Source organism: Fistularia commersonii, chromosome 9, assembly GCF_037954325.1.
Source record: "Fistularia commersonii isolate RoL2024-O1a breed Wild chromosome 9, RoL_Fcom_v1.0, whole genome shotgun sequence".
In the NCBI taxonomy this organism is placed as follows: Eukaryota; Metazoa; Chordata; class Actinopteri; order Syngnathiformes; family Fistulariidae; genus Fistularia; species Fistularia commersonii.
The window spans coordinates 12,104,837-12,393,194 of NC_141292.1; the positions used below are offsets into that span (position 1 = coordinate 12,104,837).

At 39.8% G+C, this 288,358-nt stretch overlaps 5 protein-coding genes, 1 long non-coding RNA gene and 2 other non-coding genes across 9 annotated transcripts; 6 read left to right on the forward strand and 2 right to left on the reverse strand.

The window, feature by feature from the left end:
* Positions 1–7,840: 7,840 nt before the first annotated feature.
* On the forward strand, positions 7,841–37,338 carry ulk1b (unc-51 like autophagy activating kinase 1). Of its 2 annotated transcripts, none has more exons than XM_086152507.1 (27): positions 7,841–8,517; positions 9,534–9,626; positions 10,238–10,279; positions 14,241–14,273; positions 15,360–15,396; positions 16,803–16,976; positions 22,450–22,523; positions 23,828–23,929; positions 24,668–24,726; positions 24,957–25,039; positions 25,311–25,361; positions 25,709–25,800; positions 26,044–26,209; positions 26,437–26,491; positions 26,702–26,788; positions 27,287–27,430; positions 27,527–27,672; positions 28,152–28,414; positions 29,340–29,536; positions 30,130–30,251; positions 30,714–30,839; positions 32,687–32,871; positions 33,195–33,379; positions 33,783–33,901; positions 34,048–34,205; positions 34,429–34,564; positions 34,648–37,338. In XM_086152507.1, exons 1-27 carry the CDS (start codon positions 8,428–8,430, stop codon positions 34,701–34,703), a joined length of 3,075 nt encoding a protein of 1,024 aa, XP_086008633.1. In that variant the 5' UTR covers positions 7,841–8,427; the 3' UTR covers positions 34,704–37,338. The 2 variants fall into 2 exon arrangements, with proteins under 2 accessions (XP_086008633.1, XP_086008634.1); XM_086152508.1 differs by having other exon boundaries at positions 28,317–28,414.
* A 1,862-nt stretch (positions 37,339–39,200) lies between these two features.
* On the forward strand, positions 39,201–43,281 carry LOC147231229 (coiled-coil domain-containing protein 74B-like). Its single transcript, XM_086152509.1, has 7 exons — positions 39,201–39,739; positions 40,830–40,877; positions 41,296–41,383; positions 41,996–42,155; positions 42,258–42,358; positions 42,434–42,493; positions 42,628–43,281. The coding sequence occupies exons 1-7, from the start codon at positions 39,445–39,447 to the stop codon at positions 42,752–42,754; spliced, it is 879 nt and encodes a 292-aa protein (XP_086008635.1). The 5' UTR covers positions 39,201–39,444; the 3' UTR covers positions 42,755–43,281.
* A 3,839-nt stretch (positions 43,282–47,120) lies between these two features.
* crkl (CRK like proto-oncogene, adaptor protein) lies at positions 47,121–57,306 on the forward strand. Its single transcript, XM_086152511.1, has 3 exons — positions 47,121–48,338; positions 48,969–49,443; positions 54,990–57,306. The coding sequence occupies exons 1-3, from the start codon at positions 48,028–48,030 to the stop codon at positions 55,122–55,124; spliced, it is 921 nt and encodes a 306-aa protein (XP_086008637.1). The 5' UTR covers positions 47,121–48,027; the 3' UTR covers positions 55,125–57,306.
* A 4,587-nt stretch (positions 57,307–61,893) lies between these two features.
* Positions 61,894–64,943, reverse strand: LOC147231231 (T-box-containing protein TBX6L-like). Its single transcript, XM_086153001.1, has 9 exons — positions 64,928–64,943; positions 64,525–64,672; positions 64,308–64,410; positions 63,230–63,394; positions 62,987–63,133; positions 62,803–62,872; positions 62,578–62,736; positions 62,262–62,469; positions 61,894–62,053 (listed from the first exon to the last, which is right to left on the reverse strand). The coding sequence occupies exons 1-9, from the start codon at positions 64,941–64,943 to the stop codon at positions 61,894–61,896; spliced, it is 1,176 nt and encodes a 391-aa protein (XP_086009127.1).
* A 12,255-nt stretch (positions 64,944–77,198) lies between these two features.
* Positions 77,199–158,397, reverse strand: LOC147231232 (matrix metalloproteinase-17-like). The gene is made up of 10 exons (XM_086152512.1): positions 158,037–158,397; positions 130,703–130,835; positions 130,475–130,610; positions 112,422–112,708; positions 93,983–94,159; positions 91,017–91,119; positions 88,314–88,396; positions 86,117–86,269; positions 85,100–85,357; positions 77,199–80,302 (listed from the first exon to the last, which is right to left on the reverse strand). Exons 1-10 carry the CDS (start codon positions 158,133–158,135, stop codon positions 79,977–79,979), a joined length of 1,755 nt encoding a protein of 584 aa, XP_086008638.1. The 5' UTR covers positions 158,136–158,397; the 3' UTR covers positions 77,199–79,976.
* On the forward strand, positions 96,033–96,104 carry trnam-cau (transfer RNA methionine (anticodon CAU)). Its single transcript has one exon. It is a non-coding gene; the product is annotated as a tRNA-Met (tRNA).
* trnam-cau (transfer RNA methionine (anticodon CAU)) lies at positions 97,173–97,244 on the forward strand. The gene has a single exon. It is a non-coding gene; the product is annotated as a tRNA-Met (tRNA).
* On the forward strand, positions 157,840–167,274 carry LOC147231235 (uncharacterized). The gene is made up of 3 exons (XR_015106606.1): positions 157,840–158,152; positions 162,002–162,090; positions 167,204–167,274. It is a non-coding gene; the product is annotated as an uncharacterized LOC147231235 (long non-coding RNA).
* The last annotated feature ends 121,084 nt before the right edge of the window (positions 167,275–288,358 follow it).

Here is a 288,358-nt window from a genome sequence, read left to right on the forward strand (position 1 = left end):
TAAGTTCACCCCAAATTTGGCCAGATGTGGGAATGATGGAGTGAATGTCTCCAAAAATAGCCCTGTGATCAACTGGTGAGCGCTCGTGAACCCCCGCCTCTCGCTCAGTGACAGCTGGGATAGAAATGGACACTCCTGCAGTCCTTCAATGCCCTCCACTGGTCAAACAGTGCTCTTTTTTTTTAATTCACTGCCTCAAAGCGTTTCGAGAAAGGGGGGTTTATATTCAGATTTCAGTTGATCTCTACACACAGATGGTGTTATATAACAGGCTGTCAAAACGCTGTGAACATTTAATATTGCAACCGACTGCTAAAAGATGTTCCTTTGGAGAACAGAGATCTATTTAATTGATTACACATTTACACATTTGAATTAGTTTAAAAAAAAAAAAAAAAAAGACAGCTGAGCTTTCTGTTACCCCAAGGCTGCCAGTAGTCAGTGTCAAATGTCCAGGTGAGATATTTTATTCCTTGATTTAAAAGTTAGATTTTTATATGCTTCAAGTACTTCTCGAATATCAACAGATTTTATTCAATTTCAAACTTATATTGTGTTACAGGCATTTGCATTTATACCTCTTTACTTTTGTTGAACAACTGAAAACCTCAAAGAAATGATTTGTCACAAATGAAAATAGAGGAGACTGAATATCAATCAGGGTTTGTCCCTGCTAGTTAATGATTAGTATCCAGACAAAACATGTAATGCAATAATGGTCTTTTTGCGCCACTTTCCTAAAGTCCTCTTTTGTTCCTGTCTTTTAATCTCCACGGGGAAGAGATTTAACACATTGTGAATTGTTATGATATTTACTTACCGCATTCAATGTGGGCTTCATGCAAATCAATGCCGTCTTCCTTGAGACCAAGCCATAATTTTAACGATGGATATTTCACACACACATATACATGCACACACATCGACAGAACGTGTGTGCATGTACATATGTAGTGTGTGTGTATGTAAATATATATACAGTAGAACTGGAACTGTATGAGGAAGTCTGGAGTGGCAGAAAGGTATGTTAGAGTGGTGCAAGACATGTATGACAATAGTGGTGAGGTGTCCTGACAGAGGAGATCAAGGTGGAGGTGGGAGTGCATCAGACTCTCCGTGTACTAGGATATTGCAGATGACTTCGTAATGAATTAAATGTGAATGAAAAGAAACTAAAAAATCAAATTTTTAATTACCACATAGTCATCAATACTTGGATCAAGTTCATGTCGACACATCTCATGACATTGCTTTCATATTTCTGACATTACTCAGCGTTGGGTGAGGTATCCTCCGACTCTGGCCTGCTGGAACAATATCTGATGCCGGTTACACATGTACAAGTTTAAGTTGGCTCAAAATTTGTAATATGTTTCATCCACTATGTAAGTTTGAGCTGCATTGGGTCGTGTAAGGTCTTCTAATTTTGCAACCATCACACTTTGGTAATTAATGTGTACTTGCAGCAGCTCCATAGCTGTCCATGCCATTGTTAATTTAGTTGAAATTTCAGACATTTTATATTTCCCAATCCCTCGTGTCAACATTCTTGCATTTTCCTCCATTTTAATTAGCAAACGTCCTGCTTGTATAGTTCTCATTTATTTTATCCAGTTTCTGTCTGTATTAAGTCAAATTATTTCTGTTTTTTTTTTTTGTTTGTTTTTATCAATGCAAATTGTTTTCATTATTATCTGCAATTAGCAGAAATGAAAAAAAAATGATTGTAATCTTATCATTTTAAATCTTATCCATGTCCATTCTCAGGACAAACATTCAAGCTTCCTCCCGGAACAATAACATGTGAGTTTACATAAAAGTTGTGAAATCTGTGTAAGAAATTACCATTTTAGCTCTGAACTGGTGGCACTAGCTCATGCACCGTAGCTACACTAACAGAACTGTTCATTTTCTCTTTTGGATTATTCTCTTTCTTTATCAAAGATTTGATTTGGACTCTATCCATGCTTTGTTTTCTTCAAATCAGTCTGCTTAAAAAAAAACACTGGTGTGTCATCTCCACTTTTTTGTGTTCTTCTGGGTTTTGAACTCTGCTGAGAGTTCCTGTCTTGTGTTACATGCCATTTCATTCTGCTGATCAAACTTCCCTTGTGTGCAATTTAGTGACACTTCCTGCTTGTTCCTTTCGTTCAGTTTTCAGTTAGTTGAAAAACCAGCGCCTCCTGTTTCTAGTGTGTTTGCCCCCTACCTGGTTTCACCTCTAAACCTGTCTCATCCTGTATACACCTGACTTGTGTGATGACTTGAGTTTAACTTGAGTATTTTCTACATCCCAAGTTCAAAATAGCATGTCCTGTAAACACTATAATACTTTCATCAGATGTTTTCTATTTCCCACCCATCACAAAATACTTACATTAAGGGAGGTTTCCAGTGTTGAACAGTTCACAATTGAGAAAACTGACTAAATCCTCAAACCATTCTTTTCTTTGTGTTTCTCTGAGTCCCATTACTTCTCATAATTGATACTCTCCTCTGGACTGAATACAAATTCATCCAGTCGCTATAGTAGCCTCTTATTGGACTTCCCCCCCTCTGGATAATCCTTCATTGAATTTAAATAACCCTTTTTTGACAGCTTCTTTTGCCACTTTATCTGCTCGCTGTTCCATTTTAGTGATGCACAAGGAATGTGCTAGAGTCTGCGTGAAAATGACCCTTTCTCCTTTTATACTACTTTTGACTTAGTGGACAAAAACATAGAGACCAGAAATGATACTTAATGCATTCAAGAGCTGACACAGTCACTAAATATTGATATAGTTGTGCATTGCTCCTACTTTAACGCCATAAACGACAAAACAAATGAACATCACACACCGAGCCAGCTGGGTGATCTTTTGCTAAATCCTACCTGATAATCAGGGACAACAAACCAAGCCTCTTTCGTTTAAAGCTGTGTTCCGACGTGTCCCAAACACTGCAATGGCCAGCATAAGTGGCGCTGAACGGCAAAAAAAAGAAAAGGTTCGGATGGGAAATATGCCAGAAACAATAAACAAGATGTTCTATTCAACCCTGTGACCTTCCTTTGAATGGAAGGCTGGGATAAACTTATGACTAATGTAAATAAATAAAATCAGCACAACAAATATCAAAACAAAACATAGCTCCTTGTTTCCATAGCTGATGCGCAGGGTTTTTCTACATTCAGCGAATTCGCTACAAAAAAAAAGAATACCTAGCTTTAAAACATTTTCACAATTAACTTTAAAACACTCTTTCTTTTTCCCACCATCAATCTACTTTTTGGAAAGTGAAAAAAATGGTTGATGTCACAATGTAAAACATGATAGAACAAAGTAAAGGATGCCTGTGTTACAGCTGTGTCTCTTTAAAAGCGGTTCTAAAAATCACACAGCGGGCGTTTCTTTCTTCGTTGGGTGATTTTTCTTTTCTGAAACAGTTCTCTTTCCTCTTCTAGAGAGTAAGACTGCAATGTCACACGGTGCATCCTGATGTCATTCTGTGAAAAGATGACGCTGTCCTCAAATCCACCCCCTCGCCTTTACAAAGCACTTCTGATATCACATGAGGATTACTTCTTTCATAAGCAAATAGGCCCTGATGTAAAACGGGGCAATGTTCTATCACTGTCATCTTCAAGCTCCATTCTCCCTCAGACCTCACTTCAAATTCGTCTTTCATCGATGTGCATCCAATTTGCTCAGTGGCATCTCGATACCTTCAAGTGATTTTGACTGTTCCCGCTCGTCTGTGTCATCGTGGTCTGGCATTTACATACGGATTCCCTGCATGCTTAAACAACATGCCCCATAGTTTTAGTCTCAGAACAATAGTCAGTTAGATAAATCCCTGTAAGGACAGTATACCATTGAGATGGTTTGGTCCAGTCTCCAACGTCCTCACTGAGGTGTTACGTCCCTCTGCGTCTCATACTCTGTTCAGGACTGAATACAAATGACTCCCTTTCACTAAATGACCCCATGTCTGCTGCCTATTGTTTTGCTTTTTTTTTTTTCCCCCCCCCCCACTATACTTTCCCTCAGATTTCAACCATTTTGAATGGATTTCAATTGCCTTCCTTTTGACTTTTCCTCTGCTGTTCTTTTTTATCTATATGTTTATTTATTTAGATGATGCTGGGAAAGTGCTAAAGCCAATTGAAAAGTAACACATCGGCTCGCCGATCGATCCACCGAGTTGATAACCAGCCACATGAAGCAACCTTCTGACAATCCCTGTGCGATATGGTCATAAAACTTTGATAGTGCTCGGACAGAATCACAAGTTGCAAGAGGTGGAAACACATAGCGGGCACTGCTGACAACAAACGATGCACAAACTCTTGGTGCAGGAAAGGGAAGGGATAATATCAAAATAAGGACTCAATCTTATAGCACCTGCCTGAATTCAGTGTATGCATGATGGAGCAGTTGTTATAGTTCCTAACATAACTTTTAAAATCCCAAGCTGCCCAGTGTTGGTCACTTCATCTTAATCTGTAGTCCTCCAACTACACAAATCTCCCAAGCTGAATTTTTTTTTTTTCCATATCGCCAATCCATCGGCTCTGCCTCCCATTTATTCCATTCCCCAACTGCTTTGCGAAAACCCAGCCAATCACAAAGAGTTCCCTCGCACCAGGCAGCGGTATTAAGCAGGCCGAAGGTCACAGAGGAATCCCAGTAGCTGAGACTGCAGAGGTCCATCTGTAAACTCACAAATGGCTCGTATGGATCTTAAATGAAGAACAAAAGTGAAGAACTAAAACCTTTCAGTTCAGAGGAATAGTATATTTGGACTACCGATGCCTTGTGGTAAGGTGGACGTGGTCTGTTGTATTTTTCTAACTTACACTTATAGGCACAGATTAGTTACAGGTCTTGCTGGTAGCTTTAAGCAATGTGCTATCTGGTCATTGTTGACACCTAATAGAAACCTGAATAGAGGCCAGAACAATTTGTCCTGGTAGTTTTATCTAATTAAGGCCACATAAATAGACTTTAAAGAGCAAATGATAAAGTCTCACTTCAGCTCTGCTAGATTTCTGATGGCATTTAAAGAGCAAATAACTTCTGATTTCAGCTGTGCCAGATGTCTAATGACATTTAACATAATTTGCACAATAAAGATACTCTTTAAAAGTTCATTTAGTATCAAAATATATTTCAATATCTCAGTTGTTTCCAAATAGTTTGATTATCTTATCTAGTCTTACTTCATATTATGGATTTTTTAAATGATTCCAAGAAAAATGCCAAGGTACATTTTTAAAAAAGCGCATGCACCATTTCCTATCCCTGTTCCACAAAGCACCATCATACAACCAAACCCCATATCTCACAAATATTCAATATTACATCAGTTATCGAAACATATCATAAAGATAATGTCAGAACTTCAACATTCTTGTTGGGAGTTTCACTTCATCTTTCTGTCTCAAGAAAACTTATCCTGTATTTCCCCAAATAGCTCTGGTGAGGATAGTGCCATCATTCAGTAAATACATGAATCAATACAAAGATAAACAAATAAACTTGAGCCTACTGGCAACGTTTTTCTATTCCCATCAAATGTACTTTGATCACAAACCCTTCTTTCTAAAACATGTTAAAAGTCATATTAACATGAAAGAATAGTGCAACCACTTCCTCTTTGTGAGTTGTTTTGATTACATTCTTCAGACACATCATTAGATCCAAAGTGCTGTTCCCCTTCCTGAATCTTTTAATATGAGACCACCAATGCTTTGTTTTTCCAGTTGAAAGATTATTTTTTCCTCCACCATTTGTTTAATGAATTTCTATGTTTGACATAGATGCGGTCTGCATACAGATTCAAAGCCTGCTTCTTTTTAAAACACCTTCGGAAATATTCCTTCCATTGACACTTTCTAGCTTCCTGACATTTCCGCCATCTTCCATCACTTTATTGTAAAGCAGTAAAAGCTTTCCAGACTTCCCGCTTGATCATTTTATATCATGCACCCCCTTTTTTTTTTAGATGCAGACTCTATTTCCCTTGTGTCTTTCCCAGCTGTCTCACTCTAAAAAGAATATCTGACTCACGGTTGCTCATGTAATTTCTCCTCTGCGCCTTCCTGTTTTCAGACCTTATTTTGTCTCTTCCTTGACTTCCTTCCTTATTCATGAGCTTCAGATATTGGAAGTGTGTATATTGACAACATTGCCTGACATGAACAAAGTCTATTCCTTGGTGTTTACAATTTTGTCCTCTCCATCAGAAAATCACTGGAATCTTCCATCCCTGAAACCCCACCTACTTGAACATGCTCCCAATCCAAATGCAATATTTTCTCCACTACCTCCTGTTTCCTTCCTATTGCCTTGCCAAACTACCGTCTGGGTTTGCAACTTTATTGTGCAGTAGAATTGTCTTGTTTCTATTTTCACAGCTAAAGTACCCGTATCATTTCCACCATAGCGTCCCTTTCTCTTCTGCGTTCCTCTTTTTGGGATGTATCCTTTACTCAACCAGGAACACCTTGCTATATTTTACAGTTCTGTGAGTCCGCATTAATCATAAATTCATACCGATGTGAATTCTCAAAAACACATTTTCCACCTGCCTACTTTGAATGTCCTATCTTACACTTAACTGGATAATGATGTTTACACACGCAAACAATGAAGTATGAGTTACAATTTCCTTCGGGATATACGATTTCATCCAGGATCAATAAAGCTTTTCTAATTTTGATTCAGAAGAGTAGGAGTCACTGCTAAACATTTCCCTGTTGTTACATCTATTCTTGTGCCAGTGCAATCACGGAAACATCATCTTCTAAAAATAATTGGCTATGTCCTTGTTTGACAAAAACATTTTTTTTTTTCCAAAATTAACTCCTTATTCATCATATAACTCAGTTTGTTGTGTTTTCTGAAAATGTGAAAAAAATGACTGAGATTTTTTTTTTTAAATCAATTTCAGATTTTCATCTGCTACGTCATTCCTTAATCAAGCATTAGATCAAATAAAAATATAGATGCCTCTAGCCTTGCGGTTTCAAAGGGCTTCATACTGGATTAAATTCAACCATTCCCACATACAGTCACACACCAATGACTGCAGATCTGCCAAGGAAGGCGCTAACTAGACCACTGGGATCAGCTGGGAGCTCAGTATCTTGCCCAAGGACACTTCAGCATATAGACAGGACGAGCCGGGAATCAGACCACCGATATTGTGATTGGAGGGCCGTCTGTTCTATTGAGCTGCAGCCGCTGCAAAGGAAGAAGAAAAAGAGTCAAAGTATTTGTTAAGTTGTGTAGAGAACAATTTTTATTTCAAATTTAACTTTCAAATCCAGTTATACTTAAATAATATGCAGTATATTATTTAATCTCTTTTGGCACCACCTGGACAACCTGGGATATTTTTGTAAGTTAACATGGTTTTTGTTCCAGGGAAAATACTGCCATCATTGAAGAATAGGGCAAAGACGAACTGGCAAAAAAAGAAAAAGTAGACAAAATCTGTATTTGAAATCATCATATGAGAATGAAGGTCAGAGACAAGAGCAATAATGTGGATAGAAGTAAATCTCAAGTGGCAGCAGTACAGAAATGATGCAGTAAAAGGAATGCAGCTTAATTTAGTCAAGTAAAGGACACAAAAGAATCTAAGAAAATATCATTTTCACTGAATTACTCGCATATGTATGTTGTCAAAAGTTTGTGAGTATGCATGTTATAAATAATACAATGACCGTCCTTGTTAAGCCATCGTTAGAGGGTTTGTTGTTCATCATTGGAAAATAAACCGTTGCAGGTTCCGGTTCTCTGATGTCACACTGACTATGATCGCTCTGCGGCTGCGCGTTGACTGTCGTCACAGACTACGCCGTATGCTTTGTTGGGATCGCTTCGTCGCTGCAGCTGTGACTTAGCTGCGAGTCTGCTGGGATAAATGGCTAGATTTTAACGTCCGCGGTCAAATCTACGCTCTTTGCCGACTGTTGAACGATGTAAACGTGTCTAAAGCCCGTCTCCAGCGCGCTGTCTCGCCGTGTGGACCTTCTAAACCACAGAAGCGAGGAGCCCTTGTATATAAACAAAACCTGACGGGCAGTTTTTTTTCTTTTTAAGGTGGCCCGTCGTCAGAGACAGCTGTGATAGCACGACGCGTCCGAGGTAGTCTGTTTGGCTAGCTCGCCGTGTCCGCCGTATAGGATGGGAACCTCGGGGGAGCTTTGTCGGGAGTGACATTTTCGGAAATTGCGCTTGCGAACATGAGAGAAAAGGACAGTCTGTCGTCAGGAAGGCAACTCATGGCCAGCGAAAGAGGGGACGAACATCCCTGCCGCTGCCGCCCGTGTTTGACTGAGGACAAAAGCACATTCGCAAACGAGAACTGCGACCTGGGACAACCGGGTCCCCTGTCTCGGGCTTAGGAGGACGAAACCCAGGACTCCGCGTCAAAATGGAGACGGTGGGGAAATTCGAGTTCAGTCGGAAGGACCTGATAGGACATGGCGCATTTGCTGTCGTCTTTAAAGGCACCCACCGGGAGGTAACCGATGCCCTTTTTTCATATAATATCGAATTTTAATAGTGATGCGTACATTTGATATCGGTGTCGCAGCCGTGGTTTAAACGGAAAGGGGTCGTTGGTGAAACCACCGTCCGGTGTGTTTGTTTTCCCTGCGCCACCTTAAGAGGCCTGGGAGCCCAGTCGGGCTGTTTCTTAAGATAACGGGGCTATTAACTGATAAAATGGGCCTGTTTTTAAAACGAACACGACCCCAGTGTATATTGTTTACGTCATCACTCCAAAGCAGGTATGGATAACCCATTAAGCGGATCGACAATCGATCGTGTGAATCCCAAGCATGTATTGTTTGCACGCCTCGCCACTGCTGAGGCCATTAGTCAAACATGTTAGAACATGCACTTTGGTTAGACTGCAATACTCCAAAAAAATCACTCCCCTGTAATTTCACTAGAAACCCCCTAACATCAATCTTCCGAGTCCAAATTGTGTACAGATTTCTTTCATTTGACTACAAAGTTAATATTTCCTGAACAGCTGACGAATGTGTCTTACCTGCTTCTATGCCACAGTGAATCGATGGAGATGACATTAGGGGTTCCCATACTTTTTGGCAAACTTGTCAGAGAATTGGGCAACCAGTTTTATTTAACTGGATGTGGACTAGCTCAAGTACCTCATCCGTATTCAATCACATACCCTGTCAAATTGCAATTTAGCACATTCAAAGCTGCAATGTGGCTTGAAATAATGTTTTTCAATCTATCGTGGAATGTTTTTAAGGTTTTAACCCCCACCCATTGTAAAATCAACTGTAGATCATGGTAAATGGAAAGTTCTATCTGGTAACCTATATGGTAATGAGTACTTGAACATCAAGTTTCTTTCTTTTTTTTTTTTTTTTTTCTCGAAACAAAGTGTTGCAAGTATGCCAACCTTATATAGTCACTAAATGTGGTGGAATTATTGAATGAGTTCCCAGAAACAATCTGAAATATAGACAGTAGTTTTTCAATTCTGTGTGTTTGTATTTTTAGAAACGTGATTGGGAGGTGGCAGTAAAATGCATCAATAAGAAGAACCTGGCAAAATCTCAGACGCTGTTGGGGAAGGAGATCAAAATCCTAAAGGTAAGTCCGAACTTGTTTTCTTTGGAATATAATTTTTTTTCACACAGATCCTGCAGCAGTGTTGTAAAAACGCAACAGTTGTTGGGATTTCATTACAAAGACTATCCAAAAGCCAAGAAAATTCCTTCTCCATCATGCGAATCAACACTATTCTAGTCTTCCACAATAGAGCTGCAATGTGTAAACACATCAGCCTCTTTTGTTTACATCGTGGGATGAAACAAACACAATGCAAAAATAAAACAACTGCTTCATCAATTTGCTGATTGCAAATCAACTGTTAAAGTAACTGCCAGCAATATCAATAACTGAATGATCAGTTATCAGTTAATGATCAATCAAACGCACATACTCTGAAAGCCCAGTAATGAAGTATGTGTAATCCTGCTTTATTTACCGTTCCATGAGGTACATTTGATGTGTTTGGTTTCAAGGGGTTTAAATTCATTTTTTGGCCTGTCAGACACCCAAATCATCTTCTTTTCCAAATATTGAGATGCCCCATGATGATTCTTTTCCTTCTCCTCCATTTGCAAAGATCTTGTCCAGATAGATCGTAAAGCTTGTAAAAAAGGATGCAAATAAATGACAAATATTTCTTGTTTTTACAGGAACTGAAGCATGAAAATATTGTTGCATTATTGGACTTCCAGGTGAGCATGGTTTCCTTTGCAAGTCACAAGAGGAACAGATTGGCTTTATGTGTGGTAGCTGAAAATAATGGAAATAATCAGACCGAGCTTTGCCTATATTCTAAGTGCAATTCTACTACCAACAGTTAGTAAAACACATTTTACCTTATTTCTTTTTCATGAATCATAATTTCTGTGTTAAATGAAAGCTTGAAATGTTTCAGTGAGCATTTAGTGCCTTTGTTGCCTCTGTCACTGGTTTGACTTGTGGGGAGTGCTTGTCATGAGTAGTTCTCCTTTTGCTAACACATTTGTGGTGAGGATGCAGAGGAGATGCCCTCCCTCCACATGACCCATGAATGTATTTTAATCATATAGTGGCATCTATACTCGTGCTTCCAAGTGTTTCATCACAAAGAAGTTTGTGCTCATGTTCAGCTTGGAACCTGAAGCAGTCAAAAGTTTAGTCTCCAGTCTGCTCTCACAAACCTGCACTCATGTCTAGCTTTTGTGTGTTGTCTCTTTTCTGGTTAAAATCCTTGCCATCAGGGAGGAACAAAGCCACCCAAGGTGCAGCTCTGAATGTGTATTTTGAAGACGGTCCACTGTGAAGACACACAGTGTTGAAAATATCTAACAATGTAAATATTACAGTAAATTATTATGTAAATATTACATTTTAAATGGTGCTGAGTGACTTAATCGTTTGAATTTTATCAACTATGATCATACATGTCTTAGTCTAAAGCTGGTTTGTAGATTGACTCATTTGAAAGTTCATCCAAAAAAGGGCACTGGCAGGTTTTATCTTCAGTAGCTAACACTGGTTTCTAAACAAGTGAGATATAGGTACCTGGTAAGATTCTGACGAGGGCCTTTCTTTGCATGTTGTCTTTTCTGCATGGGTTTTATTCAGTTTCCTCCCACAATCAGACAACATGCAATAGGATAACTGAAGACGCTAAATTGCCCAGGTGTGGCCCTGTGATCCAGGGCTCATGACAGCTTGAATAGGCTCCAGCCCTGACGCTAAGATAAACACCACTGCAACCCTGTGTGTAGGATAAGTGGTACTTTACTTCTACTTTGCATTGCTAAAGCATCACAGTGTCTACATTACTACATCAGCAGTAAAACAAGATCTGTTTATTTGCTGGAAACCCTCTTACTAGTATTTTGAAAAAAAACAAAACAAAAAAAAAAAAAAAACACATTCAAAACTTAAGAATACTGTTTACCTTTATGCACAGTCACGGTCCTCTCTGCATAGAGACAGATTCCCGCCTGAGCTGAACTCCTTAAGATTTGTGGTTTCTTGTTGTTACCCCTTGCAAGGTCTCACTTGCTTGCTATTTAGCAACAACCTAAGGTGTGGAACCCTAAGAAGATACTAGACATCCATAGCTACTTAGTTATTCAGTTCCCTACCTTGTCTTTTACACTTGTACCTAGTTGTGTTGAACCTTTTTTTAGTACTGTAAATTTACTTTAGTTTGAGTCTTTTTTTTTCAAGTTTTTCAGTGTTTTTCCACTACTACTACTATTGTAATTTAGTAAAGCAACAGATGTATGTGTTCAACAGAAAATGTTTCAACTGTAATTCCCACGTCCAATAGCTGACCTGATTGGGTCAGGTTTGATGGGATTTGAATGACCATTGTCATCACTTTTAAGAAAGTGTGATTGAAGTATGCAGAGAAGCAATCAAGGTAAACAATTTCGAGTTGCTTGTTACAGGACTGTTGGTCTGTGTTTCATGAATACAAGCCCACAGAACTAAGGCTGGTTCTTTTCTTTACACACTTTTAACACCACTGGCCACCATGTTCCAGTGTTCAATAAAGCCTAAAATGCTCATCCCAGAAACTCCGGTTCAGACATTTAAAATGGCCCAGGATGTGGCCTTCTGATCCAAGAACATGTCAGTGTGAGGTCACAGCTAAAGACCACAGTCATCTGCTCCCATGTGATAAGAGGCCTTTTAACAAACAGGCAGACACTGTGTGTTCATCAAATACAGGATGTCTAAGAGAGGATAAAGCAAATTACACAAATCAGGAGATTTTTAGTAGTTTTGACTCTTCAAAAATGTGATATTACACTGATTCAAGTTTTTAGTCAGTTCTAATACATTTTTTTATTGCTTACATCATTCTCACCAATACCACACATTTGTGATTTTTCACTTATAAGTTTACAAAAATGAAAAAGCTTTATATATGTTTTTTTAAGAAAATTGTGTATTTATTCCAATCAGGCAAACTGCATTTTTTTAATGTTTTATGTTACATGTTTTTTCTATCAACATGTATTCAGGCTCAATCTGAGAGTTTCTGTGTCTCAAAGACTTTACACCACAGTAGTAAATTTGGTTCTAAAACTGCTATTGGTATATAGTTAAAATAAAGCAAAACAAAAATTGCCTACTTAACCTTTTCATGTCTCATAAAAAAGAATTATGTATATTCTCACGTTGGTTATTATCTGCTGTTCTTCCGAGTTTAAGCCAAGCTTTATTGTAGTTTTCATGGTTCTCAAAGGTGGGTCACTTTTCAGCTACCCATATCTACAGGATTATTTATACTGGAGGCCTACCTGGCCTCTGAAAAGCTTTAGGACTGGAAAGTAGATCAGAGTATTTATAAATACCACCTAGAGACTGATCCATGCAGTCCATGTAGTGGCCCCTGATATAACAGAATTGTTATTAGAGTTACATTGACTCTTGTCTTAGGCATGCAACTGGCACTTTTCATAGTTGTTCTTTTTAGTCTGTGTCATGAGCATATGTATATTTCCCCCCAGTATCACAGACCTTGCTAAAGTTCCCACTTGGTCAAACAGGGCCAACACAAAACTTTTAAGTGAGCCCGCCTTGAACTAGATGAGGGAAAACTTGGACTCTCCCAAGATTGATAGTCTGATTTATTTTTAAGTCAGCTCAATTATAGATAACCTGGATATGTAGAGATTGTTCCACAAAGAATGCCCTTTGTAATTTGGCTTTTTTTTCTTCCACGTCTTCTCCAGTTCAAGTCACCAATTTAATCTACCGTATTTTGCAGACCATAAGGTGCACGGCATTGTAAGGGGCAATATCAATAAACCAGTCTGTTTTCATACATAAGGCGCACCGCGTTATAAGGTGCATAATAAACAAACTGTATATAAAGGAAAACAAAGACGTTTAGTTATTCAGCTCACTATTCAGTATTGTCCTCTAACTGTGGCCATTTTGCTTTGTTTTCATGGAAACTGTTTGGTCTTCTTTACTTGGCGCATTTTGTCTGCCTGCTTCCTCCACTTCCGTGCTGTTGATTCATTAATGTTGAATTCTTTTGCAGCTGCTCTATTCCCATGATTGCGTGATTGATAGGTTTGAGTTTGAATTCGGATTCGTAAGCATATCTTTTAACAGGTGCCATTTTTGGGGGTCCTCATATACACAAATGTACAGTAATATTATGTTGAAACACAATAAGAGCCGGTGTTACAAAAAGTGGCAGAGGTAAGCGTATTACGTACTTGTTCTCTGATTGGTTTACCGATGCCAGCAATAGCTGACACCTGAAGTCAGTTTGAGGTTGAAACAACATTGTAATTCAGCACTACATAATTAGTTATCTAACATTGTCTGACGTTCAAACTCATATTCAACCGAAGACCGACTTCCCTGTGTCAGGTGGGAATGGTCTGACAATCAATCAATCAAGCGGGGCAGCTGTGTCGCTCACCAAAGTCGCATTAAAACGTTTTGACAGATTTTTGAGCGCAGTGTACCACATATAATTGGTTCGAGGTCAGTAAGCACAATAATTCATACATAAGGCACACATAGGGCGCACAGCCAATTTTTGAGAACATTTAAGGATTTTAAGTGCGCCTTACAGTGCAAAACAATACGGTGCCACCTGTTGTCTTGTCTGTCACTGACATGTTTTGTTTTTTTTCTTCTATTCCCACTACTCTATCAATTCTTTAGGAAACTGCCAGCTCGGTGTACCTGGTAATGGAGGTAAGCTTGCTGCAATGGTTTTGCTCACTGCTGTATTTTTTAAACAAAGGTTTGAAAAAAAAATCCATACACTGTGTGCTCCAAAATTAAAGACAGTTTATTTTACATACATGAAAGAAAATTTATTATAGCATGACATTTCGAGCAAATATCCGCCTCGAAACATCGTGCTTTCAAAGCTTTGTTTAGTCAATACTTTTTATCCAGCACCCCTCCCTAACTGGGCAATGGATGTGCGTGTTTTTGTTTTTTCTCATTCTCACTGCTGTATTGTCCCAGAATTTGCAGGCAGTCCTGACCCGACCTATGCTTAGATTATCATTGTCCTCAGGCGTCAAGGGTGAATGACCACTGGTCAGCATCTGACTTCAAAAAGAAGTCAGAGTACAAATACTGTTTGAGTCTCCCTCTACTTTAAAAATCAAATTTTATATCTTTTAATGTTCCAGGAAACTCTGATTTGTATTTATTTATTTAGTTGTTTTTTTTTGTCAATGAATGGACTTTTTTTTCCTCCCTCATTTTGGTCATCTAGTTAGTCACTGCTCATTGAAAAAATGCATCTTCATAAATTCAGAAATAAATAAACTTGAAGGGGAGAATAAATATTTCTCACCATTAGGCCCATATAATCATTAGTGTAACAACTGTTATTCTAATGTCTTATTTGGATGCCAGCCTTTCACTAGCCACAACTGACAATGTGTTCACTTCCAAATTTCATGTTGATTACCCTCCAATTATGATTTTTTCCCCCCCCGGGAGCAAATTTGACCTGTCTATAGACTGCTTTTGTATTATTAAACTGTCCTGTGTTCCACTTATCAAGTCAGTGTCATTCCCACACATAACACAAATGTTATACGTTGTAGAATTTATCAATGGCAAATCTTATGCATGTGAAATTATACCATTCTATCAATTCTGAACAAAACCTGTAATAATGGCTGTTGAAATTGACCAGCAAATCAGTACTTGAATGCCTCTTGCTTTCTCATTGTTTCAATAACCTGATGATTACAGACACAATTCATCTCCATGTTATCCGTGTTGCCTCTTTTTCTCCCCTATCCCTTTTTATTACAGTACTGCAATGGTGGAGATCTTGCTGACTATTTACACTGTAAGTTAAGTCTTGATCTGTGAACTGCCAGAGCAATACTACAGGGTATCTCAAATCAGCACACCATCAAAAAGATGCTGAAACAGTTAAAAACAGAAATGTAGGATAATGTCGGTAGTGTAATCCCTTATTTCACATTTCAGTATGACAGTAATTCCATTGTGGTGGTTTTTCATATCGAGACTCGTTGACTTTTAAAGGTCAGAATGTTCCACTGTTTACAATGACTTTAAAAATAATAATTGGTCCTTTTTTTTTAATTAACGACAATGTATAACTTCAATAAAGTTTTAGATTTACAATGAAAGGAGCAGTCTGTTAAATGTATCTCGTCATTGAATGCCTCACTAAGATGTTTCCAATTCTATTTGGTGGCTTTAGTTTTTTTGAGTCAATACTTGAGAAGCTATTTAATCAGTGCCTTAAAATGAATACTACAACTCTATCTGGGTTTGAAATACCTGATAAATTATAAGCCTCCTCATATCCACTGCACTAAATTTGTCTTGGTTGAGAGTTCGTCCCTCATGCTGAGTCGGCAGGGAAATCAGGCATCAGCCAAAAATGTATTACTGTAGCTGCTCACTTTGTCTGCCAGGTACCAGTGTATAAAACAAGCATAAAAAAAAACTACATGCAACTTTGACAATTTCTTGACATACTACCCATGTGCTGATATTCCAAGTCATAGTCAACTTTATTGTCAATTCTGACATATGTTTCACACATACAGAGGACTGAAGTAGCGTTTTTAAATATATATAATAGTAGCATGTAAAGTAATTGTCTTGACTTAGCCCAAATGTGGTGTTAAAATCTTTAACTAAAGTGAAACTCAAGACAAGGGAGCGTCAAAATATACCATTTTGAAATGAAGGTGAAATTGTGAAGTAATTTTGATAAAAGCCCTTTTCATTGAAACATATGCTTGATTTGGGCAGCTGCTGTGTGAAATACAGTAGAATGATACCCGGTGTCTTCAAAGACCCTATTTCACCAATCCTAAATCCTAAAATATGCTTCTTGAAGGAAGAGGCAAAAAGGGTGGTAAAGGTTGATATGAGAGAATCAAGGAATAGGAATGTATATGTTTATGTTCTCAGTCATCCAGGTCATTGTAGATCTAAGTTTTTCTCCCTGAAGACATTTGGTCACTCAGAAATTAAACACACCGAAAAAAGTTTTTTTTTTTGTTTTGTTTTGTTTTTAATGGTAATATCACATTTATCTACCTGTTGATAGGAAAGACTGTTAAGCTTAGCATTGTTTTTCAGAGGAAGCTTAGTTCGAGAGAATTCGCCAGCATCATCAACAAAAAAATCAATTACCTTGGGTCCACTACATGACCATGACCAGTAGTTATTACCTGTTTTAATGTTCTTGTTTTGTTGTTGTTGTTGCTACAGCAAAAGGGACCCTGAGTGAGGATACAATTCGCGTCTTCCTGCAGCAGATTGCAGGGGCCATGAGGGTCCTACAGGCTAAAGGAATAATCCACAGGGACCTCAAACCACAGAATATCCTGCTGTCCTATCCACCTGGACGCAAGTCTCACTCAACCAATACCTGCATCAAAATTGGTAGGTATAACCGTATGATCCTTAGCATGCAGAATATAATAGCAAATTGGACTGAGACTTACAATACAGATGTTTTTTTTGTTGTTGTTGTTGCTCCCCTTAAATCAACAAGAGCCTTCTTTGAGAGACCTTAAAAATTGCACTTTCATTAATTAGAGCATTTTGGGTGTAATCATGTAATGGATTTCTAAGCATCTAGCTGTCTTTGTTATAAACTGGCATGTATGAGAATTGGTTCTTAAGTATTAGTAAAAGTAAGTGGTCAAATGTAATCCATATTTATTTCACGTAATATCACGAGTGAATTTTCTCTAGCGTACATGGCACTCAACACTTCAAAAATAGCATTTAGAGAAACCTGTGAAATTTGCAGTAATAAGAGGTCTGGGTAAAAATTTGATCCCGGGGTACGAGGCAACTTCAAGTACACCATGTAACCTGGGAAAAATGAGGAACTCCATTATAATTTAGGTCAAAAGGGAGCCACATTATTCACAGACATAAGAGGATAAGGTACAAGAGATGCATGAATACAAATGTCAGAGTGGGACTTAGAACAATCTCCTTCTCACTTGAGACAAAATCAGAGTATTCACCGGATTACTAATTCATTGCTTGAACCAAATATATTGGGAATTCCTGCATCACCCGGTCCCACCACCTCCTTATATGTGCACCCTCAAAGTGGAGTCCAGATAATGCATTCACTTGCAATTAGTAACACATCTGAATAAGAGAGTTCCACTGGTATTTTATGGGGGTTGACAAATTTTCACTGGGCTTTCTGGTCTCAATGCATCGTTAGCCTTCTGAGTATTGGGTCAATGAGATCGTAACAGATCAAACATTATGCAATTAGCTGCTTCTCTCCCAGAAAACATTTTAATGCAGGGTGTTAATTGCCTAAATCAAGTCATCCAGGGGACGATTATAGTGAGAGAAGGGGTCATGGAAACCAGCAGCTCTGTATTATTTTAAATCAGATATACATAGGGGCGAAAATGCTGTTGGACTAAAGGCTGCATCAGCCATGGAAAGAAAAGACAGAATTTTAACTATGCTGTGAAAATGAAAAAGCAGCATTGGTGGTTTCTTTGAAGTGCAAGTCCAAAAAGAATGTATGATCAAATATAAGACAATTCTTTGTGGTCAAAGAAAGATGTGGCACAATTGAAGACTCCTACTTTGAAATTGTCCACACCCCAGTTTTACTAGAATGAAGATGCCTTGAACATATTTTTGTAGCTCATTAATATCAGTTTGATCATCACCTTTGCAAGGCCTTCTAAAGGTTGTATAATTTGGTCTGTATGTTAATTTTGAATAGCTATTTATATGCAGATGATAAAGAAGAAAAAGCAGTAGGCCCAAAAAACAGAAACCACACAGAACTACATGTTTTCAGTACATTGCATATACAAAATTTGTTTCCTTATGGACATCACAGCAGGTGGATACATTACTTGCAGAGCATATCAAAATAACAGACAAATACACCATGTAATAGATATTGCTACATTTCTTGAAGCATGGCACTGCTTGGATTGAGTGTATCATTTTCACATTTTACTGTAATGAACCAATTTTGTGTCATTGTAACACAGCCAGAGTTGGATTAAACCACATATGTCAAAGTCAAGGCCTGCGGGCCAGATCGAATTATCTCTGTCCCCTGGTATGAAATTGATTATTATTAGAACTGGCCCTCAGGCTGCAGTTGCCCGCTGGTGTTTTGAATGCACCAATACTACATTCCCCACAATGCAACAGTAGCCCGCGAAATCACTGCAGCACAGCAAGCGGGCTTTGGCTTCATTCTTCATCAGCAGTCAGAGCAGATGTCACCTCCTCCCCAAAAATGGCTAAACAAAAGGTGGGCGCTGAGAACAGGGGGTTTCAATGCAGGTTGGAGGCAGAGTACATGTTCACGAAGGTAAAAGGCGAACCCGGGTGTCTTTTACGTGGAGAATGTTTGGCTGCAGATGCGGATAGAAAACTTGAGCCAGTTTCCCAGCCGCCAGACCATGAAAGAGAAGCTCTCTGCCGCTGTGTTCCCAAGTGCACATTTTGCCGATAAACTCAACATACTCGCCGCCAACTTCCAACGCCGATTTGCTGACTTTGAAGGCAAAAAACGCAGGTTTGCACTGCTCGCCAATCCTTCTATAGTTGACATGGAAAGCGCACCACCAAACCTACAAATGGAGTTGATTGAGCTCCAGTGCAATGACACACTGAAGGAAAAATAGTGGGTGCTGCTGAGTTTGCACATTTCGTCCCCGACACAATGCCCCAGCTGCGCATCCAAGCTCCTCAGATGCTCTCTGTTTGGCAGCACATACCTGTGTGAACAACTGTTCTCTTTGATGAAGCTAAACAAAACATCACACAGGAGCCGTCTTAGTGATAAACACCTTCACTCAATCCTGAGGATTTCCTCAGCTCAGAGCCTGACCCCAAACATTGATGAACTTGTACAAAAGCTAAGACAACCGCAAGTATCAGGCTCAGCCTCAGACAAGTGAGAATTACAGAGCATTAATGTATCTTTAGTTTTTAATTTAGTTAAATTTTTACATTTGTTTAGACTAGACCAGTAATTTTTCATTAAAGAAAGTATTGTTTTGTCTGTTTGCCATAGATTTTTGTTTTTTATTTTATTGTATTTTATTCATATTTATTTTTGAGTTAATGGACTCAAGGAAAATTGCAGATAGGAGCCATGAGAAAGAATACAACTCATTTTATTTATTTATTTTTATTTTCTCATTTTGCTATTTAAAAGCAGTAATTGATATGATCATAGAGCAGCACGATATTACATTTTCAGTTTATAATTCATGCAATTTAATTTATGCATTTATGTCTTGGTTCAATAGACTGTGTTCAGTCAGTTCAATATGTTTTAACAAACACTGAACTAGTCTGGCCCTCGGCTTGAAACAAGTTTATTTGGCCCTCTGTGTATTTGACTTTGACATCCCTGGATAAGACTATGTGATAGAGAAGTTAGGATTTTTTCCCTTGGCACAAAAATTCCTGGGTTTGAAGGGAAACCAGACCGACTTTTCTAGGGGATCTCAGACAAGTTACTATGTTCAGCACTTTTGTGTGTGGTTGCTTCTTAGTTAGATACAGTTCTTGATTACAGAAAAACTACCCTCGATGGCCAAGGAGTGAGAGAACCTAAGACTACACCTTTATATCATTTGACATGTAGCCATACCAGTAAATGTCAAATTCTTTATACTATAAATATTACAGCATCCTGGTTTTATATGTATTGATAGTATCATAACTAATCAGCATAACGTAATGTGTTTTGACTGACTGCATTCTGAAGCAGTCTGGAGAAAACACTAATCCTCAAACCTTTTATTTATTTTTTCCTCTGAGGAGAATTGATTGCCCTGTGGGAGTAAAGTCTCAGGCGTCTGTATGTCCCAGTCATGACAGAATGTAATCCTCATGACTGGGAAAACTGCTATAGCCACACACATCCAGGCTGTTCATTTGCTGCAATCAGCTGCAGGTACCACTACATGTACACTGCATGGCCAAAAGTATTTGCTTACCTTCTTTGACTCGCATATGAACTTAAGTGACATCCCATTCCTAATCCATAGAATTCAATATGATGTCGGTCCATCCTTTGCAGCCGAAACGGCTTCAACTCTTCTGTCCATAAGGTTCAGGAGTGTGTTTATGGTAATATTTGACCATTCTTCCAGAAGCACATTTGTGAGGTCACACACTGATGTTGGCCAAGAACGCCTGGCTCTCAGTGTATGCTCTAATTCCTCCCAAATGTGTTCTATCAGGACTCTGTGCAGGCCAGTCAAGTTCATCCACATCAGACTCTGTCATCCATCTCTTTATGGACCTTACTTTGTGGACTGGTGCACAGTCATGTTTGAAAAGGAAGGGGCCAGCTCCAAACTGTTCCTACAAAGTTGGGAACATGGAACTGTCCAAAATGTCTTGGTATGCTGAAGCTTTTTCAGAGTTCCTTCCTGGAACTAAGGGGCCAAGCCCAGCTCCTGAAAAACAACTCCACGCCATAATTCCCCCCTCCACTAAACTTCACACTTGGCACAATGCAGTCAGACAAGTAGCGTTCTCCTGGCAACCGCCAAACCCAGACTCATCCATCAGGTTGCCAGATGGAGAAACGCGATTCATCGCGCCAGTGTCTAGTGACAGCATGCTTTACACCACTGCATCCGACACTTTGCATTGCCCTTGGTTGCAGCTGCTCGGCCATGGAAAACCATTCAAGGAAGCTCTCTGCGCACTGTTCTTGGGCTAATCTGAAGGCCACATGAAGTTTGGAGGTCTGTAGCGATTGACTCAGCAGAAAGTTGAACACCTCTTCACACTGTGCGCCTCAGCATCCCCTGACCCCGCTCCATAGGTCTACATGGCCTGACACTTCGTGGCTCAGTTGCAGTCGCTCCCAAACTCTTCCATGTTCTTATAGTACAGCTGCAAGATGACAATGGAATATTTAAGAGTGATGAAATTTCACAAGTGGATTTGTTGTACAGGTGTCATCCTATCACAGTCCCATACTGGAAAAAACTGCAGGTTGTATGCAGACAGTTTCAATCAATGGTTAAGTTACATGAACAATTTAGTGTAATACTAACTGTGCTAGATCTAATCTGCAGAATTGTCTTGAGATAGAAAATGGTTATTGGCTCCTGTCTGTTGTTTGGGAGTCTAATGGCAGTTGGGTAGAATGAGTTCTGTAGTTGTGTTCTACATTTCACACTCCTGTACCTCTGGCCGCAGGGTAGGAGTGTGAACAGTCCCTGTTGGTGGTGTGTGTGGTCGTTGCCGATGGAGGCAGCACTTGTGGACTCTTTGGTGGGAGATGCTCTGCAGAGAAGGCAGAGGGGTTCTGGTGATCTTCTCTGAAGTCTTTACCACTCGCTGCAGGCGTTTGTGGTCCAGAGCAGTTGTGCTGCTGTACCATACAGCTAAGATGCTCTCAACAATGCAGGTGTAGAAGTTGCTGAGGGTCTTGGGCGACATGCCAACCTTCTCAGCTTACTCAGAAAGTACAGCTGCTATTGAGCTTGCTTAATTGTCTGTTTGGTGTCGAGGGACCAGATGAGGTCCTCACTGATGCAAAAACAGAGGTATTTAAAACTCACATTAAGATGTAACTAGGGTTACTCAGTATGACACAGCATTACAGAACCACCTGCACAATATTGCTACATAATCACATGCGCCCTGACAGTGCCCTACCGAAGGAGTATATGTGTTAGTATATGTTTCAGCAAGCTTTGTTTTCATCATAAGAGTCAGGTCTTATAGATATAACTATTTTGGTCTTTTACAGTCTTGTTAATGCATTCATTTATCCCCTCTTCAATCTTTTTGCACCAAAATATACACAAATATATTTTCTTCCTTCATCGAAGTTTTTCTGAAAAATGTCCTCCCGTAATTTCCCTTTCTACAGCGGACTTTGGCTTTGCACGATATCTTCAGAACAACATGATGGCAGCAACACTTTGTGGATCTCCTATGTACATGGTAAGATTTGTGCATAGGTTTCTCAGTATTAAATTGAATGGATGTGTTTACGGGAATTAACCGATTTCAGCGTTCTTTATTTTCATTTTTAACTTTTGATTTTCTGTGCTCTTGGGGAAAAAAGTAACCAGTTTTACAACCTTATGGTTTTATCCCAGAAGAGGTAACGCTGTGGTAAAAGTCACCTGAGGACACTGAGGTGCACTATTGATAATGTCCCATAATCTACAAACAATACATTGTTGCCTATACAGCAAGTCTGCTGCTCAAAGTTATATGACCTTATGCAAGCACAAGGGATGAGAGCATATCCTATGTTTTGAACAATTTTATCTTGTCTATACATTAATTGACAAGTCATGAAGTAAAGAAACTAGAAGACGTCTGATGATGGGGTAGAAAGCTCAATGCAGGGATTTGACTCCACATGAGCACATGGACTTGATACCCCTGTCAAATCAAAATAGTCAAATTCAGTGCAGTAATTTGGAAATGCGGTGGATTCTAGAGTGATAAGAGACACCAATTTGAGCAGTGACTTAGGGATCTCGCATTGATATTTGCTCTTAAGTAAAGCCAGTCAGTACGATAATAGCCTCCCTTCATTAATTCACACACCCATGGGGCGAGATCACCTGCAGTGAGAGGCCTCCCCAGTGAAAGATTAAAAAGATTAAAAAATGTTAGCCACTACTATGGAGAAGGAAACAACCCAATTCCTACGTTGCAACTATCATACACTGCATCATAGCATTGACTGCAGGCATTACTATGAGAATGTGTTGTCACTCCAGGTGCGTTCTTGGCTAAGTGGTGGCACTCTTCATTACTGCATGGCAGAGAAGTCACTGTACAGTTATTAATTATCAGCTATGCTTGTTAAAGGACGTATTTGACAAGTGAGGACCAAACAATGTAATGACAGACCCCAAGTTTTGTACATGTTGTGATTGGCTGGTTCCAAAATCATTATCATAAAAAGCAGGAATAGTAAAGTTGTCAGTAAGTCCCAAATATTTTTTGCCAGCACACTAATAATCATATAATCCTATAATGACAATTTTACAGCAAGTCCCATCAGACCAAGATTGCAGAGGAGGTATGAAGTAGATGGCGACTGTAAATTACTTTCAAAATTCAGGTTCACTGTGGGTCATGCTGCTTGTTTCAAGGCTTGAATTGGTTTTAATCATAGAAGTCTGGCCATAACAATCCCTTATGGAGTTTAGCAGGGATAATGATTCCTTTGTGTCCTGATAGTGTTGACAAAAGATGATTGTGTTCTTATCTTGCCTCCTTACTAGGCACCTGAAGTAATCATGTCACAAAACTATGACGCCAAGGCTGACTTGTGGAGTATAGGAACCATAGTGTACCAGTGTCTGACTGGAAAGGCTCCTTTTCAGGTATGCAGATGTGTTCCAAGAAACTCACATTGAGCAGTTTGACTTTTTTTCTTATGTACTTCTATCACTAAAATTATTTCAGTTGTTTCTGATGCAGTAAAGCATTACTTTTACTTAGGTATCATTGTAAGCTTTCTGAAAAGATAATATATAAGAAAATTAAAGTAAGAGCTAAGGCATAGCTTATCATCCTTAATCGACAAAGATTAAAAAACAAACCTCACCTCTCAGTGGCTTTGCAAAGCTTTGTTATTGTAGCCTTTATTTCACAAGGTGGCCCAGCTTTATGTGGTTTTAGTTCACCCAGTCTTGCCTCTGGCCGCACACGCCGCTATTAAAACTAACAAACAAAAAAAAAACTTCAAAAACCGTGTTTACATGTCAACAGTATATGGAGTAATGGATGAGTCATTAGCTTGTAAACACGGTTATGTGTGTTAACATAAAACATTTACTTATTTTTTTCTTGATTAATCAGACAGCATCACATCCTTCTCCTAACATGAGACATTTTTTCGCTAGCCTATTTTTTTTTTGTTAATAAACCAGTCCAAGATCAATGATGATGAATTGCATATTTTCATTGATGTTATAAGCTGATCTAAATGCCTGTCCAAATTGAATTAATTAGGTTCACCCTTTGATTGTCCTGCTGAAGCCCTTGTGATAAAAAGTATCGAAGAGTATTTTGAAAAATGCATGACACAGGCTGCATGTTTGACCTTTCTCTATCTTTAGGCTAGCAGTCCCCAGGACCTTCGGCTATTCTATGAAAAAAACAAGAATCTCAGTCCCAAGTAAGAAGTTATAGTGACTTGGTTGCATGAATGGCTGTTTTTGTAAATGTTAATTTTTGCTTCGTAGACTGCAATTTCATGTATGTTTGAATTTACAACTATTTGGGAGGTATGGCCAAGTGACCATGTGTAGAATAAAAGCCCTCTGCAAGTGGCTTCTGCATCATTTTCCTTTTGTAATGTTTGAATTCTTCAAAAACATTTATTTTTGTGTTATTTCAACAATGCAGCATCCCAAGAGAGACATCAAGCCATTTGAGGCACCTTCTACTGGGGCTACTACAGCGCAACCATAAGGACCGCATGGACTTTGGTGAGTGAACACCAAACACTGTAAAGTGAGATATTCCTGCAAATATTGACTCATCACTTTGATATCTATTGGATGCTACTTCATGTGATTATTGTCCTCACTGAACAGCCAAGTAACAGATAAATCAATGACTCCTGCAGTAGTTGTATGTATTTTTTATTGAATAGAACAAAATGTTAAACATTAGTAAAACAAATATGTATGTTGTACATCTTAAATGCAAAAGAGTTGTTTTCTTCACATCACTAATCCCATTTCTTTTGTCATTTAGACGAGTTTTTTAGTCATCCGTTTTTGGAGGCGAGCTCATCAATGAAAAAGTGTAAGTGGGAATGTTCAATGCATTTTAAAATAAAAACCAATTTTGTTAACAGTGCATCAATTGAAGGCGCACATTCTGTTTCAGCAGGTTCAAGTGCACAGTTTCACATCTGACTAATACAACCTGCAAAATTGTGCCGTGTAGTCCAGAACTAATGTTGATGAGTTATTATGAATGTATCAGGTTTGCATACAACTCTAGATCTCATTGAATTGTTGCTGCAACAGAACAAATAAGGCCATAATATGATTCGCTTTGGTCGTAAAAGGTGAATGTATCATCATATCTCACTGTTCCTGGACCCTCACAACAATCTTTAACAGGGCCTTTGATGTTTCTTTTTAAAGCAACACCTATTGTGACCATGACCTGTTTCCCAAGTTCTGCATCAGCCAGCTCTTGCAGCAGCTCTTCTACGTCTCACCTTGCATCTCCACCGGTTTGTTGGTTTTTATTTATTTATATATATTTTTTTTAATGATTTTTATTTTTTTTTGCATTTCTGCTTTTCTTGCTCTACTTCTTTCTCATTCCAGTAATGTGTAATAGAGACACAATATTTTTTGTCCGCTAGTCAGAGCTGCTAAAAGCTATTTGGCCCTCCCTTGACACTCGTATATCCTTTTGTGTTGCGTTTTCCTGCGTTTGCTCATTTGCGACTTCTGCTTTCCTATCTCTACAGCAGTCTCTTGCCGAGGTCCAACATGCACGAGCTAAAGCCCTGGTCTCCCCTACCCAGGAGGCAACTTGTTTTCTTCTCAAGGACTCATCTGGTGGAGGCGGCAGCAGCAAAAATTCCTCCTCCTGTGACACAGATGACTTTGTTATAGTGCCTGCTCACTTCAATAGTAAAGAGATCTTTTTTTTTTAATGATGTCTCGCTTAAATGTCAAATGCAATCATTACACACTGGTAGTTATTGCTTCAGCTATAGGACATCCAATTTTATTTGGCCTTGTTAAAAGAATGTCATTTGTCATCATTAAAATTGTGTGCATTTTATCTTTATTTCTAACAAAATGTTATCTTGGAAGAGGCTGTTGAATTTATTGCAAATTTGTCCTGTTTATTCAAGCAGGGGAACTGACATGTGAGAGTAAAGTACTGCAGGATTGTCTAATGAACAGTGGGTAAGAGGCAAAGGATTATCATTTTGTGTATTGTTTATTAAATTAGGATCATCGTTACCCTATAATTGAATTTGCAAAATAAGTGATCACATTTTTTAGTATTATAGTGATTTTTTTTTTTTGTGTGTTCTTGATTTTTCTTTTAATATTTTATGTATTTACTTACTTACTTGTTGGTTTTGTTTTGTTTCACTCCCCCACTTTCGTCAGCTCACTTCTGGCTTCTACTGGCTTGTGTGTCCAAGCTAAAACACCACCACACTCACCATCCTATGGTGGATCCCCCCGTCCTGACAGGTAAAAGCACAATTCATAATATTGGGGAATTAACATGTGATCTTGACTCATGAACAGAACGCTTTAAGAACGATAGGTTTGTTGACACAAAAGAAAATTGACTGGAGTTGATTTAAATTAACTTTCCACTAAAATGTCATTTTCTCCAACAAAGTAACAGAAGCTATCAAAGTTGTGCCAAAAAATAACTGCAGAATAAATGGTAAAAATCAGTCATGTAGTAGGGGCATCAGTGTATGTATGAATAATATTTATAATTCAATGTCTTTGTTCATAAAAACAAATGCTCCAAGAATATTACAATCATGGAGTCAATAGTTAGATCAGGATAAAGAAATGTGAGGTAACTGTTGATTTGTTCCTCAATATTTAAACTGAAAAACTATTGAACTATTGTCACTATAATTTCAGTAATCTGTGATAAATTGTCCTCAGAATATTTCCTCTGTGCTTTTATTTTATTTACCGGGTAATTGTTTTTCTCAATGTTGTCGACAGGCGCGGTGAGATCTCTGGAAGTAATTATTATGGCAACTATGGAAACCAGTGCCAGTCTTTGCCAATCCCAGTTCCCACCCAGGTCCAAAATTACCAACGCATGGAGCAGAACCTCAATTTTACCAAGCAGGATGGATCACCCCGGTCTGTAACCACACATACTTTCATGTGTAACATGCAGACTAACTTGAAAGTTGCAAGCAACTTTGAAACTGATTGCAATAACCTCACTCTGATTAGGCTGTCTACACCAGTCCATCGTTGCTGCAGTGGAAGCTCTGTGCCATTCATTCGCCCTGGGCCATCGCCTCCTTTTGGACAAACAGTGACAACAACCCGCAGACTTTCCCTCGGGGGTGCAAGACCATTCCAGCTCTCTTCCCAAGGTAGTTGAGAGGCTAGGGTTTAGCCCTTAACTTATGAAATCAACTGACACAGGAAAACACTTGTTTGAAGAGGAATCCTCATTTGCCACTGAGACAAATCTGGACATGATTTCAGTTTAATTCCAGTCTTTTTAGCTATGGATACCTCCTCCCCCCAAGTAAGACAACACTTGGTTACTCTGAAACGTGGTTTGTGACATCATTTTAGAGTTTCATACCGCTTAATCAAACTGTTAACTGTTTTCCTGCCACAGCTAGTTTTCTAAGACATTATCTTGGGATTTAGTACCTTTCAATATTTCAAACTAAACTGATGAATGATTAATTAAAAAACTGTAATAAGGTATAAATGTAGAACACTGAAAATGAAAAACTGAATGCAAAGAAAGGACATAAGCCTCCGATTGCACTAAATAACGCTACCTGCTGTCTAAAACAGGAGATACGCTAACCTTGCTGAGTCCCAATTTCATTTGCAGCTCCTCAGCATACTGAGCCCAGGATAAATTCTCAGCCACAAGCACAGATGACTGGACTTGGTACACGACTACACAGCGCTCCCTGTCTGCTGGAGTGTGCCACTGGCTGTGGGAAGCAAAAGATCAAAAAGCAGCACTCTGACCCAGTGGTTGCCCCCCCTCCAGGAGGCCTAATGGCTCTTCGTCCCCCGCACTCTTCACCACGGCTAAGTGAGCTGATGCAACGTAACCCTCTCCCAACTATCCTGGGCTCACCCTCTAGGGTGAGTTGCATATTTGCTTTTGTGATCTAGTGACATTGTCTATGCGCAGCACTTCTCTTTTTACTTTTGCAATTTTCAATTTTTTGGCTTTGTCTGTGGCTCATACTGATGAGGTACATTTCGGGGGCTAAAACACAGAGAAAGATGATAGCCCTACTTGGGTGAAAATTGGCTATTTTTGGATTCTTCAATATGGATTTCCATTTTGTTTTTCCATTTTCTGGGACAAATATCTCATCTACAGAACGATCAGATCATATCCCATAATTTCATTTACATTTGTAAAGTATTCTTTATGTATGTATGTATGAATTTATGTATGTAGGCTCTATACAAGATAAATAAATACACCTCTACAAGTGCTGATTCACCTTTATTAAAACGAAACAAAAAAATAAACACTTAAAAGTTTAGAAAAGCAATTTGCTTGTTCTTTGGACTGAGATACGTCAGTGTAATAAATGGTAAAACCAATACTTTTCTAAGGTTAAAGTATGAAACTTTTTTTTGTTTTGTTTTCCATTTTGTTAAACCTGTATTGCCAAAAACTTGCTGATCAGTTCCAACATTCAGTGACTCCTGGCCTGAGTGTTTCTGACTCAGAAGTCAAATAATTGCTGTACATAGCTATTGGCTCCCATCCTCAACTTGGAATGGTCAAGGAGAGAACTTGAACATTCACCAATGATCACTGCAAAAACTGGGTCTTAAAGTAAATCAAAAGAAAACTTAATCATTCTGTTGCTTGGTCTGACCTTACCCGGATTGGGTTGTTTGATAAGACAATAACAGGACTCAATCAAAAGGCCCAGAGGCAGGCAGGCCGGCAGTGAGAGAGGGAAATTTCAGTTCTCTTCAGATACCCAAAAAATTGAGGTTTGTAAAAGCAATGGGTTATATCACCTCCCTCTGCTCCTCCTTGCAGACAATCCCTCCTTTTGAATTCCCGAAGCCGCCCAGCTCTCCAAACCTTGTGAACTTCCTGACACAGAAGGGTTTGGTCATCGGTTCCCCCTGCAGCAGGACCGTCCTGGCCGAGCACAGGGATCCTGGACAACAGGCACCCACATATCCACCACACTGCGTTCACCGACGGAACGATGATGCTAAGGGATTTGGAAGGTAACCAATGAGTGACATTTGAAATACATAATGCATATGATGTTTTTTTTTAAAGATTTTGGCTTCTTAACCCCCAATTGCCAAGTGTCATGGCACTCCTTTCCTTCTAAGTAGATATTGAGCTCAAAGGCCAAAATCGATTTCTGGTGTTACTTCTGTTTTGTTTTCCTTGAACTTCAAAAAGCTGGAAAGACTACTATTACATGAAATGAATGAGTGAAAAAGGCCATGACATAAGTTATGTCTTATTGATTTCTTTTTTTTTCTCAATATATTTTCTCAATAATAACATGCTGTTGACATCAGTAACAATAACTATATTAACAGTATTTACACATAAAATGGAAATAAAAGTATAGATTGTAAGACATTAAAAGAATTACAAAATAATATACCCCTTGAAATTTACATTTTAAGGCCAAAATAGATTGCCTTCACAGGTTACTTGCACTGAAAATCCTGTTTGGTCAGAATAGTATTATTAAGAAAGATGTGTGAATAGAGAACCACTATAAATATCATTCAATAATGACAAGTTTTATTAGCACTGTCCCTCCATATCTATATCTCTTGCATCCATCTCTTCGGTTCAGGTCTCAGAGTGCTGGTCTTCTGTCTGACATGCTGCTGATGGCAGCGTTTGGAACCGGTGGGCCAGTGGGTGATCGAGGAAGCCGCGAGAACCTCACTTCTGAAAAAGCCATAGACATTATCGGTAGGGCTGTTTAAGGTATTAAATTATTTGAATATGATATTATACATTGACTCTTGACTTGAGAGTACATCAACCTATGACTTTTCCAAATTTTCAAGCTGTCCCTCAATCAATTTATTTATTTTTTGAATAATTGTTTTTATTTTTATTATAATTGTTTTTCAGACATTATTTGTTAATTAAAACACATTGTAGGACCAGGATCCTGGAAGGGATGAATAGTGTTTCTGTTCAATTCAATTGGGAAATTTAATTTGATATACAGTCAAATTGAGTTACGAGCTTGGTCACAAAAGGAACTCAACTCACAAATCAAGGTATTACTGTACAAGGAAAGGAGAGTGAAGGTATGTTTTCAGATAAATTAAGGGCTTTAACAATATAGCAAGTCAAATATTCAGTAGCAGCATTTAGCAATGTCCATTTCTTTACCCTCAGTCATTGTTACTGTCTGTTTTTAAGTGTCCCCAGGTGGCGGGGAATGCTTTGCACCTGGTTCCTGCAGCCCTGCACAGGTGGTCTTCACCATCGGCTCTCCTCCCACTGGCAGCACCCCACCTCATACCTCCAGACAGAGGAAATACTCAGGTATGCACAGTAAAATATACATAATTTATCTCCTCAGTCCATCCATCCATCTTCTACTGCTTATCTGGAGTCGAGTAACAGGGCAGCAGCAGAAGCAGAGAGGCCCAGACTTCTCTCCCCTCGGGCCACTCGATCTAGCTCTTCCAAGGGGATCCTAAGGTATTCCCAGGCCAGCTGAGACACACAGTCCCTCCAGTGTATCCTGAGTTTTCCTTGGGTCCTTCTCTCAGTTGGACATTCCTGGAAGCACCAGGAAGGTGTCCAGGAGGCATTCTAACAAGATGCCCGAGCCACCTCATCTTACTCCTCTATCTCTGAGAGGGTTCGGACATCCTGTGGCGAAGACTCACTTGGCTGCTTGGATCCTTGATCTTGTTTTTTTTTGGTCACTAGCCACAGTTCATGACCATAGTTGAGGGTGAGAATGATATTGACTGGTAAATAGACCCTTTGCCTTTTGGCTCCGCTCCTTCACCACGACAAAGTGTGCATAACTGCTGATGCCTCACCGACCTGCCTGTTGCTTTCTTGCATCATTGACCCTCACTCATGAACAAGACTCCAGAGTTCTTTAAACACATCCACTTGGGGCAGGACCTCGTACCCGAGCCGGAGGGGGCACTCCACCTGTTTCCGGCTGAAAACCATGGTCTCGGATCAGCAGAGACCCAATCTTGCGGCTGCCAAACTGGATCCCCTCAGCACCCTGGCTGTTCCTTGAAATTCTGTCCAGTAAGGTTATGAACAGAATAAGTGACAAACGGCAGTCCTGGCAAGTCCGACACTGGAAACAAATCCGACTTACTGCCACCAAAGTGGACTATGCTCTGACACCTGTCGTACAGGGACCGAACTCTGTACGGGTACCCCATACTCCCAGAGCACCCCCCCCCCCCCATAGGACCCCTCATAGTACACGGTCAAATGCCTTCTCCAGCTTAAACACATGTAGACTCCAGTGTGTCCTTGATGTCCCTATTGGAGGTGGTATGGAGCTGGTCCACTGTTCCATGACAGTACAGTATGGTCGAAAACCATCCTGTTCCCCCTGAATCAGAGATTCAGTGACCTGAGTGACCCTTCTCTCCAGTACAGCCAAGAGGGCCTTACCAGGGAGGCTGAGGAGTGTGATCTCCTGGTAGGTGGAGCACACACTCCGATCCCCATTTTTAAAATTGGGGGATACCCACTCCGGCTTTCCAATCCAGCGGCACTGCCCCTGCCGTCCGGGGAGTGTTGTAGAGGTTTGTCAGCCAGGACATCTCCACAAACATCAAGAGCCTTAAGGAACCCAGGGCGAACCTCATCCACCCCCTGGGGTTCCGCTTACTAGCTCAACAACTTCAACCCCAGAAATTGTCCCCCGACTCTGATTCCTCATTTGAAAGCATGTCGTCAGAACTGAGGTGGTCTTGGAAGTATTCCTTCCATCTCTGCAGTCGTAAAGTCCAATTTTCTATTTCTCGAAGAAAGAGAAAGATTTACGTTTCTGCATTTGCATTTGGTTCTGTGATCTATACATCACAGCGCCCCGAGCACTTTCTTCCACTTCCCACGGAGGAAATCATTGGAAATTTGATTAAATGTCATGGACTTATGTGCTTCAAGAAATTTATGAAAATGAGATAAATGTGCTCGGTGAAGGATTTTGTTCATTAACTTGTAAACATCTCAAAAAATTCAATACATAATTAAGTATAACTCAAAATACCAACAGTAAGAAATGTTGAAATGCGAGCCACACACCGCACTAACAGTGTTATTTGAATGAGTCCTTTCCATTTCTTCAGGGCACATCTCATCTCATTGTATGTCGTTTTTACCACGGCTTTTCCTGGTTCCTGCAGGCTCTTTCACTTCAGTCAGCCCTGCAGGCTCCTTCACAAGTCGCTACCACCAGACACCCACCTATTTGGACACTACTGAGGTTTCATCTAGCCCACGTTACAGTTTTTTTGATCCCATCACAGCCAACATGGCTGGTGCTGTAACCTTTGAGGTTCCTGAGCTGCCTGAAGAAACCCTAATGGAGGTGAGAATTGGGTTTTCTGCACTTCTGGTAAAGGCAATTTTAACTTGGATTCGGTGCATTTTACAATCCAAAATCAATTGGATTAGTCAGATTTGTCAGGATTCCATCCTCACAAAATATTAGAATGAGAAATTCTTACATACGTCCAGTAGATGGAGATGGTGCAGATTTCAATGTTTTTTTCTTTGGTGTATTTCAAAACACTTTGAAATTCAGATTCAGTCAGTGTGAATGTGTAATTACGCTCTGATGAATTCACTGTAAATATCTTACCACCCTTTTCACCTCCCTTTTGTATTTTGCCCATGTTGAATGGAGTGCAGCAGGAGCATACAGACACTGTGCAAAGCCTACGTTTCACGTTGGATTTTGCTCACTGTCTGATGGAGGTCGCTAGAGCCCGTGGGTCTGCATTGATTGGGGAAAGGGATGGTGTTTCTCACCCCTCCCTCCTACAGCAGCAGAGCCTGGTAGCGGATCAGATAAGCTCACTTAGCCGAGAGTGGAGGTAAGATCTTAATAACTAGAGCTGTGACTGTAGTCAGAGGCAATGGAAGTATGTATCTAATTTGGATAGAAGATTATTTTAAAGTTGATATCTGGGTCTATGCAAAATTTAGCATATGAGTCAAAACATGGCACATCCTAAAATTTGTTTGATCTAGACATATGTGCCTGCTTCATGTCATCTCTGTTTCCTACGTCCTGACACATTATATCATAAAGAAGCTTGCTTGGTGCAAAGACAAACCACATTCTGAATTAATAGTCAGTGCAGGTGTAAGCCAGCCTGACTGGTCAGATCAGATGCAGCTCTGCTTGTGTCTTGTCTCCTGTATTTTTTTTCTGCCTCTATATATTTCCAATGCAGTTATGTCATAAGATATGTACATGTGATATTGTCTCCTCAGTTATGCAGAGCAGCTGGTTCTTTATCTTAAAACTGCAGAGCTATTGTCCACTGCCATACACACAGCCATGGACCAGGTCAAACAGGGCAAGCTCTACCCATCTGCTACAGTCAAACATGGTACAAGCCTTTTTATCTCCTGCAGTCTTGTAAAGATGTTAACTTTGCATTTTTAATGGCATAAGAGACACTTTCAGTAGACACCAAATGTCCATAAGTAGCCTTGGACTCAAATGTAGTTTTTTGAATCCTCTGTTCATATACAGTTGTAAAGAGGCTGAATGATTTGTACAAGTCCAGTGTGGCATCCTGTCGTTCACTCAGCAACCGTCTGGAGTGCTTCTTTTCCAAGAAGCACCGCTTAATGGACCAAATTACATCTATCACAGCTGAGCGGCTGCTGTTCAGCCACACTGTGCAAATGGTAAGCCAAGGAAAAATATGCCTTCCAACAGAAAAAAAGGAACATATCGACCTCCATGTCCATTAAGATACTCAGTGGGATCACTAGCCCTATAATTTGTTATGAAGTATTTTGTTGTCTGTTGGTCCTGTGAGTGCTCCATGTCACTGATTTATCATTTTTGAGGCGATGCTTATCCTAGATCCCAGGAGCATTGTGTTAATATGGATGTCTTCTTTGAAAGGTCCAGGCCACTGCATTGGATGAGATGTTCCACCAGGGGGAAGCATCTATCCAGCGCTACCATAAAGCTCTCCTGCTAATGGAAGGACTGTCTTTGTTGCTCACTGATCAGGAAGACATTCTCAGTGTTAGCAAATGTAAGTGTCTTTGTCAGCTTTTAGTGACTATCTGCCAGTGACACAATTATTAATCTTTGTTTTTGTTTCTCCTCTATTGACAGGTAAGGAGTACATTGAACGTCGCCTTACTGCCTTGCAATCAGGGCTCTGCGTTTGAGAGATCTGCAGTCTATCTGGAGCGCGAATAATAAGTCCATCATTTGCACATGGCTAAAAAAGAAAACAAGTCTCTACTTGCACCTCATGGTTTTCACTTGGAAAAAGCTACCGATTTCTGAAGAAAACCACAAGGCTTTGATTTCCACTGAAGCCCTAGGATTTGTGCTCACTAAATGGCTTATGCTCCTCTGGACTTTTGAGGAGTGGACATTACTTCCTCAACTATAAAACTGCACCAGTGTTGGACATGTATCACTTATGCTGGTAAAAGAATGTCTGCATTCTTGCCTGTGTGAGAGAACTTTGCTTTTGGCCCTGAATACTTTTCGCCAGGGGAAGAGTCCCCTCGTGAGGTGCAACTCATCCAGGAGCAGTTATTGCCAAGTAGTCACATAATACCCACATATAGAAGTTGTGTATAATAGATAACATTTTTAAGATAGACAAGTGCACATGCTCTGGAAATACTATAGGCCACCCCATTGAAATTGTTTTTCACCATGATCATAAGCTGGAGAGAAAGTGCTGTATCTGCTGTGCACCTACATTAACTATTTACTGAGAATGTCTGGAGATAGTTTCATTCTCATTATGTGTGTTTGCATGCCTCGTTTTTTTTGTTTGTTTGTTGTTTTTTTTTTTTTTTTTTTTTTTTTTTTTTTTTTGCTTTTCTCAGCTTGTTTTTTCAACTTTTGCAACATAGAAAGGATTTGCTATAAGCAGAAAAAAAAAACAATACATTGCAAGATGATCATTGGATTCCCAGTAAAAGTAACAACAAACAGCAACATATATATGGCAATTGAATTTAAGATTGATTGTGAGAAACCCATCTAGTTTGCTTTGACAATTTACTGATAATATACTTTAATATCAAGGACCCTTTGTTAAACATTATGTCCAGCAGCTTCTCTTCATTTTTTTTCAGGTAGTGGCGGGTACTGAAGCATCAGGTGGGATGTGTGTCCATGAAACTTTCCTGTCTACCCCAGTCTATTAAGAGAGAAAGAAACTGGTCTGTTTTTGATTTAAACTAAAGAATGCTGCAGCATCTCAGTTACTCAAGTTGTCGTTCCATGAGTAGGACACTTGGATACCAAAGCTGTTGGTATTTTCCCCAAGTGATTCAAACATTTTATACTTTACCTATCAATCATATTGAAGATAACTCAAGTAAAATCAAATTTGAATGTAGCGGGCAGAAAAGGATCAGCATAAAACTTTTTGAAAACTTCAATTTTGGCTGATCTATAAGCTGATTCCTGGAAGTTTTTGCACTGTTTAAGTACTGTAAAGAATAACCTGTAGTGGAACATACAAATATCTATTTATATTTGCTTTTCTTTTTCCTCATAAACATCTACCACCATATGATTAGTGGAGTTTTAGTTGTATCATAGTTACTGTTAAAGGATAATGTATGTTGACAAAGAGATGCTGTGAAACCTTTGAAAGAGTTATTTAAAAGCAAAAAGAAAAAGCTTTACGTGGAAAAAAAATGCTTTGTTTTTATTTCAGAATAGTCTATTGGTGACAATTATGTCTGCTTTGGAAACGTGAGATATTGTTTTTGAGTGTGAGAGGATATTTTTCATCTGTGTGTGTGTGTGTTTTGTTGATCATTACCCTTACCAAACAAAATCCCCAATTCCTTAACCAGTGGGTCAACTTCTTCATATGTGTGGCTTTCAAAGGGGGGAGTTTGTCGCATGTAACGGTATATGAAGGCCCTAACAGCACTAGACTAACATGACTAATGACATTTGTCTGTAACAAGATATGTTTTTATTACATCATATATACATACCTAGCTTAGATTTAAAGCTAAAACATCCACTGAAAATCAAGGGTTTCTTCTAGTCATCACCTGCCAAGAACAATGCTGCCCTACTTATCACCAGGAGTATTATCTCTGCATTTGTAGTTTATTTTGGAGGTAAATGAAGTTTGTTTTTAGGCGAAAGTGCAGTCTGGGATGAAGATAAAAAAGAAAATAAGATATTAAAGTCAGAGCACTGTTTGTCAGAGTGGAAAGGTTTCCCTAAACATACGTTTTTAATTTTCTTTGCGGCCCTGTTTGTCACAAATCCTAAATGAAAATGTTCTTTGATGCTTCCATACCTTGCATATTTATTTGTTTAATGGTTGCTTGTGTTAGACATTCCAGGTGGCAGAAACTAATGACACCTTGCTTTATTAAACAAATGCATGTGTCACTTTTGATGATTCCCACAATCATCACTATTGGCCATCCTAATGATTGCCTTTGAGTCAAAATCACCATTGTATTGACAATTTGTGCAGAAAGGGGCAACAAGAATGGATGGAGTGCATGGCAACAAGCCTGTGTTACTTGTGTTGAAGTGTCCTTGAGCAAGATACTGACCCCCATCTGCTAATGCACAAAGGTATTGAATAAAGATAGAATGAAGTGTAGCCATCTTGAAGGTCCAATCTGCACCACGTGCACTCCCGCAATAGGTTGGTCATTGATAGAGATTCTTGTTTGTTTGCTGTTATCATTTTAACATTTTTGTATTCTGTAACACCTGTAAATATTGTAAATTAAGTTATTGTTGGCATTGTATTAAAGAATATGATGGCTTGGAGAGCGCAGTAACATACCACTTAAACATTTCCAAAGAATAATTCTTCTTATTTTCCATGTTGTCTCTTAACAGTTTCAAAGGCATTTTTATGTTATCATCTCTGACAGATCCGCTGTCTCAATGTCTCTGTGTAATGTAACCGTTGCTGTTGGAGAGTAGCAAAATGAATAAAATGGAAGGAAAGCCAATTTCTCTCAAGAAGTTGTTAGGTAACCTGGTTGCTACGTGGCGGCAGTTCTAAATGTTACGTTTCACTGTTGAAAGGAGCGTGGTCACTGATCTGAAGCTACGCACCCACAGACCCCACTCTATCTTAGCACCTGCCACATGCGCGAGTGATCTCAGTTGAACAAATATTAAAACTGAGCTGTCTCAAGTAAACCTCGTCATTTTAGTCTTGTAATTAAGAACAGGGTTTGAGGAAAATGGACAGATCAAGTATCCTGCTGCCATTGTAAATCATTTCAACCCAAACAAGGTGCAGGTAGCATCGTAGTAAGTTTACTTTAGTGAATATGGATACCACGAGATCTTTTTTTCCAACAATGTGTTCCTGCTGCCATTTCTCCTGTGGCCCCCTTTAACAGGGAAAATGACAAAAAGAAATTGCTGTGCGATTAAAGATACAAGGAAATTTTTTGTTGACTTGCAATTACAAAGGCCATTCATTGTCTTTACTGTTTATCTTGCACTCAAGGTTGTGGTGGAGCCGGGGTCAGTCCCAGCTGACACTGGGTGATACAACCTGGACGGGTCACCCTCAGACGAAGGGCCATATACAGGACTGTCTCCGAAAATTAGAATATTGTGATAAAGTTCTTTATCTTCGGTAATGCAGTTAATGAAAACAAAACATTACTTTTTCAAGATATTCTAATAATTTGAGATAGGATTTTTGAGTTTTCTTAAGATGCAAGCAATAATCAGCAATATTAAAATAATAAAAGGCTTGCGATATTTGAGTTGATTTGTAATGAATCCAGAGTGTATGACATTTTTGTTTTCATAATTGCATTACAGAAGATAAAGAACTTTATATCACAATATGCAAATTTTCGGAGACAGTCCGGTATAGAGACCTACAACAATTGAAACTAATGATGAGCAATTTAGTCTTTATTTGACCCATTTCATGTTTCTTGACTGGGATTAAAGTATTCAAAGCACTAAAATATGTCAAGAAATTTGAAAGCACACAGTGATGTCACAATAAATTTATCAAAATGGAATTTTTTTCCTTTAATAGTCAAGGCACACTTAGTGTCATGATAGACTATAGCACAGTTCATGATGTAATAACACATTACTACACTGGGTCGTTAAACAACATACTAATATATGGTGATTCTCTGTGAGCACTTCAAAACATTAAAACAAATCCATAGACACAGAGATCATCCACATGAACTATTATAAATTCGATTCCATATCCAGATGCCTTTTTGAGTGTTCCTGCCTAATACTGTCCAAATACTTTTGAGTGATCATCCACATGGTGAATCACTCAATGGCATAAACAACAAAGTAATCTTGCTGAATTCTCTTGATTTTAAAAGACAACACCAGTTGAACTGAAAATCCAGTCATGCAGCATCCAAGGTCAGAGGTCATTTAAGTTCCACTCGCTGGCAGTAGTGTATGCAGCCCCATTATCGTCATTAATGGCAAGTAATTCATAAACTTTAATCTGTTTCTGATTCGTAGCTGCCCTCTGGCTTCACAACTACAGCCTATCAAGAAGCCCGTTCAAAACATGAGTCCCGCCCTGTAAATAGGAACCAATCAGGTGGTTTTATTTATATGCTTGGCTGCTATTGATTGGGGGCTTGACCTGTCAATCGTCATGCCCTTTAAATACTTAAGACACAGAGGGTTCTGGCCAGGGTAAAACTTTGTGGGACGGTTGGCAAGGTAATGTAACGTGTTGCGGTGATATATGTACGTTTGTAAACTCTGCCCCGAACACGTTTAACATCTGTGCTTAAATTATAGGGCTACCTCGAACGCAGTTGTATTGGCAAACTGGAATATACTACCAGGGGAGGGTACATCTAGTTCGGGTACAATCAAAAAGTCGCTGTCTTGCTAGCTAGAATGGCTAATGTTTTCTTGGACAAATAAAGCTAATCAATGTCGAGTAATCACCTGCCACCGGTGCGCCATCTGCCGCAATGGAGCCGAGTTGGCTGTCTTGGTCGGTCGTGCTCCCCGCGACGTTTCCTGGGGAACCAGCAGCAGGTGCTGCCCGCCTCCCCGCCAGCAGACAAAAGAGCGGCGAGGGTAGCGGCGGCGGCAGCCTGTCACGGCGACACAAACCCACGCATCGCGTCGCTGCAGAGAAACATCCAGTTCTTGCAACAGCAGCACAAGGGAACTCTGGACAAACTCCATGCCGAAGTCGAGTATCTTAGACGCGAAAATAAAGGTAAGGTTAAGTCCAAGGTCCACAATATTATGTGTGTCATTATTATCTCGAACAGAACTTTATTCTGAACAAATGAAATGCCACCTGCCTCTCACATCATGTTTCACAACGGTTTGAAGGGGCGCCACTAACTGCTGTGACGTCATTAGCTTTGGCAGCTGCATCATGCCCTTCAAAATAAAAACACAACACAAGTACTCAAACACACTAAAGTTGTGCATTTACATGGTTTCGAAAATTGTATAACAATGCACATAGGTCATCATTTCTGCACAGTGAAACCCAACATGTTTTTAGAAAGAGGTAGAGAAGTGTTTTTCTGAAACTACTTTTTTGATTAACATTAAAAAGATTCAGGATTCAAGGATTATAATGCTTTTCCACGATGGGAGAGTGAAACGAAATTTGTTTCAAGAGGCCCAGTAAATAGCCAGCAGCAGCTATACAGATACAGTGCCAAGGATTAAAGAACTAATTAACATAATCTTAATTAAATGTTTGTACAAACAGCGCATAACAACTGTGTTATAAAGCTAAAAGGCCATATTTGAAGATATTAAGGAGTTCATCCATGAAACCTCTATATAGACATTTGAAATGTAAAAATTCCAGTGGACCTTTTGCTTAATTGTCAGTATTTTTATTTTATTTTACCATCCAATGGTCTTAATATACACATGAGACTTGGCTAAGATCAACTACCTGAATTTTAACAATCTTTTCTGGTCATAAGAGGTCAACTTACTCAGCTCATTTCAATTTTACTCTGCATTTAATGCATTCTAGTTAATTGCAAAGTCTGTTTGATTGCTGCTGAGCTGCTAGAAAAGAGATATGTAGGTACTGCTGTTGCATAGCAACTCAGGTGCTTTCAAAAGTGGGGGGCGACATCAGTCTCAGTTTACCTATCTGGCTACATCCTGCTTAGTTCTAACACATCTGAGCACCCATCAAACCAAAAATCTGCAATGTCACCCATCTTGTCATTGTCACCACAGTGTGACTGCTGGCAGTAATCGAGACTGTTCAATTTCTCCCTTTTTACAGAGAATTTTAAATAGCATTTCTATTTCAATATGTTTGTTTACAGAATTGCACTACAAACTTGTTATGGGGTCTGCAATGTCACGTGGAAAAGGTAAGAATGCTTTCTGTTTACCTTCTAATGCATGCAATTGTTAACCTTGTTACTATCCAACAAGAAGTGGATAGTAATAGTTGGACATTTGTTATTACATTTGTTATTGTTATATCACTTAGAAAATGGACTTCACAAAGAATTTGCAGATTGCATACACATTTCTAACGCTATACTTTTAGAGAATTTAAATTTACAACAAAAAGTGTTGTATGGTTTCTAATTGACAGATTAGGTTCAGTGCACTACATCAGCAACATCATGAAAAATGCCAAACTCCTCAAAAGATCTGCTTGAAAGTTGCAAGAACTAAATACATTTTCTGTGTGTATATTATGCTCCTGTACACATACAATCCCAGTTAGATATTATTATTCCAGTATCAATTAAGATTCTTTGTCCTTGCCATTTTATCTAGGATCAGCAAATAGTAAATTGGACATTCCAGCTCAGGGAAGTGAACTCCTGGAGGAACCATCACAGGACACACAAGACCAGGCTCTGAGGTTGAACATCTCCACTTGCATTTTAAATCCCTTTATGTCCATAGCACCAGCTTTCCTGCCCTAATTATTTGGCAGTGGCATAACAATGTGAACTTAAAAAAAAAAGAAGGCTCTTTTCTCACACTTTCATATACCCGATTTTTTGATTTAAAAAAAAAAAAAAGAAAATTTAAAAATGATATTGGTATTTTAACTCTGGGAGGAGCCCACAGATTTCTGCTAATTTCGACTATGAAATTATTGGAACTGAACATTCCTGGTTTGATTCCCAGCTCCTCCTAGTGTTAGTGTTGTTGAGCAAGACACTGAACCCCTAATTACCGGTACTCCCCCTGGTGTTGATGGACGGAAGCCTACTGGTCATGGTTCATCCATGATGGGCTAGTTGGAGAGAACAAATTTCCCCACGAGGAATTAATGAAGGATAAATTATTATGATAATTAATTTCTTGCATGAAATTATATTTCTACATATGAAACAAAAACAACTGTGGCCATAGTTCATGGTAGCCCAGAGTTACAGCCAGCTTAAAGAAGGGAGACGATGGAGTAAATGGCAAATGTAAAATTGATGACTGGCCTAAGTGTGAGAAAGTTCCTTGAATTTTCTAGGCCAAACCGTGGGACAGAGCTGAAAGGAGGCCTCATCACCTCACTACAGCCTCTACGAATTCACAGTTGTCCTTCTCATCCACCACGTGCCCCGACACTGAAAGAGTGTGAGATAATCGTCCGACAGCTCTACAATGCCAACAGCTTACAATCTCAGGAAGTATGTACCCGTTATCCTATGAAATTGGTCGGATCTCTATTGTGTGTAAATTTCTTGGGACATTGGAAATGCAGTGATTTTTGTAACAACTCTGTCACCTAGATAGTGCGTATGAAAACACTGCTGAGAGATATTGTGCTGAGCAAGAAAGTCACTCAAGAGCACTACATCCTCATCAAGGCCTACCTTGTGGACGGTACCAGGTAAAATGATAGAAAACTACATTTTCTCACAAGACTTGTATGCGACTAATGGGTGTTTTTTTTCCCGAATTTCAGCAAATCCGCCGAAGGCAATAAATTACCAAAACTTAGTCTGCAAACAGTTCCAGAAAAAACGTATGTAAACTGATTATATGTGTGCAACAGACAGACAAAAACTACTACCCTTTTAAACCATAAAATAAACACCATATAATCCCGCTGAGTACGAATAACCATTAAAGCAAGATCATTGTATTTTCCATTCTAAGGGTTGGAGCCGGTCAGCCTGGTGTGATCCTCCCAGCTCTCAAAAAAAGTCTCTCCTCCAACATAGTGGAGAGACAGAGGAGGGATCGTGCAGTGCAGAGAGACCGTTTCAAAACTACGGTGCGGTGAGACACCATTTCAGCAGACATGCTGTGAATTACCAAGGGAACAGTTATGACATTTCATTTTTATTGTGAAATACCCTGTGGATGACTGATATTTAAAAAAGAAAAGAAAGTTATGTAAATTCACAGAAACAAATATCCAGGTAAAGTATATTTGATCTTTAATGGTCAATTTTGGATGAGAAAAAAAAAAAACTAGGATAGGTATATTATGTTTTTTTTTTCCTCTTCATTTAATGACCTAATAAAGGAAATGAATTTTCATATTTGTAAGTGTTTCAATTTGAAAATTACACTCCGAAGAGAGGAAACTTGCAGCTTTCTCATTATGGCACATTTTCTCTAGTGGTGTATAAATTATTTTTCAATTGATATAAGATTACGTACATTTTATAGCTAATTTACACTTTTGTAAATGTTTGTAAAACAATTTACAGATATACTATAGACTGAGTAAAAATGTTCAAAATATTTAATTGGTAAAACATGTATGTTTCCTGAGCACAAAAGACAGAATAAACTTGGATTAAATGAAAATATTGGGAGTTTTTTGTGTTTGTGCATTAGTTGTACATTTATAGTAAGCTGCAACAATTAAACTTTTAAAATTTAAAAAGTCCATGAAACTGTTTTAACATCTTCAAGTCTGCCTAAACCCTCAGTTCTCTGCGTTCATACCCTTTAAGTCAAAAGGTTCTTTATACTCCATATATTAATTCATTTTCTATACCGCATATCCTGCACTTGGTCCTGGGGGTGCTTAAGCCTATCACAGCTCTCATTGGGTGAGATGCGGGAACACCCTGACCTAGTCGCAGGAGCTCACAGGACACACACAAGACAATTCATGTCTGGGCAATTTAGGTTCTCCAATTAACCCAGTGCACATTTTATGGACTGAGAGGAAACCCGAGAACCTGGAAGAAACCCACGCAGACACCAGGAGAACATGCAAATTCCACATAAAAAAGACCCTCTGTAGAACTCAAACCAGAGACCTCCCCATGAGGGGAGTGCTAACCACTGCCACTGGGCTGCCCCTAATGTATATATTTAGGGTTGTTTGTATTGTCCAGTTTGTTTCAGTGTGCCTTTGTGGGAATTGGCAGGCATCAGCCAGTAATACCCACTGGGTGCAAATCTATCAGCATTCAGATAGTGTCGCTGTCGTGAGAGCTCCTCCGACAGCTGCAGCCTCAAGGGGGATGGTGACTGAACCTGCAATAACCAGAGGAATGGAGGCTTTTTTTTTTCTTCCACATATATTAGAAGCAGTCCCACCAAAGGGGATAGCTTGTCTTGCTCTGCAACAGCTACCTCATGCAAGCTTGGTCCTTCTAAACATTCTCTGCTGAGGCTTCTTTGGGGGAAACTGCCACTTCATTTACATTCACTCTGTTATTCACAGCATGGTGTGATTTAGGCTTGGTAAGTTTGGAAGCTCCAAATGTGCATGTGATGGTTTGTGCCATATAATGCTTCTCATGGGACTGAATGAGGAGGGACAATTTTGGGGAGTTTGCTGGAATTCAACTGGGGGAACAGTGTAAAACTCTTTCACTAGTTCAATGAAATAGCTGACTAGAAAATATGGGGTTAATCCTGGGTAGGTTTGACATCTCAAAGAGACAAGAGGTAACAGAATAACAGGTTACCAAAAAATCCCATCTTTAGATTTTGATGTGCTGATTAAGCATTGCAACATGCACTGCTTTGACAGGGCTGTCTGCATTGCCAGGTCATCATCTGATAATAGAGTTATCAGTTATGACTGATGACTGACTTGCATTAGATAAGACTAGACTTACTGCAGTTTTGAGCCATGTGTTATCTTTGTTGAGATGCTTATAGATCTGGAATTTACCTTGGATTTTTTTTAGCATGATGCACACACTAATCTTTATTTCTGATCACTAACATGTTGTGAGTATTTTCCACTGGAGGCTCTTAAATGTTTAAATACAAGCCATTTGGGGAAATGCTAGATATTTAAAACACTTTAAAGGAGGTTGTTTTTATATTTGTATAAATCCCACATTTGTTAAGTATCCTTTAAGTTGCCTAATTGTACTAACAGATTGATGACCAAGTCTCACATGCTGTAGTTGATGATGAATCTGACATAAAACTGCTTATTTCACTGAAGAAATTTAAATTTTGTTTAGGGCTTACTACGAATCCAATTCAGGGGTGGGCATATTTTGTAATCTCATAAATTTCTTAAAAAACATTTGTGAATGAACTTTAAGCAAGCAGAAAGGATGTGTGTGTCTCTGCACAGACATAGGGAAAATAATGCAATTTGTATTTTACCAGTTTATGGGATGTTGAGAATTTTGATAAAATAGCACAGAGTAAGAAATGCAACTTTTTACTCGACAAAAACCTTTTCCAGCATGGTAAAAAAATGCTCTGCTGTTTGAGTGACTGCAGGGATCTGTATGTTTATTTCCTCTATTCAGCACTGTTGTATTTAGATTACTGTGGCTAAACTCCAGCCTGATTTTTAGAAGTTCTTCATTGCGTTGTGTTCCTCTTCATTCCAGTAAGCCTCTTCTCTGTTTCCACTTGTGAATGTATAGGCTTTGTTTCCGATGCATCATCCTATTCCCCTTGCAAGTCATGATATGACTTTATTCGCAGAGGACTTTTTAAATTTTGATTTCAGCTCACTTCTTTTTGACTTTCATTTTGAGTTTTTATTTGTTCTTTTACATTTCAATAATGCAAAGATGTCCCTGGAATCTGGAGAAAAATAAACCCCAAAGAAAATCTTTATGATTGTCACCAATAGTTCATAAAGTAGCTTGCAATGTCCCCTGGATATTTCTTGAGTACACAGAAAAACTTAAGATCAGTCTGATTCACACTGTTTGCCGCTGTACTCCATAGGGAACCAACTCAAATGGGCTCAAATGGATGGGTCAAATGTTCTTTTTCACCTATTGCAAAACAAACACATAAGAGAGAGAGACAAAAATGAAAACCCGTGTGACCTGTGAAAATCTGTCGATGCTTCGGTAACAACAAATACATTGTATGTCTGTGAAGATCTTCAGTCATCCAGGTCATGGCCTTAACGTCGTCAGAGCTCATAGCTGTACCTAGACTTGCTTACTCTGCTTGAAGATGTTTCACCTCTCAGCTGGGTTTCCTAGAGTGCTGAACTGAAGACCTAAAGAAGCCTCGGGTGCCTCGGCAGTTATACGTTACAGAAGTGTAGCGATGCACTGACCAAGCCATGTATTTCATCCTTTGTTTTTTAATACGTAAATACAAGATTATGCATTCATTTTTTCTTTTAACCCAAAGAAGAGTCAGCTGCTCCACCACAACTGCACCAAACTCTTTGTGCTATACTCCATCATCACCAGTCAAACCAATACTTGACTTTTAATTCTCCCAGAATGACTGCAAGCACCTTGTCCTCACTTGAACTCATCTAGCGATTGACCACCAGTTACTCCTGTTGCAAAATTAACTGTGTACCTTAACTTGAACCACTAAGTCTTCCTCTTTTCCTTTCGCCTGTTTCCTTTAGGGGTTGCCACAGCCAATCATGAGGGGCGTTGTGGCTCAAGAGGTCAGAGGTCAGTTTCTCGGAAACTGAGCATTCCTGGTTCACATGCTCCTTTTAGGCTGACAAAGTGTTGACACTGAACCCCCAGAAGCTGCCAAGTGCTCATGGTTCATCCATGGTGGATTGAATGCAATGGTCATTCGATTACCTCGGAGATCGATTTAAAATTAGAAAAAAAAAGCCTCCAAATTATCCTCTTCTCTCACACCAACTAACATCATTAATCACCCTTCTGGTCTTCCTCTAGACCAGGATACTTCCACTCAAATATTCACCACCCCCCCTCTGCACATGTCCAAACCATCTTAGTCTGACTTTGTCTCCAAAACATTTAACATGTGCTGCCCCTCAGCTGAACTCATTCCTTAACCCATCCATCCTCCTCCCTCCCAAAAAAGAACCTCAACATCTCCGTCTCTGCTACTTCCAGCTCTGCACGGCACAGACTGCACACTTCCAGCATCCAGCTATGCTAGCACGGCCGTGGACATCCGTGGCACAATTAAAAATCCACGCGTTTTCTCCCTTGCTCTCTCATTTCCGCTGGATTCGCGTGGACTCAGGCGTGCATTCTCTGCTTCCACTCGAGGAGTGTATTCGGGGTGGGGGGTTGACACCGGCAAGCGTGGCGACCTTCCCGCAAATTCCGTGGATCCGAGTCCGACCGGTCATGATGACGTCACCGCCCCGCGTTTGACACCTTGCACACGCGCCCGCCCGCCCGCCCCTCCCCCTCCGCAGGCGTCGGTTACGTGCGTGTATAGAACGCGGGACCTGCCCTCCCGTCGCCATTTTTTTTTCAGTCTCCTTGCACTTTTCGCGTCCCGGGTGCAAGGAAAGAGGGAGGGAGGGGGGCGGGAGAGAGAGAGAGAGAGACAGAGGCTAAAATCGGCGGCGGCGGTGGCGGTGACGAGTATCGATTATATAAGGGATCCCCGCGCGAGCCACCGGGGAGGGGGGTGGCAGCGCGCGCGCGCCACGGAATTAACGGACGAGGCCCTGTGATGCGCGCGAGCCGCCGCCGCCGAGTCTTTCCTCCGCTGAAGACGTGTTGCCGGCCGCCATTTTTCTTACCGCGCCGCCTCAGCAGCGCTCCGATTCGGGAACCGGGGACGAATTAACCACCCGGCCTTCAACCGGCAACCTCCCCCCTCTCTCGCTCTCTCTCCCTCTCTCTTTCTCCCTCTCTCTCTCTCAGGCATGAGGATTTACCGGACGTAAAAAAAAAAAGCGGACACCGACCGGCAGAGCTACACGATAAGAGGGGGGGAGCTTTTGTGTTTTCTCGGAAGGCGCCACGAAAAGGGGAAGCGTCACCGATCGTTTGTCTCTTTGGCCTCCTTCGATGTTTATCTGCCATTCTTCTTTTTTTTTTCTTCTCTCCCTCCTCCCCATTTTTGACCGACCAGTCTCTCCGTCGCGGTTCTCCGGGACCAACAACATGATCCGGAATTGGATTAAAGCCGCCGCCTGCCTCTGACCACGCCAGCTTTTGATTTATCTTTTTTTTTTTTTAATCGGAGGACTCGGAGACCGCAGTGCCGGTGCAGAGATTGCCCGACAGCTTCGGGGTGGGGGGGCGACGAATGCCTTGCCCTGCATCTTCAAAATCCGCCGATCTACAGTGACTGGCCAGATCCAACGATTCCAACTTGTTTTTCTTAAACTGGTTTGTAATAACTTATTTTTGAACAGACATGTCAAATGCTCGGTTTGATTCATCCGATCGGGCCGCTTGGTATTTCGGACCCGTGTCACGACAGGAGGCACAGAACCGGCTACAAGGACAGAGACACGGCATGTTTCTCGTTCGAGACTCTTCGACTTGCCCGGGCGACTACGTGCTGTCTGTGTCCGAAAACTCCAAAGTGTCTCACTATATCATCAACTCCTTGCCCAGCAAAAGGTTCAAGATAGGCGATCAAGAATTCGAGCACCTCCCCGCCCTCTTGGAGTTCTATAAAATCCACTACCTTGACACGACCACGCTGATAGAGCCAGCTCCCAGGTAGGACTGTCACCAGGGGGCCTCTCTGGTCAAGATGTACGTGGTGATGTGATACTGACGCTGCTGGAGCCTCTTATCCTCCAGTGCAAAGTTGTAATCTCTCTCTCTCATCGACTAAACTGGGTTGTCTTTTTTTATCACAGCTAGCCTACTTTTCGATGAGATCTCAAGTCATGATAAGAAGCATCCACTTTGCCACATTTGCACACGCCATCGCTGCATATCCAGTTTACTCAATCGTTTACTTGTTTATGTTTTTTCGGGCTGGTGTTCCAGGAACTCCGGCTTGAAATAACCATATCGCCAGGCAACATTCTGGTGAAGGCTTTTTTTAAAAAGCACCTTTATTTAGCTTACGACAGTACGACGACTAGAGAGATTGGGCCTTTTAATCAGTTTTAATGTTGATTCTCCAGTGTCTTCAAAGTGTTTTGACTTTTCGATCTTTGGCAGAACTGACGAAGTACCCTTTTAAAATGTACAACTCATAAATGGATCATTCGATATGGATTTAAGCTTACAGAACCAAATTCAAGAGATTTCAGATGTGAAACTAATCCCAGTGTGCTAAGTCATCGTTTTACCACAGTTGTTATATTTCTCTCTTTTGCCTCAAAATGATCCCTGAAGGTACCCAAGCACAGTGAGCGTCCCCATCCAGCCCATCGGCGGTCCAGAGGACAACCTGGAGTATGTGCGGACGCTATATGACTTCACTGGCAGCGATGCAGAGGACCTTCCCTTCAAGAAGGGAGAGATCCTTATCATTCTCGAGAAGCCAGAGGAGCAATGGTGGAGTGCCAAGAGCAAAGAGGGCCGCGTTGGTATGATCCCCGTGCCCTATGTGGAGAAATTGGTACGACCTTCGCCCCATCCGGGCCAACCGACCCACGGATCTCGCAACTCCAACAGTTATGGGATCCCCGAGCCCTCCCATGCCCTCGTCCACGCCTATGCTCAACCGCAGACACCTTCGCCATTGCCCCCGGGCACACCTGGGGCAGTTATGAACCCTCTACCATCCATGCAAAACGGACCTGTCATGGCAAAAGCCATCCAGAAACGCGTACCATGTGCTTACGACAAAACAGCCCTGGCTCTAGAGGTATTTTTTTTATTACCTTTCCCTTTTATTTTCTGATGTCTCTCCAGACATTTTTGCGCCAACTTCTCCCCTTTACCCTCTTCCTTTTTGCTCTTCTAGAACATTGCATTAGTTTTTGTATCAAGCGTGTGACACACTGCCATCCTTTTTGTTTGAGTTTGGCTAAATGCTGCTTCTCGTGTTTATACTTTTGATTGGAATTCCAGATATTTGACTTCAATCTAGCCTACTGGATATCCTCGAGCAATAACCACTTGTCGCCCCGGAGGGCGGCATTATACCACACACTGATTGCTGAGTGAAAATCCGTGTTACACACCCTTTATTCTTGGAATTATGAACCCAGATTGTAAAACGCTCTGTAGCAGCTGGAAATTGGAGATGGGCAGGGAGCCTGAAAGAAGTGTTGTGACCTGATTTCTAATCCCAGTCAAGTGGAGCCCCACTTCTGTCTGTTGTGTACTTTACTTCGGTGCAGGGTCAGTAACTTGGGGAGACAGTCGTCCGCTAAATAGGTGACAGGGCTTTTGCATTTCACAGCACTTGGACTTTTCCTTGGAGGGCACAGCAGATATTCATAAACCTCTTTGATTGAAAACATTATTTAAAGTATTCTATCTATTGCCTTTTTTTAAATTGAGTGTCGGCAGTTAACAAAGTTAGGAGCTCTGACCTGCCGGGTGGCCCTCACTAATGTTATAATTGCGTATTTAGTTTTTTTTTTTTTTTTCCACAGAAGTATCTGGAACGACCATTGGTGGCTCGGTAGAATTCAGTCAATGTTGCCCGCTGATTGTTTTTGCTCTTATATTTTGTGATGCGGTTCTTTGCTGTGTAGAAACAAGATAACTGCAGAGCCCTGCTTAATATGAGCTACACGTCATGCTTTATTTCCACAAAGCCTGTTTCGTCTTCTTTTTTTTATTTAACATTGCCCCCCATTTATAACCCTAGTCAATTTTGAATTTAACATGAGAGGCAGAACAAAGGGTAAATAGCCCATCCTCACTGCCATCTATTGATGCTGTTGTGTTTCAAAATTTAACCAGTTTAGCTTTAACTTGTGCTCATGTGAAGTGCATTTGAGTGCCTTACTTTGTGAAGCATGCACGGATTTCCCGGAGGGTTCTCAAAGAATCAGTTCACAAACCTGAAGCTGGTTAACTGGCGACCAAATCGCCCACAGGTGTTAATGAGAGCATGCATTTATCTATAAGTGCCCCTGTGATTGTCAGGTGAATGGTCGGGGGTGCCAGCCGATGTCAGCTGACTCCAGTAGCACTGAAACCCTGTGTGTGGGGCATGTGAAATAGAGAATGAATGAAGAAATTCATTTCAGCCTATCTCTTAGGTTCCTGGAATGTATTGTAGTGCACATTACAGCACCATCCCGGCTAGCGAGCAAGTCCACTGAGATGCAAGGAAGTTAGTAAACATGCCAGTATTTTACTCTGCAATTAGGATGGTCATAATGTGATGTAATCATTAAGTTAAGTAAACATAAATGATAAATACCTGAGACCCATTGAAGTACTGGGAGTTTTCCGGTTATGGGTTTCAGTCCCCAGTCCTGTTCTTATTTAGGCCCATGTCAACATGTGCATTTATGATGTTCTAAGAATGATTAAAAATGCATGTAATTATTGTTTTTTTGATTTGCGATCACATAATCCTGTTTTTCTGCCTGATAAAGTGCTTGACCAAGTTGTTGGCTTTACTTGGCGGCAGTTGGTCCGAAATATCCACATTTGTTCTCAAAATGTATTGTTGTTGGCTATTAGCAGCTGACTAATGTATGAAAAATGTTTACTGCTCTTTAATATTTATCTTTTTTCATAGTCATAAGATTTTAAATCCACGCTTTCTATTCAAAATTCGTTTGATCATCTTTATACAAAAGGAATAATCAGTAACACCCAGTTAACAAGGCCAAAAAACTCTAAAAATAAATTTAGTCCAATGATGCCAATAGGGTTTTGAACTCCTGAGTGTCACAGTTAGTGTGGAAATTAGAAATGTCATGACCTTTTTTTGGGGTGCAATCTCTTGCTTTATTTTCTCTGTAAGCTTGGAAATGTTCTGGCTCATTCTGCTATGTGTGCTTTCTCAGTAACTTGCTGTAGGAGCCTTGCTAATAGTCAGTATTAGTTTAATGCGACAATTTTTTGTCCCAAAAGTGAAGCCACTCTTTGTTCACTGCTTCGTGGGCTATCCCAATATTTATTGTTGGGCTATGTTTGTATTATGGAAGTTTATGGTAGAGATTGGTATCTTAATCATTATCTGGTGTAAGGTGATTATGTCAGTCGAGTTGGTATAAAAAGCGTCAGCTAAAATTGTATTCCTGGATGTAACCAGATGAATTTTGTTTCTATTTCATTTTGATGATTCAGTTGCAAGATGGTGTCCGGGATTGTAGGGACACAAAAAACAATGGCAGTAATTAGGATTCCCAGCAGAAAGCCAGGAGAAACCTGACATTACAGGCAGCAGAAAGGAAGGAAATATAAAGTATAGCATCTTTGATTAGAAGCTCCAAAATATTCTATACCTTCTCCTGTTTTTTTTTTTTTCGGCAGTGAAAACAGGCAACAATACTAACTATTGCTGAAAGAAATTGATAGTCATCTAATTTAACTGCAAGGATTTTATTTGACAGATGGCATATATTGATGTTTTTGATCATCCCATTTCCACTGACACTTGATGTCCCTGATAGATTGTTTTCATTCCAAAATTGCATCGAAGCTTTTGCTGCAAATCATCTCAAGGATTGCGACTCTTTAATTGTAAAACCGGTGTTCCCTTCTCATTCTCTTCAATCGCGCCCTTGATGATGGAAGAATTCTTTCCTCTAATCCTGATATAACATATGGCTCAACCAGATTGGGGTCGAATTGAGTTTTTCAATCTGTCACTCGTCTGAGTGACAGCTCTCCACTCCGCTTTAGTCATCTGTTTTTAGTGCAATTTCGGGGACAAAGTGGGCTGACAGATGTTTTTCTTTAACAAGCCAATAGCTCCATAGTATAGTGTTCACCTTTACTTTTCCAATTATGGCTTTTTTCTGACATGGGAATTTGTGAATATCAGAGTGACAGACTGCAGATTTAAAAGCTAGAATGGTGCATTATCATGATTGTGCTCATAGAGGTATAAGTAGGAGAGGATGCATGCCTCTCCAGACAGAATTGTGCTCTACCTGTGTCATAACTGCTTTTTGATTTGGCACCAGAGACGTTGACTCAGACCTTTTCTTGTTGGTTTGTCATGACTTAGCTTGCTTTTGATACCTGGGTACAATCTAATGACATTACATAAAACTGTTAATGAAAATTTGGGGGGCAAGCTGCTTAAGAGACCAGTTTCTCCCCCGTTAACAAACCCCCGAATCATTCATTTTAGAATTTTTTTTGGATACAAAACACTGAACCCAGTTCTTACTTATTTGTTGCTATACATAATCAGAATAACAATAAGTATCTCTATTTGCTAGTTTTTCCACATTTCCCAGATCAGTGCAGCTTGGTTTGCCTGGTTGGCATGATGTGCAGTACAATGGGTGCCTTTCAACCCAGAGGCTGCATTTGGAATCACCACCTAGCTTACTGCCAATTTCATGCTCAATAATCATTGGAAGTGTGTTCTCGGTGCTTTACTGAATGCAATAGGGATAACTCTGGAGAGATGGCTGCACAGCTGAGCTCATAGCAAATAGGGAGCAGTGCAACCTAATTAACTTAATCGGCTATAATATGGTGTTGAATTTAATGGTCTACCTTCCTCTTTGTGCATGAATATAGATGTTGCTAGGTTTTAGGAACTTGGCTTGGTCCTTTTAAAAGTTTCATTTCACACAAATTGTAGACAGATCATCAAATGTCAATCTGAATTTTTTTTTTTTAAAAAGGAACTTAATAAAAAAAAAAGTTATCCATGTCTCTCTCACTACACTTGATGATGCAACACACACTTCAAATGTCATTCAACTGAGGGACCCTGCAGTCCTTATTTCAGAAACCCGTGTTCTTACTTAACTGTAACTGAAGTAAACTCTGGTTGTGTGTTTTAGTGAGTGGTTCTTTCACTGGGTGATGCCTCTGTGTTTTTTTTTTTTTGATTTGATGTCAGAAATGATATGAATTTATACCCAACTGATGCATTCCATCTGTGATGCCTTTCACAGCCATCTTTATCTGAATTGACCTTTGCCATTTTTTTAAATACAGCGTCAAATCACAATACAGTTTTCTCTTGGCATTTTACATGTAGATCAGGTCTGTAACACGGTCTTTTCAGAAACCCAACATTCCCCGGTGAGTAAGCATTTATGTAACAATGGTGAGGGAAAAACTACTGGGCAAAATGGGTCAGAAACCTTGGACAGATCTGAGCTCAATGTGGGCGGCCTTCTGCCTCGACCGCTTGGTGGAGAAAGAGAGACCGAGAGAAAAGTACAGAGCAATAGGATGGAAGCGAAGGTGTTGTCGTGACGAGGGGTGTGAAGGTTGCGAGAGGACAGGCACAAATGATCACAATTATTATAACAGTAACACTAACAGTTACATGCTTGCGGTTAGTTTGCTACTGCTGTCACTATTTAGACGTTGGCATTTTGTGAAATGTAGCTAGTTCTGTCAGTTTCAGAACATCTATGGAGTAAAGACAACAGCTGACATTGTGTTGGTTCTAACTTTTCAAGAGCAGCCAAATGGAAAATCCGCAGAGATGCCCAGAGTGAATATAGGGATTTCTGCACACTGCGAATTCCAACTTACTTCTGATAAAGAATATTTGGTGCTTAAATGATTTTAAAATCCCCTTGCTTTTCATTCTAGTCACTTTCAGGGTAACTTTCCAAGTTATTGAAAGCTCATTTCAGCACCATGGCCGACGCCTGTACTACGCTTTGCGATTTTTTTGCCACTGCAACACTCAGCTCAGTCTTAGGGATGGTAGTTTTTGAATCCTAAGATGGCTTTAGAAACTCTAATCACGTAGAGGCAGCAGCTGCACCTGTCGTGGTAAACTTCTGAATATAAAGTGGGACATTATGTGCTCTGCTATGGTCTCAGAGGTGACCGGGACAGACAAGCAGCAGGGTCCCCCGGTGTGTATGGCTTGGACTTCATGAAACTTGGATTTCCTGTGAATGTGACAGAGAGCTTGTGTGCTTTCTGCCCTATGCTCAAGTTGTCGTTTTTGTACTTTATTTAAAATAACGTTGTCATGAAGAGGTGTTTTTTTTTTCTTTTAAGATAGATTTTTGAGGGGTCCTTGAATGAATAATTTCTGTTACTTAAACATCACTATTTGCACAGGTAAGGTTGAAATATAAAGACTAAATTATTGTGTCTGAACATTAAGATTGTAATTTGGTGTCTATGCTGAATAATAAATGGCCGATATTCCAACTTTAAGCAGTCTAAATGTGGGCTTGACTCCCCACATTATGATTTAAAGTCTTGTAGTTGCAGTTTTTATTGAAGACTTTTCAACATCGATTTCTTCCTGTAACACTGATTCCTCTCTCCTCTTTTCCTCAGGTTGGTGACATTGTGAAGGTTACGCGTATGAACATCAGCGGTCAGTGGGAGGGTGAGGTGAATGGACGAAGGGGCCACTTCCCATTCACCCATGTCAAAATCATAGATCCCCAGAATCCGGAGGAGAGTGACTGACCTTGGAGTGCGACTGAATCCCCTTGCCAGTAAGACCTGTCATCGACCTGAACACATCAGGCTGGCAATCCTCACCTTTCCTGCCACTGTCACCATGGTCATGTGCTTGGCTGCTTGGGGGCTGTACAATGACCAACCCCGATGTTGTTGCCCACCGTTGCAAGGCTTTCTGACTGTTTACAGCTTTGGGCTCCGGATCCAAACTAAAACATGGTTCCACATCTTCCACTTCCCCTTTCCATGTCTTGATTTTAGATAGAACAGTGTTTTTTGCATTGGTTTCCTTATGAGATCACCGTGCGTGCGTGCGTGCGTGTGCGAGCGAGTGCGTGTGTGCATGCATGCTTGTGTTCACTCACAATGAAAATATTACCACATTACATCACACCTTTTATTTCTTTCTCTAGATATTTGCTGTTTGAAGTCTTGGGGACATTAGAAAGTGTTTGCGTGTATGTTTCATTGATGTGCAGGTATTTGTGCGAAATTGGGAAAAGCAGTATCCTTGCAGGGAGCACTGAGGCAATGAGGAGCTACCAAGCTAGTCAGATCTTATTTCTCCAAACAATCAAGTCACTGTTGCACTGCAACATTTACGCAAGTAAACATATACACACACTTAGTGGCAGTGAGTTACTAAGGATTAGGTTGTATGTGTGTGTGTGCGCATGTGAGTCCCCACTATTCCATCCACTTTGCCCTGGAATAAGACTGGCTGATGAGACGATTAATCTTTGCTTTTGAGATGTGACGCAGCTGTACGCGATTCCATTTTTTGTTTGTTTTCTTAATTGTGCCACATCATTTTTTTTCTTTATTTGAGAGACACACACGGTCAAGAGATTTGCAGGGTTTTAAGTGCAATCAGCTCAATGCACGAGAAGCTAAATTTCACCATTTTGCACAATAGTGCCAAGTTGTGGACAGATTTTTTTTTTTTTTTTCCCAAAAGTCAAGACCTCGGTAGCCCTGGCCAGCACGTCCCACAAGCATAGGTCCGAAGAGAGAGAAAAAAAGGGATACTTGTGGGCTTAGAGATGAGAAACACTTTTAGTGGCACAGGTCAGGGAAGGAGGAATGTCTCAGTAAACCAATGAGATCCCATTAATGCCTTTTTTCAGAGAGAAAGAGAAATGCATCTTTTGGCGCATTCAGTCCCCTCTCTCACGTGATGTTCTCAGTGTGATGTTTCTTCGGTCCATTTAGGATTTCAACTAGCTTTACTTCTTCAATTTTTGGTCTGCACAATTTTTTTTTTCCTTTTTTTAATCTTCTATTTGCAGGCAGACTTACCAACTGTAGTGGAAAAGCATCCTTCCTCACACTGCACTTCAATAGATTCTGTTAGGTCAGTAGGAGTTTAGGATGAAACATTTGTGTAAACAGTGCTAAGCCCTAGATCTCTGCTGTTTAAAAAAAAAAATATATACATATATATATACATATATATGCGTGTGTGTGTGTATATATATATATATATATATATATATCTATACCCAAAAAAAATGAACTGCCGCCGTCTCTTCTTCGTGGTTTTGGTTCACATTGCACAGTAATGACGTACATCTTTTAATTGTACTCTCTCGCCCTCCCACACTTATGTTGTCAATTTGTAGTCGGCTGTTGAATCAATTTTTTTTTTTTTGTTTGTTTGTTTGTTTTATCGTTTGTTTGTGAAAATGAGTGATGTTATTAAACAAAAAGTACCTAAGGGGACATTTTACAAAAAGGGAAAATGCCTGCTGGTTGCCTCTGTGCATGACCTCTTGGCCACGGGGATGGTTCTTCCTGGCCAAATGCTGCTTAATGTCATTTATTTCCTTATGAATAAAGGTTTCTCTAATTTTGAAATGCCTTCTGGTCAGTAAAATCAAATCAGTAATATGGGGTGTCATTTGTCAGGCTAAATAAAATCTACTAACTAAGCAATACACCCTAACTAGTTTCTTTCTCGAGGTGAACTTGCTTTTCTTGTGCTTCTGAGTTGTTTTGTAATGGCATTAACAGTATTACTGTGTTCTCTTCTTAAATTCTAGGAACGCCTATCTTTTACTTAAGAATTGAAAATTGTGCCTTTTATTTTATTATACCATTTACACGTGTTAATATTTCCCATGGTTAACACTTGTGCTGGTATTGACCCTTTATGTACAGAACAAGTAAATAAAATTTACATCTACTACGTTACGTCTCCATCTGGTATCTTTGAATCCTCCGTATCGTATTGGATATTGGTGCGCAAAGCAGCTCGGCGTCACCTTGCATATGTAGAGCACAAGGGAAGTTGCTCTGATACTTGACAGCTCCAGTTCCCGAGTCTTGTCTTTGCCCAGGAGAAAGGAAGCAATTAGTGAATTTTAATGAAGTGCTATTAAAAGGGTGTCAGCTGGATTAGACACGAGGAACAGAAACATTTTTCAAGGGCAACGCTTTATGTGGATACGTGTGGCTGCAGTTTTATGAAGCTCGCCCAAGAAATACAAACAAAACAGTCTTTGGTGAAATCGACCTCAATTTGCTGATTTTATTACATGCCAGTTACTTTGCTGAAATGTTTTCCATTCGCTTTGAAGAAAGTTTGTTGTCTAGACTCGAGGCACCAATGATGGTCTTCAACTTTCCTTTGAATGTCTGTAAATAAATTGATGTAAAAAGGCCCACCTCTCAAAATCTTAGTAATTTTTAGGTCTTTTGAGAGAAGAGAAAACTTTTTATGACTCCACCGAGTTGTATATCAGTAGAGGGTTGTACGCAGGAATCTCAATAGCATACATGTATGATCATAAAGAGTAGAGAATTCGCACAACAAGCGACTCCCTGGGCGCCAGCTGTTGGCATTTGCAGTATAACCTTGCAGAAGATGAGTCGATCTTTTCAATGCTTGACATCTGTCGCTCCTCTAGACAATATAAACACTTGTGGCTCTTAACTATAGAGCTCATTTTATCTAAACAAGTTTAACCCTAGAACACTAATGTCGGGTGATTTTCACCCACACAATTCTTGTCATGTGATTTGCATTGTGTTGCCATTTTCTGAGTTTTATGGGTCCTTGGGTAGCTTCAGGCTGCTCACTGATGTTATTAATTGTATATTTGTTTCCCTCCTCTCATCGGCCCGTCTATTAATTGATGAAAACTGTATTTTATCCAGGATATTGTATTGGGTGAAATATACCCAATGTTAGTGATGGTGTTACTTATTTTGTTCTAGGGTTAAAAAGATGAACAAAAGAGTTGAATTCCAATCTGTATACAGTTCACTATGCTTCAAAAACAGCTGCATCAATAAGGGCCATCAACAATGCAATGAGACCTTTTTCAAAGATGTTGGATCAAATGTGAGTTTCAGCTGGGCCACCTTTAATTAATCAACACCGTAAAGGTAAGTGTGAAACCTTCATGTACAGTTTGTTCAGTCTTGTGATGGGGAAATAACTATAGTAATGGACTGTGTACCATTTATAGGTGCTTGTATTTGATTCGAGTATTGCCATTCCACTCAACGTACGGAGGAAATCTTTTTTTTTTGTTATTTGAATTATTTTAATTATTTTATTATTTATCTGCTGTTAAATAATCGCAATGTAACATGTACGTTGGGCTCAAGACATTAAACAAATATTTATGATGACAATAATAATGACAATAGGCAGACACCACTGGAAGTTTTTGATCATTTACACACATTTTATTGCACAACTTTAAGGCTAACAGTACCTAACCTCAAACACCTCAAAACAAAGGTATGAGACTTACTGTAACCCCTGTCAGCTGCACTGGTACTTCTAGTGAAGGATTGCAAAATAAATACTCGGCCACTTGTTGGTATTTTATTCATCTTCATTCCTCTTTGCTTTTAATGTCGAAAAACTAAAGTTTTGTAGTCACCTAAGCCGTTATAAAAATGATAATGAAGAAGTATGACACGACTCATTGGGTTAACCAAAGTACCAAAGTTGGGTTAACCAAAGTTGACGTGTGGAACATTTATTGCTCTCTCATGTTGTGGAATTCTAACGTAAATGGATGGGATCAGGTACGAGAGTCCATCAGTGGGACGGTACATGTTAGATATTTTGGAGATGAGGTCAGAAAAGTCAGACCGATGGTTCGGATGTGCGCAGAGGAGGGATGTTGAAGATCTCGGCAGAAGAGTCAGGCCAGAGAGATTTATGGATGGTGTGCAAGAGGACAGGAAGTTAGTTGGGCTGAGAGAAGTGGAAATGGAGGAGAAGGTTAGATGGAGGCAAATGAGTCGCTGTGTTATGCTCTTTACAGCTACACCGGTATTTGTGCACTATTTAGTAGTTTTGTTTAAATGCACCAGGAATGACATTTAATGCCCCGCTGCGTTTTGCCGTCAAAGCCGGGGATGCAGGTTGTTGCCATAGTGACCCTAAAGAACTGACGGTGGCCTCTGCCCCAGGCATGCTGTATCAAGTGTGCGTAAATGGAGGGTTGGCACAGTCAATGCTTGCCATCACGACAGTCCATTACTGCTAACATTTGTTTTGTTTTTTTTGTTTCTGCGCCCTAATGCATATGGAGTTTGTTTAAACTGCACTCAGGAATAGATTTTTTTTGACAGGCTGTAGTTCAGAGTTAATCATTTCATATCTTGATTTGTGAAAACACGGTTCCATGTTTCATGCAGCGGTTTTTGTAATAGGTCATGTAATAAGTGCGCGTTCGTATTATTTTACTCTTTGAATTGGCGTCAATCGCCGTCCCCCGAGATAAATAAGCCACAAGTCATTCAAGGATTGACGTGAATAACTTTTGGAGCTACCTGTGGAATCAGGGAAACCCAAACTAATGGTGAACTTTCCGTAGTAAAATGAAGAATGAATCCTCGAACCCAAAGATATGTCATTCCTTCTAAGGATGTTTCACTCACTTGAGAAAATGCTAAAATGAGGTCCCTGAGTACTGGAACCTGAGCGCACTGATTGATCCCAGCTGCTGTTTATGATTCATTTCATGATGTTTCCAGGATGAACTATGCACGTGACCCAGAAGACATCAGGAAGCGCCAGAGGTCAGAACAGCTGCCCTTTAATCCCACCGTTTCAGTTTCAAACTGACTCCTAGCTCCCGTCTCCTCAAAATACACATGAAAACACTTCCTCTATGATTAAAAAACGGCACAGAAAATGTTGGTCGATCAATACCGAGACGGCCTCGCATGTGTCCCAGATCGAGATCCTCTCCCTTTCCCCCTCTCGTAAAATATTAACAGTGCAGACGTTCACGCCTTCTGTTGGGGAAACTGTGCCAGACCATGTTGAGACCGTCTGCCGTTTTTTTTTTCTCTATCAGGTCAGACAAACTGCTGTACCGCAACCTCTTTCTGCTACACATTTTAGCAGCGGGTGAAAAATTACTTTGTGCACTTGTGAAATTTAGTAACATTCCACCAAAGTAAAAGGAGATCAAGCTCCGGTGTCGATCATGAGCAGAAACCATCTCTTTATTTAAGAATAGGCTTAAAACCTTTCTTTTTGTTAGAGCTAGGCTAGCCCGTAGCTGTGCTACCATAGGGTTTCTCTGCTGAGGGACATCCCATAATTCACTTTTCGTTCACTTCTCATATCTTCTCCCAAGTCCTGGGGCTCTCCAGTGTTGCAGGTTCCCAGGGTGCCTGGCTCGATCTACAGTCTTCTTGCCAGGTGTCCACCGTTGTTATTTCTTTGGTATTTATTAATGCTATTGCTGTAAATTTCACCTTCTACTTTGTAACTGTGGTAAGAGATTGTTTGTGCCTGTAGTTCCAAAACTTAATAGCTTCCTGTCTCTCACTCTTGCTTTTTATCTCTTTGTCGTTCTTTCTCTTTTTCAAACTTCTTGCTCATGGAGGAATATTGGGCTTCTGTAGATCATTTCAAGTGTGTTCCATCCACACCTGATATTCATTTATGTTGTCATGATACAACTACATTGTGATTTGGTTTTATATGAATAAACCTGACAAAATCTGATACTTGCTTCAAAATCTTACCTACACTGCATCAGGTTTAATGCTGATTAGTGAGTAGTAACCAAGATTATGTGCTGAAGTGAATGAAACAGCAGCATACCAATATTGTCACCAAGTTAGTGTCAGTTTTCAAAAGTTTGCTTTGCCGCAATAAGACAAGACCATTTCGAAAAAAAATATTAAGAATAAAAAAATAAAGTAAATACCAGTGTGTTGCTGGGTTAGCCATGCACAACCACAAAGACCAGTCTTAATCATGGGCTTTATATTGGGTCGCAAATGTAGTTGGCATAATGAAACTGACACATTTTTTGATGTGATTAGTTGCACTCCCAGTTGTACTTACAACATTATAAACATTGGACAATGACTCTCCTCCCTTGGGAACATTGTTTTCTTTTGCATGTGAACCAAAATACAAGCATGCCTCAAATTTTTTTGTAATGGAAAAAGAATGGAATTCTTTACAGTTGTAACGTGGTTGATAATGGATCATGTTCTCATCTTCCACACTTTCTCATTCATTTTTTTGAACGCACAACCTCCAAAATGATTACAAGACTTATACAATCAATCAGCCACCCCGGTATGACACATTTACTTGAATGCAGCATCTTTATAGGAGTCGATACTTAGTATGCCCTCGTATCATGTTTTACTTTGTGCCTTCGTGTGTCCTCGGAGGAAACACCAGCAATGTTATTCTATGTAACTTGAACGGACATTATGTACTCAGAATCGCACATTTCCTTTTCTTTTCCACCCCTGGTTGTCGACAACACTGCAGAGTTCACCAACAGGAGTAGGAGAAGAGCGGGTACTGGCTCCAGTCGGCTGTGCTGCCCGGCTGGCGGTACTGATGGTGCTGGTAGCCAGGCTGCTGGGCGTCGTTTTCCGCCAGGTGGGCGGTCAGATGCACGCCGTCAACGTCACTGGAAGGGAACGGTAACCTGGGGTAAAGACGAATGAGCGGAGATTACTTTAAGGCATCCTGGGTGGAATTATGAAATCTACTCATACGCTTCTCATCCCCTTGTTGACCATTATCTTGAAAACGATTTATTCCATTTCTCTCAAGGGCCTGTTATATAACTTATGCTCGATTTTATCGATATTTTCCACAGGATGATATCACCGGGGTTGAAACTTTAATCCGACCTGTAGGGCTGATAGGCCAAGGATGCAGGCACCATCTGCTCCTCGCAGCTGTAGTCGTACTCGTGCAGCTCCACAGGCTCAGCGTGTAGGCTTCCCGAAGGTTCCTGCTCCGGAGCCCAGGCCACAGGCTGGCCCACCTTCAGCTCCGTGGCGGACTGATTCTCTTCTGCCTCCTCTGACTGGGAGGAAGAGGGCATCCTCTGCAGGCCTGAGTAGGAAATACAAATATTTAATATGCATGTGTGAAATTTTATTGTACATTTTAATCAGTGCACGAGGGGCACATTTTCCATGTCTGACATGAAAAGTCACAAACCTGAGGGACTTTTACTAACAGCCTTTTGGTATAGCGTGGTTCCCTTTCCGGGAAGACTTCTATTGGACCGACACCTACAGAGACAAAAATACATGGAAATAATCACACCTACTTTGTCAATAACTTCAAAAACAGTGGTTGAGATCAGTTGACCAACAGCTATCACTTAAAGTTTCCTTTGCGCTAAATCTAGCCTCAAAGTTTGACCAAAAACCTACCTTTTACCGTGGGGATGTGTGGCTCCCTCCCTAAATCCTTTGGCAAATGGGTTGTGGTCAATCTTCAGTTTGGTAATCTGAAAAAAAAACAAAACAAAACGTGTTTTTTGTTTGGATTGTAAAAAGAACATAATTTGTTTTAGAGCCACTTGACAATACCACTCTTAATATTTGTTCATATGTGTCAATACCTTTGGGTTTTGGTAGGCAGTCACTGTAGTGAAAGTTGTCTCCGGGAAGGAGAAAGACTGAAACGGGCCCCAGCGGACGGTGTAAGGACTGTCTGCCAGGATGACATGAAACCTAGGATAGTAGCGATGCATGGAGTGCAGGATAATCTGGTCGTTGAAAAGATCAGGGTGATCAGAAGACATGTTGGTGTGAGGCAATGCCTGCGGTACACTCTCAGCCTTAAGTTTAAAACTGTGTCTTACATAGCCATGTTGGTCCAGTGTGTTGTTGGTGAGTTTCATCTTCAGGAAAGACAAGGATTGCTTCATCCAGTGACTTCCTGTGGCAGGGGAGTCTGGATGCATATATGTCCGACACGGAGGGTGGGGTTCCGCTTTCCCCGCAACGTCCCATCGCACCTTTTTCCACTAGAGACGATGGGGTTAGGTCAGGGGTGGGCAAACTTTTTGGCTCAGGGACAGCATTGAGTTTTAAAATTTGACAGACCGGCCAAGTCAGCACAAGATACGATAAATATATATGAAAAAAAAAACCATTTGTTAAAAGTACATATCAGACTCGTGTGACATTTGTCTGACGTTTGCTTGCATTTGTTGCACAAACCTGTTTTTCCCTCGTAGCGTCACGTCCAGCTCATTCATGTGTGTCAGTATGTCCACAGTAAAGGCTAAATCACAAAGCCAATCTGTGTCATTCAGCTCAGGAAAAGTGTTCTCAAGTAGCTCCAAAAATGAAATAATCTCCTGTTTGAGCTCCAACATTCATTAATCCAATCATTCAATCATTCATATCAAGTATGAATTCTGTATCAATCTTTGGCGGGCCGGATTAAAAGGACCAACGGGCCGGATGTGGCCCGCGGGCCGTAGTTTGCCCACCTCTGGGTTAGGTCATCAACGCTTTTGCAAAACAAAGTTCTTTTTATCATTTTTTTTTTTTTTTTGGAAGGTAACAAATTTGAAACAGTGATAGGAGTCAAACCAGGTCACATATTGTGTGCTTTTATTTTGTAAGTGTATGCTAAAAGCTATGTCTGTGACCAAATGGGCCATTGGATGTATGGATGCCTCTCATTCATTGATAGGAGTGGGATGCTAATCAATTGGCTTCCAGCTGAAGGTACACAAACAGGAAGCCGAGAAAGGCTTTGTTATGCAGCGGCGAGCGGCGCTTAAGAGGACAGGATGATGGCTTCCTGCAGACTGCGTTTTACATAAAGCAACTTGTTGACTTTGCCTCTGGATTTTTTGGTTTTCTAATGAAGCAAAAGTTGAGTTGAGATGAGAGATGATCTACGATTAGAGATTTATTTTTTTTTACCTTGTATTTGAAGCCGTCCACGGGGATCATGTCCACAATGATGACATAACTGGCATAAGGCTGTAACCCGGTTACACTGACGATGCAATGTGGAAACATTCTCCTGAAATGAAAACGCCAGCCTCCGATATGTTACAGAATGGCTCGACTCTGTTACATTGTGAAAACATGACGTTGTTGTCAGAATGGCGCCACTTGCAAAACAACTGCCCCGTACCTTCCATGCTTTGTTATTATCATTTCTGTCCCGATGCTGTGGAAAGACTTCCAGAGATCAGTGTTCTCCAGGGTCATCTTTATCCCACCCTGTTGGTATGAGTCCACAGCTAGAGGTGCTCTGGGCATGCAGAGGTTAGATTTACTGTCTACAGAGGAAAGATGACAAAAAAAAGCGTACAATCAGTTAATTAATTCAAAAAAAGTGTAAGGCTTTGAGAAGGAGTTTTGGGGTAGAGATAAATAAGAGTGAGCGTTACAAGACAGCCGGTAGCGACCCTCAAAGTTTCACATTTAATTGTGAGTAAAGCAAAAATGATATCGATGGAAGCAAAAGGGGACAGAGTGAAACACATTCTGCAAAAGCGTGCAAACGCAGATGATTTGAAAAGGGTTTAACTTACCGGTGATGTGCTGCATCCTTGTCTCACTTTCCTCAGCCAGTCTGGATCCTCCAAGACAGAGATCTGGATCTCTGCTCTTGAAAGTCAACAGCCTTGAACTTGATTGGTCATCGCTTGAAGGGTGGGATCTAAACAACCAAAAAGGTATATGGGAGTGGACTTGGGGGAGGTGAAAATGTTACCTGGTGTGTTGATGTGCCTTTGTTGAGCTGAGACGGCGGGACTGCGTCTAAGATGTTCCTTGTACTCGGATGTTCGACGTGTTCGGTTGAGTCCAAAGAGCCTCAATCGAATCTTTGCATATCTGATATGGCATGGAATCAATATAAATGTAGAACGAGAACATCTGCTAATTCTGGAGATTTTTTTTAATTAAATGAAATAATATCAGTACAGCTGTTGTCTTGTAGATACATGAAGCATAGGCCAATGACAGCAATGGAGACATACAAAAAAAATTCATAAAATAATCAATAAATGACAGCAGAGTGTGTGAAATGCACTCTGTGCTCTTAAATCCGAAGCGCAGGGCACCAAGCAGAATTTCAAAGCGCTCTGGGGGATGGAAGCGCAGACTAACAAGTCCCTTCCTGGCTTTTTGGGTTGTGTATTGGGAGCTCGGTCGGAGGTGGGCTCTGTCCGCCACAATGGTAGACAATGCTGCTACTTCGACAAGGCCATTTGGCCCTGCCCCCGACCCCCGACCCCCCGACCCCCCTCCGCATTGTACCTTAAATGTCCCGGAAGGAGAATGGGCTCCCTGATGGAGCCAGCACTTTGTAGCTCGTTCACATGAAAGAGTAACAGGAGTAAAAGGAGACCAGGAGTACGTTTTTCAGAAGGTAGCGAGAACCTGAATCCCGCATTCACTTGAGCCCAGCAACCATTCTTGAATTTCACTTTTTTTTTAAAGGGGCAGCTCACCCCAAACCATCCAAAATAAATAAAGATATAAATAAATCAATAAAACAAAACAGCTTTTGTCCAGATTGTTCAGATTGAGTCCTTTTTTTTTCTTTTCAAATACTAAGGGTTGGAACCCTTTTAAGGCCATACATTACATTATACTTTCAAGAGAAACTTAATTCGGTAAATATTGAATTGGGCTTTTTCAAATTTGATTTTCTCAGGATGTGATAACTCTCACTGGACTGATATAAAGAGATCAATGGCGACAGATGGGAGAAGAATTGTATTTTTTTTTTTATTTGGGCGTGTGAGTCCTGTAAAGTCTGCTCTGTCTCAGAAAAAAAAAACATTTACTTTCACTTTTCACTTTGAAAAAAATGAATGGAAAAAAACAGTCTTCAAATAAGTTGTTAGTCATAATGTTTGCTTTCGTAAGACCAAATCCCAAAGGATCTGTATTTACCTTTTTTTTTAAATCACCTCAAGCTCCCCCAATCACACTGTCCAAAGCAGAAAGTAGGTGTGTTTTCCCTCCTACCCAATTTGACCAATAATATTAACCCATAGGATTTGGAAACTAACAATTACTAACATAACAAAATTAAGCCAACTGTGATATTTAAGCAAATTGTCTCAAACCCACCGGCTCAATAAACAATTAGAAATGGACATTCAAACAAAATTTGGGAAAACACTTTTTATTCCTCTGGTGGTGAAAAAAAACAAGCAGCCAATTAACCAACCAAGAAACCAAACAACACAACTTCAGCCTTTTTGCCCTTCACAAACGTGATCTATTTTAATTCACATTTGTTTCAGTTCCGTATACTGGCCAACACCCCCTCCAAATTTTAGCCTGGACTGTAAAGGGGGCTCAAATCTAGAGCACTCCAGCTACATTTCAAAACGAAACAGATGCTGAATCTGGTTTAAAAAAAAAAAAAAAAAAACCCTTAGAATGCCAGGTGTTTAAATCTAATGCTGCGTAAGGTGGGAGGGGTTTTAGCATGTTTTTTTTTTTTCCCTCTATTCAGAATGATTCACCTTTCAATTTCACCAGGCTGAAAGGGAGGACGGCCTTCTGCCTTCTCGTCCCGCGGCAGGCATGTTGAAACAGTTCTGCACAGCTTAAATCAACTTCAGGCTTGAAAATGGAATTTGCTGTGCGCCTGCCTGAGGCATGTCTCACCTCTGCAGCTATGCTATACTTGCAAAGGACATCCTCATAATGTCTGCCCAGGTAAATGCAGTTTCATAGAACTGGTACAACTCTAACCTGAAATTTAATACAATTATAGCCGACCAAAATCCTGCATTCATCAAATTACAGCTTCTCAAGAAGCTGCAAGGAATTTGTTTGTTTATCGTCTTCTCTGAAAGTGTCGCTTCTGCCGGACTAAAAATATCTTCCCCTCGCAGGAAGCTGTGGTTTCGTGACTTTCGGCAAGTTAGTGGAAGCTGCAGCAGGTGATGCAGCAAACGGCTACGAGAGTAACACTCGCGAGTTAGTATGGAAATTTAAACACACTTAAAACCAATGCATGTGTATTTGGGTTTTAAATAGGTTCGGGAGACGGTAGCATGATCAAAGATGAGCTGAAACATTAAAGTTCACGTTTCCCCCCGTGTCTGTGATAAAGGTTGGGTCTGACTGGAAATAACCGAAAGTATCTTCAATAATATGTCGCAGTCGACCTACAACCAACCACGGAAACGTATTTAAAGATCACTATCAAATACGGCTGGATTACTTTTTGAGCCCCTCTGCCATCTACTGGCTAAATTGTTAACCAGTGGCAGGAAAACATTATTATGATCCCAAGTTGGTTCGACGTTATTATTAAGATTGACCTTTTTTTTTTTTTTTTTTTTTAATCCGTTCATGTCGGGCTTAATAGAAATTCACAGACTTACGAAGTGTCTGCGAACAAGAAGTACTAAGATAATGTTCACAGGAAGAAGTGGAATGCAGACACAGTAAAAAGACAGACGGGTCGGTCGAACCCGGGAGTTTCGAGAGCAAACCAGCGTCTCGCCTCGAACGCTGCATTAATCACTCGCTTGTCAAAATGATTCTGCTCTGTCACTGGCTTAGAGGCGGAAACTTCCCCAAATGTTTTTCGGTTTATTGGGTTTGGCCTCCGTTCTCTCGTCTGCTCTACCCTGGTCACCAAAAATACACAATATTAGGTTTTGTTTAATCGTCAGTAATGATATACTCTACACTGGTATATTTCTACCTATTTGTAAAACATTTACCGTACAAATCTTTACATTAACCAGATTTTTGCAGAGAATTGGAGTACCAGGGGTCAGAAACCTTTTCGACTGGGAGAGCCATAAAAGGCAAATATTTCTAAATATATTTCATTGGAAGCCATTTAGTATTTTTAACGTAAAATAGGTTAAAAATATATTACTTGTAATGGATCTGCATGGATCTGCATTTGTTCAAAGTGTTGCTTAAAAATTGACTGTTTCATCGATGCAATTTTATCGTACCGCAGATCCAAATGCAAATTCCTTTATCCATGCAGACTGGAATGCACGGTAATCTTTTTTTTTTTTTCCTTTTCGCCATCTTTCCCGTTACAAGGATAAGCCAGTTGGCTATCTGATAAAATTGATTTCTTCACCTTTACAATGAAGCCATTAGTGACCTGTGAAATTTCTGTTTACTTTAAAATAACAGCATTATGAAGAAATATCACAAGTATTTTAAAATCAGTTCCAAACTGTTTTTTTTTTTTTTTCTCAACACAAAATTGTATTTAATCTCTCAAAATGAGACTCACTGACTTTGGCTCATTTTTTGTGAAGAACACATATCAGAATACATATTTAATTGATTTTCTTTATTATGTTTTAAATAATAAGTTATAAATGTGACATAACACAGGTAAAGGGAAAATATTAACTATATATATTGTTTATACTGCTTGTAATTGGGATAAGGTAAACACCTGTTCAGTATTTTAAAATAAGATATATGTATATGTATAAGTGTTTGATTGTGAGGCGTCAAAAGCCACAAAATGCAACGGGTCCATCAGATCCACAAACGCTGGCTGAGTAACAACAATATAAACATTACACCAGGGTTAATGTGGATTATTGGATTGCTTTTTGGGGGACGATGTCATCCTGTTAGCCTACAGCAGTGGTTTGCAACCACAAGCGTGGGGTGAAAGGTCATGACCTTCATCGTCAGAGACCACAGTTCTGCCCTGGATTGCACAGTTTTGAAGGAAAGCACCTTCTTCCTTGTTCATGAGAGAGGGTTCGGATTAAATGTGAATTGTTCAGACAAGCATCTGCGGGGATGCAGACGCTGCATTGGTCTGTTGTGACTAAGAAAGGAGCTCAGACAGAAACTGCGTGCATTTATTTTTGCATCTCTCATGAACTTTGGATCAGCAATAAAAGAGCTGGGGATTCGGTAACAGACTCACCGCTCCTTCTCGTCAAAAGGTGCCGGTTCTCGTGGTTTTGGGCCCTCAAATCTCATCAGATCAAGTTTCATGACAAAGTTGTTTCATGACACTTTACATAAAAAGCAGATCTGGATCACGCTCTTTAAAAATATCGACAGAGATTAAACGTTTAGCGAACGTGGTGAGGAAAATCTGCTTTTTATTCGGCGGAAACCTCGGACCTCTATGACTTCTTCCGGCAGTGGCAATGACAGCCACATGGATGATAGCTGAAAATGATACATTAATAACTTTATCAGTCATGGATGTGTGGTGAGACTACCTTTAGAAGATTAAGCCACATCCCACGAGAGCCTGTGAAATGAAAGAGCCCGAGGACGGAAGATATAAGGTTACTATTGTGCAGCCATGACGGGACAAGAGTGCTGATCGTATAGGAAGAGTGGGGGGGGAAGCAGAGAAGCGCATCATGTTAAAATCCTTAGACAATAAGGGGCAGCGAGCCTGAGCCAACCCTTATTATAAGCGGCTCCAAAAAGGGAGGTTTTAAGCCTGTTTTCGTAAAAACTGGGGTGTATGGATTCCCAACGGACCGAGATTGGAAGGAGCTCGGTAATTGAGTGCTCCGGTTATGCTTTCAGAGACTCCAGGGACCACGAGTACACCTGGGAGTGTAGAGATCTAACTGGCTGATTTGATGCTAAGAATTCTTTAGGGCTTCTTTACAAGAAGAATTTAAACTTTTATTCCCATTTGTATAGGGAGCCTGCGTGACTGATAAGTAAGCCTCTTGGGTGAAGGTGTTATCGGCGTGCTCTCCTGGTAGAAAAATATTCCATTTTATAGGCCGTTTTTATGTATGTATTTATTTATATTTTTTATTTCCATAAATCTACAAAATATTCAAAATACTGAAGTTGTTGTTAAATAGTTGGAGTTGTTCTTCCTTTGGAGTAAAATTAACTTTTATTAACTTTATTTATTTATTTTTTCCTTGACCGCCATTGTATATGATGGATTAAAAGGTTAAACAAGGCTTTATGTCTGTGTTTACAATTATTAGATGCACAACACCGATTATACTGAATCAAGTCATTACTGTAGCAAAATGGTAAATTACGCTTGCGGTATAAACACATTTTAAATGACAGCTTTTTTCTTCATTACAGCAGAGGGCACCATAACACAACAACTGTATGACCAAAGAGGAGCGCGCATCACTTTTCCTGGACAACTTAAGTCTTGGCCATTAAAATGAATATTGGTGGATAAAATGAATCAGCTTATGCAGGAATGTATTCATCATTTAATCATCCAGGTTATCCACTAAACTGACTGTGATTAAAGTATAAGGAGAACACCGCTTTAACTCAAGGTAGGATTTTTGTGGATCAGAAAAACAAAAATGCCAGTCAATCGCAGGGCCACATTTACGGACCATTCACTCATTCATTCGAGGATAAAATAGGTTTTATGGATTTTATGAATAAAATAAAATGAAAATGTCTCATTTCAAGTTCAGTGTTTTTTATTTTCAGAAAATTTCTGATCAAATCAAACAAAATAGAAATATCTCCAACGGACTTTTAGAAGGTAGTGCATGTAGCAATGCATGTCATGGTTAAAAGTTAAAACGCTCAAAACACATCATGAGTTTTGTAAGGAAGTTGCAGGACCTCTGATGATCGGATGAAAGGTCTTCTGTCAATTCACTGTGAACAAAGGGCTCGGCCAGCTGTATCTCGACACATTTTAATACATTTACATCTCTGTGATGCACATTCAAGGAGCCGCAACTGATTCCAACCATAAGTGACTGGGTTTGATTAATAATAAAGACAGTGATGATCTGATCTGTAGCTGCTGAATCTTTCACCTGTATATATATATATATATATATACATATATATATATAGGTGTAGTGCGTGGGACATGACGCACAACTGCATCTTAACCAGATATGTGTGACAGTGACATTGTTCAACTGCACAGCCGGTTTTGGAGATTAAATGTCAAAAAAGCGCTAGGCAACTTGGCAGAAAATTGTTTTCACAGAGTCTGAAATTATTTCATGTGACTTGTCATGTTTATATCAATTTAAACAAAAGCGCAACTTCCTCTCTGAGGAAAGTGTTTGATTATTAGATGGCGCGTTGTAAATAAGATGTGTCTGGACGTCACATCTAGTGAGAAACAACTGCGTGAAACAGAATTTGTACAGAATGCTTGCTAGCAACTATATTCTTCTGTTTTATAAGACAGTGAAGGCTTCTGTGTTCTAGTGTATTCTTTATTGTATACACTTTTCCGACTGGCTCAAAAAAATAACTGCTGTTATTATGTAAATTGGAAAATTTATGCATCTGTTCTCATCAAATCACAATTTCATTTAATAAATTGTCTTGAAAGGAGTGCTGCACATACAGGAAAAACGACTCGTCCCTTTGCTTGTTGTTTATCTGAATCAGCTGTTTGACATCGTCGCCCCCATTTTTTATCCATTTACTGCAATTAAATCCCAAAAATGTTAAGTTGCTGTCTGCGACGGCTACGTTGAGCAGTTTACCTGGAAACTTATTAGAATTAAAAACAGGATGCATTTTTTATTAGTGTTGCGTGTTGATGACTCTTTGTAATTTTTCCTATTATTCAGTGGGGACATGTATTTTTATACTACATATATATATACATATACGTACACATATACATATATCTTATTTTTATACATATACATATATCTTATTTTTTATACATATAAATATACATATGCATATGCATATACATATACATATACATATACATATATGCATACATATACATATGCATGTACAAATTTTCTGGTTTTTCATTGTTATTCTACTGAAGCAGCTTTGGCTGCTGAATTGGTTTTCCCTGTCATGCATTTCCACAGTCTGAGTTGCACATTTTTGCATCTGTGCCAGCTATACATATACATATACATATACATATACATATACTGTATATAATCTTATTTTTTATACATATACATATACTGTATATATCTTATTTTTTATACATATACCTATACATATACATATACTGTATATATATCTTATTTTTTATACCTATACCTATACCTATACATATACATATACTGTATATATATCTTATTTTTTATACCTATACCTATACCTATACTTATACATATACATATACTGTATATATATCTTATTTTTTATACATATACCTATACCTATACCTATACCTATACATATACATATACATATACATATACATATACATATACATATACATATATCCTATTTTTTGGTTTTTCATTGTTATTCTACTAAAGCAGCTTTGGCTACTGAATTGCTTTTCCCTGTCATGCATTTCCGCGGTCCGAGTTGCACATTTTTGCATCTGTGTCAGCTTCAGGGGGTCCTGCCTCATTCTCTTTGATGTGTGTGAGAGGACAGGTGAAAATGCGAAACGACAACAACAACAACAACAAAAACAACAAGAGCAACGCCAGCTGTAGACAGCTGCTCATCTCCCCAGCGACCAGTGGGAGGCTATCCCGAATCCCAAGGATCTCAAGGTAGGAAATATCTGCATGTGTGGGTTTCCATCAAGACGCTGTGGTACAAAGAGCTCGAGAGTGTTTGATGAACAGAATTCATACCCTGGCAAAGCACTGAGGTGATCCCTCTCTCTCTCTCACCCTCGCAAACTTCCACATACACACACGAGCGCGCGCAAGATTCAGCGAGCGGCGATCGTGTTCACGTTGCCCTTTCCTGATGGTTGAACCTTGTCATCGCTCTTGACAACCAGCATCTGCACAAACAAGAGGACCTTTGGATCGGACGCGCCGCGTTCTGCATCTCAACCGGACGTTGATATTTCGGAGCTTGTTTTCAGTTCGCCACGTCTCGGCTCTGGTAGTCTTGTACTTTACGGGCCTCGGTTTTGACCTTTTAGTTTTCCGAACAACACGGCGAAATACACAAAGCAGGCCTTTTCTACTTACTCACCGGAGCGGCCCGGATCATGTGACCAAACAGCTGGCTTGTTTGCGTTCACGTCTTACAGTCGCAACGCGTGCGTTTCTTGCCCAACGGGACATTTCTATTATGTTTCTCTGCACTAAGCTGTTACTTTCATGAGTGCATTTATCAAAACCCAGAGGGATCATCAAATCCGTTCAGATAAGGAGCAAGTCGGAATAAACAGTCCTCCGCTTTAACTTTGAACAGAGACGGGCTGAAAATAGCACATTTCCTCTTCACAACTATTTGTTTACTTTTAAATTGCATTCTTATCTTTCCGCTGTCTCTCTAGAGATGACATGTCATTACTTTCCGCATGGACATCTGTATTTTCATTATTTTTTTGTCAGTGGTTTTGTTCTCTGTTTGCCATTTGTGCCTCTCTTCTGTTTTTCTAATCCGGCATCTGGCAATTTGATTTGCAAGTAACAATATTTATTTGTCCCGGCCGTACGCTTTCTCTTCGGGTTCCGTTTTCCGAGCAGCTCGACAACTCCCGTTTGCGCCACTGCTTTGCTACGCCTAATATTTTCATCCGACATTAAGAGAATCGTGTATTTTATTCATCCGCTGTGTTTCGTAATGTAGTCTGACAACTTCGAAAAATTGTCATTCGCCATTTATATTGCTACCTCACATTTATGCACCATTTGAAATCCATATGTATCCCTAAATTTTAAGAGATGAGAAAGTTTGTGATCCAGGTTCTGATGCGTTCTACATTTTCCCCTTTCGCTCGCCCAATAAATTTACGTCAAATACTTCGTAAAAAGTTGAGTTTCATTTGTTGACGGTGATGTGAATGCATAGCGCTGTTTCTCCAGTGAAAAGGAAAGTGTGTGTGTGTGTGTGTTTTGGGGGGCGGAAAGGGGGGGTCTTCTAACAAGGACTTGCGTTCTTTGTTGAGTTTACCCACTGGCTATGAGTGGAAGCAGGAAACAAGTGCATTGCGTCTGCTGTGAGAACCCCAGTGCTTCTAAATATACTTCACCCTTTTGGTTGCAGGTTAGTGAGGAAAGGTGCAGCTCCGAGCTCCACTAAATATACCTTTTATTGGGACCGGATCTTTATCTGGAACACAACGAACCTCCTGTCCTTGCTTTCTCTTCAAATTACACATCCAATGAAAGCCCAAATAGCCCCATATAACCATACATTGTGTCTTTAAAACTGTATTTTGAGATTTTCTCTGTTGCCAGTGTCCTGCTTTCATTTCACGTGAATATTTTCAACACCGAGTCAATAACCCTTTGGCTGTTTGATGTAGGGAGTTTGAAAAAAATTGCAAAAAGAAAGAAATTTTCAGGTTATTAGTTATCTGCAGAGCCCTTCGGTCAAGAGGACAATACTGTATACATACAGCGTAAGATCTTCTTCTTTTCTTTTTGGCCACAGCCAAATGTTTTAATCTTCTGCACCGTCTTCCTCTCACACCAACTAACTTCATGTCCTCTTTCACTCCATCCACAAATTTCCACTTTGGTCTTCCCCCAGGCTTCCTGCCAGGCAGTTCTGGCCGCAGCCTCCGAATCATCTCAGTTTGACTTTATCTCCAAAAACATCCAACATACGCCGTCCCTCCGATGGACTCGTTCCTGATCCTGTCGATCCTCCGCACTCCCAAAGAGAACATCAACATCTTCATCTGTGCTACATCCGGCTCTGCACTCTGTTTTTTTTTAATGTCACCGTCTCTAAACTTTTTTTAATGATGTTGCTGCTTTTTTTTTTCTTAAATTGGGAAGCAAAAACAAAATATATTAAAAAAAAAGATCCTGGAAATGACTCCTTATCACAAGGACACACAGATACATAGTTTATGTGTGTGTTGGTGTATGTATGAATGGACGCTAGCTCGTCTCTGGGGCAGCGGGCAGAGCTTTGGTTCTGGATGATAAGACTGTTTGAGCATATTCAATTAACCTCAACATTTAAGAAAAAAAAAGTTCGGACTTTCTCCTCTAGTTGAAGTAATGCAATTAAACCAATCGAGTCTTGGCCTGTGGGGCAAAATCCAGCGGGCGACCCATCCAGCCGCATCTGTTTGGGGTCGAGGCTAAATACAGTAACAGGCTGCTTTTATGAGCTTATATACAGTATATGTTAAACAACTTTGGGGTTCTATGCTCAAACTTTTCACTTGTAGGCCGGCGTCGTTGTTTACATCGCAGTGCCGTCTGGGTAGCGACGTCAGAAGTCAAAATGAGCTTCAAGAATCAAAAGTCAGACAAAGTCCTTGTGTCTGTTGTACGGAGCTCCACTTTTTGTTATCCACTGTTCGTTGTAAACTTGCAGACTGCTGTGTTGACTCGCCGTCAGCTTCCTTCGTGATTGTACCGATGCACGCTTTTTGTCATCAAATACTGCTTCTGCAGTAGCGGGTCATTCCAGTGTCTCCTGTCTGTGGCGTTTCTTCAAGTGGGCTTTCTTTCCTGAGGACCTTTAGTATGCTAGTGAAAGAAAACTGTAACCACAGCGTTTAACTAAAGTCTGCGGTTAAAACTAGCAGCACCTGTGAGCTTTTTTAGCAACTTAGCTCGGCTAAATGCGTCAAATGCCTCCCGGAAGAAGCGGCAAGAAGACCCCTGTCGATCCTTAGGAAGTTCTGTACGTCCACAAGCGATTTCCTGTTCCTATCTTTCCTTCTTGTCCCGTGGAAAGTTGTGTTGGCTTGCATCCATCCCTTTGCTTCCTTTGGACTGGAAATTGCACCAAAAAGCACCAAAATGTGGCATTATTACTATATATACCGTACCGACGGTAACGCAATGCAACTGGATTTAGGACCATCGACCCAGCAGGCATTGCGCTGGTGAAAAAATGGCTGCGCTCGTAGGTTAATGACCTCAGATAGAGCTTAGATATGTTGAGATCAATTTCACTTTTTACAATGACTTCACTTCTTGTAAGCCATAATGAGTGAAACACAAAGCTTTGGAAACAACACATGTAAATATTCATTAAATATCCCACAAAAACCTGTAGAAAATGTTGTCGCCCCCGTTCTGGAGCTATTCAATGACCCGAGTAGGTAAAAGAACTAATCTAGATGCACAAAAAGCTGAAGAAAAGACAAGTAATGACAAGTTGTTAGGGAAATTCACAGAAATCCACCTCCGCTGTTGTTTTTTGATGGTTGCACTTGACCAGAGCATCACGTGCATGCACGCATGGGAGGGATGGGGGGGCGGCGGCACCATTTTTTTCTCCAGACAGAAAGGGAACACCAAGACACAGATAGGAGTTAAAGGTATAAAAGGCTAACAACCACCTCTGCGGTGTGTTGAGCCTCCGAAAATTAATTTATCATAGTTATATTTTATAATTACAATCGTGGTTCCTTAATGCCCCTGAGCTGATGAATGCCCGGGGCTGACGCGCTGTCGTACCAACACCTGCATGCCACTGATCCAGTCATATCCTTGTAAATTCACCTGCGCGCGCCGGGCGGGGGGGGAAGTCAAGGGTCTTTGTGAGCCTCTACTTTTGCTGACAGACCCGACAACCTGCTAACTTTGATCTGCTTAGCAGGATGTGAGGCAAAGAGAAGCTTCAGATTGAGGCGACACCGCTTGTCTGATTTGCTTTCCTTAAGAAACCTGGGCATGCTGTATGATCCTTTGCCAGGGAATCTGTTCAAAGGCAACCCGGAGTGTGTTTGTGTTTGTGCATGATTGGTATGATGTGCTTTTCGCACACGGTGAGGTGACCGTTACGAACGAAAACATCCTTAAGTGCATCGGAAAGACTATCCGCTTCCACGTGGCGTCTGCGAGTATTCACATCACCTGTCTGTCTTCAGGTGCAGACTTCCTTTGGGTGGCATGGAAAGAAATAACAAACTCAGGGACACCAGATGGGTTAAATTCATAAAAAAATAAATAAAAAAAAGAAAAAAAAGCGATAGCTTGTAAATTTTTTTTTAATTTTTTTATTTTATTTTTATTTTCTACAAAAATATTTTACATTAAAAACCTCCTGCTTAAAATATACACAGCCCGATAGATTTGGCAAAAAATATATTTCAAGAACCCGTCAACTCAAACACAACTATCTACAGGTGAATATATATCTGTACAGAAAACCCGGAGGGGGTTCTACTGCGCCGAGTTGACACTTTTCCAACACCGATCGCACAAACTTTTCATCCTAATCAGCTCAGTGTCGACGGTGTCAAAGATGTGAAAATGTTTGTTGACAGCAGAGAAGGTAACGCTTCGGAAAAACCAGAGTTAAAAATCGTAAATCTTTTGAAAATGGGGATGAGCGCAAGGATACTGATGATCGAACCTCTCTTTGTGCGTCTCCGACGGTTTCCATCCACTCCCACTGCATTTTTTAATACGGGTCTTTTGAAAGTCAACGTGGTGCAGCATTTCTGCCTGACAGTAATAAGGTAGCCGGTTCAATTCCGACAGGGTGGCCTTTCCAGGTGGAGGTTGCACGATCTCCATGTCTCTGCTTGGGTTTCCTCCCAAAAACATGCGGTAGGTTCATTGGAAACCCAAAATTGCGCAGAGATTTGAATGAGAGATTGAACGGTTGCATGTTTTTGTCGTGATTGACTGGCGACCGGTCCGAGGTGGACGCCAATTCTCGGCCAATACAGGTAGGATAAGCTCCAGCCCCTCCCTCTATCCTGACTGCAGGATAAAGGGTATAGATAAATTCGAGAATTAAATTCTAGGTTAAAATACCGAATGTTAGAAATTAATTCAGAATATTAAGAGGAGGAAAAATTGCACTGACATGCATTTTTTTTTGTCTTAAAAATAAAGACTGAAAGGACTTAATGCCGGATTTGGTTTGGTTCCGATCTTTAGATGTTTTGCTGGGCGGAGAGACGTGCAGATGTCGATCTCCGAGCAAAGCGGGACCCGAAAAATGCGCGCCGTTCGAATCAGAGGGTAAAAACCACTTCGGTGGAAAAAGACTGATGCATAAAACTGGCACACAAAAGCGTTGCTGCAGGTGACTGATGGTGATTCTGACAGTAATCTTTTCATACAGACAAAATGAATGAGGAAGTGAACCACGGGAGACACAAGCAGCATCTAAGTGCTATTTGCACCAAAATAATGAATGGAAACGTGTCTTAAATGTTCAACCCTCTTTTTACCCTCAATTAGCAATTATTTGAGAAAATTGGTTTCTAATATATCTTGTCTCGGAATGATGATTGACAGCGAGAGCAGGTCCTGAAGAATGATGATTATTACCGGCTTGTGAGTTACTTGGTTTCCCTCTCTGTGGTTAAAGTTCCCCCGCGCGCGCGCACGCACACGCACACACACACACACACACACACACACACACACACACACACACACACACACACACACACACACACACACACACACACACACACACACACACACACACACACACACACACACACACACCACCATGCAGACACTATGGCATTATTCTATGGAGAACCAAAACCTGAGAGGACACTTGAAATGAAATAACAGAAAAACTCAAGAAGCCCTATCTCACTTTTTTCTAGAAAAAGGTACAAGATATTCCGGTTGATCTTCAAGATTTTTTCGGACTTATTTTCTATAGGGCGAAATAACATATATAATAATAAGAAAAAAAAAAAACAACAAAAAAAAAAACCAGATATCCTGGAAGTCCATTTGTGCTGGACAATGTGAAAACATTTTAACCTGTGATACCCAGCTTGAATGTTAAAGTTAATGTTAATAAAAAAAAAAAAAAAAACATTATCAGCTTATGCATTAAAGAAGACCCAGAAACACAGCACAAATACACAAAGCGTGTCTCCTGCACGGTGGGGAGGAGTTCAATTTCACACTTTGTGTTTTGCTCATGAACTATCTACAACAGACAGACATTCACTAACAAATACATGTGATGCACCATCTTTGCTCTGACTGTTTAAATGTAGAATGTTTAAGCAATTAGACACTGTTTGGTTTGTCTCACTAATTTAAAAGGTGATTTCTAACAATTTTCGGGGGGGATGTTTAAGCCATACTTTGGAAAATATAAAACCTTTTAACAGACTGTACCTGTATTGAGACAGTCAAAATATAGAACACAAATTCTCCATACCAGAAGAAGTTGTGATGACGAAACAGAACATTTTCCATATAATGTACTGCGTGTAAACGCTACTAACCTTATTGAGAGGGTGGATTACCCTGCATTCACTGTTTTTCTTTTCACTAATCACAAAAAACCTAATCTTAAACAGCTATTGATCTCTGTGACTGAACAGCAGTTTTTTTTTAATACATTGAAGTCTGCAGGAAGACACTACTAGAGGTGGATTTGTCCTAAGATTTACAGGCCAAACCTTTAATAATAATAAACCTAAACCTAAATAATAAATGTGCATGTGTATGTGTGTATGTGTGTGCGTGTTTGGTGCTGACCTGCCTTCGAACCTCGCTGCCACATTCTTGTCTGCATGTGACACATTGCTGCTGTGAAATGCTGAAATTATCAGTGTTGACGCCCATGGCAACCATTTCGCTTCCCTTTCTGTGGCAGAGGTCGCCAAAAGCTCATGAAATAAATTAAGGAAAAAAAAAAAAGGATTACAAATTTAATGAGAAGAATAATATTTTCCAGTTGATGGTTTGGCTGAATGTCCATTGGCCCTTTGATTACCTCATGCATTTTTTTTTAATTTATTTTTTTTTTTTATTCAATGTCTCGGCATCATAGCGGCCCGGAGCGGAGGACCGCTGAGAGCGTCCACAGGGGCGGCAATAGCCAGAACGTGGACGGCGAATGCTGGACGCCTAAAGGCGAGGCGGTGTCAGAGATGCAGGAGCACACCTCGTATCCGTTTTCGGCGTGGTCCGGGTGGCGATGCACGTTAACCCTGTTCTCGGTGCTTTTGGGCTCCGCACCCGGAGAGTCCGCCTGCATCTCGGTGCACAGCAACCAGTCTTTGGCGATGAGACGAGGGTATCCCTCCTCCGCCTCCATGTCGCTGCCCGGCACCCGCCAGTACTCCTTCCCCTTGAAGAAGTAGGACGAACCTTTGAGGAGGAAGAATAGAAAATAGTGGGTATATGAGAAAATTATCTGCGAGATCTCTGACCCAAAAGGGGGGGGGGGGGGGGGGGGGTGTGTGTTCATAATTTAGCAAAATGCAGCTCTTGGATTAAAAAAAAAAAAAAAAAAAAAAATGACCTTTAAATTAAAAGCACATTTTTCTGACCTAATTTCATGGTCATTTTTATGCATATAACTTAGCGTCTCTCGGCTCTCTCATCTCGTAATCGCAAAACGAGTTCAAATATTGAACGAGGCCAGCTTGTGCAAATTCACAACAGGGGCATTATGTCTTAAAATAGTGATTATTTTATAAAAAAAAAAAAACTTTTTTTTTTTTAACTCAAAAGTAACCTGCATAGAAATACTCTTCAGTCTCTAGTGTTTATTAATGGGTTTGGGTTTTCATCTTCATTTCCATGAAGGGCTATCTTAGAAAACACATAAATAAATAAATATCTTATCACACCCAACCCGAATATTTCTCTCTCATTTTTTTTTCTGGATCGTGCATGTTTAGCAGTTTCATCTTCTCATGTTCGATGACTGCATTCCAAGCATAGAAAAACGTAACAGACCCTGATGAGGGAAAAGCATCTTTACAGACGAAAAAGCTTTTTTAACCCTTGTGTTGTCTTGCGGGTCAAAAGTGACCCACTACCATGTTTAGCTGTAGAAAAACACACCTAGACCTATTTTTTTCCAACTTGAAATTTTATGACTTTTCCTAAAGAGACCCCATAATTAGAAAAAGTGATACTTCTTTTTTGTTTATGTTTCCATGTGGGCTGTACATCACAAGGGTACAAAGATTGTCTTATGGGTCATTTTTGACCCGTAGAACGAGGGGAGTAAAATCAATGTCAAGATCGCACGAGGGTTAAAGCGCGAGCGTCACAGATCTGCTTTTGCTCCCGACACGAGTAAACTTGCGAAATGTGTTTCCCCATTAATTTTCGATCTTCATATAAAAAGAGTTAAGGTGCGAAGCGGTGTTCCTTCTCGCCATCGTGTTGCCGGTATGAGCTGTTTGTGGGTGTGCTGGCAATTCAATTCCACAGATAGCGCTCTCCGTCTGTCTGTCAGCCGCTTGGTCAAGCAGAGGAGGAACCGACAGACTGTGTCTGCACCCCTGCCTCAATTGCACTGCCATTATCACGTTAAATATCACACGGTTTGAATCTGACAGTGATATATTTCTTTGCAGTCAAGGACTGAAACACCGGGACGGTTAATTTAGCAAACAATAAGGCAAAGTAAATCCAGCACGTATAATTATACCATGAATTAAAAAAAAAAAATACTGCAGTGCATTGCTTCCCTGGCTGTAAATAAATTAGTGCTATTATTCAGCATATTCTAAATTAATATTTCTATTTCAACTTGACATTTCTTATCAAGTAAGCGGAAATGCAGCGTGAAACAGACAACAATCCCATACTATTGTGTTTGTTTCCACTGCATCGGCACTTAACCAGCAGTTAAAAGTATGTTTCCTGAGTGGCGTTATCCAGAAAAAAAAAACGCTGAAATTATTTAATACGGCACTTGAGAACAATGTGTAAGCGTGCGCGGTGAAAATACAGCCTTAGGGTTCATGGATATGTTGTGCACTGGACCTCGGTTCCTCTGACGGCCAAATAACACCAAACCAATCAATAATCCAACAACACGTCATGTCACTCCCGGTAATATATGTTCTTGTAATCAAGATTTTCTTTGATTGAATATTATGGTATTGTGAGAAACAAATGGGTTAAAATTAAATCAAGTTTCTGTTGACCGCCACAGTTAATGAGATTCATATATATTCGGGGTTTCTGCAACTTGTGGCCCACAATGAAATGCGATGAATCAGATGTAGATGAACGACATCAGAAAATGAATTACCGTATTTTCACGACTATCGGGCGCACATAAAAGTCTCAGATTTTCTTCAAAATGTTCGGTGCACCCTATAGTGCAGTGCGCCCTGTTTGTGTTGTTGTTGTAAGGTGGATGTAGTAGTATAGTGTATATAAAAGAACGGGTATGTGAGGGTATTATGCAGAACATCGTTGTTTTAACAATCCTGAAAATGGCAAAGAGACCCGCTTCTCGGAGGAACATGGAAATCGAGCAGCCGCGAGAGAATTTAAGATTAATGAATCGATGGTTTGCAAGCGGAAGAAGCCGGAGAACGAGCTCCGACAAGTCGAAAAAGACGCAGCTGAATTTCCGCGGACACGAGGCGAGGTGGCCCGAGTTGGAGGAAAGACTCCAGCAGTGGATCATCGAGCAAAGAACGAGTGTGAACCGGACGTTTAGATCAAGGCTACGAGCAGACGCGGCACGGAAAGTGACTCTGACAGTGAAGAAATTAAGCCTGGCATGTTTGATAGAGATTTAGCGCAGCTGTTCAAATCAGAAACAGAGGATGATGACTTCGATGGGTTTGATTGATGGCGATTACAGGTAAAAAAAAATGTGAATGCCAAACTCAGTTTTGCTCCTGCTGTATTTTTAACCCTCATATTATGTTAAGGGTCAATTTGACCCATTTCACCCATTGACCCAATGGGTCAAATTGACCCTTAACATAATATGAGGGTTAAATACGCAAACTTGTGTGCTTGTGTGTGTGTTGTTGTTGTAAGGCGGGCGTAGTGGAGGACACCATGAGAACGTTAAAGGGGAAGTGTGGGCGTGGATTGTATATAAAACCCGCGCCCTATAATCAGGTGCGCCTTATGTGTGTGTTAACTCCAGTAATGGCACACATAACTGAGATGTACGTTGCACCTTATGGTCGTGAAAATGCGGAATTCAGATCAAAAATTCAGATCAACATCAAATGGCAAAAAAAAGTCCAGGTTACTTCTTTTCTACCAGAGCGAGTCATGGAACTCTCAGTCGTCCCCGCCGCTCTCGGCAAAATACAATTAACAAAACTGCACGAGATATACTGGTATTTTGTTGGGCGACTGTGGATCCGTCACTACCCAGGATGAAGACACGAATGATGGCAGTATAACGACCCGTCGCTTCTTCCATCCGACGGACATGTCAGATGTTTTCGGAGATCAAATCGGACCGAGACGGTCTGGACGTGCAGAGGAGGGAAGATATATCGGGAAGACGGATGCTTAGGTGGGAACTACCGGGTGAAAGATCTAGAAGAAGACCGGGGAGGAGATTTATGGATGGAGTGAAAGAGGACATGAAAGTATTTCATGTGGTGTAAGAGGATGCAGAGGGGAGGGTTAGATGGCGTCAGGTGATTCGCTGTGGTGATCCATGGCGATTCCCCGAAAGCAAAAAAATATGAACCGGTCATTCCTGTTAAAACTTGTAAATTTGCATGAGGTAATTTGCAAAAATGACAAAATAGCACCAACGTACAAGCGTGAATGGACTGGGTTTTTTTTTCATTCTCAGGACAATCGCACCGTAAAGAAATAAAACTGTATACATTTTAGTGAAGTTTCTTTTTTTTCCGCTAAAGTAGCAAAGCCCAAGTTACAGCTGGATGTATTCTTTGTACCACTTCTCCTGCAGCTGTTGTTGGGCGATAGGCGGGATTCTAAAATGGATGTCAGTCAATCGAAGGGCAACATATATAGGACTGTCTCAGAAAATTAGAATATTGTGATGAAGTTCTTTATCTTCTGTAATTGCAATTAAAAAAATAAAAATTACTACTTCATGATATTCTACTATTTTGAGATAGGATTTTAGCCATAATCAGCAATATTAAAATAATAAAAGGCTTGCAATATTTGAGTTGATTTGTAATGAATCCAGAATGTATGACATTTTTGTTTTTGTAATTGTATTACAGAAGATAAAGAACTTTATCACAATATTCTAATTTTCTGAGACAGTCCTACAGAGACAAGCAACCATTACTTGCTCACTCATTCAAACGCCTGGATCAATCCGTAACTTGGGATTTTGTTCTTTTTTTAAAAAAAACATTTGGCTTCATTATAGTTTAAGACTCTGGGAAAAGGCCAGAATTCTCAAATATGGATCAAAAATCAAAATTCCTTTTCATCTCTTTGCCTGTTTTAACACGTCTGATTCCGGACGACACGCCGACGTCTGCTCACCGATTATCACCGTTCCTGAAACCGCTCATGTCACTGCGTCCCCCCGACGCAGCACCTTTTTCTCTGTGGTTTTATGACATTTCCGTCAAATAAACGGACTCACCACCGTTCCCCATTTTCTCAGGTTCGGTGGACGTCGTTTTGACCCGTTCTTACGTATTCTGTGGTTGAGGCTCTCTTTTCATAAGAGAAGTCAACACACCGCTCCCTTTCTGTTAACCTCTCCGCTGTTTTCTCACCGTATCTTTTCATCCTCGGCCAACCAATCAAAACCCAGCATGCTTTGAAGTGCTTCCAGCTCCGAGACCCCACGGCCTGTCTGTGCGTTTGTGCATGCAGATTTCCCGCTTTACTTCCACAGCCTCGCTGGTTATCACCGCTGGAGACGTCGCACGGCCGGAGACGTAGTACGGAGGGAGGGACCGTTTTCATTTTCTTGCAAACATGCAAACAATTAAGCATCAAACCAGATTCGGTTCAGATCACAACAAACAAAAGTAGCACTGCCTTGCTGTTTTCCCCTTCTAACCGCTGACCGCACATGTACCATGCAGTAGAAGATGTGGTTTGGACCCCGAACCCTAGATTGTCTTTATAAATCGTAATCATATTACTGAATACTTTACCAAAACAATCCAAAGTTCGATGAAAGCAACACAATTCCATTCTCCATGTAACCAAAACACCTACCATCAGACCACCTCATAGCGTCATCCAGTTGCAAAGGCAGGCCCTTCCAAAGTTTGCTGTCCTTGGGGTAGCCCAGGTCCATGCATCTCAAGTGGTCGTCGTAACGCCAGTAACGGTTTCCCTTGAAGAAGTACGTTTTGTCGTTGTGAAGCCAAACAAAGGCTGCGTCCACGCCCTCCGAGGGAAGGCCGAAGTCGCTGATGGGACGGGGGTAACCTTCTTCCATGATATTGTCTTTAAAAACCCAGTACTTCAGACCTGAGTGGGGCAGGAGACGGATATATTTACATAAAACAGGGGTTTGTATAGAATGAAGACACATGTCACGGACAGATTTCTAGCCAAACTATTTATTTATTCCCTCGCTAAGGAAGAAATATGAGAATCGGACGGCTGTACGCCGAGCCTTTTGTCCTAATTATGTCCCTGGCAGCAGATCTCTGGATCAGCCATGGTGAATAAGTAATATAGTTATAATATCACAGCAATATAGCCTGCTGGAAGCATATATAAATCAATAGTTGTGGGTTGTAGACCGCTGAACTTCGTGTCGGGCTATTTTTGCATTTAAAATAGACCCTATATGCATCTGAGAATACACTTGAAAGCGCGGGATGATTTGAAATCTATAAATTGAAAATAATGTCTTGACACAAGATTAAATGTCATGATATAAATGATGAATATCATCCGAATATTACCGGGAGGTGAGGCGCCGTTTGCCATTATTGTTTAAACCCGCGGCATCAAACATCAGCAAGATCCACGAGCAAGAGTGTCGTACATTTGCATACGTGCTACGACAGAAGTAATTCATTAATTATGCATAGCGATAAATTCCCCCCAAACCATGGAGGGCCTGACAAGTTCCTTATATCACCGCAGACAAGTAAGCTGTCCCGCAGAGTCGCAGTTTGTAAGCTTCACAGAAATAATGTGCTGAACAGCAGGTTTTTAGCCTTGAGCCGCATCGCATTATTTTTGCCGAATCCAAACGTACACTTCGGGACCCGTTACCTTTAAAAAAGACGATCTTATGGTCCCCGGGCCTCTCGTACACGGCGTCCACGCTGTCCAGGTTGGGCGGTAGACCCCTCCAAAACCGATGGATCTGAGCAGGTTGCAGAGACACCAGGTGCTTCTCTCGGGTCAGCCGCCAAAAATATTTCCCTGCGAGAGCCGGGAGAAGGATCAGGGACGCTCGGATCGTTCGGCGCGCATCGCTATGTTTTACTCCTTAAAGAGGGAACTTTCAAAATAGCAAATGGATGTGACAGGGAATGAGGGACAAATGACTTGTGCTACAATTGCCTGTTCTGTGATGTCTATTTCAAGGTTGACTGGGTCTGAACTCTGATGGAAACCTCATTTCGAATTAAATGCGGGAAAAAGATCAAGCATATTATGATCTGAAAAGGGAGAACGGTTTGTTTCCTTTCATCTTTAACTCGAGTGCACCGGGTTCGTCCTCTTTCAAAGAATAAACAGAAAATAATAAAACATAAAAGAATAAAATAACAGTGATATTCATGTCGGATAATGCTCGAAACATCGCATCCTGTGTCCCGAGCAGCCAGACGGCAACATACAGCTTGATAAACTAGTCCCGTCAAACAACAGATTTCCCTAATCTTGATTAATCGCTGACTTTTATTAGTTTACAATGATGAATTACAGTCTTAATTATTTGCTTATGATTAATTTCGCATTTGCCCCTCACCCTTTGGGTGCCTCGCGGTGCAGTGTGACTTCTACCCGAGGACGCCAATAAGGCTACGTAAATTTCACTCATTCATTCGTTCGTTAATTCATTATCTAGAACGCTTATCCTGCAGCCGGGTTACTGGCGCCGATCTGGTGCGCGATCGGGGAACTGCGATTGGGCGAGAGGCCGGGTTCACCCAGGATTGGTTGCTAGTTAATAACAGGGCTGCTAACAGATACATTCAACCATTTGTTCTCTCATTCACACCGGGAAATTTGGGTTGAACTGTGGGAGGAAACCGGTGGCAGAAGGGCTAACCACTGCGCCACCGCCAATTTGTCAACAAAAAATACAATTCCAAAACAAAGAAAGGAGCAAGTTATCACTACCATACTTTTGTTTACATCCTTTTACTTAACAAGTCTACACGTTAAGGATTGGGTGAAAACGTCGGCACCGTGTACCCGGACTAAGTCGACTCATCGAATGTAAGAAAATTACACTAATGTGATTTTTCTTTCAATAAGAATAATGAAAAGCTGCGTTCAAGCTCCGAGTGCAGGAGAGTCTTGTGGACGTGAAAATGCTTAAGTCTCCATTTGTGACAAAGCAACATGGCGAGCTGGCCAGATTTAAGGACTCGCAGCACCGCCGCCAACTGGAAACATATCACAGCAGAGTAACCTCCTCGACTCTAGGGGTTTAATTTGGTCTGTGACCGAGCTCGTAACAATTTGCTCATATATCAAATTCATTTTCCACATTAAAATGAATAGAATTGCTATTAATCCCTTTCGGACCCCTTTCGTTCTGTGTTTTTAAATAAGAAAAAAAGTACTTATAAATAAAAAAAAATGTATAAAAATGTCACCACACCGTAACTTTTTTTGGACTTCTTCAATAACTTTGTTGCTTTTATTGTACTTGTTGTCTCTGATATTTCTATTTTTTTCTCCTTCTGCACCGCGGGTTTTAAGAGTAACGTCCTTTCAATCCTCTGTATGCGTGAAATATATGGCGGTATTGACAATAAAGTTGACGGGCTGAAAAAAAAAACAAAAACATGGTAAATGTGAAGAAATAAACTGGTATTTTTTTGGCATTCTCACTTCTTACATTTAACTTAACGTCACTCGGCTCACATGCACGCATTCTGTCACTCACCTTACAAATCTAATATCAGAAGACTTTTGTTCTGTAAACTTAGCCAATACATCATGCAAACTCTAGATTAGATTTTTTTCTCTGGTTAATGGATTCAGCGGGAGACTTCGGGTCATTCCTTCAAAGGGCACGCATGAACGTCTGATGCAATTTTTTAACTGCCGCCTCTCAGCAGAGCTCAAGTTACTCAGTGGGGCATCCGGAGCAAACCCCGGGTCTACTCCCTCTACCTCCCTTCGTTTTCTCGTCGTCCCCGACCATCGACTAATTTTGCATTACTTCTTTTATTTCCCCCCGCATATCTCTGTAGCTTAACGTCTGCATCCTCCCTTTGTGCTTCTATACCTTTGAAAAAGAAGGCCTCCCCTCGTATCTGGGCCACTGCATCAAAGTAACTGGTGCATCTGTCTGGGGCATCTCGTGCCAGCCTGAGAGATGTGGAGCGGAAAGGAAGAGAGAAGATGGAAAAAAATGGCAAAAGAAAAGAAAAGAAAAAAGGAAAAACCAACAAAAAAAATCTTTTTATGTAAAAAAAAATGGACATTATTAGCAGTTTAAATGAGATAATGCACGTTCTTGTTTCCCGGCATCTATTGTTTTATTTCTTAAATATATACTTCATGTTTTAAAGTGAAAAAAACCTTATTCGTATCCGTGACAACATCACACAGTCTATAAACAGTTAACAACAGTCTGGGCATAAAAGGGACTGAACAGGAAGAAACAAGATGCCCCCTAGACATAGAAACACAGAGATGAACAAATACTAAGTAATTCATCATGAAACCATAAAAGAACTGATTTTAAAATCCAAAGTTCTGGAAATCTCATTTTCAAAAATTCTAAGACTTATATTGTGACGGTTCCACACTTCAATCCAACAAGCAGATATAAATGCCCATTCACTTCTCAATACGGACTCTCACGTTTAAATAAAAATAACATTTGAATGTCAAATGAGGTCATGTGCCGTGACGTGTCGAACATGCTGCAAAAGCTGTTAAAAAAACTTGATTGACTTTTAACGACAGCATTGTCCGCGTTTTTTTTTTTTTCCAAAATCCCCCTTTTTAATTAAATATTTACATCCAACTTTGGTTCTCACCTCCCCTGTCATCAACGCCGATTGCGTTCTTGCGCATAAATGAATGAAACAAGGTTTAACTAAAGAACAAAAGAGCAGATGCCGTCGGACTGACACATTAAGGTCACCCGGTGCATTTATCAGCGAGGTTTATAAGTAATTTAAAGCGGTGACGTGGTTCGGCTGCCAATGATGAGGCGATTAGCATCGCAGCGCCGCGAGTGGGAGGCTGCCAGGCCTTATACTGCCAACAAAGGTCGCTACTCAGAGCTCTATTAGCAGACATCCCTGCAGAGCGGTCACTGTCTGTCTCTTTTGAGACTGACCGAGCCTGGTCATGCATCATGACTTGACAGCGTGTGACAGAATTAATGATACAAAACAATCTGAAACTGGAGATCAAAATATGTTGTTATATATATATATTTTTTTTTTTTACTTCTTCACTGCTGGCTGGGATACATTCAGAAAAAAAATTCACCCCTTTTTTTTTTATTGTTGCTCTTCTATGATTCAAGTAAAAAAAAAAAAAACGCAACTAAAACAAATGTGACATACTGTGATTATAGAACAGTCATTTTTTGAGAATTATTTTTTCTACGCCCAGATAAGAATAATGACATCATAACTTCAGTTTGTTTTTGTTTTTTTTCTAATAAACCGACATGTAGTGAAACAATTACATTAGAATTCTGCAAGTTACAATTGTAGGGCAGTTCATGAAGAAGATGTCAAAGACAAAGTATACTTTACCATACAATATTAGTGAAAGTGAACATTGAAAATAGGGTAATTAAATCAGATCTAAAGAATAGATATGGTTTAAAAAAAAAATACTCTCATCACAGTCAGATTTCTAAATGGCGGTAAGTTTTTTCTATTGAGTGTGTTCAGATGTTTTTTGATCAGATGTTGGATTGGTCGGTGCAGGTATTTGTGTGCATGCAAATGTTCATATATGTGTGATACATTAATAAAGAAGATTAAATTGAACTATTCTTGATAGTTGGAAAAACACAAACTAGTATCCGCACAACCAGTTTATGGGACTTGGACTATTTACTACACTTCCAATAATTACCGTATAACAAACACTTAATGTTGTGCATATCTACATTAATTAAATTGTTTTTGAGCGAAATTGAGAGATAAAACCGGTTTAATTGATAATCATTTACTATTTTTTTTAATGCTTTCTAATGGACTTACTCACAAACAGTGAGCTGTTCTGTGACAATCTGTCTTGTAGATTATCTGAGCTTGATAGCTGTGTGGAATTGTCACTTTAAATGTCAAAACGGCACATAAAAAGGTGCATGTTTGTGTTGCACAATTTTATGCAAATACGCTGTTGTGTGTGACCACTCTTCAAAGGATTACACAATGAATGACCTGTGCTTCCCTTAACAAAATTGTGAATTTGACAAAAGTCACTGCGAAATTGGCAGTGGCCTCGAGTGCCATCATTTTCATTGGAAGAGGCCATGTTACCTTGTTTTGGGCATTTACATGGACATCAACTTGAAAAATCATTTTCATTCTCTAGTGCTTTATAGACTTCATAATACACAAAATAATCGTCCACCGGCCTACACAATGATGTGTTTGCAGGTCATGCCACTAAAACAGCTCCAGCCCATATAAACATGGTGCCCGCTCATTTTGTAAGCTTAGCTTTTGGTGAATGTTTACCTGCGTTATTCTCTCGAGGAAGGCCGTTACTGCAGTTTTTGTGGTACTTGTCAGAGAAGCACCGCTATTATAATCCTTCATGATTGTGTCAGAGAATGTAAAACTCCCTTTTTACCTCCACATTTGAGAGGACAACATTCATAGGCATGGACCATATGAACATCACATTATTTAAGAAGTAAACAATAAAGATAAAGGCCCCCAACGTTCCTGTTTCTCAGAGATGCAGACAGTGACAGAAATAAATATTGTAATATTTGAAATCTACTCACAGCAGAGTGGATCTGTTTTCTGGACTGTCCAGCAGGACCGGAGGCTCGGCCGTTTGGGAGGGGTCGCTCGGTTGATTCGTGTGGGAAACCGAGTCTCGGACTCCTGAAGGGGGGAATCCAACACATACAAACAGATGCATATACAACATATACAACAGTGCGTAACATCATGCAGGCATGTCGTTTTTCTTTATCCAACAATAGAAAGTTTGGTTTTCTGTCCGCCACTTTGCCGACATTCTCTGGGTATGCGTCAGGCTAAATCAGAAACAAACAATAAAGCAGACAAATAAACACTGGACTTGTTTCGTGTTAAAAAATTTAATTCATCTCTTCCCCTGGGAAGACCTAACTTCAATCTAGTCCATCTCACACGCTCCGTGAACTCAGGAAAACATGGTGACAGGGGTCTACAGAGAGTCTGAGGGACTTTTTGTGACAACTGCGTGTTGGTTTCCTGCAGACGACACTGACAACTTAACCAACTATATTTATTTCAGTGTTCATGTTTCGGCACGGTTGCTCTTTAAACAAAAAACCCTGGATCAGCCTTGATATCAAGGCTTCCCTCAAGGGGAAAAAAGTAAGCCCTTAAGTAAGGAATTAAAAATAAGTTGAAGGCTGTGCTAAAGGAGTCGAGGAGAGAGAAAAGGAAGGGAGAAAACGGTGACAGGAGGAAGATGGAAAACCAGTCGTAGCAGAAAAATGGCAATGTAATTTCGAAACGTTTGAAACGCATAAAAAAACTCAACTCCTGGACTGCAAGGAATCGCAGGTGGACGACTGACTTTAGTTGGTTCTATGGTAGCCTCACCTGCTGCCAGCCCTCTCACCTGCTCCCCAAACAAATTGCCCTTTTCCCAACTCATTCAAGCACCTGGCACCCCGACTCCAGATTGTTCCTGACAGCAACCCAAAGTTTGAAGAGCTCAGGAGGATCAAGCCAAAGAAGGCTGTGAGTCAGACTGGAGTGAGTTCCAAGCTACTCAAGCGCAGAAGAACTGTGGCGCATGTGTTCAACCTGAGCTGTATCCTAGTACGAGTGACACAGCTGTGGAAAATCTCTTGAAGCTACAAGCCTGGGGCATTAACATCCCACATGTTGTAGGTACTGAAGAGGTACTCGTCCCTCCTCAACCTCTGGTGAAATCCGACGATGGACCATCTACAGGCCATCTCTGGGACAGATCATGCCATCATCTTCCTCCCCCACCTAGCTCTATCCAAACTGCAGAAGCTTGGTAGCACTATGGGGATAAACACTTCATATCCTGGATTTTGAAGCACCTGGCCGATCGTTCATATTATGTGAAGGCACATGGTTGCCCGCTGTAGCGCCGGAGTCCTGAAATAAATGGTTTCAGCTCGGTTCTTTTCCGCCCGCTATACCGCTAACTTCCCTCAAAACGGACCCGCCGGTCAAACGCGGAGGTTCTTAGACAACTTTGCAATTGTCAGCATCATCATGAAAGAGGGATGCGTTGAGTGTCAAGGACAGACATACGACTTCACGGAGCGGTTCTGGAGCTATCAGGCCTAGATCGACACATTTCATTGGCTCAATTAATGGATCGGCATTCTATAGGAAAGATCACAACAGGCTCCATTTGCTGAGGACATGAAGGTCTTCATGAGTACAGTGAGCACTTCTCCAGACCTTTTACAACACTATGGAAGTAGCATCCATTTTTTATTCAGTGGTCTGCTTTGGCAGCGGTATCTTGACAGCTGACAGCAAGAAAGCGGACAAGCTAATAAAGAAAACCAGGTCGGTTCTCGGATGACCCCTTGACCTGAGGAAGTGGTGTAAGAGAGGTGGATGATGGCTAAGCTGTCATCACTGATAGCAAAGGTGTCTGCTTGGCATGCGAACATCAGCAGAATGCTCTTTCGGCAAATGGCCGTTACCCCAAATTTATGAAAGAGAAATATAGTATGCCCTTCTCTTCTTGGCTGTCGAGGTACACAACCAGCACCGCTCCCCGTAGACCCCCGAGAACAGATAGGATTGATGGCGTTATATAACTTATGCTCAATCGCGGTATCCCATGTCAGTAGATTCTGTCTGTGTTCTTTTGCAATATTCTTTTCCCAACTGTTTTGAATCATAAAACATAGGACTGTCTAATGTAAATTTATATTATCAGGGTACAATGTTCTGTTGAGGCTGTCAATATTGACTTATGTCCAGTCTAATTGTCAATATAACCATATACATATTTATTATTACCTATTTCATCCTTCTATTTTTTGATACAGCTTCTTATTCATACTTGTCTTCTCAATACACTTTTTATGATTGCATTTTTATGTATTACTAGCATCGCTGTTTTCTGTATGTATCATCTGCAACAATATGATTTTCCCATTGTGGAACTGACAAAGACTTACTTTTCATCATCCCCTAGTATGTATTGTGTGTTTCTCTTTCCCTTTTTTGGTTACGTCTGTGCATTGGTTTATACAGTCAAGTTCAGTTTGTTTCCAGCAAATTCATTCGGTGAACTCTCCGTCATTTTTTTTTAACCTTCTTTTTATCCTGTCCCATTTAAAGTTCAGACGTGTGGTAATCAGGCCACATACCATGTTAATTTATTCCATTCATGTTTTCATTGAATAAATAACCTTTCAACACAGAGCTACACGGTTGCTGCTCCGTCTATGATAAGGCCCTGCGTCCTCTGACTGACACCATCAGTCTTTTTATCTCTGAGTACATATAACGTTAATGGTGAAATGGCACAGGTTCTCACTGCAAGTAGCACGCTGCTTACTGCATTGGAATTTCCTCAAGGTTACCTGTTAACTTCAAAGCAGTCCAAAATCTGGTCTAAAACATTTGGTTTTAAAAAGGGCAGGATTCAAATAATGCTCAACAATGATCTTTCATAAATGTCAACCATGTTATGTCTCCGCCCAGCAGTCACTGAACTCCACAACGTAAAAGACTACATGATGTTTCATACCATAGAGTTGCCAGACTCGGACCTTGTCTTCGTATGGCAGATCATATTTTAAAGGGTCTCCGACAGGACCCTGGTAGTAAGGTCTCATGATGGACTCCATTGCTGAGGTATGGACCAAACCAATGGCGTGACCAAACTCATGGACTGCAACTGCGAAAAGATCCATTCCATGGGAATCTACAGGAAATACAAGTAAAACACATGATTACCAAATGCACAAAAGCTCAAACGTTTAATCAAAGAACAAGGTTCCCAATATGAATACGCATTGTAAACATTGATGTCTTTTCCTTGGCAAGTGAATAACAAAATTATAAAATGTAAATGACCCTTTTCCATCGGGGGCATTCTCGATTTTTATTTTATTATAACAACACCTATTTTCTTCTCAAGAATCACTCATGTATTTTGCTACACTTAATATTACAGCATGAACTTTGTAGCAGATACTCAAGCAGCCTCCCATCAATGAGCCATAATATGTGTATTGTCTGTTAGTCATGTTACAAGATTTTCAGTAACGCTTTGAAAGATCCAATGGGGAAATCCACTGGTGTGACCTTTCAGGTATAAATGTCCTAAATTTGATATATTTAAATTCTTATTGAGGTTCTTTATCCCTTTTCCAACTTATCTGCTTACATAGTGAATAAAGGGGAATGACAGGCAAATCAAAAGCCTTTGAGACGACAAGCGTGGTGTACTGAGATAGCAATGCTAATCCTCCCTGAGTTGCCAAACAAAACTAGAGAGCAGAACGACACCTACAGTAAAGAGCCTGAGAGGCTAAACGGTACCTTTCTTCTATGGTTAGCAAAAAAAGGAATCGAAAAAGTCCCCCCAAAGTCCTATTCTGGCATTGCATGACAAAACAAAACACGTCGCATGGAGATTGAGATTTGCGGAGAGCTACCATGTCAACACAAGCTAGCTTAGCGCTCCTTCGAGGCTCGGCTAAAAGCTGCCTTTGGTTAACCTCGGCTTGGGACACACAATGCAGTACCCTCTTGGGGTATTGACAAGACAAGTGCCAATCCCGGTCTACTGCAGCACATGGTGTAGACAGGAAAAATAAACAAAAGAATAGCTAGAGACAGAATACATGCACTGTGACGTAAATGTCCGCGGTCAATTTTAGGCTGCCAGATTGAACTAAACAGCTGGAGACAAAGCCAACGTGTAGAGAATCATGTGGTGGAAGGCAGGATGAGATAAAGACAGAGAAGCTTTGAGGAGCAAGAGGGTGCATGAAATTATTTTAGATTTGGGTCTAAATCTTGGTTCACTTGGCTTTGGAGGTTGCCATTTAGTGGATTTTTACCAGCCTAAATGCTTTCATTGCAATATGGATTGAGGACGGGAAAAACTGATCCATTTACTAGACCTCCAAGGTCTTCCCGTCTTCAAATTTTCCAGTTAAAATGCTAAAGATTTTACCTTTGTCAAGAAAATAGACAGAACGCCTGCTCTATCTAGTGAACTCATAACATAAAAAAAAAAAAGGATGCCTTGAGTTTGCCTTTACGTGGACGCGTCATGATAATCACTACACCTCAACCCACATCTATTGATACATTATGAATGACTCCAGAAGAAAAGGAACATACTTCTGTATGTTGCAGCAGGATGTTACCTCATGTAGCAGCGGGGGACATTCATTGTTCTGACATTTTCACAGTATAACGGTACTAAACAAGTAATAACAAGAAATAACTGGCAAAAAGCAAACGTTGAGCCGATGCCAAAACTTCTCAGTCTCAGAAGCCTGCACCTGATGCCATTATGAATATCCCCCACCCATGCTGTCTAAGCCTTTGGACCAAAAGTATCATTTTATTCAAAAAAAAACAGCAAACTTTTCTCCACGTTACTCATTCACAACCACCCTTCTTTCCTCCTAGTTCGCAGCTGGTTAGGATACTTTAAGGACACATTACACTGCATTAATGGACATTGGATAATTAACTCCGCTCCTCGAACCGATCCCCAATTCAACTTTTTCTCAGTCGTTCTAAGGTGCATGACATGTAACATCATTAATTTTTCATCAAGCAGAGTGGCGCAGCGGAAGCGTGCTGGGCCCATAACCCAGAGGTCGATGGATCGAAACCATCCTCTGCTATATTCTACTGTTTTGGGGGTGGCCTGGTGCGGGAAATTGAGCGATTGTCTTTGGAACCAAACCAAAAATTCCTTGCTCCTCCTAAAGTGTTGTTGAGCAAGACACTGAACCCACAGGTTCACTGCTCGTGGTTCATCCATGATGGGTTCATTGCAGAAAACTAATTTCCCCATGAGGATTAATAAGGGGTGAATTACTAGTTCTCACAGTGGATTTTGATGAGTGAAGTTATACAAAAAAAAAAAAAAAAATTAGAATTATCTTTACATTATTGTGAAGAAGAATCAAAGAATTATATGAATCATACTGTTTTCTATGTCTTGCTCAGCTCTTTTAGAGATATTTCCTTCTTGTACCAAAAACACCATAAAGTACACTTGTGAGTTTCTTCTCTTTGAGACGGACCTTTTGATTCCAAGAGGTATGATTAGAAACATTCATTATCCGAACGATTTATGAGTGACTGTTTCTAGACCTGGCTTCATAGACAGTCTTCAACAACATTGTATGACTACAATATCTCGTGAGGTAGTCAGATATTCATAATCTAATATTTTGTTGGTAGTATAACAGCAAATTCTTTTTTGCATACAGCTTTATTCTTCCATTTGGAAATGTTGAGGTTTCATTGTGCCCATCTTCTACTTAAAATAAGTTTTTCGTCTTCTGTCGAACACCCAGTGTAGGTCTTTTATAAGTTGTTGTGGTTCTTTTTTTTAAGGAATATGTCCCAATTTGAAGGTGCTGTGCCTTAAATAAGACAATATTGGTAAATGGTCTGTTGCTATTGCAACACCTTGCAGCTTCAAAGTGCTTTACACAGGATTACCTTCACCCATTTAAACACACACTCACACATCGATAGCAGCAGAGTTGCAATGCAAGGCGCTAACCAGGCCATCGGGAGCAACTGGAGGTTCAATGTTTTGCAGGCAGGAGAAGCTCGGAATCAAACCACCTACCCTCTAATTAAAGGGATACCCCGCTCCACGATTCGAGCCCTAATTTAAATTTTTTTCGGATGTTCTCAGCTCCAGGAAACGTGACGTAATTTTTGTTTATTTATCAAGCAGAGTGGCGCAGCGGAAGCGTGCTGGGCCCATACCCCAGAGGTCGATGGATCGAAACCATCCTCTGCTATATTCTATTTGGGACGGTGCGATGCAGGAAGTAGAGAGATCGTATTTGGAAGTGAACATTCCTGGGTCCTCCTAGCGTGTTGAAGTGTTGTTGAGCGAGACACTGAACCTCTAACTTAGCTCACGGTTCATCCGTGATGGGTTAAATGCAGTGGATGTATTTCCCCATGGGGATTAGTAAAGGATAAATTATTATTACATGTCCCTGTTGTCATTTTCATGTATGAAACCAAAGAGTGCTAATGTGTAAAGTATTTGTGTAAAAGCTCTTTTAAATCGCCCCACAGTTTGCACACAGACAAGTTCTTGTACGGCAAATGCACAGAATCGCAGAAGCCTTCACTGAGAAAAGTCCGAGTCAAAGTCAATGTCATGAAAAATTCACCTGCTTAATGATGGTTTTGTTTCAGTCAGGCTAATTAGTTTTCAGGAGGAGTTTGTGAGCGGAGCAATAATTAATAGAGGCAATCTGCTGCTTGTCAAAGCAAAAACAGTGTTTGCAGACCTCCACTTATTTATCTCATTGATAGTTTGCCTCTCGCAACTCCTAATGGACACCAGTAAAAACATCAGTCAACCAGCAGGGGTAAACTGGCCCCATCAACAGCACACTTAATATTTCACCATTCAGCATCATGGCATCCATTAGGAGATGGCCTTAGCAGACCAAGATTCAATGTCCCGCTGAGAACAATACGCCGGGAAACAGGGGAAGGGAATTAGCAAAGGCAATTACACAGCCGGGGATTTTTCTGATAAGGTTCATTTTCCTAAAATGATTACAGAGCTTTGCAATCTGCTGTAGCGAAAACAGATTGTTTCAGACTACCTTCAGGGCTTACCTAACATGTTTGCATTTTCTTCAGGGATTACACTGCTCTTGTAAAAGTTGCAAAGAACAACAATTTATGAATCTGATACCTTTGTGGGCGAGGAGTGGGCCGGACTCACCATCTGCTGTCTTACAAGTGGAACGAAGATGTTGAAACTGTGATTAGCAATGCCTTAGAGGCCAGCTGACGAAGCTGTAGGAGGGTACTGAGAGATATCTGCAAGGTGAGTCTGGAAAAGCACGACTTAGAGAAATTAAGAGTTTTTTAATTAACGTTCTCTTCCCTACTTCAGTGATCTACTGCCGAGTGGAGTTTTGAATGCTCAATCAGTAGACGCACAAAGACTTGAAAAAAAAAAAAAAAAAAAAAAAGAAAAAGGATGTGAGGTGAGTTGCAGGAGAACACCGGAGAAGAAGAAAATATTCAACGCTGTCTGTGGTTGTGGGATATCTTCAGGGAGCTGATTAGTGAAGATAAAACACGTAACAAAAGACATTGGAGTTGTCTTATTTTCTTCAGACGAGAGAGCACTTAAATATATAAGTTTGCGTTTGATTTTCAGACCAAAGAGTCTGTTGAATTGGAATATAAAATCTACCCTTGAGGGGTGGGATTCATCACCGTGGTGGAAAGCGGTATCGCCGGGAACAGAAATGCCAAAGAAGACAACCTTATTCTTAAAGTTCTTCCTGAGCTGAATGTCAACTCAGAAAAATCACAAGTGCCTTTTTGTTTTTGTTTTGTCATGGAAGCCAAAATCATCATTTTGTACTGTCATTGATTTATAACATAATTCAGTCCCAGTGTCATTATCATTATGTAAAGGAGTTCATAATGCAATGCGTCTTATGTCACTGACTGCAGTGCTTTTGCAGTTTTTTTTTACTCCAATGCAGATATTGTTCACTTATCATTTTAAGTGGGCTGCTATTCTGCAGAAATAAATATAATAGTGATGATGTTTACATTATCATTTTGGCAGAATCTGTAGTAACAAAGGAGATGCTTTAAATCCCATGTACAGCACACTGTGAACTGAACCTTGTGTAAGAGGAAACACTTGAAAACAGAACAAACAACAGCGTATCTTCACTGATAAAAGTTGTTGAAAAGAGTTGCCAGGCCACGACTGTACATGGAGAAAGTGATAATTATAGATTTACTGAGAATCTACACATCCATCCATTATTTGCACTAAGGGTCGCGGCGGATGTTATTGGGCGAGAGAGACTATACACATAAATGTTTCATTTCTAAGTATATCTGGTCTTTTTTTTTGCAGGTTTGCTTGAGTTATGAGCTCTGAAGGAGCCGTCATGAGGGAAAATAATCCACGAAAAACAAATCGAACGATAAATTAAACAGCCATGCAGGCATCTCTGACCCCTTTGTCCACTTCATTACTCCTATTCAGCAAACCTATACTGATGCAGCTGGCCTCACGGCCCCCGACAGACACAGACACAAATGCGAATGCACAAAGGGATAATATTTGTCCATAATTCATGCAGACAGAGGGGTGAGACACGGGTTTCCTAAACAAAAAAAAATTACCGGAAAAGAAACTAGCAGATAAGTCTCTTTTTCTTAAGAGAATGCATTCAAGCTTCTGTGACGGTTCTTGTCATCAAGGTCATGTTCAGCCTTTTTCAAATCATACATTAATGCAGTTTGACAAACTCTTATTTCAGTCTGGGTTTAACCTGGTGAGACATTCATTTATTCATCATCTGTAAAACTTATCCTGCATTCAGGGTCCAAGGCGTCCTTGGTTTGGATCTTTCGCCGGTTGATCACAGAGCCACATATAGCGACACGAACCGTTTACTCACTCATTCAACAAGTCTGGTTAATTTATGGTCTCAAATGAAGCTATTGTTTGTTTTTTGATTGTGGGAGGAAACTGGGAAACCCACAAAGACATAGGAAGACAGGAAGGCCCCCAGTCCAAATCTAACCAGGGACTTTCTTTCTCGCTGTGAGGTGGAAACACTAATCACAGCGCCACAGTGCTGCCCTGATTTAACATACATAATGAAGATGCTGAACCTGGGGATTGGCTTAAGCTCCCCTGCAACCTTTACTGCGGTAGAAGCATTACAGATGATGAATGAATGAATGAATTAATACCGTTAAATAAAGTCAAAGTAATTGAGGAAAAAAACTCTAGAACCATTCATGCAAAAAATGTACAGTATGCTGGATTTTAGAGGGTAAATAGGGACAATAAGAGGATCAAAGCGAGTATTTTTGATAAACTTACTGAAAGAGAGATCATATCAGTCAGTAACGAATCTCTTTTTTTTTCCCCCTCAAACAATTCTAGATATTCATCACAGTTTTAAAAGCAAAAAAAGATAAGGAAGCGATCTTTATATTAAGCACCCTTCAAACATTCAGTGCTAACTTGAAATGATACTTGAAATAATAGATGTTTTACTGCAAGTGGCAGGATGTCTGAGCTCAAATGTCAGTTTAAGTAGGATAGAATATTAAACAGCCTTGAACGAATCAGCTCGCTCTAAGCTCAATCTGCATCTGCCAGCACTTGAACTTGATTCAGCGCTGGAGTGTGTCTCTTGACGCCTACCAGAAGATAAAAACAAAGAAAATTCCAATACTGATTTTGAGCATTTTGAAGAAAAGTAGATTTTTGTCTCTAAAGGCCTTCCAGGAATGTATGACGGGTATATTTATCTCACACGTGAGGCACAATAATCTGAACGTTGGGTTTATCTGGGGGAGATTTTAAGGCATACCGCGATATTTCTAGTCCACTGAGTTGACCGCAAATCCGATGACCTTGAGCGCTACTATTAAACGGCAGCCGGTAAGTTCCCCAATGAGGTTGAGAAGAGATGACATGGGTTGGCAGGAAAAGAAGCCCAGCCTTTCTGGCTTTAGCAGCAGCAGCATGCAAGTCTGGAGAACACACACCTTCTGGTTGGGGGCAGGCTGGGAGCGTTAGGCTGCGGCAGCAGAGTGATAGTGATGGGCAGCCATCCAGCCCTGGGAACCAAGCCATATCGACGGGGCAAGAGATGGATGATCACCCGTTTCTAGTTTAGTTCGTCTCCACAGTCCAGGGAGTGGGATTTATTGCTCAACTACTTGCCGCTCTTGGTCAAGACCCACTGCGCTGTGCGAAGCAGCTCCGAGGATGGTTCTCATGTCATCATTCAGAACCGAATGATCGGCTCTGACAGTGACAGAACCAAACCCCAGTAAAGCTACATATTGTGTTGGGATTGGGGAATAGATGGATGGTTGCCTCAGCAACAGGAACTCAATGCAGAGAGATATTTGGCAGCTGAGAGGATTAGCTCTTCGTTGTTTTAAGCAGTTTGAAATTACGGTGCAGCGTCACACCCAATAGGGATGGTGATGTTATCGGTAATTCCCGATGTCTAGCTGGCCTCACTACTGAATACAATAGTGTATTTGCTGAAGCTAGAGGAAACCAAAAAAGTATTTTGTTTTCATAATCAAAAGAAAAACACGTGGAAAGGGATTTAAGATGACTAATAATAATAATAATGATGTAGCTACAAAGTAGATAAAAAAGGCAAATGAGATGAATTTCAGCAACTGGGTGGTAATGCATGAGTTCACGAATCCTTTTATACTCACCGAAATACAGCCGTGTTACATAACTTTGTCTAATGGACCAGAAAAGATATGTGTGACTAATGGGTTATCTTTCCTTCTAATGAACAAACTCTTAGGTTAACAAAGTAATCTATCGTATTCTCCCACAGTCTTTCACATGTATTTTTTTCCATTAATGTACCTCTAGCACAGATATGTATATAAATGTAAATATAACAGCCTTAATATAAATCCCTTGTTTTCAATATGGCTACATAATAGTTGCAAATCAGAAGTGCTGAGCAGATCACTGATTCCTGACTTGAGCTACGATATAAAAGTAAATAAAATTTGATGTAGTTTGTATATTAAAAAGGAAGAGATGCATTCAAGCAGATTGGAATAGCTGGAGAAAGGTGTCAGGGGTAGTAATGTGTGATAAAAGAGTATCAGCTGGACAAGACTGTGGTAAAGCCAGTACACATGTTATCATGGTTTGGACATGTACAGAGGAGGGCTAGTGAATATATTGGTAGCTGGATGCTGAGGTTGGAACTGCTGGAGGCAGACCAAAGAAGAAGATTTATGGATGTAGTGACAGGGGACATGAAATTAGTTGGTGTGAGAGAAGAGGATAAAGAGAATAGGGTTACATGGCGGTGGTTGATTTTGTTGTGGCGACGCCTGAAGGGAAAAGAAGTGCATAACAGCCTCACTGTCACGGGCGGACTCGGGCAGGGAACCACACCACCAAGGCTGAAATCAGGTCGGAACTCTATTTAGGCAGGGCAAGACGAGGGGGACATGGTGGGCCGAGCTACAGGGTAAGGTCAAGGGTCACACACAGGCAGGGTCTCAAGCAATTCCCCGGCCCCGAGACAGGGTCTCACAAGGCAGGGTCCCAGGCAGAGTTACAGGAAGGGTCCCAGAATCTTCCAGCCCTAGGCAAGGTCTCAGGAAGGGTCCCAGGCAGAGTCACAGGAAGGGTCCCACAATCTGCCAGCCCTAGGCAGGGTCTCAAGGCAGAGTTACAGGAAGGGTCCCACAATCCTCCAGCCCTAGGCAGGGTCTCAGGCAGGGTTACAGGAAGGGTCCCAGGCAGGGTCACAGGAAGGGTCCCACAATCCTCCAGCCCTGGGACCTCCTGTTACTCCTTGCTCCTCTCGAGTCCCTCTCGAATTCCCCCGGCAGAGCGCGCCGCTGCTCTTTATGGAGCCGGGTAATTAGCGGCAGCTGGCGCTGATTCCCAATTGGACCCAGCCGTGTGAGATCCTGACACTCACTGGAGTCACATCAATCTAGATCATGCGCCAATAAAGCTAAAATGAAAAAAGGGGATTATAACTATAAGGCGATACTGTAGGTTGTTTCATGTGCTGGATGTCAAGTTTTATTTATATATCGCTTGTAAGTCTAGACCACACTCTTTAAAGTTTTTAACAGAGACCTAACATTCCCCTATGAGCAAGCGGTTGTCCGTATCCTTGGACAGATACTTGGTCAAAGTAAACACCCTTCTTTCTCAACCAGTTAGGTGAAGGGGAGTATGGGAGGTTCGGGAAGGATAATCCGAAATTACTACCAGTATCTAGTACTGTCTTGTACTACCAGAAGCAATGGCAGATATGTGGATGATGACAACTTCAATAGCTTTAACCCTCATATTATGCTAAGGGTCAATTTGACCCATTTCACCCATTGACCCAATGGGTCAAATTGACCCTTAACATAATGAGGGTTACATCCAAAGAAAACAGCAATGGCGGAGGCCTTGCGAGTACACTGCCGTATGATATGAATTTACCATTATGCCAGTTAACCCCCAATACACAGCTTGTTTTAGTAAAATCCCCCAGTTTGTTGCAAATTCTTAGTATAGCAGTATTTCAGTGGCCGACTGTCCCGTTTGAGTGTGTCTTAGTATTCGTACGTGTCTGAGCTACAACATCCTCCCATGGAGAAAATCTTTCTCCCAATATGCCGAGACTTTGTATTATGGAAAAGGCAAACAGACCCTGCTGACATAACATCGGTTTCTGAAAGCGATTGGACAGTGAAGTTCACGCTAGATGTCGAAATGCCTCAAAGTAAGAGGTTCTCTGGTTCAAATCTAGAGTCCTTCTGGTTTCTTTCCACAGACACATGAAGAGGGTTAATCAGACTCTAAATGGGGAATAGTTGTGTGACTACACACCTTTTGAATGACTGGTCCAATCTTAGAAGATTGGATTAACTCCATGACCCTTTGTGCAAGAAGTAGTATAGATAAGGGATGAATAATTACTATATCTACCATGCAATATCAATTAAAACCAGTGTCCAAATTAATAAGTGACTCCCTTTGTCTTGCTTGGCCAAACGGTCGGATATGAGTCATATTTGCGGATCACCATGGTGGCACAGGATAAACTGTGCAACCATTGATGTCAGTCATCTTAAGAGATCCTGTGACTCTGATAAAGTGGTGTAAAAAAAAAAAAAAAAAAAAAATGGCTGTGCAAGCGAACGCGAGCAGAATGTGAGCATATTTCAGTCTTCCACAAAATGATCGGATAAAGGGGAAATCACACCACCCTAAGTGACAGATTCGGGTCTCTCTCTCGCTCGCTCTCCCTCTCCTTTTCTCAGTGAATGAGGTTGGCCTAGTTATGCTGTCTCAGAATGAGAGTACATTATTTGTATTAGAAATATGTCATGTGACAGCCTACAATGTGTACCAGCAACACTCATAGATGGATTAAATAAATACTCTGATAATACTTCTTATCCGCGTAGAGCCTGACATCTGTTCAAAAAACAATTAAACGCTTCTCCTTTGTAAATTCCAAACAGAAGTCATAAGAGTTCAGCGACTTGCGTCATTCCTAACTTGAACAACTATGTGAACTTTATTGTGAATAAGTAAAGCAAGATTGTTTCTCCAAACATTTTCCAATCAATAGAACTCATAAATAAAATAAAAAAAATAGATAAATGGATAAATAAATAAATACATTAATAAAATGCAAAAAGGTTGTGAAGTAAATGTCGATGCCATTATTTGAACAAAAACGTTGCCAAAATATTGATAAATAATATATCTTGTAACTTAAGAAGCTCTTTTCTCTGTAGAAAATTCAATTTGATAAAGTTGTTTGGACACTTTGCCCACAAATGAGAATAAAATTGTGACATTAGGATGCTGCAGCCACTCGAAACAAGTGTTTCTTATAATCATATTAAGTGTCAGCAAATGTTTCACCTCTCATATGAGAGGTTTCTTCAGTTTTGAGTGGCTTATTTAGTATTTTGAAATATCCCAAATTTCATCTTTACAAAAAATTTTTTCATCTAGAGTTGTGCACGTGTGGAATTCTTTTGCATCTGCTTGCCAGTCAGCTCAAAACCCCGCAGGGGTCAACGACAATAACATAAATGTCAAGTTTTGGCTCTCTATATCTGCTTTAGAGGTTTGGGGAAAGGATGTGTGTCCAACAAATGTGTTTCAAATTGGAAAACAGATTTTTGGATCTGCATTTTCTACTGATAAAATTAATCAATTGACTGAGTATATATCGCAAGTGCAGCTGCTTCATTAAAGAAGTCCTCGCTTACAAACGTGTCTCATTTGTGCTTGCAGCATGGGATGAGTTATTCATGTCAGGTTTTGGTATTAATTAATCTTTCATCCGACAATGTCTCTGTTTGAGATGTGAGAGCATGAGGTAAAAAAAAAAAAAAACAAACAGGTGCAGGTCTAAGTTGGAAGACTGCAAGTCGTGTGATTTGGTCTCCCTGAGAGGGAAGTGGCTTCACTTGCAATCACAAGAGGAATAATGTGATTGCAACACAACACAAACCCCTGGCACCTCTTTATCTCTTGGCTTCAGTGACTCTTCAGCAGATGGTGGTCTACACAGCATAGCAGGAGTAACCACTCTGCAAAAGTACAATTTGCTTTTTTGTGGAAATAAAGGGACCAACTACAGATATGTACCTGGAAGCAGGAAATATAATCAACAAAACAAGAACAAAAACAGTCCCTTTTCACGTTTGCATGCAGCAGTAATACACAACACAATACAGCACAATACATAGGCAGGTGTTCTTAAAAAGGAAAACAAAGAGAAACACAAGAAAGGTCTCAATTTACCTCAACAGTAGTTCTTGTCAACGCCTTAGCTCCCCTTTACTATGCCTCTGTATTCATTCATTCATCATCTACACGATTTATCCTGCGATCGGGATCGCAGGGACGCTGGAGCCAAAACCAGCTGTCATTTGGCGAAAGGTGTCAGTCGCCAACAAATCACAGGGCTGCGTTTTATTTACATGTCATGACGAGGACTAAGACCACATATCTGTGCTATTAAGGGTGTCAATGTCTTTGGACCGTGTTGGAATCGAACCCGGGACCTTCTTGCTGAGAAGCAGAGGAACTCGCTGCCGCGCTGTTGAGCTGCTTGCTTGCTTATTGATTCAATCATTTTTGCGTGGGTGCTCATCATCATTTATATAAATTTTCAGTTCACTTTTCAAAGTCTTCTGTACGACAGGCCATTACCTTTTGAAACTTATCAAAACACTAACTCATGATTATATCTTAAGCCAGATGTCCACCTTCTGAGCCCTGCTGTAATGCAGGGTGATGAAAAGCAAAGAGGCAACATCGGATACATTTAATTTCAATTATCTGGGATCTATGTTTTTTCACTGCTTAAACAAGTATAAATTATATTAAAAAATATGTTTAAACTCCTACTCCTACCAATCTCATTGACAAAAAAAGCAAAAGAATGATACTGCCCTTTTGGAAGAATAGTGTTTTCATACAGGGTGCAGAAAACACTGGCTAAACACCAAGACAATGCAACATCAGTGAGGATAGCCGTGTAGACAGTTTGACAATTTACTTGTTTTTCATTAACATAGTGGTAAACTGAAAATAAAGGAATACAATTTTTAACTGTTAAAGTATCATTTCTTCATTAACCTCCAATATACGTGTCCAAAAATATTATAGAACCACTCGCGTCAGAGGACTGCGACATATTGTCCCCGGCTCATATGGCAGCAGGGGCAGGCAAAAGTTTAAACAGGAAATTAAACAACAGGACGTTACCTCACAGGAAGTGATATGAAAAGTAATATAAAGTAACATATATGCTTCAAAACTGAAGTATTCGACAGCAAACCAATATAAATGTCCAACAAGTAGAACATTAGAAAGAACATTAAAATGAAACATGAAAGAAATGGCCTTGAGCGCAAAACAAGAAGAAGGCTTAATTTCCTCAGATTTGCAAACATACTCAAAATGAAGAAGAGAACTGAGGAAAATAGCTTCTGAATTGATACCTGGCAACCCAGAAGCCATCGTGGTGCCTCTACTGTTTTTTTTTTTGTCGATTTGAAACTAGAAAATGACTCCCCTTCTTCTAAAGTAAAGTTAATCATCAATAAAAAAAAAAAAATCTACATATAAATTCCCATTAAATACATTTCATCCTATTTGTAATCTGCATGATGGGCTGGTGTTGTGCGTTTGAATTTGTTGTTGTGGTCTGAAACCAGTCACACACGCACATTAACAGCTACAAGGTAACACTGCAAACTCCACGCTTCTGATGCAATACAAGCAGGCTTTTAGTTGAGAATATTTATTACCTTAAAATTCACATTATCCCTAATAAATAGCGGTGTTTCGGGCAATCTGTCCCAACCCTGCTCTGATTACAACGGTATCATCTAATCCTCCAAACAGGGCAGACAGAGGAACGATAAAAGTCATTTTAAGTTTGGCCATCACCACGAGAGGAAGAGGCAAGACAATAAAAACAGCCGCCATATTGTTGTTGTGACCGCTCTTAAATACCGGCTGCCTGATGATGTCGCCAGGGTAACTGTGCCAGTCGATTCCCTTTTCATTTGGATGAGTGGACTAATAATCCTCTCCCATCCTCTCTTGCTCGCTACTCTACCCTTTTTTTTTTTAATTTTTCCTTCTGACAAAGGCAGAAAAAATAACACATGTTAAAATGAGGTCAGTTATCAGTGATAGGACATCAGTTTTCTGGAATGTAATAATAATTGAACCGAAATTGATGAAGTGAAGTGCTATGGATGTTGTAGTGAGTTACGAAAATGAATGACATTAACTACTCTCGCCTATTTCCGTTGGATTTTTGCAGACAGAATGACCGATATTCGTAATATCAACTGTCTGACTTTGATTTATAACCTTTTTTTGAACTCCCAAATGTCCTTCGGCAGACAATCGGGCTCTTCGAAAACAGTCTCGCGAAAGTCATTTGGCGTGATCATTCAAGACAAAACTATCAAGTGCAATCTACTGGCCCACACAGCCCGCAGGAAAACTCACTCACCGGAAGCGTGTCAGTGGAAGGGTCACTGTCTGCCCATGGTGAAACAGTTAATATAAAGATTGCAATCATTTAAAGTGATTAATTATGGGGAAAAATGGCTGTGTTTTAAATCTAGTGTTCAAAATATAGCATTCCTTGCATTGTAATCCTTCTCATTATTATTTTTAATTTTACAATTATTATAAAGGTATATATATATATATAGGTGGATAATATATTATACTGTAGCGTTTTAGACAGGGAAACACCCGTTTAATAAGCAATAGCTGTTTTTGGCCACAGCCACGCCGCACAAGCCTGCAAAACAACTAACTGATCCTGCCCAATCCCAGGAAAAAACAAAACAGAATTTGTTGCACCCCAAACCACACCCACAACATTTACAGAAACCCCCAAAATCACACAGAAAACAAGCATCGACATAAACCTCAACATTCGTGACTCGCTACAATACTATAAATGCTGTGTTTAACCTGTTGCTAGACTTGTTTTCCAGCCAAAAATAGTTGTACACCCATAATTTTTGCACAGGCACACACACAAGCAAAAACCTACGTTAATGCCAACATTACAATTTAAATCTATCAAATGCAATGCAGATGAAATTAAATAATCTCTTTACCACGTTACGCTGGAAATACAATGCACTATTCTTACAGTTGCAGACTTAAAACTGAATCTCGGAAGGAAAGTGTTACTGGAGTGTTTCTGGAGTCGCAGCGTGCTCATCTTGGTTGTCAAGTGCAAAGCGATATCTTAGTGGTCTTAGATCGCTCTTACGACAATATCAAACACATATAATGATAACAGTATATAACGTAACACTATCAGCAACCAATAGACGAGCTCCGCCAAAACCGGACAAAAGAAACCTGGTAGAAAAACGATCACCGGCGCGGTATTGGCGGCAGAGACGGAATTTGCTGTTTTGTGTGATGAACGGGAACGACGAGAGACTTTCCAATCAATACGGACTGTCCAGAAAGGGGAGCGGATCACGGAGCTGTGGGCGGAACGTCTCAAAAGCTTGTACGATGTCAACTCTCTAACATATCACGACGAAGTGGAGATGGAAAAGCTTTGGATTGTAATAGCAGAGGATCCGCAAAAAAACATTACATAGTGGGTGAAAATTGATGTCAGAATGTAGTTGTAGTCCTGTGATTAGTGACCCTGTAAGAGTCAGTCTTAAAACTCCAAAACCAGTCATTAGATAGGAGCAGGCGTGAGATGATGGTTTTCCAAAATCTTTTCAAAATGTTCAGATGTATGGGTGGCATTACTCATACTAACCTGTACATTATAAAATGAATGTTGAACAAAGAACACTGCTTTCCTTTTCATATTGTGCCTGATAATAGGAGTGGTTCTTTTTCATATGGCTAAATCTGGACATTTTGTGTGCACAAAATGCAAATATATACAAATTTAGACTTAACAAACGAGAACTTGTGCCTTGTTTTGATGTCCGATTCATCTTGCCCTGACATTTGCTTCCACACAGACCATCAGAGTAAGGACCGGAGAGTTTTCAGGCTTGCAATGTATGCTACCCTTTGTTATACCCAAAATACCATCACTCACCAGAGGAAGTGTTCTTGGACAACAACCTTTCAGTTCGTCGTATGAATCAGACTAACAGCTATTAGGGCGGCTTGGCTCAGAGGGTTACAGCGATTGTCCTTGGAACTGAACATTCCTCACTTTTCCTAACCCGTCAAAGTGTTGTTGAACAAGGTGCTGCTCGGTAGCTACCTTTTCCTCCTGGTTTATCCATGATGGGATAAATGCTCTAACCGAATGCGACGATAAAGGTCTTTCTTCTATTTACCCCAACAACCGGGTCCGGGAATTAAAAATTTCACCCCCCCATCCTGAGAGCTTAAATGCGTAAAAACTCCCCATAGTTAGAACTACAGAAGCCTCATGAATAAAACCTGAAATGTCTTGAAGACATTAAGCGGGTCCAGTTTCTGCGATAAGATCTATCAATGCGTCAGCGAGGAGCTGCAGGTTTAGCTTTAGAATTTGAGCACTTCAGATTAATATCATCATGTACATCAATCCACTGTCTCATTGAGCTGCCCTCAGATAATTGCTGTGAGGATGTGGACTTTAACTGCCTTATAGTCTATTTTTTCATCTACATTATAGTAATTCTACTATTACATCTACTTCCCCTAATGCATTACAGTCTATATTCCATATTTATAGTATTCCGTACATTAAAATTCGAAATATTCTCGATCAGACCTGGGCATTTTACGGCCCGCGGGCCATATCCGGCCCGTTTTGTTTTTTTTTACCGGCCCGCCAAACTACTTTCTTTGAATATTTTAATAAGTATTATAAGTATTTAATAAGTCTTTTCAATCAATATTGAATTTAGAAACTTTTTTTTTCCTTTTGTTTAATTTTGTATGGATGATACATAGTGTGAGTACATTTATATGATCATGAATGATTTTAAAGTTGAAATAAAATGCCCCAAAATTTTAATATTTAAATTGCAATTTTCATTTTGTTCAATTTAAATGATACCTAGTTGCCTCGCATAAAAATGAAATTAGAAATGTGGCCCGCCAGCCAAAATAATTGCTGCTCTAAATGCTGGTTTTCTCATATTTAGCAAATCCCCCCGGTGTCAGATCGTGCTTGTAGCGATAGCAAAAATGTGCAAAACAGGAGTCTACGGGACAGCTGAGGGTCACGGAGTACAATGAGTCCCTTTGCTTAAGAAACTTACAAAGCGTTTATATTCTTATAATAGCTTCTGCCAAATGACGTGCGCGAAGAGAGGCTGTGGCTGAAAAGATAAATTAAACAGAAATTTAAAACAGTTACGACCTTCCGGCATACTTTGGGTGAAGTCACCCACTCAATCTTGGCAATGCTAATAAAAGCTAAAATCAATTTGGATGTTCATCCAGTCATTGCCCCCGAATGTTTTTTTTTTTTTTTGTCCTTATACTTTATTTACATTGCAATTAACACTGTTGCGTCGTTCACCCTTAGACCCACTCTGGTTTAGTTTCTTGCTCAAGGACACTTAACCGTGGTTTGTGACCAGCGGGGATCCAAGGATTTTCTGTTGTCCTCATATTTAACCCTCGAGAATTTTTGTTTGAAAGCCATTAGTAGTGTTCAGTGAACGACTTTCCACGCATCATTAGCTCAGTGACCTCTCCCTCCTCTGAATGGCAAAGCACTTTTCTGTCACTTTTCCCAGAGTCAACAAGCTAAAAAGACACGACACCACAGCAATTTGTACACAATGGGACGATTACAGTTGATGTTAGTCACGAGAATTGCGTTGACATTTTCAATGTGATTCCAAATACAGTTGATAATTGTAAGAATTAAGTCAATAACGGAGGTGCTTATTATTTTAAAATAGGATCCGATCATTATCCATTGCTTATCCTGCACTTAGGGATGCCAGAGCCTATCCCAGCTATAGCTGGCCGAGATTCACCCTGGGTCAGTCGGCAGTCGATCGCAGGACCACAAACAAGAGACTTACAACCTTTCACTCTCTCATTCCCACACCTGGGCAATTCTCAAGCTTTTTCCAGTTAACCTGCTGCATGTTTTTGGACAGTGGGAGGAAAGTGGAGAACCCAGAGGAAACCCGTGTAGACATGGAAAGAACATGCAAACACAGAAAGGCCATCTGCGGGAATCGATCCGGACTTGCTGTGAGGTAGGAGCACTAACTGTGCTACCTATAAAAATATACAACATTTGAACTTTATTTTCTGTTTAAGAGGACCGCTATCTTTCTCTTTCTCCTCCAGCAGAAATGCTAAAAATCTTTAACGAATTACAACAAGTCTATGATGAAATCGCACTTGTACGTTAAGATAGGATATTTTAGATGGAACCTTACGACAGCATACAAATGGCGCTTCAAAATAAAAGCAGTAAAAAAAAATTCATGCTTGAGATTTCACTCCCGAGAATGAACCAAATCCTTTCATGGAACATTGCTTTGCAAGTTTTGTAAGATGCAGTGCTCCCTTTCTTGCACAAACAACCAATTCCCTCTCTCATTCACACGTCCGGGAAATATAGGGTCTACAGTGAATCTCTGGCATGCTTTTTGGACGGTGGAAAGAAACCGGGAAGAAACCTACGGCAAACAAGAGAAAAACATGCTAACTCCATACAGAATGGCAGAATCAAAATATAGACCTTTAGCGCTGAAGTGCTAACTGCTGCACCACCATGGCGCGTGATTACAATATTCCCAACCCTAATTTTACAGACTTAATTATAAAAAATGAGTGATTTCGATTGTGACACCTCAATTGCACTTTTCACGTATTTTTCCCCGTTCTTACGATGGTATCCAATTTTATCCGTTCCTGTGATTTCATCTTTTTTCCTCACCTGGTGATCGAAAGGTCCAGGCCTCATCATCGTCGAAATGCGTATCCCCGGCGGTGAATCTCTCACCAGGGAAAAAAGCATGCGCCACGGTGCCTCCGGGGCCGTCGAAGGGATAGCCGTCGTTGTGGTCGGCCTTGGTGAAGTCGATCTGAATGTCCGCATCGTTTCCCGCCACCTCGTGGAAATTGAGCGGTGCGATGTCGCTCCAGACCTTCAGGGCGTAGTACATCAAGGCTCGGACCGTGTCCCTTCCCAATATGGCCGAATCCTTAGGGAAGGTCCTCACTCTGTGAGTGGGAAAGGGTAAATAATTAACATAGAAATGGAAGAAAAGGATGGTTGGTTCTTAGTGGAAAGAATAAAAGATGAGGGAGCGGTAATGAGAGAAGTTGGATGATATTGCCATGAGAACAAACTAAAAGTGTAGGCTCGAATAGTAAAGTGGAAGGGGAAATGAGATTGTGACGGATAAGAGTCGGGCGTAAAGAGCTGAGAGAACAGCAAAAGGAGAGGCTCAGATGTCAAATCTTTAGGAATTGAGAGGATAAAAGGAACAAAGCGGTCGAAAAGGTTTATTACTGGAGACATAAACCAACGCGGACCTGGGATCTAAAAGTTAACATCATAAGAAGGTGCCGGACACAAGGGACCGAAGGCCAGTTCTAAACCACAGAAGGGTCTATCGATCTGTTATACAATGTTTGAGACATGAAGGGGACCTCTTTTAGAAAATTATGAATAAAAAAAGTCAAGTAGATGAATTTGGTTTGACTATTTTCTTATTTGATAAGATGCATTTACTGTTTGTGTAGGTCGAGGAAATAATCTGACAAAAAGATTATAACAAGAACGAAGATCCAGTTCTCCACGGTTTTCCCTGCGTATCCTAGATCTTTTTACTCATGCATTACCTTTACTGTTTATCCTGCACTCAGTTGTGGCAGGGAGCTAGAGGTAGGTTTCACTCTAGAACATACAGGACTGTCTCCGAAAATTAGAATATTGTGCTAAAGTGTCACGGGGCGCGTGGGCGGACTCAGGCAGGGAACCACACCTCAGAGCAGGAGTCTGGATCCAAAGAGCTTTGAGTTGAAACGACAGGTAGGGTGTCGCTGGTAAGCCCCTGGCCCCGAGACAGAGTTGCACAGGGCTGGGTCTCACCAGGACGGGTTGCAGGCGGGACGGGCCCCAGGCAGGACAGGGCCAGAGGTTACACCGGCCAACTGGGTCCGGTCGTGGCAGGGCCCCTCAGTGGTCTGAGAGCCACAATCCCCCGGCGCCAGGCAGTGTGTGCTGCTGCCCTTTATAGGGATCTCGATTAGCGGCATCTGCCGCAGCTGGCGCCGATTACAAATTGGGATCAGGTGTGATACCCTGACAGTACCCCCCCCCCCCCCCCCCCCCCTCCCTCAGTGAGCGCCTCCTGGTGCCCCACGGAGCCGGCCTGGGTGGGTGTGGTTCCAAGTCCATGGTGGTCGGGGGATTCTGTCACGGGGCGGATGGGCGGACTTGGGCAGGGAACCACACCTCAGGGTAGAAATCTGGATCAAAAGCGCTTTATTGCGTTGAAACGGCAGGTAGGGTGTTGCTGGTAAGCCCCCTGGCCCCGAGACAGAGTTGCACAGGGCTGGGTCTCACCAGGACGGGTGGCAGGCAGGACACCGGCCGGCTGGGTCCGGTTGTAACGAGGTAGGGGTCCGGTCGTGGCAGGGCTCCGCAGTGGTCTGAGAGCCACAATCCCCCGGCGCCAGGCAGTGTGTGCCGCTGCCCTTTATAGGGATCTTGATTAGCGGCATCTGCTGCAGCTGGCGCCGATTACAAATTGGGATCAGGTGTGATACCCTGACATAAAGTTCTTTATTTTCTGTAATGCAATTGAAAAAACAAAAATTACTTTTTCATGATATTCTAATATTTTGAGATAGGATTTCTTCTGATGTAAGCCATAATCAGCAATATTAAAGGCTTGTAATATTTCAGTTGATTTGTAATTAATCCAGAATGTATGACATTTTTGTTTTTGTAATTGCATTACAGAGGATAAAGATCTTTATCACAATATTCGGAATTTCTGAGACAGTCCTGTACAACAATGTACTCTCATTCACCTGTCTCTGAACTTACTGCTTGTTTTTGGACTGTGAGAGGAAACCGGAGAACCTGAAAAAAACCCAGGAAGAAATAGAACAGAACAGAAACCTATGTTGGAATCGAACCGCCTTCTGGCAGAAATCCTAATGTTACATTTTACATCACATTCCAGTCATTCAGCAGACGCTTTTATCCAAAGTGACTTACAAAAAGTGCAATTCAGCCACTGAAGATTCGAAGTACCAGTAGTCGGAAGTCAGAAGTGACCACTCTACCAAATAGTCATCTCAGAACCATATACATAGTACATTCATTTTAACCTTTTTTTTTTTTTTTTTTTTTTTTTAATTTTCCGGGATGGGTCGGGGGCTAAGTGCGATTATTGGGGTAGTGCTTGGTGAAGAGGTAATATCTATGCTACCGCCTTTTCTTTTCAATTACTTTTATTTCTCTGCCTCATTTTGTTCCTTCCTTCTCCGACAAGAATGTTGAAACAAAAGGAAAACATCTGTCTCGTGCTTGCTGTCAGCATAAAATTGTAGATGAAGTCACACCGTCACTATGGAATAAAAGGTGAGGAAGGGCAAGAAAAAACAGACTAATTTGGTGGGTATGAAACATTTAAATGTGAAAATAGCAGAAGAATCAAAGACTCTTCTTATTCTTTTCCTCCTTCACAACCAATCATCTGCCCGAATTTAGCCGTCTCCCCCTGGATCCTCCTCTCTCACACCGACAAACCTCTCTTGCAGTTCCAACCACGGCATCCTTCTACTAACATATTCACTGTCCCTCCTTTGTACATGTCCAACCCGTCTCAGTTTGACTTTATTTCCTAAAAAAAAAAAAATCGAACATGCCTTGTCCAGCTGATGGACTCGTTCCCCGAGCCGGTTCCAAGCCCAGATAAATGCAGCAGCATAAGTCAGGAAGGGCAGCTGACATGTTGTTGGAGCCAAAATAAATATACAAATGTCCAAGCTATGATACCAGAATGGAAAAATAGAAAATTGAATCTGTCTCTGATATTGATAGCAATTCGGACATTGATTCCGGTCGACGCTGAGACGTAGCGACACGGGTTTGCACAGATTAAGCGCCTGAGGGAAGCTAAGGAGCTCTGTGGGATCGTAATGATGAGTGAGACCGTAAAGTTAACTGTTTTAAAGAAGTTCTGTCATTCCACGCTATTCAGTTTGTGAAAAAAATCTTTTATGGATTTTGGCATCTTAAAAGCCGATTTGCTGTCACACAACTAATTAATCTGACATTTATTAGAATTCATACTCCTTCTTTATAATCAAGGATTTTTTTTTTTTTGGTGACAGTGAATCATCCCTCTGAATTATTCATCTCCTAACAGATTTTTGCTGTTTTACCAACAGATGCGTTTCTAGTTACAGTAATAATTACAGTAGCATCTCACTGATTGATGCTGATCTCCCACGGCTTTTTGTTATCTTCAGTTTGTTGATGTGCTTAAACATTTTTCCTGCAGAACTGTACAGATACTGAATAATTCTGAGGGATATCAGCAGTGTAAAAGAAAAAAAACAAACAAACATAATTTATAAGAATAAGTATAAGAACAAATTGATTTATCCCAAAGGAAATTGTTGTGCCAGAGTTACATGAAAAATATAACAATGATAAATAATAGTAGAAAATTGTAAAAACAGTAAAAAAAAAAAAAAAAAAGGGGGGGGGAGACTAAGAAATACAAATAAACAATAAAGTGTCTTATGTAACAAGTGAAAACTATAAAGTATCTTAAGGTCTAAAGTACCAAGTGAACGATAAGGAGTGCACAAGAGTATGAAAAAATATTATAAATGTAGCTGTTATGAAATATTGCACAGTTATGAACATATATACAGATAAATTATTACGTTTCACAGTATTACAGTTTTTTTTAAGGTTTAAGATTTTAAGATTCGCTGCGGCTGAGGGGAGAGGAACAAAAATAACATAATTTATGTATTCATATTATTTGCTATCTTTGATTCATTCACTATGTTTACAACTTCTCCTGCACGCAGGGTCGGGGGTGTGTAGGCGGGGTTCACCTTGGACCGGCCACAAGTCGATCGCGGTGCCACACATTGAGCCATTCACGTTCACTCTCATTTACAAGTCTGGCCAATTTAGGGTCTCCAACACACCTCCTCTATGTTATGGACTGAGAAAGAAAGAAAACCAGAGAGCCTTTAGGAAACCCAAGAAGACACAGGGAGGCATGCAACTCCCACACAGAAAAGCCCCCTTTTTGGAAAGGAACCAGGGAATTTCTTGTGAAGTGGAAGCGCTAACCACCGCGTCTTTTTTTATAGTCGCAGCAAGGGACTAACCGAACTATTGGGGCTAACCGGCGGTTCAGTGTCTTGCCAAAGGACACTTTGTCAAGCAGGAAAGGGACTGGGTCCAACAGCCAACGGAGTGGAGGGATGCCTGTGCGACCGACTCAGCCACAGACGCATCCTCCAGGGAGGAGTCCTGAGCTAGAAATTGAAGGTGTGATGTTTGGTGTTGATAGAAGTTATAGCCCACAGGTAAAATGTAATTTGGAAGAGAGGGAGAAATTCTGGAGTCAGTAAAATGAAGAGATACAGAATATCACCAAAAGTCAGAGTGATAATTGGTGCAGACTTCAATGGACATGTTGGTTCAAGCAATGGAGGTGATGAAGAAGTGACAGGTTTGGTATCCGAGATAGGAACGAAAAAGGGACGTATGGTGGTAGAGTTTGCAAAGGGGATGGACATGGCTGCACTGAATGCTTCTTTTCAGCAGAGGCAGGGGCAAAGGGTAACTTATAAAAGGATTCCATCTTGCATGGACAATGTTAGGAGATCAGATGGAAAGCTGACTGCAAAGTAGTGGTAGGTGAGAGTGTAGCCCGAGGGCATGTGATGATGGTGTGTAGGATGACTAGTGCACATCCAGCATTGTTTCAAGCCCGGATGAATAGCAGCATCGCTTATTTAAAATTAGTTTGCTTCACGCTGATGAAAGATCCAATGCTACACTTAAAAAAAAAACAAAAAACAAAACTGAGGGCATGACAGTAATGTTGATAAATGTATTTACCAGCACAGCACCTCTGTCTTTGGAGAAGATTGGTGTACTGACCTGAAAATATCATACAAAAGTTTTCAAGGCTGCCTCATTAACTGATGGAAGCGAACATCGAACTTTCGCTGATGATGTAACCGTTATTGATTTCATTTCCAAGATGCTGAAGGTGACTGGTGTGTGTGAAAAGATAAAAGAACAGCTTTGGTTTTCAGTTTGTTCATTGCCATTTTGATAAGTCCTGGATTGCGAGCACCCTGCCGCCGTTAAAAACATCCTGATAAGGTAAGCCTTTTTTGCAAAACCAATTGGCTGGATTTATTTTAAGGTCATACATCTAATGAAATGTTATGGTATAAAGCATACCCTTATTATAATACCAGAAAATCTAAAATATGCATTGATTGAAACTCTTAACTCAGAAGTGGACATTTGAAAGTTCCAAATTATAAGCATGCATGATTTCCAATAGTCAAGGATGACATAAAAAAAAAAAAAAAACATCTTCATAGCAAAGACCTTTTCTTCAGGAGGACAAAACTGGTTTATTAAAATTAGACTGGTTCCCCCCCATCTTTAACTTAATGATGAAACCCCGTAAACTGTCACTGCAGGCCATACGTTCTATTTTAAACTATTCAATTAAAAATGCTCCTGCAGAGCAAGAAGTATAAAGTTTTAGCAAGAAACAGCCTGGAGAGCATTTGCTTGCTGCACCAAAGATTAGGAAAATGGTTTAACCTACTTTGAAATGAGATGGACAGAAAGGAGACTGATTAAGCCTGACATCCTTTTTCCCGATGTCTTTAATTCCTTTTGCATAATTCCCACATTCATTTGTCAAACGAGTGGGAGGAAACTAGGATGCTGTGTAATTGAATGTGTGCTGTGTGTTCTGGACACGCCGGTTTTGCTCGAGCCGCCGTTTCACGGGTTTGACTTTTAGTTTCAACCCGAAGGCTCAAACACCTTTTCTCCTCATGGATTCAGCAGATGAGGTGAGCATGAAAGGAAAGAAATGAGGGAGATTAAAAGGTAAACAAAGAGACAGGGTAAAAGCAGTAAACGTCGAGACTCTTTGGTTGTCGTCCGAGTTCCGGCGTCTGGCACGCGCCTCCTGTGGAGTTTCTCCTCCACGGAGACGTGAGCTGACATCGAAAGGGATGCAAAGAAGGGCAGGCGCACATGCGCTTTCTGTCCTCCGCTACCCTCCCGAGACATAAGCTGATTAACCTGAGAGCTGAAAGATGGCGATTCGCTTGCTCATACTTGCAAACACGGAGCAACTCACACGGGGGAAACGCTTACCCTGTCAGACTAAGACGCATGCTGTGCTTTAACCGAATAAAAGAAATTAAACGTACCTCTCGGACCACACTCGCGAGGTACAAAACACACATCGTTTCATCCGGGCCAAAGATGAACGCTCCGAGATTCTGAAAAACCTGTGACTCTTCCCCCTTTGCGAATCATTTCTAAATCTCAGTCTTCCCCTCCTCCTTTTCCCCCTCACCGCCAGTTATTCCTGACTATTACGTTCACAAACTTTGACGCTGACGTGATATCTAGAGAGGGCATTTTGTTAAGGTTCCACCAAGCAATTTCACAGGCTGATAGCCTCACACAGGAGCAGGGAGATGAATGCTGAGGGGCTTCAATACCCACCCTGGGATAGTGAAGCATAATGTCAAGAAGCTCCACTTGTGTGGCAGAATTACTTTTTGCTGTACACAATGATGGGAAGAGCACCTTGCATACACACGTGCAAAACTCAAAGATCCACACTCTGCTGCTGAAAGTGAGGGCAATTCAAATTACCTCCGTCTTATCTGTTCCCATTGGGGATTTGAAGATTAGACCATTGTAATTCAAAGAGTATTGTCAATTAAAATCCACTGAAAAGATAAATTGGCCCTCGCGGTTCAAATCACTAAAACTAACTTTGAAACCGCAAATACTTCTTCGGCTCGAGCCAGTCCTAGACGATATTGGGTGACTGATGTAAACAAAGGGTTGGGTAGAACAACAATTTCCTTTGTGAGAAATTCATCTATCCATCTTCTGCCACTTCTACTGCACTCAGGGCCGCGGGGGATGATGGAGCCTATCCTGGCTGTCATCGGGCGAGAGGCGGGGTACATCCTAGATTGGTGCCAGTCAATCCCAAAACAACAACAACAACAACAACAACAGCAGCAGAGACAACAACAATAACTATTATTAATAATGATATAATGATTATATATGACTACAACTTCTACTAATAATAACAATATTCAATAATATTTAATAATATTTCATAATATCACATTGTATTTATTATTATTATTAGTATTATTTTTATTGCTATTGTTATTGTTATTATTATTATTATTATTATTATTATTATTAAAACAGCGGTTATAATAATGTAATGTTGTGCACATATGATAATAGATAAATGCATTTCTGCACTTACAGAGAACTTTTAAACACAGTGCTATACAAATAAGAAGGGGTAAAAGTAGGGCACTTATAAAATCAACATCACACTTTCAACTATTTCATTAAGAGTTTCCTTACATTGGGACCAATAAAGCACTATCTTATATTATAGATAGATAGATAGATAGATAGATAGATAGATAGATAGAGATAGATAGATAGATAGATAGATAGATAGATAGATAGATAGATAGATAGATAGATAGATAGATAGATAGATAGATAGATAGATAGAAATTGAATTGTCATAGCAGCCGGTACCATAAAAATACAATAACTTAAGAAAAAAATTAATAACAAAAAATACAAAAAGGAAAAATGTAAATAAACAGAAAACCGCAATAAGAAAGCTGTGGTAGAAACATATGGCTAAGCAGCGGACCAGATCGGAGGATGTGTGTTAATTAAGGTGCTCCAGTTCAGTGACCACAGGTCTGGAAGAGGCAGATGTATTTAACAGTCTGATGGCAGCAGGCATGAACCATCTCCTGTATTGCGAGGTTGTATGAGTCGGTATTGTCCATGATTGCCAGCACTTTTGCCAGCATTTCGCCCTCGGTGACCTCCTCCGGGGTGACAAGCTTATCTTTTCTTGTCTTACTGTTCATGAAACATTTAGCAAATGAACAAAAATCTGATATTTGCACATTCATAACCCCAACTGATAAACACCTTATACTAGTGTGTGTGCGTGCGTGCACATGTGTGTGTGTGTGAGAGAGAGAGCTCATCAGCGCAGCGGTGACACCCTGGTGATCTCAAAACAGAACAAAATGGTTTGAGAGCAGCTCAGATGGCAGGAAATTTGAAATTCCCATTAGCATTCCTATTACATTGAAATCAGTGCAGTGACTCCAGCATTGATTTCTTCGCTCCTAGTTTAGTACAGAGACCAGGTGATGAGGAACAGCAGTGTGGAAAAAGAACCGCAAGGGTGGGGTTTTGCAACTTTTACAAACAAAAGAGGCATTTTACTTCATTGAACGAATGAATGAATCCATGAATCTACCAAACATATGATGGTTGAGTTTGCTTTTCATCCCAATGCCATTTTCTGTTGCTTTTAAGAAGGAGAAGAAAAACATGGAAATTAACAAAATGTTTCCTGCTTTGAAAGTACTTGGGAAATGAAGCAAATTTAACATGTATATAAGCTAAATAATGGGCTACTTCAATCCTCTATGTTGTCCTCTGCATGGCACAGCGTTTGACCCGAAAGCAAGAAAATAAAGACAAATAAATAAATTGTATTGTAGAGAATATTGTATAATATATGTAAATAATACATTAATTATATATGATAAGTATAAATAATACCATAGCTATCAGGTAAAGTTGCTGAATTTCTAAAATAACATTACATGCCCATTATAAATTTACTGTCTTTTGATTTTGGTCTGACCCACAAGAGAACAGCATAAAAAAGTTAGAATACTGAGTCCAAAGTCCAAAGAGGTGAAGAAGTGTTTGATTAAAACATGTATACAAGAAAATTGCGGTATTCCACCTTTTAAATTTATCATTATCCTTCACTTTGTATTTTTTTTTTTACTTGAACTCACCATTCTCTGCCTACAGTAAAGCATCAGCCTGACTTATCATTTGAGCTGATAAAGACCCTCCACTGGGATAATGCACTAGCGGTGTGAGATCATTTCAATCTCATTCTGCTGTTATCCCCGCTTTGTGTTTTCTCTCCCTCTCGGCATCCCAACCAATCTGTTTGCGTTATCATTAGAGCTGCTAAAGACTCCACGGCCCTCCGCTGCGATAATGCACTAACATTACGAGACAATGGGCTAACAACGGGCTGATACGCAAACCGGCTGTTAGGACTGTGACGAAGTTGACTGAGTGGAGGGGGATCTTGTGAAACGCCCTGTTTGCTACCTCGTGTGTGTGTGTGTGAGAGAGCGAAGTATTGATTGGACAGATATTTTCAACTTTTATTTTTCGACAAGATTAAGTCGGTTAGTCTCTACACTGCAGCTTTCAGTCCTTACATAATGTGGCCTCCAGTTGCTTAGTATGCTACAGATCAGGGGAGCTAATAACATATTACTTGTATGTTCAACCGTAGAAGCGCTTTTGCAGGAACCTTGGGCGGTTTCATCTCGAGTTGCGAATAAGGAAAACAGATAGAAAAGAAATCAGAAGAGAAAATCCGGCCAATTCAAGGTCAGTGTTTGTCAAACTGCAGACGAGGAGAACAAGTATCAAAGCAACACCCTCGGATACGTTCACAATGCTACCTCTCACACAGTCCAATTAATTATATCTATATGGATATAAAAGAAAATAATTTTTTTTTTATACCACTACAGTCTGCTGGACTCTCCCTTGAAATTCACCAGACTTCACCCGATTCAAGGACTTCAGTTTCCCTATCCAACACATCACTGTGGTACGACAGTAAGTACAGAAAAACTCACAATACGCTATCAACATGTAAGTTGTTTGATATATAACGGTATGTTATCAAAAAAGTTGTCTACCAAGGCCTTTTTTAGTCACTATCTGAAGAAACAAACCATCGTCTTTGCAAAAAATGGCGATACGTGAACGTGGAATCCCGAGGAGAACTTGATGTAACATCGATGAACGAAGGGCCTCATCGGTTTCTATGAAATTGGCTCGGTGGCACACGAAGCAAAATAAAAAAAAAACAAACAAACCTCAACTTCTGGGTACAGTTTCCTGCATTGTGTGACTCATACAGAACCACAGCACAGACTCCTGCGGTGAGCTGACTAGCATTAGGAGTAGCCTTTGGCTGACTTGAAAAGAGAGAGGAAAAAAAAACAGAGAGAAATCCAGCTTGGATTTCTTGGCCTTAGGTTTTTTTTTTGAGCCTTGGAAAGCCGACGGCCACTTCAGGATGTAGGTTAAATACTAGGTAGGGGTTGAAATCTCAACTTTAAAGAAAAATGGGAAGCCACTTGTCATGACATCAGTGTCAAGACAGTAGATGCGTAACATATTAGTGCAGAGACTGTAGTTTTCTATAAGGTTCATACAACTTTAAAAGTATAAACAAAGAAAAACTTGAAGCAGATGTCTACACAGAAATAGTCACTTGTGGTTACTGCACAACAGCGGCACAAGAGCCAATGGAGAAATATGACTCCCATTAATGGTCAGACTCATTCTGTGTTGCTTTCATCCTGCAACTTTTAGGAGGGAAAAATTTGGTGGTTAGCTGGAGTTTGGTGTTATTATAAAGTGAATATGATCTTGATTTTCTCTCTGGTTGAGTTATTTTGCTACAATCCCATTTCAAGATGTTATAGTCCGTCTTTGTCTTCCATTGTCACAGCGATCACTTAGCCAGATCTGACAGGATGAGTCCAGCGGAAAAAGGATTGACCTTTCAACCGTTATCATTTTATTCATTCTGACTGGAACATTGATTTCAATATTTGTTAAGTAAGATAATGCCAAAAAATAACAATACAGAGGTTTACATATGAATATGATACAGAGGAATACGGAGGTTCTCAGTCATCAAGGTCATGGTTAATTTTTGTCGAAATCTTTTCGACTTCAATTTTTTCCCTTGAAGGCATTTCACCTCTTATCCCAGAGGTTTCTTTACTTTGATGGGACTGTGGGGAGTTTTCCGTACATGACTGCCAGGGTAGGGGGGGGGGGGGGGGGCTTCCCAAAGCCTCAAACCCTGTCTTCAGGGTAAGAAATACAAGTCCAGCTGCCATGAAAAGATTTTGACAAGAATCATAGATACATACATCATTCATTTATTCATTCATTATCAAGGGAAGCTTATCCTGCAGTCAGGATAAGGTTGTGAGGGGGCTGGAGCTTATCCCAGCTGTCATTGGGTAAGACGGTTCACCCTGGACCCGTTGCCAGTTGATCGCAAGGCCACATATAGAAACGTACAACCACTCAGTTGGGTTTGCTGCAAGTATTTGGACTGCGGGAGGATACCGGAGACACGGACATCCATAGAGACGCGGCGTAAACATGCAAATCCACACAGAAAGCCTTTCAGAATCAAAACCATGGACCTTCGCTCTGTAACAACTGTACCATCGTGCTGCCCTACTCTTGAACTCATTTGTCAAAAGAAGAAAAATCAAACCCCGAAACCTCATGTGAAATAAACCGAGGACGGGTCTTTTTGGATCCTCATTTCAGTCGTATAATGTGACATTTTTGGATGCTTATAATATACAAGCGCAAAGAAAAACATCCTTGCACAAAAATACAAAGCTACCTCTTGAAGGTATGGGGATAGAGACAAGTAGGATTATTCATCGGGTGACTAAAATTCACAAATAAATAAAAGTTTATTTACCGAGGCAATAAGTGACAGTGATATAAATACTTATTTATTTCTTTAATCAGACTGATTTGGAGGATTAGCATACCAGCAGCTAATATGCCTGTCAGATTGCATCTGACTCATTAGCTATTTTGCACATTGCATCCATTCTCTAGGGTCTGTTATTCACCCACATAGTCTAATGAAGCAGAAATAACACAGAGTATTAGATGTTAAAAATAATTTTCAAGCTGAGTAGTGAGGGAATTGCTATTCTAGTGGTCCAAAACCATTAGAAAAACAGAATCAGAACAGGAAAGTACCCCTCTCTTAACCCATAGCTTGAACCCAAGAGAAGAGGCCAGTATGTGCTTAGTATCAATGATTTCATTTTATTTTTTACATTTTTATTTATGATGCTGTGCGATTTAGGTATATATGTGCTTCAAAGGACCTCAGTAGTGACAGAAACCCAGTGGGTGATGGTTAGTAGCGAAACAAGACAAAGAGAGCCACCAGGACAGAGACTGAGGATACTGACATGAGCCTGAGAGATCCTGAATTTTAGCAATCTAAAACATGAAAACGCACACACACTGCCAATGTGGCGGACACACTGACCTTTTAAACCCTTCATATTTGGAATATTCATGGATATTGCGTCGATATGACAACGCACCGGTTTTAAAGGCTGCTTTTTGTAGAAAAACAAGCAAACAAAAATTTATGAATATTTAACGCCATGCAACGCAACCAGATGGTGATGTTTTTTGCCAAATGGCCAAAACACTAGCGTCACCAACGAGGTAACAGCGGAGGGTGAAATCAACAAACTGCCCCTCAGTTTACCATCTTCTGAAATGATGCGCATATATTGCCCGGTGAAGCAAGGAGTAATAAAGAATATTGAAAATAACAGCGCTTGTTTGTTGTATTTTAAACTTCTTGCAATCTGACTGGACACCTCGCTTTATGCGTGCTGCAAAATAGCCGATGTCCGTTCCTTCTGCCTTGGCTTGAAATGCTGGGAGCAGAGTTGAAAGTGTAAATAATACCATCTCATGCCAGCTCACTGTTAAATCAGCCTTGAATTCTGGTGTGAATCAGCCCGGACCAATCACATGTTTCACTGCCCTCAGCATTACAATGATGAGTATCATGTTCCTCCCATCGTCATGCATAGACACATCAGAGAATTAATGGAAATATCTCTCATTCTCCTAAACAAGATATAATTTTAATATGTGCCATGAAGGGTGGCTCTGGAAAATTTGCTGCAAATGTGACCTTAAAAGGAATGGAAGGAGAATAAATCACTATACAGTAACGTGTAGTGAGAGAGTTTATGAAGTTTCTTCAAATGTTGTGATATTTTGTGTTTTTACTTCTTGTATAACATCTAATACTCTGTGTCTAATAAATCAATTGAAGATACAGCAACCATTAATTTGGTTTTCACATAAAGAACCACACTGTGGAAGAGCTAACAAAGCTAACATCGTTCCACCCGGACTCCTCTCATTCACACACATATACTCTGTCTTGCTGCGACTAACCTTCATTCCTCTCCTTTCCAGAGCATACCTCTACCTCTCTGGATTTTCCTCTACCTATCTATCACAATGTCATCTGCAAACATCATGGTCCATGATGATTCCTATCTAACCTCATCTGTTGGCCTGTCCATCACCACTGCAAACAAGAATGGGCTCAGAGCTGATCCCTGATGGAGTCCCATCTCCACCTTGAACTTCTCTGTTACCCCTACAGCACACCGTACCACTGTCTCATAGCAACCATACATGTCCTGCACCAGTTTAACATACTTCTCTGCCACTTCAGACTGCCTCATACAATACCAGTTCCTCTCTTGGCATCCTGTCATATCCTTTTTCTAGGTCTACAAAAGCGCAATACAGTTCCCCCTGGCCTTCTCTGTGCTTCTCTATAAGCATTCTCAAAGCAAATACTGCATCTGTTGTACTCTTTCTAGGCATAAAGCCATACTGCTGCTCACAAATGCTAACTTCAGCTCTTAGTCTAGTTTCCACTACTCTTTCTCATAACTTCATTGTATGGGTCATCATCTTTATCCCTCTAGAGTTACTGCATTTCTGCACATCCCTCTTAACCTTAAAAATGGGCAACATCACACTTCTTCTCCATTCCTCAGGCATCTTCTGACACGCTAAGATCCTGTTGAATGATCTAGCCAGAAACTCTACCGCTGCCTCTCCTAGATTCATACCTCCACAGGTATATCATCAGGATGACCTGCCTCTTCTATCCTTCCCTCTCTTTCATTTTCCTTATTCATCAGCTCTTCAAAATACTCTTTGCATCTTTCCATCACTCATCTAGCATCTGTTAATACATTTTCCTCTCTATCCTTTATCACCCAGACTTGCTGTACATCCTTTCCATCTCTATCTCTCAACTCCTCCCACAAAAGAAAAACCTACAACACCCCAACTTTTACAGCTTCCATCACTTTGTCCTCTGCTCTGCCTTTGTCTTATTGATCTTCCTTGTCATCAGACTCATCCTACTAAACACCATCCTATGCTGTCTGGCGAAACTCTCGCCTCAAACTACTTTCTTTCTTCTTCAGATTACCTTGTTTATACAGGACGTAGTCTACCTGTTTGATCCTGTCGCTGCTCTTATAAACTACCCTATGTTCCTGTCTTTTCTGGAAAAAAAGGATTCCGTACAGCGAAGTTTACCACCATCTGTCCCTCTGAATTCCTATCTTGCATACCCCCAACATGTCCATTGAAGTCTGCATCAAATACCACTCTCTCATCTCTGGGGATATTCTACACCACTTCATCTAACTCATTCCAGAACTTCTCCTTCTCCTCTAACTCACATCCCAACTGTGGGGCATAGCCACTTACACCTTCAATTTCCAGTTTCGACTCATAAGTCTATCTGACATTCTTTTGACTTTCAGAACATTCCAAACAGACTCCTTCAAGATAACTCCTACTCCATTTGTCTTCCTGTCAGTACCATGATAGTACAACTTAAACCCTGCTCCCAAGCTCCTAGCCTTACTACCTTTCCACCTGGTCTCCTGGACACACAGTACATCCACCTTCCTCCTCTGCATCATGTCAACCAACTCTACCTTTTCTTGTAATAGTCCTGATATTCAAAGTCCCTACTCTCAGTCTCAGACTCTTGCCTTTCCTCTCTGCTTCTCAACACGCCTTCCGCCTCTCCTTCTTTGATCCACAGTAGCCCAATTTACACTGGTACCCTGTAGCTTATCAGCACCAATGGTAGTCATTGTTAAACTGGGCCTTGACCGATCTGGTATGAGATTCTTTGGTTTGATTTGCATATTTCGTTTCGGCACAAGTTTTACACCAGATGCCCTTCCTGACCCAACCCTCGGCATTTATTGGGGCAGGCTCAGGGAGATACTGGCCTGTGTGCCCCTGAGGCTGCATTTTACATTATTATAATATTAATGATACCAATAATAATGATTGTACATTTTATTTGAGGTTGCCTTTCTTGACACTCAGTGTCACGATTGGAGTTTTCAGTACATACTGTTGTACCACAGGGATGCGTGGGTTGGGGAAAATAAAGTCTTTACAGTGAATTTCAAGGAAGAGCCAAACAAACTTTATTGGAATTTAAAAAAAAAAAAAAACAACAACTTTTTTTCCTTTTTTTTATCTTTCTATATATAGTTAATTGGACAGTGTGAAAGGTAGCATTGTGAACAAATCTGAAAGTGGTGGTGTTAACCTTGTTCTTCTCACTGTCTGCGACGTGACAAACACTGACCTTTAACAAAACACAGAACATGTTTGCGAGCTCCTCCACGATATGCGGATTCCAGATGTCCCAATCAGAAAACTAAACCTGGCAAGGTGGGTGGATGTGACTCGCAACAAAGTTCTTGCAAGTTTCAAAGTGATAGAATAACAGGAAGAAGTGAGGGGGGCAAGACAAATGAGAAAGCTGGGGTGCTTTGAAGCACAATGTGTCACTGCAGGATACCTCAAACTGGCAGCCTGAGGGCAGAGGGCATTCACATTCAGTAAGGCAGGCTCGCGGAAGGTAAGGACAGACAAGGCTGCACAGAAGAAAGTTCCCGACCCAAGGCTCAAGCGTAGTTGCAAAGGAGGCCAAAGGCAAAGTTCCTATTGGACAACAGGGGTCATTTCTGATGACATGGCTGGTGGCAGCACTGAGGACTCTGTCTTGAAGGCTGACGCTCAGGCATGAGAGTGACTGTGAGTCGGTCTGCGGCGGCCGTGTCGAAAACCCTCTTGCAGCAAAACCTGGGGGTTTAGTCGAGAACAGATGCCGACCCGAGGCTACTTGATTAAAAGCCAGCAGGCTGAATGAGCAGACTGCCTTTTGGCTTGCCACTTCCAGGCCTGTCTTCAAAGATATTACAGCAAGGTAATAGTTCTTGGTCTCAGTCCTTTAAAGCAGTGATGCAGGCTGACGCCTTATTTAAAGTCTCTCTTGAGTCTATTGAAATTCCATTCAAGAAATTGTTAAGTTATGCCCAGGCTGGTGTGGGGGATCCACAGGTAATCTAAACCTTCTGTTACAAATTGCTCTCAGGGAAATATTAAAGAATTGCGGTGGCTATAATGGATCAGACACAAAAAGACGACTCAGGGCAAAAGTACAAAAGCCTCCAATTGAAGACCTGATCTTGCAGGTAACAAAAACAGGGGGCCGAGAGACGATGTGCTAATAACGGATGTGCAAGATGAACTCAGGGCAAGGGGGGATGTGATTGGAAAAGGGGAGTTGCACTTTGTTTTTTAAGATTATCTAAACTTTGCCCCGAATTGCGCGTCTGGGTTCTCGCCTAGTTAGTCATGACACAACCCGGGGAATCTAAGACAGAAAGTGATAGATTTATCAAAAGGAAAGGAGGTGAGAAGTCAGACTAAGTACATCAATAAACAAAGAAGAAAAAAAAAACGACCTCCACACACGATCAGCACAATTATTGCTGTAGAGCGACATCCCACATATTTCCTGGCAGGCACGATAAGTCCAATTATTTACTGACCTTAACTTTTGCTAGACACTGAACGATCACAATCTTCTTAATACTATATATATATATATATATATAGGCCAAATTATAATAATAGGAGAATAACAAGACAGATAATTTGACTTTAAAAGACAAAAAAACTTATCTTAAGGTACAAAAATTGCTTTTATACAATACAATCCCATTACTGCTATAAATGTGACTGTTTATGTATCTCCTAATATTGCATGGCACTGGAGAGATTAATTATAGTTATGAAGGAAGTATGAGTTCTACAGTGAACTCAAAGTTAAAGGGCGTTAGGTGTTAACAAGTAAACAACATGCCAGGCTGTACTTGACTAAAGCTTCCTACCATGACTGCTGTTCAACCACAAGAGCGATCTGATCCATTGTTGTGTTTAAGGAAAGCAGTGCATCAACATCTTTGCTGGGCAAGTCTTAAAAAAAATGTCATAATAAGTCCAGACTGATCTCATGTCACTGCAACTGTGAGCTCCAAATACATCTCTTCCCTGTCTTGCATATACATTTATGTGTTGGCTTAGGGACAAAAAGTAAGGGGTTTGGGTTGTCATGGGGTGGAAATTTGCAAGGAGAGAGATTATGGAGGTGATGGAGAGATAAAAACTGCAAGAAAGAAGATCGTGTCTAGTTTGCGCTGACAATTCCTAGCATCTGAAAAGCAGGTGCAGATTGAACATCAAATGTGCAAATGAGAAAACAGCAACGTTCTTGTCAGTTTTGAAACTCAGTAACATCGTATTTACCGGAAATTTGGGGGGGATTAGCGACCATCTTGGACAGTCTCGACTCACCTGTACCTGTGCGAACGGTGACTGGACGAGGGAATCAAAAACGTTTATTTTTGAGAGTGTATAGATGTTTGGTGACACATCCACCGCCTCCTAACATCAGCACATTCCCATGTTTATACTTTTCAACTTCTATATTCCATATTTAGCCCTCCTGAGCAGCAAGGCGGATGAGAAAATATAATGTTTGAAGAACCAACTAACCCATTGATTAGTAATGTCAATATGGTACTGATTGGAATTCTTATTACACTGTCTCCTACCTCCAGGACAGGTGTCTCTTTTTCCATTTTTTCGGTGGATCCAGGCTTCGTTTCTTGCGGCCCGTCGTAATTTCAGCATCAGACACATCTGGCAATGAACATCTGGGTGTTTTCATTAGGCCCAGTGTGGCTTGATCTGTAGAGCAGTGATTTTATCAGAAAGGTGCTAATTAAAGTTAGATTCACACCTTTTGACACCGTCTAACCGGCAAATAAACAAACACTTACCTAGGACTCCTGTCTCCTTCAGTCCTCCGAACCTTTGCATGGCCTTGATGGCATTGGTGAGGGCTTCCTTAGTTTGAAGTTGGCCAGTCACTGGGTCAGGGGGCGGGAGGTAGCCGAACTTGCTCAGCCAGTCCTGAAACGGAAAGAATATACCAAAAGTCCATCTCTGCAAGCCCAAAGACTTTCACTTGCCAAATTCTGCCTGCCAACATTAAACACCTGTTTGTATTTTTGTGTCCCGGGGATGTTGGGTGCACTTTAAACACATTTTGAGCAAAACGGCCAACAAAAGGGAACAACAAAGCGATGACTTTGTATTCTGAACAAAGTAAACATCTGAAAGAAAAATTTGGTATTTTTTTTATTTTGTATCATGCAATTTGTTGGAATATGAAAGGAAATCTATTACATTAATTGAACTCCTTTCTCTTTTACAAGTTTTGCAGACCCTCTATTTTTTTTTTTTTGTTAAAAAGGAACTTTATACATTTTTCCTTCACTTTTTATAACAGCCTCCATTCAAGCGATGGCTCATTAGAGTCATATGGGAAGAGTCGCTAGAATGTTGTAATGCAGAATTTGCATACTGAAGAAGAATAAGGAAACAAGGATGGAGTTTTAAAATGTTGCAAATATAAAGGACTATCAACAATATTTGAGGTGTTGCCGAGGAAAGACGTGTAACCCGTGTTTGGTTGATGCATCAGACTCAGTGGAGCTTCATCGCTCTTCTTTTCCTTGATTCCTTTCTGGTCTATTTTTTCTTTAGTTTATCTATTTGAGTTACAGTGAAGCCTTTCATCCCCACGCTGTGATTGTCAAAGATGATGGCAAACTTCAAGTTAGTTTTTGATAAGCTATCATACGGGAGGAGTGTTACTGTGATGCATGCAGTCTGGGATTTATCTATTTTATTTCTTCATTTTTGAGCTTTTGAACTAAATTAACCCACATAAGATTCAGTTCAAAGAAGTTGTGGACAAGGAGTATCCAAAGAAATCTATTTTATGAATATATACACATTATATGCTGTTGTTTTATTTTTATCATGTTGTCTTTAAAAATAGAAGGACATTTAAAATGCTATCATTTTTTCACACAAAACAAAAACATCTGCCTTTTACATATGACCCTTTTGAAGCAGAATGTTGCTTCATCTGCATCATATTCTCATTACAATCACCATGATTTCTGATCAGGATTTGTACCTGGATCGCTGTTAGCTGGTGTTTGCCTGCGACCTTCAATGACACTGACACACCACCGACGCGTTTACAAGATATGTGTGTTGACCCTTCACACAATAGCAGAGAACGGAGCTAAAACAAATACCTGGCAGAATTTCAAACTTGAAAATCCCTAGTAAACAATATTTCAGCAGTGTTTAAGACCTGTATGCTCTACATGATTTTTTTTTTTCTATCTCACATATTTGATAAAGCAGTCGGCAGATTTCAGTACTATTTATTCACAACAAATAATACCAACTCCATGCATTCAAAACTTTTAATTCCACAGATTCCATAATGCTGAGATTTATAACCATTGTGGTTTGCTCGAGGGCTGCGGATTAATTTTTTTTGTATATAAACGTTAAAAAAAAATCGGCTAGTTGGTCTTATGCTTGCTTTGTTTTCCTCTAAATGAGCAAGAGAAATCAATTGCCTTCTGGAAAACACATATGTTTGGTGTTAGGAGTCAAGCAACACCTCACAGAGAAAATTACTCCCAGTGGGAGGGACAAAGAAAACTTACAGCAAATGAAAAATGAGCAACATTTGCAAACCCAAGACAGAAGCTGGTTCATAGATAACAAATTAATGCAACTTGTTATGAGATGTAGGCTACTTTTCAGGCATGTGGTTCAAGTTTTCAAAAGTAAGTGTACAGATGAATCCTATGATCAAAATAATCGATCAATAGTCTCAGCGGTTGAAGAGCGATCTGAAGATCATCACTGGCGCTAAATGTAAAATTCTTCCTTACACTACACCTCTGGAAAATGTGTTGTGCTTCTATTTGGCATCACATGTGCATCAGCTGGAGGTTCACCACCAAAATGTGTGTGTGATCAAACACTGACTTAAGGGGACAGGAAGTGGGGGAATTTAATGCTTGTAGTATTGGAATGGTATTTTAAATGGAGGAGGCCATTTCCCCCCCAGGTGGAAGTCTGTAGGGCTGGTGGATAAAGGCTTGACATCAGGAGTATTGAGCGTATTTGCACCCATCTTTAAACTTAATTAACGAAAAGCATGGAGCGGAGCGGCTCTGTAATGTAAGAAAGTAGAGAATAAAATCCAAGTAGCCACTCACATTTTGAACACCCTGAAGTTGAGCTCCGACAGTTTTCATGACTGTAAAGCCTATTAGGTTTTAAGTAGATGTTTGTATAGTGTAATTGTGAATTATAGGATGCTTACAGAGGCATTCCTTAATTAAAGTCATATTATTTTCAGGGACTGGCAGGAGAATAAACCAATGTTACAGCTTGTAAAAGGACTCTGAAATCACTGTCAATGATCCAGGACAGACTTACTGCAATGATGAAAAAAAAATTCAGCTGGAAAATGGTTATGACTTGTAGTGTGGCATTACATTAACTGTAGATAATGTGATGCTAAATCACAGATAGATAGATAGATGATAGATTTTCCTTAAATAGGTTTACAAGACACATGTTGGTGAGAAAAGAGGATGGACATAGAGAGTCTTTTTTTGGGGCAAAAACGTTTCAACTCCTATTTTCGGAGCGTAGCTGCTTGACATTTTGCGTGACCTATTAACTAACTCTGAGTCAACATAATGAGGACTGGTTAAAAAAAAAAAAAAAAGGACTGTAATACACACCAACAGTTTTTCCCTTTAAGATTCAGATCAAAAAATTGGATATTTAATTCACAATCCCGACCACCAAAGAGAAGATTTATGGGTGCGATGAAAAAGGACATGAATTCAGCTGATGTGAAGGGGAATGCTGATGAATTTAGCTGATGTGAAGGCCCCTGAAGGGAAAAGCCCAAAGAAAAAGAAGAATTAATAATCATTATCAGAGGTTAGGAATCAATGCAGCCCATTGGGGGGAAGAGGAATCCCAAAGGCTGGATAAAGGCAGAGGAATGTGATAGGAGATCCATCCATCAAACGTAAACCTATGCTGGATTAAACGTAAACTTTCATACCGGATCAGTCGATTAACAATGACCGCCATCTGTGTTTCTAACCTACAGGTTACCGTTGGAAACCGGGCTGGAGCAGGGTCGGAGAAGAGAAAAGGGAAGAGGAAATACAAAAGTCAAGGACTGAAAGACTATAATATCTATTTCTTCTTCTTCTTCTTTCGGCTTCTTGCGGCTTTTCTTTCGGCTTCTTTCGGCTTTTCTTTCGGCTTTTCCCCCTTCAGGGATCGCCACAGCAAGTCAACTTTCTCGGTCTAACTCTATTCTCCGTATCCTCCTCTCTCACACCAACTACCTTCATATCCTCTCTCACTACGTCCATAAATCTTCTCTTTGGTCTTCCTCGAGACCTCTTGCCTGGCAGCTCCAATTCCAACTGAAAGACTATAATATATATTAAATACTATTAGTTATCTTGAGAAATGAGTTTGTTCAGAATATTCTCAAAGTGATAGAGGTGTCGGTTACGCCTCACAGGTGAGATGTGAGTTAAAAGAAAAATTCTGTTTTATCCCCCAGAGGTGTGAGAGTGGCAGCTGGTGCAAACTTCCATGGAGATGTTGGTGTAGGAAACACAGGGTTTGAGGAAGTGGTGGCCAGATTTGGTATCCAGGATAAGACGGATTGTGGTAGACTTTGCAAAAAAAGGCCTGATTTCTTTCAGAAGAGGCAGGAATATTGGAATCACCTATAAGAGCAGAGGTAGGAGCAAACAGGTGGACTATATCTTGTGTGCACGATGTAATCTGAATAAAATCGATGACCCAAAAGTAGCGCTAGGTGAGAGTGCAGCCGGAGAGCATAGGATGGTGATTTGTAGGAAGACTCTGGTGACAAGAACGACGAAGAGGACGAAGGCAAAGTGGCGGAAGCTGAAAAAAGGGAGGATATTGTGCAGTTTTCAAGGAGGAGCAGTGGCTTGTTTTGATAGTCAGGAGTGAAATAACTGTATTTGACTGATGTTAAGAGAATAAGAAAAGACTATCCTAAAAAGGTTGGACATACAGTCATGTGTCGGCTCATGATTTTTTTTTTTGGGGGGGGTATAAAACTGTGAGAGATGGTCAATAGCATGCTAATATTTTGTTGAACTCAGCAGAATGGCTCTCAAAAAAAATAAAGAAAAACAAGTCTGTCTACATATTATGTTTACATAGATGTGAATCAACACTGAAAGGAGTAGTCTGATTTTTTTTCTGACTGCAAAAAAAAAAAAAGTTTAAATTTTTCTTTTTTCTGTGTGCGTGGAGCATGTCGCCCATTTAAACCTCAACCTTGGAGCTCACAGGAGAAGCTGTAGAGACGCCATGTTTAGCCACGAGTAGGTGTACTAGTGAAAGACTTTGCAAAAGTCCTGGGTTTTCAAACGCAAAAAGTACAAAAGAAATAAAATAAATAAAAATTGTTCATAAAGAATTGACTCAGTCATCCTTAGTAAAAAGCAGCAGCATCCGCTCTCCCGGAGAGAAAGACCAAATATCAGACAAAGGGAGTCAGAAGAGAGAAGAGAATAGAAAGGTAAATAATTCACATGCATATAAAGGTTTAAAAGCCTTTCAAAAAAATGGTGCTTTTCTCCTGGGGTTGTCATCCTTGAAAGATAACAGAAATAAAATAAGATGTGTTGGTCGGCGAAGGACTTTGTTAGGACACCGAACCCTCTCGACATCTCTGATCGACCAGAGGGTGACCAATCCAAACAAATAGACACATCCACTAACTATTCTTGAATTACTGCATTTTAAATGACAAAATTCTGCATTTAATTGTTTGTCTGTACAACTATGACGTGATCTGTATCTCTTGTTCTATTGTCTGTAAATATATAGTGCTGGCTTTCCTTCCAGAACCGTGAGGTAAAAACATACGGTATATTCTGTGGAAAGGAGTCAGTGACTGCCTCAAGGGACGCAAAATGTAGAACTTGTTGAAGCTTATTTTTCTGTCCATTTAAAAAAGGATTCAGGAGTGAGAGGACACTAGAGAAAAAAGATTCAGAGAGGTTGATTTTGGTTCTGGCTGAAATTATAGTCATTGGAAATGAAACGGATAACAAGATAGCTAAAAAATGACTAGGCAGAAGACAATGTTTAACATTTCTGAGAAGCTTTGTAATTTTATTCGGTAAGTAATTACAAAAAGCAATATATGTACACAACAAATACAGGAACATTACATCGAATATAGCACATTGTTGATGCTGCTTACGGGCATCACCAACATATTTTTTTGTACAATCCCACTACCTCATTCTCTATTTACCACTCTAACCCATGCAATATTTATATTGATATTTATATTATATTTATACATTCACTGGGACACCTTACTTATTGTTTTTCATTTTTATTACCTAAATCTCTAACTATGAACCTATTATTTCTAGAACCATTCCCTGCACAGTATTTTTTTAATTGCTTTTTATATTTTTATATTGTTGTATTCTATTTTTCATATTGTGCATAGCCTTTGTTTATTTGTATCTATATCATTTTTTGCACATTCTTTCTATTATTATGATTTGTATATGTTTCTATCCTGTAACACTGCTGTAACAATTAAATTTCCCTATTCTGGTCACAGTCAAGTTTTTATCTTATCTTATCTTATCTTATCTTATCTTATCTTATCTTTTGTAATAACAAAGAAACATATTGAATGACGAGATAAGAAATAACAATGTGGATGCACAAAACATGTTCACCCGAATACATCTTATCTTATCTTATCTTATCTTATCTTATCTTATCTTATCTTATGTAATAACAAAATACCATATTAAATGACGAAATAAGAAATAACTATGTGGGTGCACAAAACATGTTCACTGGAATTCATACGTCTTACTCAGTTACAATGGATAAATGGGAAAAAAAGATAAAACTCCATCAAATGTAAGGTTACCGTTGTTGAAGAAAAACATAAAGTCGAAGTATCTGAAAACATTTCAAATAAAAAAAACAACAAAAAAAACCCTCCTTCCTACAGCAACTCCCTTGATAGCCGTTCTTCCGACAAGATTCACGGGGCACAGGCATTATTTTAATTGCTGTGCGGGTACCTCACAGCTAATTCACACATAAGAACAATGTTATGTAGTGTTATTAAAATTCTGTTTGAAGCCTTTATTAGATATATATATAATATATAAAGTGAAAGAGAGAGAAAGATCATTAAAGCTACAGTATTTGCAAACAAAAAAAGCTGCAGTGACACAAATTGACGGATAGTAATTTGGTATTGAAGTCACAATAACAACCTTTCCATCTCCTCCGATGAGAGACCAGTTGGCTCAGCCCAGAGCAAAACATAACACGGGAACTTTATATAGACGAAAAGGAATGAGAATCAGATAAGGGAGAACATGCACGGTGAGTAAAGGATACAAGAGGCAAAGGAGAGAATATAATACAAGATGTTAGTTCAAAGCCTGGCGATGGGCAAAGGTAATAATATAAGCGCATTACATTTTTTTTCTGAGGTCAACATTAATCGCAAGCAGCGCGTCTTCAGCAGGGACCCGAGACTCAAACTACACGAGGGAGCTTGTGTCATTACTTTGTCAGTCATTCGTGCTAATATGAATATTCTTTCATTTGCTTAAGGAAATGAAAGAGCAGAATTTAAGCAGAATTTCCCACGATAGTTAAGTTTACTAATGTTTTCAACGGCAGGGAGACCCAGAATCTAAATTATATCCCACTTTTGACCTACAAGAAATATGCCAATAATCTACAATGATATATTATTGGGGATACCGGGTGATATGGGTGCAAATAAAGGTACTTTATTTGACGAAAGTGTAAATAGCATTGAGTATAGACGTACGCCGGTTACAAAGTGATGGAAAGTAACGTCATCGACACAATCGAAACAAAAGAAACCAAGTCATACCCGATACATAGAATTTTAGATTTCATATAAAAGGAATGACACATGTTTGATCCGTTTAGTACTCCACCTTCAGTGATTCATCTGGCCACTGTGCCTGAAGGCCGGAGGACACTGCTTTGGAGTGTGGACCAACAATTTGACGTTTTTAGAGACCTGACAGAAATGCAGGCGGCACTTTTTTTTTTTCTTTGTCCAGAACTTTTTACAGATTGATGGGTGTCAGAGGGCAAAGACAAAACCTGCAAATATAACATAACATACATCACCTTTTCAAAAACAGCTTCAACCCTTCCTTCCCTTGAACAAATATAGAAAATAAGCAGGTGCAAAACACTGAAGGGGGCAACGATTTTCAGGTTTAATCAGCAAACATACAATACTTTACCTTACAAAGCAGATACAGCAGTTTTGAAACAAATGATGCCTCTTTTTTTTGTATAAAAGGATTAAATGAGCACAAGCATGAACGAGAAGTGACGGCATTTTCACATAAAGAGTCAGTTCCATATATAAAACAAATGAATGCATCTTCTGATTTTATTTGATTATTTATCTTGTTTCTATTCCCTTCAGTGAAGTAACCAGATATATACAGGACTGTCTCAGAAAATTAGAATATTGTGATAAAGTTCTTTATCTTGTGTAATGCAATAAAAAAAAAAAAAACTTTTTCATGATATTCTAATATTTTGAGATAGGATTTTTGAGTTTTCTTAAGATGTAAGCCATAATCAGCAATAATAAAATAATAAAAGGCTTGCAATATTTCAGTTGATTTGTAATGAATCCAGAATGTATGACATTTTTGTTTTTGTAATTGCATTTTAATGATTTAATAATTTTAATATTGCATTATACGCAACTCTGGACTAAGGAGCTCATACACAATAGGCTATAATGCAGCTCCATTGCTGTGTTCAAAGCTACCTTCAAATAGTCTTATTGTCAGTGTTTCTAGCAGCAATAAAATAAGTCAATATCCTTAGTAGGAAAAAAAATGCATGCAAATTATTCATTTGACTCTTTTCTAGCCCCATTTAATGATCACTGAGATAACACAATCAGATCATGCCAAATGCATAATGTCTGTGCCTGCCATTGTTTCTGTACTCATTGGAAGGAACAGTGCCTCAGTAAATATTGCAAAACACATTGTATTATTGTCATTTAGAAAAACACTTCACGCCACTATTGCAGTTGCCATGGTGACAGCAAAATACAATAGCCTGTATCGGAGATGTAAAGATTCCCCCGCTCATACGTATTTCAATGGTTTTCAGTATTTTTTTCAGCCTGATTAGCATTAACAGAAACATCTGTATTATTAGAATTGAGATATAGGGGGGGAATTAGGTTTAGAAAACATTTATTTTTGAATAGTTATTAAAATTATTTTTACCCTCTGGCCTGGACTTTCCTCACACATACTAGAAATGATATTACCTAAGATCAGAGGGATGCTGCTAGCTTATCCTAGCACAGAACAAGAGGCATGGAGAAGAGGCAGAATATACTGTATGTATTGCCAAAAATGAATGTAAACTGTTATTCAAAAGCAGTTTTTTATTTATCATTATTGGAGTGTATTTTTGTAGTGATGTCTAATGTGTGTTTACCTTAAACATCTGACTAACTTACATTGAATTTTTTTTTTTTTTTTAAAGAATACCTTCAAAATACCAAAATAGGTTATTTTCAATTAAAACTCTTAGTTTAATCTGAGTTATTATACACCTTTGAATAGCTACTTTCTCCTCCCCCTAGATTTGAAACCCTCTAGGGAAAGCGAACGTGCAATGGTGCTATATAAGTAATATATTTAAGTAACAGCATTAATAAACAAGACCACAGACATGAATGGATCAACGTTTGGATATCAATATGTGTCGTATTAACATTCATTCATTATTTATACCGCTTATCCTGCTATCAGGGTTTGTGGGGTTGCTGCAGCCTTCCCGAGCTATCGTTGGGCTCGAGGCGAAGTTTTCCCTGGACCGGATAGCGGTCGATCACAGGGCCACATATAGAGACACACACTCACTCTCTCAACAAGTCTGGGCAGTGCAGGGTCTCCGATGAATCTACTTTTGAACTCTTGTAGGAAACCGGAGAACCCGGAGTAAACCAATGCAGACACAGGGTGAACATGCAAACCTCCACACAGAAAAAAAAAAAAAAAAACCCTGCCGGAATTGACCCAGGGACATTTATACCGTGAGGCGGAAGAACAAACCACTGCGCCATCCGCCTGTCGTATTATAATAAATAAATATTTTATATCGCACCATACAACCTTATCCTGCTGAACGCAGTTCTCCCGCAAGTAAACACCTCCGTGCACACTGCTGCACCAACCACAGGCTTCCATGCTGACAAAAACCATAGTTACCACCACAATTCCACAAGGACTGAGATATTGCTAACATATTCAACCATCCAATTTCTTGCATGTAAACAAACCATGGAGGCTCGGAGTTGGTATCGTAGGGTTCAACTCGCCGTACACGGATAGGAGGCGCCACTTTTATCTGTGATCCTGAAACTCAGTCGCGTGACCCCTTAATCTTCAAGGGTTCAGCACAGACACAATGCTAAAAAAAATCTGTAAAATATAGTCAGAGAAAAGACTTAATTAGAAAGAGAGCTTGCCCTATAAATAGTTCAAGCTATTTAGAGTATTTAGTATTGAGAACATGTGCGCCTTCATCTCTTTACTGCTCATTAGATTTTGTGGTATGTAAAGCGTCCTGTGGTTTTGCTATATTATTGGCAAACAAAAATATTATTGCACTAACCGATCAAAAGTAAATTCAGATTTCTAATAAACAATCTTTAGATCTGGCCCTGTGCATTTAATATGTAACTGAGCTGAGCTTCATGCCAGGGGAGGAAAAGTAGATTTGAATTAGCAAACAAAGCCTCATGTGTGTGACACACTGATGAGTGTGTGTGTGTGTGTGTGTGTGTGTGTGTGTGTGTGTGTGTGTGCCGATTTGAAGCTTTGCAGATGCATCAGTTAACAGTGAGGCTTTTGAAATGCGAGGGGGAGAGACGGTGTTTGGGGTAAATGAGTTCAATGAGTAAACAACTGAATTTGTCAGCAAAGATGTTTATCAGTCTGATAGATTTCACTTTATATTTGATTGGATGATTGCTTATATATGCATGTATACAAACTGGTACACACACACACACACACACACACACACACATATGTATTGGTAATATAGAGAAAGAGGCGGGAGATAGACTATGCACTATGCTATGTAGCTGTAGTTCAGTATTTACTAAAAATGTGGACATGGCAATATACTCTTTGTTGATGAAACCAAAATGTATGTGTTTTAAATAGTTATTAGATTTTGCATTAAAAGAAAAAAAGATGCAAATGTTTAACAGAGGTGATGTCATGCCGTTCTGTGTTAATCACCACCAAAATAAGGTTTTGGCCTGAGAGTGTTCCTTTGTATACGGTTCTGTAATAAATGCCCCTTTTTGGCCTCTGAGAGAACAATGACGAAAACAAGCAGATGGAATTCCTCCTTGATGCAATGACTGCAATATGGCTTCCAATTTAACAACAGCATGTGCTTAATTAAATGATTATAAATTAATGAAATCCTTCATGAATTTGCACATGTGTCAGGTTCTTTTCATTGCCTTCCTCACCGCACATTTCTCTAATCACTATAAACACAAATGTGTCCGTCTATGGGGTGAAGAATTACGACCTGGGCCTCCAGCAGTGAGGTGTTAGTACTGGACTTCGGGAACCTGGCAATAAAATACAAGTATTGCTCTCTATCGTTGTGCACCGCGACAACCGAGCTAATTTGCAAAGGTTCCCCCCCGTTACAAAATACTGTATAATTTCTCAATATCAATAGAGATAATTGACAATGAATGACCAAAAATAAATCTGGTTCAAATATATAACCGCTGGATACATAAAATATTCATTATTACCTTTGGACACTCAACACACACACACATGGGCACACACACAAATACACAGCTATGTGACTATGGTTACACCACAGCAACGCATCTTGAGAATGGAATCTGTTTTGCCATCGTGTTGTGACCTCCTCTGTCCCACAATATCTCCCTGTTTGGCCCGAACGCACAGCTGCCCAGTGCCTTCATGCTCACCCTCACATGCAGGAAATGACTCATTAGGAGACATTTAACCTTGCAACCTCACAGTCTCTCAAAAAGTCATGAAGTGACACGGTCCGCGATAATGTTAACATTGTTCCCTGCGCCATCAAGGATGAGGTCAGATCCGCAGCTCACCTTCTGGAATTTTGAAAGGTTACGAAGCTGCACTTAAGGAAGAAAGTTAGAGGGATTTAAGGTTTTACAACGCCACCCCCAGAGTCCATTAGTCAATGAAAATTAAACAAACTCTCCTGAGCAGTGAGTTTTCTTAGCGGGCCGCGCTTGTATGAGAAGATTGGATAAGGCATTAAAACTACATTTGATACTCAGCAATAATTCCTCAATTAACATCAACATATGGTTGTTGAGGATAACCTGACAACAATGGATACAAGTTCAGCTCTTCTAATGCTAAATCACATTCATCAAAAGCTGAAAACTAGCTCATTAAATACCTATGAAGTTTCTCAGTCGTCCAGTTCATGGCTAATCCTTGCTGAAAAGATTTAAGTTTGAAAAGATTTTGACAAGAGTTCCTCATTAAATCATTTGTTTTGTCCATATTCATTTGTATTTATTATTATATTGTGTAGTATCCTGTTGTGTTTTCCTTCTCTCTTATTGTTTTTCTACACCACAGGAGTAGCATTCCCATTTTGCTGTGTTCTGCAATGACAAAAATGGCAAATATATTTTATAATATTCTATTCTATTGTGTATTGATTCAAATTCCAAAGTGGGAAAATAATTCAATGTAAGAGACACATACTGATAACAAAACCATGACAAGTAAGGGCTTTGAAGAACTTCATACGTCTATTTGGAAAAAGTATTAAAGTAAAACTCATAAAACACTATAGCTAAATGGGGTTGGAAAGGCATGGATTCATTCAGAGAATTATACTTTAAATAAGAGCAGAGGTTTAGTGAATGAATTGTAGCGGGGTAATGTTGGTAGTTCCTTCCCTGAGAGGCCCTTGAAACACTTTCTGAGCATGAACACAATTTATTAGAAAAAAATGAAGGATTCATTTGTGGTAATGGATACAATCAAAGATGGAGGACACATAGACAGACGGTCAGAAAGGGATTCGCAACTGATAATGGTCAACTGACACAGTCAATCAGATAGAAAACTTAATTATCAATATGAAAAATGTAAGCGACTCGAACACCAATCTATGCATCTGTTCTGTATCGCATTACCTTCGCTGAAAGTCAACAGTATCTCTCTCCATTTCACAATGTTTAAATGTTGTTAGCTTTGCTGTGCGCTCTAGACAAGTGAACTCTTGAAAAGTGACAAAAAGGTGTTATTATGACCGGCAAAACCGCAGGGACACCGCAGATTGAAAGTGACAGCTTTGACAAGAATACACGATTTAGACGTGCTTCCCTTAGGAAACCGTATCATACAGGCACAAGCATACAGAAAAATGAAATAAATGAGTCCGCTGTTCAGTTAAAACGACACAATTGTAAAAAAAAAAGAAGAGATCCAATCATTTTCATATTAAATTATCCTAATAGGATCATATTTCACTATTTCGCTAGACATTAACTGACTGAGTTTTCTCACTATTTTTTCCACGTCATATCTTTTCATTTTTTTTCAAGCTTCTATATGACCTGCCAAATTGTTCATTTATTACATTTTTTTATTTCTTACAAATGAAAAGGGATCCCACATGGCCTTTGACAGCTAACAGATCCACATTTGTAGCTCAAGGCATTTGGCAGAAAATAACTTACTGATTCTGCTTTTTATCATTAAGCCAGTAACTTGATTTGATTTGATCTCATTTCATTCCGCTCGTAAAAAAATATATCAAGAAAGGTAACAGAATGAGAACGAGAATGAGTTTACAAACAGAAATTCTCAGTCTTGTGTCACTTTTACTTGATCGGGCATAAGTATAAAAATCGTGCCCCCGATGGATGGATGGATGGATAAATAATATACAAATATTAAAAATTCAATTGTGATGTAGTTAATACTGTGCATACATAAAAAGGTTTGAAGTTTTTGATCAAAGTTTGAGTCTTCTTCCAAGCATGTGAATTCTGTGCATCGCTCTTCATCGAAAGTGTTAGAAAATAACAGCAGCCACTTGAATAAGCCAACGGCAGTCTGGTCAACAGACATGGCACACAATTAATCACATCCGTTCGGCTCCAGTCCACTAACTCGTGGGTTGGCTGTGGCTTAGTTGGTACAGCGGGCGGAACTCCAACTGGAAGTAAACAGTCTGATTCCTGACTCCTCCCGTCTACAGTATGTTAGTGTGTTAGTGGTGCAGGACATGTATGCTTGTGCTGTAGGTGTGACAGAGGAGTTCAAGGTAGAGGTGAGAATACATCAGGGATCTGCTGCGAGACCCTTCTTGTTTGCTAAGGTGATGGACAGGCTGACGGATGTGAGTAGACAGGAGTCTCCATGGACTGGGATGTTCGCAGATGGCAATATGGTCTGTTGAGCACAATACAGGTGGAGGAAAATCTTGTATGCCCTGGAAAGGTGAGGAATTAAGTTTAGCTGCAGCGAGACAGAATACACGTGTGTGAATGAGAGGGATCCGAGCTGAGCGGTGAGGTTGCAGGGAGTGGCGATAAAGAAGGTGGAGGATTTCTGGTACCTAGGATCAACAGTCCAGTACAACAGAAAGTGTGGAAAGCAGGTGACAAAACGTGGCCAAGCCGGTTGGAACGGTTGGAGAACTCTGCCAGGTGTGATGTGTGATAAAAGAGTCTCGGGAAGAGTGAAACGAATGGTGCACGTGACCAGCGATGTCTGTTTGAGAGACAGCGGCGTTGAGGAAAAGACAGGAAGCAAAGCTTGAAGAAGGATGTATTAAGATGTTCAGGTTCTCTTTAGGTGTTAGGAGGATGGATCAGATCAAGAACAAGCCCATCTGGACGACAGCACATGTTGGATCAAGTCATACTGAGATGGTCAGAACATGCAGAATATATTGCTGGAAGGATGCTGAGGCAGGAGCTGCCAGGCAGGGGGTCTTGAGGAAGATTTATAGATCTAACAAAAGAGGACGTGAAGTTAGTTGGTGTGAGAGAAGAGAGACTTAGATGGAGGTAGAAGATGCACCGTGGAGACCCCGAAAGGGAGCAGCCAAAAGGAAAAGAAGAAGAAATAATAGTTATATCACTGAGCCCGTGGTTGTAAGTAAATCACACGCACATCCTTACTAAAGCAAAATCCTAATGTACATGTAATGAGATGCAAGATTCCAAAATAAAACAGACTATTCTGATGGGCCATTTACATTCGGGTGGAAAGTGTGAATGTTTTTTTTCCCTTGACGCTTGGGAGGAAGATTTATCCGATTCTGTGCATGGGACAAGGATTAACATGTGATTGTAAAAGAATTATTTAATCCCTGGTTTAATAACAGCTGGTCATGTCCAGGTGGTGCTAGGGGGAGAAGATTTTTTCTTTAATTCTTTTTCTTTAATGGGGCAACGTGGCTCAGGTGGTGCTGTGGCTGTTTGGTAATTGGAAGGTTACTGGTTTGATCCCCCGGCTTCCTCCCGAGACATGAATATGTATTGTGGATGTGTACGGGTGAATGAGGCAACTGTGAAAAGGACAGTGGCTATAACGTACAAATAAAAGACGTTAACATAAAATGAGTGTGTTTTTGACCGACGTTTTACAGGAAAAGTGATCACGCTCACAAAAATAGTTCAGAATAAGAAAAAAAAGACTGGAGGATGTGAAATTTATAAATTGAAGCAGATGCAAGGATCACCTGCAAGCATTCAAGTTGCTATGCAGAGCTGTATGTTCTCAAGCTTCCTATAAAATACAGAGTTTGACCGTGCACACACTGACGAAAAAGTAGAGGAAAAAAATAATGACACAAATTGAAAAAAAAAAACCCATCCAATTTCTAAGTCATTACTCGAAAGTACTTTCCAATAATAGCAGTAATTTCTAATGCTAATTACGTTTCAAAGGGAACAGTCAAAATAAAGCAAAAAACACACACTTTAAATGACTGACTCAAATGACCGACACTGGAATACAATTAATCATGGAATGACTTTGAACACAACTTCATTTTTGAAAAGCGAACATGATGTTTCACCTCCGTGCGTGCATTTCCAGCCACTTCTTCATTTCATTTTGGAAAAACAAAGCACTGGGACAATGTTATACAGTGCATAACATCCTTGTAAGCAGCCCTGAATCCAACTAGAGGTGCAGTAAACGACAGGCAAATCTACATATCCAGAAAGGCTGACACATAGTAAAGCACAAATGTTTCTTTGTTAGAGAAACATGAGTATGATCATCCATCCATCCATCCATCCATCCATCATGTGATGTAAACACACTGTAATGGTTTCAGTATTTAAATCTTCCAGATATATACAGGACTGTCTCAGAAAATTAGAATATTGTGATAAAGTTCTTTATCTTCTGTCATGCAATTACAAAAACAAAAAATCTCATACATTCTGGATCCATTACAAATCAACTGAAATATTGCAAACCTTTTATTATTTTGATATTGCTGATTATGGCTTACATCTTAAGAAAAAAATCCTATCTCAAAATATTAGAATATCATGAAAAAATTATTTTTTGTTTTTTCAATTGCATTACAGAAGATAAAGAACTTCATCACAATATTCTAATTTTCTGAGACAGCCCTGTAGGTGAACAAAGAAAAATCTTTTAAAACTCCACGAATCAGGGGCAAACACAAAGTCATCAAGATATATTTTTAAGTTTATAGGGTAAGTGGTCAGGCAAGACAATCCCTCCGAACTTCAAAGATAAACACCCTTTGGCCCTGTGATTTCTACACCCTCTCGACAGTCCAGTGATTCATGTTACAGAATGCACACATGTTGGTGCAGACCTATAAACACCTGGTGGTATTTTTGAGTCAATAAATGAAAGAGACAAAACAGGCATATTCTGTTCAAATTAGCATGAAAAGGAATCATATATTTTCATTTGCATGATCTGAACACAGATAACAAAATACATCAAAACCGCTGAAGATCTTTTTTCATTGTAAAGTTGTATTACAGAAATCTCTCCTTCATTTCGTAATTGATTTCCATTTCAATTCCTTGTTCATGTATATCCCATTTAACAGAGTTTAAACTGTCATGTAAAGGGAATGTATGAAAAAATGAAATTGAAGACAATGTCTCTGCAACCCCGTGCAGTAGCTAACTGCAGAGGAAAATGTATACGGACCAGGGACGACATGAATGGACGTTTATTTATGAGCAGCGTTGTATGCAGTTCATAAAAGACCACACAAAGCCACAGAATAGCTTCCATGTGTAGCCACTGGGATGCTCAGAAGACGACCTCACCGGCGTTAGCTAAAGAATCCTGGCAACTGCAGTGCGCTAAGCTATGCATTTGCAGAAATACATATATGAGCCCACTCGCATGTGAGCTTGAGTCTATAAATGTCCAGGTTTATTTTTAAACTGGATACCCCGACATAGGCCCCTTTGTTAACATTAACACCGCGACTGGAGTTAAGCCTAGTCCACAAAGAACATACACTATTATAAATCATTCTTTGAAAAAAGAAGACTTTATTCCTTTTCTTTCTTTCTTTTTTTTTGTTCTTCATTACACCTATATGAATATGACTATTTTTTTTTACCGATGGGGGTCCAATACTTGGAATTTTACAGTCAATAAGTGGCTCATTACATTCACTTGATAGAAAACCGAGTGTAAACTCGAAACTAGTGAGCGGCCTAATCAACCACGACAGCTGGATGTAAACATATAGCTTCTCTCTGCTGCCGACTTAAATCTCTCTCCTTCTTACTCCTGTTTCAACCCCGTCGTTTCATCTGGACCTCAAAGAAATCAGATTATTAACAATAGTTCAGATGTTGACTTCTCAAAAGAGCAGTCACCCTCATCTATTCCATTTTCTCCTTGTTCATCATCCACTCCACTGTGACTTGATAAGAAATGACAAATACTAATGAGAGAATCTGGAGATCACTCAGATAGTGTATCAGAGTAGCAAGCGCACACACACAAATTTTTACCACGGCTAACAATTTCTGCAAGAAATGTTTAGAGCAGCTCTGCAGTTAGTTCGACGTTTTCGTGTCATTTAAGTAGTTTATTGGCAATTTAGTTGGCAGGAGCGCATATTATTTTAGGCATCAGCATGCAAGTCGGCTCTCCGCTCAAAACGACTGTAATTATAAGATCTAGTCGGTTCCTTTGAGTGGCGAACGCAACCAAAACTTTGATCTGGTCGAAGACAAGAAGGAGGGGTGGCGCTCCTTGGATTGAAATAGAACTGTCCACATGGAGTTGATTTGAGGTTTTCTATACGGGGAGCTTTGGAGTGGGCCAGCTATGGTAATGAAGTCGACATAAGCCAAGGAAAAAAGGGATCACGTGCAGTTTGCCGAGGCAAAAAGAGATCCTTGTTCGCTTATCTACATTACTAAAATCATAATTACTGTAAATCGGACGAGAACAGCAGGGAGCCACAAGCTGTGTTGGGAGTCAAACATTTTATATTGAACTTTTCTTTAGAAATGACACAGAAATCAATACCATTCCGGTCAAAGTTCCATGACAGCATTATCAAAACAGCCAAGTACCGGTGACTCAGTTAATTGTTGCATTTTAAATGTGATACACGAATACATTTCCCTTTGGCCAGCGCCAAAGTAACAGAGAATTAGTACATCACTCGATGAAAACACAACTACTTGCGCTATTTAATCGCCAAGCTTTTGCAAAACTTAAAAATCATCTGCTGCGGCCATTGACTGGAAATGGCTTGCTTACATTTACACACGCTTTAATGCCACAAAGTCATCATACAATGGTGGCACACATTTCTTGTTGAATTGCTCTCTAAAGATATTATAAACCTTGCCAAGCTCCTGAGAAGCTGGCAAGACCCTGTGATAGCAGATTGGTTTGGAGCATATTGAATGGCGAGTCCATTTCATATCTTCATCTGCCGGAGAGGCTGCGAATTTCCTACACGGTGAACTGTCAGTCACCGAACCCAATCATTGTACAATGATGAATTCTGTCTTTTGGTAATCTTCTATCCTGCTTTACCCTCTAAGAGGAAAGGGACCCCTTTTCAGCAATATCAGATCCGTGGATGAGAAAGAGGGTGAGAGGTCACGCCGCTCTGTGGAAGTGGGATATCGGTGCTAAAATGATCCTAATTATATAGTATCCTCAAGCAATAAAACCTTTTTTTTTTTTTTTCTTCCGCAGTTACAATACCGCCGTACAATAATTAAAAATAAATCACCGGACAGAATTTTTATGCACATACATTAAAAGGGGCAATCAACCCTGTTAATAAACCACCACTTTATGATGAAATTCAATTTCTTGACCGTGGCTGGTTGATTATCTCCAGTTACCTTATCCCCGTTCCTATCTTCACGCCTGTGGCGTGTGGATATAATCAGACCGACCATGACGTGTCGGTAGAAAGTCTCTTATTAGAGGGAGAAACAGTCGGAGGAAGGGCGAGATACTGAGGGGACGCGCTATTTCTCTGGTGAAATACACACTCATGAAAGGAAAAAGACAGCTAATGAGGGGCAGCGGTACTTGTGCTGGGGATAGACTTGCATGGGATCTCAATATTATGAGGTCTTGAGGGAGTAACGGTTGAAGTAGGTGGGGCATCTATGAGCCTTTTCTTTGGGTAAAAAAAAAAACCAGATGGTGCTCTTATAGAGGAAATTATAAGGCAGAATTAGAGGCCGCCTGGCAGGATACAGTTCAATCCCCATCAGGCACAAACGTCATCCTCATTTGGTTTTATTTCTTAGACGCCGCACAGATGATGAATCAATTAATTTTCCTCGTTCTTCAATTCTGCTCCACAAAATTAAAACCTACTAAGGTACTTTTGAGCGGCTCCTTATCCATCCACCTCTGGCGAAAGCCGCTACCGCATGTACATTGCAAATTTTTTGAGGGCAAATTGCCAATTTAGATTGCCTTCGTCAGGCGACGTGTAAAAGTGCAGGAGCAGCTGTGAAGGGCTAAACCTGATGTATTGATTGGGCTTGATGACATTTTAGCTTTCATGCGGTTGGTTCCTTAAACGGTATACAGCGGTTACAAATCAGTAGTCCGCAGCGGTACGTCAGACTGGCAGCAAAGCTGGAAAACAGATGCCTTCTGAACTGCACCGAAGTCCGTCGCTCAACTGGTTACAGTAACCGTGTTTAGTAGTTATAAAGAGAGACAGATAGATTAAGTGCACAAACTCCACTAAAAGCCAAGTGATGCAACACAAAAGCTCCAGAGTGTAACGGGACTGGGGAGCGGCGGAGCTTGAGGAAACAATTCTGCGCGTACACAGATGCTTTGTGGATCAAGTCCCTAACGTATAGTACTGTAGCACTGTTTTAGCACAGCTGACCCGGGATGGAAGAACCCGCTTAAAAGCTCAAACAACACAAAAAGATCCACCTGCTCTTAACAGCTGAGCACAGTTTTACCGAAGCGGGAGAGGTCTCATTTTGAAGTCGATTAGCCGTTCACAGGGGAGCGGGATTTCTACCGATGGGTCCTCATCTGTGCTTTTGTCAGTGCAGCTCCCTTGGTTATTCTATAAATCGGCAAACAAAAAGACACGTGTCTGCCTTTCATTAACCAGTTAGGTGCCCAGACATACGGACGAGTCACTGCGCGTAATTACTGTGAAATGAGTTACCGCAACTTTTTTCCTTAATTTTATTTCTGCCCGTGCTGAATGCAGAAGTAACTGTCGGCTGAAACACGTTTCTGAGATTGGGAATCTATGCTGAAAGTTAACAAAGCGACAACTCTAAGACATTCATCCTGCTCTTGTTATAAGTGCTGTCCAGAATTCTGAAGACTTTGGTCAGTGTGTAAGATTAATGGAAATACCTGCGTTCAGAGGTCAATGTCTTTTGATGGTATTCACAGAGCGCTCTTGTATTTAAGTATCTACTCATTACAAAATGGTAAGTTCGAATTTATTTGAAACCTTGTCTGCCCCCTCATGTTCTTATTGACAATTTCTTCAAGTGAATAATATTCTGCTGTCTGACTTAGCAGCGGTCTGATGTCTGTTACTGTCCTTGGACCAACAAATGATCATATTCGCCAACAACACTCAACTGAAGCTGCTCGACAAGAACCGCTAAAGTCCAGGTGATATGGGGACGCTGGTACTGCTCCATTGATTGGGCATCATTTTAGCTCTTCACAGTGCATTTTTGGGATTATTTTCTCCATCATAGCATCACCTTGGCATTACAGAAAATGTATTATATTTCCTTTTGACACCAACCCTTAAATCCAACTATTCTTTTTTTTTTTTAGTGGGTATGCTCTTTGGTTATCCCTCGTATCCAAGCCATTTAAACAAGTCGTCAATCAAACTCTCTTGTTTTGCAGTTAAAGCTAGTAGTTGTTAGACTGGACTTGCGTCGACTTATGCACTATCAAAGGTAGGCTATTGTGTATTATCGTGTATTATAGTCTGCGTCGATATTAAAATGGATAAAATGGTCTACAACATCATTCTGGCATTGATGTGGTTTAAAGAAAGATGCTCATCAATGTGAGCAGTGGTCATTCGAGCATCAGCAGGTTAATAAAACGCTCTGGCAGGTTCAGCAGGGTCGCTGGGATTATTTTCTGCAGTTTCCTGACTTGCTTCTCGGCTCTTTTGCCTCTCACTCTGAAGGACACGTTAGAGGTCCGCCTTGCTGCCGAGGTCTCCCCGGCCTTTATGGACTACTTCTTCCATGCCTTTGCCTTCCCACACAAGGTCTTAGATGCTTTTTTCATATTACACAACAGTGGAATTGCTTGTGGAGAACACCTTATCAGACCCAAACTCGACCCAGGTTTCTTAACCGGTTACTAAATGTTAATGTCAAAGACGTTTGATTTGTCCTTATGGATATAATCTTATTCTATTCTTGTCACATGAAGCCTGCGTGACCACTAGTGTTTTGTCTGTGGCTGCAACCTACACCAGAGCTTGGGAATTTGAATCAGTGCACATAAGAGAGTGTATCTCAAGATATAATAGACGTCACTGATCAGATCACACTTTTATGAACAAAAACATGTGTTTTAATAAATCCTAGCGTCTTTCTTTCTTATTACCATTTCACAATCCACATTCCAATAAATTGGCAGACAGATGGGTGGTTTATTAAATACACACGAGTCACAAAATTGAATTCTAGCTCTAGATAAAATACCTGAGCATGTAGCTAGCAGTCAAGGTTGTGGGGGTTGGGAATATCCTAGCTTTCATTGGGCAACAGGCGTGTTCACCCAAAACCCGTTGCCAGTCGATCTCAAGGCCGCATATGGAGACAAACAACCGTTCAATCTCTCATTCTCATTTCGGGACAATTTAAAGGGCACCGATGAACCTGCTGCGACAGGATGTGAGAGGAAAACTGGAGAACCCGGAGGAAACTCATTGACACTCAGGGAGATCAAGCAAACTTGGAAGAACGCGGAAAACCCACAGTTGGAATAAAACCAGGGACCTGTGCTGCCACCTTTCAAGACAATACACATATATTTTTCGACGAGAATTTTCTCATTTACTATCGCAAAAGAAAAAAAGCATCCATGCTAAACAAAGAGTTGTAAGTCTGTGCAGCGTTGGCTACACTTCTTTGATTTTAAGTGTCAGTAAGCCTCCCCTGTTGTTGCATGAAAACAACTCAAAATGTCATAGACCTGTGCGAAATATAGTTTTCACCACAGTCCATGAAATGACATGCATCATGACAGCCCAAATTTCACAGCTACTTTCCATCTTCAACTGTCTGTTATTAAGTTCTTGTCTACACTCTTCTGTTCCTATTACCATGTCAAGTCAGGTTTCAATCACACAGACCATAATCGCAGTCTGCCTCTGGATGCTTTACAATCTACACAACGTTCAAACGACACTCTCTGTCCGTGTCTCCGAACATCAGCTCTTTGCCCGGACAAATCGTGTACTTGTCTTGTTCTGTGACGACATGGGTTTGCATTTTGAAATTCCTTCTGTATCAGGATAATGACTGCCTTTTTTTTTTGACATTATTCTCCTCAATTCCTGCCTTCCACTTACAAATTTGACTTTTTGAAGAAATGTCCGTATCGTCACATACAGTTAAGGATGTCCAAGGACGGCTGCGTCCTCTGTGCCACGCCAACCCCTGAGAGACCTTCGAATGAGGTGAAATTGGTACAGTATTGGTTGTGTTCTCACTAATTGGTCGATTGGTAAAAAAAAATTAATCAAATTTGAAACATGTGGACCCAAAAAACAATCCGTCATATCAACAAGTCCAACTCAATCCAAAAATCTACTGTATATACTGTAGTGTGTAAAGCACTGTGGATTCTAAGTTAAGAGCTGTGATACCTGAGACTTGAGTATTTTATAGGGTCCAAGTAGATGTTAGAAAAGGCTCAAAAATGAAACCATATCAAAATAAATACATGTATCATTTTCTGAAAAATGAATTGAATTAAAGGGCATTGACCTTAGACTTTACAGTGGGTTACTGACAGAGATCACGGTGTTTAATCGAACTGACGCCACCGATCCTTTCCAGCAACCTTGAGTTCACGGTTTTCACTAGACTATCAAGGATTCACGGCACGCTCTGCTTTTACTACTGCAGGACCTGCGACCATCTGTAGGTAAGAGTAGCTGAAGCCGATGCCTGAAATGTGTTGACACCAGAAACATTACCATCAAGCAACACGAATGTATTTGCCATTCCGCGGCAACACTGAGAACCAAATATGTGAGTAGTAAATGGCCAGTAAGAAACAAAATGTACATGCAAGGCAGCAAATAAATACTACCAATTCAGAAAATGATATGTAAAGAGACCTGAAAGAAGCGCAGATATTGTCCATTTGTCAGTAAATGAACGGCAATAAACTGTGAAACAGATGTTATCATGAGTTAGTAGATCCAACTGATCCCACGTACTAGAATATATAAACTTTGCAACAATTCAGTTTATTTACTTAGTATACAGGACCGTCTCAGAAAATATGAATATTGTGATGAAGTTCTTTATCTTCTGTAATGCAATTACATGAATAAAAATGTCATACATTCTGGATTCATTACAAATCAACTGAAATATTGCAAGCCTTTTATTATCTTAATGTTGCTGATTATGGCTTACATCTTAAGAAAACTCAAAAATTCCATCTCAAAATATTAGAATATCATGAAAAAGTTTTTTTTGTTTTTTTAATTGCATTACAGAAGATAAAGAACTTAATCACAATATTCAAATTTTCTGAGACAGTCCTGTACATATAAACAAACACACATAAAGACATATATATACATATATGTATATATGTGTAATATATATCTACAGACGCACATTCTTCAACATATATGTGCTGTATGAAGGGAAGAAATATAAAAGTAATCTTGGAATGACAGCAGGTTTGAAAATGATTATGACGTTCTCCTTTTGCCATCTGACATTACGGAGGAACTTTTAAGTTCATAATATGTATATCCGAACAGATAAACGTGGAAAAAATGATCCACGGAAAGTGATGCTGCAGGTGTTATCTCACATTCACACTTTCTCCCCGAGATGAGCGCGGCCAGAGTCAGACTGTTCCAGTAAAAGGTCATCGCATCGCAAAAGGATGCGATGAAAATGCTTCCTAGCAGAGGTCATGAATCACAAAAGGATGCTAGTTGAATTGGCCAGCTGACCATTGTAAAAGTTATATGAAAATAAGAATTATCTGAGCAAATAATAGGCCAGAATGCTAATTGGTAAGCCGATAATCATTCCAATGACACTGAGAGGACACATAACCGCATCTTGAGTTTATTTTACTACAAATGTAAGGCCTGGCTGGTTCACAATGGCCTCTTAGTATTCTCAATTATCTTATACCCTTTTAAGAACTGCCTTTATGAGGGTCCAAAATTGTAACTTGAGAATCAAATAAATGACACTTGAAAGTTAGAACATTATCAATTGTAGAAAATAAAGAAATGGAAAAAAAAAAAAAATCCAGTACTTTGTCAAGGGCATCTATGGATAACGCTTGTGCAAAGAGGAAGAGCCTTTTTGATTGGCCATGGAATCATGCATTTCTGCACGTGTGTACAGTTTTATATAAAAACATAATAAACGGGTGGCGTGGTGATGCAGTGACACACTGCCCTCCCAGAAAGGAAGTTTCTGATTCAATTTAGACGGGGGCTTTTCTGGGTTACACATGTTGTGGTGTTCTCTACATCGCCATAGGTGAGTGACAAGAGGGAATGGACGTATGTCTATATATGGGACCCTGGGATTGGCTGGTGAAAGTTCCAGTTCCACAAAAGTTCCACAAAAACAACAACAACTGTAATAATAATGATAATTTCACATGTGCCATTGGTGTACAAATGCATGGTTATAAAGGGTCCAATCTGCCTAACGTTATCTATGACATCCTTTGGTTCCTCCCAAATGGGTTATAGATTTTAGATTTAGGAAGAGGAAGCTTGGGTATCCTCCTCAGAATGGCTGATGGTTTGGGCAGTGAGAGCAATAATCCAAAAAAAAGTCAGGATTAATGTTAAATCAAATATTTCTTGGTAATGTTGAAAGTGTGGGTGCATTGAGAGCAATGATTCAGCTTTCTGCTGCCAAAAGCTCATTGTTTTGGTTAAGAAGCAGAAGATGCTATCTATTCCTCAGACATAGGTCAGAAATAGTAACAATAATAATAATAATAATAATAATAATAATAATAATAATAATAATAATAATAAGAAGAAGAAGAAGAAGAAGAAGAAGAAGAAGAAGAAGAAGAAGAAGAACAACAACAACAACGACAACAAGAACAACAACAATAATAATGATAATAATAATAACAATAACAACAATAGTAATAATAACAATAGTAATATGTACACTATACTGTACTGTACTATACTATACTATACTATACTATACTACACTATACTATATTGTCAAATTTCTATTACAACAGATTGTCTGATCAAAAGTCAATCCAGTTCCAAACAAATAACATGTAATATTACAATTGACAAGCTGACATAAACTGAAGTTTTCAAATCAAAACTTTTATATATATATAGTACTACGAAAGACAATATTTTTGACACTGGTGCCATTTCCACGTGAAAGAGCATGTATTATTTTGTTTTGTTCTTCAAAAAGTAGGAAAGCAATTACGACCAGAATGCACTGGGCTCAAAATATCAATGCTGTACAGCTGTATTATTTCTTAATCAATCCAATTCCCTGCGTCAGAAGTTAATTTAAAGCTGGAATTTGCTACATCTGGACTAAATGCAGTGTTGAGTGGTTAGTTAGCGCTTCGGCTTCCTGGTTTGATTCCAACAAGGGGACCTTTCTGTGTGGCATCTGCAAGTTCTCCCTGTGTCTGCATGCAGTAGGTTAATTGGAAGAAAATTGGGAAAAATTGCCGAATGAATGAGTTAATGATTGTTTTTTTTTCTATGCATGTGGCCCTGAGATTCAGCGGCGATCAGTCCAGGGTGCATCCCGCCTCTCGCCAAGCATCCCTCACAACCCTGCGTGCAGCATAAGCGGCGGACGATGAACGCATGGATGTATCACTTTTTAATAAAGTGAAAACAAACGTCTAAATTGAACATAAACACAGAAATGGCTGCGTGGGGATGTTTTTTTCGTATCAGAAAAACTGCTTCGAAAAACAAATCCGATCGCGGTTCACTGACTTCACCAAATAGCATCACACAAATCCAGCAAGGAACATTATAGGAATTATAAGAAGTTTTGCATCAAATAGCACTTTATGGCTCATCAAGCACCTTCATCCATTAAAATCAAATCATGAATATATATATAATGTATTGTGTGATACGCAGTATCGTCTTAATTTCGTTTCCCATGCACAATGGCACATGGCGGCCAGTTATTTAATGATAATTACCAATGTGTTTCACCATGAGATTACTGTTATCAAATACCATTTGCCAAAATATTCACCTTTCCAACTTGATATTTGGCATGCCAGAGGCCCTCGTCATGATAAACAATTATAATTAGTTGTACATGTTTAGACCAAGAGATTATGACTACATGTTTTAAGGTAATAACGCAAACAGAAACACCACTGCTGTCATAACACTTATAACAATTAATACTCACCGCAACTTCAGTTTCCACCACTTTTACTCTTTTGGGAACTCAACAACACAATACATGCTTGGTGACAGCCTACAACCAAAAAAAAAAAAAACCTCTTCTTTCAGTGTTTCAGATCGAGAAAGCATCATAAAAAACTGCTGTATAAGTGTTAGATGTAGCTATTTCATGCAATTCTCTAAAAAAGAAAATCTTCAATATTTTATAGTTCACACTGTAAGAACAGAGGAGGTCCAAACCATATCACCGATGAGGAGCAAAAGCAGGGAGGACGTGAGACACAGATGCTGAATGATAATGTGTCACTCGTCGGTGAGAAACTGTTGCCTCCTCAGACAAACTACAACCAAATGATGTTTTATGTTTAGCTCCATCTCAACCTTTCGTGTAAATAATAAATGAGGGTGTTGTTTCACTGGCAACTAATTAGCAGATAGCTGTTTTTATCCGCCATATCATCTGCTCCTAAAATCACATTTATTATCCGTCCAACCCATGTGGATTCATGATCCAACTCGTATGTCAAAGCATAAAAAAAAGACATACAAAATGAGCTCAGAACACAATGATGTGACCTGTTCATTGAGTTTTCAGTGACAATAGGCTCTGGTGTCATATTTTCCAACAAAGAAGGGGAAACAGCCAATAAAGTACGCACACACACAATTTTAAATCAAATTAGGAAACACAAGCCTTCTCACTAGTAAGTGTATTTACTGCAAGCCAACTTTACTTGGCCATCGCCAGGAGCTGCGCACCGTCGGGATCCAGATCAAGTGCGGTGAAGATCTTTTTTTTTTTTTTTTTTTTAATCCACGACAACCAAAAGAAGAGATTTTGTTGAAGTATTTTAGTGGGAATTAAAGCTTCATCGAGAGAAGCGTCTCTCAACTCACCACCCCCGCGTCCAGCTGCTCGTCGGGCAGAGACGGAGCCGCTCCGGTCACAACTAGAAACCAGGATATCTGCACCAGCAGCCGCATCTCCGCCGACATCCTCCTTGTCCTCTCGGGTAAGAACCGTTACAATCCCTCCTCCTCCTCCTCTTCCTCTTCTTCCTCCGTGTCTCCGTGGGCGCAGACGCGACGAAACCCTCCAAAAAAAAAAAAGTCCCGTTTACCTCGCCGTCGAGCGCAAACGCGTAACGCGCCTTCACACGCCGGATGGAGGAATAAAACAAACAAACGTGTCCGCAAGTTCGCAACTCCGGTCCTGATCGATCATACTAAGAGTCGATCGAGAGAGGAAGGGGGAGAAAAAGAGGATTTCCCTGCGGTGGAGACATGCGGTCCCGCGATCCACGCAGCGCAACCCCGCGCTGTGGGGAGAGGAGAAGCAGCTGCGCCGGTTTTGTCCCGAGCAGCGGGGGCCGCTCATTGACGCACAGCCCGCCCGTGGACGGGGTTGTGGGGGTGGGGTGGGGGTGTGTGTGTGGGGGTGTGTGTTCAGCTCACTTCTCTGAGTCGGGGATCCTTAGGGGTGTATCTTTCCGGTCACCAGGACTCGATGTGGTGAGAGTTGTGTTGCTGAAGTTAAGCGCTCAGTCAAGGTTCTTCCCATTGTTTAATGTTGCGGGAGTTGAGATATTCCTTTTCTTCCTCCATCCAACCCTCTCCTCTGTCAGCCTCACATCGACTAACTCCACGTTCTCTTTTATTTCATCCACAAAGCTCCTCTTCTGTTCGCCTTGGCGCCGCCAACATCGGCATCATCATCCAACCGTCTGCCTCCGTCTAACCCTGTTCTCTGCACCTTCTCCGGTCATCCTCCAGGTCTCCTGCCCGGCCGTTCCCGACTTAGTATCCGTCTGCCGATATATTGTCTATCCCTTCATGACCGAACCATCCCAGCCTGGCGTCTCGGACCTTCTCTCCCAAACATCTGACATGTCCTGTCCCTCTGTTGGACTTATTCCTGATCCTATCCATCCTCCACAACATCTGCATCCCGCTACCTCCAGCTCTGCTTCCTTTTCCTCAATACCACCTTCTGCAAACCATACATTATTACTGTCTTGTCCACCTTTCCCTTCCTTGTGGCTAATTTTCCTTCATCTTTGTCTTTGTCTTTGTCCCCGAATCATCAAACATGTGCTGTCTCTCTTATAGACTCCGTCCTGATCCTTTCCATCCTCTCCAGGCTGTAAGTGTGAAGTTTGCATGTCTGTGTTCCTCCCGCAGTCCAGTAACATGCAGCGGGTTCATCTTGGGGACCCGAAATTGCCAGAATATGCGAATGAATTCGCGAACGGTTGGTTGTTTTCTTTCCTGCCGCCTCGTCCAGGGTGAACCCCACGCCTCGTCCAATGACAGCTTAGTCAGGCTCCAGCACCTCCACTTCCCTGACATCAGGATAAGAGGTGGAGATAATTAATGTATGCGTATATTTCTGTACGTGTGACTACTTTTTGATCAATTGTGTACATTATGTTATTCTGAGACTCTTTTCCATGGCGATGTAGAATAAGGTTTCTCAGTACGTTATCTTTGGGTTTAAGGAGAGCTGACTGACATGGACGCAGATTTTCACGTATAAACTGCAATTTCACAGTCTGCCTATTTCGTATTAAAACGTTTTTATTTTGTTATGACAATTATTATGCGGCACCGTTTATTTTTGTTCAAAAAAATAGCGTGATAGGTTTTCTTTACCCACCGTGGCAACTGGTTACACATACTACTAATGGACATACTTTCTTGAGTACTTGAACTGTTTGATTAGATCAGGGGCAGGCAATTATTTGCGGCGGCAGGGCACATTTCTTACTTAATTTTTATGCACGGCCCAACTAGGTGAACAAAATGAAAATTGCAATTTAAAAATGAAAAATGTTGGCATTTTATTTCAATTTTAAAATCATTAATGACAATAGGAATATACCGACCGACATAATATTGGGACCGACATAATATTGGAAAAAAAGTTAAAGGAAAAAACATTAAAAAGGGAAAAAATATGTTTCCAAATTCAATATTGATTGAAAATACTTATTAAATTAATCAAAGAAAATAGTGTGGCGGGCCGGATAAAAATGCAAAACGGGCCGGATGTGGCCCGCGGACCGTAAAATGCCCAGGTCTGGATTAGATAAACACATTAAACATGTGGAAACATGGAATTATTTCCTACTTTCAGTTTCAAAATGAAAGGAACCGCGACCAAGATTCATGGATATATACAACATTGACTGATAGTGTAGGCATACAGTTCAGTTATCATCAACTTATTTGGACTCATCACTCAGCAAGACAATTTCCTGTTGAAACTGAGCAGGTTTGTGTGACAGTGAATGAACGCATGAGTCGATGAATGCCTTGAAACACCTTTTTCATTATTTAGATTATTACACTAGTTTTCTGTGGCTCATATTTTCTAGCTTTATTTCTTCACATGTTTCCTCCCTTTTTTCTTGATGGTCCACCCTGCCCTGATTTGTTCCGCCGGTCTCCGGTTGTCCCTGTCTGCCTTATGTGTTTAGTTTACGTTCTCCTAGTTTCCTGTTCCACTTCCCAGCATGTTTCCCCTCGTGAGCAGTTTTCACTTTCTTGGTTGCTGCCTTTTTATTTTATTGTTTTTTTGTTGTTTTTTTTTCGGTATAATACTTGTCAGACTCTTGAGCGCTTAACATTGCTGTGTTGGAGACTTTTCTTGTCTCCCTCCTGAGCGCCCGAGTCCCATTTCGCTCAGATCCGGTGGGAGGTGAAGGAGTCTCACGCATGTGAGCTCAACTCAAGTCCATTACTAATAGCTCACTGCCCCTGCCGTGCTTTTGAGATAAAAAAAAATAATAATAAAACAAAACATTCCTTCAGCGACCCCACAAGCAGCTTCCATAAGCAATGCCTGGCAAAATAGTTTTTCACTTTTAATATTAGTTCTTGGGTTCATGCGTCTAACATTTTTGCATAGTTTGAATAAGTTACTTTGATCACTTCCTTCCCTGTCAGGTTTTAAGTATTTTAAAGGGTAAAAGATGCCAGAATTTGAAAAATACACACACAATATTAAAGAAATAATACTTGGTATTATTAAAAAAAAAATTCACAGCAATAAATAAATAATAAATAAAATAAGTCACCCAAAATATGGTGATATTACTCCTGTTTGACAGCTTGCATAGTTAATCACCCAACAAGGCTTTTTTAAAAACAACCAAAATGGTCCCCCAGACCCATGAACACTGGCTGAATAAGAAGATAAAACCTTACAACAAGAGTAAGAACATGCAAACTGTACAGGCTTGTTTACGAATCAAACCAGAAACCTTTGAGGCAGCAGTGCTAACCGCTTTGACACCAAGCCGTAGTCGGCGATTTTTAGTGGTTTAAACCAGAAGCAATATGGAGGCACATGGTTAAACCTTCTCTCACCGAGTTCACAAAATCTATTCCTGAAGATATTCCGAGCCAGACGTAAAAACACGCACCTTCGGAAACATCGTCCACGATACGTCGAGTCTATCTGCGGAACCGTCATATGAAATAGGTTTTGGTATGTGAGCTGCAGCTCCTGGAACAAACACTGGCTCCGGATCAGTGAGAGTGCTGATCTGTTTTTGCAACATCTCTTTGAAGCAGTACTGAATAAATAAATGTATATCTTATTACCAGTCATTGAAAATCCAACTTCTAAGAGTGGTGTGACAGCTCTGAAAGCACTAAAACTGCCAGGTTGCTGTGTCCCTGGACTTGTTCTCGTCCCTCTGTTGTCCTCAACTTGCAGTTTGGATAACGTACGCAACTGTTTCCAATCTCTTGTTAGTAGTCTTGGTGTTCCTAAACGTCCTGCTCCTCAGTGTTAAGCATGAAGGTATGGTCAGCACAAATGTTCCTTCTAATTTTTCATATATCTGGGCACACAGACAACCTCCCTGAGCACACTGAGGACCACTGTGAGAGACATTGGATGTGCACGCTGTGGCCACACACCAGTATCACGCCTGGGATCATAGTAAGTTTCATGGCTTATTCAAAGAATCAAATTAGCATCAGCTTCGCTGCATGTTTTGCAGAGCAGACCTTTCTCACTTGAAAACAGTAAAAAAATCTTACCCAGTTTCACCGCTTGTTCATCTATTTACACATACTCCGACAGCCATTCCAACTTAAACGAACCGCATTTCTTTTTTACTTTGGTTTGATGAGTGGACGTTATGACATTCGCCATGATAAGGGGTTAGCATGCTAGCATTAGCATCACTTAACTCCGCCACACTGTCGTTATAATTATTATATAGCATGTATTGGCAGAGCATTTTTTTTATATTACATTAAATTACAGTCAGTTGGCAGACGCTTTTATCCAAAACGACTTAACAAAAAGTGCAATTCAGTCACCGAAGATCCGAAGTACCAGTAGTCGGAAGTCAGAAGTGACCACTCAACCAGATAGCACGTGCCCAAGTACCATCGATGCCGTGATTGGCTGCGTAGCCTAATTGCATTGTATCGTGTGATTGGCTGGACACCCGTCACTCACTGAGTTACACAGCAAAACGATACAGAAAAAAATGTTGTATATCTAATTCATTTGCACCGCCTGACTGGCCCAACTGGTCGAAGACCCCAAATGTCGACATCTTTCCAGACACTGAGCCCCTCGTGCTACGTTTCAAACGTCCTTCCAGCCCCCGACTTCCTCATGCCATTTCCTTCTCCCTGAAATCCAGCTGATCTGTATCATAGGTCCTTCCAATAAACATCACAACTATAATGACTGGCTGCACACAAGTTATGTTTCTTTATTTTCCTCTCGTCATTGAAGCTTTAATTAAGTGTCTCCCCCATTTGAATCGCTTCCAGATCTAACTAAGTACCTCGATTTGCCTCCTCGCCCGTGTCCCCTTTGAAATCAAATATATCTTGCTTACTTGTACAAGAGTGGAACAGACCCCGGTTACTTTTTTATAGCAGCGCTGAACTACTTATTTGTGTTTTGTTAGTTACACCCGAGGACATTAAACTCTGAAAGTTAGGCAAGCGTGTCGTAGCCACTTGTTTCTGTGGCACTGTTTGAGGAACAACTTCAGATCACAGAGGGTCTATGCTGAAATGAGCCGATTTTGCATCGAGCTCTACTAACTAAATCGAAGTCCAGTGAGATATGACATGCTTCATCTATGGGTTTCTCAAAATACAATCAGGTTAAAGGAGTACTGACCTAACCTTTGTTAAACCCGCTCAGCACTATTACTTGCCATCGCGGCCTGAAACTAGATCCTAAGAATTTGTATGTACGTCATTCTTTTGATCCTGTGCACTCGATCATCAGACAGCGAATTGAGACCGCGCCACATCTGTCTGGATGTCTGTTCAGCCCTTGTCCCTTCGAGGGGAAATGAGAGGGACTGGCGTTGCTAGTCAGATCTTGATTCTGAGGCTTGCATATAAGTCAGCCGGTTGACAGCTTACTTGCATTTTTGTGCTGCATTTTTTTGCTGCTGCATAATATGCCCCCAATTTGAATATTCCCACATTCAGCCATTTGTAACTATAATTTTCCTTCTTCAATAAAAGCTCTGATTTAGCGCCAGGAAGCTTTCCTTTAATGGGGCCACCTGTGAAAACCTGTGTGACGTCATTGTTTCTTTGTTTGCCGCTGCATTCATTTGCAGAGTTCTCATGAGAATATTCTTTGAAAGTTAGTTCTGGTTTGTCCGAATATAAACGCCATTTAATTTTCACTCTCCCCGTACCTTTTGCTAATCTTCTTAGCATTTTAGCCAGTCCTCATATCAAAGACAGGTGCAAAGCCTGTGCTCAGTATTCACAAAAAACATCAAAAATCTGAATGAATGCAAGGGGCTCAGCCATATACCGTACGCATCCATCGCATTGCCGGGCTAAGAAATTATTTTTACATAAAAGCGTGTCCAAAGCTTCCCGGGCAGACTTTTCAAATCATTGCAGACCTCCTCTGAGATGACTTTAGAAAATGTATTTAAAAATATCACTTGCCGAAAGCTTTGATAACAAATGTTACAAAAAATGAAAAATGTTACACATCCATTATATATCACAATTTTCTCGCTTTTCTCTCACAAATTAACAGCAAGATCACAACCAATGTTCATATCATACATGTCATACCTATTGATTTATAGTATGTTTGGTTATAAAAAAATACAAGGTAGCCATCTAACATATGTTCCAAAAAAATCAAAAAGATTTCCTGATTAAAAGTCTGTAAAAATCCCACATCAGTCTCTCTGTTTGTACCCGCATTTTATAAATATAACCTCATAAAAGGGTTTCAACAGGTTTTGTTTTTTTTTGTTTGTTTTTTTTTGGCAAGCACCCAAACACGCGCCTTTTTGAACCAGGAGTTCAAATCACGTGAACAAATTTCAAGGGTAGCGTCTTTTCAAAATAGCATAACTTACATTAGAATTGTTTCAGATAATGTGTTGTTTCGTCTGTGTTTTATTGTCACTTGTTCTTTTTTGTCGTTTGTTTTTTACCTTGAGGCGGTATGGTGGTGCAGCAGTTAGCGCTACCGCCTAACGGCAAGAAAATCCCTGGTTTTATGTGTTCCCCGTGAATGACAAAAATTTATGAATGAGTTAGTAAATGGTTGTTTGTTCATATACTTAGCCCTTTAATGACAAGCGACCTTTCAATAGTGAACCCTACTTTTGCCCAATGACAGCCGGCTCCAGCCACCCTGCAATGCAGCATAAGCAATATAGATAATGAATGAATTTATTAATGTTTTTAGCTTTGTGAATTTTCTTTTTTCGTTTTTAAACAAGCGTATTATTATGATATTGTTATTAGCATTATTATTATTAAAAATGTAAAATAAATATAAATATGATAAATATAAAATCTGCACACTCATACACAAGTAACTAGTCTGCAATTTTGAAAAGTAAGAGTGAACTATTTTTCATTTGCTGACAAGACACTTCGCTCATTCATTCATGCTAAAAAAGTCATCCAAATTAGGCCGAGGTCGATTAATTATTTTGGAGACCTTTGGAGGTTTAAGGCCACGAAGCCGATCACCCAAATGGTTATCATTGCTTGCCGCAGCTTCCTGTGCTTTGCGATTTGTGGTTAATGAGGATGTTGACCGCGGTCTACCTGACACGGACACAGCCAGTGTGACAGAAAAGCAGGAGAGCAAGTAAAATGTCCCATTTTATAACCCTCGTCCTGAATGCTTTGCTGATTTATTTCATTAAGAAATCTCACAACAGCATGAAAAACTATTTGTGATTGTTAATTATGTTCATATTCAAAGTACATGTAATCTAGATCACATACGTGTTTTGTGCCCTTTTAATAATGAAGGCATATGCAGATATGCTATTTTCATCCAAAAGCAGAAGCAAGAACTTCTATTCAATGATGCTTTAGTAGTCTTTTGAATTAAGGGGGTCACACTGAGCATACACAGTTAAACAAGCAATTAAATATACTTATCAGCAGAAGTTGGGTCACTGAAGAGGAGAAGCTGCACATTTCTCTGAAATGCAAAGATGTTGCATTTTGTTCCGCTCATTAAACTTCTATTTTCACCATATTTGGGAATACATCAGAGGAAACTTCAAACAAATTTGTTTAGCTGCAAAGATAATTACCACACGAAACTTCGGTATCAGCCGACAACCCTTCTAGCACAGAGAAGCGTTTTATTTCATTTCTTTTGTGTTGCATTACAACTAAATCCACCAGGTAATGAAGAACCATAGTGTAAAAGCTAATAAGCGCTTTAGATTGCAGTTAAATAAAGTGAATCATCAGTTGATAGGCCGATGAATTAGATTTCTCGTTTTGTGTATCTCATACAAATTTATCATTTAGACCACTTACTGCAATTGTTTATAACTAATTCAAGGGAGAAAATCATTAAAATCATGGTAATTGAACAACAGTGTTACATTCTAAATTTCACTGCTGGAGGCTAGAAAACTTGAACGCTTCCGGTAGCTGACACATTTGTCTTGATCGGAACTTTATACAAAATTTAGAAATCGATTATTACAGCACAGTCACGGGCAAAAGAGGCATTTTAGTCATTTAGTTTTACAACATAAGGAGACTCAAATGACCTATTTTTAAACATGGGATTCTGCTCTAAAGGGTATTCTGAAATTCTATTTGTAATAGGTTATATAAAATAGTAGTTGCACATTCTGGACATGGATTGAAATGAGCTTTTTGGCTGGCGTTGTCATGACTACACATGGCTCAACCAATGCAATGAGGTCAAAATGCAAGGATCGTTGTTAATCAGATATCTGTCCACGGCAACCCACCGGAGAATTCAGTAGTGGCAGCTTGACAAGAATGTCTTCTTTGACTGAATAAGTTGTTGGTGTGTCATGCTGAAGTAATGACTTCTTGTCATGACAATCTTCATTAATATTTTTCCCCTTTTTTTGTCGTTAATTATAGTGACTTTGCATTTGCATATGCAGGAAAGCCTGAATTTAGCAATCCATCGCCTGGCATTTGTCCTGCACTCAGGGTTGCAGGCGACCATTCACTTACTCATTTGGGGCAATTTTTCCAAAATTTTCCAATTAACCTGCGCGTTTTCGGACTGTGGGAGGAAACTGGAGAACGCAGACACGAAGAGAACATACAAACTCTACACAGAAAGGTCCAATTGAACCTGGGTCCTTCGCGATGTGAGGAGGCCAAAGCGCTAACCCCCGCGCCGCTCTGTTCAAAAGAGATTCTAAAGAGAAAAAAAAAAACAAAAACTCCAATTATGTAACCAACGTTATTAATCTAACCATGGAATCCATAATCTCCAGGGGGTCTTTCTGAGCATCTTCGAGATATCCCTCCCTCTTACTCTCGGAAATTCAAATGAGTTTAGTTCCAAAAAGACAGACTCAAGGCTCCCCTGCAGAATGTAGGATACCGAAAGAGCTGTTAAGCCGCCCTATGAGCTTGTGCTTCACCGCAAATGTTGACATTTAAATTTTTAATCTGGAGAACTGATAAGAAAAGTAAACCATTTGTTGTAAACTGTTGTTTTTTTTGTAGCGAGCATTAGTTTGTGTTTAAAAACCTCTGTTTTTACATCTGCTTTTTCTTCCTCCTTACAGGTTTCCAGGCCAATTTTACCGACAGACTCGCTAATTTTGATGTGCAGTCCTAGTGAGTGGATGAGAGCTTGGGGCTGCTCCGCCATTAAATCAACAGTTGAAACAGTTGATAGTTTTTATGCATATTTTCTGTAAATAAAATGTGCTTAAGGACACAATTCATTATTCATATGATCACAACTTCTTGAAATGAGAATGATAGAGGAAGTCTGAATGAGGCCAGACAGAAGAAAAGAAGGGATGTTTAGGCTGAAATGTAAATACTACATGTATGTGATTTTCAACCGCTATATTGTTTGTCCTATGCCAAAGTAGTGATTATGCTCATTATGAAACATCCAAGATATTTGTTCATTACGATCAAAACAAGTATATTGATTTTATTTATAGCTGCCCTGATCTGAAAGACAATATTTTATGTCATGCTAATTTAGATGCACACTCCTCACAGGATGAATTACAATAGTTTTATGCCAACTTCAGCTTAAAATGTAGTTCAGAACACTGGATTATGGATCGGAAAAGAATCAAAAAGATGAGTTCTATTTGCCTCAGCATTATGGCTATTCCTGTCTCCCAAGAGCCACATCTCCATGCACTGATGAGAGTGATGGACAGCTGGTTTATTTTGCACAAAACCTGTTAATCAAGCACATGGAATCAATCAAGTACAATGTGATATGATCTCATCCATCTGCTTTTAGGTAGGAATTAGTACACTGGGCGCTGACAGCGTTACTTTTTCCAGTATGAATCTATACTATGCTGTTAGAGTGCATTGACATGTAGATGTGTGATCAACAGAATAATGTGAATTAACACTTGATCAAAAGGATCCTCGAGGAAAATGTAGAAATTGCAAGCTTTTAAGTTACAAACATATATACAGTCCATATATACATATTTATGTATATACATATATATATACACATAACTATATATGCATATATGTATATGAATATATCTATATATATACATATACCTATACCTACATATACCTATTTATGTATGCATATACAGGACTGTCTCAGAAAATTAGATACATTGTGATAAAGTTCTGTATCTTCTGTAATCCAACTAAAACAACAAAAATCACTTTTTCATGATATTGTAATATTTTGAGATAGGATTTTTCAGTTTTCTTAAAATTTAAGCCATAATCAGCAATATTAGAATAATAAAAAGCTTGCAATATTTCAGTTGATTTGTAATGAATCCAGAATGTATGACATTTTTCTATTTGTAATCGTATTACAGAAGATAAAGAACTTTATCACAATACTCTAATTTTGCACGTGTATGTATATATAGCTTGTAATTAAAAGCTTGTCATTTCTACACACACATATATATATATATATACACACACACATCTATGTATGTATATATATCTGTATATATATATACAGATATATATACATACACACACGTCTATGTATGTGTATATATATATATATTCTCTGAATATACTCTGATGAAATAATTCATATCCCAGGGGTAAAGGAGCGTAATTTTGGGGCTTGGTTGTCTATATGTATTTATATATTTCACACTTGGCACACTTTGAATAGCTGCAATGTCCAACATCTGCATTAATATGGCTTCATTTTCAACAATAGGTTGAACACAAGATCACAAGATTGTAATCGTTCCTTTTAAACTATCCCTATACATCCCCTTTCAGATGTTCATTCCATTCCTCTTGCGTCACACATCTGTCATATATAATAAAATATCATTCAAGGTCTTTTTTACGTCAGATTGGGTCCCAAATTTAATTCATGCAGCATGCCGACTTCTTGATTTCCCGCAGGAAATACTCTGTACAGTGTCTAAAGTTTTAAGAGTATGCACCGTGATGTGTATCGATCGCATACATCGTCAGTATGTGATTAATATTGTATTACAATTTGAACCTTGATTAAATTTGCAGTTACGAACAACATAATGGCGCCAAATGATAGTTACATCTCATACAACCAGCTGAAATGGGCTTGACACAAACAAGCAAAATTACTAATGTAAAAAATAAAACGTCAGACGCTCAAAATCTCAACTTCACCTCTTTTACTCAGTCGCACTGTTTAAAAAGTCAACAAAAATGAATATTTAGTCGAGGGGATCTCGAAGGTTGTGTAGACCATAGGAATGCACCTCTTTTACATGATGGTCAATCAAAGTGAAGTTGGATCCCAGGGGATCTCCTGCCTGGAGGCTTTGTAAGAATTATGTCCTAGGATGTGAGTGGGTCTCTCGCACTGTGCCTGCGGCTCATTTACACCTGCCCATGGCTAAGACTTAACTTCTCAGATTTCCTGCTCCACCTGTCAAATACAATGGCAGCATGCATGAAAAATTAGTCCTTGATATCACACTTTAGCTCACTCTTATCCCGGGGCATCAAATACAGAGCCTTGAATTTTCACAGCGTTAGAGTGATAGGTGCCAACATGGAACTTGTCAGGTGCAATCACAACTCAGTCAGATCTCAGTAACAATATTAGTGATTTCAGTGACTAACTGGAGGGAGTCAACAACCAACCATGCTAACAGTCAAGTCTGAAAGAAAATGAATCATTATTTTCAACAAGGTTGCAAATCAGAGCTAGCATTTGTTTTTTTATCATAAGATTTCTTATGAAGTCAAGAAAACACCTGTCACAAAAATCACAACTTCTTTTCTTTCTCTGCACGACTGTTTTGTAACGGCTCATAGCATTACTAAGATATAGGTGCAACAGCCTAACATTTGTTTTCTGTTCCTGTTGGTTGCTGAAAACACACACACACACACACACACACACACACACACACACACACACACACACACACACACACACACACACACAATTGGTCACAGTCTTGATGTCCAACATGATCTGACACATCAGCCCCTTAATTAACTAAGCAATTATTGGTGGAACAGCTTTAAATAATCCCTCTATTTTCAAGTAATCCAGAATATCATTGATAATGTTGCTGTTTGATAGGTAGTGACATTGGAGTAGGACTGGGCATAACTAATATTAAAGCAAGAAACAGTCATCAATGGACTTATGAATCAGACATGCATTATAATCATATAAATGTTGTTAGTAACATGACTAACAAGCAATTGTTTCTACAGACAAAAACTAGTGTTTTTCATTTGCCATCGATCCGTTACCATGGTTGCCTTAGAATCAGTACTCTTGAACAACACCTTGAGCAGCAACCTTTCAATAAAGTGCAAAATGTACAGTAACCTCTTTTCTAAAGACAATGGATGTCATGGGGCTGTCTTGATTGACAACAGAAACGCCTAGACGTCGGATACAGTGCCTCCTGATTGGTGGACTGGGGTTGTGTTTCCCTTTTAATTTCTATTCAGGGTTATTTTTTGGACAGATCATCGAACCCGGAATTCAGAAGGAGCATTCTGGTTTTGATCCCAGTCATGGAACAGCGGGACACCTTTACATCTTCAACAGGCTGGCCAGGGGAGTTTGTATTGTCAGGCTACATGTTTTTGGACTTAGATCGGGAATTTGACTGTTTGGAGTCCTGCAGGGGGGAGCTACGAGAAATTGGGGTCGTACGGGACGGGTCCGTGCACGATGCTAGCCACAAGGTAATGCCCCTCATATCTGCTTTTCCGTGTTACACTCCACTGTTATATGGTTATAAGGTCTCAGGGGCGTCTTGGCTCAGCCTGCACCCGGGGTCCTGTCTAGTGTTATAGATCCCAGACTTGATCGATTTCGTATTCAAGGCTTCCTCTTCTGCGGCCATGATCAATGCCAGTGTGCATTTCAGTCAAGCCTTTTCCGGCAACTGATATTCTTTCGCGATGCAAGCCATTCCTTCAAGCTTCTGATAGTTCATGCTGTGTAGGGGCTTGTCAGTCCATTAGTGGCCCTCTGGTTCCTATTTAATGGGGTTTTGTTGCTCGAGGGATTCATTCAGCAAATTGTCATCTTCTGTATGAACTCCCAGAGGCTTGCTGTTCAATAAATAAACAAACTAATTGGTTAAAAAAGAAAAAAATCCACATGCACAAAACCTTTGGGTTCAAACGTACAGCTTTGATTAGAAGAAAAATGTCTCCAAAGACCTTCTCAGGTGTGACTCTTCTTCACTTTTTGAAAAAAAGTGAACAAAAAGGAAGAAATAAAGAAAAAAAATAGACCTTCATATCAGTATGGACACACACCTCGCTTGGATATCTATTTTACTAATTTACAAGTTTTGTCAACATGAAAAATGAAAAAATAAACCTATCAAATTATGATTTTAACGGCAACAAAAAAAACATCCAAGTACACACAGGTGATAATGAATTGGGAAAAATTGATTCACTAACCTTTTTTATTTTGAATTGAACTACTTTTTCCCTGCCATTGTAAGTCTTGGCTGATCAGATATAAATTGTAATTGATCAAGTGATCACTGGTCTCTGCGCTCAAATTATTATTATTTTTTTTTAATGTTTCAAAGCGAAAGCTGTGGGCGTGTACCTTACACCCAATAATAGAACTCACGTCTTGTTTTTGTTGTTTAGAATGGCTCTTACTTAATTCTCATTTGAAGACGGACATGCGTTTGTATTGCACATTGAGTTATGTTAACATTGTTGTTAACATTGAATTGGGATATGAATGGGAATAATGGGCACTTTTGGCCAGAGAGTTATATTTCTCGAAGTATTTATCTCTGTCTATTTAATCATTTATTTTTGTTTTGAGTTGCATCAAGTTTAGTTGTACAATTGTCAATCACTCTTTGTCCCATCAACCAGTTGTTTTCGCTTGGTTTAATGACACAATCCGTCTGCGGTACAACATTTTTATGTCTCTGTTTTTACTTTATATTTGACTTTGGCGTAGCTTATCAAGGAAAGGAGTTTATTCCTTGGACCTATTCTTCTTGACTACATTTTATTACGTCTACATTATCACAGAAAGTAGATATTCACTCTAGGAAGGGTTTTTCTGATCTCATTTACAACGGTCTTGGATTCTTTTGATTTGGTAATGTTTCTAATCAGTGCTGCATTTATCATGAAGAAGTTTTATTTGTTCATAGCCAATGCAAAAATTTACCCTACTCAGTTAGCCAAAAACCTTATCGAAAACATTAAAAATCAAGTTGAATTTAATTGAGGATTTTGAATTGTTATCATAACTCAGAACTCGATTACGGCTTGGATTAGTCTGCCAAAACACATACATTACTATTATTTGATAGCAAAACGATCAGACTCATGAAAACATGAATGACAAAAAAAAGGGAAGACTTTGGGTCTACAATGTGTGCTCTTTCAGTGACATTTTGCCATCAACTGCGGGGACGAGGGAAGGACGTGTCGTAACAATGAGTAGCGAATCACGGCAGACTAGATAAAGTTCTTTATGAAGTGATTGAAAGTGCAATGATGTGCAGAGACCTTTAACTCTGAGGAACGCATGGACACGACATCAGGGGTTTGGGTCGCTACCCCGACTACCCGGGTCTGTACTGAAATCTGTGTCGACGCGCTAATCAGGACCTGTCTGACAAATCGATTTATGTCTTTTTTTTTTTTTTTTCCAGTCAGTATCTGAAATTGGGGCTGGAGTCTGAGAGCCAAGAAGAATACACTATTCTGATGCAACTCGTAATGCAACTTGAGTTTATCCTCACCTTTGCACAACATAAGTACAAAATGTTGTCCAAAATGAGATCTACCAAGCCTGAAGTTATAATATGGGTTTAACATATATTCCTAAATCATAATCTATACTATATACTATTTTATATAACTATATTATGCTATATTATGTATATGCCATCCTATAACTTAGATCCAGGAACAGTTTGATTTTTATATTTGCGTGATTTTACAGTTTTACATATTTCAATAATTTTAGCTTATGATAAATTTGGATCATTTGGAACAAACATTGTACTTTACAAGTGTCCATATTTACTATCAGTATATTGACCAAAATCTCTCAATCTTCTTGCTATCCCCTTTGACAAAGGCATTTTATTATTCTGCACTTTTTTGGGGGGGATAAACTGTGTCATCTACCAATAATATCTTTGGCTGATCAGTTCTCAAAAACTTGTGCTACTAACTAACTAGCTGTTTGTGAGCACACAACACAACATACTGGCTTTCCTATTATGGTTCATTCTCTGCTTTTGAGTTTGAAGACATGATAACACATAATACATTTCAGTTACTGACACTTACTGGCTCAATTCATTTTTTCAATTATTTTTTTTTTTTACTGTCATACTACTGGTGCATTTTTGAGTTGAGTGCCAACTAAATGTTACAACAGAAACAACTGACTATTAAGGGACTGTATATTGTAGATTACATTTGGTGCAACAATACCTATTTTTTAGTTAATGAGGCATAACAATTTCTATTTTGATGCGATTACATACTAATTAAAAAACATTCTTCAATATCATTTAACAGTTTTACCAAAGGGCAACTCCTTGGCTGTTTGATTTGCCCTTTTGCCTCACAGCTCGCGGGTCCCCTATTCAATAATAACAGGCCTTTCCATGTGGAGTTTGCATGTTCTTTCTGTATAGGTGTCGTTTTCTCCCCTTGTGGGTTTTTTCCTGGTTCTCTGTTTTCTCCCACAGTCTAAAAAATCCAGAATGTTGACTGAGAGGGCGAATGGTTGTAGGTATCTATGTGATCGGCAAGCAAGCGGTCCAGGGTGAACGCTGCCTCTCCCCCAATGACACTACAGCAGAAGCAGAATGTATAACAAATGGATGAATTGATTAACCGCTTTTTCCAAATAATTAATGCAGAATGCAACTTTGACAACCTACAATCAGCAAAACTTAAGAGTATCCTGCCTGGTGATATCTTAGGGTCAGGCCCCCTCACAAATCGATTCAGATCAACAAATGAATTAATTTTTTTGAAAGACCATGACATCATGGTTGCTAAATATGAGCAAATATGACATACTTGGCGGGTGGGATTCAGAACGTTCTGAGGAAGTTGATCAGTGTGAATTGAAAAAACAAACAAACAAAAAATTATAATAAATATAATTTCAGCCTATCCCCTAGATGAGCCTGTCGCTTGGTTATATTTTAGTCTGCAGGCCCATCTTCTGTTCTGTTTGATTTCCATTTGATTCTCATAACTCAAGTCAAACACAAGCCGTTGTGTTTGCTGAATGTTGAGCAATAATATACTACTGAGCAATAATGCATCAGTGAATGCCTACAATGTCTTTTATAAACATAAATACTGCTACCTAAGAGGACTGAGAAACCTGGATGGTGAATTCAGTTTGACGGGGAATGCTTTATGAATATAAATGCGTTTTTATGGTCGTATATTATTTATTAGGTATCATAATCAAATCATTTCAAATTTTTCACTGCACAGAAAAATGTATTTACTGAGTCTGATCTTTGTCTATTAACATTCTCTGTGCGCCGTGTTAGCACACACTCATACTGACTCACACACTTTTCGACTTGGTTATATTGTATGTTCAAAAATCGTGCCCGGTTTTACTTGCCAGAACATATGAGACCGACTGAACGCCCAAAACCAACTGAGCAAGATAGCAATTACTCACCTGGGCCATTTGATCTTGTGATCATTGCTAATATAATTGCTGTGATGTAAGAAAAAAAAACATTAATATTCCTGTGTAAGCCCCTCTTTTTCTTTCTTTCCGCTGATCATTAATTGTGACTCATACATCAGAGGATATTAGCCATCTGTCATGCTAACACGCTTGCCAAGATCACACCGCTTCCCATTTTGATCTCGACGTACTCGAAATTATTTCTTCAATGACTTTGTAGTTGTGCATTGTTCTATAAAGTTCTCATTTGTTTTGATTGCTTTTCAATCATTGGAAGCGCAGCTACTCTGCCAAGTTGTGTTCATCAGATAATCCTTTTTTTGCAATCTTGAAAAATCACTTATTGGCTACAACATGAGATTCAGCCAGAAGAACCAAAACATGTTGTCAAAGTACGAAACATGTAGGATCAGCGGATCCACTCAAATGTTTGGAGACTCCACTTTGGCTTGTGCTGTGTCAATTCGTACATAGTTGGTGGAGCAGGACAGGATATTACGCACAAAGACACAATAGCACTCGAGAACAAGACGCCGAGATACTTGATACTCTCTGGTTTGGCCGCTGCCGCCGCAACCTGACCTCGGAGAAGCAGTGGAAAATAGATGGATGGATGGATGGACCATGTAGCACCGGGCGGACTGTGTAAACAAACGGACTCGAGTGATCGCATGTTTCCCGGAAGCTGGGAATAGTGCTACTGCTCACGTGTTGCCTTTGCGGTAATGAACAAATACAGTTCTGACATATAAAATCATATAAAAACCATATAAACCATATAAAATCACAGACATTATAAAATCGCCACCCAAACATTTACTGAAACAAACAACACGGTGATTTATCAAACATTTAATTGAATATTCCGGTGACTCACGGCTCTGTTTTAAAGTACCTTTATCTGTTTTAATAACATGAATATTTATAATTTGTAATTAATTGGAATTTGCAGCTTTAAAGGTGTTTCAGGACAGGGGTGAGGAGACGCTCAGTATTTTAGGACGCAGTGTGAGTCAGACTGATGTAAATATGGCCAGAATAGACAGTTAAGAAATCCTTTGAGGCAAAACAATACGTGCACAGGAGGAAATATTTAATTCCAAACGCAATCCTCTTCTTTTCCTTTCGGCTGGTCCCTCCGAGGTTGCCACAGTGAATCAACCTCCGCCATCTAACCCTATTTTCTGTATCGTTTTCTCTCACCAATACTAACATTTCCTCCTTCACGCCATCCATAAATCTTCTCTTTGGTCTTCGTCGAGACCTCCTGCCTAGCAGTTCCAACCCCAGCATCTTTCCACCAATACATTCACTATCCCTCCTCTGTACATGACCAACCATCTAAGTGTAGATTCTTTCACCTTTTCTCCGAAATATCTAACATATGCTGTCCCTCTAATGGACTCATTCTCGATCCTATCGATCTTCATCACTCCCGAGGAGAACCTCGACATCTTCATCTCCACAGTCACTACAGCGTTAAATATGGTCATTGTAGGTCATTACATACCTACCGTGCAGTTGATAGGTATACAGTATAAATTATATAAAGAATGAAAAATATCAATGAAGTAGCACTGCATGGATACTTTGGTTGGGCACTCCCAGAGGTATTAGCAATAATATACCATTTAACCTTGTTTTTTTTTTCTCAAATGAAAAGATTGCAAATTTTGTCACTTAACGGATATTTATCTCTCCGTGCCCATGACGCTGACTTCCGTCCATGACCACGCATGACAAAGATAAACGCTACGAGCCCTTCGCTACACTGAATCTTAAGTGCTATCCATAGCTAAGCGCTATTCTACTCAGACTGATGATACAGAATTAATTGCTGTAAACAGAACGGATGTCCAAGAATCTAAACAAAATTTGACTCAACGGGTACTTATTTGTCATTTCTTATAAAGATAGTCCTCAACTTAGGATGGAGACGTGTCACTACGGCCCTCTGGTAAGTCAATGGAATGCCTAATCTTCCAAAGAGTCAAAAAGAATGTGGATAATTTGGCAAAGCACTCGTGTATTGTAACTGTACATGAATGTTATTAAATAACTTTGTGCATTTCCGGTACAATACCAACTTACTGTACTCCACATGCTGCTATGTTTACCCATTGGACAAAACTTAAAACGTTTTTACAATGTTGTCATATTGCTATCAGCATTGTAAGATATTGCAAGTGGAACCATCCTAAGACCGGGACTATCTGTGGATCCAAATTTGCAATAAATACAAACATTACAGACTACACATAAGAGACAATTATCTCAATGTAAACCCCAAGTGATGCTTTCCATTAGGAAATGACATTGTGCACCAGGAAAGATGAAACATTTATTTGAACTGAGGTGACACTTTTGCGTTTCCCCTTTAGCCGAAATCAGTGTGAGGTTGTTGAAAGCTGAATGAAGAGCCCGGGAAGCAACAGCATCACATCTATTATTCAGTAAACCATGTGTGAGCAGCTGTTTCCAGGCTCATTAGACAGTGATCTTAGCGAGACTAATGATACAATGATTGATGTGATCTCACCCTGACATGCTTTCGATGTGGATCAAGGATTTTGCTAAAAGCGACAGAAAAAAATGACACGGAATTCATTATTAAAAATAATAGTTATGAATTGTTTTGTTCTATTTTTGCAGCAGTCCGATCGAGGCAGATCGATGGGAAACAGTGTCAGTGATTCCTCTAGAGATAATATTTTTTTTGATGATGATGTTTTGCAGGATTGCGTAACTGGTCGACCGAAAGTGTTGATTTTTTGCACGTTCTCCCAGTACTTCCATAAATTCTCCCCAGAATGCCCTGCATCTTTCTCACAGCAAAATATAATACAGGTTAAGGGAATACTCGAAAAACGTCCAGAGGTATGAATGAGGAGTGAATGGTTGCATGTCACCCAGCCATCTTGGTGATCACCAATACAAGTATGCAGGAAGAGTGAAAAGATCATGGTTGAAAAAATGGCATTTTTGCAAAACCTGCATTACACTGCGTGACACTCACAATAATATCAATTGAATAATAGCAACAATTATGATTATGATCAGACTGTCACATTTAGAATGTTTTTTAAGAGTTGTGTATTTAGATGTAAATGTGTAATGAATTGTTGCATATATTTGCATGTGCAGTAAAAAGGTTTTCAGCCGAAACAGTACCACCTCTCAATTCCAAACACGCTTTCTTATGTATATTTATAATACGGTATAAGTGTATGGTTCGGTTTGATTTTATTTAGGAAAAGGGAAATTAATCTCAGTCATATTTGAGAATCGGTAGAAATAGATAATTATTTTAACTTCATCCGGTCATTAATTAATTGAGATCAACGACACAAATAATTACCTCACAATGTAATTCTCCCTACCCATCATTTATGATCAATTTTTGCAGGGCAGAGTCAGATACCCATCTCTAGTGTTTGTGAAAATTTAAAACAATTTGCTACTCACTATGAACCCTGTGCTGTACATCAGCCTGCGGTGTGCAGAGACTAATGTGGATCTTGACCTTGTTTGATACCAGGTGTTCTCCAGCCACTTCATCACAATCCGTTATCAACTGGATCTGACCGGAGGTGCAGAGCTTACGCCAAGTGCTTCAAAAAAGGCAGCCTTGATCAGACTTCCTGTCAACCTTCTCCAAAAGAAATGCCCGACTCTAGAGTGAATCTAAGGACATCTCTGCGTCAATACTCACAGGTCTGACAATCTAATTGCCCATCACTGTGGCCACGAATTAAGTCAAACTGTAGAGAGAGACTTTTGCGGTCCCTAAACCGGCCACAGCAATTTAATTCATTATGTCATCAGGCCTCCAGCACAAACAAACACACTTAAGGACACCTGAGGCCATCTGGTTTGAATATTCCCCCCACAACTATCTCCTCCTCTATGTTTGACTCGCCATTCAGTCTTTGCTAACTTACCATCCTTGTGTTAATGGGCTTCACACGTTTTTTGTCCCGGCATCTTTTCTTCTCCAACATACCTTTCCCTCATCTGCTCCAAGCAATATAACTTCTTTTTCAATCCCCCTTTTGTTGGATAAAGTCCAATTCATATTGCATCACAGACTCAAAATTATGGTTCAGAGACACACACACACACACACACACACACACACACACACGTCGCACATTTCACCCATGCGTCCCATTTCTGGTGTTAAGTCTTCTATTTCATTATCTATTCATTTATTGTTATTATTATATTATTTATTTATTTATTCATTTTCGATTTTTTTTTTTTTTTCCAATTTTTTTTTATTTTTTTATTATTATTCTATTCCATCCTGCTTTCAGTATGACAGCCAAGATTGAATTAAACCTGAGGGTATAAAACATCATGACGGCACAACTGTAAATTCTTCTTTTCACTCGTCCACCTCGCTATGTATGGTATTGTTTCTTCTCCAGGTTTAGCTCAGGGTTAATGAAAATGGATGTACTTTACGGCGGCTGAGGGTACAACCCTTGCTAAATTGTGGAGATTGTAAAGGTTGGCTTGCTTCTATTTCAGCTTGCAGCATCTCTGAATGCTACTGCACGTGACAGAGTTGCAGGTTGCAATCAATCACAACTCTGACGCTCCATAACTGTGTCCTAAAAATCATCATGATATAGGACAGTGTCTGATTTGCGTTGACATTTTTATATCCCTCATAATGCAAAGAGTTGTTGCTCTCACATTTCTGGCTGTACCAAATCCTGAGCTGATAAATGTGCATTAGTCTTGGGTTGTGCAAACACAAATGTCAAAAGGTCTGGATATTACAGCACACGGATACAGCGCAGGAAACAAATTTACACGGAGAAAAACAAGATTACGGAAAGGAGTGCTCTGATCTTAATAGAAAGTTAATTATGTTGTTAATATTAGAGAGAAAAAGAAAGAGAGGAGTTCAAAGACGGCAATTTTACAACAATAGGAATATTTATGTATTCTACCCGGCAACTATATTTATACATTCTTTACTCTCAGCCCAATCAGGACTTAGCAACCATGCAGGACCGTAAACAACCGCCGCAAAATACTCCCTTCCATTTTTTCACAGTATTGCCTCAGACCTAAAGCTGCAAAGGTTTTTTTGATGAAGGGAAGAGTTCAGTGTTTAATTATTTTTGTCCTCTTGTCTAGCAATTTGAGTTTGGGAAGCTTGGGCTCTTGGATCAAATGGTTTCGTAGGTTTTGGAGAAACGTTTTCCTTCCATCGATCCACCTGAATTTTTTGAAGGTCTGCATACTTTGTAAGTGCACACCAGAAGGTGACACGAGGAAGCGGCACTGTAACTACATGTATCTTTCCAGTTCATCATTATATTGCCCTTTTTTAACATTACATTCTCACCTTCCATGTCAAGCATTTGGCCTCTAATGAAGGGGTTGTACTTGGATACATTTCTAGGTAGATCCGACAAAGTTGCATTCTTATCAGATGTCCAAGCCATTTAAACTGACCTTTTTCTGGCGAGCCCTTGTGTCTGTGCCGATCACCTTATTTCCAAAAACTAAGCCTGGCCATCCTGCAAAGAAAACCCATTTCAGCTGCTTGTATTTTCTTTTGGTCCACGACCGGGAGTGAAAGTAGTTTTAAATTCTCACCGGTAGTATTATCAAAACCTTCATTTTTCTCTTTCTCTCACTTCATGCATTTCAATTTTTTTTCCTCTATCTAAGACTCTTTGCTGATTGGAAGGAACTTTTTTTCTTTGGGAAGTGTGGCCAATTGGGATGCACCTCAGAATGACGAGAAGTTACATTATTTATTTACCGTCGAACTAATTCCTTATGTACGGGTGTCGAAATGATTGGCGGGGTGCAAATTACTCCTAATTGTAGCTGTGTTGAAAAAGAACACTTGATTTGCTAATATGTCACAGTAACATTATAAAATTTTGTAACAATCGCACGTTACTGTTAACATCCGTCTGCTAAAAGAACTTGTCACTGACAAGTTTGGAATTCTGTGATTGAGTTTACTGCTGTTGACAACATGGATAAAAAAATATATGTATGCATGCTGATGCAGCCTCACCGTGAGCGAATGGTGAGCTGTCAATGTGTGTTTCTGTTGCCGTTGAAAGTCAGATATAAAAGTCAGATATAAAGCCTATCACCAAACAAAACCTAGATATAAACCCATTTGTGAATGTGATCAATGAAAGGAAATGAAATGCTTCATAAACATTTGGCAGAACAAGGGGGTTGAAACGTGGTTGACACATAGATGACTGCAGGATTTTAACTGCAGGAAAATGCTGTGTAGTTGAACATCATGTATGCTGTTATCGTTCGGACTATAATGAAAGAGTGCAGGCAGCGTTGATAAACTCCATACTGGCTGATTACTGAAGTTGTTCGCAGTATTTGGAGACATTACAGAGGCATTCAGCTTATTTCCCTGTCATGGGAAAAGTGTGGGAATAAACTCATCTTGGTGATGATTGGCATTTATCAACCACAAGCCCATGCTGGATGTTACATGTGAAATCTAAATATGGCCTACTTTATTTTTATAGTTTTCCTGAAACGGGATCAATCTGAAATATTCATAACAAAATATTTGAAGGTGGTCGGTCAAGCCTTACCCTTATTTTAGGACAAATGCAAACACTTCGAGCTCAGAGATATCAGCCATAAACCATTAAACCATAGGGATAACATACACAATCTCACTGACATCACTGAGACACGCATACCGTACAAACCAGCTTGTATGTATTGTACGTAATGAGGATTTGATTTTTTTTCTATTTCATTGTTTCCCTTCACAACATAAAAACACCAGATATCATACGAACAGCAGTCACAGCCTGAATTTTTCCATCACATTTACGAGAATCTAAAGTCAGTGAAACGTGGCAATACAGTTTGACATATGTCTACTATCCATAAAAACTGATGACAATAAATAATAAATTTACATGCAATACTATAAAAAGAGAACTGCAATGAAAACATATTACAAAACAGTAAATTATATAGCCTCAGTTATTGAAAGACAGCGGTAAAAAATACAACATTGTTACTATTTGATCAATTTGACCAGCAGAGCTGAACACGTGAATTATGAAAAAAATACTCAAATGTTCATAAAGAAACGAGGAGAAGAAACAGATATGCATTATAAAATAAAATAAAATAAAATAAAATAAAATAAAATAAAATAAAATAAAATAAAAGTAATGATCCTCAAGAAGGAATTAATTTGTGAAATTTTCACAAAATATTTGTTTTTTGCTTTTGTCTTATTTTTATTTTCTTCTCTCCAGCAAGTCCAGCACAACTGCCTGGATCAAAAAATATCCATCACAGTGGCAAGCCAGCAAGATACGACACTTCTGGCTCCATCGCTGGGTAACATCAATAACCAAGGGATTTTACATTTTGCCTTTACACAGTGAATACCACTAAATTGCGCTATAGACATCAGGACTGCCTTTTTTCCCGATAATGTCCCTTTACACCAGAGTAAAAAGTGTCCCTTGTTTTAGAGATTAGGTTGCACCAGAGAAAGGAGGGTCATTCTGTCATCCATCTAAAATTCAAGTTAATATTCTTATGCATGAGTGCTCAACCCTCTGTATCCGGGTGCCGTGGCTCAGACCGTCATCTGGGAACCAAATGTTCCTGGTTTGATAACCAAGCAACTTCAAGTTTTGTTAAGTCAGACACAAAAGCCCCTTACTGCTCATCCGGTGTCTGAAAAGCGGCTGCTTAAATACAGCAGAAAAATTCTGCTAATATTATACTGTTTGTATGACACACTGTGTCAATATAAATGACTCTCTTCTTCTTACAACTGTCCTTTACTCTTTGAATGAAAATCTTCTCAGAAAGTAGAGAATAACAATGCCCAATTTTTCCACTGGTACCCTGTATGTTATTTGTACCAATGGTGGGCGTTGCTAGCCTGTGCATTGACCGATCCGATATGAGAGTCCAAGGTTCGATTTGCATATTTGGTTTCGGCACAAATTTTATGCTTCTTGGGGCAACCCTATGTATCTGGGCTTGAGACTCCTCAAAAAAACATTGGCTTGTGCCCTTCTAGATCTGCATTAGAAAGAGTGCAACAGTGCTGGGCCATATTTTACCTTCATGTTGAAAGACCACAATAAGTGTTGGCTTAAGCTCCATTGATGTACCTCCATTGACCATCTATGGCTCTTGACCTTCCCGTTTCTTTTTGCAGAAAATTATTTTCAAGGTCCATCAGTGGCCTTGGAACCGAAACATGGAGAGAGATAGTATATCCGCTTTCTATCATTTGCTCACAAAAAGCAGATCATTGTTTGTCTGCCCAGTTTCTGAAAAAAATGAAATCTATGGCTAGCTTTTCAGAAAAATAATACACGATTGGAACATGAAAAAATGTAGTTTGAATGATAAAACAAATAATTCAATGAAAAATAAGAAGAAAAAAAGCAGCTGCTGTGGTACATCAAATAAGTGCAAATTAGGTACGGCAGTTGACTGAATTCGTGCAATAAAAAAACAACAAAATACGATATTTACAACACAATCCTGCTGAATCCAGACCTCAAACTCTACGAAATTGTATACAGGACTACAGGAGTACAATCTTGCTGTATTGAGACCTAAAACTTTACGAAATCACAGTGCTTTGCCAAATGTAATGAAGCATTTGGTTGTACTAATTGGAAAAAAAAAAAAAAAAAAAAAGAAACACTAATTGCATTACAAAGGAGCTTGGCAGGCTTTCCATTATTCTTTCTTGTAAAAATTTTTTTTAGACTCTGGAGAGCGTTATACTATCCACATTATGCAATGATTTCAAGGAAGCACAACATTCTAGAAATAGCCTTAATTTATGTTTGCCAATCAGCCAAATGATTTGATCACAAGTACCGATTGTTTTTCAGCCATTTAACCAGCCCTAACTCTACTCCAGTAGATCTCTAAATGTATGCCGTAGTATCTAGCTGTGAGACCGCAGCAACTGTACCCATTAACCCATGTGAACTGCAATGCAGCTTTATTGGTCCAGTACATCTCACAGATGCCACTTTGAATTCAGTGTTGTGCTCCATAAACCATACTTTAACAGGGAGGCAGGGTGTATTATGAAGCCTCTACAATTTGGGAATCCTTTTTCCATTGAGATCAGGTTTTTTACATCCATATGAATGACTTGCTTTCTCCCGAAAGTGCCTTCTGCCATGTATTTTCCAAGGCAAAGTATACGCACAATAATTCTGTCCATCCATATGATCTGAAATTAGACAGGATTTGTGAGACAAGGCCACAATCTTCCATTGACTTGTGATTCATTGTAGACGACAATTGTCCACCAAATCAAACTGTGACGCAATGTACCTGTTGACGTCTTTTAATTAGAAATCAAACAACTGGAGACCATGTCTTCAAAAAGACCGCCAACGCACCGGGTTCCTTGGACAAGTTCAAGGCGGTACTGATATCTGCTGACCTGGAACGCCCACGAATGCAGCAGTTTTATATCCCTTATTTTGGCCTTGTCACGATCACTCATATCCCATTGCTTGGCCGCTTTACCTGCTTCCAAAACAATAACTCCGAGGACAAATATTTGCTAGTTGCCAAACACATCCCTTATACTGACAGGTCCCGGTGCAACATGAAAATAATGTGTTTAATTGTAACTTACTTCACTTGTCATTTGTTATAATAATATTGCATATCAGCATGTATAGAACAATGTAATGGACTGAAACAAACCTGCGCAGAGATCAGATATTATTGTTCCTCTAGCTATTTTTTTTTTTTGTCCTGAATTTAGGCTGGCAACCAGTTGTTCTCTCTATGCTAAACAAACAACAACACCAACGCTTTTAAAAGAATAGAATTTGAACAACTTTAATGGTAGATTGTCATTTTTTGAATCTATGTTTTATCTTTTTTTTTTCTTACATATGTATGCTTGTTTTTTTTCCTACTACTATTATTACATTTATCATAATTATTATTATTCAATCAATTTTTGCAAATGTAGCAAGTAACTTTTTGAATATTAACAGATCAGCCAGAGGAATACTCAGTATTTCCTGGATTTAAGCCATTAGCCAAGACCAGTCAAGTTTTGCCTGCATTTTGCATTTTACTGTAATTTAGGAAAATGGTCCGACAGCCGCATCTATGTTTCATTGTTAGGGATATGGGAGAATGGATTTGACGATGCAAGTATTTTACTCAACAGGGAGCCCAGAGAAGCGGGACTGTTGATGAAAAAAGACCAGGATTCGATGACAGATTTCAGAGGAGAAATGAAAAGAAACGGCACCGTGATATCAATCGGTAACTAACAGAAACAAAAGACACGGTGTTCAGTGTTCCTGTATTTTGGCACAGCAACATACAACACAATATCTTTATAACGGTGTAGTGTATGAGGTGTAGTGGTGTATTGCTGTGTTTTCCTTCTTGCTTGCTCTCTTGTTTTTGTTTTCTACACCAATAAGTAGCACTTTTTGTTGTGTTCTGCAATTGCGTTAAAGGCTGTTCAGTCTATTCTAATCTATCCAAGTCCACTTTATCTATTTCAGTCTACATCTCCTTCTTTTTCTTTGTCCTCGTGTCACTTTTGCTCATTTCATAACAATTGCTTCATCCACCACAGACCATGATGGAACAATTCTGCGAAAACCCTAAAGTCATCCAATGCACATGAAGTAAGTGTCACAATGTTAAGAATAAGAACATTTTTATAATATAAGAGATGCTTCAGTGTTATATGAATATAATGGTTTGTCATAGTGCTACCGTTTTTGCACAGAGTGCACATACTGGTAAGTGGTTTTCAGATCAACAGAAGTGATGCGCGCTCTGCTGCTTTGCTTCACAAAGAGGGATAATTGAGTGTACTTGAAAGCACTAAGATATTTTTAACTGTAAAATATGACAGAAAATAACCAAAGGCAACACGTTTTATAGCGCAGCTGCATTCAGATAAGGATCTATGGTTTATAAGTTATGGATTAAAAAAACAAAAAACAAAAAAAACCCACCAGGCTCTTTATATTATCTAAGTGACTTGTGTTTAATGATTCTTTGACTTTTGAGTTAAGCACCATAACTTTACACTTTACTTAGCATCAGAAAAGGTTTTAAAATCCCCGAGGACAATGAGGGTTGAATGAAGGTTTTGCAAAGACAAAACCAAGTGACTGAGCACTGTTTATGGGCAAAATTAATATTCAAGGATTTAATGATAGCCCAATGACCAAAATAAACCAAAACTTGAAAATCCAAGAATGTCCATCCTATTTTTAAATTGACAATTCAAAATGGGACAATTCTTCTTCTTTCGGCTTTTCCCTTCAGGAGTCGCCACAGCGAATCAACCTTTTCCATCGAACCCTATTCTCTGTATCCTCCTCTATCACACCAACTACCTTCATATCCTCTCACTACGTCCATAAATCTTCTCCTTGGTCTTCCTCGAGACCTCCTGCTCCAATTCCAACATCCGTCTACCAATATATTCACTATCCCTCCTCTGTACATGATCCAACCATCTCAGTCTGGCTTCTCTGACTTCTCTCCAAAACATCTAACATGTGCTGTTCCTCTGATAGACTCGGTCACTCCCAAAGAGAACCTCAACGTCTTCATCTCTGCGACTTCCAGCTCTGCCTCCTGTCTTTCCATCATTGTAACAGTTTCTAGTCTCAACGCTGTCTTGTACACCTTTCCTTTCATTCTGGCTGATAGTCTTTTATCACATAGTACCTCTGAGACTTTTCTCCATCCATTCCAACCGGCTTGAAACCGTCTCTTCACCTCTTTTTCACACTCAGCGTTGCTCTGAACTGTTGACCCCAAGTATCTGAAATCCTCAAACTTCTCGATCTCAGTTCAAAAAAAGCAACTTGCATGATGGAATTACTGTATTTTCCGCACTGTAAGGCGCACCTAAAGGCTTTTAATCTTCTCAAAAGATTGAGCAGTGAGCCTTATAATGTGGTGGGCTATATATATATATATATATAAAAAAAAAAAACCTCACTAACCCAAGCTTACTGTTCTGTATATTTCCTGTGCATCGTGTATTTGCAAGTGTATTTGCAGTCCCTATGTCCTCTACTGTAAGTCGCTTTGGATAAAAGCGTCTGCCAAATGCAATGTAATGTAATGTAATGTAATATGAATTTCTTTTAAAAATAGGCCATTAATTGAAGGTGCGCCTTATAGTCCCGTGCGCCTTATGTTGCGGAAAATACGGTAATGGTAATCATTTGGCCGCATGGTTTCTATGACCACACGGCAACAAGGTTGAGATTATTCACTAGAGAGAATTCTGGTTTCTCTCTGGTTTCTGGAATTTTCTGGTTTAATAATTAAGTTTTGTAATGAAAAGAAACATAGTGAACATACTCAATGGGAGCAAAAAAATATATAGTACTGAGTTTCTCTCAAAAACAAGCAATATAAAGGAACAGAAATTATCAGGTTAAGAAGGAAATGGGGAAACTGCTTTTGAAATTAAGTGCACTCGATAATCTATTTTCATTTTGCTTTAATGGCTCATTTTTCCCTTTATCTCCAAATCTAGGTTACGACTTGGCAACCTGGTGAGAATATTTTAGCACCCAATTGAGAAGTGGGTTTTTTTTTTGCCACCAGGAAAACTGTGCAAAAAGCAGAATTTCAAATCCTTCCACTTTCTTAAAAGTAATAGAGGGAGTGATGCCTTTATGATTACACGGCTGAGACAAAAATGACTCTCCCACCCTTCCTGATTTCACACAGTTTTGGACTTTATATGGCGTAGTAGTAGTTGACAATAGCATACTGAGAAAGGCCAGATTCAAAGTTTTTTTCAAAGCCAGCACAGCTGCACAGGCATATGAAAGACAGTCATATTCAAATAAAACATTTTCATTCAGAAACACACAGGGCTGGCCGGGAGACGAATGGATTTTTGACCCATGTGTCATACCATATAAAGACAAGATACAGGCCCATGGGATGTAGAGCGTGCCAAATATTTTTTTTTCCCTTTTGTGATCTCATATACTTTGGAATTATCATAGAATTTCGGCCCTGAACCACCCAGACATATTTCATCAGGCTGGTTTGTGTTTTCAAAAGGATTATTATGTTACTATATACCCAATGTATGAACTAGAGCATTTTACTTGCTTATGACATCATCATCATTATTTTGACTTTTTAGACATGCTGTTTTCCTGCACTCACACGGTGATATCCAAGAAATAACAGAATGAACACCACTAGAAAAGCTGTGCAAATATCAGGCAACACAAGAAAACAGTGATGTTTTTACCTCTGTGTATTTTTCATTACATCATCTGTTGCTGTGTATTCAGATAGAATGCTGAAAAAAATACAATTTGCACGTTCAGTGGTGTTAAATCATACAAACATATTTTCTATAGCGCACTGCAGCTGGTTTGCCTGAAAACTTCCAGTATCGTGAAAAAAAAAAGATAGAATCCATCTATACAGTATTTACTGTGAATGTAGATAGGATTTCGCATATGCAGGGGTCAAACTTGAGTGTAATGAAGAGTGTGAAAAAAGAGGTGAAGAAACATATGCAAGCTCATTTGCATAGTTGGAGAACAGTGTCAGGTGTGGTGTGTGATAAGAGTGTCTACCAGCATGAATGGAGAGGGGGACAAAGATAGCGATGGGACAGATGATGCTCTGTGGTTTAGAGATAGTGGCACTGTGGAAAAAAGGAGGCAGAGCTGGAGGCAGCGAGGATGAAGTTGTATTTGAGAATGAAGAGGTTGAATAGGATCAGGAACGAGTCCATTAGAGGGGCAGCACATGTTCGGTGCTTCAGCTTTGGAGGTGACTTTCCACCTTACTGACCTTTCCACCCATACTCAGGACAAGTGTATGATGCTAGCTAGCAGCTTATGATGCTCCATGCCTTCCTTGCTAGCATCTTACACACTAATGTAATGTGCTGAATTGTTTCAGGGGTATCTTTGCACAGTCAGCACCTGGGGTCTTGCTTGGTGTCGTAGACTCCTGCCTCGATCAATCTTGTGCTCAAGATTTGCTCTTCTGTGGCAATGAGCAATGCACGTAAAAAAATTGGAAACGAAAACAAAAAAAAAAACACATGCACAAAACCTTGGGGTTCGAACATGAGACTTTTTATAAGGAGTAAAACAAACTCCTCTTCCTCCCCCTCCTCCTTAAGAAATTAAATGCAAACTGAATATCCATCCATCCATCCATCCATCCATCTTCCCAAAATTATCCGGAGCTGGATCGGGGGTAGCAGCCGGAGTAGAGAGGCCCAGACCTCCCTCTCCCCCTCCACATGGTCCAGCTCCTCTCGGGGGACCCCAAGCCATTCCCAGACCAGCCTGGAGACATATTTTCTCCAGCATGTCCTGGACCTTCCCTGTGGTCTCCTCCCACATGGACATACGCAAACTCCTTCCCCTGGGAGGCGTCCAGGAGGCATCCTGACCAGATACCCGAGCCACCCCATCTGACTCCTCTCTGTGGGGAGGAGCAGCGGCTCTACTCCGAGCTGCTCCCGGATGGATGTACTTCTCGCCCCATCTCTAAGGGAGAGTCCGGCCACCCATTTCGGAAACCCATTTCGGCTGCTTGTATCCGCTATCTCATTTTTTCGGTCACTACTTACAGCTTGTGACCATAGGTGAGGGTGGGAATGTAAATCGACAGGTAAATTGAGAGCTTCGCCTTTTGGCTCAGCTACCTCTTCACCACGACAGACCGGTACAGAGTCCGCATCGCTGCAGACGCCACATCGAGCCGCCTGTCGATCTCCTGCTCCATCATACCCTCACTCATGAACAAGATCCCCAAGCTACTTGAACTCCTCCACTTGGGGCAGGACCTCTTCCCCGACCCGGAGTGGGCACTCCACCTAGTTGAGCACCACGGTCTTGGATTTGGAGGTGCTGATCCTCATCCCGGCGTTGACTGGTTGGGCAAACTCCCATGCCTCTTTGAGGACCCTGCCGAGGATATAGAGCTGGTCTACTGTTCCACCCCTGCCCGCCACCTCTCACCGGGGCAATTCCAGGATAAAAAAAGAGTCCCGACCCTCTCAAGAGGCCTAAATTCTGACGCCATGCTGTGCGTTGAGGTGAGTCTAACTATATCTAGTCAGAATCTCTCAGCCTCGTATCAGCTCGGGCTCCTTCCCCACTAGAGAGGGCACAGTCCTTGTTCCAAGAGCCAGCTTTTGCAGCTGAGGATCGGATCACCAAGGTCACCCACTCAGGCTACCCCCCAGCTCACACTGCACCGAGCCCCCTTGCCCAGGGGAAGAGGGACCCATGTTGTTTCTTTGGGCTGTGCCTGGCCGAGCCCCATGGGTGGAGGCCCGGCCACTAGGCGGTACCAGGTGGCAGCTCACAGAGCTGAATATACATGATAATATCAAGGAAGAAAGTGTTTAGGTGAAGATCTATACCTCCATATCAATACACACACACATACTGCAGATGAACACACACCTAGATATCTGCTGTTTTTTTTCAAATATGGAAAATAAAGTAAAAAATCAAGCGAGTTATGGCTTTCAATGCCTCCAAAGACATTAAAGAGCATGCCAGCACAGAGGTGATCATGCAATGATATTGACTATAAAGAGAAAAATAGGCTACACTCATCTTTTTTATTTTTATTCAACTACTATCTTCATCCATTGTAAATCTTGATTGGTCGGCAGGGATCCTTTGTCTCTTTTGACTCAGACTGCACTATATTTGTGTTTATTTGCTTTTTAGCAATCGTTTGTGACAGTGTTACAGTGCATAAATCTAAGAACAAAGTGGTTCAAAGCTGCCGTTTGGCTTTTCTCATATTGTTGCCAATTCCTTCAGTGCCCTGCTCTTGTGCTGACCCCTGTCCCCACTCAGCCTAGCTGCTGTGATGCCTGACGCTTCAGTATTTTATTTAGGCAGGTCATAGGCTGATAGTTGGATGGTACTGAGCCCTTCTCTGGGTCCTACGAGATGAGGGCTGTACAACCTTGGGTCAGTTTCTTGGCCAGTAGTTACCATTCTGGACCCAAGTATTCCCTACCATTGAGAAGCTGGATTGTTGGAGAACAGTCTATTTATTCTTCTGGTCTCATCTGTTGTACCTATTTCGCCGGGTAACCAGAGCTGTGAGTCTCTGCTTGGCGGTCTCTAGATCTCCATCTATGGGCATACTGCTGCCTACATCATCTGCCTGGTTTCGGTGATGGTCGGGTTTCCATGGAGATAATCTTCAGTGCCCCTACTAGGCTACATATTCATGTAGCCCAGTAGGGGCTCATCTGGTACTTTGGCTTTTCGCCTTGATGGGTAAGTAGTTGTGTTCCCCAGGAATTCTGTATTATGTTCTCGTAGGTGCCCATAGCTGCCCTTGATTTTGGGGTTTCTTTGCTTTTTGGGGCTTGGCTCCCAAGTTTGCGCTGGTAAACTTCAATCCACTTTACATACACTTTTATGTCAATCCATCAAGAAGTTATTACTCTTCAAAAATGTCTTCACCACCTTACTCAGATATAACGGTTCTTCACATTCATACTTGCTTATCGAGACTACATGTCCATGAGACCACAGCGTATGGCTACTTGTATCTCCTTGCCGTTTCAGAAATCAGGAAATGCAACCTAAATTTTCCAACACCCTATCCTTTGTTTCTCCTGTATAGTAGCACTGTGAAGCAAATTTTGTTTTTCTTTTATTTTTGTGCCACTTGACTTTTCCATATTCCATGAACAGTTACCAAAATAATAGTCAAAAAGAAATGGTTTCACAACCAAACAAGATGTGAATTACTTTGTGTCTACAGGGCCTGAACTGCTATTAAATTTTGTCTGGTAATGATTTCATGTGCATCATACTAACGGGATGCACTGAGCATTTGCCAAGGACAAAGTCATTGCATTTGGGAGATGATCTTACTCATGAACACATTGCCCCACAATTTATATTAACATTAAAATTTTGAAAAATGGTTGTCAGAGTCCTCACAGTCTCACATACTGAGAGTATTTCAAAAAGATAGCTATTCAAATAAGCTCAAGATATTATTTTACTGATAACTTTGCTGTGCACCAAAAACTTATCTACCAAAATCTTGTTCTGGTTGTATTAATGTTACTGATATTACATCTTGTTTCATCATCATCATCATGTTGTTTTTGGGGCAAAAGTCCTGATCTCTTTTTGATCCAGCCTCCCCTGTGAATAAAGATAGAGCCAGTTTGTACTGACTGATTATTTAATATTAAAATCAGTTTTAGTAACTGTGTCAAAATTCACTGTTACCATTGAAAATTTGTATGCACTGATTTTGCTCATTTTTATGTAAGATTTTTGGCAGAACTAAAAATATAATTGCATTAAATTTAAACATAACAGAAAGCGGATGAAAAAGAATACTGATGATGATCCACTTTCCTGCAAGGCATTTAAAAGCCTTGGCAAATTTCATAAATTTTATTGAACTGAATATTGAACAAAGTATAACATTAATTGCCAAGCCAAGAGGTTCCTGGACAAACACTCTGGCTATTTTCTAATTTTCTTTTAATAGTCTCTCTAATTATATTTATATTAATATTCATTGACACTACAACTGTTACGCTCCCCTATAGGGATCAACACACTTTATCTTATCTTATCTTGTCTTGTCTTGTCTTGTCTTGTCTTGTCTTATCTTATCTTATCTTTTTGGATTTAATGAGCATCGTAATAAGAGATGACCCGTGAACAAGTCTTGTTTTATATACAGTGCTGGTGGAAAGCCCCTTGACGGTGAAATAATGTAATCATCCACCAGCAAATCTTATTGGGGCAACATGACTAGTTTTATTTCTTGAAGACAAATCATCCGCATCAAGGATATTTTTTTTTTCACATTTAGCAAATTGTTGAGCATTTCATATATTCAAGCCCTCAGTTAGGGTTGAACCTAAAGAAACATGTCCACTTCTTTTCTTTCCCTCTATTCAGGGTGAAGGGGGCTGTTAACTCTTAAAAGAGCAGGCTGGATCAACTCACTGAAGACTTGAATGTGCTCAGTGAGGTCGGTTGCAGGTCATTCAGCAAACAGCCATCATGTGAACTGTTAGGGTCGCACTGGTTTACAAGCAAGAATGTGTCCAACTGTCTTGAGTGTATTTTAAGAAATGAATTGTTTGTGACTGAAAGGTTGAGTTGAAGAGCCCCTTGTCTGATTGGGATTGGGATGGCATTTCCAGTTCGAGCAAGATGGCTCAAGACAACTATTTCTCAAACCATCTGTCATTCCTGGAGATTATCTTTGTCAAAGGTTTGCTCCTTGCCTTTAAGTTATAAATTGACTACAGAGTCCCGACCTGTGGTGCTTGTTCTCCTTTGACAAGTCATCTACAGGTCTGTTTATTCCATGCTGCAGTGGAATCGATACAGTACACAGTAGATAATTTGTATGGGCACATTTTTTTTTTTTCGCCTGTCTTTTAGCTATTAGGATAACAGTTTCTTTCTTCGTGTCTGTTCATTTCCCTCCCCGCCGCCACTTGTTGGAGGATTCCTTGCTTAAGGATGACAAATTCTGATGACCCAAGACTTCACTTCTAGTGGGAAGTCTCGGTCAAAGTAATGGGTAAAGGGTAGTGTGCATGTCGGACAGAAGTCCAGCAGGGGCCTCATGTCTGCAGTAAGGTTGGGCCTTTTGCCTGAGAAGAAAATGCAAGGTAAATTAATAAATTAGTAAATTAAATGAGACTGATAAACTACTGCTGCGTCTGCTGATTGGATACAGCTTTAGGGAAGTTATTGTTTTGGCAATGTGCTTGAGTGGATTGGTCGCCTTTGCTTAACCCTTGTGTGGTGTTCGGGTCTGTGGGACCCATTTTCACTTTTTATTAAAAGAAAAATGATAAAATTATTTAATTTTTCAAATTGAGACTCACTGACTTTGGCTCATTTTCTGTGAAGAACTTATATCAGAATACATATTTAAATAATATTTTACAAATATGACCTAACACAGGTATAGGGCAAATATTAACTATATATATTGTCTGTACTGCTTGTATGGTAAACACTTGTTTAGTATTTTAACATAAAAGTGTTTGACTGTGAGGCATCGAAAGCCACAAAATGCAACGGGTCCATCAGACCCACAAACGCTGGCTGGGTAACAACAATATGAACATAAACAAGGGTTAATAGTTTAAAGTTTTAATGTCAAGACGAGGAAGCTGTGAGTTGTCCACACCTGCTCCTCCTACCACATTTGGTCATGTTTGGGTCCACTTGTTTCCATTTAAGTGTTCTCCATAAATGTCCTCCACTTCCCTTCGTCCTGTGTGAATTTTTCTCATTTCTATCTCCCTGCTTTTTAAGTCTGATTTTTTTTTTTTTTTTAATCAACTTTTATTTGCAACTTCCCATGAACCTTGTCACTGCTTCTTCTTATTGTGACTAATTCCCTTTGAAATTTATATTAGGAAACTATTGAGTTGTTGTTTTCCATCAAGTTTAGTTTTGTGTGGATTTTATATTTGATGACCTTTCCCTAATTGAGAAGTTCTCCTATCCACTTCAAAATTTACTTTCTACTTTAAACTTGTTTATTTGTTACGAACATTTTTTTGAGGAACTGGAAACTGCTGGCATACATCAGCTCTACAGCAAAACATGGATGGGCAGACAAAGAGAATGGGGAAATACACATTATCTGTCATTTTATCATTTACATAATCACATTAAATCACAGGAGGATATTCAAGCCTATCCAAGCTGTCATTGGGCAAGTGGCCGGGTTCACCCTGGACCAATTCACCAATTGATCATAAGGTCACAAATAGAGACACAAGACAATTCACACTCTCACACACACAGGGGCAATTTATGATCTAAAATCAACCTGGTGTTTTATTTTGGACAGTGGGAGGAAACGAGGGAAAGCCGAAGGAAACCCATGCAGAATGTGCAAACTCCATGTAGGAAGGCTTCCAGTCAGAATCTAACCAAGGTACTTCTTGCATGTGAGGTGCAAGTGCAAATCACTTTGTCACTGTGCCATCCTGTGCAGATATATTTAGTTAAAAAAATGATTTTCTAGCAAAAACAAAAAAGGATTATTCCTAACGGTGTTTTTTTTATTTTTATTCATGCAGGTGGGCTTGAAAAAGGAGCTATTATTTTGTTGAGAAGCATTATTTCCAACATCATTTCATTCCAGATATTTTAATTTTAATTTCGATTTATTTTATTTTCAGATCTTTTTTCTTCACTCGGTTTTTTCTTCCTAATAATAACACAGGTTGAATAACCTCTTTGTGCTTTTAGTTTTAACAAGACATGATTGTGCTGTGTAACTGAACTTTTGATCCATAAAGAGGAAGCATATGCTAGTTAAATTAAAGTTATAAGGCATTTTTGAGTAAACTTCAAGTATCATTTAAGTATTTTACAGCGGAGTGGAGTGCCCTCTTTTTTGGAAATCAAAATGTGGTCACCCCGAGGACACAACCTATTTTTTTGACTGGATTAGCCTCCTATTGCGCAAAATCTACAGCCTCATGTACTATTTATGATAATACAGTATGTAATGTTATTGTCCTCGCTACTCAAAATAACTGGCATTGCAAACTGGGCCTTGCTAAGTCTCTCTGTAAAAACAAGAAGTGATTGAGGTTTGAAATCAATTCTAAAATAACTTTCCAAGACAGATTAACACCAACTTAACCCTGATCGCACGCAACCTCACCGGCTCACGATGAAATGGATCGACAAATAAAACTTTCCTTAATGACTCCCAAACATCTCCCACTTGGAAAACCCAACCAGCTTCTAAAGTGTTAAAAGATTCTTTCACCCAAAAGAGCGGGTGGGTCCAGTGCCAGCGGTCAAACAGCTCGTCAGGCTTAAATACCTTAAACCCCTCATTATTTTCTACGGAAGAGCACTCCTGGATTGAATGTCTCGGAGAAATGAAACATTTCCAGTGGCCATTATAAGAATCATTGTTAAATACCATGACCGAATGGCTGAGAATCTCTACAGACTTATTGTTAAAGTGGGGGAGTCAAGGTTTCTATACAACTTGAATGCTACAGAAATCTTAGATTTACCAAGCATTTGGAAACTCAAAGCCCCCCCCCCCCCGGTAGGCAGGCAATGAATAATAAGTAAACAATGCAAAACTTGGATGATTGAAAATCTTTTTCTCATCACCTACAGTGAGGGACATTTTTTCACATAATGTTAATGTCGCGAAATATTTTCTCATGTTACTGTATATTCTCACAGAGACCAATCATATTAGGTGGATAAAGGTGCCCCACTGAATAAAAAACAATTATTGGATAAATAAATGCAATATAATAATAATCATCAGCAGCGGCAGCAGCAACGTTGTATTAATCACAATAATAATTATGACAATAATGAATACATACAATGAAACAAGTCACAGAAAATAGCGTTTCCATTTTCATGTCTTACAACTTGCCTAAACCTATTTTTGGAGGCACTCAGTCTCTCTCATTGTTAAGAAGTAATTTACATGATTAAATACCTTAAGTAGATTAATTCATGCTTATTACATTTTCTTCATCAGAGATCTCTGTGTCGCAATACACATAATTTCCTTTTTTGAGTGAATTGCCATGAGAACTTTAAAAACTAGCAGTATGACATTGATACTATTCAACTACTTGAATAGTAGATACTTGAATTGATACTTCGACTATTTAAACTCAAAGACAATACTTCTTTTTAATCATCCATCCGTCCGTCCATCGTCTGCCGCTTTCCTGCAGTCAGGGGCCGGAGGATGTTGGAGCTTATCCTACCTGTCGCTGGACAGTCAATCGCAGGGACACTTACGTAGACAGACAACCGGAGGAAACCGGAGAACCCGTAGAAAACCCACGCAGACACGGGGAAAAACATGCAAACTCCACACAGGAAAATCCCCTCCTCGGAATCAGACCAGGGTCCTTCGTGCTGTGAGGCCCCTCTATTTTATCACCCACTGCTAATTACCTGTACTTTCTGTTTGTTTGGATTTAAAATTGGCCTGTTGGGAAAAAAAAAAAATCCCTACAATTAGCTGGCGGCCAGTCCACGGTGTAACCCGCCTCTTCCCCAATGACAGCTGGGATAGGCTTTGCATCAGCGGTGACCCTGTGTGCAGGATAAGCGACAGATGATGGATGGATGGATGGATGGATGGATGGATGGATGGATGGATGGATGGATGGAAAAAAAAGGGACATAAATGGCTCTTCATGGGAACCTGGAGAGATTTGAAAGAGAAAGACAGGAATGGGAGAAGGATATTGATGGGAAAAAAAATGCATATACAGGACTGTCTCAGAAAATTAGAATATTGTGATAAAGTTCTTTATCTTCTGTAATGCAATTAAAAAAAACAAAAAAATACTTTTTCATGATATTCTAATATTTAGGGATATGATTTTTGAGTTTTCTTAAGATGTAAGCCATAATCAGCAATATTAAAATAATAAAAAGCTTGGAATATTTCAGTCGATTTGTAATGAATCCAGAATGTATGACATTTTTGTTTTTGTAATTGCATTACAGAAGATAAATAACTTTATTCACAATATTCTAATTTTATGAGACAGTCCTGTATGTGTGTGTGTGTGTGTCTGTGAGTGTGTGTGTGTGTGTGTGTGTGTATACACAGAATGCTATAAATGTAAATATAATTCATATGGTGTGGTAAATTGCAAAGTGTCTAAGTTACAATGGTGAATGTAAAGTTACTAATGAGATGGTTAAGTTAAGTTAAGTTAAGTTAAGTTAAGTTAAGTTAAGAAGTATGTACATGCCAGTAATGTTTGATTCAATTCAATTTGACGTTCAATTATATGGAAATCCTAAAAAAAACAGTGGTTGACGTGCTTTTTTTCTGAGACAGTGCTGTATACTTTGAACAGGGGTTCAAGAAAAAAAGGACGGTAAGTACTACTCTGTAAGTACTGCTAAAAAATAATATCATGATCACTATCACGCAAGAGATAAATGATACACACAAAAAAGCTTTCGGTGTAAAATTATATATTCAGTTTGTTATTTTTTATACCTTTGTACCAAACCACATGACACAGCTGATGAGCTTTTTTGTTTCCCCTCTGGTACGACATTTTTGCTTAAAAATAGATTCTTCATTTCTCGCTTTCAGTTTTTGTAATAAGTATAATGAAGATGCACCCGTTTCAAATGACATTTTAGATTGATGGACATGGGAGGTTAATGTCTCTTCGTGTAACGTGAAGGAAGTAAACGAAAAGATGATCTACAAGTGATGGGTTTTGATTTGCCATACTTCCACTGCAGTCCTGCTTCTGGTTTATTTCTTATATTTTTCTGTGTTTTCCTTTATGTGCGTGTGAGTGCATCACTCTTTAAACAATGCAAACATAGGCCCTTGATGGAAACGGAGGTTAAAAAAACTACTTTTAAAGTAACAATGAGGCATAATGAGGTGCAATGCAGGATTTTATTCCTTTCTTTTTTCTTTTTTTTTTGCTCATGCAGATCATTTGTAAAACAAACCGAATGAATAACAGTATTGATTTGCAGTATGGCCTGCTAGGACAATGTAAAGGAAAATAATTTATCTCTGGAATGATGGCAAAATGGAACTAAGGACTGCATTTAAACAAAGAATAGTTTGCAGTGCTAATAAAACAGAATGAGGAATCTTACTTTCCTCTTTTTCTCTTTTTATTTCATTCTCTTTTACATGTTCCTGCAGAGACACGTCCAGATTCTATAGAGACCGGCGTTGAAAAAACAGACACTATTGTGGGAAAGCTATAAAAAAAAAAAAAAAAAAAAAAAAAAAAAAAAAAAAAAAAAAAACAAAGCAGGGCAAGCTATTCTAACCATGAAATTAATTCTGTCAAACGTGCTAGATGAGTGCGTTTAAGAAAGCATTAGATTCACAGAGTTGACGCAGCTCTGGCAGTGACTTGGTGTTTCGTACCCTCAACACCCCCCTTGTTTGCATGCAGGCGGAGTTCTGCCTGTCCAGATTCTCCTCATCAACCACACTTTACACAAACACCTCTCACTGCTTATTTATTCATTCTGTTGTTTTTTTTTGTGTGTATTCCATATACGTATGATTAACCTCATATTGTCATCTTAATTACAAATCAGCTACACGCGGCCATGATTTATACAATGGAAAGTAGAAGGTAATGGCACTTTATTGTTGTGATTGTTTTCATTTGCGCGTAGTGGTTCAGCTTCTTATAATCTAATACTATAGACGTCCGGTCCAGGCGATCGGTCGGGGAGCTCAGATGCTCGGAGAAAGCTTTCCGTTAAACCTCTGTTCCTGCCGAGGAGCCGACGTCATGCTTGGCCCGTTTAGGACACCTAATTGGAAAGTCTTGTTGGAACTGCCAACAATACTTACAATCAGGACATGCCTGGTAACCAGCGTTTCCTGATTGTAAGACACCGTGGGGTCAACTCAAAACATACTGAACAGATTATACGGCTCAGCTGTGTCTGGGACGACCCCAGAGGATCCCGAAACGCGGCTGAGGGAAGGGATGTCGGGGATTTCATGATTCTCACTGCTGGTCGTGCCTTGTGGGATACTTGAAATGAATTCAAAGCTAAGAAAAATGCTGATTATGAGCTATGAGTTAAGTGAGGGTAAATGTGGAGAACATGCCAGATACACACTTGGGGTTTCAAAGTATCTACAGAGAAAGATTCCACATGTGGCCATTAAGAAGGAGAAATTATTTTCATATTTCATCATTTTTCTTGTTTTTTTTTGTTTTTTTTTCCTTGGTGCCTGGGGCCTTAGGCTTGTTTGGGCTGAAATTCAAACTCTGCATTCACACTCTGCTGAGCTCTATCAGCTGAGGGACAAATGCTCAGGAGTTTTTTCCCCAACACCTGACTTCTGCATTTAGAATTACATCTTTATATAGTGAAAAGCTATGCGAGATGGAGGCTTTGTCAGATGCCTTTAAGCTTTAAGCTTTTCATGTATAGCATATATTCTCACATACACTATCCATTTTTCATTGTCTACCACTTTTCGTGCACTTTGGGTGACGGGGATATAACAATAATAAATTATCCTTTATTAGTCCCCTTCCTTATATTTACAAAATATTTTGCTGTACCTTGCCTAACAGCATGAACCTGTGTGGCACGATACAATTCTACACATTTTTGGCCTTTACATTACCTTGGTTGCACAGCCAGGGTTGCACAGTAGCTGTTGATAGCTATCCTCAAACAGACTTCCAAATGATCATCAGTCATGGTGGAACAGTATTTGGACTTGATGATCATGTGAGAAAACTCGCATGAATAAGCTGAGCCGAACAATGCAGTTGAAATTGTCCTCAGGTTTGGGTGGTTTTCGGTCCATAGCATCAAAATCTCATCCTCCACTCCACTTATGGGTCGCAGATAAATAGAGCAACTGTCTTGAGTAAACCGAAGTCTTTACAGCATCCACCCAACTCTGAAAGACAATCGTCAAGCTGCTGTAGCGCTCAGGATCAGCGTTGCACACATGGCTCCTGTTACGTCGCCAGCTGACGCGAGATTTGGAAAATTTCCCAAATCGTGGCACCACAGCTTTAAGGACAGATGTTTCATTTTTAATTTGAAACTGAGCTGATCGTTTTGGCCGCGGTTTTGTCTTTTCCTTGTAGCTTTACATTAAGCTCATTCAACATAATCGGTCAGATCAGTTAAAAATGCCAAATCTAGCAGCAATCGATCGGCATTTAGTTGGTTTTATTCTGCATGTAGAAACTTCTTTATCTCCGGACAGAACTCCTGAAATCTCTGCAGAAATTTCATTCTACTAAACTCACATCATGTGTGAAGCAACAACTTAGAGTGGTTGTTGAAGAAATCTAGCTTCAGTAGAACAGGCAGTCTTCATTGCCATGTCAATTAACTCTTTTATGTTGAGGGTTTTTGTGCATTATCCTTTTTGGTGTTTTATACAGTCGGGTTAGCATCATCCTCCCTGCAGCTAATATATCAATTCGAGGTGCCAACCATTGAGGGAGCTCCGTCTGTGGTGATTGACACCGATTTGTACACCGGAAACTGGGTTTTCTTGATAAAGTTTTTGAAAGACTAAAAATGTTGTCGTTCTAAAAATGTTCCCGGCAGAGAGCTGCGTTCCTCTAATTCAATCCTATTAGCAGTACCTTTTGCTCGCTCTAAGCGATCTCAGATCTAAGATCTCAAAACTGTTCTCAGTTCTACTACCTCAGTGGTGGAACAAACTCCCAGAAGCAACAACCTTCAAGAAACAGGTAAAAACGTTTCTCTTTCAGGACTTTTTACTGTGCTGATGCCCCAGATCAGGTTGGCAGCAAGTTAGGCTATGCAGTGTGTGTGTGTATGTTTGTGTGTCTCTGTCCCCCCCCCCAAAAAAAAACAACCCTCACTAACCCAAGCTTACTGTTCTGTATATTTCCCGTGCATCGTGTATTTGTAAGTGTATTTGCAGTCCCTATGTCCTCTATTGTAAGTCGCTTTGGATAAAAGCGTCTGCCAAATGCAATGTAATGTAATGTAAAAAATGTCTTCTACCTGCGTGTGTCCTCTTCATGGGTAGTACTGTTAACAGCTCAACTTTTGCAGTCATATCTGTAAAAACACATGCAAATAAAAATGCACAAGTGGGCTGTATCACGTCCGTAGACTCATCCAATGACAATGAGAAACACTCACAGGACGCAACGTCACTCCAAAGCTGCTGTGTCAAATCCTCAGCCATTACTTAACAGCGCCGCGTAATTGTAATTCTTGATAACTGAAAACTAAAATCTCCGGTTTGTTCTTTAAAATCCCCAACAATGAGTCATCTGCTTCAATGAATGCTTCTCCGTCTTGAAACGACTTCATGAGCTTAACGATGACACGACTGACCCTGAATGATGCTTCGGCGACCGCCTTCGCTTTTGAGATATTCTATTCTATTCTATTCCGAGATGTCAGATTGGCTGTACTGTACATCAATCAAGTGGCACACAGTGAGGATGAATAATGGGATATTTTATTAAATGCAATGCGATATATCCACATTGTGCGATAGGGCACTCTCTACACCCGATTCACCCATGACTGCGTCGCCTTCCACGAAGACAACATCACCCTGAGGCTTGCAGATGGTAAACCCCATCACGGGCACGGATAAAACTGCCTGGATGGCAGTGGCCAGTCTGGTGTCATAGTTTAAGAAAAATAACCCCACGAAGGAGATGATAGTAGACAGGAGGAAGAAGAGGAGACCAGATAAGCCTCCGCTCATCCGAGTTCTTGAGTTGGAGGGAGCGAGCAGTTTCAAATACCGAGGAGTCAAAATCCATAAAGGCCACACCTGGTCACTCTATACCATGCAGAGAGTTGAGAGAGCTCAACAGCTGTTGTACTTTCTGAGGTTAGGCATGTCACCGAAGATCCTCAGAAATTTCTACAGCCGCATTGTTGGCGGCTTCCTAACCGACTGCATCACAGCGCGGTGCGACTTGTAAAAGAAGATCACCGGAGTTCACTGCCTTCTCTGAGGAGCATCTGCCACTGCAGCGTCTACAGGAGAGCTGCCCCGTTGCCAAGGACCACAAGCACCCCAAACACAGCCTGTTCACACTTCTACCCTCCGGGCGAAGGTACAGGAGTGTGAAATGTATGACGACATGACTGAAGAACCTGTTCTACCCGTCTGCCATAAAGACTCTGGAACAGCTGACAGGAGTCAATAAACATGTAACACTCGGGACAATCCTGCAATTCTGCACTTTATATCCAGCAAAGCCTGTGTTGCACTAACTTTCAATGACAGCCCTATTCGTGTCACATAACTGTCTATTTAATCTGTCTGCATACAACCTGCATCTGCACTTTGTGAATTGCACATTCAAAGCTGCACTCAACTTTAACATGAACAATACTGTTTATATAGTCTCAAACTGTTCCCATTTTTGTATGTTAAGAGTTCCCTGCACTGTATGCATTTCTCTGTACAATTACATCAGGTTACTACTGTATGTTTATTGTTATTGATCACACTTATTTGAATGTACGTTGGACAGCAAAGTAAGAATTTCACAGTACAAGGATAATTTAAGATGAGCTTGGTTACTGTGCAGTACACATGGAACTCGGTTCAAAATAACTCGGGACGTGTTTATATAGCAGACTTGTTTCACTGAAATATAAAAAGTGCACCCTTTTGGTGATAATTGGTGTCTGAATGACTTTATATATCCGAGTTAATTCACTTTTTTTGAGTCTTTCAAACAACAATTTTACAGTCGGTCAATTTGCTGCAAAAAATAAAATAGTCATTTGTAGCTAAACATTAAAGGTGAGCTTATTTTTGATAACTCGAGGGGTGTGTCAACTGTTAAGACTTAGTAATACTCAGGACTCGCCGAGTGGAAATAAGCATACTTTACAAATAAGTAATCGGTTCATATTGACTGCCTGAGAAAATTCATTGCCTGCCTTCACTTGACAGATTTCAGTTCACACACTTTCTATTTGCACCTTGAATTGGCACGCGTCGAATTGCACAAATTGAAGTTTACGTTTCAGCTGAGTCTTTGACTCACTGCCCTTTAGCGTACTGTGATTTTTATTTTTTTTCTTATCATGTCCTTACAGAGTTAAACATTTCCCTTATATGTTATTAGCACTTTGTTACACTATCTGGCACTGCAGGACTCAAAGTAAGAATTTAATTGTACAAGAAAATCCTGAATCCTTAAATCCACAAAACATGTTCTGGCAAACCTTATAACAGTTATTGCTTCTTAAGAATTTTTAAAAAAAGGAGGATATCCTCCTGAACACCCTCGTGAAACGCTGTTTGACTCAAGTGAAAATGAATAGAATATAGATATAATTGAAGAACTTGTTAAGCATCTTTAATTCGTGGGATATTGATGACTCCATTAACCATCTAAACTGTATACATTTCTTATCTACATCTTGGGGAACACCATGAAAATTTAATTTAAGACATCTTATTACCTCCCATGTCAGCGATATGTGATTGCTGATAATAGCAGTTGGTCTTCTGTAAGATTACATTCTCTTTGTTTATGTCAAACACCTGCCACTTCTTAACGGACCTCGGGAAACTGATGTTGAAATTCTGTGCAACAGGGACATTGAGCTACAAGACAAGAGGGCGGAGGGGTACATTAGGAATCAAGCAAAACGGAGTGAAATTGAAGGCATTCAAAGGTGCATCCAAGCAACTAAAATGCAGATCTAAGTATACATAATCATTTTCAGTCCCTAAAATGCCAAACTGACTTAATGGTGGTGGGCTTTTCTGTGAGTCCTGTAACACTGACGGGATTCATTTGCCCCTGTGTGATGACACACCTCGGAAAAGAGACAGCGTCGGTATTAAATTCCGCCCAAAGAAAAACCTTGTCTCCCTCCGACAGCATTGGAAAGTGTCCAGGCGCTAGAGATGAAAATGAAAATCATCCAATGATGAAAAAAAAATTGCCCGGTTATTTCTTGTAACACTTAAATTACATAATCTTGGAAAACAGATGGATGGTAGAATTTGGGGCGACCACGGAGTAGTGAGGTTTTTCCTAAAATTTCCCCTCAAATTGGTATGCATTTCATTGTCCATTATTGTGAAAACAACCCAAAACAGGAGTTAAAACACAATAAATTATTTCAGAGGGTATTTATTTTCTTAGTGATCAGGGGAAATATATACCTTCTTTCTTCCAAAGAAAGACGAAAAAAAGGGATCTCACTGGGAAATATTGCACTATAATACCTGCAGCCAGGAATTGTTTCATGTATTTTCCATGGCCTTGCGTGCCATTTACACCCAGCACCTTGGAAGAGGAGCTCCGTTCAGGAATGGATGGGGTCGTATTGTCCTCCAGCCAGAGGGAGGTCTGTCAGAGAGCATCCCGCTGATGGGTAACACCGGAAAGGAAACGAATGACACGGCTGTGGCTCCGGATGAGGCACAAAACCAGGCAGAGGTGGAACTTTTCCATAAGACACGTTGGTTTGGGAAGGTGAGAGAGGTGGGCAAGTGAATTTTATTACTACAACACAAAAGTGTGTGGGAGGTGAAATGTTCTGTTTTCCCTGGTGATCACCTGCTAGACCCTAAATTAGACACCTTGGTCTTTGGCTGATTCAGGAAAGGAATTGACTGTTGAGCGCGAACCTTGTTGTTTTTGTTGTTTGTTGGGAGGTTTGCAGCCCAGCCTTCCAGTCAAAGCATTCATTCATTCTTTCATTATCTATAACTTATCCTATCCTGAGGGTCGCTGGGGATTTCGGAGCCCATTCCAGCTCTTGTTTGGGGAGAGGCGTGGTACACCCTTGACCGGTCACCAGTCGATAGCAGGGTCACAATAGATACAAACAACCATTCACTCTGATTCACACAATGGGGCATTTTTCCATTAACCTTCTGCGTGTTTTTGTACCAAACTGGAGAACCTGAAGGAAACCCAAGTAGACACAGGAATAACATGCAAACTCCACACAGAAAGACACCTGTGGGAATCAAACCAGGGTCCTTAATGCTGTGAGGACTGCAAGGAAATACATTGAATCTGCCATACAGAAGTGCTGATTTGCAAACAAGATGAATATAAGGTAAATGGCAAATAAGGGTTGCATAGTGATGCTGTGGTTTGGGCGTCTGCCTCACAGCAAAAGGGCCCTTGGTTCAATTCCAACATGGGGGCCTTTTTGTGTAGAGTTTTCATGTTTGTGTGTGTGGGGGGGTTTCAATCCAAAAACATTGGGTAGGTTTTTGGAGACCCTAAATGGCCGAGAAGAGAAGGAAGGAGTGTAAGGTTGTATCTCCCTATATGTGCCCCTGTGATTGATTGGAAACAGATTCCGGGTAAAAGGCCACTTCTTGCTCAATTACAGCTGGAATGGGCTCCAGCAACTCTGCGTGCAGGATAAGTGGCGTACATAATGAATGACTAAATAGCAAATACACTATAGAAAATATACTCTATTGTTGCAGTCAGGAATTTACACTCACATGTAAACCTCTGGGCTGGTGTCGGCTGCTTGGGCAAAACAGATCTGCGGGATTTGATTCCAGTTAGAAAGCGGAGGACCTGGACTGGACAGGGGTCAGGCAGTTCGGTCAATTATCTGCTTGATCCGTGTTTTTGACCGGATAGCTTCGTGTAAAGTCAGGTTTGGTACCAAAACCGGACAGGGGGCCTGGAGGATGCCAAGGGGTTCCAAGTTAATACGATTAAGTGGGTTGCCGGGGACACTGATTGAAATTAGGTCGAATCTTAGAGGAGCGAGGTTAGCTGACCTGAATGCTGACAGAAAAAACAGCAATTTGCAAAACAGGGGATAGACACGGCTGAGTGGGTTGGAGACCCAGTGAGGTCTGAAGCCGAACAGGGTAGATCTTGATTGAAAGCAACTGGAGGTCTGAACCCCGCATACCTGTCTCCTGCCCCGCAATCCAGAGAACAAACAGGGCAGGGAAATAGAAGCAGGTGCCGGAGAAGACAGGAGGAAGTGATTGAAAGCAGGATACAGTGATGTGTTTTTCCCACTAAAGAGCTGAATGATTGGTTTGCTCATTTTCCAGCGCCTTTCTTCAATGAACAATGCACTTACCGCGAGTCCTAATTCTATAAGAAGAATCTGAATCAGAATCACTTCATTTGTCTGCGAGGGGCAATTAGAGGGTGTGGAAATGTCAGGAGGTCGGCCTGATTAGATTTAATACCTCGTATCCATCCATCCATTACCCACCACTTATCCTACACTTAGGGTCACAGGGATGCTGGAACTTCCAGCCTGGTTTCCAGTTGCAAGGTCATATATAGTAACAGAGAGCCATTCATACATCTCGGCAATTTTCCAATTAACCCTCTGCATGTTTTTGGAAACCGGAGCAACCTGCAGACATGGAGAGAACATATAACCTCCACACAGAAAGCCCCCCAGCGGGGATTAAACCAGGTTCCTTCATGCTGGAAGGCAGAAGCGCTAACCACCGTGCTAACAGGCTATCCTGCTACTGCATGTGTGATGTCATTTTCTTTTTTATTTTCCCCTTTTAAATGTACGACCTATTTGGAAAGATTGGCGGAATTCTCCGCGCAAGAGCGATGTTTTGCAGGACTTAAAGTGACATGTGAACAGACTGGAGATACACAAAAGATACAAACTAATGCATGGAGTAAGGACGCCCTCTGAGAGAACGGTGTTGCAGCTGTTTGCAGCAAAGGCCTTTGGAAATTCACTTTCAAACTTGCCAGTGAAAACAACATGCCAACACACAAAACATCTGGCTTATTTACAAAAACTGGCAGATTCCGCTTGGTTCACTTTGGTGCTCAATCTGATGGGATGGATGATATTTAATGGTTTAAAACATATACAGTGCTCCTGTCCTGTTTGTGGGCTGAGGATATGTGGAAAGTATGATTTTAATGTTAGATTAAAAAACATTTGTGGAGAAAATGAACTAACAGTGATGTAGCTCGCAGTCCACATATCAAATAATGGGATAGAGTTAAGAAATGGATCTTGTCTTAAATCTTTTTGATTAATGTGTGGAATGCATTTGCTCCCTGATTCGTAAATATAATACAGATTAATGGTTGTTGTCTGCACTCATTCATTTTTCCATAACAGAAATTGATAGGAAATTATGAAATAATCATGAAATAAAGTAATCCAGAAATGATACTCTAAATTGTGAGGTTTAACTGATACTATATCACTGAAAGAAGTTGAAATATATTCAAGTGCTAAACAAAAAGTAACAATTCAATACTTAAAGGAAGGTTTTGTACCACATCCAAACATATACCAACACACACACACATACATATACATATAATTTATATATTGATTGATGAGTCATGTATGATTACCAAGAAGCTAACATAAATACTTTCCTTACATTACAAGCCACTTTCAATGTTTTGTCCTTGAGACACATAATAGAACCTCCCAGCATCCATCTGTGAGCTTAAACAGGCGATAGAGTGGGAAATTATCAATATAGTTTCCCTTGAAAACTACTTTTATTTTATTTTATTTTATCTAATTTAATTTTAATTGATTTTATTCTATTTTATTTTATTTTATCTTATTTCATTATTCCACTGTGTGACAATGCAGGAACACATTGAGAAAAAGTTGATATGCAAAAGCTGAAAAAGCTGATTTGCAAATGAAGCTTAGCTTGGGCTGAACAGACAAAACTCAGACATAGATCGGTATTTGTCCGAATACATATTGCAGCTTGTTCACACTTTTATATTACATACATCCTCCATTTCCATTAAAAGGATCATAATAACAGCCCTTATTCTTGTAAACTGCTGTACTATGAATATATGTTTGTTAATCACTACCTTGTCAAGACTGTCTGTGACATTTGTAAAGATGCAGGGAGGAAAAATAGAAAAAAGAGAAATGTATCCCAAATAAATCAATTTGAACTGATTTTGGATAACTGCTGTATCGTCATTTTACCACCAGAATCCAGCAGTAATACAAACAGGCTCCATGTAACCCTTTAAGTATAACTGTCATATGAATGAGGTGTCGCTGTTACAGTGCACATGTCCTCCCAGCATGACTTGGAAAATGCATTTAGACTTGAGCTGTAAATTTCAAAGGGGGATTAGAGGCTCGGATAACCTCATCACAGTTTTATATAACAGTTTTTCTTTGAAAATTTCAACCATATTTGTGGAAGAAAAAAAAAAATTAACTCAAACGGATGGAGTCACTGAATTTTTTTTTTTTCTTTTATACAATGTCTTAATTTCCCCAGGACATGCTGAGTAGATAATGTGCTTTTTGAAATCATCCCATAAACAACAACTTCCAAACCAAGTGATGGATAATGTAGCCCAACACTGACAGAAATAAAATTAGTACTATTGTGAGAATTCCCTCTGTGATCAGATCATGTGGTTTAAATACCTGAAATGCATATGATCCCATAGAACACACAATTCAAATATTTGATTTATGTCATTTTATCAAGATCACAAGATAAATTATTTTGTGATTTCCAAAGCTGTTTTCGTGATATGATGAGATGATTTCTCACATTTCACGTTCGAAGTGTGTGTTATTGAGATTAGATTGTTTAACAGGTCCTAATTGGATGTAACAGTGTTACGTCAATTCCTATCATAGAGGTCGGCGATATCAGAGGAACAGGTGGGTATTGATCAGAATGACAGGTTTCTTTTCAAATCAGGGCCAGACAAAGGGTGACATTGCTTTATGGATGCAGTTATAGACAATATATGCGTCAAGCAACAAAAAAAAAAAAAAAAACAACAAAAACGTCCCTTCAACAGAAGGAGCTGACTGGGAGGAAATGAAATGGAAAGGTGCTGGTCGAGCGGCAATGATAAAAGTGCAACTTGATTTGTCCGTACATCCAAAGTCACCAGCAAAAGAGGTCAATCCACAATTGCAATTCCACATCAATTTAACAGAGAGACTTGTGTGATGGCACTGAATGATGTTGCCAATTTAAAGACAATATAAAGGCTCTGTCAGGTGTCTTTGGGGAGCAATTCTTAGTATCAAATATTTTCTTAAATTCCCATTCTGTGTGACAAGGCAACAAGGATTGCCTGAAAGTACATACAAATATATACAGTATATATGTATGCACACTAAAATACCCAGTTTATTAAATAGGAGTTTAAATCACCATTCACAATGTCACACTTCCTATCACATTTCTTATTCATAAAAAGTAGTTTATTATTCAAGTGTCCTTCTGAGCACACTCCAAGCCACGGTATTAGGGCATTTGCAGAGATTTAATCATTCAATTATCAAGAAGAAGGAATAACATGTTTGATGAAAAGGTTCACACCATTACATTTATCTATATTGTTGTTTCTTAAGTAGGACAGCTTTTTCTGTTTGTGTCTCAATTGGACAGTTTCCCAACTTCTTGGATGGCTGTCAGCGTTTTCAAAAGCTCTTGATAGCTCTTCAGATTTCTGTACATCATAATGACAAAACATGAGGGCAGTCTTTGTTGGTGAGAGAATGTACTGATATATAATGCTTATTCAAGCAATGTGAAGAGGAATATAGATTTTCTTTATATTGTAGATATGACACAAGTGTCTTGGCCCTTCCAGCTGTTGCTCTCTCAGCTGTGATGAACAGAAAGAGACTATCGAACTGAGATCAGAGAGGCAAAACTAAATCAAATGTTTTAAAACAAACTTTTCAGTTGACCGGAATTCCCAAACTAAGTACTTCCAGTTGAACGTTCTGGATACGCACCCGACTTTTACGATGGATCAATTTGCAACACTTCATACTCAAAGGATACAAAGTCCATGAATCGCACTATTTTAATTTCCTGCAGTCAAGACATAAATCTACCGAAATCACAGCGCTGATGAGTTAAGCTGCATACGTGGTGGAAGGTTTGGTGCTTCTGAAGTTTGCATACGTCCAGATTATACGCCGTGAGAAAGCATCAACACCATCATTACGTGCAAAGCCAAAGGATGTGTCTTTGTTGTGCTGGTCCATGTGCCAAATGTAATTTTGTCCCGTGAGACTGAAATGCTTTCATTCGAGTCCCCTTGTTCTCATCTGAAGTTCACCCTCTGGGTCTGAAACTGATTGCACTGCATATGCCGGGCATATTGAGACCTACCCTGCCGCAGCTTGTAGCTCTGTATAATCATCCATTATTCACTGAGATGTTGGGCGCTCATTGCAGGTCAGCTACGGCGTCGAGAAAACAACATCAGGCTTGCCTTGATTGCACCGCCATCTTCCTTTGACTGTCCGTAACGTAGCACGGCACAAAGCCGATCGGGGCCCACTGGCTGGACAGATATGTGACTCCGTGATCAATTCTCTCTTCCCACTGCATCAGAAACCTGGATGGTGTTTCAGAACATCCCAAAACACAGTTGCTTCATCAAACCAAAAGTATCTAGGAAGTTCAATAAATACATGACTACCTAAAGTACTCAGATGGTCCTTCACCGTGCAGAACCAAAAGGTACACCATCTTTGGTGACATACATTATATATTCACAACGCAGCCATGAAAAACAACCTCTTTCAAGCTCATTCCATGATTTTTTTCATCTAATTATATATTAAACTGCACTTGTTTACACTTAAGCACTACTAGATACCATACTCTACTACAGCGGTCGGGAACCTATGGCTCGCGAGCCATACATGGCCCTTCCAGTGACCTTCAGAAAGCTTTTTAGAGTAACGACTTTATACTTGTGTAGCTGTACAGCAGATCCATCTATCCATAGTGTACCGCTGATCCAGGAAATGAGATTGATGAGACCTTGGAAAAATTCTTTCCACCTATCCGCAACATTCTAGGTCGGGGTCAGCAGCCAACCACCTCCACTGGACACTGTGTTGACAGTTTACTGCTTCCCCCTCCCGAGCTGTCGGTTGGCAGACCAGAATCTCCTCTGTGCCTTCCGAAAATGTCGTTCTCACCTCACCGAGCTTCTCCATGCCTGAGTTTTTGCCTCGGAAACCACCAAAGCTGATTGCCGCTTGGCCTGCGGGTACCTGGCAGCTGCCTCCAGAGCCCTGCAGGCCAGAGAGGCTAGGTACGACTCCTTCTTCAGCTTGATAGCATATCTCACCATTGGGGTCCACCAACAGGTTCAGGGGTTACTTTTCGTCATTGTAACTGTTTCTGGGCCAAACTGCATTGCCGGTCTCACCACTGTCTTGTACACCTTTCCTTTCATTCTGGCTGATAATCTTCTATCACATAGTACCTCTGACACTTTTCTCCACCCATTCCAATCTGCTTGAACCCGTTTCTTCACCTCTTTTCCACACTCTCCATTGCTCTAGACTGTTGACCCTAGGTACTTGAAGTCCTCCAACTTCTTGATCTCCACTCCCTGCAGCCTCCCCGTTCCACCTTGGCTCCTCTCATTCACACACATGTACTCTGTTGTGCTGCAACTAACCTTCATTCCTCTCCTTTCTGGAGCATACCTCCATCTCTAGATTTTCATCCACCTGTTCCCTGCTGTCACTATTAATCACAATGTCATCTGCAAACATCATGGTCTATGGAGATTCCTGTTTAACCTCATCTGTCATCCTGTCCATCACCACTGCAAACAAGAAGGGGCTCAGAGCTGATCCCTGATGAAGCCCCACCTCCACCTTGAACTTCTCTGTTACCCCTACAACACACCTCACCACTGTCTCAAAGCTAGCATACATGTCCTGCACCAGTCTTACATACTTCTCTGGCATTTCGGACTTCCCCATACAATACCAGAGTTCCTCTCTCCGCACTCTGACGTATATTTCTTTTTCTAGGTCTACATAAGCGCAGTGCAGCACCCACTGACCTTCACTGTACTTCTCTATAAGCATTCACAAAGGAAATACTGCATCTGTAATACTCTTTCTAGGCATGAAGCCATACTGCTGCTCGCAAATGCTGACTTCTGTTCTCAATCTAGTTTCCAATACACTTTCCCATAACTTCATTGTATGCAATTCTGCACCCCCAATCCTTAATCACCCGGACCTGCTGTACATCATTTCCATCTCTATCTCTCTGTTTTGCCAACCTGTGTGCCTTTGCTATCTCTTCCTTACGCTGTATATCCCTGTACTCCTGTCCTCCTCCCCCGAGCACGATTCGTCAGTCAGTACGCCGTGACATTATCTTGCATGCAGCTGGGTACAGGACTTTTTCAGAACATTCTCCAGTTACTTCTTCGTATGTCCTCCACACATCACGAGAGAAGATATGCACATGAGACACATGAAAAATTCAAAAGTCCATCAGCAAACAATTGTCTGTTACATATGCCATGAGGGAAGATATTCGAGTGAGAAATCCATACAATTTCGCAGTTAATAATTTTCCCATCACACCATTTCCATCCCTTTTGGAAAGTCTACTTCCATCTGTCCCTCTGTGTTCCTATCCTGGATAACAAATCACTGCTTCACTTCAACATGCAACATTTGGGCACTTGGGTCTCCAACAAAACAACTACGTGTCTTTGGGGCTGAGAGAGAAAACTGGTGAAGCTAGAGGAAACCAACGCAGACACAGGATGAACATGCAAACTCCACCCAGAAAGGCTCGCTTTTGGAATCAAACCAGGGACTTTCTTGCTGTGAGGGGGGCGTGCTAACCATGGCGGTGCTGTGGTTAGCGCTTTCATATGAGATGAGCTGTACTTTCATGATTCCATGATTAGGAAATTGTTTAGCAGCAGCAGTAAGACGTTAAAAGACAAGACGGTGAAAAGCTAAAACTAAAAAGTGAAAAAAATTATACATATAACAAATATAATAAATATAACAAAATGAAATCTGACGTGCAAAAATATAGAGTATAATGAAATAAAATTAAAAAAAAAAAAAAAAATTCCATACATAGTTACTAGAACATTTATGGTCGTAGTGAGAGAGGATATGAAGTTAGTTGGTGTGACAGAGGAGGATACAGAAGATAAGGTTAGATGGAGAAGAAGAAGTCCATACATATTTACCAATATACAGAAATACATTATGAGCAAAGTTGCAGTGTGACAATGTGAAGTAGCGCAGTAACTGATTGGAGTGAGTTATAGTCTGAAGGAATCTCTGGCTCTGATGCTGTTCCCACAACACTCAGATGCAAAAAAAAGATGATACTGGAGACAACAGACTGATAAAAGCTCTCCAACATCTTGCTGCATACATTGAAGGATCTGAGCTTCCTGAGGAGGTACAGTCCGCTCATTCCCTTCCTGTATAATAGTGGTATTATCTTCTTTTTCTTGAGTGAAATAAACAGATAAATAAATAAAATAACAGACACACTTAGATTTTGTAAATGAAGGTAAGGATATTCCAGCACAGTGTGGCCCTTGAGCTTCACGGTAAACTGTCCATACTAAATGCGTTAATTGCCCCAGTGTACATCTGTCTCCTTACATTAGGCTGCTGGGTAAGATTCGCACAAGAGTAAAAGAATTAACCCCTTCATAGCCATTAGCGTGTAATTCAGACTATAAATTAGGTTGGATCATGCTGGAGACGAGTGTAAACAAGGCTGAGTTGTCAAATGAATTGCTATGGTCTATTATAAGAAATAGTTTATTACTGCAAAGTTAACTATGAAATTAAGAGGTGCAATTCTAAACATATTCACGGATCAAGATCCAGATATCCAGAGTAAAAGCAAAAAATTATCAAAAATGCTTTTTATGCAACTGAGGGTTCTCAATGATCCAGGTCATGATCGTCATTGACAAATCTGATCTTGGCAATCGTGCCTCATGAAGGTCCAGTTCCTTACATCAAGAAAATTTTTATCAGTGGGTATGCCGGTTCAAAACACAGATAAGTACGCTGTGAAAATATGTTTATAGTGTCACTAAATGTAACCTAAATTGTACAAGAAGCAGCTGCTATCCTTCATTCTCCTCTGACAGAACCTGATGGGTTCAAAGTCTCAGGCAACCCAACCTAAACTTGGAAACCACAGCTGACATTGCAGTGTTTTGTTGACAGCACCAGAACCTGGAAACCCAAGTCTCATTTCACCAGCTGGCTATTATTTACATCTTTATTCCACTCCTGTATGCATGATGATTCTTTGGTAGTCTCATACAATATATGTTGTTGCGATGGATCCATCAGAAAAATAGCCTCTGTCACAACCATACGACACAACCATGTGACTGGGGGGACTTCAGACTAAGCCAACACGTTTTTATGATTTTCTTCATATTTGTATCTCACTCAAACATGTATTTTTTTAATTTATTTTATTTCTCCTTTATTTGACCAGGAAAGTCCCATTGAGATTAAAAACCTCTTTTTCAAGGGAGTCCTGGCCAAGAGGCAGCAAAAGAATACAATTACATTTGAAATGAAATTAAAATGCCATACAAATCTTATAAAACAGTTAGAAATCTGTGAAGTCGTCTCAAGTGCTCTCACCTAAAGCCGCTCAATGAAACAATTTCTGTGAGTTTCCAGTCCTTTTGCAACATGTTCCATGTAGTGGGGGCAGAATAGACAAAAGACTTTTTTTGCAATTACAATTCGCTTTTTGACTTCAAAAGAGAAACAACATTTATTTCGGAATAACAAAACCCATTGACTGGTGTAAAGGTGTCACTTCACTCACTTTATTTCACTTGACCACTAAATACAAGTCACCCTAGGGACTCCACCAGACTCATTCATTAATATATTGATTAATTCATGAATTCATGAATTCACTATCTATAATGCTCATCCTGCTCTCAGAGTCGGAGGAGAGCAGGGTTCCTCCTCGACCCGTCGATGAGATGGACATACAAGATAGACATATAGACGTGCAACTATTCACTCGCTCATTCACATCCGGGCAATTTAGACACGACGAGAACATGCAGACTGTGCTTGTTTTCTCTCTATTGATTTTTTTATTATTATCTCCTTTTTATGCTGTGATGAAAATAATGAGCCCACTTTTTGACCCCTGGACCATGAAAAAAAAAGAAGCAAAAAAATCCAGTCAACAGAAAAACGTCAGGTAGCATTTTCCTTTTCATTAGAAAAGCTTCACAAAGACATATCTAGGCATATCTATTATATATTATACAAAGGTCTGCTGGAAATATACCATCACAAAAGCAAGAAAGAGCTGACTTCAGCCCGGGACCGTTTCAGCTTTTGCAAAGGAGATAAGGAGCATTGAGGAATGACCGACAGGGTGGGATTGAATGTGTGCAATTTCAGAATCGCTTTTGAATAAAATTCCGATTGGAGGATTCTGCAGCGCTTCCTTTACTTCTTACCTAATGCAAATACTGAGTACCAGAGCCGAAGGCAGTTTTACCTAAAGCAAGAAAGCTAGTGTGCAAAAATCAAAAATGGTAGATGGTTGTTGTTGTGGTGGTTATTGTATGATCAAGGTTTTGGAAATATATGTAAAAATCATCTCACTCTATTTTTAGTGAATCTAAAACCTATGTTACTCCAATACAGACAATGATGACACATGTTGGGAGAAAAAAAAAGAGAATAGCCCAAACCATGTGTGCACTTCAATTTTTTGTCTAATAGTATCAGTTTATCAGTACAGGGTAGGTAAAGTTCAGAAGGAAATAAAAGTCAGTGAAACTCTCAATATTTGTAGTCCTCAGTTCATCTACTGACTGTTTTTGGACAACAAGAATCAAACCAGGAACCTTGTTAGATTGTAACACAGTATGTTTCTGTTTCATCGTCTCTACTTTTAGCTATAAACAGAAATTCAATATTTTTATAGTAACTTTTCAAGAACACAACCACTGCTACACGTTAACTAATACATACCTAAACAACTGAATTTTTACTTTGCTTTAAATTCCAAAAGAAAGAGATGCTGGTGATTCATATTCCAAGTGTATTTAAATGTCTTGGCTGTGTGGGAGCTTGTCCTCCCTCGAAAAAAGTACGCCGTGCACACGCCCTGCAACAGTGTTTTGCAACACACACGTGCACACATGCAATGTGTGTTTTTGTGTGTTCCGTCAATTTAAATACAGCCAGACATAACAGCAGCATACCTGTGACTTAAAAAAGCTGTGTAAAAGGTAGTTTAAGGAAGCGAGGATGAAAAAATAAGTGCAAAGAAGATGAGAGAATGAGTTTCACATTTGTGAGAGATAAAGGCAAGGTGACCATTTAAAGAGGGATTGATCATTGTGTACCACAAAGTAATAAAGAGGGTAGAATTGGAGCATCATCGCTCAGGGCTTGAGGAAAGGATACTGAATTTCGGGGATGATAAGTGTGCTTGGAAGCAGAGTGCTATAGGAAGATAGAAAGAAAAAAAGAGAAAGTAGCCACAGACTTTACCTTGCCTTAAAATATTACAACAACAATGGATATTTTTTTAATGGAACACAGAGAACTGCTCCAAACTGCAGCTATCTCAGACCTCACTTTTTTATAAAGAAATGACCTTGTTCACTGCTAAGAGACACACAAACCATGGCCAGTGTACCCAAAAAAAAAAAAAAAAAAAAATAAATAAATAAATATATATATATATATATATATATATATATATATATATATATATATATATACATATATATATATATCTATGAATAATTATTACAGTGCACCAACCTCTCAAACAGCACACCTAAATCAAATAAGAATAAGAATAAGAATAAGAAAAAGAACAACTTAATTTATCCCGAAGGAAATTGTTGTGCCAGAGTTACAAGAAAAATATAACAATAATAAATAATAGTAGAAAAATTGTATAAACAGTAAAAAATTAGAGAAAAGGGAGAATAAGAAATACAAATAAACTATAAAGTGTCTTAAGCAACAAGTGAAAGATAAGGAGTGCACAAGAGTATGAAAAAATATTGTACATGTAGCTGTTATGAAATATTGCACAGTTATGAACATATATAAAGATAAATTATTACTGTTTAAATAATTACAATTTACAGTAAGTGGGTGAGTTTTTATTTATCTATTTTTTTTTTTTTTAAGGTTTTAAGATTTTAAGATTCCCTGCGACTGATAGGGGGAGGAATTAAAAAGTCAAGATTAATTTAGGGACTGGAATTGCCCGTGCAACTGGGAACCCATCAACATTATAACTTGGCTAATATCAGTTTGTTTTGTGAAAATGAATGGTTGTCACGATGCAGCAGACCAGCCAGAGCAGATGTCAGTATTTTTGATGATGTTGATCAACAGTCTGTTCCAGTAGTTTACAAGTTTTGCTTGTGTCCTTATGGATTTTCCCCAGTTTCCTCACACAGTCAGAAACATTTAAATTAATATCCCAGATTACAGAGAGAAAGGTGGTATGGGGTTGACTGGCAACCTGAACCCTTCCTCTCGGCCAGTAATTCTGGGATAGGCTGCTGCGCCTCTGAGACCCCGAGTAATAATTTAAAAATTACATAAATTGTCAAATAAATTGTGCTGCCACGCGGCATTATGAATCACAGTATGGCTCGTGAGATTATCCTAAATTGACGCTAATGTTATGTTTGTGATGAGATCCACCATCTTCCAAGTCAGTCAGTATTATCCAGTCTTGTGATGCAAACAATCGTAAAACTAAGTCTAATTGGGGCATGGCAAATAAAAGAGGGAGCTGTATGTACACTTCTGACTGCTTCTTAGTACATATTTATCACCTGTGTTCTGTTGGCACAGTAGTGGAGAACATCCTGCAGCTACAATCCTTTTTTCTCATTTTGTCTTTCTTCATTTTGTTCCACTGTGTCTTATTCCCAAGGAACAGCCGTAGCTCTGGAGTTTGTTAGCAGTTCTCAAAGTTCCAAGTCCTCTGTCTTTGAGGTTTACACTCAGTAGGTTTCTACAGTGTCCTCCTTCGCTGGATTTGTACTTAGAGGACCCTATTATGGCAAATTTCGGGTCTTTTTGTGCAGGTGTGTCAGTTTTAATCCTTTGAACATGTCCAAAATAGACTGTCAAAATTCAGCAACTTTCACAGGCAGTTGGATGGAATGGCTCGTCGTACCTACACATATAATACCAGCTTTTTAAACGCTGGTAATTGTGCAAACTAATGGCAGCGATTGTGCATATTTGTGGCACTAATTGTGCACAGGTGTTTTCTATGGCCAGCATCCAGTTTGTCCATGGCTGACTTGGGGGCCACCCAGCAGCTGCAGTTGTATTGGTTTATTAGGGCAGTAGCTTTTTCCCCAGTGGGATTTTGGTTCTACTCATCCAAGTTTTCAAGAGGGATCAAAATACAACGCTGCCCATGATACACTGTTCATCCATGTCTGAGAAGCTCCAGATCTTTTCCCATCTCTCTTATCCCCTGTACAGGTTGGCTGGGGTTGTCTTCTTCCAGCATATCAGCCAGATAGACATGGGTAGATTCCGTCTCGGGTGCATTCATTTATTTTAAAGCTTTCCTTTACAAGGTTTTGGGCAGCTATTGGGAGACGTCTTTCTAGAGCGTCTTTTTCTTTGTCCATGAAGTCAACATTGCCTGCGTTATCTATCTATCGTGGCATTCCTAGAAAGGAAACTGGTATTTGCGTATTTACAACTGTAGAGCATCAACATAACAGGTGAACAGTGCAGGGAAAGTTTGTCTCCTTATGGGGACCAGATTGTAGGGTCAAAGTTGGCTAAATAGGTCAATTTCACACGAACCGTCAGCTTGGTTCCACCCAAAAAATAGTCTCACAAGTTGCAGTTCATCCTTGTTGCAGCCTGCGTGATCCAACACTACAAGGATTTTTAACTTCTTGATTGCATTGTTGGCCCAGAACACGGCGAGAGACATTTTGCAGGAGTCGCAGTATTTGGACTACCGAGACAAGTACGCATTGAGCCGATTAAATGTCCGCATAACCGTGTAAGTTCACTTTGATAGGGCTCTGCGATTCTTAGTACCGGTATGTAATTGACACCAACAATCGGCAAGGTGAAATGCTGTGTTCCATGTTACTTGCACATTTGTAACAAAGTATGTATATGAGACTCATGATATTGTTGGAAAAGGTGAGGAAATCATGTTATGTTTTGATAAGAATAAGAATAAGAATAAGAATAAGAACAACTTTATTTATCCCGAAGGAAATTGTTGTGCCAGAGTTCAAGTAAAACATAACAATAATAAATAATAGTAGGAAATTGTATAAACAGTGAAAAAAGGGGGGGGGGGGGGATAAGAAATACAAATAAAACTATAAAGTGTCAAAGTCAAGGCTATAAAGTGTTTTAAGGTCTGAAGTACAAAGATAACATTGATGAGTCTAATGTTATGAAGCATCAGAGAAATCTACAAGAACCACAATTTGTAGGTTGAGGCCAAATGTTCATATTATACCTCTAAATAAACTGTGTTTATCTGGTCCTGCTTATATGAAGTAGTTTAGTTATTAGGATCAACTGGCGATATTTGCTGATATACTATCAGCCAGAAAAGGATGTTTCGCTGCCTCCCCAGAAGCCCTATTCCTTCTTGCATACTGTGTGACTGGGTTTAATACCGGTATGCTTTTTTTGGTTGGAGATTAAAATCTTGACCGTCTGACTGCTTCGTCTGATAATCTAAAAGTTATTTGTGACTCACTTAACTTAACTCAATTGGTCAATTCTTCAACTCAGCCCAATACTAAAAACCAATCAAGATCTTCCGTACTTGACCGTGTCTTAACAAACACACCCCACAAATACACCGATACAATTGTGTTTGCAGCAACCTGAGGGATCAATGAACCATTTTGGTTGATTAGCGATAAGAAACTCTAAGCTTCCAAAGTCAAAACCTAATGTCACATGCAAAAGAGATGTTACAAATCTTTGCATCTCAGCTTTTATGCATCACTTAGCTGCCTTTCAGTGGAACCGAGTTGCTCTCTTCCATGATGTAGAGTTGGCTCTTGAATACATTTATGATGAATTCTGACGTGTAATCAATAAATATGCTCCTTTACGGAACATAAAGACCAACATAATGCTTGGTTTTCTTTTGAAATTGGAAACTTCCTTGAAGAGAGAGACGTTGCTCAGGCCCGGGCTCAAAAAACAAAAGACAAAGGCGGACTGGTTCAATTTTCACCAGCCTTGAAATAAATTGCATTCCCTTATTAAGAATGCTAAGAACTTCCCTTAGAAATAACCCAAAGAACATTTGACCATTTATAAAATCTTCCTCAAATCATGAGACATCCAAGGACTTGCCAAATTACTTTAATTACTCAGTGTGGTACACTTTCTAATAAGACAGGCGGGCTAGATTGTTTAATGATCGTTTTATTTCTGCTGGATCCCTGTTTTGAAATTTGACTTCGCAGACTTTGACTGAACCCATCTTTCGCCCGTTCGAGTTCAGATCTGTATATTTTGCTGAGTTAAACAATTTACCAAAGAGGCTGGCCATCAGTAAAGCAGCCAGACCCGATCAAATTGAAACTGTTTCCTCAAAATTGACTTTTGATTTTATTGCTGAGCCTCTTCCACCTTACTGTCTTCCCGTCAACTGAATTCCAAAAAATATGGACGTCTCCCCTGTTAAAAAGGGTAAGCCTACACATGCTAACAACTACACACCAATTTTGATGTTTTTTTTATTTTAGCCAGATAGTTTTAGAAGATCATCTGTGACCTCTGATCAGTTTAGAATCAATTATGTTATCTCCACTCCAATCTGGCTTTAGAAAACAGCACAGTCTCAGCTGCACTAAAGGGTCCTAAATGATTTCATATAGGCCTGAAACGACCTTCCTCTTCCTGCCTGGACTTTACCAAAGGGGTGCCTGTTGAGCCGCATTTTGTCATAATGGTGCATTTTGTAATAAACGTCCAAAATGGAATAACTTTTACATTTCATTTTCCAATAAAGCCGCATTTTGTAATAAATGTTGCCGCATTATGTAATTAGTTATTACATTTTGAGAAGATTATTACAAAATGCACTTGCAACTTTTTTTTATTCTCTAGGAAATGTAATAACATGGAATTTATAGAATATTCGCTGTTAATGCAACCTTTGAATAGCGTACTGATAGTAATTGCTAAGTACTGCTACTAGGCTAATACAGTGATACTGATAATAGGCCTAGCTTTTACTAATACTTTAAAGTAAAATAAAATACAATTAACAAACAAATAAACTATGCTTTAGAATTGTTATTACATAATGCACTATGTTATTGCATTTCCTTGAGAATAAAAAAGTTGCAAGTGCATTTTGTAATAATCTTCTCACTATGTTATAACTTATTACATAAAATTTATTACAAAATGCGTTGGGGCAGTTTATTACAAAATGCGTCAGTTTATTACAAAATGCAGCTTATTACAAAATGAAATGAAAAAGTTATTACATTTTGGACGTTTATTACAAAATGCACTGTTATTACAAAATGCAACAGTGCCTGAAGGTTCAGTGCTAGGACCCATATTCTTTTTAATCTGCATAAACAATCTCTGTAATAACTTGTCAAATGCATTGTCACTTTTTATGCAGATAACGCCATCATTTCTTGCTGTTCAACATCACTCACTCAGGTTTTTGAGTTTTTACAAGCTGCTTTTAATGTTTTCCAGTCTCGTTTATTTGATCTTAAATCAGTTTTAAACACAGATTAAACCAAGCTTGTGGTTTTCCGTCATTTAAAGGTAAAATCATGGAATGTTTCAGTATCGTAACATCGACAGGAAAACTTACAGAGGTTTTAAATGACAAGTTCTTGGGTTTTATCCTGGATCAGATCTCATTTACAGCCCATAATACTTCGGCCACTTAACCTCAAGTGAAACTTGGGTTCTTTTTCAGAAGTAGAACCTGCTTCTCTCTCAGGGTCAGAAGGAAATAAGTGACAGCTTTGCTTCATCTGAGTGCTTTGTCGTTGGCAAGGCGTCTGTGTTTTTAAATTCTTAGTTTTGTTTTTATATTGTTGAGTTCCAGCCACTGCACATTTTGCTGTAAATCTTATGTCCTTAAATTGTAACGTCACTTCTTTAAAAATGTTCTTGGGACATGTGCTGCTGACCTCTTGGCCAGGTCACCCATGTGAAAGAAACCGTGATCTCAATGTTTAAAATATATAATAATAAATTAAATATATAATAAAAGATAATAAATATTTGTGTGTGGAAATTGCCTTTTTATAATGTCAGCACATACTGCCATTGATAATATTCACACATCAAATCAGCTATAGAATTTAGATGAAAAAATTTGCAGAGGATTTTGACGCTATCTCTATATCAATCTATCTATCTATTTATCAGTTAATCTCTCTATTGATCTATTTATCTAGATCTATCTCAATATATTTTCTCTTTTTTGGAACTGGCAATTACACAGTCACCTGTTTCATCATTTGACAACTAACTCAAGGATTTTTTTTTTTTAATTCAACATTTCTCAAGATAAATTGTAAATATTTTACTGGATACATCTTCAAGACTCTTGGGTTTAGCATTAGATGGAGAAGATTGATTCGCTGTGGCGAACCTTGAAGGGAAAAGCCAAAAGGAGAAGACGTTGAAGAAGAAAGATCATCAAGAATCAACAAGATCATGACCAATATTGTGTAATAATAATAAAACAATTAGTGCTACTACTACTATTTTTTTTTTGTTTCGACTGTATGATTGACAAAACTAAATTCTGTGATTTAGTGTGCTTTTTTTATTTAATCGATGTCAGAATTCAGGGTATGAGACAATGCAAACTGTTGTTAGCGCCGAATCACAAGTTTCCTATTGTGATTGATGCACTTTTCTTGAGGAATTATGTTTTATACAATACATGTCAACAATATTTCCATATTCAGTGTTAAAATATTAATTTATTAATTCTTAAATTACCTATACTACGTATCCTGCAATCAAGTTGGGGAGCTGTAGCCGAAGTGCAAGGCAGAACACACCCTGGGAAAGTTGCCAGAACATGACGGGGCCACACATTGATAAATAAAACATTCACACTTATTCATTTTGATTAACCCAAATGATTCCCGCAATTACTAAGTCATTAAAACTCAATATTAGAACTGGATGGCAAGCACTCCTTTTCCAAATAGCACATATGCAGTGTGTATAAGAGAGTAGCCGCCTCATCAGCACTTGGTGTTACCAGATGTGCAAAAGAAAATGCACAATAATCATGGAGAGCTTGACTTTCAGAAGCCTAGATTCTCTGTGGTTCTGTTAATCACTTTCCAGTGATATACACAACTAATTTTGGGACACACTCTAGGATATGCCTCTAGATTATTTTACATCACAGGAAAGTGATGTAAAATAATCAATGTGTGCCCCCGAATTAGTTGTGTATATCCCTGGAAAGTGATTAAAAGAACCAGAGAGAATCGTGGCTTCATCACTGAAAAGTGATGTAATATCATCTACAGGCATATGCTAGAATGTGTCTTATGTATATAAACATATATACTATGTGTTATTTACATCACTAGAAAGTGCTGCATGGAACCACAGATAAACAAAAAGAATTTGCAATCTCACCTGCAAAACTCTTATCATGAGTCCAAATTCAACATTTGGGCCCTGTAAAAATGTTAATCAACAATGTCATAAACTAACACACTCAGACTATTATTTGCTGCCATTACAGGGCACCTGCAGCCGTGACACACTTGGTCAGAAAATAATTCACAACAACTGCCATCGATATCATCAATTAATTCTCAGGGGATATTAGAAAATCTTTTCAATCTTCATAAATGCTTTTAGTTATTTTAAACAAGTTCTCTCCCATGTTCTCTGCTCTGCGCATTTTTTCTACATGATGTTTATTTATATATATATATATATATAAATAAAATTAAAAAATATATATATATTTGGATCCACATATATACATATACATACACACATATATAAGTACATATATACGTATATACATGTGTATATATATATATGGTAGCTTTACTTTTATGTATATATAAGATATTTATATAATATGATAATATAATATAATATAACATAACATAATATAATATGATATAATGATATAATATAATATAATATATATATATAATATATAATATATGATATATAATATATAATATATATATCAGTAAAACTACCCATAGCAATCAAGAAAAACACTGCTCAACTCAAGTACTGTCCTATATCACTGAATGTAATGTGGTTATGTAACAAAGCTTCTGATACTCTCTGCTGCAGAATTTCCCATCCGCTGCAGCAAAGATTCATTATTCAAACATCCCTGCACTGATGGATTTTATGATTCCAAAGGCTTAATTTCCCATTTAGTGACTAATATGAAAAGTCAAGACAATTGCTTTTTGTGCCTGGATCCAAAGGGGGTCTCCTAACAACAACCATTATCCAAAATGAAAATTCTATGAGCCATTAATTCTCACCCCTGAGCTCAATGCATCCCTTTTTTGAGATATATAATTTCTTGTTCCTGGGAACCAAAGGATACATAACCATATCCATATGCACCATTCTTTCATGCTTGTCAGTGAGTCCCATGTAAAAAAAAAAAAAACAGGAAGATAATAGCAGCTTCCCTTCAAACACCCACAAGAGCAATACATGTGAAACCCAACTAAACCCAAACGCATTTTCTAAACATGGGCGCAACGTACTGGCATCATCTTATAGTTTCTTCCAATTTTTTTAGTTATTAAGAGAAAGAACTAGATACAGAAACCTAACCAATTGATAAATGAGGTCAAAGAGTTTATCTCAAGCGAAGTGTTTGTCTCAATCCTTCCTGTGCAACGTGTTTGCGCTTGAAACACTTGGAATTCTCCCTTTCTCTCTCTCTCTCTATCGCTGAAAGTCTCTGGAGATTTAATTTTGGGATAACTCAACATAGATAAGAAAGAGCCATCTTCCCAAATGTAGTTCTTAGTAGACTGCAAACTCCCCTATATACCTGTATAACAGCAGCCTTGGACGGCACACAACTCTGCATCTGTGCTGCTTGCACAATCTCTCGACCGCACCCGTTCACATCTCATGTCCTAACTCTGCTGTCTTTCTCATCCTGCACGCATCCTCCCTATTATTCTTTCTTTCTTTTATTCTCGTCATTGCTATTGTCACTCTATTTATATTGTCATTTAGTTCTGGTTGTCTATTTTTCACTCTTACTCTTCCTTTCCTGTCCACTCTTATCCCTGATGTTTATGTTGTTGTTGTTGCTCTCCCATCTTCTGTCTATCTGCCTGTCTCTCTATTTATATTTATATTCATATTTATTTTACATTATAACTGTTGCACTGCTGTGCCAAAGGAATTTCCCCTATGGGGATCAACAAGGTTTATCTCATCTTATATGGCCCGTGTCCTTTCCTGAGGAATACATTGTGTCTAATGCAGTATATTGAATTTACAAGATCTACCTTTAGATGCTGTGATCCAACTAGCCGCTCGTTCCTCAGGTTGTTGGACGTATTCATGACAAACTGAACTGTGGGGGCTGTAATTTGTGTAGTATTGACTGCATTTTTTAAAAGCTACAAAGAAAATTGCATCCAGAACTGATGGAATTGCTATAGGTTAAGTTTATTTAACATATCGTGAATTTCCTACAAAGCAAAGTGACAGATGCGGTTGAAGCTCTTTTTAAAGTCGATTGTATCCCACATTTCCAAAATTGATGACAGTCATTGCAGCAAACTGCACTGCTGGGAAAATGAAATCAGTCCTTGGCAATCAGAATGCAATGATGAGATGGAATATCTGCAGATTATATGAATACATGTAACGCAAATCAAATCATTTGATAAAACACACCAACTTCTAATTTAATCCACAACTAACTATTGGCAAGTCCTCACATCAAACCTGGTCTGACCAAGATCAAAATAATGACGCAGTGATGCAGTGATCGGCTTCCCTTGGTTCGATTCTGTGTAGAGATTGCAGGTTTCTCCCATGCCTATGTGGGTCGAGACACTTTGTATTTCTTTTTTAAAACCGAAATAAAATGTATACACTTTTTCAACAGCAAACAGCACTCTTTTTTCGTCGCTCTGAGATTATTTAGAAATAGAAATCAACCATTTATTAGTGATAAGTGCATTGAATACACAAATATGTAGAATATGTTGACGCATGTATCAGAGTCAGTGCAACAAATACACCGTTTAAGGAAACAGCTCGCGTGGGGAATTGAATTAAACTCTATGTCGGCAGTTTTCTCAGAATTGTTTGCTTGCACACCTGGCTGAAAAACAGCAAACGCCACCAAAGGGGAAGCAAAGCTCCTATCAGCTCACATCAGGGAAGTTTCTGTACATAGCCTATATCAGTATATTTCTTACCACAAAATAAAAACCTCTGTAGAAATCAGATTACTTAAGACCCCGTGTACTATGTATGGGCCGAGTGCTCTGGAGCTTCAAACAAACACTGCTGGGACTGGGAATTAATGTCAAGCACGTTGAAGAAATAGAAGTCACAGTGTGTATGTACACTAAGTCTTTAAGTGTTCAGCGTCATTTTAAAACCTGGGAGGTTGTCTTGGTATATGCATGTAATATAAGATTAATAATTCCATTTCATTTAAGCTGATGGTTATTAAAGAGAGTGAGTGGGTTTAATATGCCTGCTTTAAATTGCACCATCAACTATATCACATGGAGCTTCTAACAGTTGGGAAAAAATTGCATAGATTATATAGATCTCATTAGCTGAATTTAATCATCTCTGAGTGTAAGAACTACATTTTGAGGAATGCGTACTTGATCTTGTACACCCATTGTGAGATAAAGTCTGTATTAAAGTGCTCGCTGTACCGGGAACAGACGTCCTTCAGAGGAATTATCGGTGACATGCTCCGGAGACAAGTCCGTTTTGTGCGGTAAAAGGCTACGCTTTGTTGGAGTGTTTGTAGTGTTTTTATACAGATGCTTCAAAGACTGCTTGAACATAATATGTGGCTCCCCCAAAGGGGAGCAGAGCACCTGGCCAAGGAAAAGGGTGCCACTCAGAATATCAAATGTACAGTGGAATGTGAGAGCGGCTCCCCTGAAGCTCGGAATACAGCGACGACCAACAAGAGCTGTTCTATCTTTACGGTCGCTGTTTAACAGTAAACATTTAAATGTAAAATGGTATTCTGTCAAAGTAGAGCCATTGTTTTCTAAGGGAACTGGTTTATCCACAGCCGTACTGATCTGAATACTAATTCTGCACTATTGTGGGTCAGTTTGGTCCATTTTCTCTTTAAAATACCCTGAATACAACCTTATATCAAAATAGCCCATTGGATTATCCCTTAACTGAAACTAAATGACCAGACCTGATGACAAATCAGAATCAGAATCCCTTTAATCGCTAAACGTACAATTTATGCAGGAATTTTACATGGTATGACAGCAACTTATCGCGGGAAATTTAAGATGAGAGAAACGTTACCTCAATCGCTTTGCAAAATAATTCAATAACTTTGAAAATAAAAAAGAGAAATGACTTCTAGACTTGCATGCTTCTCTTAACTAACTCCTAACACCGCCAAACAATTTCCATCGTTTAACAAAGAGCCTATTCCTTACCCTACACAAATGACATATATGTTCTTGTCACGTTCATTTCTTCGAATAAAGTTCACGTCAGGGGTGGAAAATTCAGAAATCTTAGTCCAGCATGGAGAGACAGTGAAGCAGTGACTCGCATAAACCCATGGTCAAAAGGAAAGATTCTGGCGCCTGCAGTCAGACAAACTCTGGTGCTATAATAGATTTAGCAGTTCTATGAAGTGAACAAAAAAACTAGGATTTGTGCAGATTGGTCGCTAAAAACAGAAAATTGATTTTGTGCCTTCCAACATATTTTCCAAAAATTGCCAGTGAATGAGTCGAGCAGAAGGGCAGTTTGGGCACAGTTCCCTTTACTGCTCTGACGGTGCTGCTCCGTAATAACAATATTCTTTTCTGTTTTCCTTTGGTTTGATATGCGATGGCAGAGAACAATTGAGCATACAAAATAACTGAGCCCAATTGTGCGAGAACAAAACAGTGCCTTAAAAAAAAATGTGTGGACGGTCAGCCAGTGGTCGAATAGCATGACAAGTTTTGTGGAAAACTGACACTCTTTAAAGAGAAACTTAACTTCCAAATCATCTGCCACTGCTATGTACTAAAAGTCATGATTGAGTTAAAAACGTGAATTTCCAACCGCAGTTTGAAAGGATTTATGCTGGATTTCCTACAACTGCCCTTTTATCCTTTAAATTTCAGCCTTGTTCTGACAGTAAACTCCCATTCAGGTGCTCCATGAGTGCTTATGATGATACTTCATAATTGGAATACAAAATATTTACAACCACCGAACCAAGCCTTCCAACAGTGAGATTAATTCTGACATGTTATTTGTTTGATTAAAGTGGAAAACAAACAAACCTAAAAGCAAAGGTAAATGCTGAACATATTAATGATGCCATTAAATTTGTAAACAACGTGATTCTCATATCTAGACCTGATATGACAGACCGAAAGTCACTATTTGAATGTAAATATTGCATACCATAGCTCAGTTCAGTACAACAAGCAAAGATGCTAGTTCACATATTCCATGAAGAGCGGGTCTGTACTCGCTTGCGCTTGCATTTTGTAAAGAAATCACCTTTTTCGCATTTTTTTTTTTTTGCCTTTTCATTTTCATCTCGCACCCCGCATAAACCGCTGACAGCCTCTTCCTCTCACTTGCAGAGGCAGCTGAGTCAGGTTGTTGTGTGGGTCAAGTGATAATCACTTATCATCCTCTCAAAGATGAAACATAGGAGCAGAAAAACAATAGGTCTCTTTGTAAATGAGAGCAGCACTTTTCAGGGGCTGAATGTTCATGTTACATCAGTGTAGATGAAACCGGTCTTCTAGCTCAGAAGCAGATCTTTGATGGGCTCCATCGCTGAGCATCCATCAAAAATCAGGCAGTGAATCGGCTTAGCCTCCGAATTCTCAGTACTGTCTTGATACATTGTGCAATACCCGTTAAGAAGTAAGGCCTTTGAACGTCCTTTTGAGAAAGTCAGAGCCGCGGAACAGGATGAGTTCTTTATACCAACTTTGCTACCAACAACGTGCCATATTGTCTTGTGTGGGGACAGTTGGGGGACATCACCATCTCAGGTAATACTTTCTACACCACAATACGTGCCCCTGGCGTGGGCTTAATCACCAAGCACTTGGTCTTTATCACCATCATAGAGACATTCAAAAATCTAATAATCATGTAAATATAGACTAGCATCATCTCTCTCAACCTTCAAGAAACAGGTAAAAACTTTTCTCTTTCAGGACTATTTACTGCGCTGATGCTTGAGCTGCCCCAGATCAGGTTAGGCACAAAGTTAGGCTATGCAGTCTGTGTGTGTGTGTGTGTGTGTGTGTGTGTGTGTGTGTGTGTGTGTGTGTACGTTTGTGTACCTCTTTGTCCAAAAAAAAAAAAAAAAAACAGCTTACTGTTGTGTATATTTCCTGTGCATCTTGTATTTGCAAGTGTTATTTGCAGTGCTTGTGTCCTCTATTTTAAGTCGCTTTGGATAAAAGCGTCTGCCAAATGTAATGTAATGTAAAATATAGGGAGGCCAAAAAGTATTTACTCAGTCACCAATTGTGCAAGTTCTCCCACTTAAAAAGATGTGAGAGGCCTGTAATTTTCATCATAGGTACATTTCAACTATGAGAGACAGAATGGGGGAAAGAATCCAGGCAATCATATTGTAGGATTCTTAATGAATGAACTGGTAAATTCCTCAGTCAAATAAATATTTGGTCACCTACAAACAAGCAAGATTTCTGGTTCTCACAGACCTGTAACTTCTTTAAGAGTCTCCTCTGTCCTCCACAGGTTACCTGTATTAATGCCCCCTGTTTGAACTGGTTATCAGTATAAAAGACACCTGTCCACAACCTCAAACAGTCACACTCCAAATTCCACTATGGCCAAGACCCAAGAGCTGTCAAAGGACATCAGAAACAAAATTTTAGACCTGCACCAGGCTGGGATGACCGAATCTGCAATAGGTGAGCAGCTTGGTGTGAAGAAATCAACTGTGGGAGCAATTATTAGAAAATGGAAGACATACAAGTCCACTGATAATCTCCCTCGATCTGGGGCTCCATGCAAGATCTCACCCTGTGGGGTCGAAATGCTCACAAGAACAGTGAACAAAAATCTCTTGTGAATGAGCTGCAGAGAGCTGGGACCAAAGTAACAAAGGCCACCATCAGTAACACACTACGGTGCCAGGGTCTCAAATCCTGCAGTGCCAGATGTGTCCCCCTGCTTAAGACAGTACAAGTCCAGGCCTGTCTGAAGTTTGCTAGAGAGCATTTGGATGATCCAGAAGAGGGTTGGGAGAATGTCCTATGGTCAGATGAAACCAAATGAGAACATTTTGGTAAAAACTCATCTTTTTGTGTTTGGAGGAGAAAGAATGCTGGGTTGTATCCAAATAACACCATGCCTACTGCGAAGCATGGCGGCTTCTGCAAACAGACCAGACGACTGATCCGTGTAAAGGAAACAATAAATGGGGCCATGTATCGTGAGATTTTGAGTGAAAACTTCCTTCCATCAGCAAGGTTAATGAAGATGAAATGTGTCTGGGTCGTTCTGTATGACAATGATCCCAAACACACTGCCCGACAACGAAGAAGTGGCTTCGTAAGAAGCATTTCAAGGTCCCGGAGTGGCCTAGCCAGTCTCCAGATCTCAACCCCATAGAAAGTCTTTGGAGGGAGTTGATAGTCCGTGTTGCCCCAGAGCATCACTGCTGTATAGAGAAGATCTGCATGGAGGAATTGGCTAAAATACCAGCCACAGCATGTGAAAATCTTGTGAGGACCTAACAGAAAACATTTGACCTCTGTCGTTGTAAAGGGTACATAACAAAGTATTGAGATTAACTTTTGTTATTAAACAAATACTTATCTGACCAAATACTTACTATAATTTCCAAATAAATGCTTTAAAAATCAGACAATATGAGTTTCTGGATTTTTTCTCATTCTGTCTCTCATAGTTGAAGTGTACCTATGATGAAAATCATGGACCTGTCATCTTTTTAAGTGGAAGAACTTGCACAATTGTTGGCTGACTAAATACTTTTTTACCCCTCTGTACAAGTCGATGAAGGCATGGGGAAGAAGAAACACATCTCAGACTTACTTTTGCTGTCATCAGGCAAAAGTCTGAAATGAACAATGTAGGAAACATTCAAACACAGCCGTGCAATAATTTTGGATTTGCTGCAACACAATGGCAGCTGATGTTTTATCTGACTTACAAAAAAGAGATACACAAGTCAATTCAGTCCTGCCTTTTGTGCTAGCTATGGCCCAATAACAACAACACTGATGACGATGATAATGATGATGATAAAAATAATAATAATACTAATAATAATATGCCTGAACTACCTGTCTGGTGAAAATGTCCTTACTTTTCCCTTTGCTGGCAGCAGAAAAATCACTGTAATAAATGAAACCAGAGTCACACACTTACACCTCATGAAATCTTTTCCCCAATGAAAGAAGTGCGGCTGGTATAAAGGATCAAACCATCATGTTCAGTCAAGAAAAAGACGTATTTTTATGCCAGCCCAAGTGTTAAGATCTTTACCGAAGTTCACGTGTCAGAAAACTTGGCTTAATGACGCCTACAGGCCCAGATTCGCAATCTGCTCAGGGGTGTTTATCTGGTGGCCAACTAGTGATACACCATGTATGACAGACATCAGTGATGTGAAAGAAAAAAAACAAAATCAAATTTCATTGTGCTGCTGCTGCTGCTATGTGGCAAAGAATCAATAACTGATACAAACCTGGATGAGCCCTGGGATACACAAGCCAGTTTAATTTGTGTTTACAACAGGGCTTTGTCATTATAATAACAGGTTTTCATAGTTTCAAGTGTTCCACTGTCAGCTTTTTTCCTGTAGATTTTGATATATTTTCTCAAAAAGAAACACAGTATACTATACTAAAGAAACTTTATCAAAGCTGACACTAAAAAGAATGAAAGAATACTTGTAACCAGCACATTTATTTCCTTATTTTTCCTCTTGCTCTTTGAGGCATTTAGTTCACATGTTATTTGTATAAAACTTGGCCCGGATAATATTCTCATTCTAAATAAACAAAAATCTGTGAGAATTCATCATCATCTTCTTTTGTCCTCCATGGCCCTGATGGTGCTATTTGCTAATATTTTAGCCTAAGAAGGAACTCTTAAGACAATCTGGCCCTGTGTTTATGACATAATACTTCTTGGCATTGTTAGAGTGTTTCATGTTATTCTTTAGTTGGTTCGTGCATAATTTTTAACTCACGTCTGTAGTGTATGGCAAAAATTCTTATAATTCTACTGTAAACCCCCTCCACCCTCAAAAAAAAACCTTCAGAAACTGCTGATTTAATTATTCATTCATTATCTACATCGCTGTCCTAGAGTCAGGGTGGCAGGGCTGCTGGAGTCCATCCCATGTCTCATTAGGCAAGAGGCGGGGTTTACCCTGTAATGTGCACCTGTCAATCACAGGGACACAAATAGGGATAAACAACCATTCACACTCTCATTGAAACACCTGGGCAATTTAGAGTCTCTAATAAACCTGTCATTTACCTTTAGACTGTGGGAGGAAAGTGGAGGAAATCTACACAGAGATATCTTCAATCTTTGTAGTTACTGCTAACAGCTAAGACAATTTATATTTCATTATATTTCTTATTCTTCCTCCTTTCCACTATTATCTATTACTGTTTTGTTTTTTTTGTTTGTTTTTTTTACTTGAAACTCTGGCACAACAATTGCCTTCAGGATTAATAAAGTTGTTCTCATCTCATCTCATATGTGGAGAACATTCAAACTTTACGAGAATCAAACCAGGGACTGTGCGGATTTTGGTCTATTGCCACTAGATGTCCTCATTTTCACCTGTTTTGTTGTCGTTGAGTCATGTTTTCTGTTGGTTAGACCTTGTTAAGTTGCTAACCACCCGTTACTTGTTTGACCCTTCGTTTTTTTTTTTTGTTTTGTTCTTTGCCCAGTCTTGGTTTTGTCTACCAAGTGTTTGGATGACTGTAAATTCCCCCGGTTCACCCAGTCAGTAAAGATATTGCCCTGAATCTTGTCTGCTTCTCTCTGTATCTGAGTCTGTCTTGTGGTAAAGCTTCTGCCTGGTATGCAAGCAGCCTTGGTCCAATCCAGGGGTGAAACCTGACAGCAAGACTGAGCCATGGAAAAAGACTCAGCAGAGGTGAGGGTGACACAGATTGAGGGCTATATCCCTGCTCAAAATCCGACCAGCATTGACCAAATGCTAGCTGCTGTGGCTAGCCATGATGCAACAGTTGCTCGCCATGTGGCCTGTCTGCATGGACAGGAAGCAGCATACAGTTGACATGAGCAGATCCTCCTAGAGCTCCAACAGAAGGTCACTGGTCTCCTGGCAAGCCCGCCGCCCTCCCCTGGTCCTACCCTGGCTACAGCTTAACAGTCTAAGCCCAGACTCCCTGCTCCAGAGAGGTATGATGGGAATCCCAGAGGGGTTTTCTTGAACCAATGCTCTCTTACCTTTAAGGTGCAACCCTATCATTGCCTACATCATAACCCTGCTGACTGGCAAGACCTGGTGATGGGCCACCTCCATCTGGGAACAACAGGAGGTTCACTGAGAAGATGTGCATGGTGTTTGACCAGCCAGTTGGGGGCAGAGATGTAGCCTACCGCTGAGTATGCGATTCTCTTCCACACACTGGCTGCTGAAAGTGCAGAACATGGAGGTCTTGATGGTCGCCATCAAGGATGAATTAGCAGTGAAAGACCCGGCCCCCGATTTGGAGGCCCTGATTGACAAGACCATCCAGCTCGACAACTGTCTGTGAGAGACAGACGTTCAGGGAATCCTCAATTGGGTTTGAAGCATCCCTCCCATGTCCCCAACAGCCAAGCCCTGCTTCTGAGGAACCTATTCAGCTAGGTGGATCCCGTCTTTCCCGCCCAGAGGGTGGGGTCTACCTAGAGTTAGATGACCCCCCCCCCCGATAGCCTTTGTTGCTACTGCTTGCTAGCTGTGGCATTGATGTTGCTTGGACCTTTTTTCCTTTGGAACAACTTCGCCAAGCTCTATGCAAATTTTTTTTTGGGGTCAGTAAAGATATTGCCCTGAATCTTGTCTGCCCTGAGCTCTTGTGGTAAAGCTTCTGCCTGATACGAAAGGAACCCGGGTCCAATCGCCAGCTGAAACCTGACAGGGACTGTCTTGCTGTGAGGGAAAAGCACTAACTAAGTGCTGTCCACTGCTGATTTAATCTATTGTACAGAAAATTGCTGATCGCTTTATGTACAGTGCAATTCCTACTTTGCTGTCTGTAGTCCTGGTAGAAAAGTGTAAACATTAGATATGAACGTAAACATTGCGGTAGAATACAGTGCAATAAGATGCTATGCGGGATTTGCAATTATGCAAAACTTAGAAAGGGACAAATGAATTGTAATCCAAGCTTTGCTGCAAAGCTTTTGACGGATAATTTGGGTTCCACTGACAAAATGTCTGGTTCTAGTGTCTGAAATAACAAATGGCTCAATTGTAGATGAAACTGCAGAGATGAATGAAGAGCGATAGAGATACTAATGCAGACAAACTGAGATAAAATAAACAAATTCGAAAATTTCTTATTTAGATAAGACTTCCCACAGTTGATTTATGAATATTCGCAACTACTAGTACAAGCCACAACATCAGTAAATAAATAAAAAAGATGAGCCATTGTTTGTGGTTAGATGGAGTTGCACATTGAGATGCAGTCCTTCCTCATGTGTGATGCAAATGAGGTGTATAATTTTCTTAATCTGCGCCCTTTTGTCTGTCATTGAAATAGTAGTGCTTTCTGAAAGGCAGAGGTAGCTCAACTATCCAGACTTTTCCTCCCAGTCATGTGTGTTAACTGCATTTAAATACCTTGCCAACAATATGAGAAGCATTCAAAATTTATGTCAATCAGGCTATAGCTTGTCATTAAAAAACCTTCAAATTCTTTTTGCTCAATTTTAAAAAATAACAGTATCATATTCAATGGTAATGGTAATTTAATTGTAGCAACTAGACTTAAGGGTTGGCATGGCGCAGGGGGTAAGAGTGGTCACCATCCTTTCATATTCAGATAAAAAGAAAAATATAAAAATACAGAATTTTGTCACGGGTGTTGTATTGATTCCAAAGCAGTAGAATCCGCTGCATAAAGACCAACCACTCACCCCGGCCGATGGTTTTTCTTGTTTGACACAATTCCTGGCAATACGATACAACAACTAGTCTATCATCAGCAATTGGGTGTTTGGAGAAAATGGTTGACACTGCTGGCGTGGAAATTGCAGACTGAAGGCATGAATTGATTTCCGGAAAGATTGACAGGTGTGCAATTGCTTACTTAAAGATTTTATGGATGTGATGGATTCCCCGTAGTGGGTTTGTTGACCCCATGAAATTAATTATGTCACATATCATAGGATGGCACGGCTGAAACCACTGGATTACAGAGAGCCTCACTGATGTGTGGGTTACTCAGGTTTATTAAAGGCAAAGTAGGCATTAAAAATGATAGGCTGTCACAAAGCAAACCTTGATGGTATTCAACACACTGTTGCCAAATAGTAAAATCAACATACTGCAGTTAGAGTGGTGTTATAAGCCTGCTTCAGAAATAAATACATGTAAATAAAAACACAAAATTTGCAAGAGGCTAGGAGATTTAGTGATACCGAGTGAATCAGTCCATGATCCCCTTGTTCATCTCTGTAACCCTATGTCCTTCCTAATGACCTTATTTTCCTTCCAGCTGCTCCCTTCTGGGTTTGCCCAAGCTAATCATCTGCCTCCATCTAACCCCCTCCTCTGCATCTTTCTATTTCACACCAAATAAATTCATGTCCTCTTTTGCTCCATCAAAAAAAAAAAAAAAAAAAAAAAATCGCATTTTTGGTCTTTCCAAACTCCGGATCCGTCGACCAATATATTCACTATCCCTCTCCTGCACGTGGCCAAACCATCTCAGCCTGGCCTCTGACTTTATCTTCACAACTTACAACATGAGCTGTCCTTCTGATGGACTCATCGCTGATCCTATGCATCCTCCTCACTCCCAAAGAGAACTTGCGCATTTACATCTTCGCTATGCTAGGGCTGCCCTCTCTTTTCCTAAATGCCACAGTCTCCGAAGCAGAAAACATTGCTTGTCTTACCAATATTTTGAACAGCTTAGCTTAAAAATCACCGGTTGTATATGTCTGTATTTGGCCTTGTGATGGACTGGGGACTGGTCCACAATGTAAAATCCCTCTTGTCTAGTGAAAACACATCGAAAATTAATGTACGAATTTATAATCTTGCAGCTGGATTGTTGATATTCTAACCAAAATAGGCCCACAAATATAATGTCAACATGTGTAATACACAGCATTGGAGACGCAGTATTGTAGCAGGCCAGAATTAATAAACTATATCAAAATCCCCAGTGGCAGCTTCACTTGCCCCCCCCTGCACGCTCTCCGCTCATTCCATTATCATGGTGTTTATTTCTTTTCTCCTGAATGAATGTGAATTCTTACAATAGAAAAAGTTTCATTTGAACAGTAGTGTAGCTGTGGTGTAGCTATTGACAACCAGATGATTGCATTAATAGTAATCATGAACTGGAGGTTCTTGACCTCAATGGCAGGAGAAATAGATCTTAAAATTGTATTCATTCATTTATTATCCATACTTATCCTGCTCTTAGGGGTCGAATGGGTTGCTTGAGTCTACCCAAGCTGGCTTTAGGCTAGAAGCGGGGTACAAACTAGACTCTTTGCCAGTCGATCTCAGAGCCACATATCGAGACAAACAACTATTCACTCCCTCATTCAAAAATCTGGGCAATTTTGGGTCTCCAATTAACTATCCACATGGAGGAAACCCACACAGACACAAGAAGATCATGCAACCTTGACATAAAAAGGACCTCCTTTCTGTGAGGCAGAAACACTAACCACTGTGCCACCGTGTTGGCCTTCAAATATTCATTTTACAAATATTTTCCCTGTTTATTGTGTTGGCTTTTGTGTAATTGTAATATCTCAAATAAAAGTTTTAGGACCATTTTTCCTTTTGTCACCCGCAATTAGTTCCGATGCAGTACCTCGGTAAGTGATGCATGTAATTAATGCTTCTTTGCAGGAATTTTCTTGGGTGTAAACACAGCAAGTCGCACCTCCGATATTCTGACTACCATCATGTGAAACCTGGATTTGAACCTTTCCTACAGGTGTTTTTAGCAGCTGCTGGTCAGCCGGGCCTGACAGCTCAATCGAAGCAGCCACTGACGATTTTGATACTCTATTGTTCTAGAGTTCATCGGTTCTGGCATGTTTCCGATATTCTACCCCATTTCTGTGTTCTGTAATACCACGACTAACAAGTTTAATTTGCTCCGTGACCGAGCTCGTAACTCAATTTCTCTTATAGCAAATAATATTTCCCCCATTGAAATGAATGGAAATGCTATTGATATGTTCATTGCCTCCTATTTTGTCACATGTTTTAAAGACCAAAAATGTACTTTATAAATAACAAATACTGTATAAGAAATAACAATACATGGTAAAAGTGATAAACTAGTTTTATTCGGTGTATTTACCTCGGAGATCGGATGACGATGCCGCAGTGACTGTGGCCATGTCAGTATCAAACGCTAATCCTGCTTGCTTGTCACTCAGATCTCAGCTCCTCTCATGAGGCCAAAAAAATCGAATAATTGCTGCACTCATAAGACAAGGATCCACTGTATTTCCCATTTTCCTGGATAAATTCAACTGCGTCTTTGGTCAGAATATCAAACATTTAGCAGCAAGTTACAAATTCGGACATTGCCTTCAACCGTTTGATCGTGTCACTGGGCCAGAGAGGTTGTCAGTAAATCACAAGACCGAACACAGACACATATAACCAGTGACTCCCCATTAATACCTCAGGACAACATGTTTTCAGTTCACCAACACCATGAATTTGGTGTTTGCGAAGAGTGGACAGAACTCATTTAAGCGTACTGACAACATGCAGTCTCTGCACTGCAATGAAAAGTTGGCATCTGGTTCAAAAAAGGACAATTCTTGCTTTTAGGGCAAGATAGCTGACCACAGCACTACTATGTTATTGATTTTATTATCATTCACCATGATTTTGCATTGGCCATGTATTTCCAACTGTGACTATTGCACTAGCCACCCCTGACCCAGCACACAATGCCATTTGGACCTGGAGAAGCACAGAAAATAGAAAATAAATGACTCAATGACAGAATGACTGCCTGATTGAAAGATTAAATTAATTCATTCATGTATCGATAAATCCCTCCAACAGAGAGGACTGTCTGAAAATGGATACTTTTGCAGACCTCGAAAGAATTTTCATTATACATTGTGCTATATTTAGAGGCATTTGCCATAAAATTGCTTGACACTCCTGCCATTTATTACCTGATGGGGACGTCATGAACTAAGTACAGATCACTTTGTGCAAATTGACAACTGCTTGCCAATACAAAATTCTAGATGAGACGAACACGGTTACTGCTTACTGCTAAACGCTGTAATTTATCTCTGCAACTGTTACCACCTGAAAACAGACGTGTCTCATTATTCACAATGTCATAAATGCCTTGTTTTACCGTATAAGCTGTGTGGTATGTGGAGTCATGTTGGCTTTTGATGTTTTACATAACAAAAAATCTTAACAGGATGATGTATCAAGGTACCTGGTAGACTGAAATTAGATCGTTTTGAGCAAAAATAACTCACTGATCTGATTCAAACAATATGAAGGGATTTTTTAGCTTCTGTGAGATGGATCAGTTGTTTTGGATAGTGTGAATCAAAAGAAACCAGCTTGTAAGATTAGCAGGTGATGATGCTGAACTTGTTGTGATCCTTTTAGTAGCTGCAAAGGAACAAAACCCAGCATTGCTGTTCGCAGAACTTCATTTATGACTTCAAATAATCACCAAATGTTGCTCTACAAATTACACAGTAAAATCAAATGAACAAACGCCATTGTACATTGCCTCCAATGTACAATGGTGAGAAAAAGCGGACGCGATCCGTGAGGGTTGCATACACGCAACCAAGTAACTCTGGCTACACAAAGAGAAAGATCAGAAGACCAATAACAGCTTGAGTACCCTGACTCTTAGTGATATACTTGCTATGACAAAATAACTGTGATTGCTGGAAGCCACACCCTTACCTAGCTGGTTAGTTGTCCCCATCAACCCATACTGAGGTGCCAGGGAAGCTGATACTACTGCTGACCCTGCTTCAGACTGGCAGGCTGCAGTGTTTGGGGGCAGTCTTGACTTGAGGCTGGTCCTCTTGGCTTTGCTCAATCTCTAGTTGGGGCAAAGGGTCAGTTGGGAGCCAACATGTCTTGCTGGAGGCCGACCGCTCATTTGCTCTTGAATTGACCCAACTGATCCCTGTATTTGAAACCTTCCAGTTTCCTGTGGACATTAAAAGGTCCTACCTAGTGACTTATTAGCCCGGTGGAGAGGACTCATCCTCTCTGGGTTATAGACCCTCACCTATGCTCAAAAGCCAAAGTCCTCTTCTTTCAGCAATGAGTGCCATAGGCCAGTTTCTGTTTGGATCCAGCCTTGGGGAGGGTCCGCCTGAACGGTGGCATGTTAGATATTGTGATCTCCAGTTATCCATTTTGAAAAGTCTTAGAGTGCACAATATCTGACTGGTTTCAGGGTCCCTTCCTCCAGGGTCTACATGGACGACATCACCACACTGACTACCACTGTCCCAAGCACCAGGTGGCTGCTCGCAAAACTAGAGGAGAGCATCAGTTGGGACAAAATGAAAATAAAACCAGGTATGTCTCGCAGCATCTCAATGTTGAAAGGAGTGCTTACTGATTTGGAGTCCTTCATTTGAGATGATCCAAGCAACTGTGCTTAGCACAGGACTGGAAACTCCAGGTGGGTATCGGTAGAAAGCTGGTGTTTCCTCCAGAGATTGCCACCAACACCTCCCAGACTTTATCTGGATTTCTGGTCCCTTTCTCTGAGGAAGGCTTATATCATTGAGCTTATTGTACCCTAGGAGGACACCATGGATGAGGCATATGAGCGAAAACACCTGCACTATGCTGAACTAGCTGTTCAGGCACGACATTGTGGCTGGAACAAAGAAGTTCGCCCAGTGGAGGTCGGTTGCAGTGGGTTTGTGGCAACCTCCACCACCAAAGTGCTAAAGGACGCCAGAGCCTACACACAGCCATCAAAACTGCAGAGAGAAGCAGCTTTGGCTAAAGAAGAACGATCCCAGTTGGGCCCCTAGCTAACAAGACAGGGCAACTTAGTAATTGGGCATGGGACGCAAGCACAGGTTTGATAGCCTGAGGCCGTCCGCCTCTGGTGAGGGTGTGTTTAAAGGCCAAAACACCCCATGACCCAGAGTAAGACTACTGATGAGGCATCCTAAATTCAATTTACCACCCATCATTAAAATTTTCTCCTGTCAATTGTTGCTACCTCAGCAACCAACGCACCCCAATGTTGCTGAGTGGATGGGGTAAAGGCCCCAGCAACCAACAAACAGCTCCAAAATCCAGCTTACCAACTATCATTCCCCAAGTACGCCAAGTGCGTGCACATACTGAATATGTGCACACACAAGGAATTTAACATCTCATCCTGTGTTGTTTGAATCTAGTTGTGCTTGCATGTCTGCATGGACAACCCCAGGGTATACAAGGGCAAGGACAAGGGCAGGAGCACACAGGAGGAGGATGGAAGAAGTTCAACAGGGCTCTTAGAAATGCTAAAAAGTTAAAAAATAGATGACAATTGTGTTTTTCAAGTGATATGATGCTATTTTGCATGTAATTTATGAGTGAAAACGTTCAACATAGCGGTAGTTGTCTTCTTTGACGTGATTTTCTTTTAAATCTGACAATTTATGTGTTTATGTTTATTGTCATTCATATTTTTATACCTGCTGTGTTAAAATGAGATTGTTTACATCTGAGGAAATTGGTTTAAAAATTATAACTGCCATTTGTACTTGTTTATGATTTTTTCAGTCGTCCTTACTTGCCTTGTATGCCTGTGAAAGCTGTGGAAGGGAAACAGCAATCTTTTGTCTATTAGTTATGATTTTAGTTTTTTTCTGCCTTTTGATTCTGCATTATGTTTCAGAGTCTTTAGGAAACCAATATTGAGGGTTTTTTTTTTACCAATTTTTCAGCCCAACATGTTCTACTTTACATCCCATCAAATTTATTTGCAAACAGGAGCGGGCAGCAGGTGATTGGTTGTGTTAACTGGTTTATTACCACAGTTTAATCATAATAAAGCAAAGCACAGTTAAACAGAAATGTGTTGTTGTGCTGAACCTTGTTTGGTTTATCTGTTAAATATTGATATATTGTCTCCAGTTCCGTTAACTTTTTTCTTACAGTTCATCTGTCAATTGGTACCTCTGGGCACAATAGCAAAATGTTTTAGAATGCATGAATAAATCCTAATCTGCACACCCTGAGGGAAGCAACTGAGGGAAAAATACCAAGTACAAATGTACAACTAGACAACTAGTTTTTTAAATGAAATGTATCACTACATATTGTCAATTGCCATTGGTGCTACTTTTCTGTTTATTCAACACTGAGTGCTTGATTTTGGCACTTTCATTGCTAGTCCCTTCAGGCTTTGCCACTGTAACATCTCCCTCAATCTAACCCAACTGACTTCATGTCCTCTTTAACTTCATCCTTACATCTATTCTTTTATCTTCCTCTACGCCTTCTGTCTGGTTGTTCAAACTCCAGCATCCTTCTATCCAGATATCCACTGTCCCTCCTCAGTACCTGTCCTGACCATCTCAGTATGACTTTATCTCCAAAACATCTAAGATGTGCTGTCCCTCTGATCCTATTCATCCTCCTCTCTCTGAAAGAGCACCTCAGAATCTTCATCCGTGCTGTTTTCAGCTCAGCTTCTTCTCATTTCCTCAATGCCAATGTCTCTAAAAACCCAACATCACTGGTGTCAACACTTTCAACCTTCTTTTCAATCTTACTGATGCATTTTTATCACACATCAGGATTAGAATCAGTATTACTGACCCAGTTGTTGGTCAATATGTTCACACATGCAAGGAATTCGTCCCCATTTGACACGAGACACTTTTCTCTACCTGTTCCAGCCTGCTTGCACACTTTTCTTCACGTCTTTTCCACACTCTCCATCGCTCTGGACTTTTGACCCTAGGGGACTAAAAATCCTGCACCTTCTTCATCCCTACTCCCTGTACCCTCAACGTTCTGTTCATTCACACATATGTTTTGTCTTGCTTTAATTCCACTCCTTTCCAGGGCATATGTCCTCCAATCAAAATCCCTGCTTTCTGCTCGAACAACGATTCACAAAGTCATCTGCAAACATCAAAATAAAGATTCCCAATTAACCCCATTTGAAAGACTCCATCACCATAGCAAACAAGAGGGGGCTCAGAACTGATCCCCAGTGTAGTCCCACCTTCAACTTGACCTCCTCTGTCAAACCTCCTCTTACAGCTCTCCCATGTCTCGCACAATTGGACATTAAACCATTTTGTTGCCCTCGAAATGCTTTGTTCAACCGTGAGTGTAGCAATGTCTGCTACAAAGTAAAAAAAAAGTTGTAATTAAAGATAATTATCTGTTCTGATCATTAGAATTGTATTCCCTGTCATAACACACATTCACTAATTGTGTTTATGTGTGCAGCTGCTTACCATGTTTTTGCATTCTTAAACCATAAAAGAGATGCATAGCCTGTTGTTTTCATGCTGCCAGTTGGGGATTGTAGGGCAGACCTCTGTGGACAATATGCAACTGAATAAAACATGTCATCAGTCAACATCAAAAAAGGATCATTAATTAACAATAATTTGGAAAAAAATCAAGCATCATCCAGCAGGCACTATTTTTTTTTCTCTTTGCATTTGATCCATCTATTCTTTATTTATTATCCCCAAGAGGGGCAATGACAATAATTAAAAATAACAAAAAAACAACAACAAAGACAACAACAACAACCCTGTAGTTTAAGAAACAATGATTTCTAAGGATGAGTGCTTTTAACAGTTGAAATCACTCACCACTGGGTTGACATCCTTATTATTAACCCTCATATTATGTTAAGGGTCAAGTTGACCCATTTCACCCATTGACCCAATGGGTCAAATTAACCCTTAACATAATATGAGGGTTAAGGAGTGACGCAATAACCGAGTCATCTGCAAATTTGATGATTTGTCTGTTTGAGTCCTGACTTTGGCACACGTTTGTATAAAAATTAAATAAAAGTGGTGAAAGGACACAGCCCTGGATGAACCCATTGGAAATGATAAAACCACATTGGTTAAAACCGCATTTACCCTCGGCTGTAGGTTAAAAAGTCCACTAACCAATTTACCTTAATATGCTGGTAAGAAGGTTGGTTACAATGCATGGTTATATATAGTAATAAGCAAATAAAAAGCCAATAAAAAGCAGCTAAATTATATTGTGTTCTGTCCTACAACAGTTCTTTCATGCAATCCCTCCACACCAACCTCTAATATTTTTACCTACACGAACACTAATATTTGTTTTAAAAGTAAATATGTTGTTGTAGTTGTTGTTGTCATGACCAAAATACAAGGTCATGATGTTAATTTTGTCTGGACTACCTATTTCATTTTGAATTCGACCTCTTATTTGTTTTCAGGTAAGTTGCCCTTCCCTTGTGTTTCCCTCAAGTCTGACTATCTTGAATGTTTTGAATATCTTGGTCGTGAATTTCCCCTTTCCTTATTTACATATAGTTTGTGTTCCCCTTTTTCTTGTTCTAGTTTGTCTTGTCTACATGTGTCAGCCAACCAGAATCAGGCCCCTGCCCTAGTCAAGACCGTGAACGTTTTTTGGTTTCTTTGTTTTGGCAACTGCACTTTGCTATTAAAGATTGGTTGTTTATTTGAAACGTTGTTCCACGAGTCATGGATATGGGTTTTTCGTCCTCGCTTGTTTGTGGTAGTTACCAAAGGTGCTTTCTGCCAAAACACCACTTTTATTATTCATAACTTTCCTTCATTAATACAAAATTTAATTGGTAAAAATATGCACACAAAAGATAATTCTTATCACTGCCCAAATGTAACTTATAAAACTTAATTAAATCTCTCAGACTCTCCCTCAAAAGATTCATGATATATGAAATACTTTTTTTCTTCCCCCTGATGGAGATATTCCAAACTGCTTTTCATGCTGCACATGGTCACCTTTGCAGTAAGTGCGAAACCAGCTAGCTTGGGTCTTTTCAAAAGCAGAACAAAAGGACATAAAAGAGAATGGCCTTGCTGGTTATAATGGGATGCCTCACTTACCTGATTCATTCAAGTCAGGAGAAGCACATGCATTGAAAAAGGAAGAGCTGTGGATGTAAAGTGCACAACATGGCATGTACAACAATTATCAATTTGTAATGTTGGGAGGTTTTGCAAAGATACATGGATTTTATCTTTTTTAAACTGTCATCCACAAAAATAAATGACTCAACATATGAAATCTCTTTTGAAAGCTACAGATTGCCTTAGTAAAATCTCAGCTCTTTTATAAAGCTGTCAGTTTGGAAAGAGAAATATGTATGCTTTATCTAAGATGCCATACTCCTTGACATCATTGCTGCTTGGAATGCCTGATCACTAACCAGAGAGGCAAAAAAAGTAAGAGCATATCTGCATGAAGAGGACAGTAGCCCAAACTAATTTCCTGGGCCGTACATAATAATTACATCCAAATTTGGGCTCGCAAACTGCACTGCCTGACAACCCTGCCTGCTTGACTATATCTCACCAAGCAAAATACCCAGACCCCTCTGATAACTATTACCATGTAGGTCTCAGCACTGAATAATAACATGCCATATCACCTGTTACCATTGATGTGGTAGAAATTTCCACAGCCATTAGTGCTGCCTTTTGCTTTGATTTGATTTTTATGGGGATATTATTGAATACTTGGGGTTTGTAGGTGGATCTGATGTTCGAGCTCTTGACTGAGAACTGTTTCACGAGTAAATCTGCAGTGTGTGATGGTAGGTATGCTTAAGAATATGGAGCTAATTAAGATTTATTTACTCAACACATTTGGTTATTCAGCTTTGATTAAATTCCTAAAGACACAGAATAATAATTTCAGTCCATATGCATGGGGAGTCTATTTAAATACTTGTGATTGATCATTTGCGGCAGAACTGCTGATGAGCTCAGTGAGCTGTTGGCACGGGATATCCATTTACAATGTTTGGAAAAGTTGTCTCTGTCTTACAAAGATTATTTTTGGGAAGAGCAAATAGATGGCCAGTGCACGAGTCAAATTGGTATATAGACCAATTTTCCATCCACTGAGGTTGGAACTGCCAGGTAGAGGCCTGAAGGAAGACCGAACAGGATGGATACAGAGAATAAGGTGTGAGGGAGGCAGATGATTCATTGCGGTGAACCCTGAAAAGAACAGCCAAAAGGAAAAGAAGAGCCATAAAATTAATAAAAGAGAGCAACTCTGTCAAATATCTAATGCAACCTCAATCTCAAACCTGAATAAATGCAGAGGGTTGTGTCAGGAAGGGAATCCAGGAAGCTTCTAGGAGAGGCAGCGGTAGAGTGTGTTGTTAGATGATTCAACAGGATCGTAGAGTAAGAAGATGCCTGAGGAAGGGGGAAGTGTGATGGTGCCCATTTTTAAGGGAGATATGCCAAATTGCGGTAATAATAGAGGGATAAAGTTAATGAGCCATACAATGAAGTTAAGGCAAAGAATAGTGGAAACGAGACCAAGAGCAGACATCAGTTGCTGTCTTAAGCAGCAGTATGGTCCCATGCCTAGCGAGAGTACAACAGAGGCTTTACAAATGCTCGTAAAGACTATAGATAAAGCATACGACAGGGTGCCGAGAGATGTATGAGCAAATGTGGAGTGGCAGACATGTGTGTTAGATTGATGCTGGACATGTATGCTGCAGGTGTGATAAAGAAGTTAGTGATGGAGGTGGGACTACATCAGGGATCATATCTGAGCCCCTTCTAGTTTACAGTGGTAATGGACAGACAAACAGATGAGGTTTTGACAGGATTCTCCATGAGCCATGATATTTGGAACATCCACCATCATAACTGCAGTTTCTCTTCCCCCAGATGCTAATGCCAAGTTTGCAATGAACAAACTTCATGTGGCCATTACAAAACAACAGATTACCCATCCGCAGGCTGCATTTTTTGTGGAGGATTATTTCAATCACTCAATTCTAAAGACAGTGCTCCCCAAATTCCACCAGCATGTTTCCTGCAACATTAGAGGACACAAAACTCTGGACCATTTTAATACAAAAATGGCTGATGCTTACACCTTAACACTCCTCCCCTACCTAGGACAATCAGACCACCTTTCTTTGTTCCTCACCCCCAAATATTCAATTATGTGTCATCAACTGTGTCAGGACCATCAATGTGTGGCCAGCCGGGACTCTACACTCCAGGACAGGTTTCAATATATGGACCGCAGGATGTGCTCCCCTAGACCACCTGTGGCTGACATGTGGACATTGACAGCTATACTTCCTCTGTTGCGGATTATATCAGCCCAAACTAATTAGAAGCCGTGGATGAACAAAGAGCTGCAGCTCCTGCTGAGGGCCTGTAATACTGCCTTCAGATCAGGGGATGCACAGGCTTCCAGCACATTCTACATGTTTGCTGTTCGATGACTTCAGCTCAGTTTTTGAACACTAAACTTGGTGACCTGGGCATCAGCACCTCCCACTGGAACTGGATTATGGACTTTTTGACCAACAGACCATAGTATGTTAGGTTAGTCTACATCTGCTCCACCACCATCACACTCAACACCAGTGTGCCACAAGGCTGTGTGCTGAGCCCATCCCTCTACTATATATTTGCCCACAACTGTAGACCTGTGCGTGGATCCAAGTCCATCATCACATTTGCAGACGACACCACGGTGATAGGTTTCATCAGCAACAAAGATGAGGCAGCTTACAAAGAAGAGGTACAGCGCCTTGTCATGTGGTGACCAGAATCCTCAACACCAGGAAGACCAAGTAGCTCAGTGGACACATGATCCCTTCCACATCAACAGAATGGCCGTTGAGTGTGTCTCCAGCTTAAAGTTGCTGGGGATCAACATCTCAGAGGACCTGTCATGAGCCCCCAACGCCTCTAGCCTGAACAAAAAAGTTCACCAGTGCCTCTTCTTCCTGAGGAGTCTGACGAATAACTAACTGTCTTCAGCCATCCTAATGAGCTTTTACCACTATGAGATAGAAAGCGTCCTAATAAAGTGTTACAGCCAAGTATGGAAGCTACTCTTTCACTGAGCTCCAAGCACTGCAACACAAAAACTCCACGGTTATTAAGGACGTCCACAAAAACACTGCCTGCGTCAAGCAGTTTAGTTTGAATAGGAAATTGCATTTTGTTGCCCTGTACTTGTACATGTGTGGGAGGGAAGTGAAAAGCCAAAAGTAAAAGTGGAAGAAGAAGAAGAACTCTGTTAAATATCTGAAGGACAGCTGTTTGTCAGACAAACTGGATATTTGCTTTTGAACAGCCTTCAATACTTGTGGGAGCAAAATTCCATGAGGTGTTCTTAATTTATATTTGCCAAGACTTTTGGGCAAAACAAAGTAGATGGGAGGAACAAAGCAAAGGAAAAATGAAAAGAGACATGATGACAAATGATGACATGATGATGTACGTCATGAGGCTCTGAGAAAAGGGTGAAGAAACAGCTTACAAGATGGGACTCACACCAAATTGTGCTGTGGTCTGACCGTTGACCGTAATAGAAAAAGCAAAGCGCCTATAAAGCTGATAGTTCCTACATGCTCTCCATCACACTCAGTTAGATACACAATGGAATGTGAAAATACAGTTTTGTACCGTAGGTCAAAATGTGTTCTTTATGTCATCCTCAAACAGCACATGGTGACATTTTCAGCAGGAACAGCATTTTGACAAGTATGGTTTTTAAACAATGCAAGCTCCAAATCTGAATGACATACAGTACATTTCATACCCAAGAAAACCACGGGTACTGACATTAAAATATTTTAGACAGATTTTATCCATAGTGGTTTTCATAAAAGAATGTTACATATGTAAATTGAGGGTGTCAAAGCAAAATAGCATTATCAGTTTGTTCCAATGGTGGGATTACTCCGTGTTGACTTGGGTTTTCCTAGCCATGAAAAAATGAAAATTGCATTATTCAGGCTGCAAGGTTCATCCATTTCAAGTGTGACTCAAATTTTAAGGGGATGCAAATGTATTTCATTTGGTTTGAATGAAAACACTGCAAGATCTCTAATCCGGACACTTATCCAACAAAATATTACATAACAAATATATGTCTCATTATGTGATGAGTTGGACATTCTGAAGATAAAAATGAGTCAACGGATGAATAAACCAATATTGCTTATGCCAGTTATTCAGCAATACCAGCTATAATGATAAAAGGTTAAAAAAATTATAGGTTGTTATATCCTTTTCACTCATGCCTTTCAGTGAATCAGGTAACATTTTATGACTGCCACAAAACCCACAGTATTTGTGGATGACATGATCTACAATGTCACCAGTGTGTATAATAGACTATAGTAGTAAATAGACTGACACAGATTAGGTATATTTGAGACAGTTTTCTTTAGAAATAATAATGTCTGATCAGTAACACTCCTATACACTCCTGGTTTTGTGGCGGACACTAAGGGGGGGCGTGGCCTCTTACCCTATACAACTAGAGGCATGGTTCAGGTCCGGGACATTATGGTTCACAGAAGTTCACAGTTTTGTATCGGTGTTTAAGGAATAAAGTTGTAACTCACCTTCATCTCTGCAACCCTTCCTTCTCACACCACATTGGTGATCCCATTCTGGACATGTCTAACTCGGACCCAGTGTCAAGGCACTTTTCCACCTGTGCTAGGTACTTCCTCATGGCCCCTGCACTGGACCAGCGGTACACAAGGCAGGTCTTGTAGCTGTTGAATGACCAACCGCAACATGGTAAATACGCTGCCCTCAAACAGCTTCTGCTCCGGAGTCTGTCTGCCACAGAGCTAGCCGTCCAGAGGGGGACATCGGAGCCCCTGCAGACGGTGACAGGGAATGTGGTTCCACCCATGGTTGCCAGAGTTACGATCCAGAGACGATGCAGGACCGGCCTTTTCTTTTTCCAAAAGCGGTTGGGCAGCAAGGCGCAGTACTGTGTCCCGCCGTGCTCCTTCAAGGCATTGAAGAGATCCAAGGCTGGTGCAGGAGTGGCAGCTGTGGATGTCAGTGGACACATCAAGCTGATCTTCATCAGGGACTTGAGGTCAGAAAGACGGTCTCTGAAGGACTCTGGCTCACAGAAGAGCCTGCTCCCTCCAACATGAGCAGACATAGAGGCCAGAGGCGACGCCCCTCTAATGAGCGCGCAAATGGTTCGTCCATTGCAACATCCTTCCAGGACCTCAGCAGTGCCTCCAGCTGCTTTGACTAAGGGACAACACATTATTGCAGACTACTCAAGCCTCCCATGAGAGACTTGTTTGCTTTCAGGAGTCCCTTCTGGGTGTTCGGGCAGGAGAAGTGTGGTGGACACTAAGGGTTGTGGCCTCTCCCCCCAAGGGACTAAGGGCTAGGGGTGCGGTTTAGGTCGAGGGCATTATGGTCCACAGAAGTTCACTGTTAGTTTTTTTGTTAATGTTAGAGGAATAAAGTTGGAACTCGCCTTCATCTCCCTGGAATCCTTCCTTCTCACGCCAGTTTCAGTCAAAATGTGATACCGAGTTTCCCTTTGTTATTAAGGACAACTGTGGGACACTTTATAAATGGCCCAGGTTAGAGATTCAAGGACTACTTTGCAATTCTCTGGCAAGTTTCTGTCTATTTGAAATTCTACTTCAGCTGTGCAAGTGGAAGAAAAAGTCTAAAAGGGACATGGTGCTTTACATACATAAGAGAATATACAGCTAACTTGGTGGCCTTAAACTCCCTGTTGGACCTTGAGAAAAAATATCTAAATGGGTGAAATGGCCACAGTTTGGCACTCAAAGGGCACATTTTATGTATAAACAGCAGGCCTCCATTCCCACCGCTCTGTAAAAATAAATCGATTTTCTGGCTACACAGGTGGGACACCTAATGGATTACAGTAATGTAAAATAGTAATATGAAATACTTTCATCTCATAAAATACCGTTGCGGCCATTGTGAATTAGTTGAATGCAAGGTGTTTTTTTGTTCACATTTTAACACATGAGGAGGCTCATTAAAGTTAATGACCATGCAAGAGAAGGGACCTATGAAAAATTCCCAATATTCAACTTATTTCATCACCTCCTCATGGGGAGATCAGCTCTCTCTCTCTTTCTCAGACAAATTGACTGCCAGCATTTTCACATATGAAAGAACATAAGTCACACGGAGGCACACTGCAAAAGTATGCATCGAGAAAAAGGCTGAATATATGATGAACTCTAGTATTCCCCAGATGAGGACAGAAAGATTAATTTTGATTCATGTGATACTGTCAAAGCTTAATCCAAATCTGCTTGTGTGAAAGTTTTAGCTTTGCATATTTTAATTTGTAAGCAGGGACATCCAGTGACTGCCCAGTCTGACAGAACTACGGCATACGGCGGTATCAACCTATATTTAAACCACGGCTTGCTACACACACCATTCTGGATGTTATTAACCAATATCTGGAATACAGGTACCTACTAAGCAGCATTAACTGATGTCATAGTGACAAACCTACTATATGTTGCCGAACTGTAATTCTAAAGTTTTGCAAGCACGCTGCCCGCGAGAGATAGACCTGTAGTGAGCTATATATACTAAAACATCATACATGCATACATTGTTTTCATTATTCCTTTATGTAATCTAATGATTACTGACTTTGAATACTGAGAGTCTGAATCTAGATATCTAGCAAATCACAGAGCTCAAAATTAGCATGCTCAATTAGTAATATCCCAGAACTTTTAATACAGTAGGTCTACCAAAGGACCATTCACATAAGCAGCTGATCGAGGTGTGCGTGCATGTTGTGTCATTCGTGCACAGTGCGCGTCATGAACTTGACGGGGCATATGTTTGCTTGTATAACTTTAACCACGCCTTTACTTCAGCATCTAACTACCAATTACTTGATGTGACTTAAGCATGTTCAAAGACTTTGAGATCGTTGGTTGTAAAATTCCACACATTTAAGGAAAAACAAGTAAATCTTCATTGGATATGGTTTTGGTGTTGTTAATCTATGGAAAAAGCTGCTTTCATTGAAACAAATGTTGGAGAGCCCAAGATCTGTTTTGTGCCTCCCCACCAACTGTTGTTTTTTTTTACTATTTTTTAATGGTGAAGAGGGAAGGGCTTCATAATAAGTGTTTAAATGGGCTCCAGCTCACATCAGTTTAATCAAGGGTCAAATTTCAGAAAATATACATGAAATACGTAAGGCAATGCTGGGTGATGTTGAAAATTTCTGATACACATAGTCTGATAAGTGCTAGACTCGGAGTATCAATCAATGCTTTCCATTTGAATGGGCAAAAAGCGGCAGTAGAACCTACCACGGTAAATTATGTCATCTTATGTTGCGATTTAACACCGTGCAATTTCGAAGCGCGCCACACTAGATAATGTTCACCAGTCATCCCACTTTACTCGCCATGCAACAAAAGCTGCAGAGCTGCCACGGAAGGAGATAACCAGGCTAGGAGGAGCTGGGAGGATTCAGACCATTATGACATCAAGATGACATCTGACTTCCTCTTTCAGCAAAAGACAGAATTAAACATCACTCAATGTACAATGAAATGTGCCCACGACACTGACAAAGTGAGGTTCCGAAGTACAGAAGAGAAGGATTTGTGCTATGTAAGAAAATGTCAACTTCTATTGAGGTTAGAAACCTTGTTAGCACACTTAAAGTAACATTTCCTCAAATTTCAGGAAGACCTTTATGCCTCATCAGAATTAAGTCACAGCTCCATTTCCATTTTGAAAATTAATTACTAATTACTCTCAGGTTTATGCTTGTTTTGTTTGTCCAAGGTGACATGAGTCAAATCTAATGCTGTATAAATATTTATTAATAGTGAGAAGGAACTCATCAGCAAGATGGGGCTCCCCGAGTCCCTAAGCAGTCGTGCCCCTTAATGGGCATTCAGCCAGATTAAAGTTCCCCATTAGTGACTTTTCGGAAATTCAAGGTCACTGCGGCCAAGAATGGTGTGATTTACTGACAGGCTTCTGGTTTTGAACTTTCCTCGGCAGGTATCTGTGTAAAGACTGGACAGAAGCAGCAGGTAAAGGGAACTGTGGACACGGTCGAGTCACGTTAGCAATATGGCAGTGGCATCAAAGGGTGAAATATAAGCAAAGATAAAATCACTCCGCATCAAGATTCTAATCCAACAACTCCAATCTTCCCAAAATCCAGTCTTTATTTACTGTAATTACACAACAGCTGTTTTAAATCACTGTGCAGACCATTCCTGTATTTGCCAAAGAACCTTGGATTTGGTCACAGTGTCTGCGGTATTCCCCGTCCACAAATGTTTTCAGGCATCGACTGGATATGAATTTAAATCGTACGAATATAAAACAGTGTCTAGAAATTTACTGTGAAATTTACTGTCCCCTAGGAACATCAAACTGCTGAGGCAAATAAGGGCTAATTGTGCTGAGACAGTGATAGAGTGCAAGATCCATTTCTGGAGTTTGGAGTGAACCAGTTCTGGAGTGAACCAGTTGAGGATGGGTGCCGGGGTTTTACCGTCAGTGTGCGGAGTGAACTTTTAAACTCCTTGGGCTCTTCTTACTTAGAGTAAGAGGTTCACTGAGGCTAATGAAAAAAGCTTTACACTTGCTGTGGATTTAGAGGAGGAATCTATGAGAAAGTAGGCCACTTTGACATGAGTCCAATACTTATCACCTTGCAGTGTCTCCTGATAAAACACCTCAAAAAGGTGACAAATCACGAAAAGCTTTAGATCAATTTTCGAAGACAACAAATATCGAAAGTTATATTCATTAACATCAGTTTAACATCAGATTCATGGATGTGTCTTGTTTTTACTTACCTTAACTTTGAGATGATTCATGTTAATGTTTTGTAAATTGCTTATTTATGTTCTTTTATTTCCCTGTTGGAACTGAAATGTTTTCATGAGAGTTTATGTTGTTATTTTATCTATAATGTGCAAAAGTAAATTTAGCACAGAATGGGCAATATATATGACAGTTTGGTATTTCCTCCTTGATTATAAAGAATTATTGCAACATGGACGCTTAAAAAAATACCACAACTTCAAAAGCAAACTTTAAAAATAAGAGACACAAATGTTAGAAAAATGAATAACAAAGCAGTGTATTTGTTAGAAATACAGGCTATCAGTGAATTAGTGCTCTTTCAGCTCTCCCAGACAGATATTGCATATTCAGTTGTAGCAGCATACAGAATATAGTACTTTAGATTTTTCAAATTTCTCATTTAATCTGATATTTTTTTGAATTCCTTTATATTCAGTTGACTTGGTTCAACTGTAGAATGGGACCTGGGAAAAAGTTAATGTAATGTAATTTTTCTTTCCAATTATTTTCATGGTCACAAATTGTATAATAAACCAATGTGCACATATATTCTGATCCAATGTAGTCTTGACTGATTTGTATAGTAAGTTGTAAATGGTATGATAATTAAATAATAGCCTTTTTTGTAAATTGAAGAAACTTTTGGAAATTGCCATTTCTATTTGTATTTCAAATCACATTTCCGACATGTATAATTCCTGTAGATGTCAGGGCAAATAACATCAGTGAGCCACCAGAGACCACCGTCTGTTCCTTTTCTGTGGTTGCCGACGGTAACGCACCCGAGGGCCACCATCAACGCGATAAAAATCTAGACCTTAATATTTTCACAGAAACGCTGTCACTGTAAACATGCCCTCTGCCATGTGCACCCTTTTGGATGAACGTCCTCTGCAAGCGCATGGGATTACGCAACAGTCCTCTTGAGTCCGAAAATAACTAACAAAGAAATCCGACCATTAATTATGCATGACATTTTCCGTCCTTTTACAAGTGAAACGTGGGCCTTTTGTTTTTGCATGCATGCAATGCTGAATAAGGTAGCCAAGGGTATGCAGAGTGACTGTTGGAGTCTAATAAAGACTGATGGTATTTGAAACTCCAGTTGGTGCGTAATGGTGAAAAGGGTCAATCTGGGGGGATTGACACTTTTCACCATTAGATTCAACATTCAGAGCATTAATTTGACATTTGGATTTGGATTTAGACTCGGCAGGAAGTACAGCCGCTGTTGAGCCCTCCTGTCCATTACCATCGCCTGGGTTGAATTACACACAAACTGCAGTCATACTTGCTTCTACTGGAAATACTTCTTTTTGACTTTTTGTGTCCTCGGCCCTGCATGGTACTATAGTATTGAGTAGTATGGAGTATTGAGTAGTATGCAGTAGTTTGACCATGTACTGTACATAATTACACAACTTGATTCTGTTTAAAGCTGCCTTTGGAATTCTATCTATCTATGTAGCAATGGATCTATCTATGTATCTGTGTATCTATGTATCTGTCTATCTATGTATCCATGTATCTATGTATGTATCTATCTATGTATCCATCTATCTATGTATCTGTGTATGTATGTATCTATCTTTATATCTATCCATGTATCTATTTTTATATCTATCCATATATCTATCTTTATATCTATCCATGTATCCATCCATCCATCCATCTATCTATCTATCCATCTATATATATATACATATATATATATATATACATATATATATATATATTGCATGTATGCAGAAAACATATTTTTCTACTACTTGCTTTATTTGACATTATACTTTAGAACTCTGTGTGTGTGTGTGTGTGTGTGTGTGTGTGTGTTTGTATTATTCAGATAAAATAGAAAGAAAATAAAATGGTAAAAGAGGAAAAAATAAAAAAATAAAAAAAACACTTCCATTTTTTACTTCTTTCCCCCCACAGCCTCAGGAGAGGAGAGACACGAGTCATTCCCGTCATTATAATCAGATCAAGTATCCAAAGTCGTCCCTATACTGAACTACTTGAACACAGATATGCAATTACCTGAGCACAGTACTGTATACCACATTCGTGTAAGGCAGCAAGTGATTGAATATGAATATCAGGAAGAAATATGCTCTGAATATATCTTGTGATGCTTCCATATCATTATTTCTTTGGTCACATGTAACAGTGTATGCTTGGTGTGTTAAAATATATCTTACCACATAGAAGATGGCAGCATTTACAAAGTCATGGTCTGCAGGGAACTGGCATTGGTGAGATGATCATACGGCCAAACATGAATTAGAGGAAGGTCTGCAAGAGAAACATGTAGAGGCCCATGATATTAGTTAATATTAATGTATTTGTTAAAAAAAAAAATTCGTTTGAATCTTAATATCGGGATGATTGTTTTCATTTTCCTTGCATGGCTGCAAGGTGTGTGAGTCTCAGAGGTGGATTCTTATATCGATTATCACTGTGTCTTTCTATGGCAATGAAGATCCCCCTAAAGGCCCAGAATATGATGTCAGTGTCGTCAGGAATATTGTTTGAGATGAGGACTATTTATATGCACAAGGAATATTAGAGAAATGTATTATCGATAATTAGATCATTAAAATACAATAACAATGATTTTCTACAGTGACAAATGTTTTAAATTACATAGTGGATGGCTTTATGATGAGCTTTTAGAGTTGCTTTTTTCCCTTTGGAGTTTAAGCAGTCAGAGGTCAATGTATATGAAGACAGGAATGCTGATGTTACTACTTTATTACAATAAAAATGCACATTTTCAATGTTTTTTCCTCTGATTCATATTTCTCACCTTTTCCAGTCTGTCACACATGACAGCATTATTGAATAGTCAGAGACCTCCAAATTAGGATTGGATTTTAAGAGACTCAAATATCCACAAGCTTTGCTAAAGATGATTAATATTAATATGTCTATGAAAGTTCATGGTTATCGCTAATTCTACTGAAGAAGCCTCTCAGTGGAGAGGTGAAACATCATTAAGGGAAGAAATCTAAGTTTAATTACTATGAAAAGATTTCGAAAAAAAATTCAACATGAACAGTTTATATATATATATATATATATATATATATACAGCCTGCCTCTTCACACACACACACATCCAAACAAGATCCTTGAAAAGGCATTTATCTGAGACCAATTTCAATTCCAAACTAAGTTTACCACCGCTGTCAGGGATCGTTTTTAACAAAATGTAAGTGAGGCAATTGGAAATTCAATAAAAAAGAATATTAGCAACATAAAGGTATCCTAACTGGTGGGTTACGGCGGAGTCAGGAAGAGAAAATAAAGCAATATAATGTCCTCACTAAAGGAATTGTTGGATAATGTAGGCTAATTGTTGCAAACCCATCAAAGATCCCTCATATTTACGCTCAAATGGATGATAGATTCTTCTTTAAAGGGGACAAGAAGTTCATTTAGGCATTGCCACCAAACCAGATTAGTCTTCAAGGCTGTTTTGAGCAGAATAAGAACAGCGACAGGATGCCTGCAGTCGCAGTCATGGTTGCAGTGTTGTGGTTGGCATGTGAATTTTGCAGTTAGATGCTTAAAAAAACCTCCAGGGTTCCAAATGTTTACTTCAAAAAAGCAACAACCCATTCAACAAACTCAGGTTAAACAGAGCTTGGATATAATCTATAAATATCCTTTTGTTTCCTGATTGAACCTTGGCTAATCTCCCTGAAGTGTGTCAGCCAAAGTTGGAAGATTAATTTTTCAGGGCGAGCTTCTGCAGGTTTATCCCTTGTGCTCAAAATGAGCGGTGATCAATGCGGTGATTAAATGCCGGCACGGATTAAGAAGTTTTTCCATCCCCTTATCACAGGCATGAAAATTTTACCCTCTGTCTCTAATTGAGGTAATAATGCACACAGAGAGGAGAAAATTATTAACAGCTCCAAACTTCTACTTATAATTTAATAATGTATTAGCCAACAACAATCTGAGGTTGGAGTTTAGGCTATTGGGGTCTGCTAAAAGAGATCGGTTGATTATAGAAGAGAGAGTCAAATGTTAACACTAATCCCCGCAGATTATAATTCATGCTGATTTCTCAGCAGTTCCCTGATCTCAGACAACCTTTATAATCCCACACAACGTCTTGTTTGTCTTCTCACAGCAAACCGGCAGCATTTCTACAGCACAATTTCACAGTTTGATATTCCTACGACCATGAAAATCACACTTCCAGTCAGCGGGTCTCAGCATTTGAGCGAGAAGCGACTGATTTGTTTCAATAATGAAATGGATGGCAAATTGTTGATGTTTTGGTTGAGTCTGAAGTCATCATTGCAAGGAAGTTCAGCCTGGGAGTTGTTTGTTTGACTGATTCAGGTACTGGCCTTTAAATTGAAAAGTAAGCTGAAAGAGAGATCTCAAACTGTCATTTCACCCCCATCATCACATCTTTGAAAAGCCAATCATTTTAGCAATCACTAGAACACTTCCCTTTATACTATACCGACTATATTGACCTTTCCTGTGGCCTTTTTCCATGAAGAATTGAAATGCCATGAGACAGTAGCTCTCTGCAGGATTAAATTAGTGCCGAGTAGAGCTCATTTTCTACCTCGGGACTATCAGATATGACCACCGAGCCCAGATTTGCAAATATTTGCAAGAGCGCAGAAGAGTATAATACAGTTTAATTGATTTGTTATTAATTTATTACCTATTATCTTATGCTTCTTGCTCTTCTCGCTGGGTACCGTGGAGCCCATCACGGCTGACACAGGACAAGAGGAGCAATAAACAAGGGACCTGTCAATCACATAGCCGCATCCTGTATACTGACATGCAGCCATTCATGCTGTCATGCTGTCATTCTCATCAGCGAGAGAGTCTAATTCACCTATGCTTTGCCCCTCGGCTATGAGAGGAAGCTGGAGAACTCACAGAATATCCGAGCGGCACGGTGAAAATCTGGAATCCAACCAGAAAACACCTTGATGTAAGATAGGTGTCAGATCCCAAACCATTGGATCATTGGGCTGCACCAGAAATGTCAGTATTGTATTAGAATATTTATAATAACAGTACAGTTACAGAAAATGATCACAGAGCATTGAGGGACCACAGGCCTGCAGATTATCAGTCATATTCAGGTGGTTAATTGTGGGCGTGCACAGAATGCACGCTTCATAATGAAATTATACTCTATGTTATGGGCACCGCCAAGATGTCCTGTTAAGTAAAGATGTGTGATTGCATGGCTTTTTAACTGACTCAATATACTGACATCAATAGAGGACTACTGAAGATTTCAAAGAAAAATAATCTACAATATTCCCCAATTAAGTGATTAATAAAACTTCAGAAATATTATCAATATCACAAATACACTTTCGACGACTAATTTTTTTTTTGAAATCCTTAGATTCACCATGGGACTTTTTTGATATCCAGAAACAGCATCAGTCTGTTTTTTTTTGGAACAAGTGTTCATTAATTATGATCACCCACAACCACCTACCAAACGTAAATCCTAAACAGAGTAAAGATAATCATTGTTGGTGATTCATTTTGATAAATCTATGGGCTTCCTTGTCTCGAAATTTATATCAGGTTATTCATCAGCCATTCACTTTGGTATATACAGTATTGGCTTAACCTAACTTATTCATTTAAAACAGGCACTGGTGGCACAGCCTGCAGAATTTCAGTAAAGTGAGGCAAGTATTCTGTCAACATGATGTAATATGAGTGCTTCAAATTTAGCGAGCAGATGATTTCCACTAAATATAAGGTAATACAGTGGTTTAAAGCTGTAATACCTCAAAAAATATGCCAATGTCATCCTTTTGATATGCACCAGAAGTAAAGACTTGTATATACAACTGAACCCCTCTTTCAAGATTTAGCGCTCACATTAATTCATTGTCTATGCCGCTAATTCTGTTGTCAGGATCACAGTGGGGCTAGAGACAATTCCTGTCATTGGGTAAAAGGCTGGGTTTATCCGGGATCGCTACTCAGGTGAACGCAGAGCGACAATAGAGACATATAACCATTTGCTCACTAACTCACACGTCTGGGAAACATAGCAGCTTCCACCGACCGCATGCACGTTTTTGGACTATAAGTGGAAACCAGGGAACCCTGGGGTAATGTTTTCTGCAAAATCCTTCAAGCTGCTCTCCCCAGTCTATTAACGAAACGTGGGGATATGAGTATGTAAAAGGTCAATTGCCTGGGTTATAAGAGTTAAACAGTTGATCCAGTTTTATTTGAACCTGATCCTTTAATGAGCCTAAACATCACATCATTGTTCATTACTGTATGATTTCTCTTTTTTTCTGTGTTATCAAGTATAACATAAAATAAATGGTCCTTAATTCAAATACCTAAAGCATGAGTCCAAAATGTTCGGTAGAATAGTTTTTCATTACGTCAAAACATGACCAAACGACTTATGCGTAAATAACCAATGTGGAAGCATGGTAGACGGTTTCATGCATCTTGCGTTTTTCCACTGTCTTCATCAATTTATGGTTACCTCTTGGTAAATACATGCATTTATTGTTCAGAAAGTCCGATGCTATAGCTTGTTGGAGTAACGTATGGAGTGTGGAGGAAGTGTTTCACTTCTTTTAGCACCGGGAGTCAAAATACAACTAGCCAGAAATGGGAATTATTCCCTTTATGCGCTTCTTTTTGCCTCTCCCCAAATTATCATCACAACGGATAATTTTCTTGAAATTTTCTATAAATAATAAATGTCTAAATAACTTAATAAATGAATGGTATTGTCTTCTTTGAATAGTTTACTTCATTTATATTTAAATTGTCATGTTAATCTTAAGAAAAGGACTAAAAACTCTATTGAAATCTTTGATAGATGGGATTTTAACTCCCTCCCAACAAAAAAAAAAACAAATACAGTAATATATACATTAATACACTGAATGTATTATTTTATACAGGGGGAGTTGTACATGTCATTCCAAATACATTTCAACCAAATATTCAGGGCTCCTTATTTGGATAAAAAGTACTTTCCAATCCGCAAGAGCTATACTTAATATCTGTTGCTAGTAAAAATCAAGATACCCTCATCTAAATACTGAACTGTTTCCATTATGGATGTTTCTTTGAGGTTATGGAATGATTTTCCCATTTCAGCGTCCGAGTTACAGATGATGACTTTGAATTAGTCCTTTTCACCTTAATGTAAGGTAATACTGAGTATTAATACTAATAATAATTAGTAATAATTAATACTCAAATTACCAATGGTTCCTCTAGGTCTTTACCCTCATAAGACACAACAGAAGGACAATTAATTGATTTTAATTGCATTGCTACAATGTTAAATGCAGCAATGCCAACACAATGTACAACATTGTAATACAATATTGTTAAACTCTTAAAATGACTTTCCTTTTTGTATGTTGTTTCAACCTTTCCGATGTGTAGTAACATAAAATCTAGTATATGTATCCACTTCTGTATAGCACTTATAGCTTATGTCATGCTTAAAACTGGATTACATTTACACAAGCACTCATGAATGGTGGCAGAGCTACCATGCAAGCCACCGACCAGACCATCTGGAAAAATTTGGGGTTCAGAGACTTGCTTGAAGACACTTTAGCATGCAGACAGGAGGAGCCAGGGGGGCAAATCGCAAACTTTACAATTGGAGAGACTACCCCGCTATCAACTGAGCCATAATATAAATCAGTACATCAGTGGCACCTACAGGCAGCATAGTTGTTGGGTGTATTTAATGCAATTTGCCCACAGGGCAGAGAATGTGTTCCCACTAAATGAACCATGAAGTGTAGAGGATTACACAGGGCCAATTCTAAAAAAAAAAAAAAGTCATCCCTATTAACAAGAGCAGATTTTGATTTTTTTTTTTTTCTTTCAATAAGAGAGCAGGACTCATTAAAGTTGATTCACATTTCCAGTCTGATGCAGCTCTTTATACTTGTTTGGCAACCCTTAAACTGGAGCCCCTTGCAGGAAATAAAGGAGTAGAGCCCCTTTAGGGTAAAAGAAACTCCTGCAGCCAACCTGGCACTGTCTTCCTCAACCCTTTGGACCGCATTAACACGGCAAAGAAGGGATATCAATGCAGGCACCAGAGAAAATCAAAAGACAAGGACACAGAGTCAAAGGAACTCCATCGCTCTTGCCACTAGCCACCTGGAATGTCAGGATAATGTGCCTGACTATTTCCGATTATGGTACTGTGTCAGTAACAGAAGAAAGCAGCCGTTATCAACAAAGAAACTGATGAAGTTGAGGATTTGCATCACAATACTTCAGGTGGTAGCCTCCACGAGCAGAATTACACTCTCCTCTGGAAGTAACCAAAAGCAGAGGAGCACAGGCCTCATGGCGTCGATTTCACAAAAATCCCCTCTTCTTGCCAAAGGAACCACCTTCGAAGGGTTCTGCCAGCATACTCCCTCTCGGCTTTAACTACTTTAGGTCCTGTCAACATCCTCAATGTGTATGCTCCCACTCTCAATGCCCAAGCTGAGACTAACAATGAGGCATACATTTGAAAGAAATTCCAGAAAACAAAGTTGAAAAATACTTGGGGACTTCAACACCCACATTGGGATGCACCACAAATCCCAGCCTTGCAGGATCAACCACTATGATGTGGGCAAGCACAACAAAAAGGTTTCAGAAGCTGTTGGAGCTTTGCGCCTACCACAATCTACATCTAAACACCTTTTTCAGTGTCAAACCAAAGCACAGGGTTTCCTGGTGCCACCCCGGGTCTCCAAACTGGCATTAACTCGACTCAGTCATTACCCACAAACCCTTTCTGGACTGTATTCTTTCCACATCCAGTTAGCGTAGCGTAGACCGTAATACAAACCATTCATTTGTCAGCAGCTAGGGCCGTCTTCAGCCAACACGACTGCACTGCTCCGGACAGAAAGGACAAGCGCATATAAACACTGCTAGGGCCGCAGCGCCGTAGCTGAAAGGCCACTTGACAACTGTTCCAGATGGAACCACACGTCGCCATCCGCTCAACAGAGCATCGATGTATTTGGCAAGAAGGAGAGGAGGAACCAAGACTGGTTTGACGCCAGGCTACTTGAACCCGAGCCATCAGTTGCCGTCAAAAGAGCAGCTTTGTTGAATCAAAATAAACACATTGCCCTAACAAAGTCCCATTGTGGCACTAGGGAAAGGTAGGGCTTAGACCCAGGGCATACCCCAGAGATGAGTCAATACCTACTAACTGAGCATTGAGCATACAGGCTGCCTCTGACTGTGGCAACACCAGAAGCATGTATAAAGGAATGAAGATGTCACAGTGCGGGCAGGGAACCACACCTCAGAGCAGGGATCTGGATCGAAAGCGCTTTATTGCGTTGAAACAGCAGGTAGGGTGTCGCTGGTAAGCCCCTGGCCCCGAGACAGAGTTGCACAGGGCTGGGTCTCACCAAGACGGGTTGCAGGCGGGACGGGCCCCAGGACGGGTTGCAGGCGGGGTCAGAAGTTACACCAGCCGACTGGGTCCGGTTGTGGCAGGGCTCCGCAGTGATCTGAGAGCCGCAATCTCCCGGCGCCAAACAGAGCGTGCCGCTGCCCTTTATAGGGATCTTGATTAGCGGCATCTGCTGCAGCTGGCGCCGATTACAGATTGGGATCAGGTGTGATACCCTGACAGAAGAAAACCTTTGACCACAGTATGTCAAGGACTTCCCTGATCGAGCCATCATCTGGTGATAAAAGGGACAAACTGGAGAATGCAGATGTCATGATGGGCTGAGCAATACGTCTGAAACACCAAAATTGCGGGCCAGGACACCAGAACATTTAATTTGGTCACTACACTCTGGAGTTTGGTATGACTACTATTTCAGACAAACACACTGAACTAAAGGGAGGGCATACTCAGCCGTTACTCATCTTGCCAGGAGGATGCGGGACAATATCATGGTCGCCGCTGACACCAAGATGTATTAAAGAAAAATTCAATTTCTTTACTACTTTTACAATCAGAAAAGCTAACCCGAATTCAAGTGTAGCAAGACTTCACATGCGACTTGTATGGCAACTTTTTAAAAACAAGCTGTTAGTAGTTTAAATACAACCAAAGGGTTTTAGGCACGAGGTAGTTTTTGGTGTAAATTTAGCCAAAAGAAACTCAAGAAGGCATTTCTCAAGTAATGGACAAGACAAATAATTTTGCTTCATTTCAGTTACATGCCAAGTGAGATGAAAAGAGTCTTTTGTGATATTTTTTGAAAATATTGTTAAAAGTTCCTGCCCAAACAAACTGATTAAATCCTATTTCCCTTTCCACATTTTAACTACAAACAACAGTTCATCATTTTGAATGTCCTGTCTGTTGAAACCTTAATTCAACTTGACATTTGTCAAAAATAGTCAAAAATGTCAAAAACGTATATGATATAAATACCGCAAACGCATTGTTTTACATTTCATTTCATTTTCAACCCTTGTCCTGTTAAACACGATATTCCAACAACTGCGCAAGAACAAATCGTCTAATCAAAGCTTTAGATTCAGGAGTCAAAGTAATAGCTTCTGCCTTTGACCACCTAAAATGCAATTTAATATTTATGATGACAGTGTCACTATTCTGCTCTCAAAGAGGACTTTATGTGTAATCCTTGGAAGCAGTAGCGGTCCCTAGCTTTATATTTTAAATAATAAAATAGTTTCAATATAATTTTCCCTTCTTTTTTTGAGCCCTGAAATGAACAAAGCATTTTTCTCTGTCCCATAAATATTAATGAGGCTTTCTTCTGAAGTTTCACTTGGAAATGTAAATGGGAATCGGTCTAACTCGGGTAAATATTATACGTGTTTGAACACTACAGGAGATGGACGATTATCTTTTCAAATACGGCGTGCAACAGGGTGCTCCACAATGGTTATATTGCAACATATTTCCTCAGATGAGGAAGCATCAAGCTTGGATACTTTAAACTATGAAAAGTGCACCTATAATATTAATTTGCGTGAAAAAAAGGTTAATGTATGATTAATATGGGGATGTACTGTCAGTGAAATATATTAACTTACATCTTAGTCCTCCTCACATAGGCAGTTGGATTTAGAGTGTAGCTTCGCTCTGAAACTTACTAGCGGTAACAAAGACAAGCTGAAAAGGTGGGACAGGTTTGACATGCATGTGTGTGATCCACAACTTGCTCATTTGAAAACCCAAAAATGCAGCAGTGCAATGGTGCAGTGATTAGCAGAAACGGTGACCAATTTCCTGATTGTGCATTTCTTATGGATGGAGTTTACGTAATCTACCCCTCCTTGAGGTCCTGTTACTCCTCCAGCTTCTCACCCTCTTTCTTCCTGAAGATGTTATCACTGATTTGCTGAATCCGCCACTACGGCTGTCTTCTGCTGCTTGTTGACCACCACAACCTGCATGTCTGGCTGGTTAACATTCAGCATGTCCCACAAAAAGATCAACCGTTTCAGTGATCCTCTTCCCTCCTCTGCACAAAATCATTCACACGTGTCCAGTCTAAATGATATCTAATGTAATGGCTGTATATCCTAATGATGGGAAACGGGGAGTTGATGTCATTCTCGATCTTGGCATAGATTTTGATGCCATCGATGTAACAGGAGGGGGCTGACTCTTGTCCCACTTAAGGATCGGCACACAAAGCCACTCTTGGGGATTATCTGGCTGAATGGGTTCAGGCTGATGCGGAACAACAGGGGGGGGGGGGGGGGACACTGCATTCCCTTGGTATATTTCACATCTGATGCCTACATCTGCAATTGGCTTTGAGTTGGCTTCCAGAGACTCATCAAAATCGTGATGACGGCTCAAAGTGTCCTGTTGATCCTATACAACTCTAGAAACTCCAGTATCCACTCCGTATTAAAGGCTTTCTTCCAATCGATCAATCAAAACAGTGCACAGCTTGGTACTTCTAGTCTTACAGTCCTGGGTGATGGTCCTTACAACCAGTAGCTGGTGTTTTGCTCCCCTTGTATTGTTGCCAATTCCTGCCAGTGCCCTGCTTATGTATTACATGATATGCCCACCCATTCTGGCTGTTCCATGTAGTACTTTACCAGGTTATAGACCACGGGTTGATTATAGACAAATATACCATCAGGAGTCACAAGTTGACTACTGAGCGCACCAAAATCCCTGCAGCAATAGCCAAGCTATTTAGCGTGATCTCCTGCAGCCAGCGCTGGCCAAGCGGGGAGCGTCATCATGAATTATAGGAGTTGGGTGAGTGTCTTGACCTCCACCGAACGCCTGAGACGGACTCATCGAACCCCTGGGGTTCGATCGAACCCAGGTTAAGAACCACTGTCCTAAATATTTATGAAGTAGAGATCAGTTTCTGCCTTTGCTGGGTCTATCTGGGTGTTGATCGTCGAGAATAGACCTTTGCCAAATTGTTAGGGACAGTTTATTATTCTCCGGGTCTCACCTTCTATTTTGTATTTGGTTGGTCAGACTGTTGCTACTGTACAATCATTAAGAATAATTTAATGATTACAAAAACACAACTTTTAATGTTCCACCTCTGTCATGTGCAATGTGATGAAATGAGTCATTCCAGTTGTTAACATGCACAAACCTTATCGCTATAAACATGTGAATTTTTAGCGAAAAAATGTTGATATGTCCTTCACATAAAATGGTTAAGAGTTTTGAAGAAGTTGCAAAATAAAGGGGGAGATTGGCAGAGTGAGAGGGGAGGAGCTGACTCAGGTTTGGAAACCACTGGGCCATTTGGTCTCCGAGCCATTAATGTAATGTAACGGTTTGTAAAACTGGATATTTGGGAAATTTTCAGTGAGAGAGTGAAGTTAATTTTATTAGATAAAACTGCATGACGGATTCCAAAATGAGAAAATGTACTGACTTTCAGATTTTACTTTTACTGTCTTTGTTAAGTATGTGTTTTTTCCGCATATAAATAGGTCTCCCTGTGTTGACAGACACAGAGATATTTAAAAACTGGCAAGAAATATATCAGGAACAATATATTTTCACCTACAGGTAATATACCTTTCAAAGAAATGGTTTGGTCAGATGGTTTTCTCAGCTGAAACGCCTCCTTCTACATTTCATGCAGACTCTTAACCATTTTTCTCTTGTACGCCAAAAGTATTGAAATGGAAAAAGCGTCCAGCTCTTCTATATAAGCTCCATGAGCCTAAAAGGTTCCCCATCTAAATATACATATTACACCGTCGAGGTTTCATCGTCCAAGAAATTAAAAGTCAATTAACAGTATAGACAAAATGTCTCGAGAAAACGAAATATCTGTTGACAGCAAAGGAGGAAAGCCGTGGCAGTGCAGAGGGGAAAAGAAAATTAGATAAAGACAAGACATGGTAAAGATGAGCAGAAAGATGCGGGCAGTAAAAGAGAAACACGATGATCAAAAATGACAAAGACACAAATGGAAAGACAAGAAGAGACAAGACGGAGAATACAAGGGGCGATACAAATAAAGACAGTGAAGAGATGAATACAACTGACAGCTACCAAGAAAGTGCTGGAACGAACAATGGATGGATAAACATCCAAGGTCATTTCTAGAGAAAAGGACATGACAATGGGATGGCGGTTACAGAAAGACAGAATGAAGGAGATGAGCAGACATGAGATGAGAACACACAGGCTAGTACTAAATAAGGCAAACATGCAGGCGTGTCAAATAAGAATAACCAGGGGAGAAATATGGTGGAATAAAAAAAACAATGCCATGGAGGGAGCTGTCTAATATATACAGTACAAATAGTTGGACTTATAGTTACACGGAATTGTTTTAATTTGATATTTTTCTAATGCTGCTGCAGGGGTGCATTATATATAGAAATATGCTTCACTGAATTGAGTCTTAAACTTATCACTAATATGCATATCACATTTACCGCAATCTCAGTTCAGATCATAAAGATATTATTAGGTGTAACATAGCACTTAATATCAGATCTACGTATACTGTATTTATAATTATACAACCTGACATTTCATATTACATATAGCCTTGCCTCTGCGCCCCCTCCCGCAATGTTTACAGCCTCACAGCAAGAAAGTTAGATTTAGATCCTTCATTCATTCATTCATTCATTCATTCATTCATTCATTCATTATCTGAACCAGGCCTACGCAAGCTGACCGGTTTGTTTACCTGGTTTGTATTAATTCATGAGACTATGTAATATACATATATAGATACACACATACGCACGTACACATATGGATGGATAGATAGATAGTTGTATTATTCCAAATGTAATGTTCTGATCCAACACGTTTAGTTCTTGGTACTGATACACTCTTTACCCTGAGCTGCACTGATAAACTAAAATAAAATGAATGTTGTTCAGTGCTGGTTAGGTGATTCAGACTAAAACTGAAGATTGTTTTTTTGTGTAAACAAATATTTTCCTAAAGGGTGGACTGCAAATTCAGAAAATGTCTCCTTCTTTCTTGTTTTAATCTATTGGTAAAGAGAACAGAAAATGTATTCTAGCGTTTCAAGCAAACAAACGCTCTTCCTCAGATGCTGACCAAATAATGTGTTTAACAAACATGTTATTGTGGCGCCATTTTTAAAGGGAATGATCATGTGATTGATTCTCTCCTCTTTATCTTTGCACCTCTTGTTAGGTATACATTTTCACTTTAACATTTTCACATTATTGTCAACTAGTTTAGAGAACAAGCCCGAGAAACACACTTTTACAATATATATATATATATATATATATATATATATATATATATATATATATATACAATATATAATATAGACTTTATCCAAGGGAGAGCAGACAGAAACATGGCAAGAACAACCCACATGGACAAGAAACGGACATCCCTATAGACAATGTCTGATATCAAAATCCTCATTTAAACTTTGTGAGGGTTAATTTTCCCAGTGTGTATATCCAGAACAGTACCCGTTTCAAAAAGATGGAGTTCTCTGCGAGAACATTTTGCAGAGGTTAAAAGGTAAAGATATTATGTTTCGCTTCTTTGAAATGTACCTCTACAGGGCCGGAGGTCACTTGATTTCTTACGGTGCTACGATGTTCGTCAATGTGGGTTTTTAGACGTCTATTTGTTTTTCCCACATATGCTAACCCACAAGGGTATTTGAGTATAGAAATGATGTGAAATCACATTTCTTAGGTTATATTTCTTCCCTGTGTGAGGATGATAGAAGATGTTAGGTTTGTGTGTTGCACTAAGAAAATGAGGGGGTGATATTTGGGGGGGGGGAATCAGCTCTTACAAGCATGTTCTGCAGATTGGGGGACTTTTTAAGACCACCTAAGATGGATCTGAAAAGCGGTCTTTCAGTGTAGGATCAGAGTTGATAGCGTGCCAGTGTTTTTTAATAATCCTTTCAATGGCTTTTGATACCGGTAAATATTGAATGGCACACACAGTTCCCCTTTTGGATTCCCTGCATCTGGCGGTGGAGAGGCTGTCACCCTGAAGTAAAACGCAAAGCCGCATCGTCTATCAAATTTCACTTGCAGCCCCTATTAAAGAATCGTTTTTTGAGGACCTCAGTTCTGTACACATGTTAAAAGTATCTATTTCTTGGGCCTGTTCTCAAAACAAGTAGAATATAATGTTAAAACGTTAAAACGAAACTGTATATCTGACAAGAGCCACACGAAAAAGGACGATATCAATAACATGATCATTCCCTTTAAAAATGGCACCATAATAACATGTTAAATAATATATTTTCTGTAAGCATCCAAGGAAGAGCGTATGTTTGCTCTAAAAGTCATGCTAGAATAAATTTGTTGAACTCTATGTAAAACAAAATATCTTTATGTTTGGAGCACTCTTGGTTTGCGGATGTTTTTCAAACCTTTACTCAATCGATACTTTTGATCCAGCCTTAACTGGGCGGCGGATGTGCGTTTTTTTTTCTTTTTTTCTCTTCATCTATTGGTCAGTCCTGGTGGGCGGAAACACTTGGTTGAATTCTTAAGTTGATTATGTTTGTGTAAAATAAAATGTTATTACATGATGATAACTACATCTGTTGTATGCCAAGGCCCAGTGTAATTTAGATAAAGATATGCACCAGCATGTACATGATTATGTTTTTCATATATATGTATATATATATATATACACATACATAGATATAGGTGTTGAATTTTTGCCATTGAAACCCATATGTTGACCTGTGGGCCAGTAATGGTTATAAATTAGGGGGAACAATATTGAGTTTTTGACAGACCATTACTACCTGGCCCTCTAGATTAGTCAAATAATTCACACCATGTGAATTCCCTTTGTAATTTATTACAAACATGTTATATATTGCCAGGGTGAATTAAATGGCTTTTTCAAATGAAGAGTAAGAGGGGGAAAAGGTCATTGCTGGTGGAAATACTGGACAGAAATGAAACGAAGCAAGTATTATTTAATGTATGTATAGCTGTAATTTATTAGGATTTATGATTTACCCTTTTCCTGTCACGGATCAATGATGATGGTTTTCTGAGCTCCATCAACTCAGTGTAATTTCTGTGTGAACTCTTCAGTCCCCTCTTTCTGACGATCCCATTCCTATGAATCAGGTAATAATAATGGAAGTACAGTGTTTCGGATTAGGGTTGATATTCCTTTGGTATGTAAATTAAGAAAGTTACTGGACAGTCAATAGAACAGAACCAGAATTTGCCAGAATTAAGTAGATGACGCTCGAGCATGCAGGTTAAAGTCAGATATGCGAGATGAAAAATGTGACATACAATGACAGGCAAAACGGATTTGACAACACAGCGGGAATATATTGCACATTTACTCCTAATTCATAGAAATGAAAAATCGGGGGTGACACGGCAATAAGTTGGGGCAAGATATTACTTGGAGATGACTCAGGGTCTTTGATTAACCATAAAATTCAGGTAAGCAGCCAAACTACGGTTATGCCAAGGTTGAGAAACCCGTTCCTTAGACTGATTGGAGTTGATGGAGATCAGGATCACACATTTTAACCACAGTTGTTGGACAGCTGAAAGCAAGTTGTAGTGTCAGTCAAAAAATAATTCTATTATCACAAAGAGAGTTTGGACTTAGGAGGATGGGCCAAAAACTGCTGAGGTACAGTCACTGCGAATGAGCTCACATTTAGTCCGCCGTTTAGTTTAGTTTGATCCTTTGGGATCGATATCGAGCTTCCTTTTTTCAATTCACTTCATAATACTTCCAGACCGTGAGCGGAAGACATCAGTGACACAGAGGCCCGCAAGGGAGAAAGAGCATACAAATTAGGACCGCTCCAACTACCGCAGTGCAAGCTGATATTAATTGTGATGAATTATGTGTACAGTGTCATTGAACAATCCATCTGGAAAGGAAGTTCACAGATGGTTTATAGCATGCTTTATGCTCAAGTCCTGCTCTAATCGCCCCTTCTCAACTTATTCATTATTTAAAGGGAGTGACACCTGAGGTGACTCGGACCACACGAGGAACAGTCTCACTGCGGGAGAAACATTTCATAAAGTCCAATCATTAATCATCATTGTTCATAAAGGGGCGATGAAAAACATATTACACTCTGGTTTCCATAGGTGCTATATTGAAAGGTCAAATATATGTTCGAAGCGGGAAAGCAAACCCGGGTGGCATTCTTGCCTTGTGACAGATGTGCTCGCATTACCATAAATCTTAGCCCTCCTCTATAACACTGTATAACTTTGCTTCTCAAAGGGACTCTGGATACAAGATTAAAAGCACTTACTGTCACATGTACAGTGTAGGAACGTGTGCTGTCCACAGTGCATTTGGATATGTGCTGATAGAAAAGCGTAAACATTATTATAAATATGGTTATAGATACAGTGGCAGTGCTATAAGACATTTGAGTGCAGCTTGATGTGCAGCTCACAAAGTGAAGGTGCAAGGATGAGTGCAATTTAAGTGGCGGTAGACTATTCATGTGCAAGGAGAGGAATGAGTGTCAGCTGAGTGTCTGACGGCAGTCGGGTAGAACGAGTTCTACATTTCATACTCCTGTAGCTCCAGCTGGACGGGAGGGGTCCATGTTAGGGGTGGGCGTGGAGGAAGCTCTCTTGTCGGTAGATGTTCTTCAGAGAAGGCGGTGGGGTTCTGGTGATCCTCTCCGTAGTCTTAACCACTCCATACAGGCGTCTGCACCACACGGTGATGCAGCTGGTCAGGATGCTCTCGACAATGCAGCTGTAGAAGTTGCTGAGGATCTTAGGCGACATGCCTCCCCAGGAAGTGCAGCTGCTGTTGAGCCTTTCTGACCATCTGCGTGGTGTTGAGGGACCAGGTGAGGTCCTCCCTTATGTGGACATCCAGGTATTTGAAGCTGCTCACCCTCTAAACATCCAAACCTTGGAGGAACAGTGGCTCCTTCCTTCCTAGTGTCCATTACCATCTCCTTGGTCTTGTCCGTGTTGAGGGTGAGGTTGTCACACCACTTCGCCAGACTGGCCACGTCCATCCTGTAGGTCGTTTCGTCTCCGTCAGTGACGCGTCCTACCACTGCGATGCCGTCTGCCAACTTCAGGATGATGTCGTCTTCACGGGAAACGACACAGTCGTGGGTGGACAGGGTGCAGGGGATGGGGCTGAGGACACATCCCTGAGGAGTGCCCGTGTTCATGATGATGCTGGCTGAGGTCCTGTTACCTATCCTGATAGACTGGGGCTGCTAGTCAGGAAGTCCAGGAGCCAGTCACAGACGGTAAGTGTGAGTTTACGGGGTATGACCGAGTTGAATGTGGAGCTGTTGTCCACAAAGAGCTGTCGTCCAAAAAGAGCATCTTGGTGTAGGAGTCATTGTTTTCTTGGGGGAGAGGGAGTAGTGGAGGGTGGCGGCTATGGCGTCTGAGGTTTGGGCCAGTATGCCAGCTTGCCGGTACTTAATGATTGATTACCAATCATCCATAATTAGTAAGGAAAAAATAAGGATACAAGGAGACCAAGAGTTGTATTTATTTGATACTACTAACTTACCAAGGCAGGTTACTGATGCATGAAAGCTGGAATTATATTTTCTCTCTAGGTTCTGGATGCTTTTGTGTGGGTGATTTACTTTGACCACTCTCTCATATAGTAATTGTTGCTGCCACAGTAATCTGCAGCAGGATAGAGGTTTGCAAAGTAGCAAAAATAGCACATGTGTTTTCAGGCTTTTGAAACATTGCAACAAAAAAAAACTGGCACTCTCAAGTATATAAAAAGAATTTGTTATGGACACATCAGCTGTTATCAGTGACTAATGTTGAGTGCATAACAAGAAATTGAATCAGTGGTTTGCTACTCTTCTTCTGAAACGAGTATTCTAGTTGTAATTTTACTCCATTATCTGACAGTTTTTTGATTAGAAAACAAGTGATTAAAGAGATACAGGGGGATTTTTAGACTCATACAATGAGATGTATCTGACCTTGTTTCCCCCCTTTATCCCAGTGAATTCTGCACTACACTTGAAAGTTGATAAAAATATCCCAAGGTGCTGGATCATTCAGCTGATGTTATCTGAGCCACTATGACTACCTATTTCCTTGACAATAAACATCTCTGCACATGTATCCTTTTTAAATGTTCTAGGGCCAAATGTGACCCTCTGCAGTAGGTAATTTCACACAGGCCTTTAGAACTTGCAAGAAATCTACCGTAATTTGCTCAGTAAAGTCCAATATTCTATCATCCTCACAAACTACATGGTCTTCGCTAATATAGCGCCTTCCCATTTGCGTTCACAGACCCACTCACCCCCCCAATGGCAGCGATGCCGCCATGCAAGGCGCTAACCAAGCACATCGGGGTGAACTCACGCCTAAGCATCACACGAGGAGGCTGAAATCAAACCACCAACCTTCAGATTGGAGGGACGCCCGCTCTAATAATTAACTATTGCCGTTCAGCTTTATATTTCCCAACTGATGTTGTAGATTTCACGAAGGGCTAGAGAGCGTCTCAATATTACTGCCGAAATTCAGCATTGACTGGGGCTCCAGCTGAATCACTGGAGGAAGTAACTAGTAGCACTCTGAACAGTGTTTAGAGACAAGAGCGAATTTGTTGCGGAAGAACCACAACTCCAATGACAATTTTGAATGTATGCAAAATGCTTGGTTGGTTTAATGGAGACAACTTGATTTGTTCGGATGCGTGACAAAATTAATTCCGAAGGATACAATTTTCCGCAGCATTACAAAACTGAATGTGAAGCCAAGAGAAGCTTCAATAATGAAAGGTGGCCTGTTTTCTCAGCAAAAAGATTCAACAAAAGTTGCTCCGAAAACAAAAGCAGCAGTATTATTGTGGCCAAACAAATCAACTTTTCCTCTCTTTGCTGCTGACAGGAGTGCTTACATAACTTTTGAGATGCAACTAACTGCATTTGAAAGACGAATAAAGGCTGGCTGTTCAGGACTACACCAATCAAGGTGATTTTTAAAATTTTAAGAGGTAAAACTTGGGACTGTAAGCTTTGCTCAGTTTGACTGGTGAAACAAAGAAGTACAGTAACTGGATGACATCATTGGACACCATTGAAATTTGATTTTGCACTTCCCAAGATTTATTCGTTCATTCACTCATTATTATCTGTACATCTTTTCACAAAATCAAGTGCCGAGGTGGGATTTATCCTGGATTGCTCATTAGTCGATCACAGGACAACATATAGAGACATACAGCCACTCGCTCCGTCATCCACACGTCTCGGCGATTTAGGGTCTCCAATTCCTGTCAGAATATTCAGCAGCAGGACATTGGACATACAGCAACGTGCCCCCCCTCTGTTTAATCAGCACCAATTTTCTTCCTTGTCCAAAGACAGTGCAATCAGGCTTTACATTATTTAAACCTCATCTGTCTGTCCAGGTTCACAGGAACTGTTACACTAAATTTCACATATCAAGTGCCGGATCTTCATCCTGTGACTTTTAGTAATCTCAAAGCATATTTTGCAATGAGGGGTTCCTCAGCAAAAGTGATTAACCCTCCCTCTTCTCAAACCCGTCACACAAGTAAATTCAGCCACTAAATTTATCCTCACCCAATTTCTTGACATCTCAATTACATTAATGTTAATCATGTTTTTTTTGTAGCCACTGGGAAACAACATGTAGCACCTTTGGGCACAAGCATTTTCTCTCTTTGTTAGATTCCTCTTTGTAGCTCCAAGCCAGCTCTGCTGCAATACTAGTCATCAACCTATTTCTCCCTCACAAAAATCATCCGCCTGTTTGGCAATTTTGGATTATGTTCAGCAAAATCAAAAATCATCTTTATACAATTTTCTTGCGTCTTTTTTCGGCTTTTTCTGTGTAGGGTTTGCAAGGGTAGTCCCACAAGTTGGAACTTGGCCATATTTGATGAAAGGTAACGGATGATATAAAACATGACGCACGTCAGGCAATGATACCTTTTCCTCTATTACTGCATGATTGAGCCATCGTGATATCTCGCCTCTTTCTTTGTTTAGTTTTTTTTTTGAAAAACTCAGAAAAAGAGAAAGAGTTATAAAACTCAATTCTCAAAGCACGACAGCGGCACGGTAAATGCTGGAGTTTCATTTCAATATGTGAAATAGATAGATAACAAATTACTTTGGAAGCAACTATATTTGAAAAACACCTATTGCAATGAAGATGTCCATCCACATGAAATAATCTGGAAATGTGACAGTTTTTTCAAAATGTTGAATTTCCAACAAGTTTAGAAGTAGTTTACTTAAAAGGGAGGGAGGGAGTTGCCCTGCAAAGAGTTGTATTCAGAGATGTGGTGAATGCCCTTCCACAATCTTTTGCCCTTTTGATGGCCCCACATGGACTGCAGTTAGAACAATTGTAAATTCTCTTTTGGCAAGGATGCAAGACATTTTGTCGTTTTTTTTTTTTCTAATAATTACATTTAAAAGCCCAATTCCAAGGAATTTCAATTCATTTTGAATGCTCAGTGGCCACAGTGGTTCATCCATGATGGGTAAGGGTCTGTAGTATTCAAAGTCCTCAAAATGTAAAAAAAAAAAGAGGCAAAGCTTTCCTGTGAGGCACTGAAATAAACATTTATTTGAAGATGAAAACATAACTTTTGAGAAATTATAACATTATGATCCCTGCTGGTGTGAAAGACCACAACCTCACTTACTGTTAGTAAAAAGAGCACCAGGTGCAGCTGTGTTCTGTCCACAGCTCAACTGTGAAATATATCTTAATTAGCTAATTACTACACAATTAATGAAAAATTTCTACACCATATAAAACTCGATTCAAATATGTAATTTCAAATTGACTCTGGCATTTCCTTGTTCTGTTTGCTAAAACTGAGCAAAGCCATTTTACTGGTGGCACAACTGAGGTAAGCACTTATACTTCTACCCAAAGCAACAAATCCACTATCATGCTGAATTAATGGTAATTCATCCACATGAGCCAAATTAATTAATATGTTACTGTATTGTGACATTAAATGTTAATGTTAGAATACAAATAACAGAAAACAATTCATCAGAATTCCCCTCATATTGATATAGACAAAGCAAAAGTAGAAGAGCACTATGTGACCATTCCTAAGAGTCCTTTTTCTTTTCATTCAATAAAAAAATAGTCCCCTGTAAAATCCAGTTTTTCCTTGTTACTGTCACAAAATGCTTGCTCATGGGAGTATATTGGATTTTTGTGGATCATTTTAAAGAATGTGCTCCAGACCTGTGCTACCTGTGAAGACAACTGAGATATGATTTTGCGTGCTATAAATAAAATATCAATAAAACATGACTTGTTCCTAACATCTACATCTCAAAAAAAAAAAAAACTTCTCAAAATATTGGAATTAAAATGAATTTAAAACCAAATGCAACTTGCGATATTTGTTAGGACGTCAAAGCTCTATAAAGATTTCATGAAAGCAAGAATAGCAGAAGTTGTTTTACTTGTCTCCACTTGACCAAAGCACTTCAATTCAGCAGTGGAGAAAACAAATTTTCAATCTTATATTTGGTCCGTTCATATTTTGCTTCATGTAGAAGTAACAGTGCATGATGATGGTTCAAAGAGGTTTCTTTCAAGTCCACAGTATATTGAGATAATCTTGTACGGTCACACCTGTCACTATTTATCAGTGCCATTTCAGTTCAGCAAAACATTGCGCTTCATCTGTTGATTATCCCTGCTATAGGTGGATACACACAATGACAATGTGAGATTATGTGTCAATTGCAGCACTATTTACTTTCCTCTCCAACACATTTACCATGGCAAGTGTATGTCTTCTCATTCATTTTTATATATACAAAGGAGATGTTTGTAGGGGCCTTCATTAAACACAAAAAATATATAAAATCAAAGGAAAAGAACTACCAGAGTCTCTGAAGTATATTTGATGAGCTCTGTCAGCTGCAAGAGAAAATGTTGACAATGACAACTCAGCTTTCAGTAATTCATGTAGATCCCTGTTTTATTTTCATATGTGTCATGCGTGTGAATGTATATGTCAGTCCAAAATTATTTGTGAGATACACTGTGGTGTGTGCTCTTCCGAGTGGATCATTCGGATTTTACTAAAACCAACAACAAAATGAGATTTATTTTGTAAATGGCTATGTCATTTCTATAATGACATTGTTTCATGTTTGATAAATGGCGGGAGGGAAAAGTGCAACCACTGAGCCGAGCCTGAGGAGCAATAAGAGGTTGAGTATCTTGCTCAGCAAATCAAGCTAGGAGGAGCTCAGGTATGGAAGCAGGATCTCTGGGCCACTCTTACCACTAGTCCAGGTATTCTGATGGACTTGACTTCTTTTGGAAAATGGACCAGGCATTTCATCTCCCACAGTATGTTACTCTCTCCTGACTTCAGCACAGATTGTGTAGGTGTTCGTAAGAGAAGGCGGCCTGTTGGCACAGCTCGTCACAAACTTGAGGGAGATACCATTAAGGCCTGTAGCCTTTCACTGATGGAGTATCTCCAGCTGTCTCCTAACCTGGCCTATAGCCACCGTCAGTCGGGGATTGGTGTGGGGATGCTTTTTGGAGGAGAAGAGGACCTGAACAGAGGTGAGGGTGGTAAGGGATGAGATAATTCTGGCAGTAAGGGTATGTGAGTGTCTGGATGTGTAGTGGAGGCTACATCCTATGCAGTCCAGAATGACTCTGCTTGGGAGGGGGTTTCCATTACTTCACAGTATGTCCTCAATGTGGATTGGTTCATCATAGCAAGGCTAGTCTTAACGCTTGGTCTGCACATGCAAAGCAAGAGAAGAGACCAAGAGAAGTAAACACTGACACTGATAATTTTTTTAGCCTATTCTGCAAGTTTTTCTACCATCCTACTTTTACTCCTCACCGCTGCTTGTTGGACAAATTACGGAAAAATAGTACTAGTCATTGGGTCTGCACCATTCAATTTAGTATGAAGTTTTATTTTTTCCATGTTTAATGAACTGTCAGTGAATTGTAGCCTTAGGTGTTCTCTATAAGGTCTCCACTTGTTTTACCAGCCTCCGGGGTAATGGCCTGAGGCCTAATCTAAATTATTAATAAGTAATCATATTTTCTTGTCAAATGTGACTATTGTTTGCAGAAAACAATTAAAAAAATACAATATTTAATGTTTGGGACAGAGAAGGAAAGGGAGAACCCAATAAGTTTTATGTGAAGATATAAAAGTAAAATATGATCATGGGGGGATGGTCAGAGGGCAAATAATAAAAGATTTTGAACAGAATGTTTTGACTCAGTGCCATTGCCGAAGCTCCTCGATCATACCCCACAGGTTGGAATGGGAGTGAGGTCCTACATGAGGGAGTTTAAATAACTTGGAGTTATAATGAAGGTGGAATTGAAAAGGTGGATCAGTATAACATCCACAGTATTTTAGGAATTAGAAATCAGAATCTTGTCATTGTGTGTCAGCACAAATAGAGAATTTAGTGACTAAATATGCTATTTTATGTCACTAAAGCTACTTTCATATTAATATAAATATAAATATATATTTATATAAATATTTTCTGAGTAATGCAATTGCTTTAAGTGAATTTATCAGTAATTCTTGGGAGCAACCAAAAATGTACCGAGCAAGTTTTACAACATGGAGGTGTTGGTCACTCCAATGGGGCAAAAGCCAGTTTTCCTCTTCTAAATACAGAGGGTTCTATCAGGAGAGGCACCTGACGTAAAACCGGGGCCAAACTAAATATGCAAGTCAAATCTATACCATCCATACCGAATTGGTTGAGGCCAAAGTTAACAACAGACATCTGGGCTGATAACCTGTAGGAAATTTGGCTACTACTACTCCTGTGACATGGAAGCCTGGGGAGTTGGTTGATATTATGCAGATGGGAAAGGTGGATATACTATGTGTCCAGGAGACAAGGTGGAAAGGTGGCAAGGCTGGAAGCTTAGGAGCAGAATCTAAGCTATTCTATCTTGGTATTGATGGGGAAAAAAAAGGAGGAAGAGTTATCTTGAGATAAGAGTTCGTTATGAATGTCCTGGAAATAAAAGAATGTCAGATAGTGATTTGTCTGCAGCTAGAAATAAAGGTGTTATGTTCAATGTTAGTGGTTATACCCACTGTTTTAATATGAGTAAGAATAGAAGGATGAGTTAGATAAAGCAATGCAGAGTATCACCAGAGGTGAGTGAGTGGTAATTAGTGCAGATTTCAGTGGTCAGGTTGGTGAGGTGACATCGGTGATATGGAAGTGATGGGTAGATTTTGGTCAGACACAGAGGGTCAGATGGTGGAATACTTTGCAAACAAGACTGAAATGGCTGTAGCAAATATTATCTTCCCAAAGAGGCAGGAGCATTGGATACTTATGGTGTCCTTGAGAGCCGCCTTCAAATAAAATGCATATTATTGGTATTTCTATCATAAGAAGAGTGGCAGGAGCCCACAGGGTGACGACATCTTGTAACGCCTTCTTCTTCTGCTTCTTCTTCTTCTTCTTCTTCTTCTTCTCTCGGTTTTTTCCTTCAGGGGTCACCACAGCGAATCAACCTTCTCCATCTAACCATATTCTCTGTATCCTCCTATCTCACACCAACGACCTTCGTATCTCTCCTCTCTCACTACGTCCATGAATCTTCTCTTTGGTCTTCATCCAAACCACCATGCTATGCTGTCTGGCTACACTCTCACCTACAACTACTTTGCAGTAACTGATCTCTTTCAGGTTACCTCGTCTATACAAGATGTAGTCTACCTTCGTGCTCCTACCTCCGCTCTTATAAGTAACCCTATGTTCCTGTCTTTTCTGGAAAAAAGTGTTCACTACAGCCATTTCCATCCTTTTTGCAAAATCTACCACCATCTGTCCCTCTGCATTCCTATCCTGTATACCAAATCTGCCCATCACTTCTTCAACCCCTCTATTGCCTTCACCAACATGACCGTTGAAGTTTGCACGAATTACCACACTTTCATCTCTGCAGATATTCTGCATAATTTCATCGAGCTCATTCCAGAACTTCTCCTTCTCCTCAGACTCACATCCCACCTGCGGGGCATAGCCACTAACAACATTGTGCATCACTCCTTCAAATTCCAGTTTCAGACTCATAACTCTATCTGACATTCTTTTCATCTCCAGAACGTTCCTAACAAACTCCTCCTTCAAGATAACTCCTCCATTTCTCTTCTTGTCAGTACCATGATAGTACAACTTAAAACCTGCTCCTAAGCTTCTAGCCTTACTACCTTTCCACCTGGTCTCCTGGACACACAGTATATCCACTTTCCTTCTCTGCATCATGTCAACCAACTCTACCTTTTCCTGTCATAGTCCCAATATTCAAAGTTCCTACTCTCAGTCTCAGACTCTTGTCTTTCCTCTCCTCTCACTGCTTCCAAACACACCCTCCTCCTCTCCTTCTTTGACCTACATTGGTTTCCATTGGTTCCCTGTAGGTCATCATTACCAATGGCAGCCGTTGTGAACCAGGGCCTCTATCGTATGATCTGGTTATTATGTTTGATACGGATGTTTGGTTTTGGCAAAAGTTTCACGCCGGATGCCCTTCCAGATGCAACCCTCTGCATTTATCCGGGCTTGGGACCGGCTCAGGGAGACACTGGACCGCCTGAGGCTGCATTGTGACGACATCTTGTATAGAAAATGTAATATGTAGGGTATCAGGGACCATAGGTTGATGGTGTGTGGGATGACTTTGGTGGCAAGGAAGATGAGTAGGACAAATGCAGATCACAGAACAAAGTGGTGGAAGATAAAAGTTTTGTATGTAGGAGTTTTGTATGATTTTCATAGAGGAGTTGAGACAGGTGGCCACGAGTTGCATTTCAGATGACTGAACATCTAGAGCTAATGTGATCAGTAAGACTGGTGTGTCATCTGGAGGGAAGGTAGATACAGAGATTTGCTGGTGGAATGAGGAAGTGCAGGATTACATACAGATAAAAATTTTAGCTTGTATAAACTTATGTAAGAGTTCACAGTAACCCATTCAGACCAGAATCAAATCTTGAAAGTAATATTACTTTGCTGAATAGCAATGTATATTGGGAAGTTTGATGCAAGTCAACGAAAAAGGTAATTGATTTTTTTAAACACAGTTAAAAAAATCTTTAGTTTTATTCATTCATTAATGAGTCTGATTACAAATAGTAAGCACAGATAAACTCATCATGGGCATACGCTGCTGCACAGTATACATTTTCCAAGGTAATCCATCAGCCTCTAGGAAGTACAGTTGTTCAACATTTAGCCCCTGCTATGTGAAATTGTATTCTAATTATTTAAAGGAAAAAAAATCTTGCACTATCTGTATCTTGGGTTTGCACAACAGTCCTCACAACCATCATGATAGTTTTTAGCAAAATGAAATAAAGTTTTGAACGCCTAAAGAATGCAGTCGTTCAGAGGTTGCACTGGAAGTCAATTGGTGACTGAATTGACGACTACATCTGACAACTTGAAACTACCGAGTTTACTTGTCTACATAAAAAAAACAAAAGAAATGAAAATAAAATAAAGATAACTAATAAATATAATTAAATAAAGTTATCTTTAAATAAAGATAACTTTTAATACCAAAACAGTGCACTGAAATCAAATTTGTATCACAAGCAAGAACCAGGTACAAAGTTCATTTTGATATACTGCACATTGTATGGTGCTATATATTACCTACGCAACTAAGCAGTCGAATGTTATTGCATGGAAACTAATTAGCATCCAAGAAGACCACATGGCAGAATGTAATTCCATAGATAATTTTCAATTATGTCATAAAAAAAGTGGACTGAAATTTCATCTGCAAAGGTGCTAAGGGTTAAAGTACGGTGACGATGGAGTCAGTGACAACTCTTGGAGTGGATGTCTGCAGAGGGAGTTATTTTCAGACCATGAGATTCATATGATGTGTGACATTTTGTATTCACCTGTTGTCGCTACAAAAGTGAATTGCTTTTCTTCCAAGATAAAATGTGTGTCCATCTCTGTCCCACTTTTGACACAATCAGCAAACACAACCTTTTTGACAGTGATTTTAGCCATCTGGGTAATAAAGATGACAATGCCATTCATTTTCTAATCTGTATAACCCCCACAAACACAGTTCACCATTCAAAAATGACACTTTGAAATTTGTTGGAAAGCTTTTGAAATTTGCATGTTTATTGGTTTCGATTTAATTCAACTAGTTTGGTGTCTAGGTACCTGGGAATGTATGTATATATATGTATATATTCATTCATTCATTTATTATCATAATGTTTATCCTGCACTCAAGGTCACAGAGTATGGACTGGGTGCCAGTCAATTTCAGGGCCATATATAGAGAAACACAACTATTCAATGTGTCATTCACTTGTCTGGACCATTGAGGGGTCTCCAATGAACCTACTGCCTGTTTTTGGACTGTGGGAGGAAACCGGAGACCCCGGACAAAATCTACGCGGAAAACATGCAAACTTCACGCAGCAAGGCCCCTTGTTGGAATAGAACCAGAGACCCTCTAGCTGTTACGCTAAAGTGCTAATCACGGCACCACCTTATGTGGCACAGATAATTATCTTTTAAGACAAAGAAATAAAAATCTTTGTGCATGTTATAGCACAATGAGGGTCATCAGGTACTTACATCCAAAGCAATCGAACACGAAGGAGTTGCAATAACTGACATTTAGAGGGATTTGAGTTCACTCTTGCCATTTTCAACATTTTCCTCTCCTTTTCCAGGCCTCTGACAAGGATGGCATATTTCTCATAGTTTAATAAGCTACATCAACAAAGTCAGTCCTTGTTTACCGATTCTTTGAACTAGAAAGTCTTTTCACATTTCTACATCCGTGAAGCTGGTAAATGTCATAATTTCTCAAAATTACCAAGAATAAACCCCTCCTCGAGCCGCCAGCTTATCGGGGTTGAGGGGTTTGTAATCCCCGAGCTATGTTGTCAGAGCTTTTATGCCCCTGGTTGGGTAACCCAAGGCAAATAGTTCCTGGGTGAGGGAACAGGCAAAGCCTGGCTAAAAAATATCCCAAATGAAGGTGACTTTCACTTCCGGTGACGCAATGTACTGAGACATACGCACGGAGTTGAGCTCTCCCGAAAATTGGTAGTATTCGGCTGTTTATGAAAAAATACTTGACAGTTTAATGGTGGAAGAGTGAGTCTGAAGCATTGCAGATTAGGATGAGCACGGCCAGAGACACACGGAACGCAGCAAAACAGCAAAAACAGCAAGAAGAAGCGAAAGGAAAAAAACGGCCGCCATCTTCCCCAAGCCAGGTGAGCGGAAAAACGGATGAACAGAACATGGAGAACATTCTTCGCGAGTTGAAAGAGTTGAGGAAAGAAAATAAGCAAGCATTTGCAGACACTAAGGAAGCAGTGCTGCGACAAGCATGGGACCAAAAACGAGTGAAGTTCCAAAAAGGAGTGATTTACTTCGACCAGGATTACTCTTCAGAAATACAGAGGAAGAGAACGCGGGTCCGAGGAGTGATCAAGCAGCTGAAGGAGAAGGAGATCCGGGCAATGTGCCGCTATCCGGCGCAGCTGAGAATCAACTTGGAGTCGGGGGTGAAAAAGGAAAAAGATGAATGGACCTGGTTTTCCCTTGCCTGGACGCGGATCACCAGGGGCCCCCCTGAAATTATACCTCCCTGACGGGGAAGAAGCCTGAGCTAGTGCTGGGAGGCTTAAAGGTTACAACTACTTATAGTCTGACTGCTCCTCCACATGGAGAGCAGTCAGATGAGGAGGCTCAAGAATCTGGTTAGGATGCCTCCTTGGTTAGGTGTTCTGGGAATGTCCAACCCAGAGGAGGCCCAAGGTAAGACCTAGGACATGCTGGAGGGACTATGTCTCGAGGCTGGCCTGAAAGCGCCTCGAGATCCCCCCAGAAAGAGCTGGACCAAGGAGAGGGAAGTCTAGGCCTCTCTGCTTCGAATGCTCCCCCGTGACCCAATCCTGGATAAGCGTTAGAGTGAATGGATTGATGAACCAAGACTAAAGAACGTTACCGGTATGCCAAGTAGAATGCTAAAACTAATATTTTTAGTTATGCTCTGCAAGAACTGCATTTACAGATAAAAAGAATAGCAATACATATTATTCTGTTTTATCTTCACTTGCCCTGATTCTGGCCCATAACATCCATCAAGAGGATGTTTGGTGATGTGGGCCAAAAATATAACTCGCATTGGCCCCAGAACTGGGTGCTGTGCACGCTGCCATATGGGGAGACTTTTCACATCTACAGCTGTCATGTATAAAATAAAAACAGCGAAATCCAGCTTCTCCTGTACCTCGCTTCCCAAAGTGAATTCACTTTGTGTTTTTGTCTAAATTTTGCCAAAAGGTGAATTTGCTAATTTTGCCAAAAGTAAAATGAAACGCAAAAACCTGCTTTAAAAAAAAAGTGGTGGCATTTTCCAATAGCTGACTTTAAAAGGAAGTAAATAATTCAACATAGGTGAAAAAATACTTTACAATGAAACGGCTTTTTCTTTACTTGTATGAAGAAACGTATTTAGCAAGATTTTTTTTTCTGCAATAGGCATGTATTACTTGTAATAAGCATGCCAAACTCCAACCAAATAGTAGCCACACAGGATTTGAATTATGCAGCAGCTTATGCTGTCAGTTGTTTTGCAAGTGCATGAACCAAAAGAAATAGCTATTTAAGATACTGAAAGTATTCAGGATTATAGAGGACTAGATAAAGCACCAAGTGTCCTCCTAACATACATTTCTACTAAACTTTTCTTGTTCATAACTGAAATCCTTTTATGCTTAAAAGCTGAGACACATATCCCACAACAATGAGGGCCAAAACGGTCATGACATCACTGAAAAAAAAAACGGGTCATACAATATAAATAATATAGTATTTGGGGTACCTTTTGGACCAGCAAAACCTATCACTCAAAACAAAATTGATGGCTGAGTGAGGGCCAACCACTGGGGCCGATGATGTCCTGCCAGTGGACATACTGTCATAATATTGTCCACTAACAAAGAAATTAACAAACACTTTTTGAAAGAGCGTATTGATTATTTTAAGCAGACCAAATAAGAAAGGAGATAAGTTTCATCCTAAATAACTCCTTCTCCCCTAACATTACAACTTACTCATAAATAATATCACAGGAAAACCCAACAGTGCAATAATCAGACCTATTATTCTGTATTCTGATTATTCTGCATGTTGATATATATGTATATATGCAGGAAGATTTGAATGAGATCCAGGACCCCTGGAAATGTCAGACTCTAATAAGCGGTAGAAGGGGTACCATCAACCATATCTGCTTTCCCTCAGTGATTCACAAGATTAAAATTATGAGGTAGGGATGGACCTGGTTCACACCTGCGTGCATTTTTTATTTATTTTTTTTGTTTCTATGACGACCATTTCTTTCATCTGTAAAATCTGTCTAACTCTCATTTTGTGTACTCCACTGACATAATTTGTCATTAAAGTTGTTTGAGGATAAAACACCTCTATCTATATTTATTCAATCATTGGATTTTTTTTTTCAAATTCTGCAAATTTTTACTTTTTTACTTTAAATCCACATTTTATTCCTGCTCTTACTTGGCATGTAACACTTTATCCCCTCCAAGTTCCAAAAGAAATCTTTGAAAAAGTATGCATGCATAATGATAAGATGATTAATCCATCTGTTCAAAAAAAAAAAGATCTGAAGCTATTTCATCCCATAAAATGTAAAGATATAAAAGTCTATTGTGTTTTCTTAGAGATTGAAGTGGAACTAAAACATAAAATAAACATGAAATATAATTCAAGCCTGTTTTTGTGGTCAGTATTGAATTGGGGTGTCCAGAGCCAGAGCCAGCTTATTTAAAGTTCCATATCAATCAGCTACTGTGTAACATTTGAATCCAAACTTTCAGGATTGTGCATGTCTCCTGTTGAGCACTGATTGACAAGGTTAACTGCAAGATTCAATTTAAGTTACATAAATTTTTTATCCCTCATACTAGTTCAACACTCCATCGTCATTACCAACCAATAACTCCTAGCAAAAGTCCACACCCCATAAATGGTGGTCCAAGTGATTCTTGAACCAATAATCACCCAGTCTCCAAGCTGGAACTTTTGAATGAGGCACTTGTTAGTTGAAGTTGATTTTGCTGAATACCGGTACTTGCATTTTTCACATCCTATTTCATAGCAGCAAACACAGACGCCATAGAGGGCAAAAACATCTGTAAGCATTATGTCACTATAGATTAAACAGTCAAGTACACATTGCCATCTTGGAAAAAAAGTAATGAAAATCAATTGCTGTCAATGATCACTCAGGCTTTTTTATTCAGAAACGGTCATCGGCTACAGTTAGAGGAATCCTAAGAGCCCAAATAAAGAATCTTTACTTTCCCACCTGTGGAAGGAGAAGGCGTGAAAGAATCAGAGTCCTTTTTAGATAAAGGTAGGCTTGAAGCTTCCTCCTGCATCCTCCCTGGTCTTGTAAGACTGAGCAAATGTTTTAGAAGTTTCACAAAGTGGCTGCTTATACCTGAGGTCTTACTAAAAACAAGGAAGGCACACATTAAGTCCTCTGGATTGTATTCATAGTATACCCGTCCCTTGATTTTACCACAGATTAACATTAATTTACATACAATTTCGATTTCTATTAACTCTGTTACGTGGACCATCGGATGTGGGATTCAAAATAAACTGGCACTTGTCTGTAAACACTCCATCATGCATACAGTCTATTATTTATTTTCATTGTTTCTACTTATCAACTGAATATTTTCATTTATAATGTTAGTGCATTATCCTGAGAAGGGATAAGAATTTTGGCATCGGATCGGCTGTGACAACTTTGATTAAACAAACAAATCTTAGTTTAACAACTGTGGGCAATACAATAGTTGGCCCAGTTGTGTTTGTGTGTGTATGTGTGTGTGTGTGTGTAGCAACGTGCACATGTTCTTACATGCCTCCTCGGCCAAAAAATGTAGATTTGTTACTGAGAGTACAATGACTTTTTAACTATTATTATATGTCAACAACTCATGGATAACTGAAATAAAGAAATACAGCATGTGATCTTGAGCTCAACAAGCAAATTCCATTTAAGTGACCTTACATGACAACGAAGAAAAATTATAAAATAAAATGTAAAATAAAGCTGATTTCAATATTCTAGCGCATGTTGTCAGTTATCTCAACTAGACACTATCATTGCCTCTTTGGACCGAGTTCTCTGATCTGATACCTAGTGAGTATTTCTGGAAATTTAATTGAAGCAGAATCAGACAAGAAATAAAACTGATGAAATGCAGATCTAAATTAAAGTCTATAACTTTTTCAAAGCATCTTATGGCTTTGAACAGTCCTTATACTGTATGTTATTTGCTACTAGAGACAAACATAAGCGTTTATATGCCCTATAAAAGTCTTGCTGGAGGATGTGAACAATACAATTCACCCGAATCACACTGAGCATGTTCATTAAATGAGATTATGACTCTATCCAACTTTTAATCAGAAGAGTGTACCCTCCCCCCCAAAGGAGGGAACAAGCCAGTGATCTCCTTGTGCTAGTCCCAAACCCAGATAAACAGAGAGGGTTATGCCAGGAGGGACATCCAATGTGAAACTTGTGCCAGAATAAACACCAAAATTGAACCTTTGACTTCCATACAGGATCGTTACTGAAAGACCAAGGACATAATGGTGGAAGCTGAAAAAAGGCAGGGATGCATGGTTTTCAAAGAGGGTTCGATACAGGCTCAGGGTGGTTAGGAAGAGCTTCCAGGTGACTGGACAACTTCAGAAAATGTGGGAGTACTTGGTGTGTAATCTAGAAGGGAAGTAGATAAGGCTTTGTGGTGAAATGAGGAGGTACAGGACTGTATACAGGAGAAGAGGTGAGAAAAGAAGAAGTGGGACAATGAGGGAACTGAAGAGAGTAGAGTAGATGAGACAGACAAATAAAAGGGTGAACAATGACTAAGGTCAACCTAGGTTGCTAGGTTGGACTGTTAAGAAGGAGATACTGATTTAATCAGGTTGGTGAAGCAAAAATAGAGATGGGAAGGACATGCAGAAGGTTTTGGGGGATTAAGGATCAAGAGGGAAATTTATTGATAGGTAGTAGAAGTTTGATGGGAAGATGGAAAGCCTTGAAGAGTTTACGAATGAGTAATATGAGAGAGAACAAAGACAAGATGAGGTGACCGTTGTGGAAGACGAAGTAGAAAAGATTAGTGAAGGAGAAGGGAAGAGGGCAGTCAAGAGGATGACGAGTTGAAAGGCAGCTCCCGATGATATACCTGTGGAGGCATGGGGGTT

What these genes read in the sequence shown, in the direction of transcription:
- ulk1b (XM_086152507.1), top strand. Translation starts at nt 8,428, where the DNA reads ATGGAGACGGTGGGGAAATTCGAGTTCAGTCGGAAGGACCTGATAGGA. An exon ending in CTGGAAAGGCTCCTTTTCAG is followed by an intron (nt 23,930 to 24,667) that starts GTATGCAGATGT and finishes CTCTATCTTTAG; the next exon opens with GCTAGCAGTCCCCAGGACCT. An exon ending in GGATCCCCCCGTCCTGACAG is followed by an intron (nt 26,789 to 27,286) that starts GTAAAAGCACAA and finishes TGTTGTCGACAG; the next exon opens with GCGCGGTGAGATCTCTGGAA.
- LOC147231229 (XM_086152509.1), top strand. Translation starts at nt 39,445, where the DNA reads ATGTCGAGTAATCACCTGCCACCGGTGCGCCATCTGCCGCAATGGAGC. An exon ending in ACAGCTTACAATCTCAGGAA is followed by an intron (nt 42,156 to 42,257) that starts GTATGTACCCGT and finishes TCTGTCACCTAG; the next exon opens with ATAGTGCGTATGAAAACACT. An exon ending in CAAACAGTTCCAGAAAAAAC is followed by an intron (nt 42,494 to 42,627) that starts GTATGTAAACTG and finishes TTCCATTCTAAG; the next exon opens with GGTTGGAGCCGGTCAGCCTG.
- crkl (XM_086152511.1), top strand. Translation starts at nt 48,028, where the DNA reads ATGTCAAATGCTCGGTTTGATTCATCCGATCGGGCCGCTTGGTATTTC. An exon ending in CTGATAGAGCCAGCTCCCAG is followed by an intron (nt 48,339 to 48,968) that starts GTAGGACTGTCA and finishes TGATCCCTGAAG; the next exon opens with GTACCCAAGCACAGTGAGCG. An exon ending in AAACAGCCCTGGCTCTAGAG is followed by an intron (nt 49,444 to 54,989) that starts GTATTTTTTTTA and finishes TCTTTTCCTCAG; the next exon opens with GTTGGTGACATTGTGAAGGT.
- LOC147231231 (XM_086153001.1), bottom strand. An exon ending in TGGACGGCTTCAAATACAAG is followed by an intron (nt 63,395 to 64,307) that starts GTAAAAAAAAAT and finishes CATCGTCTCTAG; the next exon opens with TGGAAAAAGGTGCGATGGGA. An exon ending in CACTGGACCAACATGGCTAT is followed by an intron (nt 63,134 to 63,229) that starts GTAAGACACAGT and finishes TTCAACGACCAG; the next exon opens with ATTATCCTGCACTCCATGCA.
- LOC147231232 (XM_086152512.1), bottom strand. Translation starts at nt 158,135, where the DNA reads ATGTCGGCGGAGATGCGGCTGCTGGTGCAGATATCCTGGTTTCTAGTT. An exon ending in AAGAGACACCTGTCCTGGAG is followed by an intron (nt 112,709 to 130,474) that starts GTAGGAGACAGT and finishes TCCCACTCACAG; the next exon opens with AGTGAGGACCTTCCCTAAGG. An exon ending in GGAGGCCTTCTTTTTCAAAG is followed by an intron (nt 86,270 to 88,313) that starts GTATAGAAGCAC and finishes CGGCTCTCGCAG; the next exon opens with GGAAATATTTTTGGCGGCTG.